Genomic DNA, 288,358 nt, shown 5'->3' with positions numbered 1-288,358 from the left:
AGCCAGGCTAGAAGTCAATAGGATTGTTTGAGGACAAGAGACGGAGGGAAGCATGTGCTATATGAATTAGATATTGTTAGATGCATTAATGAATTATTTGTCTTAATCTTTACAAGTGATATGAAAGGTCGCATCCTGGAGGCAAAATAAGGGGTATGAATTTGTCTTTATGTAAACCCCATCACCCTTTGGCTGGGGTGAATAGGACTGCTCTTTCTATCAGGGCTGTGTGGTCTAACGGCCAGAGTCAATAGTTGCCCTCTTTGTCGGGGCTGTGTGGCTTAGTGGCCAGATGGGTTGGAGAGATGGGCCACCATCTCTGGGTGGGTGATGACCAGGGTAGGGGTACCTGGGCCACCCCTACTACAGTGGGTCCCAACCCAGGGCCCTGGCAGTGGCGGGGTTGCCTGCCACCAGCTCAGTGGGGATCCTGCCAAAACATGCTGAGCTAACCTTTGGTCCTATGCCCGATTCCCCATTAAATTCCTCTGGGTTACTTACTACCTGTTCCTCCACGGCTTGTCATCTCAGAGTTCCCACAGTCTCTCCTTCGTATGTGGCATGAAGAGCCTGAGGCTCATGGGACGTCACCTTCTGTCTGGCCTCCATGTCCTGAAGTGTCGGCGGTCCATCCATTCAGAAGTGGCAGAAGCTTCCTAAAAGTGTATGGGGGTACCGATAGGGTTGCCAACTCTCCAGGATTGGCCTGGAGTCTCCAGGAATTATCTATTAATCTTTAATTAATCTTTCATCACAAAATCAATCTTTGTGATGAAATCTCCAGGAATACATCAAACCAAAATTGGCAACCCTACCCACCAGGGCCTAAACCGTGGCCCTGCCTCCCGCCCGCCCCTTCTCCCTGAGCCCCTGACCTAGCTCCGACCCTTTCCCCGAGGCCCCGGTCCCGCACGGCTTCTTCCCCACCCCAGGACCCTGCCTCCTGCTCACTCCTCTATGCCTCTCCCCCCTGTTGCTTGCCCTTATGACCCCTGACCTCCCCTGTTCTGGTGCCCCTGCCTCTGTTCCCTCCAGTGGTCAGCTCAGACTGAGCTGAGTTGCTCCCTTTTATATCCTGGTTCCAGCTGGAGCAGGCCCAGCAGAGCCGACGGGGTGTGGCCTCCTCGGTCCGGATAGTAGGATTAACCCTGTTGAACCAGTGCAGAGCTGGTATACCCCACCCCAGTGTAGAAAAAAAGAAATATTAAAAGTCTTTCTAACCACATCAGAGTAACTAGGAAGTTGGATGGACTGAAAATAAAAAAGTGGAAAAGTTAAATTATGGTACCATACAACCCTGAACTTCCAGGAAATAAAGCGCTAGATGGTGTCATCTTCATTCACATGGAGTAGTGCCTTACTTCACAAGTAGTCCCAATGACATCCAGGAGTGAGGACAGAGTAAGTGCATCGCAATCTGTCCCAGAAGTAGAAACTCTACACCACATACTTACAACTCACTTTTTTAATATGCAAAAAAAGTGACCAGTATGTCAGTATCTAACACATTCTTTTCATGTTTTCCTTTTGGTTCTATTAAAAAAAAAAGGGATGACATCAAAATACATTGTTAGGACAGGTTATGTATTCATTGGGTACCTACAAAGAAGAATTGGTACTTAATTAAATGGGATTCTTCCATAGCATCATTCCAAGCAATGGTTTGATAAATGATATTGCACTGCTGGAAGTGCTGTCTTTTGTACAGGATATAAACCTGAGATTCTGACCACTTATTAACTAGCAAAGACCCCATGATCTCCCCTGCCTCTCCAATGTATAACTAGGATGACCAGATATCCCAATTTTATAGGAACGGTCCTGATATTTGGGGCATTGTCTTATATAGTTGCCTATTACCCTCTACCCCCAGTCCCAATTTTTCACACTTGCTATCTGGTCACCCTATGTATATTAGGGGTGTTAGCTTGATTGTCCTGGTTAATTTAAACTCAGATAATTACATTCTGCCTAACTGAAATTCGTCTGTTTCAACTGAATATGGCATTCCTTGTTCACTATGTATCCTACGCTGTTTAATGTTTGTATTCTACACCAAAGAAGGCTGTATTTCATTGATGGCTGAAGTGACTCCTATATACAGTTTGTATCTCAATATTTTAGGGCATTGGGGATTTTGGGAAATAAAGAGCATTATAATTTTACTCTAACTTAATAATTATGATTATGCCTTTTGGCAGAACTGTGGAATTATTCTTTATCTTCTTCTATGGAAGACCCATGGAACACAGTAGAGTTCTTTCTCCACTCTGCTGTGAACTCAGAAGGCTATAGAAGCATTTCCCTACACACACACACACACACACACACACACACACACACACACACACACACACACACACACACACACACACACACACACACACACAGAGGTTCGGAGGTTAATTCAGCCCTTAATACAGAGCCCTTATAAATCAAATGAATGTTTTAACAATCAGGTAAGTAAATCTGATCCTGAAAGTAATGGTTTGTAAATCAAACCTTAAGAATTAAGATTTACCAAAAGGATTTATAAATCAGAACTCAGCTGTATGAATCTGTTTTTTATTGTGCCAACTCAAATACATTTTCAATAATAATGTGAACAAACAGCACCCAAAGTTCATCATGCAGCAAAGAACACATCAAATAGACTGTCTGAAATGCATTGCAGTTTCCTAAAGACACCCACCCACCCATGTACACAAATGACCCAGTGCACACTACACAACGTAGCCACCCAAACTTCTTAGTATGATAAGACAAAAAGAGGGGGGAAATTAATGGTTTTTTTTAAATAAATGTAATCTAATTTAGGATCACAAACAATAACATGCCTTAATCATAATAATGATTATTGCCTGGTGTCCCTACATGGCAGAGTTAAGGTTGGGTGCCTTAACTATGCAGTGCCATACCTTAACAATTTTGGATTTCTCTGAAGTGTAAGCTTAACTATGAATTTCATGGGTTTATAATGTTTGGTCTTGGGATAATTAACAGTCCTGAAATGTATCTTACCCTAAATTATTAATATATACCCTTAATTCTATCAATATACTTTTGTCTGAGAATATTACACCACTTTGGATACCTATATAAGGAAACAGTTGTACCAGTTCAGGAAACACCAGGGGATGTTCTTACTCAGAGATAAAATTCCACTCTGTTGTTCCCAGCATCCATGGGGACCATTCCCAGTGCTTAAACTCTCACCTGAACTTTGGGTGTTTGAAATCCAGATCCAAATTCTGCATCTTCAGTACTATAGACCTGTGAATTAGGCATCTTATCCAACTGAGACAGATTAACTGAGCCACACAGAAGTTAAGGATTTAGGGTAAAGTCCTGGCCTCAGTGAAGTTAATAACAAAAGTCTAACTTCAATGGGGTAAGAGTGAACCCCTACATTTTAGAATGATATGCACCTGCAACTCCAGCTGAAGTCAAAAAAGGAGCTATGGATTCTCACTCAGCATCTGTGAAAATCAGATTCTAAGTGACTTGATCAAGGTCAAGGAGTGAGCTGATGACAGAACTGATCACAGAACTCAAGAGTTTGTGTTGCAGAGCCTTGCTTCAGCCATAAGAGAATGCTACTCTATTTTCTGTCCTTTCTTTGCATATTAATACAGAAATTATATTTATATTAACAAACCCGATTGCATTTTTAGTCATCCTTTCCTAAGACGTCCCTTAGTTTGAACCATGATTCCTTCCCTTAAGAAGAAACAAGCACCAGCCAAAAGTATTGGCCACATCAGGTGACACTGACGCCAACTCCAAGTCCTCACTTCACTGCCAATAGTGCCAGATAAATTCCTTATTTAATCATGAACAACAGAGCCAGCCCTTGGGACTTCACTCCCAATGAAATGCATATACCAGTCTATACCAGATAGACAATGACATTAAACATCCAAAACATATAATACATATTCCTTTTTAAATGAGTATTTTATAATTTAATGGTACTGTACTTTAAAAATGAATGTAACAGTCAGGAAAGGTGTTGACAGTCTTGGAAATGGACATCTGTTTATCTATTGAAAGGAACCAGCACAGGCAAAAGTGCAAGCTTCCACCATAATGCCTCCTAATTAACCTAGTTGGATTAGTTGTTAGGAATAACAACCATTGTGAATTCAGACATTTATCCTGTTCAAGAATTGTTTGCAATCCCACCCTGATTTATATATGTATCTTCATCTTTCATAAGTATTATAGAGATAGTTTGGATGAACAATTTTCAGTGACTGATTTTCATGAGCTGTTCAGTTAGACTATTTGTCATACACTGGTCATTTCTGAGGCATGTGATTAGTCATCTAAGTTTCAGGATATTATTTCTGCTCCCTGATTGGATGGTTATATTAGCAATAAATGATGCAGAAAGCAGACAGAATTGAAAGAAACTGTCATGCTTTCTCCAGTTTCAATCATGACAATATATGGATGGCTGAAACTTTTGAAAGTAGGGAATGGCAAAAAAAAAGAAATGAAAAAGATGAGGAATATACCTTCCTCTGTGAATTTTCAATAAGTAAAGATTTGTGCTAAAATGTGTAAAGAATTTAGGATTCATGAACATTTGAGATATCTAGAGGTTTTCTGAATATTCATGAACAAGTAATATGACCTCATGAATAATAGAAAAAAACAAACAAGGCACTTCTAATCATGAATATATTCACAAATTAATTATTAAAATATTCTACCATCTCAACAGAGAAATGTACCTCAAACCTGATATGGAGAATATTTAGTCTGCATAGCTCACTTGGTCCTCAGACTCTCTACTGATACATTCAACAAATGTCATGTGTGATGATGGCTTTATTTAATTAAACGTGAATACCTGGACCCAGGTCCAGCCCTATGGTTGAGGAATTCAATCCAGTTCCAGGAGGTGGCACAAATATAGCTTTATCCACCTTTGTGCTACCCCAGTCCTTGGGCTGTCAAGTTATCAGTTGAGTTCTCAGAGTAAATCAGAGCAGCCATCAGGCTACTCTAATTTATGGTAATTGCTTATGGTCCCTAAGAGCTCTCCCAGCTTCCATTTAGCATTATAATATACAGAAGCAAAATACCTTTTCCCCTGACCATGCCTTCAGGGCCAGCAACTAGGATGGTGGTGGGTTCAAGATCCAGCCTCCTTTCTTGGGGGAATGTCCAGGTGATGCTTACTGAAGCCTTAAAGGAACTTTGCACTGGGGGAGTGGTGCAAATAAGCCCTAATGTGCAAGATATTCTGACACTTGTTCTCCAGAAACTGAAATCATACAATCATAGAAGATTAGGGTTAAAGAGTCCTCAGGAGGTCATCTAGTCCAACCCATTGCTCAAAGCAGAGCCAACCCCAAATAAATCATCCCAGCCAGGGCTTTGTCAATCCGGGCCTTAAAAACCTCTAAGGATGGAGATTCCACCACTTCCCTAGGTAACCCATTCCACTGCTTCACCACCCTCCCAGTGAAATAGTTTTTCCTAATATCCAACCTAGACCTTCCACACTGCAGCTTGAGACCATTTCTTTTTGTTCTGCCATCTGCCACAAGTAAGAACAGCCTAGCTCCATCCTCTTTGGAACCCCCAATTCAGGTAGTTGAAAGCTGCTATCAAATCCTCCCTCACTCTTCTCTTCTGCAGACTAAATAAGCCTAGTTCCCTCAGCCTCTTCTCATAAGTCATGTGCACCAGCCCCCTAATATTTTTTGTTGCCCTCCGCTGGACTCTCTCCAATTTGTCCACCTCCTTTCTGTAGTGGGGGGCCCAAAACTGGACGCAATACTCCAGATGTGGCCACACCAGTGCCAAATAGAGGGGAATAATCACTTCCCTCGATCTGTTGGCAATGCTACTACTAAAGTAGCCTGATATGCCGTTAGCCTTCTTGGCAGCAAGGGCACACTGTTGACTCATATCCAGCTTCTCGTCCACTGTAATTCCCAGGTTGTTTTCTGCAGAACTGCCGCTTAGCCAGTTGGTCCCCAGCCTATAGCAGTGCATGGGATTCTTCCATCCTAAGTGTAGGACTCTGCACTTGTCCTTGTTGAACCTCATCAGATTTCTTTTGGCCCCATCCTCCAATTTGTCTAGGTCACTCTGGACCCTATCCCTACCCTTCAGCGTACCTACCTCTCCCCCCAGCTTAGAAAAGCAACTCATTTACGTGCACAACCCAACAGCAATCAGATAGTAATGACTTTCATTCACTACCAAGCCAATAATACACTCAAATAAATGAGAGATTTCTTAGCATATCCTAAGTTTAAAAATATACTTACAGGAATGAAAAAGTTATTACTGCACAATTCCACAATTTTTGAAATGTTACTCAAAGTCTGCAAAATTGTCTTTAAAAGAATCACTTATATTAATCAATTATTTTGATCCAAGCAAAGTAATTATTGTATAAAATGGAATTTATGCTTAAATTTCAGAAGTGATTACTTGATGATATGACACTAATAAAATGAAATTATGGAGTTGGTAATTGCAGCAATGACTTTTTTTACTTAAAACAAATAAAAATGGAACATTTTAAAGGAGTGTGCAAATATATAACTAGCATTTATGAGCACAAACAATTATAATAAGTGGCAGTGAAAGAATAAGCATATGCCTTCTATAAAAGTGTTAATTGGGTCTCCTATAATGGTGTGGGGGTGGTGTAGTATGTACGGCAAATGAGAGCACATAATTCTGAACGGCATGTCTTGCCCTGTGAGAAGATGAGGAGGAAGAGATTTTAGGTGTTCAAGGGAGCAGGACTGAGAGGAGGTCATAAAATAGGAGTAGTAGGTTGTGTCTCTTTCTTGATGCATAATAAAGTATATTTTGCAGCTATCTGTGTAAACAAAACATAAACACATGCAGCTGGATGAAAGATGCACAATTTACCATAGAAAAGAGATGCTAGGAGACTGAGAGGGAAAATGCATTCTATGTTACCAAATTATTTCCCCCGCTTTTTAACATAAAGTGCTCTACCATTTCTCTGGTGGAGACTAATGCTCTTCATTTACAATAGGTGGCCTTTTAAAATTCTAGCTGTCCTGCAAGGTGAATGAGTATCCTATAAGGAAAACAAGAGTGCCTCTTTTGTGAAGGGAATCACCAATGGCTGGCTATTGCAGCCTTAGAACAACTTCTCGTTTCATCTCAACAACAAACTCATTTTACATACACAACCCACTAAGAATCAGATATTTATTCTTGGCCCAGTACAATCCATCCTCATGTGCATTGACATGCATTTCTGACAGCTTTGGGACAGAATGAAGAGTATAAATACTGAACACCCATGTTTTCTCCCATGAAGAAGATCCAATGTAGAAAATGAAATATAAGGGAGCTTGTGATGGGGTGTACACACTGGGCAACATGGGGTTAAGGGATTATTTGGCGCTCAACCAGCCATGCCCCACCACACCTGCAGCAAATTCTCCATCTGTATAATCAAATGAGGCCATTAAATACACATGCTGTATGGGAAAGAAGCTCTTGTTACCATCACTGCACAACTAAATGTTTACTGTTTAGAATCTCTGGCCACCTTTACACAGAGTTTTCTGTCTGGAACAGTGTGAACCGATGTATACTATTGTCATAATGGTGGAAAGTAAAACCCAGTTTCACATGTAGAACTCTACTGGTATCTGGGCAAATAGTGGAGGTACGTCTGTTTTGTTTACTTCAATGCATGTACTCTGAGTTTAACACTGTTATAATTGTAAAGACAGAATTTGGGCAATTATGAGGCTCATTCACAATCTATCCCTACTTCAGTGGCTAAGCACTGTCCAAATTGTGCACTGGATCAGGTGAGTATGCCACAGAAGTGATAGTGTTTGTACCTATTTATTGTGCATGCATATATCATAATGCATGCTACATAGTGGCAGAGTTAAGGTTGAACAGGCGACCTTAACCTTGCCATTCCCTGCTTTTTTTAGTGCTCATCTATGAGAATATAATGTTCTTCAACTGTAATATTTGTATAAAATATCAAATGACAATTAAGTTTTGGAGGAAGGGCACAATCGTTTCACAGACTATCATCAAAATCCTAATATGTTAGTATTCCTGCAGCTGCCCTTATTTGGGCTGAGAAAGCTACCACTGAAGTCAACTCCCCATTATTTCAGTGAGAGTTTGATCAACACCATAGTACTATGACCCTCCACTTAAATCTTACAAGACTAGGGGAATCTTTGGATGCAAGACCCTTAACAAACACCCAGATACATGTTTTCAGGATCCTTGACAAGGGCACTCATGACTAAGGGCCAGAGCAGGGTCAAACCTGAGGCTGAGAGTAACAGAAGAATTCATAGTCAAGATCCAGGTCAGGGTCAATAGCAAGGATCAGAGAACAAATCAGTTTTCAGCATCCAGATCACGAATGAAGGTCCAGGTCAAAGTCAGGCATTCAAGAACATAGACAGCTACAGAAGATCCACACTCTTCCCTGGACATTTGCTGGAATGTTCCTTAGGTTTATATAAGGCAGGAAGCTAATGAGGAGCCATCAGACTGCTGCCTGTCAGATCAGTTGAGGCAGGACTTCCCAGGGTCTGTCTCTGCACAGGCCATGGATAGTAAAGCATGAGCTAGTGACAGCTGCTGCTAGGTGGCCGTGTGGAGGCAGGGCCGGCTCCAGGGTTTTTGTCGCCCCAAGCGGCGCAAAAAAAAAAAAAGCCGCGATCGCGATCTGCGGCGGCAATTCGGCGGGAGGGCCTTCGCTCCGAGCGGGGGTGAGGGACCATCCACCGAATTGCCACCGAATAGCTGGATGTGCCGCTCCTCTCCAGAGTGGCCGCCCCAAGCACCTGCTTGGCAAGCTGGTGCCTGGAGCCGGCCCTGGTGGAGGTGTTCTCTATCTAGTAGTTCTACAAGCCTTGGTCTGAGCCATACTGGGCCTTACACTTATAGGAAGTGGTGGTAGTGATTCATCTGAGTCAATATTGCCCACTTGGTGGTGCCATTTTTCAAATGAGATTGTTAAAGGATGACTGGCCCCTTTCAGGGGAGTTGAGGACAGTCCCACCTATGCCATAATTAATTACTGCTTCCAGCCTCAGGAGGTAGGGCTAAGGGAGTCAGCTGACGCTTTAATGGACACTGGACCTTATAAAAGGACAGAGTGCATTCTGGTGTGTGGAGTCCCAGGGAGTGTACAGGGTTCTCTAGAAGCCTCTGAGCCAGGGCCTATAGAGTCCAGGTACTCCAGGGAAACCAGTGTTGGGTGACTAGTGTTCTATACAGGAGCAGAGAAGGACACAATGGGCAGAGCTCAGCAGGGGCTGATAACAGTAGGGGAACCAGCCTGAGGGCTGTGTGGGCTACCCCAGAGCCAGAAAGACTCTAATAGATAGCCTAGAAAGGGGCTGGGAACAGTGCCCAAATGGTGTGCTGAAGAGAAGCTACCAAAGTGCAGAAGAACCTTTTGGTTTATTTGGACTCTTGCTACCCTGGGAAGTATTAAGTTTGTGATTTGTCTGGAGGGTTAAGTCTTGTCTCCAGTACTGACTGGTGTGTGGAAGGCTAAGAAGACCCACCTTCAGGCGGGAAACTTAGATAAGGAATGTTATCATTTCCATGCTTGGCCAATAGGGGTTGTTACAGAACAAGCATGCCCCATGACAGAGATCTAGAACTGAGGTCCTGACCAATTTTTTGTCATTAAAAATCTCATAGTACTTTTTGCAGTCCTAGGAATGTTAACCCTAATGCCATTTGGGTAACTACATTCTGCCTTCCTAAATTCCTCCTGCAGTTTCAAGTGGCTACAAGTATTAGTTTTGAATTCCTTCCCTAAAATATCATATAACGTTGTTCTGTGCTGTTCAACAGCTACTGTATTTCAGCCCAAATATGGCTGCTTTTTGCTGATGAATAGCCTGTTTGTTAAGCACTCTAGTATCTTTTGGGATAAAAGGTACTATGTCAATTCACAATATTATTATTATTTCACTCAACTGTTAGATAAAAGATGTTAAAGCTCCAGAAGAACATGAATGAAGTTATAATTTCTAGCCAACCAATTGTAGCTATTTTTTTCTTCAGTGTGTTTTCCCATTTTCTCATATTTTATGGATTTCATGCATCAAGGAAATCAAATGACTCCAATATTAAAAAAATAATTTGCTTATTAATATAGGGCATTAACACAAGTGAAGATATGTTTTTTTTCCAGAGTGGTGAAGAGGTGCATTTTTAAAAAAATCTATGCAGTTATTCTAATGACTGCTATTTTCATGCTCCATCGTACCAGTTTCTTCTGTATCCTTGTTCAAAGCCACAGGTGCAAAGATGTGTGTGTCAATTATTAACAATCAGTGAGAGGGTGCTTCAAAGAGACTTTCCCCCCAAAGAATACAGAAAACTCAAAAGAGGAGAAAGAACAAAGAAGAAATTATATTTGATGCATAACGCATTAAGCTGGGTTTTGAATGTTAATATATATGGTGATTATTAATAAAAGTTGTCAGCAAGAAAAATGTAAACTATAGAGTGTCTAATTTTCAATGGTTCAAAACCCTATTGAAAATTGCCTATTGAGTCAAATGCAATATGTCCTCTACAAGAGCTCTTTGCCTCAATGTAGATGTCATTTACTGCCTACTCCATACTGCCGATGGACACTGAAATGTTTTCCTCTTCGATCTAAGTAAAGAGTACCAATTGTAAAATGCTGTCATTTAAGAGACTATTGTGCTCAAGGTGTTTCTGATACAGTTTGAAAAGAGGCTTCTCAGGGGGTCAGGGAAGGTCTGTGGTAAGTGCTTCGGAACTAACCAGTATATGCTGCTATGGTTCCTATTGCTGTCATCCTTGCTTTCCCTTCCCCTACCCCAGTTGTGTCTACATCTCTCTGTTGTGTCTTGTCTCTATTTAGATTGTAATCTCTCTCAGGCAGGGGCTGTCTTTATGTCTGTGCAGGGCAGAGTACAATGGGCTCCTAGACAGTACTGTAATGCAGATGTCTACTACTCACTACAGGTAAAGCCATCATCTTGATAGAGGGTTCTTCTAAATTGCATATTCTGCATCCCCAAAGTATGTTTGCCATGACATTTCATCAGCAAATTGCAATGCGTGGTGCCATCACACAGCATGATGATGATCTTCATGGGCCCTGATGGTAGCCTTAAAATGCTATGTGGGACGCAAGTCACCCTGCTAAAAAAATAACCCTGGAAAAGCAGAGTGGTTGGCAGCCCAAGGTCCTAGCTACTTAGTCTATGGCTGTCTTCTGCCATGTATTCCACACACTGCCACAAGCAGTGTCTTGTTCATTCTTATTTCCAGTATTCAGACTACTACAAGGGTTACAGGGATTTTTTTTTTCCACTTGAAACCTCATTTGGTAACATAATTCTTACCTCCTGATTTCTTATTGTATAGACTTTTCAGCTACTAGCAGTGTATAAAGTGATTTACTGCATCAGAGTTCCTTTAATCATTCCCGCTTCCTTATAGCTTGACTGGGATTTTTTAATCATAACAGCAGTGAAAGGAAAAACAGCTATGCCACTGCTTCTCTAAAAAGAAGCCCTGCTCACAGAGGAGGAGGTAGTGGGAGGGAGAAGCAGAGAAACAGCTTTAAGACTCTTTAAATGTCAAAAGCATTAAATGAGAGTTTGTAACCAAAGCCACAGTGAGTGGCCCTTAAAGAGACACATATTCAAAAAACCCAAACTAACAGATAAAGAGAGCAACTTATTGTCCTTTTGTATGTCCATAAATCAAGTATGGGTGCAATGTGCCATGTGGGGAAGAAATGGAGATGAAATTACTCCATTTATTCATAAAACAGGTACAGCGAGGCAATAACAGGTAAAACTAATCCCAGTGCTTCCTGACCATTTGCCTCAACCTTGATGTAGATAACCTGCCATTAGGGGGCAAGACTAGAAGAAAGATAAACTGCAACTGCATTTCTTAGTTGGGCTAGCTCTTCTCTGTTGCAACTGCTGGCTTGAGGTGGCTTTTTTGATGTGGCACATCAAACTCATAGAACACTGGACAGCCATCATGTGGTGCCATCTGTCACTGACAGTCTGGTTTGGATTAGACCTGGAAACCTACAGGCAAAAGGATCTGTAGTCTCCAGTCCCGCAGAATAATCCATTTACGCTTAAAGTAGCTCCTCCAGTGCCATAGGTAGAAGGCCCAGAAAAGGTTAAAACCCTCCTCTAGCTAATTATTGCAAATTTATATATCACCCATTAAATGAACTGTTTTGCGGAAGCCAAGTTCTTTTCTATCCTTATTGCCTATCTAGTCTTCTGCTGCTCCTGTATCATTTCAAATTTACAGCAAGATTTTAAGATTCCCAGAGTTCTTACTGGGAAATATTAGCTTTAGAACTATACAGTATTCTATGCTTTGCAACAAGATTGCCTTTCCTGGGTGGCTCGGCATCCTATCTTATATATGAGCTTTGGAGGCTGTCTCCTTCAACAAAAGAGAAGTCCTCATTCTCATTCTATAAGGAAGTAAACAATTGCTTTGTGTGGGTTTTAAAAAAAAAGCTGTCACTGAGGCTGGGGAAAGGGCAGGGGCATATACAAAGGCCAGCGAGTGTGATGATCTTGAAGCTGTTTTCCTTTTCCTACTGAACATGAAGCCAGCCTCTTTTTCTTTAAGAATGAAAATCAATTTTATATAACTAACCAACAAGACCTTGAAGAGAGTGTGAGGGAGGAAAATTGCTGCAAATCATAGGAGGGAAAAAAGTGGTCTGTATGTTTAATGCATCCCTTTGATTTCTACAGTGTGGGACAAGCCCTAGCAGACAACTCTCCATCTGGATTAGAGAGAATAAAAATGGAGCATTGCAACCTGGGACTTGTAGTATCCACATGCGGACCATCATTAAAGATGAAGGGGGGCATGGGGCTGTAATTTGCTTCATTTTACTATGATGCCCCCTCCAGATGGCTAATTCCCTCTTAAAGGTGGAGAAAGGGCTCGGGAAGCTGACTCAATTGGGAGGGAGACACACAGTCATGGAGCCAGGAACAATCTGCAGGGGATACTTGATCTGGTGCAGGATAGTTGTGTACCTCCAGCATGTCCTGGAGATTTGGGAAGATCTCTGGAGATCTGCACTGTTTGGGGTCATTCTGGGATGTATTAGCAGGAGTGTTGTAAGCAAGACACGAGAAGTAATTCTTCTGCTCTACTCCACATTGATTAGGCCTCAACTGTGTCCAGTTCTGGGCACCACATTTCAGGAAGGATGTGGACAAATTGGAGAAAAATCCAGAGAAGAGTGACAAAAATGATTAAAGGTCTAGAAAACATGACCTATGAGGGAAGATTGAAAAAATTGGGTTTGTTTAGTCTGGAAAAGAGAAGACTGAGGAGGAACATGATAACAGATTTCCAGTACGTAAAAGTTTGTTACAAGGAGGAAGGAGAAAAATTGTTTTTCTTAAGCTCTGAGGATAGGACAATAAGGAATGGGCTTAAATTGCAACAAGGGAGGTTTAGGTTGGACATTAGGAAAGATGTCCTAACTGTCAGGGTGGTTAAGCACTGGCATAAATTGGCTACGGGGGTTGTAGAATCTCCATCATTGGAGATTTTTAAGAGCAGGCTACACAAACACCTGTCAGGGATGGTCTAGATAATACTTAGTCCTGCCGTGAGTGCAGGGGACTGGACTAGATGACCTCTTGAGGTCCCTGATTCTATGATTCTGACTCTTACTTGAGGCAGAGGTGGTAGTGGTGTGGGAATGTGCACCCAACACCAATGGCAGAATTTGATAGAAAATCTATGAGAGGAACCACACACAGATTTACTCTTTGCTTCCCCTTTCACAAGTTCCCCCCCCCCCCCCGTCTCCCCACAGGAGGGCACAATCTGGCACCAAATTAGTTGTGACATTTAAGCTCCTGTCAAGTTGTCATTTCATCCCTTAGCTGGGCATAGTCTGAGCAGCCTTGCTGTGGAACTAACTGTGAAGCTGTCTACAAGCTTGCAAAAAGGCACCGTAAACAATATTGCTTGGAGAATTGGATTGCTCTGGTTTCATGGTTTATGATTTTGTATCATGAAGAGACATGAGAACTCCTGCTGGGTATAAAATAATCAACTGTTGTTGTAACATGGAATATGGATTGTTTGAGTTAGCTTAGGAAATGTAAAACAGTGCAGTGTACTTAGAGCATAACAAAAAGCTCCTTGTGACATAGACTTTGGTTTTTTTACATGTCAGGGGCCTCTAGGTGCTACTGTAACACAAATCAGAAATAATAATTCAAAACCATATGATAGAATACAAAAAATAACATCATTTATTTGCCTCCCTGTAGGCTGCCTGAATGATAGTTATTACATCCCAGACTGATGCTTTATGGACTGTCCAGTAGAATAGAGCCTCATTTAGCATGACTTCTGAGGCAAGTTGACTCTTTTTTTTAAAGGTGAATGTAGTGAGTTATCTGCTGCCTTTGCTACCTGGTGTTTTCAGTATATACCTCTGCTCTTAGCTCATTTTTTGATAAAATCTTTGCAGGCTACCTAAAAAAGGATAAGTACTTTGCCACCCAGAAAGCCTTACTGAAAACTTCTACAATTCTTTTGTTAAATGGTGTTATTTTGGAATAACAAAAAAAAATCCACACAATTCAATAAGAGAGAGAATACATATTTCACATATAACTAGAAACTTTTTGGAATTTGTGAATGCAAATATTCAGTTTGATATATTTGAATGAAAATGCATCAGCTTTGTCACATAGTGGATCTTTTTTTCCTCACACATCAAATCATGGTTTAAAAATATCATTTTGAAATCAAAACATTGGATTTTGAAAAAGGATCATCTTTAAAAAATTATAGTTCTGTGGAAAATTTGGAAAACAAAAAATCCCTCTGGATTTGGAATTAAATGAACACTTTTTCAGATCTTTTGAGATGATGATTGTAAAATGCAATTTAGTCAGCTGTACTATTGAAACATGCACCAAGGATAAAGTCCATCCCAGTACAGAGGAGCCATGTCATACCCTTCATCCCATTTTACAGTGCTGGAGGCTTAACATTCCACCTGTCCTGCAAGGTAAAAGGAGAAACTTGCATCCTGCAGAACAGGGATAATTTTAAGAATTTCTTTTTTGCAGGACAAACCAGTGATTCTCAATCTCAAGCTGCTCTGCAGATGGGGTTTTACAGGCCCTTTCACTGGAATAAAATTCACTGAGTGAGAGTAGGAAAGGAAGGGAATGATACAAAAAATCAAGGTTTCCTTGTGATTTAATTTTGGGGTAGAGAACACCTGAAACATCAAGGGCTGCAATGGCAAATTGCTGAGATCCCAATCTGAATATAAATATATACAAGGTCAAATCCTAGGTCTTTTCTCCAGGTTGTGTACTCAGGACCTGATCATGCCTCTGAGATACACATGTAGATGGATCCACATGGATCTCCTCCACCTACCCAAGAAGAAGACTAAGCTGCCTCCAGACAGCTTCACACTCATCTCTTTGGATAGGACAGAGGGTGCTTCATAGGTCCAGGAAACATTCATGAAGAGATGGCAATGGGTGGGACATGGACAATGGGTCGGCAGGAGTGGAGGCAATTCTCATCATCCTCCACTAGCTCTTTTGAGATCAGGGTGGAAACATAGTACATTCCAGAAGCTTTATTATGTTTCCAAGATGCCTCTCCACACTGGGGAGCCCCGGTTAAACTGGGAAACCTCCACTGGAGCTATGCTGCCAGAAAACTGGTAGCTCCAGATACCCCATTCTTCAATTTAATCCTGGAATCCTGCTGAGCTCTGAAGATTCTAGGGGAAATCTGTGGCGTTTAGGAGCCAGTCTGTTGGTCTGTTCAAACTGGGGAAAAACAATGTCTGTGCAAATGGAAAGAATGGCACAGACATTCCTATTTAGCAGAACCTTGTGGATATTTCCTTCCCTTTCTTCCCTTTCTGTGAGCTGATTGGTTTTTATTCAGTCTTTAAGATAGACAAACTTCCCGTAAGGAAAGTATAAAAATTGAGAAAGTATCTCAGGGGTTGCTTGTACTTGAATCTTTCTTTGTAGACAAAGAGCTTTTTGGTTGAGTTCACCAGCAACAGAACCCTGCAGTTCATCTGTGCTGTCTCAGCAATTGCAGGGAAAGGGGATCTGGGCACATGTGTTTTGTAACTGAGGGCTTGTACATGTCTGTTCCTTACCCTTCATCTTCTGTGTTCTTTATTGAGAGGAGTGACTGTGGGGACACCTTATTGGAAATGCTTCAGTCGCTCTTAAATGATGAATGTTCAGATTGCTCATGCACGTTGAACAGTTGCTCACAAAACCAAAGATGTGGAGAATGCCTGGCTGTTCAATGATTCTTACATTTGGAAGGTGGTGGGGGGGCCGTTGAGTAGACCGGGGATAACTGTAATTTTTGGATGACAGGAATTTTATCTTTAAAAAAATACTAAAAATATTTAGAGAAACAAGTAATGATAGGCCAGCTCTTACCAATTGTTTCTCTTACTGCAACTCAGGGATGTGACTCCCACTGTTTAGTCACAGGGCTTCTTTTACATACCTTAGGGGACACCATGAAGAAAACCAAGTAAAATAGTTATTAAACATGGCTATTATTATTAAAGAAACATTAAACAAAACAACACAAGTGAGAGAATACAAGTGATAAACTGGTGACTTCCATTACCATCTTCTCTGAATGTCTCTCTGTGGAGAACCTTAACAGAGATTAGAACTTTCAGAGTGACTCCGCATTTGATGGGGCACTTTGTTTGGTAAGTTAAGACCAAAGTATATTTTTTCCCCAAAATTATTGTGAATCTATTCTTTAGTACATCATTACATAATTAAGAATCTTTATACATGGGTGAAAGAATTCTGTTTCAGGGTAGGTAGAACCAGGGCCGTCCTTACCCATACGCAAAGTATGCAGCTGCATAGGGCACCAAGAAATTTGGGGCACCAAATTTCCTGGTGCCCTATGCAGCTAAGTGCTGCTCCAGCGGCCAGCCCGATCCCCCGGCCAGCTGAGCCGCCCAGGAAAGCTGCCCCTGCCCCTGCTCCACCTCTTCCCCATGGCCCCTGCCTCTTCCTACCCCTGCTCTGCCCCAAGCCCACCCTGTCAGGCCTACGCTGCACTCACCAGGTGGCAGGAAGTGGAACAACCTGGCCCCAACCTGCTCCACTCCGCTGGCTCATGCTGGGGGGCGGTTTCCCTCCTGCCCCCCATGCCTGATCCTGCCCCCCCACGGAGACCTGGGGATGCCCTGGCCCCAGCAGGGGGGCTGCGTAGGGCACCAAAATGGCTAGGGATGGCCCTGGGTGGACCTGTTTTTTATTAATAAATAACCATCCAGTTTACAGTTGGGCAAGATAAGCAATCTTAACTACATCCTATGAAAGAGAAGAAAATATTTAAATCAGTTACTTAGAAGAATCCATTTAAAGAGCTGCCTTGAGACAGGCCAATTATGAATATTAAGCATCTTAAATCTAATTAAGACTATTTCTCAGTTTAGCACGTCTCCTCTCGCATGTTGATTAACAGGAGAAACTCTTAGTATTTTAAGTTACAACAGCAATCTTGTATCCCAGTAAAATCATTAGAAGAATTTAAATCTAATCCCTGGGCAGTGTCTTAGTTACTTTCTCTCATTAACACTTGTTGAAGTTTTTGGGGAGATTTTTCTTCAGTCTTCTCTCTTTTGTTTTGTTTTTACTCTGTCAGCTTGCATGCAGTAATGGACAGGATAAGTTAAGTGCTTGCTGTTTGTCTGGGCAGGGTAGCAGAAGGTGTGTGCGTGAGGGGTTGTCAAGGCTGCTTCCCCACTCTGAACTTTAGGGTACAAATGTGGGGGCCTGCATGAAACTTCTAAACTTAACTACCAGCTTAGATCTGGTCCGCTGCCACCACTCCCAAAGTGCTAATTCCCTTCCCTGGGTAGCCTTGGGAGACTCTTCACCAATTCCCTGGTGAATACAGATCCAAACCCCTTGGATCTTAGAACAAGGAGAAATTAACCATCCCCCCTCCTTTCTCCCACCAACTCCTGGTGGATCCAGATCCAACCCCTTTGGATCTAAAAACAAGGAAAAATCAATCAGGTATTAAGAAAAAGGCTTTTAATTAAAGAAAAGAAAGGTAAAAGAAAACCTTCTGGGAGAGATTAGCATACCAGCTACTCTCACAGACAACAGCTTCCAAACACAGAGGATGTTCCCCTGGGCAAACCCTTAGTTACACACACAAAAATACCCAAAATACCCAATTTGACTATTCCTCTAATTGCACAAGACAGGTTACAAAGAAATAAACATAAACCTATTTATTTCCTTCACTAATACTCACTACTTAATAAGAGGCTGAATTCTGGAGCTTTCCCACTCCGGTCCAAAGTGAAAACTCCCCAGACAAAGGGAACTTTCCTCCTTCCCTTTGAACCATCTTGTCCTCCCATTGGTTCCTCTGGTCAGGTGTCAGCTAGGCTAGGTGAACTTCTTAACCCTTTACAGGTAAAAGAGGCATTAACCCTTAACTATCTGTTTATGACAGGGGTGCTCATTTCAGAGTTTCAGGTTTTTTTCATATCCTTCCCATTTCCATGATATTAAGAAAGCACACCTCTTTGAGGTTAGTTTAGATTCAAATTGGTTGTTGTCGCTCTTTCATTGCCTCCAAGACTTTGTGGTTAGTTTAGCTCCTGATTATGCAGCTGAAGACAAAATGGAGGGGTCTCCCAGGGCTTTAAGTAGACTTTCACTTGTGGGTGGAGACCCCCTCCCCTCTCCTATGCAAAGTCCAGCTCCAAGATGGAGTTTTGGAGGCACATGGGCAAGTCATATGTCCATGCATGACTGAGTTTCTTACCAGCCAAGCCACATTCCTGGGAAAGCTCCGATGTGGATTGGTGTCTTCGAGTTCATTGTTGGCTTAAGTGGTTCTTGACTGGGCACTTAATTTGCACATTCCTTTCTCAAGAAGCTGACCAAATGCTTTACTAAGGCTACTTAGAAATCAAGCAAGTATACAGACAATATTCCTAACTTCAAGTACGAAAATAATACATGCATACAAATAGGAGGAATGTGTTCAGTAGATCATAACCTTTACATAGATATGTTACATGGCATATGTAGCATAAAACATATTTCAGTTATATCATATATACATCCATAAGCATATTCCCATGAAGCCTTATGGGGTACACCGTCACAGGACAAGTCCTGTTTTTTGATAAAACACTCAGCTTGCTTTGTTTGCTTTTCAACCAAATGGTTTCTAGATTTATTACCTACCATCTACAATATGTAATTAGACTTATCAGATATTCTACTATAAAAAGCATGAATCGAAATAATTAACACTTATATAAGTCTTTCAAAACATAGTAAAAAAAAGAAAATAGTATAGAATGTTAAAGGGAAATAGGAGTTATAAAGCTGCATTCCATCGTGGAGATAATAAACACACCTGGTAGTAATACGTTTTATGACTATAAAGCCATGTTTATCTTCCCTGATATTTGCTTGTCCTGGAGAGATAAGGTAGACGCCTCTTGGAATTCCTTTGACTAGTTTTAGAGACAAAAGGTGCACGAGGTAATTTTTTTTTTATTGGACCAACTTCTGTTGGTAAAAGAGTCAAGCTTTCAAGCTTACACAGAGCTTTTCTTCAGCTTGCTCCAATAAAAGATATTGCCTAACCCAACTTATTTCTCTAATATCCTGGAGCCAACACAGCTACAACACCACTTTCTCTAATTTTAACATTTTGCAGCATAACTAGCTAAACATAATATGTATTCTTGGATTTCTAGGCAACCTGGCTGTACCATACTTGTAGTTATATCTTAATATTCAGAAAAGATGCAAACAAGTTTGTAACAACCTAAAAATGTTATAATATTATCATTTTTGCATTAATATTGAGGTCTCTCCCCTACAAAATCAAACAAAAAATCCCAGTGTAATAGAAACATGTTCCTGTATTTGGATATGAATATTAAACTATGCTAATTTGATACATAACAGTTGTTCCAGGCAGATTCTATTTACAGTCATTTTCTGCCATTAGCAAGACATTGATATCCTCCTTCAATAAGTGTTTCCATAAGAAAACCCTCTGTCATGGTGCATCATCACTACACATTAGTGATGCGTTATAGATTCAATAACACCACTTGAATGCTAAGTGCTGGATCTTGAACAAACTACCAGATTTCTTCTATAATTGAGGCTAGACTTTTCTAAATGGGCAGTTCCAGAAGATGTGCAAGAAGAGTTCTGAACATACATGTTAATTAAAAGATGTAAGGTAAATCATCTAGTGCGGAATATTTCTTTGCACTATACCACCAGCATAGGCTGGTTGAAAAGATGATTTAACTAGCCCGGGAGGATTACTTCAGTGCAAGGGCATAGGCTAATATAGGGGGCATGGCTGAGATACCCCTGGGCCATGATGAGCCTGGACTATATTTTTGGTCCCTTGTAATTAGTGCATCTGGCATACGTTATAGGAGGCTTTGGGCCTGCACAGAGCATTACCAAAATCAGGGGATTGCAAAGGAGGAGTATAAACTGCTTTTGCATACCATCTTTTCAGTTTGGCTGTCTCTGAGGATCTGGCCTCTTACTTTTAGTGGAGAAATCCTTACACCTGACATCGGATTTCTATGAAAGTTGCTTTTCAAGGATTTTTTCCTCTGCTGTTCTTACAAGCATTTAAGAAATGCATTCAGAACAGCATAATTTAAGCATAGACATAGTGTAAGTTAGAACTGTCATAGTTCAGGGCAACTGCACCTGTATCCCCCCTCTGTGGTCCCACACTAGGCTTCCAGCTCCTCAGCCATCCCCACACCTCTCTCCATTCTGACCAGGATTTTTCCAGTCTGCACAGTTCCCTGTCTACGCTGTGATATCCCCAGCAAGCCAGACTGCCTAAAAGGCCAGTGTCTGTGCTTTGGTTTCTCTCCAGGGCTATGAAATGCAAAAGTGCCCACAGTTATAAGTTACGATACAGCTCTTCCTAAGCAAGCCCATTTATTGCTTAAAGTGAAAGAATTTCAAAGAAAACATATAAAAAAGTAAAATATGTTATACACATGCTAAAAAAGCTTACCAGAGAGCACCCTAACTCTAACTTCAAACTCTACTAAGTGTCAACCTGAAAACTGTCTCAGATTCAGAAACAGAACAACCATCTGGGTAGTTCATCTGTTTCTTTATATAGCACAGACATTTTATCTCATTTCCAGGAACAGATAACAAGGAGACAAAAACTCTCTCCTCAGAATGTAATTTCAAAAATCAGGGTTTTTGCATAACCAGAGATGGAGAATTTACATTCATCTTCCCTTACTCATTCCCCAAGGAAGCCACTTAACACTTTTTGTCCAAAAAGTCTATTCTTGTCTGGCACATTGTTCAATATAGTCCTTAGAAGCTCATGACACTTTCCAGGGTTCACATCGTATTTCCCCACTGGAGACATTACATACAATCCCCAACCCACAATAACACATAAATTTTACATTTAATACAATGGACCACCAAAGATAATTAAACTTAATTCAATATGGTTTCTTAAGGATATTATAGGAACTGCCATATTTGTCATAAGTACAAACAAGAAGAAAACAAAGTACAAAGAGAAGAATGGGCCACAGCGTGATAGGAAATTCTTTTCCTGTCTCCAGCTGTGGCCACGTCTATAAGCTTCAAAAGAAGGTGTAAAACCCTCCTAATATACCTACTTCTGCACTACTGTACCACAATGAAAAAAACAACGAGGAGTCCTTGTGGAACCTTACAGACTAACACATTTATTTGGGCATAAGCTTTCGTGGGCTAAAACCCACTTCATCAGATGCATGGAGTAGAAAATACAATAGAGGGGTATAACCCATGAAAGCTTATGCCCAAACAAAAGTGTTAGTCTCTAAGGTGCCACAAGGACTCCTCATTGTTTTTGCTGATACAGTACAGACTAACATGGCTACCACTCTGAAACCTGTACCACAATGGGGACTTTTTTTCCTGCAGTACTACATAAGGCTGAGATCTGCTTAGGCACTGAAGCCTGAGGACTCCTTCTGTCATTTTTCTCTTTCTGGTGTAACTGTAGTTGCTATTTTTATTAACCAAATATTTTAGTTTAATTGCTAAGCAGAGACAGGATTAAGCCACAAAGCTTGAATTTTTCCAAGGCTTGGGAATATTCTGAGCCATTCATATTCATTACAAATCTAGGTCTAGATCCAAATCCAAACTTTTCCAAAGTGTGGGGGACATTTGGATCGCCATTACAGTTTGGGCATATATATATATACAAGGCCAATTTTATAGACCCAAGAGATTCATCAGAATTTGGAGGGGGAGGGGAGGTATTCAACCTAAACCTAAAAATCATAGTTGTGCATTCTTCACTTAACTATCGAAAACAACTTTACTAGGTGAATCATAAGGGGTATGTCCATCTCTGAGCTTCTCTCATCTGGAAAAAGCTCAATGCATATCTTATAGCTGTAATATCCAAATACAGCTACTTGAAAATAGCTCCTCTCAGTTCCTGCCAACATCATTGAAAGGGAAGTGGGGAAAAAGTGCCTTTCATGGATGAAAGTGGATTATTTTTAGACCCTTGATCTGTCCATTGAGACCTACGTAAAAGACAGGAGGGCTGCTAAATTGAGACACTTTCATAAGTCACTTCACCATCATATACAGTTAAAGCTAGAATGGGTGTAGTGTTGCTGAATAAATCATTTTCTGCTAAGAAGCACTACATATTTTTAGTGATATTACAGGATGTTCAGTCACTCTGTGGCAAGGAAGAAATCAGAGAGAGTATATAAACTGGATTTATAAAATGATTTATATATCAAACCAAAATGAATTTCCAAGCCGCAAACTTTATAAAATACAGTCAGGTTATTTCTAACTACAAAGATGGGTGTAAGTGCTGAGTGCAAAATTTTCTGGGTTGCATTTTAGAGATATCACCACAAAAGACAGATTATTTGTAATTTCACAAATATAAAGTCTATCATAGAACAGCACAAAGTACTGATAGGCAGATTTACGTCTTGTGTTTATCTATCTAGCCTCTGCATTGTGCCCATCACACAGTTGCCAAGTTTCCCACAAATTTCTTAAAGCTAACACAGTGTATTCCTGGAGATTTTCCACTTGGTTTATTGGCATGCTGTGGGCTCTTGTTTCCTTTTCTCAGCCATCTACCTTGTCAGTCTTTTACATACCTCTTTGTTTGACCATCAGTCATTGTTTTAGCAGCAAAGTCCCCTGAAAAACAATCAATAAATTAATTAATACTTAAAATAAACAGTGGGGAGGAACTATTCTGATGAAACACCAGTCCTGAAAAATTTCACCAGTGTCTGACACACATTCCTTTAGCAAAGTGATTTTTGCCTCACACAAATTCAGGCAACAGTGAATCCTTTCTTTTTTGCTTCTTGACAAAATGGAAGTCACAGGCTCCCTCTCTAATGTGATGTTTTGTATTTAAAAAATAATAATCCACAAGACATTATCTAGCAATTTTTCTCCTTTTCCTACCCTCCCTCCCCATTTTCCCAACATAAAGAGCCAATTGGTTTTGTTTGTTGTTGTTTTATTCAATAATACTTTTACATTTTCATTGCACCTGTTACCCTGAAAGATCCCAAAGTGCTTTACTGACTCTGCATACTACTACTACACAGAACAGTCTTGCTTATCCAGATAGCATAGGGAGTGCTGATAATCAAGTTCAGATAATCAAGGATCCAAATAATTGAGAGAATTTGCAATAAAATTAATCTATATCAAGGAGGTTGGCTTTTTTTTTTATAACAGGGAATTTTGGTTAAAATATCAGTGCCCTTATCCACCAGAATTGTATCTAGGAGTCATGCAGAGAAGACAGGAAAGGTTTTAAATAGAGATCATAATGTCAATAACAGAGAAGTCAGAAAGGAAATGACTAAGATCAGCAAAGTCAGACAGGTTTGTTTCATTGTCCCTCCTGCAACCTGTGCTTCCCTCCAAGTTCCATGCAGGTTACAAGGTTGATGAGCAGAAGATTACAAAGTAATGAATAACACAATGGGAAAGAGGAGGAAATTGGTGAGAAAGAAGGATTGATACTCCACTGCTTGAAAACTTTTGTCATCTTTCGCACTAGTTCATAGAGTGCGGTTTGGGTGTAAAACTACCAAATCAGAATGCTAGCAGCCTACTCCAAGTGGTATACATAATGGCACAAAGGGCAAGCCATTGGATACCCAGGCCCACACAGATCAGGAATAATGCAGTGTTTAAGAAGGACCGCTTGAGAAAGTAATCAAGATGATGAGCAGGGAGTCAGACCAAAGCTGGAAGTCAAAGGAGAAGGTTTGTGAAAGGTAGTGACTCATACAAGAGGAAATATAAGTTGTTTAGGAAAATGTTAGAAGCAGGGCCGGCTCTAGGTTTTTTGCCGCCCCAAGCAAAAAATAATTTTGGCTTCCCGCCACCCCAGCCCTGGGTTCCCCCCGCATCCCCTGCCGCCCCAACCCTGGGCTTCCCCCCACCAGTGCTGACTCCGCCCGCTACCACCCTCACCTCCAGCCGGTCCGGCACTGGCAGGGTCAGGGTAAGCAGCGGGGCTCCCAGGCTGCACCTCAGCTCAGGGTCCCTCCAGCTAGGGCTCCCACCTCCAGGACTGGCTGGGGCCCGGGAAGGCAGAGCCGGGGGACCGCCCGGCAGAGGGCTGAGGAGCTGGGGCAGGGCAGCCCAAGAGGGAGCGGAGCCCCGGAGAGCAGGACGCGGGCTCCACACGGCAGCGCCCCTGGCACCGGTCCCCACTATGGCCCCGCTGCTGCTGCTGCTCCTGGCCGCCCTGCTGCAGTCCCTGGGTGGCTCGGCCCACTTTGCCCAGCCCCGGCTGCGGCACTTGGGGGCGGCAGCCCTGCGGCACCTGCAGGCGGCTCCGTGAGCCCCGCGGGGCAGCCCCCAGCCCTAGTGTTCCACGTTCGGAGCCCGCCTGTCCATAAGGTGCGGGCGCTGCTCCCCGACGCGAACAGCAGAGGCCCCAGTGCGCCCCCTGTGCAGGACGCGCTGCTGCTGCCAGGGCCGGCTCTAGGCTTTTGCCACCCCAAGCGCAAAAAAAAAAAAAAAAAAGAAAAAAAGAGGCTGGCTGGAATGCCGCCCCTGAAAAATGTGCCGCCCCAAGCACATGCTTGGTTTGCTGAGAGGAAGAAGGAGAGCTGGGAATTGAAGCCTTGGAGAAATGGGATTGGGCATGTGGGAGCAGGATAGGAGGAGTCTGAATGCCCAGTGTGTGGAAAGGAGGATAGAAGTGAAGGACAGAATGGACTTCAGAGGAGGATAAAATGAGGTTGTGGGGGAGAAGGAAGAGATTGAAAACAACAAATGGAAAGGAAAATCCCAATGACACTGCCTGGCCTTTTCATCACGGCAGTGCGAGGAGAAGCCACTGAATATACTGAGATACTTGCATGAAACGCCTTTGAAGAAATCAAAAGGTACTGCAGAGAGTGGTCTTCATGACTGAGAAGGTCTGCGCTGCAATGGCTCAGCATTGCAGTGAGGTGTGCTATGCTGCTGGTGGTGCCAGCTTTTAAAGTGAAGTCCTGACCACTTTCAGTCATTGAAGATAAAGTCACATTAGTGTGGGTGAGGTGTCCAAATTCCAACTTCTCAACTACCCACCTAAAATACATTGTAACTTCATTAAGCTACATTATTATTATTATGTAAGAGGAAAGATGATCCAGTGTTTAGGGACTTGTGGATCCAGCTCTGACACACAGACTTCCTGAGACACCTTTGGCAAGTCAGTTAGTCTCTCTGGGCTTCAGCTCCCCATCTGTAAAATAGCACTTCTTTATCTCACAGAGGAGTTGTGAGGATACATACATTAAAGACTGATACTATAGTAATGGTGGGGGGGGGCATATAAGTACATAATTAGATGGAGCCTCTTGACCTAACTGTTGTGCAGAATTCTTACTGTGTCCTACCTCAAAAGTGCCTTGAGCTCAGTGAGGGATATGTGTATGTGAAATGATTTCGAACAGCATTTTTTTATTAGAGCTGGCTGAAAAAACAAATTCCATTTCGAGGAAAAAAATTGAGGTTTCATTTTTTTTCCCGAACCAGATCAAAACTGAGAGAATTCTAAATTTTTCACACCCCCCCCCCCCCCAAAAAAGCAGTACACTGACTAGACAATAGTCCAGTCAGCCTGGGCCCTCACTTGGGATGTAGAAGACACAGTGAGTTAGTGCATCTCCTGATTCAGACCAGGCTCTTTCATATGCCAGCTGAGTGCCCTAACCACAGGTCTATAGAGTCAGTCTCCAGCCCAAAGCACATTTAATTCTTTATACAAGGAGAAACAGCTGCAACAGGGAAGGTTGATTCTATAGCCCCATGGTTAGGACACTCCTTTGGGATATAGGAGATGCAGGTTCAAATCAGGCTAGACCAGGGACTTGAATCAAGGGGTATGAGTACACTGGAATAAAAAGCCCATGGCATCTTGGCCTGTGAGGCTAAAAATAGCAGTGTAGGCATTTGGACTCAGTGACCCTCCCCCATCATGGAGTCTCAAAGCACAGGCTTGATCCTGAACATCTCTATTGTAATTGTATAGCCCTGCAAGCTCAAGTCAGCTGACCAGGCCAGTTATTACAGTGTAGATGTATATCTCCTACATCTCAGACGTGTGCTCTAGCCACTGAGCTATTGGCTATTCTGCGGCTCTTTTGGTCAGTTTCATCCTGGATGTGAGAAACTTCCCTCTCCTCCACCATCAACCTCCACCCTCTTTATCAGAATTGATACCTTTCAGTTCACAGTTTTGGTTTTGATTAATGAGCATTAAAAAAAAATAGATTATCAAAAAATTCCCAACTGACTCTAGCTTTATATATAGTTTTGGATGAGCTTTTCAAAGGACTTTAAGGAAGTTAAGTGCCCAAAACCAATGGGAGTTGGGTGCCTATTTCCTTTAGGTTTCTTTGAAAATTCTTGCCTTACCCCGGAATGTATCCATGTAGCATCTCCTCTTTTCCCATTTACTAAAGGATTGCATAAACATACAAGATTCATAGCCAGATAGTACACTATATCTCTAGTTACTGTATGGTGATGCAATATTGAGATAGAGTGAACCTGCCTTACTTATGGTTGGTTCTATAAAAAGCTTTTGCCTGATCCAAGGCCAAAACATAACTCTCCCATTTTCCGTGTCACCCAATTTCAAACACACCCTGAAAACTGTACAAAGTGTCTGCAACTATGCAATGTTTAACTGCAGTAGACAGACTAGGATGTAATAATTTCCCTGCTATTTTCTTCGGTCTTTTGGCTAAAATGGAAGCCAAATTTTTGCAATCCATGTTCAAAAGGGAATAGGCCTCCTATACCTGATATCTTCCAAATACCCTTTTTTCTTGCAAAACAAAACCCCAAAAAGACTTCATAAAAGGAACATCCTAATATGCCTGTAGTTACAGTATTGTTGAGAGCCCATGAAAGTGTCATAAAGAGGGGGATCAAAGAACTTTTGATAAAATTCTGCTCTCAAAGATCAGTTCCAGAGGACTACCTTCTTCATTGACAAGACAGCTGCTCTCTCTAAGTGTCTCTTTCCTCTTTCTCCCTCATATGATTACTGGACTGACATTTTCTAAAGAGCAATCAGATATAGGTTAGTATTCCCATCCTGGTATATTTGTCCCCTGGTATTTGATGGTATTTCTTGGCTGAAGAAGTCTTACCTTCACACCAGATCTTCACCAACAACAGCTACACCTAAAACCGAATGCTTCTCCTCCATAATCTAAGACATACCCCTGGAAAGTGGCACCACTCCAGGGCAATTATATAAGAGCCATGTCACACAGATATAACGGGTAAAGACAAATATCAGGATCAATTTCTTGCTCATCAACTCAAAGTAGTTAGGTCAAATTCAGACCTGAAATAACTGGTGCTACTCAATGAAGTGAATTTGTCCCTATGCTTCCTGAATTTAACCCTAGACAGTTAGCAATCAGTTCTTCAGGCAACTTCAGAAACATAAAATGGTCAAGTCTCACATACCCCACAAACACCAGCTTCCTTGTTCCTCACCTCCCTAAGTAAGGCAGAACTTTTGTGATTCATTTCACAACTCAGAAGAACTATACAGTGCTTCTGCAGTGGGACCTGACACTCAGGCCTGGTTTGTCAAAATATTCACAGAAGTTTCTTTCAGCAAACCTGAGCAAGTTTGAACCAAGCTGGGTCTGAGTCTCGAGCAACCATAGGTCATGTTTCAGACAATTCTGGGTTAAGTGATGGTTTTGGGTGAAAACCAGCCAAACTTGGCAATTTCAGCTAAGTTTTACTCTGGTTTTGAATTCTTCTAAAACAGATGTGGGCAAACTATGGCCTGCGGGCCACATCCAGCCCACGGGACTGTCCTGCCCGGCCCCTGAGCTCCCGGCCGGGGAGCCTAGTCCCCAGCCCCTCCTCCACTGTCCCCCCTCCCCCGCCGCTGCACGGGCCTCACTCTGGCCTACCGCTCCCGCTGGGCAGCGTGGGGAGCACAGCTGGCTGTGGCCGGGTGTCGTGGCTGCGAGCTCCTGCTGCTGGTAAGGTGGCAGGGAGCGGGGGGGTTGGGTAAGGGAGCGGGGGGTCAGGGGGGGGCAGTCAGGGAGGAGGGGGTGGTTGGATGGGGCGGAGGTTCTGGGGGGGCGGTCAGGGGATGGGGAACAGGGAGAGTTGGGAGTGGGAGTCCCGGGGGGCCTGTCAGGGGGCGGGGATGTGGATAGGGGTTGGGGCAGTCAGGGGACAGGGAGCGGGGGGGGGGGGTGGATAAGGGGGTGGGATCCCGGGGGGCAGTTAGGGGCGGGGGGGTCCTAGGAGGGAGTGGTCAGGGGACGAGGAACAGAGGTCGGTTGGATAGGGGGTGGGAGTCCCGGGGGGGGCTGTCAGGGGGCGGGGGTGTGGATGGGGGTCGGGGCAGTCAGAGTACAGGGAGCAGGCGGGGTTGAATAGGGGGCGGGGGTCCCAGGAGGGGGCAGTCAGGGGACAAGGAGCAGGGAGGGTTGGATAGGTTGGGAGTTCTGAGGGGGGCAGTCAGGGGGCAGGAAGTGGGAGGGGGCAGAGGCCAGGCTATTTGGGGAGGCACAGCCCTCCCTACCCAGCCCTCCATACAGCTGCACAACCCCAATGTGGCCCCCGGGCCAAAAAGTTTGCCCACCCCTGTTCTAAAAGTTTCACTTAAAAGTGAATGTAAGGAAAAGTTCAGAGCTGATGTATGTAGGTGCAACTGCACTGACTTCAGTGACGATGTACCCATTTCACAAGGTTTCTATTTGTTCTAAGAGGCAAAAATCTCCATAAAAACCAAAATCCTCTCCCAAAAATGATGTGTATGAACCCATGAAGTTGTTGGGTTTTTTATTGTATTTGTTCATTCACTGAATATTAAGTGGGCTTCTCTGAATTAATACCCATTTGGCTTGATGAAGAAACCTCATTTTTCTAACATAATTGTTCCTTTAACATGTCTTCATTTTAATAGACTCTGCTATGAGTCAGATTATAGCAATAAATCCACTCAATCCAAAAGATGTACAATGCAATCATCTAATTGAGAAGTACAGAGTTTCACTAGGTATTATCTAGGGACTGGATGGCTCATTGGGCTAGTAAAGCTTTTGACCTTTAGACCTTAATTGAAATTGGACCAGGGAGACTAGAATGATTAATACAAGCTGGTTATAAAAAAAGAAGTGCTGACTGGAGTCTGATCAGCTCAGCTCCAAGAGGCCTGATGTTCACAAGTGCAAACTTACACACACTTGGCACAAGGTTGATTTGGACAAATGGAATGCATTCAAAAGGGATGATCATTGCTTAAATATCTCAGGAGTTAGAATGAATGAACCAGAGTTAAGAGTGTTTCTTTCAGGTCAGGTGTGCATTCAGCTGAAAGTGGATTTACCCAATATCCATGCCTATTGTGATTGTAACTTGTCATTTTCTATTTAATCTGAAGTCATCAATCAAAAGTATTGCTAGATTCTCTTCTTTAGAATGCATTTGTTTTACTAATGGGGGCTTACATTATGATGACACGATACACCATTGTGTTACCCCAGTTTTACATGATCATATCTCCATTGAAATCAATACAGCTTCTCTGGCATATGTCAATGCCAAAACTGTGTAGTATAAAATGGACTAAGTAAGGGTAATTAAATGAAAGTCTCTTTCATTTCTGTCCATCATCCATTTATTTCAGTGGAAGATTTTCTGGGTACTACACAGATCTTCTGTATTTAATTGTCCTGTAATATTACAGTGAGTTAGAAAATAATTGTTGAATATTTTTAATTAAACAGTAGTTGTAGGCACCCAAGACATGATTGTATTTCAATACCCACAAGTATCAAGATTTTATTGTACACCAGGTAGAACCAGATCAAAACCTTAGTTGTGAATACAACTAGGCAAAATATTTGGATGGAAAATTTATTCCATGAAAAATACAGTTTTGGTTTGACAAAGAAAAGTGAACATTTTATAAATGAAAAGTTTCAACATTTTTTAGAAAACAATGTTCCATTTCAAAATTTAGCTAGAGTTATTTTTCTAAATGGGTAAAACCACCCAAAACCAAAATAAAATGTTTTATTTGTGGTTGACCAAAATATTTTCTTTGACCTCAAATAATTTGTTTTTTGTTGTTTCAGTGAGAAAACCTCAAAAAAAAAATCTGTTTTAGGGTAGCACAAAACAATATTTTCCAGTATTTGTTTGGCCATCAATTATTCGCTCAGCTCCAGTTACAAACTACTTTCAACTCTAGTGAACTTCATATTCTGATCCAAGCTTCACAATTGGCTGCTACACTGGGCAACATGTAAAGAAACAGATGAACAGATGTTTAATACAGTGCCACATTTACCATTTCTGTGATAGTTGGGGTTTCCTATATATAGAATATATAGAATCAAACTATGGGAAATTTAACAATTGCAGGTGGTAAGTATCCAGTTTGTAATAGAGCTTATCTTCCTGTATTTTGGATTGTGTTTTCTGACAAGAAAATTAAAATAAAAAATGAAAAGATTCAGATGAAAATAATGTCACATTTAGATCAATAAAAAAAAAACAGAAAACAAGAAATGTTTTCATGCAGCATCTAGCCACAACCTGGATAATTCCTTGTTTCAGGAATTCATTGACTTACCTGTACTTTTTAAAATGATCGGATAATTCTAACAAATAACAAAATTATTAGTTTATGAATGATCAGACCAGGGTAATCAAATCTCATGCTTCTAGGTATAGGTAGACTAGCCGTGAGAGTAGGCAAATTACCTCTTTCCCTCAACTCCACATATATATCATTAAACAACTGGAATAGGTACACTTTGGAATCTTTTATTGATTGAATGATTGATTGATTGACTTTGTCAGGGTTGACGGTGAAGGGGATTGTCTTTATCTGCATCAGTAAATAGCCTCTGCTGGAGGAAGGATACCAGGAACGATGAATACACTGTCCGATCTGGTATGCACATCCCATTTTCCTATGAGAAGGAAAAGGAGCAGGGATGAGCCTGGGAAACTGAGACATTTAGGGGGAAGCTGAATGCTCTATACATATAGTTAGGGTTTTATGGACTGAGTAGAAGTACCTGAATTCCTATATCTGCCATCAACTTTAGTGGGTTGTGGGGTCTCACCTCCTGTGAAAATTAGGGTACAGGCGTGTCTCATCTTACGCTGGGGTTACATTCCGCTGTCAGCGCGTAAAGTGAAAAGCGCGTATAGTCAAAATTACATTGAGTGTAATGGCGGGCGGAATCGCCCGCACTACAGATACAGTATTTAAATTGTTATTTTTCTCTTTTTTTTTGGTTTTCTTTTTGTTTTTGCCGACCGTGCAAAGCTGAATTCTCACATGTTAAATGCGCGTAAGATGAGACTCACCTGTACTCTTTCAGCATCTGGAACAATCTCTAAGGTCTCTGGCTCTCTAAGGTCTCATCGACACACACTAGTTGTACCGCTTTAACTATGTTGGCACAGGACAAAGTTTTTTGCATCATGTCGGTTAAGGGTGTATTTTTTTTTTTACCAAAATAGTTAAAATGATACAACCTCCCTTGTATGGATGCAAATATATTGGTATAAACGTGCTTTATACTGGTGTAGCTATTCCCATAGAGGGAGCAGAATAAGTACTGCTATAAGTCGCCTTCATACTAATATAACTCCATGTTCACTAGGTATTGTACCAGTATAGCTATTTTGTTTAAAAAAAAAAAAAAAAAAAACACCCTCTAACTGAAATACACCTCTACCTCGATATAACGCTGTCATCGGGAGCCAAAAAAATCTTACTGCATTATAGGTGAAACCGTGTTATATAGAACTTGGTTGGATCCACTGGAGTGCGCAGCGCCGCCCCCCCGGAGCGCTGCTTTACCGTGTTATATCCAAATTCGTGTTATATCGGGTCGCGTTATATTGAGGTAGAGGTGTAGCTACTGTGGTACAAAAAACATGCATAAACCAGGCCTTAGGGTTTGTTGACATGTGGAGTGCAAAGCTTTAACTTGACGTAGGATTTTAAAATGACCTAGTTAAACTGGTCCAAAAGGCCCATGTGAACACTCTTAGTTTGGTTTAAACCATTTTATTCAGGTTTAGCTTAAGTTGTTTAGGAACAGGTTTTAGCCAAATTGAAATAAAAGTGTCCACACAGGTATTTGCCCTGGTTTAATTAAATAAGTTTGCTTAAACCAGTACAGGTTTCTGGGTTGCAAAGCCCACAAATTAATTAATTTCCATTAGCAAGACTATAGCTCTCAGATTCCAGTCAAGTCTGAGATACCACCGAGGTTCTGATAAGATTAATGATTAAATAAAAAGGGGTTTTGTTGAAGAGCTGCTACTGTCAGACAAAAAGTTAGGCATTTTCTCTTCTTTTATCCAGGTCATTATTTCAGGAAAGTAATTTTATTAGATGTCTCATTTGTTTTATTCATTTTGTATTTCTTTCAGTCCTCTAAATCATCTTCACGTGTCCCATTTTTCTAACATGTGGCCTCCACAAATTTAAATCCTCCCAGAAATGCATGGACTTCAAGAAAACTGAGCCAGAAACAGAAAGTCTTGCCCTCATCTGGCATTTCTGAGATTTATAAATTAGCAGTCTTCTATTCTAATGTTTGGCTGAATCCATTAGCCTGACAGTCAGGGCAGCAGTTCAAGACCCCATTGCACTACAAGGTAAGTAGACCGGGATGAGCAGTCTAAGCGTGCTGAACCATCACTGTCTGCATAATACTTCCATTCCTAGCTGACCCAGGGCATTCATAATGAAGAGGATTGGCACACTATATCAGATAAATTGATCATCAACCCCAATACCTTCCATTTCTGACCAACACCCAATGCTTCATTGGAAAGTGACAGACATTCTCTCGTGTTATTCACTTGGCTATTTGTGCAAGGTTGTCAATGGGGATATACAGGTGAGGGCAAAGAATAATCTTTTGCTGCAATTCTTTTAAATTTATTTGTATCCAATTATCTTTTTTCACAAGTTTAAAATAGTCAGGAACAGAATAGCATAACAAAAATACAGGAATGCAAATGTAATGGTGTTCAAGTTGGGGTTGAACTTTTGAACTCATGGTATTTAAATGAGTACAAAACTAGGCAACCCAAGTTTGCCTATCCTTTCTGAAAAGCGCTTTTGAGATGAAAAACTCATGAGATGCTATATATATTATTATTCTCCAAGCTAAACTGAACCTCTGAACTTTTGAAGGGCTACTCATTTTTAACTAAAATACTAAACTGACTGACTTGTTCAGGGAGGAAAAAAATCACTGTACATTATATTTTCATAGATGTTAAATCCAGAGGGGTCCATTATGGTAATCTAATCTGACCTCCAGAATAAGAGGTTGTAGAATTTCACTCAATGATTCCTTCATTTAGCCCAACAACTTGTAGTTGAAATAAGGCATATTTTTTTAGAAAGACATTTTTGAGACTTGATGCTATTTTTAAAGCATTCCCAGGATTTAAGAAGTTCTTCCAGAAAAGTATCCCCTTATTTCTCCAAGACCTCTCTGTGCTTTACAGAACAATTACCTGGGTCAGAAAAAAACAGTAGATATGTGTCAGTCCCTTTCTTATGTAGTGTTTAAAAGGAGGGGTATATTTTATCCTCTGAATGTCATATCCCAGGCCTATCAATAGGCAGTGCCATGATAAAGTGGGATGGTGTAAATGAGAAAGGATTTATGGCTTTCCCTATACAGCTAGGATTACTGCTCAAATTAATGCAATGCTGCAGGAGTGGCTGATTAAAAAATATCAACCTGAAACTTCAGTCTCTTACTGCCTGCTCTGAGCATAAAGGTGGTGTGACCCTTTCCCCCTCGCACTCTCCCCCAACATCATGGATGTGAGGAAATACATTTCCTTAAACAAAACTCAGGATCCCAACTATGTCAGTCATCCAAGAGGGTGTAAAGTCTAAGGGTTGTTGCAGACAGCAAATAACAACCCTAAAATCAAGTTGTTCATCTCATTATGCCATGCAAATATGATGTGCTCCTGTGCCAATGATTACATTTCTTCTCATACAAGTCCCTGAGATCTTTCAGTGCCATCCTTCTTTAATAAAATAAATCAAACAAATCAAAATATCCTGCAGTATCAGAATACAGAAAGCAATTATAGAAACCCCAAATGCTAAGTGCCCTAACTAACACAGGTCTGTTTGCTGTGATTAGATGACATTGTTCCGATAAATGGATGTTATGATATGTAAGGCTCTGGACTTGAAAATTTAGGTTAATTCCTGCTTCTGCTACAGACATCCTCTGTGACCTGGAGGAAGTCATGTGATCTTTCTGTGCCTCAGTACCTCATCTGTAAAAGAGGGACATTAAGACTTCCCTATCTCCCAGAGGATATATTCATTAATATATAGAGGTGCACAGATACCATTGATTGGCACCACCGGAAAGCCTATTAATAAAAAGGAAATGTTGAAAAAGCCTATGCTTGGTCAAATATAGGAGGGGAAATTAAACATTTATGATGAGATTGCTGCCCTTAGGCACAGCCTTGAAGCACCTGAATAAATACCCCAGCAGGCACCAGGCCTCATAGCCAGCCCTCCCAGGCACCATTCCTCCCCTGCTCCCTACTTGCTCTTGGTGAAAATAAAATACGGCAGCCCTCAAAAGAATGAAGTTTACTTACCCCCTCACTCAAATTACTCTGGTTAGTGAGCAGAGGGGGAGGAGTCAAGGCCCCTTCACTTTCCACCCACTTCTTTCTCACTCATTCTAAAGGACAGAGTATCCAGAGGGCAGAGATTGCACTACTGACTGAGAGCAGAGATCTCAGTAGATCTTACTGAACTGAGTAGAGGGTGTGAAAGAATTTCCCTCAGTCCCCTGCTCAGTCAAGAAAGACAAAGGCACAATCTAGTCATTATGTAATATATATAAATTCCATACAAAGTAAGTGACTGAACTTTGAAACACAGAAATGGACAATGGAACAGACTGAGGTTCACCAATGCATCAGGAGCTCTGCAATGACAGGAAAGCAAGTATGCAAGATACTGATAATGAATGAATGTAGTAAGTCAGGAAGGAAAAGGCAAAACAAATAAATAAAGTGATAAGGTCTTTGTCAATATTTTATGCAGGAAAAGTTGTGTGACCTCATTTCTGATGTTCAGTTCAACTCAGTGCATGTGAATTTATAGAGTGAATGTATATTTTTTTAAAAAATCCCAAAGACTTTCTCAGAAGACTCACATAAATCAATAGCAGTTTAGCCTAAGTAAGGACTTCAGAATTTGGCCCCATATTTGTTAAAGGAAAACACTCCTCTCTCAAATTATTCCAATCCTCTGAATTTCCCACCATGGCCTATCTCCTCTATGTTCTTCTTTAAGTGCCCAATCTTACAAAAACTTAAGCATACAAGTATCACATAAGAACATAAGAACATAAGAAAGGCCGTACTGGGTCAGACCAAAGGTCCATCTAGCCCAGTATCTGTCTACCGACAGTGGCCAATGCCAGGTGCCCCAGAGGGAGTGAACCTAACAGGCAATGATCAAGTGATCTCTCTCCTGCCATCCATCTCCATCCTCTGACGAACAGAGGCTAGGGACACCATTCTTACCCATCCTGGCTAATAGCCATTTATGGACTTAGCCACCATGAATTTATCCAGTCCCCTTTTAAACATTGTTATAATCCTAGCCTTCACAACCTCCTCAGGTAAGGAGTTCCACAAGTTGACTGTGCGCTGCGTGAAGAAGAACTTCCTTTTATTTGTTTTAAACCTGCTGCCTATTAATTTCTTTTGGTGACCCCTAGTTCTTGTATTATGGGAATAAGTAAATAACTTTTCCTTATCCACTTTCTCAACATCACTCATGATTTTATATACCTCTATCATGTCCCCCCTTAGTCTTCTCTTTTCCAAACTGAAGAGTCCTAGCCTCTTTAATCTTTCCTCATATGGGAACCTCTCTAAACCCTTAATCATTTTAGTTGCTCTTTTCTGAACCTTTTCTAGTGCTAGAATATCTTTTTTGAGGTGAGGAGACCACATCTGTACACAGTATTCGAGATGTGGGCGAACCATGGATTTATATAAGGGCAATAATATATTCTCAGTCTTATTCTCTATCCCCTTTTTAATGATTCCTAACATCCTGTTTGCTTTTTTGACCGCCTCTGCACACTGCGTGGACATCTTTAGAGAACTATCCACGATGACGCCAAGATCTTTTTCCTGACTCGTTGTAGCTAAATTAGCCCCCATCATGTTGTATGTATAGTTGGGGTTATTTTTTCCAATGTGCATTACTTTACATTTATCCACATTAAATTTCATTTGCCATTTTGTTGCCCAATCACTTAGTTTTGTGAGATCTTTTTGAAGTTCTTCACAATCTGCTTTGGTCTTAACTATCTTGAGTAGTTTAGTATCATCTGCAAACTTTGCCACCTCACTGTTTACCCCTTTCTCCAGATCATTTATGAATAAATTGAATAGGATAGGTCCTAGGACTGACCCTTGGGGAACACCACTAGTTACCCCTCTCCATTCTGAGAATTTACCATTAATTCCTACCCTTTGTTCCCTGTCCTTTAACCAGTTCTCAATCCATGAAAGGACCTTCCCTTTTATCCCATGACAGCTTAATTTACGTAAGAGCCTTTGGTGAGGGACCTTGTCAAAGGCTTTCTGGAAATCTAAGTACACTATGTCCACCGGATCCCCCTTGTCCACATGTTTGTTGACCCCTTCAAAGAACTCTAATAGATTAGTAAGACACGATTTCCCTTTACAGAAACCATGTTGACTATTGCTCAAGAGTTTATGTTTTTCTATGTGTCTGACAATTTTGTTCTTTACTATTGTTTCAACTAATTTGCCCGGTACCGACGTTAGACTTACCGGTTTGTAATTGCCGGGATCACCCCTAGAGCCCTTTTTAAATATTGGCGTTACATTAGCTAACTTCCAGTCATTGGGTACCGAAGCCGATTTAAAGGACAGGTTACAAACCTTAGTTAATAGTTCCGCAACTTCACATTTGAGTTCTTTCAGAACTCTTGGGTGAATGCCATCTGGTCCCGGTGACTTGTTAATGTTGAGTTTATCAATTAATTCCAAAACCTCCTCTAGTGATACTTCAATCTGTGACAGTTCCTCAGATTTGTCACCTACAAAAGCCAGCTCAGGTTTGGGAATCTCCCTAACATCCTCAGCCGTGAAGACTGAAGCAAAGAATCCATTTAGTTTCTCCGCAATGACTTTATCATCTTTAAGCGCTCCTTTTGTATTTTCATCGTCAAGGGGCCCCACTGGTTGTTTAGCAGGCTTCCTGCTTCTCATAGACTCATAGACTCATAGACTTTAAGGTCAGAAGGGACCAATATGGTCATCTAGTCTGACCTCCCGCATGATGCAGGCCACAAAAGCTGACCCACCCACAACAGAATCTTCCAGCCTGCGACCCCTGCCCTATGCTGCGGAGGAAGGCGAAAAACCTCCAGGGCCTCTGCCAATCTACCCTGGAGGAAAATTCCTTCCCGACCCCAAATATGGCGATCAGCAGTACCCCGAGCATACAGGCAAGATTCTACAGCCGGATCCACATTTTACCCGCGATGGCACGTTAATGCCTAATTGACTAAAATCACGTTATCCCTTCAAACCATTCCCTCCATAAACTTATCAAGCCTAATCTTGAAGTCAGAAAGGTCTTTCGCCTCCACCGTTTCCCTCGGAAGGCTGTTCCAAAATTTCACCCCTCTGACGGTTAGAAACCTTCTTCTAATTTCAAGCCTAAACTTCCCCACGGCCAGTTTATATCCATTCGTTCTCGTGTCCACATTACTACTGAGCTGAAATAATTCCTCTCCCTCCTTGGTATTAATCCCTTTGATATATTTAAAGATAGCAATCATATCCCCCCTCAGCCTTCTTTTGGTTAGGCTAAACAAACCGAGCTCCTCGAGTCTCCTTTCATAGGAAAGGTTTTCCATTCCTCGGATCATCCTAGTGGCCCTTCTCTGTACCCGTTCCAGTTTGAGTTCATCCTTTTTAAACATAGGAGACCAGAACTGCACACAGTACTCCAAATGAGGTCTCACCAGCGCCTTGTATAACGGAAGCAGCACCTCCCTGTCCCTACTAGAAATACCTCGCCTGACGCATCCCAAAATCGCATTAGCTTTTTTCACAGCCACGTCACATTGCCGACTCATAGTCATCCTACGATCAACCAGGACTCCGAGGTCCTTCTCCTCCTCCGTCACTTCCAACCTATGCGTCCCTAACTTATAACTAAAATTCTTATTAGTCATCCCTAAATGCATCACCTTACACTTCTCACTATTAAATCTCATCCTATTATTTTTACTCCAATTTACAAGGTCATCCAAGTCTCCCTGCAGAATATCCCTATCCTTCTCCGAATTGGCAATACCTCCCAACTTTGTGTCATCCGCAAACTTTATCAGCCCACTCCTACATTCGGTTCCGAGGTCAGTAACGAATAGATTGAATAAAATCGGACCCAAAACCGAACCTTGAGGAACCCCACTGGTGACCTCCGTCCAACCCGACAGTTCACCTTTCAGTACTACCCGTTGCAGTCTCCCCTTTAACCAGTTTTTTATCCACCTCTGGAATTTAATATCGATCCCCATCTTTTCCAATTTAACCAATAATTCCTCGTGCGGGACAGTATCAAATGCTTTACTAAAATCGAGGTAAATTAGATCCACCGCATTTCCTTTATCTAGAAGGTCTGTTACTTTCTCAAAGAAGGAGATCAAGTTGGTTTGGCACGATCTGCCTTTCGTAAACCCATGTTGTAATTTGTCCCAATTGCCATTCACCTCAAGGTCCTCAACTACTTTTTCCTTCAAAATTTTTTCCAAGACCTTGCATACTACAGAAGTTAAACTAACAGGTCTGTAGTTACCCGGGTCACTTTTTTTCCCCTTCTTAAAAATAGGAACCACATTAGCTATTTTCCAGTCCATCGGTACCACCCCCGAGTTTACAGATTTATTAAAAATTATCGCCAAGGGGCTTGCAATTTCTCGCGCCAGCTCCTTCAATATTCTAGGATGGAGATCATCCGGTCCGCCCGATTTAGTCCCATTTAGCTGGTCAAGCTTGGCTTCCACCTCTGATACTGTAATGTCAATCGCCCCTCCTTTATTCCCCTCTGTCCCGCTCCCTCTATTCCTAAACCCTTCATTAGCCTTATTAAATACTGACGCAAAATATTCATTTAGATATTGTGCCATGCCTAGATTATCCTTAATCTCCACTCCATTTACATGCTTCAGCGGTCCCACTTCCTCTTTCTTTGTTTTCTTCCTATTTATATGGCTATAAAACCTCTTACTATTGGATTTAATTCCCCTCGCGAGGTCCAACTCTACACGGCTTTTAGCCTTTCTCACCGCATCCCTACATGCTCTGACCTCAATAAGGTAGGTTTCCTTACCGATCTGCCCCCTCTTCCATTCTTTGTACGCTTTCTGTTTTTTCTTAATCGCCCCTTTGAGACGCCCGCTCATCCAGCTAGGTCTAATTCTCCTGCCTACTCACCGTTTCCCCTTTCTCGGGATGCAGGCCTCGGACAGCTCGTGCAACTTCAGCTTGAAATAATCCCAGGCCTCATCTGCCTTTAGCTCTCTAAGTATGTTAGCCCAATCCATTTCCCAAAGTAGTTGCCTTAATTTATAAAAGTTGGCCTTTTTGAAATCGTAAACCTTAGTCACAGTTTTATTTCTGTTAATCCTTCCATTTAGTTTAAACCGAATTAGCTCATGGTCACTCGAGCCAAGGTTGTCCCCTACTATCATTTCCTCAACTAGGTCCTCACTACTCACCAGCACCAAATCTAAAATGGCATCCCCCCTCGTCGGTTCAGCTACTACTTGCTGAAGGAATTCATCTGCTAGCACGTCTAGGAACATCTGAGCCCTATTATTGTTACTAGCATTTGTTCCCCAATCTATGTCTGGGAAGTTAAAGTCCCCCATGATCACACAGCTCTTATTAGTTTTTACTTCCTTAAAAACATTAAATAGTTCTCTGTCCGCATCCAGGCTAGATCCCGGCGGTCTATAGCACACCCCAAGCAGTATCTCAGGGGAGGCTCTAGTAGTTCTTTTACCCAGTGTAATCATTGCCCAGACAGACTCTGTCTTATCCATTCCATCACTTATTATTTCTTTACATTTTAGTTCATTATTCACATACAGAGCCACACCCCCACCTTTACCTTTTTTCCGGTCATTCCTAAACAGCACATACCCTTCGATACCTGTACTCCAGTCATGACTACAGTTCCACCATGTTTCGGTTATTCCTACGATATCAGGTTTCATTTCTTGGACCAGGAGCTCCAGTTCCTCCATTTTGTTACCTAGGCTTCTCGCATTGGTGTATAAACATCTTACCGTATGCTGTCTGTCCTTTCTCCCATTAGTTATGCACTTTGGTACGGACCCCCTAGTGTCCATCCGCCCCGTCCTTCTAATGTCCAATTCCCTACCCCTATCTATATCTGTGCTTATCTCTTCGCCCTCATTTTCAGTGTTGGAATCTGGCGTGGAGATTAACTGGACATCTCCCAACCGTCTCCCCCAAGTTCCTAGTTTAAAGCCCTTTTGATGAGATGAGCCAGCCTTCCTCCCAGAAGTCTATTTCCTTCCCTACTCAGGTGAAGTCCATCCCGCGAGAACAGCTGTCTGTCCCCGAACGCCTCCCAGTGGCCATACATCCCAAAGCCCTCCTTATAGCACCACTCCCTCAGCCAGCTATTTATCCTCACAATTCTGTCTGCCCTTTGCTGTCCTTCTCTAGGAACAGGCAGAATCCCACTGAAGATAATCTGAGCCTCAACTTCCTTAAGCGTCTTCCCCAGCCTGGCATAATCTCCCTTGATTCTCTCTAGCGAGAACCTAGCCGTGTCATTCGTTCCTACGTGAAGGACGATCAAGGGGTTCTTACCTGCTCCCTTTAGGATCCTTTTCAACCGCAGGTCCACATCCCGTATCTTAGCTCCCGGCAGACAGCACACCCTTCTGTTTTCTGGGTCCGCCCTGGTTACAGGCCTGTCTAACCTCCTCAGTAAGGAGTCCCCAATCACATACACCTGCCTTTGCCTAGGGGCAGCGCAATCTAACAGTCTATCCCCTGTTCCCTGCGGCCGTAAGTCCTGTCTGTCTCCATTTACCCTTATAGTCCCCCTATTGCCACCCTGTATCCCCCCGGGGCTGAGTATTGATGCTGTCTCCATCAACTCCTCCCCCCTGTCTATTGGACTAGCTGCCCTTCTTTTCTTCCTCTGCCTCCCACCATCAGTTACCACCTGCTGCGTCCCCTCCTCGTTAGCCAAACACCCAAACCTGTTCCTGAGTTCTATTTCCCCCTCACTAGCCCTCCTTTTCCTTGGCCTGCTTCTCACGGTCACATGCTTCCACTGCTCTTGTTCTCCCCCCGACATTCCCCCCTCACAGACCATAGCCCCCGCTTCCACCTGCACCCCTGAGCATTCCCCTTCAATTACCCCTTGCCTTTGCTCCATTAGCTGTTCAAACCCCCTTCTAAACTCTACCAGGGTCTCTACCTGCATCTCCAACCCCCGAACCTTTTCCTCTTACCATGCCTCTGATGTACTTAAAAAACATTTTGTTATTACCTTTGGAGTTTTTGGCTAGCCGTTCTTCAAACTCCTCTTTGGCTTTTCTTATTACACTCTTGCACTTAAGTTGGCAGTGTTTGTGCTCCTTTCTATTTGCCTCACTAGGATTTGACTTCCACTTTTTAAAGGAAGTCTTTTTATCTCTCACTGCTTCTTTTACATGGTTGTTAAGCCACGGTGGCTCTTTTTTAGTTCTTTTACTGTTTTTCTTAATTTGGGGTATACATTGAAGTTGAGCCTCTATTATGGTGTCTTTAAAAAGGGCCCACGCAACTTGCAGGGATTTCACTTTAGTCACTGAACCTTTTAACTTTTGTCTGACTAACCCCCTCATTTTTGTATAGTTCCCCCTTTTGAAATTAAAGGCCACAGTGTTGGGCAGTTGAGGTGTTCTTCCCACCACATGACCATTGCTACTAATGATAACACAGATCCTGCAAGCTGTTCCAGGCAGGAAGTTTGCTGTGGCCATACCAAAAAGTTGCAGGACTGGGGACTTAGACTGTAAACTTCTCAGGGTAGAAACTGTCTTCATACCGTATACAGCACAAAACACATTGCTTTTAAATAAACAGTTAATAATTGTGAGAATAATCCTCGTTTTGCTCTGACGACCATTTGGCAGTTGTTAAAGTATGAAGCATTTATCACCATGAATAAAATATAACATAGATTTATTGACAGAGTGGCAGGGGGCTGCAGGAAAAGGTGGTTTTGAGGATGTTTATGGCACCACCTCCTTGCTATCACAGAATGACATCTTTGTTTTCCCCTGGCTTCATGTGAGAAATGCAATGTAGAGCTTTAAAAAAATCACTTTTATTTAGCATTAATATTCTTATAATGATTGTTTAACAGGTATTAATAAAGGATGCAGCAGTGTCTACTAATGTCACCTTTTAAGCAAGATGGCTGCCACAACCAGCTGGAGGCTCAGTGCCAATTTGAAAATGTTATCTTGAAAATACATTTCACAGTTCATTTCACAGCTATGGCCAGACATGCCTCTTACCTCTACGATTTGAAAATGTCTAGGCTGAGCAAAATGGGGATGGTTCTTTTCAAGACAGATGGAAATCCTGAAACTTGTTTATTCTGATCTTTCAGAAACCACTGCTCTGCATGAGCCAAATTCATTGCTGGTGTAAACTGGCTCAGCTTCACTGAAGTCAATGGAGCTCTGTTCATTTACACGAGGAGAGAATTGTAGCCCTTTAATTTCATAGTGTATTTCACTCTCTGACTTTCCCTTTTTTGTTTGTCTTTTTGTTTGTTTTTTATAGTGCTGGTGTCTCAGGCAGGTCTACACATAGTTTTTGAACACATTGAACTATATCAATATACACACCAATATAGTTAAATCAGTGCAAAAGCTGTGTGTCATAGACAAGGGCTTACTAAGCTGCCATCATGCAGGTATTTCAAATTTTACCTTGAAAACGACAGCAAGCATCAATGTCTCACTATTTATTCTGAACATTCAAAAAAAAAAAAAAAAGTGCCTTGCTTAGAAAGACACTATAACCTGTTCTCTTACTATACTTCCCTCTATATAGATATCAAGAGACTCCACACATATAGCAGCCCCCAGACCTCTGAAATATCTGTTTATAATTAGAAGATCTTTGAGCTTCAAAGGCACAAATATATTTCTATAGCAGCCAGTGCCTGAAGTGAGCAGGAAGAGGCAGGGAGCTCTGAGTGCCAGTAATTTACTAGAATTCCATAAAGAAAAAAAAATGGTCTCACTTTTCAAGTGACTAAGAAAAAAAATCTGATGTACAAATTGAAAGAGGAAGAATAAAAGCAAGAGGCTTATTCAAGACTCAGGCTGGAACTGTTGCGCAGTGCTCACTCTTGCACTCTCTGACCCATGCTGTAACATTATAGGAACTCCTCAGCTTTACAACCTTCCCCTGGACTCTAACCCCAGCTCAGATGAACACGGCAGAATTACAAGCGGTCCCCTGGTTTCCCATCTCCCTCTGTGTGGTACTCTCCAGCTGAGCATTACAAGAGTTTACCTCCTTTTGATTCTCCCTTTGAGTACTGCCTACACTATGATTGAAAAGGGGGGGGGGGAAATCCTTTTAAAATAAAAAGGTAACAAAGTTAGAAATAAGCCCAAACCAAAATGCTGCATCCTGACACCCCCAAACTTGGGGGAAATTTGAATTTTGGTCTTAGATCAGTATCTAAACTTGGCATATGGTGCTATTTCAGGACCCAACCAAACCTGGGATCTGAGTACATCTGAACTTTGGGGCAGTTCAGATCCAGATCAGCCCCGTTTCTAAAGAAAAGCATCTCTTGCTGTGCTGAGATTGATACTCGGACGGAATAAGATGAATGTAACTCCCCTGAGTGTGGGGAGTTTGTGTCATAATGAAAGTACCTGCTGCCTAACATACATTTTATCATAATGGAGCAAAATAGGCCACTGTAACTATTGAAGAAATCCATTTCATGTGCTCCCGAGTCCTACCAGCTCCACTTCCAGAGCGAGACCCTGAAATTGAAAATATTCAATAAGGTTAATCCTGCTACAGTGTATTTCTATTGCTCCATACTGTATATTATCCACAGGCTTAGCAGCTTCCTTTAAATACAGCATAAGACCTGTATGGGTTTCATCACATAGGCTCTTTTACAGAAAAAACTCCTGCCCCTCCTGCCCTCGCAGAAGACTTTAGGGGAAGAAACTGGCCCTGCTATCTTCATGCACGGTAGAGTTTATTAACGAAAGAACCATTCCTAACACGATGGCACCTTTAAAAACTTATTAAATTACACCAATAATTCTCTGTTAGCCATGCTACCAATCCCATTTGGGTTTAAAGTTATGGCTCGTTATGTTTAGCATCTGCATTATGCACACTGTTTTCTCATTATGAATAAATCAATAAATCAATTAGGGCCACTGAGCTTGCACAGGCTTGTGGGAGAGTAATTGAAGATCATGGAGAATGGATTCTATTAGTTAACCCCTGATGCCCTATAGTAGCTTTTTCACTATGACTATTCCACCCCAAAAAAGAGGAGAAAAATGCTGTTGATGATCATGTGACAGATATGGCAATTTCTTGTACCAGCCTTGCTATTGAATTAACTTTAAGTATCTTCAGAATCCATGGTATTAAATGCAAAGATTATGTATTATATTGGGCCTGGATGATCAAAGGTCTATATTGAACAATGTGGCAGACAAGAATCTTCTCTTGAGACAAATCATGTGAAGTTGATTTGCTGTGAAATCTCTAGGGGGAGGTTAATGCCCCACCCCAGTTATGCAAAAACCCAGACTTTTGAAGCTATGGCCCACGGAGTGGATCTTTTTCTGATGATCACTTGCTGCATGAGGTCAAGATCAAAGGTCCAAGCTTATAAAGGAAACACTGAACTATTAATGGGTATTCTAGTTCTGACTGAGTCAGTTATGAACTTGTAACCACAGCAAAAACCCTTTTGTGGGGATTGAAGGACTCACTCATACCAGAGCCCCTGTTGCAGATGGGAGGGGTGTGTGACCTCTGGTAAGCTTTTTAGCAGGTGTCTAGGTTCTTTTATTGCTTTTAATATTTTTTTCTGTAATGCTTTCCCCTTAAGAATAAATGTGCTTGCCTAGAAAAGGTTGTATGGTAACTTGTAACTACTGGCACTTACAGCTGTTCATAGACTTTTAGGAAGTCTATCACTATCACAGTGTAGGCAGGGAACTGTGCAACCAGAGAAATACCCCAATCAGGAGGGAGAAAGATATGGGTTTCTACCCAGGAAAGGTGATGGCTGAGGAGTTTGGAGCCAGAGTGGGTACCCTCAGGGAACCATGGCAGGAGGGGGGACATACTGGTGGTTGCCCTCAATGTGACAAACCATATGGCTGGGGCTTGAAGAATTTTTGGAAGTAACACAATACTTGTCAAATTGCTGATTTTAGTGAATTGCTGCTTATAGAGGAATAATTGACGATGGGAGAGTTGTTTGTTTGTTTGGAGGGGTTTGGGGGGGGGACTTCTATTCTTAAGATCATTGTTTTCTGGAATAAAGATGGCTGGCCTGCCTATCTCCCTGCCCTGAATATATTTGTTCACACCTACTGGAAATCCAGAAATGACATTCAGCTTAAGACTATTTGTTTCAGTATGTCATAGTGTAAGTACAATACTTCTAACACTTTCTTAGGCCTAGCTGGCTTGATGCCCTGAAGCTGACTTTTGCCACATCACAAACAATTGCAAGTCTCAAGCATTGTTGCTGTGTATGCATGTGCATGATTATTCAAAGACTCTCTGGTCTGGATCCACAAAGGGGCTTAGGCACCTAAAATATCAGAGGAACAATGGAGATCCACAACGTCTGAATTAGGTGCCTGAGCTCCCCATACAATAAATGGGGAGAGATAGGCACCTAAGAAAGAAAGCAATCCACAAAAGCCAGCACACTAGATGGAGAGCTGCCTCAGCTAGACAATGGGAGATGGCAAAGAGAGGGTGTGTCTTAAGCCACACCCTTCTCATGCAGATAGGTGCCTAAGTCCAGACTGTTTGTGATCCACAGACAGGAACTCCTATCTCCTCAAATCAGGCTGCTTAGGTGCCTGCCTCACTCCACACAACACCAGGTGCGGTGGAGAGGAACCCACCTTATAACTTTTAGCTCAGTGGTTAGAGCCCTCACCTGGGATGTGGGAGTTTAGGCTCCTACTAGGTTAGGTGAAGCCAAGTGAGAGTTTTTTGGATCATGATGGAGCCTAAAACTCATGTTTCCAAAACAAAATTTGCTCCTTGGATCCTGAGAGCTGCTGAGTGAAATTGGTATTCTTGCCAGCCCAGGGAGGCAGCTGGCCTGAGAGACTGGAAGCCCTGGGGTCCCTGTCCTGGGGCAGTCCTCATGGTGGGGCTGTCCTAAAGCTGCAGACCTTGGGGGCTGGTCCCTGACTCCAGGTTAGGGCACTTAGAAGCCTTGAGATCCCCAGCTTGAGCCTAACTCCAGTTAAAGCTGGGGCTTCCAGGGCTTTTAGACTCTCAGTTCCATGGTAGCCCTGAAAATATTGGTCTGGCAGGGCTCTCCCAGATCTGTGGAGCTGGAAGACCAGTGTCTCCAGCCTCAGGGCAGCCCACATGGCAGATCTCCCTCTCTCTGCCTCTGTCTTTGCAGAAAATGAAATTGACAGGAGCCTTCCAGGTGGGCAGCCCAGGAACCATCATTTTGATTTTCCCAATGGAAGCTCTAAATGTTTTGTCAAAACTGAAATTGTCTTGTGAAAATAATCAGTTTCGCTCACAGGGCATTTTTCATCAGAACATGATTCTGATTTAAAAAAAAATTAGCAGCTCTAATCATCACACTAATTATGAGGGCATTGTGAGTGCCTGTGCAGATATTTATTTCAATCAAAACAACAAAACTTCTGTGGGTGGGGAATTGCAAATAGCCAGTGCATGGAACCCTGTACTACAGTATCAGTGAAATTGGGGAGAAATACCATTTTGGTCAGAGACACCAGGAAAAACCCTACTCCTAAGAAAAGTGCCCTGGGAAGTAGCATAGGAGCCTCAATATCCTCACAGAGCAGACAATGATTTAGATGTTAAGACCAGACAAGACCATTTTGATCATATATTCTGACCTCCGGCAGAACACACCCTGTGGAATCTCACCCAGGAATTTCTACATGAAGCCCATAAATTCTGCTTAAGGTCTCATCTCATCTCATCGATGGGAGCTAGGAAGGGAACCCAAATATAATGAAATCCTTCAAAATAAGTCTTTATTATGTAAACAGGAGGCAGGGCACATTCTGAAACATGGAGGGAGAGAATCTAGAGATTATTTTCCTATTCATTAATAAGGTAATTTCCAGTCCATTTATTTCTCCTTTAGAGAACATCAAAATTTGTTTCTCTCTGAATAAATAGAGAGTGATTGTGTCAAAATTTATTTAGAAAATACATTTTATTTCTTCTGGGATCTTTCTTTCAAAAATGTATAATTTTCTGGAAGATGACTAAAGGATGTGGAAACTATAGGGTGTAAACAGCACACGTGTATCCCTGAGAACTAATTGCTGACTCGTGTCTGGTGCCCCACAGAGTCTATTAAGAATATTAAATGTACCACAGTCTGCTTTATAAATCAGTTCTGCACAGCCCACCTAGAGATTGACTGAATGACTGAAAACTGAGGTGTAGAGGACATATCTGCTGGTGACTTGGACTCATAACCGCTCTGTGCCTAGTTTCTCCATCAATAATATTGGGGAAAATATACTTACAAATCCAAAAAGGGATTGTGAGGATTAATCAATTTGGCATATACTTGGCTGTGCACAAGTACAGACGTACTATTGAAATTGCTGGGAAATAGCAGTAAAATATTACCTATACTAACACACAAACATATGAGTCTGCTTCCTGACTCTGAGTCCATATGCTGTTGTTCTGGTTAGGGGTACTGAGGAAGAGGGGTATGAGGATGGGGTATAGAGGAAGTAGATCAACCTGTCAGAAACTTGCCTCCTTTGCTCCTACTAACAATAGGCCCCACAAAGGAGAAAGGGGAAAGTATGTGAGGGGAGACTTGGAAGAGAAAGCGCCTGGTGTCTCCCAGGAGAAGATGGAAGTTGAAGTGCCTTTTGTGCAAAGGATGATGGGGATTGTAGTCCTTTAGCATCATGCACTGGGAAGTAACCTAGCTGATTGGGCAGGGTGTTTGACAGTTGACAGATTGGTTGACAGATTTATATAACCTGATCCTCTTCCCTTTTGTCTCTCATTTTTATTGGGAGCTTGAGCAGGATACATCTACCTTAGCTGAGTGACAGCATAATATTGGGAAGCCTAAAATCACCTTTCTATAATTGAAGCTTATTTGGGCATCTAACCTTGATTAGCTATGCCTGTTCACTTAAGATTTTTGCCTCAGAGATGGTTATTTTTAATACATTGTTTCTCTTAGCCCCTTCTAATGATCAACTTTGCAAAGTTTCTATCGCTACAAGGGGATGGTATAAAATTGGATTAGGATGTGTGTGTGTGTGTGTGTGTGTGTGTGTGTGTGTGTGTGTGTGTGTGTGTGTGTGTGTGTGTGTGTGTGTGTCAATAACAGATGGGACTTGAACCAAAATCTTGGGTTGGAACTGTGAGGAAGTTTGGCTCCTGAGCTGAACTTTTTGGCTCTCTCCCCTCAGCTAACAGCTAAAGACGGGAACTTGGAATGCTACAAGGGCTTCTTAGAACAGCTGGAGGGGAAAAAAGACTTAGAGAGAGGAATGGGGTAGGAGGTTTTTTATGCAAAGAACACTCCTTCCTAACAACACAATCTAGAAAGTATTGTTGGAGAATGATGAGTGTAGGTGCAGCATTATTATGTTTATTATTATGATTATTATGATTATTATTATTATTATTTTAGTATTATGTTTATATAAGATGCAGTTGCAGGGAATAATAGTCAAAGGAAAAGGTCAGAAAACAAACAAACCCTGCATAAGATGGGACATAACTACAAGACAAATCAGGACTCTCTCTATCACTGTATAACTAAGGATGAGCAAACCTTGAGCAGCTGTTTATTTGGAAGAATGCTGGGGAATTATTCAGGCAAGCTGAGCACAAAGTCCATTGAAATGAACGAGGAGAAACCCTGCTTCATTGCAGTAAGTACATAGTGTGCCAGCAGGTATTGCGTGAGTCAGAGAGAGAGAGAATCATTGGAAAAGGGCTTGAAGTAGTTTAGGGAGTTAGCTGTTTTCTGATCCTAGATGGATAGAAGGCATTTTGGGAGGGGTGGGGGGAAATGGTTTTATAGCTAAAATGTCTTTATGTAGTAGTCATGTGCAAAATGTTCTGACAAAGGTGAATCTGACTTTAAATATGAACGTACTATCCTCAGATCAAACAGAACCATTTTGTAGGTTCAGATCAGTTTTGAAATGATCACCTACCCTCTGAATTGCTTACACAATCCAAGGACTATTCTGGCTTTGTGATGGCAGATACCTTGCAAATTCACTGGAGGATATCAGCAGACCTCACTGTGTGCACTCCCGTTCTGCAGGAACCCAAATAAATCCACATAGCTCTGATTATTTGTTTTTCATGGACACTTTGTTCTTGAGAGCCATTTACAGAGCCAAAACAGAAAATGTGGTGATCTTATGGTATTTCCACCATTCAGAAAGAAAAATCCCCTTAAGAGCCCAGATCCTATGGTATTTTGGGGGCCCATAAATGGCCCTGAGTCATTAAAAAAGCCTGTGCAAAACAGAATCAAACTTACCAATACTAGAAACTGAACAATCCCCTATTGGTTGTCTGCTACGATTTCCAAAAATCAGACAATGTGGTGCTTCCTAGGGGTCAGACAGATGAAAATTAATTCCAGGGCATTTCTGACATGGGGAATTTTTGGTGTGTGTGAGATTTAAGGCAGCTGCTAGCACGATACAGATTGCCACACTGCCTGAGATCCCTGCCAAAGAGTTGGCAGAATATTAAGGAAGACAGTGGGATTCCTTAATGCAGTGATGGGGAGAGAGGAGGCTTTGAATCGAGTTTTTCTGGTTGCTAATTTCCTCAAGGGTGAGCCAGTATCCCGTGTGTACTCTGATAACTTGCCTATAAGGTACATTTTGAATTTTTCTTGGACATAGAAGTGAAAGCACTCTAATGCTTTTTATATAACTGATATCCAAAGTGAGAGACCTCAGTTCTTCCTGTTCTGTCTTTTTATGCAAAGGCACAGAAATTATGCTTCTAATTTGTGACATTGGTGGTTCAGAAATGTTGTTCTCCCTACAGCCATCCTCAGGGAGTGGCTGTTTCTCAAGCCCTCATCTAGCACTTTCTATGCTCATAGACAAAATATCACCCTTCCAAATCGCTGAGAGAGGGATACCATTTAGAAGTCATTTCTTATTATGCCATATTGCTATACAAGGATTTGTCATCAGTGTCTACTTTTTATATATAAGTTTAAGAAGAAAACAATGACAATTCATGCCTGATGGGCATTCTGGAGGACTATGATTCTTTTGAATCAGTGATCACCAGTGACAATCTGTTCCTCCAAAATTCATTAAATCATTAGCTGTCCTGAAACATAAATATTATATATTCTTTGGAGACTGTCTTGCAAACTTCCTCTGCCATGCAAACTTCCTCTGACAACTCAGTCTTTCTGCCTAATCTTCCATATGTCAGCCCTCGATGCCCTGTCAGAAATACTTTGTGTAGGGTTGAAATCTTCTTCTTCTTCAAAGTAATATCCTTGAGCTTTGACCTCTGTTTGCCTCTGTTAACCTGGAACTTTTGAGTACCAAATTTTGCTCAGAGCTAACTCTTTACTTTGCCCAGATGATCAACATTGAACAGAATTGGCATATGCCTCTGTTTTCTTCCTTGTTCTATTTATCCACATTACAAAATTCTCTGTAGTCCCTCAGAGTTCCTTGAAAAAAAAAATTCTTCACACTTTTCTTGGCAGAATTACAATCTGTGTACTCTCTAAACTGTTAGTTAGGAGACAGTATCCTTAGGGCTGAGAAGAGTTACTCAATTATAGGACTTGGATTGTGTGATTCAGTTCTACTGGTCTACTATTAAAGCAAGTATGTGTCTTTAATTAGTGATGGGAGAACCTCAAAAAACTGGGGGACTGATTTTGAAAGGAGCTGTGCACCCACAACGCTCACTGATTTCTGGGTGCTCTGTACTTCTTAAAATCAGACCTTGGTTAGTTTAGCTGAAATAGTACATTTGCTGTACTAGCTGTGGGCCTGAAATAAACTTTGGTTTAAAGTATCCATATAAAATGTAGGATAGTTAAGATCTGGATCTAGATTTTGTATGTGACCTCTATGGAATCCAAACTCCCTGGAACTTATGGGAGTTTGAATCTGGATCCAAAGTTTGAGGCTCAGACCTGTCTGTAATGTACATTGTATAGAGCTAGACTAATACCAAAATTAGTTTTCCGCAAGTATTCATTCAGATTTATAGATGAATGCAATCCAGCCAGGTTTGAGTCCCTTTTATGTTTTTATCCATGAAAAAACAAGTGGTTGGGAAGTTCTTACAGAAATACCAGCAGAAGGTGAATTATAAACTAGAGTGGCCAAAAAAATTCCAATTAAATGGTTTGATTTTCAGCCAAAAAAAATGAAAATTTTCAGATTTCAGTGAATCATTTTTTGATCAAAAGCTAAAATTTCCCACAAAAGTAGACACCTATTGCAATAATAATAATAATAATTAATAATAATAAAATATTACGTTTCAGAGAGAAATACTTTCTCTTATTTCAGTGCCAATAGATATAATATCGATATGCTCAACTGTTCATGGATAAGCAAATTAAATAAACACAGATGCATGTTTCTGTGAGGTAATAAGAATTTTATTGGCATTCTACACATAATAATAATAATAATAATAATAATAATAATAATAATAATAATAATAAAACATTGTTCCTGGCCTTGGGCAAAGGCTTGTGATGTATCTAGATTTGATTTTAACAAATAGGGAGGAACTCGTTGAGAATTTGAAAGTGGAAGGTAGCTTGGGTGAAAGTGATCATGAAATCATAGAGTTCACAATTCTAAGGAAAGGTAGAAGGGAGTAAAGCAAAATAGAGACAATGGATTTCAGGAAGGTGGATTTTCATAAGCTCAGAGAGCTGATAGGCAAGGTCCCATGGGAATCAAGACTGAGGGGAAAAACGACTGAGGAGAGTTGGCAGTTTTTCAAAGGGACACTATTAAGGGCCCAAAAGCAAGCTATTCCGCTGGGTAGGAAAGATAGAAAATGTGGCAAAAGACCACCTTGGCTTAACCATGAGATCTTGCATGATCTAAAAAATAAAAAGGAGACATATAAAAAATGGAAACTAGGACAAATTACGAAGGATGAATATAGGCAAACAGCACAAGAATGCAGGGGCAAGATTAGAAAGGCAAAGGCACAAAATGAGCTCAAACTAGCTAAGTGAATAAAGGGAAACAAGAAGACTTTTTATCAATACATTAGAAGCAAGAGGAAGACCAAAGACAGGGTAGGCCCACTGCTCAGTGAGGAGGAAGAAACAGTAACAGGAAACTTGGAAATGGCAGAGATGCTTAATGACTTCTTTGTTTCGGTCTTCACCGAGAAGTCTGAAGGAATGCCTAACATAGTGAATGCTAATGGGAAGGGGGTAGGTTTAGAAGAGAAAATAAAAAAAGAACAAGTTAAAAATCTCTTAGAAAAGTTAGATGCCTGCAAGTCACCAGGGCCTGATGAAATGCATCCTAGAATATTCAAGGAGCTAACAGAGGAGGTATCTGAGCCTCTAGCTATTATCTTTGGAAAATCATGGGTGACAGGAGAGATTCCAGAAGACTGGAAAAGGGCAAACATAGTGCTCATCTACAAAAAGGGAAATAAAAACAACCCAGGAAACTACAGACCAATTAGTTTAACTTCTGTGCCAGGGAAGATAATGGAGCAAGTAATTAAGGAAATCATCTGCAAACACTTGGAAGGTGGTAAGGTGACAGGGAATAGCCAGCATGGATTTGTAAAGTACAAATAATGTCAAACTAATCTGATAGCTTTCTTTGAGAGGATAACGAGTCTTGTGGATAAGGGAGAAGCGGTGGATGTGGTATACCTAGACTTTAGTAAGGCATTTGATACGGTCTCGCATGATATTCTTATCGATAAACTATGCAAATACAACTTAGATGGGGCTACTATAAGGTGGGTGCATAACTGGCTGGATAACCATACTCAGAGAGTAGTTATTAATGGTTCCCAATCCTGCTGGAAAGGTATAACGAGTGGGGTTCCGCAGGGGTCTGTTTTGGGACCGGCTCTGTTCAAGATCTTCATCAACGACTTAGATATTGGCATAGAAAGTACGCTTATTAAGTTTGCAGATGATACCAAACTGGGAGGGATTGCAACTGCTTTAGAGGATAGGGTCAAAATTCAAAATGATCTGGACAAATTGGAGAAATGGTCTGAGGTAAACAAGATGAAGTTTAATAAAGACAAATGCAAAGTGCTCCACTTAGGAAGGAACCATCAGTTTCACACATACAGAATGGGAAGAGACTGTCTAGGAAGGAGTATGGCAGAAAGGGATCTAGGGGTTATAGTGGACCACAAGCTAAATATGAGTCAACAGTGTGATGCTGTTGCAAAAAAAGCAAATGTGATTCTGGGATGCATTAACAGGTGTGTTGTGAGCAAGACATGAGAAGTCATTCTTCCACTCTACTCTGCTCTGGTTAGGCCTCAGCTGGAGTATTGTGTCCAGTTCTGGGCACCGCATTTCAAGAAAGATGTGGAGAAATTGGAGAGGGTCCAGAGAAGAGCAACAAGAATGATTAAAGGTCTAGAGAACATGACCTATGAAGGAAGGCTGAAAGAATTGGATTTGTTTAGTTTGGAAAAGAGAAGACTGAGAGGGGACATGATAGCAGTTTTCAGGTATCTAAAAGGGTGTCATAAGGAGGTGGGAGAAAACTCGTTCATCTTAGCCTCTAAGGATAGAACAAGAAGCAATGGGCTTAAACTGCAGCAAGGAAGGTTTAGGTTGGACATTAGGAAAAAGTTCCTAACTGTCAGGGTGGTTAAACATTGGAATAAACGGCCTAGGGAGGTTGTAGAATCTCCATCTCTGGAGATATTTAAGAGTAGGTTAGATAAATGTCTATCAGGGATGGTCTAGACAGTATTTGGTCATGCCATGAGGGCAGGGGCCTGGACTCGATGACCTCTCGAGGTCCCTTCCAGTCCTAGAATCTATGAATCTATTAATCTTATTTAAACATTATTGGTTCTCCTCTCATTTCTGAATGAAAATTTAGTTCTTTAAAAGGAATGTATTAGATGGTGTAGTGGGGCGGGTGCCCCACTCCAGTAAAGAGGGGTCAAAAGCCAGCCCTTGGAGAGGGCCGGGGCTGATAGAAAAGCCTAGGCTGATTGGGGAAACAGCCACAGTGGGGGCGATGCCCCAATCAGGCCACAGCTGGCCCTATAAAAGGGCTGTGAGCCAGGAGTTCAAGAGGAGAGGCTGCCTGGGAGAGAAGGGTACCTGAGGTGGAGCAGTGCTGGGGAAGGGCAGAGGGAGCTGGGGAGCGCCAGTCTAGAAAAATAAATAAATAAATAAATAAAGCCTAGAAAAATAAATCCTAAAAATAGGAAAGGCCCATTACTAGATAGAAATGGTAACCGTCTTAATAATGCAGAAAAGACAGAAGTGTTAAATTTCTGATAATATTTGGAAAGAAGCAGGATGATATACTTATATCATATGAGGATGTGGAAGAACTTTCCAGTCCATTAGTAACTGAGGAGGTGTTAAGCATCAACCAGGCATCAATATTTTTAAATCAGCAGCCTGAATAACTTGCACACAAGAGTCCTAAAGGAGTTGGTCAAAGAGATCTCTGGTCCATTTATGTTAGTTTTTAATACAACTTGAAATAACAGGGAAATTCCAGAAGATTGGAAGAGTGATACTATTCTGCTAATATCCACAAAGGGTGAGTAGGTTGATTTGGTGTAAAAATAGGCTAGTTAGCCTGACATCAGTCCATAGCAAAATAATGGAAACACTGATATGGGATTGTGTTGATAAAGAAATAAAGGTTAGGATTATAATTAATCCCAGTCAGAATGGTTTTATTGAAAATAGATCTAGTCAAACCCAACTTCATTAAAATCTTTGAGATTAAAAGTTTGGTTGATAAAGTAACTGCGTAGATGTAACACACTTAGACATACATATCATTCTGATTTTTAAAAAGCAAGCAATATAAAATATGAATAGAGCATGGCTAACTGGTAGATCACAAAAAGTAGTTGTTAATGAATGTATTTGTAGTGAGATTCTGCCGGGATCAGTGCTAGGCTAGAGACATTTGAACTTTTTCATTAATGATCTGGAAATATATATAAAATCACTGATGATAAAATCTGTGGGTAACTCAAAGACTTGCAGAGTGGTAAATAGTGAAGAGGTCAGGGCAGTTATACATTGGACCCATTCAAACAAAATGCATTTTAAAACAGCCAAAAACAAGGTTGTACGTCACAAAGAACACTGAAAGATGACTTAATTACAGTGTACCTTCATAGGGAGAATATACCAGACACTAAATAGCTCTTTAACCTAGAAGAGAAAGGAAGGACAAGTTCCATTGGTTGGAAGCTGAAGCCAGACAAATTCAAATTAAAAATTATGCACAAATTTAACAGTGAAGCTGACTAATCATTGGAAGAGATTGCTAAGGGAAGTGGTAGATTCTCCATCTCTTGCAGTCTTCAGATCAAGATGTCAAACACAAGTTATTGAGGTCAATAGAGGATCAATTGGATGAAATTCTCCAGCCTGTGTTATGCAGGAGGACAGACTAGGTGATGTAATGGTGCCTTCTGGCCTTACTCTATCTTGTGTCTTGTCACTCAGTTTCCTGATCAAAACTGAATTGTTGGTGACGGTTATAGAACACTACAACTGTCCTGCTCTTCTGGCTGATTTGACCTTCTTAGTAAAACATTTGTTAAAAATTCGTTACATTTCTACTCCACATACAAACTCGTAATAATTAAAATGATTACCCCAAATCAGTTCCTGTTCCACACATGGAGACCAGTTTAACATGGCCAATGTTGGGACCCAATTAAGATCTTAGGGAAGTCACCTTCCTACTAACCTGCTAACTTTTATTCACTAAAATATGTCTAGACAAAGAGCCCAGGGTTTAATTTTGTAAATATTGCCACCTGGGTTTTGGTTTTGCAAAGTCAAATGGAGGGTTTGTCACACTCAGGATTGGGTTTATCTTGAGCACAAATATTTGGTCTGAAATAGGACATATACTAAAAGGTTCCAGTTTTGGACCATCTGTAATTGTAAAGTACATATACCTGTCAGTCATGAGTTGCCCAGACATGCCAAACCCATGAAAAAAATGCAGAAATTGGGCTTGTTTTTGGCTTAATTGGCTTGTGAGTTGCTTGTTAGCTAGTTTTTGGCTTGTAGCTTTTTGCTTGTTTGGCTTGTGGCTTGTTGATTGTTGTAGCTTGTTGTTTCCTTTTGTTGATCAGCTCCCGGCAAGCAGGGGCAAGAGGCAAGCAGGGGCAAGGGGGGAAGAGAGTCAAGGGTGCACAGCGGGCCGACCACAGTCCGAGACTGCACGCTGGGGGGATCTAGTCACAGAGTATTGGGGTTCTTAGGGATTGGCTTGTTTTGGCCTTGTTTTGAAATGGGATTAGCTTGATTTTTGGCTTCTTGTGAAAGTCGGGGTGTTTATTTACTGCGTGAAAGTTGGTAATGGTGTTTGTAACCTCAGTATTACTAGCCTGTTGAGGATCTGGGTTTTGGGCTTTCTATATAAAAGCACTAAATGCAAGTAGCTTTGTAAATATTGGTTTCATGCAATAGCATTCGGTAATTTTTAAAACAAATATAATTTTAGCAATATTAGATTATCTCATAAGTAAAATTCAGAAGAATTCAAGTGACCTTGCAGTATATTTTTAAAAAAATTACTTTGAACTTATTTGGTATAAAATGTCTTTCAGAGCTCAGTTGGTGGGGGGCATTCAATATCTCTTTCTTTAGTTGACTCAATGTCATTTAACTTTTCAAGATCATCTTTAAACATCTGAGCTACTGGCTTTGTCAGCCTCCCTCAGGAGCACAGACTACATCAGGGAGTGGTTTCTTTTCCATATATTTAATCAAGGATCAAGATCTCTGGTGCCAAAACAGAACATGCTTACAGTTTACAAAAACCTATACAATTTGCAAAAATCTCTGAGGTGATTTCAAGCCTTTTTAAATCCGACTGTTCCCCATTTCTCTTCTCTTTTTCCAGGCACCTTCTGCACTTTACAACTCGTTCATTTATATGGCACTTTCTGACTAAAACTCAGAGGCAAAGGTAAAACAGTTCTCTATATTATAAACCATTGAGAGATTGTAGGGACACTGCAACAAGCAGGGCAAAGGATCACGTTAGTGCTCCTGTTTCGATGATAGCATATTTGTCCTAACACCAAAAGGCAATGAGCAGTAAAAATGTCACAGCATTGTGACCACCGTGTGAACCACTACCTTCTACTGGACCTAATCAGAATTTCCAGACTGTGTACCTTAGCCTCTATTCTGCTGTCAGCTAAAAGCAGATTCTCCTTTAGTTCAAGTGGTAAGATCTTATATTAGGGGAACAGGATGATCCACATTGCATCTCTGTTGCTGCCATGAAGTTATGGCCATCATGCAAAACACAGTGAGTTCTTCAAAGTCCTGTGCGTCAATTGATTTACAAGAATAATTTTTGGTTGATTGTTTTAGCAGTAATGAAACAAGTAATCCAAACCAACAGTTATGAAAATATCTTAGAAAACAAAATAGAGCAATATACATAATCAGATGGATTAAATGGGGAAAAAGTTGCTAAAAATAAATGAAGAACTATTCTCTGATTTCTCTCAGCCTTTGGATGGTGACTGGACAGGCTTTCCCAGCATTAATGAAGACCATTTAGTTAAGGTCATTGTAACGGGGTTGGGACTCCCCACCTGGCGCCTCCTACTGGTTGTCTCGGGGAATTAACTCTGTCCAGTGGAGCGCCCCCTCCTGGTGGTGTCCCGTCCATCGTCTCTCCCTCAGTATCAGGGTTGCATTGCCCAATGGCCAGAGTCCATAGAACTCCCCTCAGTAGCGGGGTAGTGTGGCCCAACAGCCTGAGTCCATAGAACTCCCCTCAGTAGCAGGGTAGTGAGGCCCAACATCCAGAGTCCATAGAACTCCCCTCAGTAGCGGGGTAGTGCAGCCCAACGGCCAGAGTCCATATATAACTCCCCTCAGAAGCGGGGTAGCATGGCCCAATGGCCAGAGTCTATATATAACTCCCCTCAGTAGCAGGGTAGTGCGGCCCAACGGCCAGAGGCGTAGGGGGACCCGGGCCCTCCCTCTCCACCGGGTCCCGACCCAGGGGTCTCCTAATGGCAGGGTTCCCTTTGCCGTTGGCTCGGCGGGGATCCGGACGCTGCACGCCGAACGTCAGTGTTGCTCTAACGCGGCTCGTCCCTAAAGTTCCCCTGGGTCACTTCCTACCCTCAATGTCGCGGTCTCCTCCGGAGACGTGGGTTCCAGTCCGTTCCCCTCTGGCGGGTCCTCCTTCTGAGATACAGGGTTCGGGCCGGCTAGGCTGGCTCCTGGAGCCTGGAACGTGGGCTGTTCCTCATCAGGAGCTGGCTGTGTGCGTCCTCCTCCTCCGGTGGTCAGCCCCAACTGAGCAGCTTTGCAGGCTTTTATACCTAGCCTCCAGTTGGAGCATGCCCAGCAGGGCTTCCAGGGTGGGGCTTCGTCTGCCAGAAAGGAAGCATTAACCCCTGCTGCACCAGTGCAGGGCTGCTCTGCCCCATCACAGTCATAAACACTGGAACTTACAAGTCATCACACAGAGCTCCAGAGAGACCCAAGGTATTTGTATTGTACCCATATAAAACTTCTGGACCTAACCCCCGAAGGTAAACAAGAAGGACATTGATACTGTTTCCAAAAGCATAACACACTGGCACTGGAGTGGATTTAGAGCTGAGCATTATAAATCACTCCTAAGACAAAAAGGAAAGCCTCCAAAAATAGAAGGATGTCTATTTAATCTTGACTTGTGCCATAAAAAATCCTAGGTATCAAACCCATCAACTCAGCCTACTCATGAAGTTCCTGAAAACTGTGCTTGTTGCAGAGTATTGCATCTGAGATCTTGTTAAATTCCATGGGAAGTAGTTTTGTCTCCCCTCTGTGCAGGATTTAGTATGAGCCAGGGGGAATTTTAGTTCAGAGTTTAAAAGGATGTGCACTGTGTCAAATGATTTTAAATCAGTTTTAAAATAATTATTTTCCCTCATTGCTGTTGATAACCAGTGTTGAAATTCAGCTGCCGGTGGCTGTACTTTCACTTATCCTAACATCATTAAAGGTACTGGGGCTTTCTTCTCAAACAACCATGGCTATTACCCTTATTTATTTTTAACTTCCCGGACATAGATTGGGGAACAAATGCTAGTAACAATAATAGGGCTCAGATGTTCCTAGACGTGCTAGCAGATGAATTCCTTCATCAAGTAGTAGCTGAACCGACGAGGGGGGATGCCATTTTAGATTTGGTGCTGGTGAGTAGTGAGGACCTCGTTGAGGAAATGGTTGTAGGGGACAACCTTGGCTCGAGTGACCATGAGCTAATTCGGTTTAAACTAAATGGAAGGATTAACAGAAATAAAACTGTGACTAAGGTTTACGATTTCAAAAAGGCCAACTTTAATAAATTAAGGCAACTACTTAGGGAAGTGGATTGGGCTAACATACTTAGAGAGCTAAAGGCAGATGAGGCCTGGGATTATTTCAAGCTGAAGTTGCACCAGCTGTCCGAGGCCTGTATCCAGAAAAAGGGGAAACGGTTAGTAGGCAGCAGACCTAGCTGGATGAGCGGGCGTCTCAAAGGGGCGATTAAGAAAAAACAGAAAGCGTACAAAGAATGGAAGAGGGGAGAGATCGGCAAGGAAACCTACCTTATTGAGGTCAGAGCATGTAGGGATGCGGTGAGAAAGGCCAAAAGCCGTGTAGAGTTGGACCTCGCGAGGGGAATTAAATCCAATAGTAAGAGGTTTTATAGCCATATAAATAGGAAGAAAACAAAGAAAGAGGAAGTGGGACCGCTGAAGCATGTAGATGGAGTGGAGATTAAGGATAATCTAGGCATGGCACAATATCTAAATGAATATTTTGCATCGGTCTTTAATAAGGCTAATGAAGGGCTTAGGAATAGAGGGAGCGGGACAGAGGGGAATAAAGGAGGGGCGATTGACATTACAGTATCAGAGGTGGAAGCCAAACTAGACCAGCTAAATGGGACTAAATCGGGCGGACCTTCATCTAGGATCTTCATCCTAGAATATTGAAGGAGCTGGCGCGAAAAATTGCAAGCCCCTTGGCGATAATTTTTAATAAATCTGTAAACTCGGGGGTGGTACCGATGGACTGGAAAATAGCTAATGTGGTTCCTATTTTCAAGAAGGGGAAAAAAGTGACCCGGGTAACTACAGGCCTGTTAGTTTAACTTCTGTAGTATGCAAGGTCTTGGAAAAAATTTTGAAGGAAAAAGTAGTTAAGGACCTTGAGGTGAAGGGCAATTGGGACAAATTACAACATGGGTTTACGAAAGGAAGATCGTGCCAAACCAACTTGATCTCCTTCTTTGAGAAAGTAACAGACCTTCTAGATAAAGGAAATGCGGTGGATCTAATTTACCTCGATTTTAGTAAAGCGTTTGATACTGTGCCGCACGAGGAATTATTGGATAAATTAGAAAAGATGGGGATCGATATGAAAATCCAGAGGTGGATAAAGAACTGGTTAAAGGGGAGACTGCAGCGGGTAGTACTGAAAGGGGAACTGTCGGGTTGGAGGGAGGTCACCAGTGGGGTTCCTCAAGGTTCGGTTTTGGGTCCGATTTTATTTAATCTATTCATTACTGACCTCGGAACCGAATGTAGGAGTGGGCTGATAAAGTTTGCGGATGACACAAAGTTGGGAGGTATTGCCAATTCGGAGAAGGATCGGGATATTCTGCAGGGAGACTTGGATGACCTTGTAAATTGGAGTAACAATAATAGGATGAGATTTAATAGTGAGAAGTGTAAGGTGATGCATTTAGGGATGACTAACAAGAATTTTAGTTATAAGTTAGGGACGCATAGGTTGGAAGTGACGGAGGAGGAGAAGGACCTCGGAGTCCTGGTTGATCGCAGGATGACTATGAGTCGGCAATGTGACGTGGCTGTGAAAAAAGCTAATGCGATCTTGGGATGCGTTAGGCGAGGTATTTCTAGTAGGGACAGGGAGGTGCTGCTTCCGTTATACAAGGCGCTGGTGAGACTTCATTTGGAGTACTGTGTGTAGTTCTGGTCTCCTATGTTTAAAAAGGATGAACTCAAACTGGAACGGGTACAGAGAAGGGCCACTAGGATGATCCGAGGAATGGAAAACCTTTCCTATGAAAGGAGACTCGAGGAGCTCGGTTTGTTTAGCCTAACCAAAAGAAGGCTGAGGGGGGATATGATTGCTCTCTTTAAATATATCAAAGGGATTAATACCAAGGAGGGAGAGGAATTATTTCAGCTCAGTAGTAATGTGGACACGAGAACGAATGGATATAAACTGGCCGTGGGGAAGTTTAGGCTTGAAATTAGACGAAGGTTTCTAACCGTCAGAGGGGTGAAATTTTGGAACAGCCTTCCGAGGGAAACGGTGGGGGCGAAAGACCTCTCTGGCTTCAAGATTAGGCTTGATAAGTTTATGGAGGGAATGGTTTGATGGGATAACGTGATTTTAGTCAATTAGGCATTAACGTGCCATCGCGGGTAAAATGAGGGTCCGGCTGTAGAATCTTGCCTGTATGCTCGGGGTTCTACTGATCGCCATATTTGGGGTCGGGAAGGAATTTTCCTCCAGGGTAGATTGGCAGAGGCCCTGGAGGTTTTTCGCCTTCCTCCGCAGCATAGGGCAGGGGTCGCAGGCTGGAAGATTCTGTTGTGGGTGGGTCAGCTTTTGTGGCCTGCATCATGCGGGAGGTCAGACTAGATGACCATATTGGTCCCTTCTGACCTTAAAGTCTATGAGTCTATTTACATTACATACCTTGGTTCCTTTTTTAACCACCAAGACTCAGTCTCTGGAAGCCTGAAAATGACACTGTATTTCCTCCATCTCATGTGCTCACTGGATTGTTATTTGTAAGGTTGCCCATGAATACTGGGTTGGACAACTGGATGTGTAGGGCTGTTCGTGAGTGTTGGGTTGTAACTGTAGGGTCCCCTAGAGTACTCAGCTGCTAATATTATTTTCTTAAATAGAATTATAAGGAATTTGTAGATAAATATAAAAACTAAGGCATGATATATCTAATTTTGAGCCCATCTGCTTTGACACTGTCCGTTTAAATGTATTCCATGTTTTAGATTTTATCATCCATTCTTTGTTCCCCCAAAGCAACTATTGTCTTAAGTTTGTACTTTGGGTTTTTAAGGAATGTAGATTTAAGGTCTTAGCGTAATTAATGATTTCCAAGGTGACAATGTAAAACCAAGTAATATGAATCTTCCTCCCCAAATTCATTAATACAATTTGGTGAAACTTGGAAAACCTCTCCACTTGAGTCTTGTAAGTGTGTGAAACAAAAACTAAAACAGATGTTTGGTAGCTTATGTGAAACGAGCTATTATTGATTACCATTATGTATGTGTGGTGAGGTAGAAAGAGAGAGAAAAGGAGAGACCAACACTTCCCATTCACCCCTTATTCAATCACATTCTCACACACTTATTGAGAACTAACTTAATTAAAGGCAACCATTCCTAGGGTGTTGCAGAGTAAATGAGATGGAGCTCCCATACATCCCAATTAAATCCAATTTAATTATACACATCTTGAACAATTCTGGAATATTGGCTCAGTACTGACTCAGATCAAGAGTTGGCTGGAAAACAGGATTTCTATACTGCAGATGATTTTGAGGTTTCAAAGGGGAAAAAATTGTCCCTGTTTGGGGTGAAAGTAAAACCGTGTACATTTTTCATGGGACAGAAGTATGGGAGGAAAATCTGGTTTGGGAAAACTAAAATGGATTTTTTTTGGTTTGGCGGGTGCCTGCCAGGAAGCCTCTTGTTAATTTCACTTTCTCCCTGCAGGCAGAAAATGAACCTGGCAAGAGGCTTTTAGGTGGGCTGTAGGAGGCTGAGCACTCTGGCTATTTGCCTCCCTGGAGCTCAGCCTCTTTGTCTCCCTCCTGCCTAGTTCTCTCTTTGAAACTGACAAGAGCCTTCCAGACAGGCAGCCAGGGTGCTGTCATTTCGATTTTTGCAATAAAAAACCAAACTGTTTGGCAATTTTGTGAAAAGAGCATTTTATGTGGGAAAACCATTCTGACAGAAAATTGCTGACCACCTCTACTCCAGTCCCCATATTCTGAATCAGGAACACCTCCGACATCACTTTGGGTTATAGCTTGCATGATCCTGGCTTGCATGAGCTTTAGGCACCCCCTCTTTTCATGCTGGATGTTAATGCGCCACAATCATACGGCTGTGCTTTGCAAAATCCCTTCTATTCTTACCTGCCAAACTCTCTCCTTTAATTCACAAGAGCAGCATATGTGGAGGAAAATTTCATTTTGCATCTCTGGGTGCTGTTTTGTGTGCGTGTGTGTGTAATGTCTGAGACGATCAGATTCACATATCAGCTGAAAACTATTCGGTTTTCAGTGCTGTTGTTAGAGCTTTTAAAGATGTGTTTGTTCCTTCTGTTCAAAATGCTTTAAACCCACTAGACACTGCTGTTCATTGACATATTACACCATTCTCCCATAGTTCACTGGCTGTTGTTATAATTAAAAGCTTCTTTTGTAGCTTATTCTCTGAATCATGTTTGAAAGCAAGACACTTCAGCGATAGAAATGGCAATGTTCTTCAAGCCCCTTTCATTCCTTTCTCCTCCATGCCCCACATTCCTTTTCAGCACCCCTGGTTATATGACGGCAAACTCCATCCCAGGGCTAATCTGCTTTAACTTTGGACATTGTCAGCCTTTTGTTGTTCATAAAGAAGTAATACTCTATTTCCAGAGGAACAGCAAATCTATGGCTTTCAAGAGACCAAAAAAAAAAAAAATGAAGACAGTAAAGTATTATTTGTATTATTTTTAACTTAAATGATGAAAATTAAGAAGATTTTTCAAAAGGGCTAGGTGATTTAATACAAGCTAACTTGATACAACAGGGAGAGGCAGGGCCGACGAGAGGGGGGAAGCCGGTACAAATTACCGGGGCCCGGCGGTCCGGAAGGGGGCCCGGCTTCCCCCCGTCACCTTACCAGAAGGGGGCCCGGGGCCCGGCTTCCCTGGCTCCCCCCCTCCCCCGCTCTCATTGGCCCTGTTTAGCCGGTCTGCCCTTGCTGGGGGGGCCCGAAAAAAAATTTTCACCGGGGCCCGAACCTGCTCTCGGCGGCCCTGGGGAGAGGTACTTGAGACAATTCACAACAGCTTTGTGTCAAACAAATTTCCAGAGCATCATAATAGAATATTTCTAAAGACATCATTGAAATATACATTTAGGGTTTTTTGGAAAGTTGTTGTAAATGTCTTCCTTCAAAACTTATTTTATGAATTTGCTACTCATAAATCTGAGGGTCTCATAGCCAGGGTGTCAGTCAGGTATTACAAAGGCAAGTTTTTCTTCACAGAGCACTGCCAAATACTCCTAAAAAAACAGATTTTCAGCAATTCCAATGCTTCACTCACACACAGATCTGCTAATGCACTTCTGTCTTCTCTTCCATTACACTACCTATTATTCCAGTCCTGGCATCCTTCACCCAGCTACACCAGAGATCCTGAATCCCAATCCACCGCAAACTTATTGCTATTCCAACATGAGAGGCTGAGTCAAAACGTGTGTGATTCTTGGAAAATCAACCGAGCATACCCAATTATAACAGTAATAACAATAAGTAAATAAGATTAAACCATCAAACAGTGGATGGGTTTGAACTAGTCAGAAAAAATGGGGGAAAATGTAGTGGGTAAAAAAAATTGAATCTATTCAAAGCAATAACCAAACTGCCAGGATGGTGTTGTCAACTGAACGCACATATAACCTGATTTCCTAAAAGTAACGGCCTTTCATATCCAATGTTAGATATTAACAGATGAATATCAGGTCTCTGCTGAGACTGTCGCTTTGAATATTTGCAGTATTTATCTATTGTTGACATTTTATATACATTTTTCTTGCAAAATCCATTAGCCTACTACATTATCAGGAGAAAATATTCTGTCTGCATTAAAAAACCACACAATATTAAGATAGATATCATTGTAGTAAGGAATACAAAATGAAAAATGTGACAGTGAAGGAGATTGCCTGCATGGAACTAGCTCCTCTAGGGGACTGGCACAGTTGGTGAATAAATATTTGACTAGGTTTTTGGTGGAAAAATATTCTATCTACTGGGAAGGTTCTTCAAAGTAAGGAGCCATTTTGGCATCTCTTTGACTTCACTACTATTTATTTAGGATTATCTTCATTAATCCACTTCCATCCTGAACAGTGAAGCTGTAGAAAATTGTTCCTATTGCTTCTCAGATAATTACTTCATAGAATCACAGAAATGTAGGTCTGGAAGGACCTTGAGGCAGGATCAAATATATTTAGATCATCCCTGATTGTCGAACCTGTTATTAAAAAGCCTCCAGTGATGCAGATTCCATATCCTGTCCCCCTTGGTAACATATTCTATCCCTTAAACATCCTTATAGTTAGAAATATTTTCCTAATGTTTAACTTAAATTGTCTTTGCTGCAGATTAAGCTCATTACTTCTTGTTCTACCTTCAGTGGTCATGGAGAATAGTTGACCACAGTCCTTTTTTTAATGGCCCTTAACATATTTGAAGACTCTTATGAGGTACCCCCTCAGTCTCCTTTTCTTGAGACTTTTTAACCTTTAACCCAGGTTTTGGGTTTTTTTATTTAATATTTCCTCATAGGTCAGTCTTTCTAAACTTTTCATCACTTTTGCTCTCCTCGGGACTCTCTCCAAATTCTCCACATCTTTTCTTAAAGTGTGGCTCCCAAAACTGGACACAATACTACAGCTGAGGCCTCACCAGTGCTGAGTAGAGTGGAACAATTACTTCCCATGTCTTACATATGACATTCTCATTAATACATCCCAGAAAGATGTTTGCCTTTTTCACTACTACATCACGTCAATTCGTATTCAACTTGTGATCTGCTAGAACCCCTATAAGGCCTTCTCAGCAGTACCACTGTCTAGCCAGTTATCCCCCATTTTGTAGTTATGTATTTGATTTTTCCTTCCTAAATGTAGTATTTTTCAGTTTTATTATTGACTTTCATCTAATTGATTTCAGACAAATTCTCCAATTTAGCAAGGTTGTTTTGAAATCTAAACCTGTCCTCCAAAGTCCTCCCAGTTTGGTGTCATCCATAAATTTTATATGCATACTTTCCACTCTATTATTCAAGTCATTAATGAAAATACTGAATAGTATTGGCCCCAGGACAGACCCCGGAATCCCATATGCCCTCCAGGTTGACAGCAAACCATTGATAACTATGCTTTGAGTATGGTTTTTCAGCCAATTGTGCACCCTTTTTATAGTCATTTCATCTTGACCACATTCCCCTAGTTGCTTATGAGTGTATCAAATGAGACTGCATCAAAAGCTTTCCTGAAATCAATATATTTGATGTCCGCTGCCTTGTCCCCATACATTAGGCCATTAACCCTGTCAAAGAAGGAAATTAGTTTGGTCTGGCATGATTTTTTATTTACAAATCCATGCTGGCTACTACTTATCACCCTATAATCCTCTAGGTGCTTACAAATTGTTTGTTTAATAATTTGTTCTAGAATCTTTCCAGATATTGAAGTTAGGCTGATTGATCTATAATTGCCCAGGTACTATTTGTTCCCCCTTTTCAAAGATGGGAATGATGTTTTCCCTTCTCCAGTCCTCTGGGACTTCACTTGAACTCCATGAGTTCTCAAAGATAATTGCTAACAGTTCTCAGATTGTTTCATCTAGTACTTTAAGTACCCTATGGTGAATTTCATCAGGCCCTGCCACTTGAATAAATCTAGCTGAAGAAAGGATGAGGCATCATGTATATATGAGGAACCTGAAAATCTCTCTTTTGGTCACAGAGCTGAGTGCACCTCTTTCTCCTTTCTGAATGCAATCTCTCGGATGCACTTTCCCTTACCTGCGTTGGGTTAGAATTTTGCAGATCTCCCACACTTAGACCAGAGTGTGGGTTCAGTACCCCATCTATGCCAACCATTCATAGATTCATAAACTTTAAGGCCAGAAGGCACCATTATGATCATTTAGTCTGACCTCCTGCACATTGCAGGCCACAGAACCTCATCCTCCCACTACTATAATAGAGTAAAAGTATATGTAGTCAGGCCAAAAAATAATTTGAAGAGCAACTAGCAAAAGACACACAAAATAACAGCAAAAATATTTTTAAATACATCAGAAGCAGGAAGCCTGCCAGTGGGGCCACTGGATAGATAAGGTGCCAAAGGAGTACTCAAGGACAATAAGGCCATTGCAGGGAATCTAAATGAATTATTTGCATCTAGGGTGACCAGACAGCAAATGTGAAAAATCGGGACAGGGAGTGGGGGGTAATAGGATCCTATATAAGAAAAAGACCCCAAAATTGGGACTGTCCCTATAAAATCAGGACATCTGGTCACCCTATTTGCATCAGTCTTCACTACAGATGATGTAACAGAGATTCCCATACACGAGCCATTCTTTTTAGGTGACAAATCTGAGGAACTGTCCCAATCTGAGGTGTCAATAGAGGAGGTTTTGGAACAGATGGATAAATAAAACAGTAATAAGTAACCAGCACCAGATAGGAACTCAAATAAGAAATTGCAAAATTACTAACTGTGGTAATGTAACCTATCACTAAAATCAGCTTCTGTAGCAGATGACAGATAAAGAATGGGACACCGATTTTTATAAAGGGCTCCAGAGGCAATTTTGGCAATTACAGGCTTGGAAGCCTCACTTCAGTACCAGGCAAATAGGTTGAAACTGTAGTAAAAACAGAATTATCAGGCACATAGATTAACATGATTTGTTCAGGAAGTCAACACAGCTTTTGTAAAGGGAAAGCATGCCTCAACAATCTATTAGAATTCTTTGAAGGAGTCCACAAGCCTGTGGACAAGGGTGATCCAGTGGATATAGTATTCTTGGATTTTCAGAAAGCCTTTGACAAGGTACTTCACCAAAGGCTCTTAAGCAAAGTAAACAGCCATGGCTTGAGTGGGAAGGTTCGCCCATGGATCAGTAACTGGTTAAAAGACAGGAAACAAAGGGTAGGAATAAATGGACAGTTTTCAGAATGGAGAAAGGTAAATAACGGGGTCCCCCAGGGATCCCTACTGGAGTGAGTGCTATTCATCATTTCATAAATTATCTGGAAAAAGGGGTAAACAATGAGGTGGGAAAATTTGTAGACGATGCAAATTTATTCAGGCTAGTTAATTCCAAAGTAAATTGTGAAGCGTTACAAAGAGATAAAGGGATCTCAAAACCTGGGTGACTGAGCAACAAAATGGCAAATGAAATTCAATGTTGATAAATACAAAGCAATGCACATTGGAAAACATAATCCCAACTATACATTCAAAATGATGGGATCTAAATTAGCTGTAAAAACTCAAGAAAGAGATCTTGAAGTCATTGTGGAAAATTCTCTGGTCAGTGTACAGCAGTACTCAGAAAAACTAACGGTGTTAGGAATCTTTAAGAAAGGGATAGATAAGAAGTTAGAAAATATCATAATGCCACTATATAAATCCATGGTACGCCCACACCTTAAATACTGTGTGCAGTTCAGGTTGCCCTGTCTCAAAAAAGATATATTAGAATTGGAAAAGGTACAGAGAAGGGCAACAAAAATGATTAAGGGCATGAAACAGCTTCCATATGAGGAAAGATTTAAAAGACTGGGATTTTTCAGCTTGGAAAAGAGATGACTACAGGGGGTTATGATAGTGGTCTATAAAATCATGACTGGTGTGGAGCAAGTAAATAAGGAAGTGTCATTTACTCCTTCATATAACACAAGAACCAGAGGTCACCAAATGAAACTAATAGACAGCAGGTTTAAAACAACCAAGGCCAAAATTATAGCGGGGATCAAAAAATAATTAGACAAGTTCATGGAGGATAGGTCCATCAATGGCTATTAGCCCGGATGGTCAGGGATGCAACCCCATGCTCTGGCTGTCCCTAGCCTCTGAGGGTCAAAAGCTGGGAGTGGATGATAGGGGATGGATCATTCAATAATTGCCTATTCTGTTCATTCCTTCTGAAGCAGCTGGCATTGGCCAGTATCAGAAGACAAGATACTGGACTAAATGAATCATTTGTCTGACCCAGTATAGCCATTCTTATGTTTTTCTGGCCCATAACCTGCAAGTGACCCATGCCCTATACTGCAGAGGAAGGCAAAAAACAACACGGGGTCTCTGCCAATCTTACCTGGGGGGAAATTCCTTCTTGAACCCAAATATGGTGATCAGTTGGGCCATGAGTATGTTGGCAAGTCCTATCAGCCAGACACCTGGGAAATAATTATCTGTAGTAACTCAGATCCCTTCCCCTCTAGAGTCCCATGACTAGATTATCTTTAATCTCCATCCCATCCTCAGTGTTTAGCGATCCCAGTTCTTCTTTCTTTGTTTTCTTTTTATTTATATGGGTATAGAAACCTTTACTATTGCTTTAAATAGCCTTTGCAAGGCCCAACTCTGCTTTTGGCAGTTCTCACTTTTTCCCTACACTTTCTGACCTTCAAGAAGTAGCTTTCCTTGCAGATCCATCACTTGCAGGCTTTCTGCTTTCTCTTAATCACCTGTTTGAAATGCTTGCTCATACAGTTTGGGCTGCAACCCTTCTGTGATGGGGTGCCTGCCTCACACTGGGCTCTAAGGGGTTAATAGAGCCCTTGGGAGGCTGCACAGGAGGCAGCCAATCAGAGAGGGGCTGCGAGGAGCAGCCAATCAGGGCTGGGCTGGCCCATATAAGAAGGGTTGCAGAGGCGCTTCAGTCACTCCCTGGAGCTTGAGGAGGGAGGAGGACTGGCGGCCTTGTAGGCTAAGGTAGCAAGCACCCTGGACAGAGCAGTGCTGCAGGCAGAGACCCGGGGAGCTAAAGGCAGCTCCCGGCAGGCTGCAGGGATTTGCAGGCTGAGGCCCTGAGGAAAGGGCAAAGAGGGTGCTGAGGCCGTGGGGAAGTGGCCCAGGGAAATCTACTGAGGAGTTGGAGAGGGCGCTGCAAGCAGCAGCCATCTACAGGGTCCCTGGGCCAGGACCCAGAGTAGTGGGCGTGCCCAGGTACTCCCTCTGCCCCCACTAGTCACTGAGGAAGTGGCTGGACCAAGGGACTGCGACATTCCCCCAGAAGGGGGGAACACAGAGTGCGGCACAGTCAGAGAGCTGTGTCATGAAGAGGATGCTGCGGTCCTGGGAGTGACATGGGTCTCTGGAGCAGAAGTGACGGCAGCGAGATGCCACCACAAGAGGGCGCATTGGCTAGCACAGCAGATCCCTGGGACATCCAGCAGGGGGCACCGCAGTGCGGCATCCCACCCTGTCACACCTTCCCTATGTTTTTTTCCCCTAGGCTCAGATAGCTTCTGCAACTTTGACTTAATGTAATTCCAAGGCTCCTGCATATTCAGATCCTTGAGTTCTTCAGACCAGTCCACTTCCCTAACTAATTCCTTTATTTTATTTTTTTTAAGTTTGTCCTTTTGAAATCAAGGACCCTAGCAGCAAACCTATTTTTTGTTTATTCTTCCCTTTAGTTTAAACTGAATTAGCTTGTGATCACTCAAGCCAAGGTTGTTCTTCTATGGGGTCCTTGCTACTTACTAGTACTAATCTAAAATGGCATAATCTCTTGCTAGTTTGGTAGCTATTTGGTGAAAAAATCTGTCAACTCTCACATTCCAGAAAACACAGGCACAGCACATGGTTTTATCACCCATGAGACCTGGCAAACTTGTACCGATGTCAGGCTGTTTAGGGGATTGTATTTAGTTGCCTTTCTGGTCACAGACTTATAGCTGTGTTGCAAAATATGTAGTTTTGGCCAGCTAAGGTAGACTCTTCTATTGGACAGAAGGCAAAGGGGAAAAAATAGAAAAGAGAAGAAATAAGTCAGGGAAGGAAAAGGACACATAGGGAGTCAGAGAATGATGAAGTTTCACATCCTAAGTGGTGTTTGTGATTTAAACTGAGCTGGTGGAGGTGGCAATGTCATCTGAGTCCCTCTCTCTGGCCCAGTCTGGTTAGGACAACTCTCCAGATGAGGATGAAGAAGGTCTGGTGTCCCAGGAGATGGTTACGGTGGTAGCCAGGATGGCGAAGCTCACCCCTTCGCCTTCTCCCATCTTTCAGTCAGCCATCATTGTGGTAACCTGCCTTCCCCCAAATCCTATTTTATGGGTCCCAAAATGGAGTGTTGGGTGGAATAGCCCATAATTTTATCCACCAAGCGGGTCAATTTTGGACATAGCAGTTTTGCTTCATTGATTTTCGGTCTCACACTATTCTTGTGTACCAGATATGATCTTAACACAGTCCTTGAATTATATCAGTAGGTCCTTATGTTTGGACTAATTCAGTCTTTCTGTCTCACTTTTGCATCTTTTCCCATCAACATTTGTTTTTATTGGTTATTGTGACATCTTAGGAACTTTCATTCATTTTGTACAGTTGAAATAACAATAGGCTAAACTTGTAGGCCCACTATCACAACAAATGTATATTTATAATATACATCATGTTATTCAGGCTTGGAGAAGCAAAGTTATGTGTTACACAACAAAGTGCCTATAAAGGATTTTATCCAATTTTTGTCTCTCTCATTTGCAGTAATAATTATATATATTGTAGCAAACATAGAAATTGCCAACACAACATGTGTGTGAATATGTAACAATGAAAATGACTCTTGCTAATTGGGTTACTATTCAACCAAGATATCATGTAAGAAAATAGTGAGCAGGATTTATTTTATTTTATTTTCCCCCTGTTGGTTTTAATTAATGCATAGTTATAATGTCTATAAGTACTTCAGTCTGTGTGATTTTGCTTGGATGACTTTAATTGCTGCTAGTATTTTCCATAAAACTGCCAGGGGGCCATTATGCTGATGAAGATTGTCAATGTGCAGAGCTCTTTGACCTTAACTCCTGTATGCCTCCTAAGCATCTCCCATGATAGGATGCTGGAAAAGGCTACGAAAATAAGGGTTTTTAAGACCCCTTTGTGCATCTCTGGTGGCACAAAGGAACCCAAATGAGAGTCAGCATGTGGCCCAAAGAGAGTTTGACTATCAGCAGGGACTGTCACTTATGCATTTGTACAGTGCCTAGCACAATGGGGCTCAAATTTTAGGCACTACTGTCATACAAATAGTCTATGACTAATAACATGTAATGTTATATAAATACTGCTTATGCAGTGGTGATATCCATGCAATAAATTCCAGAGCCAAGTGTTAAACTGCATTTACCATCCACCTTTTATCACCTCCTCTGCATTCGGTCCTCTAATCAATTTTCACAGAGACTAATTCTTCTAGTCCAGAATTCTCAGCAGCTCCAAAAAGCTACATAGGTTTTGTTTGTTTGTTTTCATTCTAATAAATCAAATTGCCAGGTAAATGTTTCCTCCTCCCCTTACAAATGTAGAATCCCTCCTTCAAAATTACACTGATGTGAGGAGAAAGATAGATACTATCCAACCCTACACAAAGGATTGGTTCAAGCCCTCGTTTCTCAAGACCCATCATGCTAGATGTGTGAGCTTTGCGTTATTAGGAAGCCAAGAAACTCTCCTGACCCTTCCACTTCCAAATGGCAAAACCAAATTTGCCTCTAACCTTGTAGGATTGTGAGCTATTAGATTTTGGAATAGGGACATTAGATGTTTTAAAAACGTGATAGTATGTTTCTCTCCTTCAAAGTCCTATGCAGTTGGCCTAATTGTATAAAGGGAGTCTAGCTTTAAAGGTGGAAGAACATGGGAGAAATATAGCCCTGTAAAAATGTTTAAAATTCTCTAAGCTATTTCTCAACTATTTTTTCTGGACAAAACAACACCAACAAAAGGTGACATATACAGAGGACATGATGGTGTGATCTCAGGTAAAGATTTTATTGTTGCTCATTTGAACCAGCCTGCATGGCTCCTTCATGACTTCATCATTCATGAATAATGCTGACATCCCATTATAATCTAGATATTGCACCACTGTAATGTATTCTCAATATAGAGACAGAAAGAGCTACGTGTTTATACTCCTCCTCCTCATGACATCTGATTACTTAAAATATGGTCTTTATAAAGATGATGGGTTTCAGCTCTCTCTCTCCTTTCTAGCCCTTCAGTCAAACAGCTTGCCTCTGCAGTCACTACTCTCCTTCTTTTTCTTCATTGTTTAATTAAATTTGTTTTGAGCATGTGCTGCAATTTGCAAAAGTTTCTCGGCTGCAATTTGGCAACAGGACAGAGAGGGGAAAGCTTGCACCTTTTACTACTTAGCTCTGAAATTGAATTTGTAGCTTTCCTTTATATTGGGAACTCCTGAGTCAACACACTTCAAGTCAGCACTAGGTCATTCTCTTTCCAGGAGAGAAGATTGACACGAGCTTAGAGAAAAGTCCAGTTTGAGATATCATAAGGGCTTTGGTCTGTTTCAGTGCAGCTTAGACAGATCTACACACTGAACTTTGTGGCTGAAATATTCATTGGGAAGATCCAAGCACATAGCTTTAATTCCATCCCTATAAACCAAGTACACATTGACCATGGTGTATGGTATTCAAAGAGCCACTTCCAACTAAGAAGTGAGAGAAAGATGTTCTCTTTTGGATAATTAGTGTTCATATTGCAGTAGTGATAAGTGGGGCTACTTTGTGCTAAGTGATGTACAAACACATATAGTAAGAGACAGTCCCTGCCCCAGAGAGCTTGCAATCTAAATGGACAAGACAGGCAAAGGATGGGGGGAAAGGATGCATTATTAGCCCCATTTTACAGATGATCCACTCTGGTTTAACTACAGTGACCAGATGCCCTGATTTTATAGGGACAGTTTCAATATTTGGGGCTTTTTCTTATATAGATGCCTATTACTCCCCACCCTCTGTCCTGATTTTTCACACTTTCTGTCTGGTCACCCTAAGTTTAACCTTCTTGTGCAAGTCACTTTATCTCACTGTGCCAAACTCAAATGTCTTGAGTTCTAGTTCATGTTTTTAACCACAAGGTGGGCTTTCCTTTCTGATCACATCTTAGATCTGCAGCCTACAGAATTTGGAGGGTTTCAAATTCAGTTGTGGTTCAAGACTCAGGTGTGGAAATACACAGATGATCCACAGCCAGTCTGGCCGCTGGATGAAGAACTGTGAATACCAATAGCTTGATTGTATCCCTCTAGTGTCAGGCCACCACTTGGCAGTGCAGGCACCAAAATATGAACCAACTATAATGCTGATATGTTTCACTTTAAATTATGTTTAAGGTGGTACCTGAAGCTGTCAGTTTTAATTGTGAGTCTCACAATATCTGGCCCTAGATGCTAGAGTCTTGGGATTATGTGAGAATCAAAAGTTATGGCTTTTAAAATTTGTTTTATTTATTAACAATCTATTCTGTTATAAAAGAATTCTTATAAAACTTGTTTTGCAGCTTAAATAGAGTATAATATAGAGCACATGTGAATACTAAAGCTGGAATGATGAGACCTGCTACCAGTCACTTTCTTCCACTTTATGATATTGATCATGCAGTGTAGTAGATACTTTTCTACTCTTCATTGTCTCTCTTTTGTCTTGTCAGTTTGTTTTTGGTTTTTAACTAAATTTCTAGCTCTCATAGTTGCAGAGAAAGCTTGAAAGAATGAGCCCTAAAGATTCAAATACCAGATGATGATGATGATTAAATCTAATGATTTTAAGCCAAATCTAATGGTATTTGGAAGCCTGACTCATGATTTTTGAATGCTTGGTTTAGTAATATTGTGCATGAAAAACTAGTAGATATACATTTTTCAATTTCATAGTAAGTATACAATTGTAAAAGGAGCTATCAGATTTGTTCATTATTTGATGCATGCATTTTATCTGATAAACAAGGTGGTCTTTTTCAAACTTTGCTAATACCCACAACCATTCATCAAAACAAAAGTTTAACCACTATCCAAACTTACCACCCATGGAATTATATTTTTTGCTCTGTCCCTTGAATATGAACACAGCAGAAGTGCTGAAAGTCCACTACCCACTAGTTGAGAGGGGCAGAGTGGATCCTGATATGGATATATGAAAACTAAGTTGAATGATGAGGATTCAGATTTTGAACAGCTGTGGGTTTAAGAATATCAGAGTTTAGGGCAAGATTGGAAACTCCTTACTTACATGTGTAAGTAGTTTCTTACAGGGGAATCAAGAATAGTTCTGATCAATGGGATTGTTTATGAATAATTACTCATTAATGAGAGACTAGGAGTTCATAATCTGGACTTTAGTTTACAGCAGTTCCACTACCTTAATGTAAATCTATGGTTTCTCATATTGGTTGGCAATATTAACAGTCTTATTCCCACTGGAAATACTGATTTACCAACGAAATGCTAAATGACGGTTATGCTATCTATAGAAGGCACGAATGGTAATTAATGTGTGTCAGCACTGCATATTTTCTTATGTTAATTTGACCTTCTCTATGTGAGTCAAAGGTAAAAATACACACAGCAATTATTTCAGTTTAGTAGATGTATTAAGACAGCTTGAAAATCATCAATAATAATATTACCAATAATAATACAGAGGCAGAATTCAACCTGCTATAAAAGGTGTTGGGTTCTAAATCTATTGTATGATGTTTGGTTACCTACTGTGTTTCAAGCAATTCTTTCCCAAAAAGCCAGGCACTAAAGGAAGCTAGTGTACTTACAAAGCCTTTGTGGTTTGTAAGAACATCTAACTTTCCTCCTATTAAATTGGCAAGTGCACTCATTACAATTTTTATTCCTGGGCCTAGAATTGATCAGTTCAATGAAACTGTTCTGCCACTTTAGTGCAGTTTGTCATATATACACTTGTAGACTTATTTTCAGTCTCTACATATTTTTATTTGGAATGGAGGCACCAGTGGCTGGTGACTGATGTTCCTTCTGATAACATTAGTTGAAAGAAACGGACTGGGCCCCCTACAACCACCAAAGGAAGAATTGCAAACCAGTCCTCCTAAAAACAGAGAAAGGAGAAGAACAAAAGTCTTTGAGGCCTCACTATGACAATATAATTTATCAAGGAAAAACTTAGATACTACAGTGATAGGCAACATTGAAAACTCTAAGATGAAAAAATATTTTACTCTGAAACTGGAATCCACCAAAAATAATCCATATGCAATATAGCTAAAGTATGAACATAAGAATGATCATACTGGGTCAGATCAATGGTCCAGCAAGCCCAGTATCCTGTCTTCCAGCAGTGGCCAGTGCCAGATGCTTCAGAGGTAATGGACAGAATAGAGTAATTATCGAGTGATCCATCCCCTGTTGTTCAGTCCCATGTTCTAGAACAGGGATCAGCAACCTTTGGCATGTGGCTCGCCAGGGTAAGCACCCTGGCGGGCTGGGCCGGTTTACCTGCTGTGTCCGCAAGTTTGGCCGATCGCGGTTCCCACTGGCTGCGGTTCTCCATCCCAGGCCAATGGGGGCTGCGGAAAGTGGCGCGGGCTGAGGGATGTGCTGGCCGTAGCTTCCCACAGCCCCCATTGGCCTGGAGCGGTGAACCGTGACCAGTGGGAGCCGCGATCGGCCAAACCTGCAGACGCGGCAGGTAAACAAACTGGCCCGGCCCACCAGGGCGCTTACCGATCCCTGTTCTAGCAGTTGGAGATTTAGCCCTTGATGGATCTATCCTCCATGAACTTATCTAATACGTTTTTTTAGCCCAGTTATAATTTTTGGCCTTCACAACATCACCTGACAATGAGTTCCACAGATTTCTGTGCATTGTGTGAAGAAATACTTCCTTATGTTAGTTTTAAACCTGCTGCCTTTTTCATTTGGATTGCATTACAGGAGAAATGTGACTTTGGATAAGCAAGATTTCAGAACAAATGCTCTTTTCAGTAGCTCTTTATGAAATCTTCCCCCCCCCCGCCCTTCTCCTTTTTTCATTGTTCTTAACACGTTTTAGTTTTTGATGGTCTTTTGGTCATCCTATAAACATTCTCCTGAAGAGCTGTTACTTCTGATTAGAATAGAGTTGAATAGAAACCCAAAGCTAAGCAGTCTGTGAGAACACACAGCCCTAGTTTATGGAAGGAAGGAGAGGAACAGCAACTGAGCACCCGCAGTTTGTTGAGGTTTGAAAAAATCCAGTTTTTTTGTGAGTGGAGGGAAGGCACTTTTGAACTTCATCATGCCAGCTGAAAGAGCTAGTATTTAAACCATGCTAAAATTTGTCCTTGTGACATTTGGGACCAGTCCAGAACCAATTACCAGAAATCTCCCAAAAAAGCCTGTTCTTGCAAAATTTCAAGTTTACTATCTCAACCACAGTGTTTTGGATAGTCTGAATAGGTTTCTGATGAGCTTCCAACATTTTTACTCTTATCAAAACCTGTAAGCTAATGTTATAATCTTTGGTCATTTTCAGATTCACCAATTGTTTTGTGTAAACTTCTATTTCATTTGTCTAAATACAGCAGAAGACAATTTGTATGAAGTCTGAGACATTGCCTTATTATTGTTCAGGTGTATTTATTGAAGTCTACAAGGAGGAGAGAGTATCATTTGATAATTCTAGTAGAGTTTATTCACACCAGGGATAGATTGGCTGGGGAAGAATTGTCATTGTCTATTTTCCATTCCAAACTGAATTAAGATACATTGGCCACTACCATGGAAAAATTCAGTCCTCAAAGTTTCCAGTAGAATTATCACACATATGAGAAGGGTCTCAGCCTCCAAGTGAAGACTAAGATCCAAACATTCCTAAAGTTTGTGGGGGTTTTGGTTCCTGTTTTTTTTTATTCAGATCATGAAAGAGCTAGAAGATAACTGCAAAGTTTGAAGATGTTCCAGTCCAGAAATTTGCTTTCAACTGCTTTCTAGTTGAAGCTTGGAGATGTGCTCTGATATACACTATTCTTGTGATTCTTTTCCTATTTATAATGGTTCCCTTGTCGGTTTTCCCCATCTTAATTCATGTGCTTCTCTATGCCTGACAATTTCACTCCTCTCTGCAGAAGGTTTGATTAAAAATAGATTGTGATTTCCAGATCCCTCTGATGCAATGTATGTGGTTGTACATCCTGCTCAGTATTTAACATAATTAAAAATGACACAGCAGATCTGTTTCAGGTTGGTGATCCAGTTTTTGTCACTTACTATGTCAGTGCCGCCACAGTAAAGTGTTTCTCCCCATTTTAGAATCTTGCCTTTCATTTTGTGTTTTTCACCTAAACTCTTCCCAACATAAATTATTCCTAAGCATTTATAAGGATAATAAGCTTTGTGGGTAAAAGCAGCAACCTAAAATGATACAAAGTAGATCGTCGAGAAGATTAATTTATTTTTCCACAGGATGTGTGTGTCCACATCTTCTTTTTCTTTTCAAGCCACTTCCCTATTTGGGGTCATCGACTTTTATAGCCTTCTTCCAAAATTCATGATCATACATCAGGCTTCATGCATATTAGTCTCTCTGAGGTCCGTTGATACTATATCCATGTACCCTGTTTTTATTCTTTCTCTTGTCCTCTTCCATCCACAATCATTGCAAGCGCCATCTTACAGATATAGCTCTCAGATTTCCATAGAATATGCCCTACCACCATATCCTAGCCCTCCCTCAACTTGTCTTCAATTGAAGCAATCCACATTAGGACCCTGTAGTGGGGCGGCTGCCCCACTCCTACAGAAAAGGGGTTAAAAGCAGCCCTGGAGAGGGCTGCAGCAGGGAAAGGCTAGGTTGATTGGGGAAGGAGCCAAAGCTGGGGCCACGCCCCAATCAGGCCACAGCTGGCCCTATAAAAGGGCTGTGAGCCAGGAGCTCAAAAACACTCTCTCTCTCTAGCTTCTGAGAGAGAAGGAGAAGGACCTGGATGCCTGGGAGCTGAGCAGGGTACCTGAGGTGGAGCAGTTCTGGGGAAGGGCAGAGGGAGCTGGGGAGCTCCAGCCTAGCAAAACCCCAGGCTGCAGGCTGAGTTAAGGGCCCACAAAGGTACTGGGGCTGCAGAGGGGCAGCCCAGATATAGGCAGAGGCAGCTGGTCCAACCCCCCGTGCCGATGATGAGTGGTTTATAGACTGCAGTCTGCTCCAGGGAGTGGGGGCTAGATGATGACTGGCAGTAGCCACTGAGGCAAGGTGAGAATAGGGGGTTGGGGTTCCCCTGGGAGGGGAGACCCAGAGTGAGGGGGTACTGTGGTGGGCAGAACCCCTCAGCAAAGGGCACCGGGGTCCAGGAGGGACACGGGGGCCAGCGGCAGGCAGGACACTGGCCCGCAGAGGGCACTCCACACTGGAAGAGCTAATTCCCTGGACAACCAGCAGGAGGTGCCGCACCGGGGAGTCTTCGCCCTGCCACAGACCCTTACAACCTCATTTTGTTTCCTAACATGGATTTTCCAAACATTTAAACATCTCAACATCTGCATTTCTGCAGTGGAGAGAACACTGGTTTCCCTTCTTTTGGCCAGCAAAGTCTCTGTTCTGTACATTAACATGAGTCAAATTAGAGTGTATGAAACTAACTTCATTGGCATCTTGTTGTCACAGAGAATAGGAGTCAGCTCCTGCATTTGCAGCAAACAGTTTCAGTATGATGCCAGGTGTCACTCAGGAGGCCACCATCATCAGTGTAGCAAAGTCTCAGTTGGTCCACCAAGCTGCTGGGGGGCGGTGGGGAGCTCCTGCCTCACCAAACAGCCTTGGTCACCTCTCCATCAATGGGGAATTAGTGGACAGAGGTGTGCCGTCGCAGTTGACGCGACATAGGTGTACCGGCCAGAATCCGTGGCATGCCCCTCAGGCAGGGGAGTGCCGGCAAGAGTCCTTAGCTCTTTATCGGGGTTCTGCCACCCCAAGGCAGGGTGGTTGGGGAACGCAGGCCCACCAGACTCCACTGCGTTTCAGCCCAGGGCCCTGACAGTGGCAGGAGGAAAGGGTCCTGCCACTGGATCAGCAGGGATCCGTCCACAGCATGCTGATCAAATACTGACTCACCACACTGTCCAGTTATGCCTCTGGGCTACTTCCTACCCGGTCTCTCGAGTGGGTCTCTCTGGTTCCTCCAACTTGTCGGATATTCAGTGGCCAGTAGCCCTGGTAGCTCCAGCTCACGCTCAGCGTCTGGCTCACTCAGGCTCAGGTCGCTGCCCGGCTCCTCCAGTTCCTCAGGGTACTCTGTGGCCGGCAGTCCTGGTAGCCCGAGTCTTTCCTCAAGGTCAGGTTTCCCCTGGTCCAGGGCATCCCCTGGTTCAGCAGCAGGGACTACAGGGAACAGCCAGCAGTTCTGTGTCTGTGTCCCTCCCTCCCTAGTCCTGCCCTGACTGGGCTAAGGGCCCCGCATTTTGTACTTCCTGTTCTACCCCTCCCCTTCCAGAGGGTGGAGTAAGCTTGGCCTGGCTCCGCCCACTCAGGCTGAGAGAGTGGCTCTTTACCTTCTGGTTCAGAGGGAGGCCACACCGACTCCCAACAATCAGTAATTTATTTAAATTCTCCCACTCTTCTAAGCCGTCTCCCTGTGACATCCTTTAGGGTGAGTCCTCTTGCCTCAGTCATCATAGCCTCAGTCTTACCAACTGTAAGTCCAGCTGCTCAAAACTATATTGTCACTGCTCAAAATTGGCTTGCAGGGTCTCACAATCTCCCGCACATACCATTAAGTCATCAGCGAGTAGCATGTTCCCTTCATATATTCTCACTTATTGCATCCACAACAATTGTAAATAAAAGGTCTAAACACTGACCCGAATGCAGGCCAATGTTTACTGGAAAGTCATGTGTATGTTCCCATGTGTGTAAAGAAATGTTATGTTCATGTCTACACACTGTATGGAAGAAACAAGTTGCTAATTTAGAAAATAATGTACCAGTAATCAAGACATTTCTAGAAAGTCTGACCATATAGTCACTTCCTGGCCTCTTTGCCTGTGGTTTTATTACTCTGTCTACAGGTCTGTCTGTGGGATTTTTAAAAGTGACCAAGCAACTTAGAAGCACAAGCCAGTGATTGTCAATAGCACTTGTGCTCCCAAAACATTTAGGCGCATTTTAAAACCCCACCCCATGGCCTTTATTCAAAAACAAATAATTTTTGTGAACAAATTTCTGATTTTTTTCAATGAACAAACTGAAAACAAAAAATATTTTCTTTTCAGTTTTTGAATCTAAAAACAAAAAAAAAACTTTCTTTTTTTTCTTTCTCCTTTCATTCCGTTTCCCCTGCTTTCTATCCCCCTTTTTAGTGGCAAAAAGGAAAAGAGGAGAAAGGGGAACTAGGAAAAAAATCAGTATTTGGGCGTTTTGTCAAAAAACAGGGAAACAAATTCAAAATATCTTATGGAAAAAAAATATAGAAAACATATTTGTGTGTTTATTTATTTCCAGGAAACATACTTACCATTTTTGATGAGCTCTAAATTGGACCAATTTTCCAAAACATAAATGAAAAAATATTGCTCCAGATTTTCCAAACATTTAGACATATGCATAACATTAATCATATAAGTAGCTCTCAATGGGAACTACTTATTTGAATAAAGTTATGCAGGTACATAAATGTTTCCCTAGATCTAGGACTTTGTTGTAAATGTGCATTTTGCTTTCCTCTGTTGATGTTTTTGAATATTTTCATGTGATTCATGCTTCCAAGTCAGTAGTTACTAGAACATCTGCAATGGAAGGTAGACAATACTAGCAATTAATGTATATAAGATATTTCCTGAGAGAAGGCTGTAAGTGTAACCCATGTGCCTAATAGGGAGATATCTCTTTAAGAGACCTATTAGGGTGAAGTAGGAGTGAGTTGTGTCTGGGTCATTGTTGGTAGGCAAATTAAGCACTCCACATCCAGAAGCTTCTGGAATGGGTGTGGTAGTTTTGGGTATGCTCCAATGGGTTCCCTGTTGCAGGGGTCAGATTCCATGAGGGCAAGCAGTCAGGGCAGCTGCTTTGCAGAAGGTCGTGTACCCTGTGTGAGTTGGGAGAAGATGAGCAGAAAGCAGGCTGTTGTCCCTAACTCTAAAGCATTTCGCAGAAGGTTAGTGATATTGTTAACCCTCTAACAGGGAAGCATGGGCAATGCTAATTATAGCAAGGGGAAATTGGGAGGGAAAAATAACTTCTATTTTAATAGTATGTTTTGAATGTTGTTTTGATTTTAGCCAAACTGTGCTACTTAAATTGTCTCAACTAGTCTGATTCACCAACTTTTCTTTAAATGTAGTAATGGGGGAAGAGTTATTTATATTTTGATATTCTCTGTTTTGTATTTTCTTGTAACAGGGTTTTCTTTAAATCTATACATTTAACTGAGTGATTGGTTAATCAGTTAGCTGACTGGCTAGTAGTGATTTCAGCAGAGGAAGAGTCTACATGGATTCCAACTGAAGATTCCTACAAGCAAATGGAGGGAAGATGTTGTTTTAGACTCAGCAGACTGTATAGATTTGATGATCGAAGACTCTATCTGAGACTTAGGTGAACAAAACCTAAGCTTTTGGGAACTTTCAGTTTCTTCTCACTGTATTTCTATGGGAACTAAACTGTTCAGATTTTAATTTGTTTTCTTTATTTATGTTTATGTATAACTATGAAGGTAATGTCTGTGGATTATAAAGTAGCCATGCCATGCTTTAAAAATTAGATTATTATTTGTTTCTTTATCATAAGATTTTATAAAGTTATTTAATTAAATTCATTTCTTTAGTTCCTTTTGGGACTTGAATGTGGGGAGGTTGACCCTGTGCAATCCTTGCTGAAAATCCTTAGAGACTGAACTCTGGGTCTCCAGCTACTTTCTATGGGAGTTGGTTTTTTTTTTTTTAAAGGCACTAGAGATGGGAAATGAAGTGAACTCTAGCCCAGTGGTTCTCAAACTAGGGCCGCCGCTTGTTCAGGGAAAGCCCCTGGCGGGCCAGGCCGGTTTGTTTACCTGCCATGTCCGCAGGTTCAGCCGATCGCAGCTCCCAGTGGCCGCGGTTCGCCGCTCCAGGCCAATGGGGGCTGCAGGAAGTGGCAGCCAGTACATCCCTCAGCCTGCACTGCTTCCTGCAGCTCCCATTGGCCTGGAGCGGCAAACCGCAGCCAGTGGGAGCTGCGATCGGCCTAACCTGCGGACGCGGCAGGTAAACAAACCGGGCCTGGCCCGTCAGGGGCTTTCCCTGAACAAACGGTGTCCCTAGTTTGAGAACCACTGCTCTAGCCCACCCAAATGTTACAAATTGGCACCTGAACTGACAGACTTGAGGATTGCTCAGAGCTCACCGCTGAATTCTTTTGAGGAATATTGCAGTTATTTATAAAAGAATGTGGTGTTATTGAACATTATTGAATTTGTGTACTGTATTGATATTAAGATAATAGAAATGTGTACACAGTTAGGGTTAGATCCCTATACGACCATTTTGGTCAGTGATGTGTCCCCTGTTGACAGTACAGCAGAAATTAAGAGGGCTATTAGAATCTTTGGTCATGTGACTAATATGAGGTGGGTGAAGGGAGAACAAAAAGATATGATTCTCTGTGAATTTGAAGACATTGTTTTTGTGATACACATAGGAAGGAAATGTGTGTTGCAGAAGCTAGGGCAGAGATGGGATGTGACTCCTATTCACTTTGAGATTTTGCCATTTATATCCAATGGTTCTGTGCCCACAGTACCTCAATGCAGGAATCAGGGATATTCTGTGTATTCTGACAGAGGGCTCAAGACTGAGACACAGGCTGTGCTTACACCTGTGGGTGATAGCCAGACTAGGTGGTTAACAAATGCTACACCAGGTATAGACTGAGGTCCAGTAGAAGCCTCTTCTCCTGCTGTGAGTCTCCCTCCTGACATGCAACATCTTTTGTTAGAGAGAGTACTGAAATCTGCCAATGAAACTGTGACTGATGTGAAATTTAAACGGAAAAGTTTTTTGGGTAATTCACCCAAAACCAATGGAGAAGTAGATCCTACTTGGCGAGCACAAGCCAAAGAGATGATGGAAGACAGTGAGATTTCTGATAAACTTTCAATAATCTTCCTTCTTTTGACTTTATTACCCCCAGGATTAAAGTTGGCCTGAGGAGCTAGTAGCAAGGCATCCACTGTAGACTGCTTTAATATTTTAGAGAAGGCATATGGAAGTGTCATAAATGCATCTGAGCTTAAGGCTCAATTTTCTGAGGGTATGACTACACTACGAAATTAGGTCGCTTTTATAGAAGTCGATTTTTAGAAATCAATTTTATACAGTCGATTGCATATGTCCACACTAAGCGCATTAAGTTGGCGGAGTGCGTCCTCACTACCGGGGCTAGCATCGACTTACGGAGCAGTGCACTGTGGGTAGCTATCCCACAGTTCCCGCAGTTTCCGCCGCCCATTGGAATTCTGGGTTAAGCTCCCAATGCCTGATGGGGCAAAAACATTGTCGCGGGTGATTTTGGATACATGTTGTCAGTCACCACCCCTCGGTGAAAGCAAAGTCAGACAATCGTTTCATACCTTTTTCCCGTGCAGACGCCATATCACGGCAAGCATGGAGCCCGCTCAGCTCAGCTCACCGTCACCACTACTGTTGTGTCCTTGGTGCTGCTGTCAGCAGACGGTGCAGTAGGACTGCTAACCGTCATCATCCATAGCTTCCACTGCCACTCTGCTCTCCTGCTCTTCTAAATGAGTTCAGTCTCAATAGCAAATTTCTCCAAGTTGTCAGAAATCTGTTCCCTGCTAACTGTCGTCATCCACTGATTCTGCTGCACCTCTGCTCTCCTGCTTTCCTGCAGACGCCATACCATGGCAAGCATGGAGCCCGCTCAGCTCACCGTCACCGCTGCTGTTGTGAGCATTGTAAACACCTCGCGCATTATCCTTGAGTATATGCAGAACTGGGCTAAAAGATGCCAGCATGAGGAGGATTTTGATGAGGACATGGACACAGATGTTCCTGAAAGCACGGGCTGTGGCAATTGGGACATCATGGCGGCACTGGGCTGGTTGATACAGTGGAACACCAATTCTGGGCCAGGCAAACAAGCACAGACTGGTGGGACCGCATAGTGTTGCAGGTATGGGATGATTCACAGTGGCTGCGAAACTTTCGCAGGCGTAAGGCCACTTTCCTGGAACTCTGTGAGTTGCTTTCCCCTACCCTGAAGCACAGGAATACCAAGATGAGAGCTGCCCTGACAGTTGAGAAGCGAGTGGCGTTAGCCCTGTGGAAGCTTGCAAGGCCTGACTGCTACCGGTCAGTCGGGAATCAATTTGGAGTGGGCAAGTCTAGTGTGGGGGCTGCTGTGATCCAAGTAGCCAATGCAATCATTGATTTTCTGTTATCAAGGGTAGTGACTCTGGGAAATGTGCAGGTCATAGTGGATGGCTTTGCTGCAATAGGGTTCCCTAACTATGGTGGGGCGATAGATGGAACGCATATCCCCATCCTGGCACTGGACCACATTGCCAACCAGTCCCCATAAACAGAAAGGGGTACTTCTCAATGGTGCTGCAAACACAGGTGGATCACAAGGGACATTTCACCGACATCAACGTGGGATGGCCAGGAAAGGTGCTTGTATATTTAGGAACTCCGGGCTGTTTGAGCAGCTGCAAGAAGGGACTTACTTCCCAGACCAGAAAATTACCATTGGGGGTGTTGAAATGCCAATAATTATCCTTGGGGACCCAGCCTACCCCTTGCTCCCATGGCTCATGAAGCCTTACACAGGCAGCCTGTACAGTAGTAAGGAGCAGTTCAACTATAGGCTGAGCAAGTGCAGAATGGTGATAGAATGTGCCTTTGGACGTTTAAAAGCTCGCTGGTGCTGTTTGCTGACTAGGTCAGACCTCAGCGCAACCAACATTCCCATTGTTATTGTTGCTTGCTGTTTGCTCCATAATATCTGTGAGAGTAAGGGGGGGACATTTATGGCGGGGTGGGAGGTTGAGGCAAATTGCCTGGCATCCGATTTTGAGCAGCCAGACACCAGGGTGATTAGAAGAGCACAGCTAGGTGCACTGCGCATCAGAGAGGCTTTGAAAACCAGTTTCATGACTGGCCGGGCTTCGGTGTGACAGTTGTGTGTGTTTCTCCTTGATGCAAACCCGTCCCCTTTGTTGATTTTAATTTCCTGTAAGCCAACCACCCTCCCCCCTTCGAAATAAAGTAACTATTGTTTTGAAACCATGCATTCTTTCTTTAATATTTTTTTTAATTAGATAACGGACAAGGTAGCCTGGGTGGGGTGGGGGAGGAGGGAAGGACAAGGCCACATTGTTTATTGTAGCTACACTAAAAATCAAACTGTTTGAATGACAGCCTTCTGTTGCTTGGGCCATCCTCTGGAGTGGAGTGGCGGGTGCCCAGAGCCTCCCCCCCCCTCCCCCCCCGCGTTCTTGGGTGTCTTGGTGAGGCAGCTATTGAATGTGGGGAGGAGGGGAGGCGGTTATACAGTGGATGCAGCAGGGATCTGTGCTCTTGTTGGCTTTCCTGCAGCGCTAACACACGCTTCATCATGTCCATTTGCTCCCCCAACAGATGCTTCAGCCTGTCCATTTGCTCCCCCATTAGCCTCAGCATCGCGTCCTGCCTCCGCTCTTTGCGCTCACTCAATTATTTCCTGGCCTCTGCCACTGCATGCCTCCATGCATTGAGCTGTGCCCTATCAGTGCGGGAGGACTGCATCAGCTCGGAAAACGTGTCATCACGAGTGCGGGTTTTTTTCACCTTCTAATCTGTGATAACCACAGAGACGGAGATGATAGGGGAAGTGTAGAAACATTTGCACCTGGGGGGAGATAAAAAGGGAGAGTAAAATTGGGTTGGCTTCTTAGGCCTTCATAACACGTGGGACTGTTTTCAAACTGCAGCGCCCCCCCTTTCCCAGAGCAAGCAATGAGTTGGGTTTCACATTTAAAAGGAGGGGCTGCAGTATTCGGGTAGATGTGCAACACACACCTATCCCCACCTCATTGCGTGGCTATTGTCTGGGATGATCCCGTTTAGCCAAGTGCAAACAGCCCAACATGAACGGGGTCCTTTTACTGTTCAGTTACAAAAATTCCCCTATTTCAACCAGATGACCATGAACACTATTGCTTTTAAACCCTGTACTGTAGTTACAAATGTGCACTCACCAGAGGCACCTTCTCTGGCTTCAGTGTCGGGGATCCCGCCTTGGGAGGGTATTGGCTCCAGGGTGATGAAAAGTTCCTGGCTGCTGGGGAGAACAGATTCACCGCTTGCCTGCTGCGCATTCTCCTCCTCCTCCTCTTCCTGATCTGCAAAATCCTCCTCCGTGTTCCATGAAACTCCCCCCTTACAGGTGTCCACGGAGAGTGGTGGGATAGTGGTAGGGTCCCCCCCAGAATGCCATGCAGCTGTTCATAGAAGTGGCATGTGTGGGGCTCTGACCCAGAGCAACCGTTTGCCTCCTTTGTCTTTTGGTAGGCTTGCCCAAGCTCCTTAACTTTCACGCGGCACTGCTGTGTGTCCCTGGTGTAGCCTTTGTCCAACATGCCCTGTGAGATTTTGGCAAATATATTTGCATTTCTTCTTTTGGATTGGAGTTCTGCCTGCACAGATTCTTCTCCCCATCGGGCAATCAGATCCAGTGTCTCCCTTTCGGTCCATGCTGGAGCTTGTTTGCGATTCTGGGACTGCATGGTCACCTGTGCTGCTGAGTGCTGCTGAGCTCGCCACGCTGACCAAACAGCGTAAAATCGAACTACTCTCGTAGTATAGACATACCCTAGGATAGCTCCCGGAGGCCAATACCGTCGATTTGCGTCCGCACTACCCCAAATTCGACCCAGCAAGGTCCATTTTAGCGCTACTCCCCTCGCTGGGGAGGAGTACAGAAGTTGATTTTAAGAGCCCTGTAGGTCGACAGAATTGGGTTCGTTGTGTGGATGCAGTCATTTTTAAATTGACCTAACACGGCTAAATTCAACCTAACCCCATAGTGTAGACAGGCCTGAGACTCACCAACACACTAGAGAACCACCTTCTGCGTACCTGACTAGACTACACATATTAGCCCAAGAAATTTTGGATGCTGGTGGGGTAAAAGATACTGAATTGGACTTTTATATACAAGATCATTTTTTCCATGGTTGTTCTCCTGAATCCTTATTAAATACACGCTTATTAAAGGGAATTAATTGTAGTGGTAGAAAAAAGAGCATCTCTTATGCCACACTGCTTTTTGAGGTGAGATCCATTGAAAGGGAGCACTGTGATAAACAAAAGAGAAAACTTTGACAAGAACTAGAAGAAAAAGGAAGGCCATTGAGTAGGAGTAGATTGCAGTTGATAAAGGCATATGAAAATACTCCCAGCGCCCATGAAGAAGTCACTGCAATGGACTGGAAGGAGAAATATCTGCAGGCTGAGCAGCAGCTGGTAGGACTGCAGTTGACCCAGCCAAGTTCTGAAACATCCATTTCAGATACACGATTTGCTCCTCAAAGACCCAAAGAATTTAATAAACAAGCAATACCAAGATTTAACAGAAGAAATCCTTTGTTTTAACTGTGGGCAAATAGGACATGTCAGAATTCTCCTAACCCAATTTAATACATCAGCAGCTGTCTGGTAGACATTGAAATCAGAGCAAGTTTGAGGCAGGAAGAAAATAAACCAACAACTCTCAGAGCAGGGCTGTTAGTCAATGGATTCAGAAGACAGATGTTACGCAAATGAGTGTCAGTGAGGCCATCCGGCAGTTGGTGGGACCTGCTTGTTATGGCTATGTATACCTAGATGGAGTAAAGATTACCTGCCTAATGGATACTGGTTCTCAAGTTACTTGCATATGTGAAACTTTCTATAATGAGCATTTATCTTATTGAAAGTTACAGTCAATTGGCAGTATACTTCAGATAGAAGGGGCAGGAGGGCAAATGTATCCATACCTGGGATATATAACCTTGAAGATATGATTCCCAAAGTTCATCTGCGGGACTAACAAACAACATGAAGTACTAGTCTTGGTTTGCCCAGACCAACATATGAATCAACAAGTGTCAGCACTTATAGGCACCAATGTTCTGAAACATCTTTAAGAAGAAATGGGGTCCTGAATTCTTAAGTAGGATTTCATTACGAAATGAAACTTATAATCATTTTTACTCAGCCAGCGGTTACAGCAAGAAACTGACGAAGGGGTCTTGAGAGGAAGAAAATAAGTGACAATTCCACCTGGCACATCCAAAACAGTGCCAGGAATTCTGAAATTTGCTGTGAATGAGTTGGAGACTGCTGTAATGCTGGAAGATCCAGGTGTCACAATTGGACCCGGTAAGCTAGCAGTTCTTCCTCAATTTGTTAAAATCACTGGGTCCAGTATGAGAATAGGAGTACATGTCAAAAACTTAACAAGGAAGGATGTCATATTGAAACCTCACACTGTCATTCTGAAGGGGCAAGCAGTTGAGTGGATAAAACCAGTGCCAACCCAGGTTTCAGGAGCTGCGACTAAAGAGAGAGATGGTGTCATACTGTCACTTGACTTTGAAGGATCGCCTCTCAGTGCCACTGAGAGGAAAATGATTGCTGAGACTATCAGTAAGGAAGCTTATAAGGCTTTTGCTGTTCATGATCTATACTTTGAAAGAGTTTCAGGAGTGACACATCACATTGAACTCACAAATAATGTGCCTTTTAAAGAAAGAACTGAAGGGTTTCACTCTCAGATTTTGAAGATCTACATCAGCATCTGCATGAGTTGGTGGCCCTGGGAGTGACTGAGGAAACATATAGTCCATATGCATCACTTGTGGTGCTGGTGCATAAGAAGACTGGAGCTCTTAGGATGGTGGTGGATTATAGAAAACTGAACAGCATTACCAGAAAGGATGCCTATCAATTACCCAGGATAGAAGAAACCTTTGCCTGATTGGCAGGATCTAAATGGTTTTCTGTATTGGATCTAAAGAATTGATACTATCAAGTTCCAGTAGAGCCAGCTGACTGTCTGAAGACAGCCTTCACTACACCGTTTGGTAATTGGCAATTCAAAATGGTGCCTCAAGGTCTGACTAATGCTCCAGCTACCTTCTGACTAATGCTCCAGCTACCTCCCAACAAATGATGGAATGTGTTATGTCTGGTATGAATCTCACAGAAGTTGTAGCATTCTTGGATGACTTAATCATATTTTCAACCACTTTGGAAGAACATGAGGAACGTCTCCTAAAAGTTTTGAGAAGACTTCAGGAATATGGTTTAAAACTTGCACCATCAAAATGTAAATTATTTCAAACTTCAGTGAAATATCTTGGTCATATCATTTCTCAAGATGGAATCTGTCCAGATAAAGAGAAAACTGATGCTATCATCACTTGGCCAGTTCCAACTACTCTCAGAGAACTTCGTAAATTCTTATGATTTTCTGGTTATTACTGAAGATTTGTAGAGAGGTATTCTATTATTGAAAAACCTTTGAATTATCTTCTTGCTGGTGGTCCTAAAGGAAGTAGATGGAATAGTAAACAGTCACTTGAGAGTAGATGGGATGCAGCTTGCCAAGAGGCCTTTGAAACCTTGAAACAAAAGCTGATTACTGCACCAATCCTTGGGTTTGCTAATTGGAGGCTACCATATATTCTTCATACTGATGCCAGTATTACTCGGTTAGGTGCAGCTTTGTATCAAATACAGGATGGGAAGCCATGAGTTATTGTTTATGCCAGTAGAGGATTGAGCAATAGTGAACGTAATTATCCAGTTCACAAGTTAGAATTTCTAGCCTTGAAGTGGACCGTTTATGATAAGTTCCATGATTTCCTGTATGGAGCCCAATTTAAGGTAATGACTGATAACAATCCTCTTACTTAAATCCTGAAGACTGCAAAGTTGGATGTGGCTGGTCATAGATGGGTGGCAGCCTTGTCACTATATAACTTCGATATAATTTATAATTCTGGCAAAGCCAATCTTGATGCTGATGCTTTTTCTTGGTGACCACATGGTATTCCAGGGATAGATGAAGATGACATGGAGCAGACAGAAAGAATTGTTAAAATGTTCTCTCGAATTCAGTCCATTCAGATGAGTGGGATAAGGAAGTCTGCAAAGCAGTTATGAAAGTTCACACAGTACTCTGCAAATCTCATGAGAAAGATTTGGAAGCTGAGGAAGAAAGATTAATACTTGTCGCTACAAGTTTTGTAGAGACCTTGCCTAGTAATAAAGAAAGCATACCACCAAAGTTACAGGATCCAAATAGTTGGCCAGGAAGACTCAGTGCTCCAGACTCAGTTCCTATTGACTAGAAAGTCTTACAGTGACAGGACAAATATATAGCCCGTATGGTTTGCTTTCTGGAGGCAGGTTATAGACCAAAGCCGGAGGAGAAAAAGGAGGCACGTGAGAGTCTGTTATATTTATGGGAGTGGTCCAAACTTTTCCTTTCAAATGGGGTCTTGTACCAGAAAGCACAACAGAGAGGAGAGGATATAGACCAGCTGGTAATCTCCTATACACATCGGGATAGAGTGCTAGAAGGCATCCATGATGAAATGGGTCATCTTGGGACTCAGAGAATTTTGGAATTAGCTAGAGATCGATTTTATTGGCCTAGAATGACCAAAGCAGTAGAAAGAAAATGTCAAGACTATGAGCACTGTATTCGAAGAAAAACTCGAGTGGAAAAAGCTGCCGAGCTTGTGAAAATTAAATTATATGCTCCTATGGAACTGGTTTTCTTAGACTTTTTAACCTTAGAGCCAGATGCTTTCGGCACTAAGAATATTCTTGTGGTGACTGATCATTTCACTAAGTATGCTCAGGCTTATCCAACTAAGGATCAGACGGCCAGAACTGTAGCAAGTGTGCTCTGGGAGAATTTTATCCTTCACTATGGTTTTCCCTGATGGATCCACAGGATCAGGGTGCCAACTTTGAATCGGAATTGATTATTGAGTTAAGTAAGATCACTGAAGTGAAATTATGCACAACTCCTTATCACCCCAAAGGGAATCCAGTGAAGAGGTTTAATCTACTAAATATGTTAGGCACTCTCGAAGAGCATAAGGAAACCAACTGGAGAGGAAGTATGTTAAGCCATTAGTTCATGCATATAACTGTACCAGAAATGATACTACAGGACACTCCCCATATTTTGTTGATGTTTGGGAGGCAACCTATATTACCTATTAATTTGTGTTTTGGGATTAAAGCCAGAGGACAACAAGTAGTGACTCATCAGGAATATGTATGAGATTTACGATGCAGGCTTCGTTAGGCATATGATCTAGCTGCTAAAGAAATTGAAAGGAGCCAATTAACCAACAAATTAAGATGGGATGCCAAAATAATTATGTCAATAATAGAACCAGGAGATAGGGTTCTAGTATGAAACCTGAGTCTTAGAGGAAAGCAGAAACTTGCAGATAGATAGGAGTCAGTAGTACATGTGGTACTGGAGCAACTAAAAGAAGATATCCCCATCTATAACATACAGGCAGAATCAGAAGATGGCCCTATCCAAATTCTTCATAGGGACATGCTAAGACCATGTGGATATATTTCTGCTCATAAATCAATGGAGGGTAATCAGTTAAAGACTCCTGTAAGTGATAGAACTAGACAGAAAACCACAAAAGTGGTAATTTAGATGGAGGATGACGATGAGTCTGTACTTGATTCAACTCTGGAGTCTGATTTTAGCCCACTGGCAAGCAGGAGCAGCTCTATGTATTTTGCCGCCCCAAGCACGGCAGTCAGGCGGCTTTCGGCAGCGCGCCTGCGGGAGGTCCGCTGGTAACGTGGATTCGGTGGCATACCTGCGGGAGGTCCACCGGTCCCGCGGCTTTGGCGTACCCGCCGCCGAATTGCCGCCGAAGCCGTGGAACCGGCAGACCTCCCACAGGCATGCCGCCGAAGGGTCCCTGACTGCCGCCCCCACAGCGACCGGCACGCTTGGTGTGCTGGTGCCTGGAGCCGCCCCTGCTGGCAAGAGAGTTTGATCTGAACCAAAGTGTTCATTTTGAGGAAACTGAATGGGAAGAGAGACAGGATGGGGAAAATTCACAAAATGGGCTCCCCACAGAAGATAGTTCGAATTGTTCTGTTTCTCCAACCACTCCAGAAGTGCCGCTGGAACCTTGCATGACTGGTAGAATTAGAACTCATCCAATTAAATATAAGGATTATGTTCCTGACTTCCCCACTATTCTAAAAACTACAGATTCACAGTTGATACAGGCCTATTGTACATACCTATCCTTGTTACTTGACTGTGCAGAAGATTATAAAATAGCCATTTATAAAGTAACCTGGTTACTCCTGAGGACATTCTGCACCAACAAAATAAAAATTCTGCACCAAAAATTAATTCTGCACACAATATTTTAAAATTCAGCAAAATCCTGCAAATTTAAAATGTCAAATAAATGTGGAAGCTCCAGCATGGCATTGGGGTGCATAGGTCACTGGCTGACAGAGGTGGGAGATCCCTGTGCAGCTCCCCCCCCACCCCCGGGACATGGCCTCAGTGGTGAGGGTGCACCCAATCCTGACAGAGTGCAAGGACAGGGTCTGCCCCAGAAACACCCCAGGGCCCTGCCCTCCGTGCCAGGTGCACCGGGTGTGGGCAGGTAGGTTCAGCAAGGCAAGGTCCAATTGTGGAGGGGCTTAGTGTGTGGGGTCCAGGTGTGAGCTGAGAGGGTTCTGTGGGGGCAATCTGGGTGCAGGCATCTTGGTGGGGGATCCAGGGTGGAGGGGGATCTGGATGCACCAGGGCTTGTTGGGGGGTTCTGGGTGCAATGGTAATGGGACTCTGCATAGGGGTCCAGGTGAAGATGGTTTGGGCTCAGCGGGGGGGGGGGGGGGGTTCTCAGTGGCGGGGGGAAGAGATCGGCAGGGGGTTCTGGGTGTGTGGAGCTCAGTGAGGGAGTCCAGATGATGGGGGAATGGAACTCAGAGGGGTGGGGATCCAGGTGAAGCTGGTTGGGGCTTAGTAGGGTAGGGATCCAGATGCGGGTGGCTCATTGAGGTAGCCCAGAGACAGGGTGAGTGGGGCTCATTGGGGGCTTCTGAGTTCAGGGGGGTGAGGCTTGGCAGGAGGGTCTGGTTATGAGGGGCTCTGGATGCACAGGAGGTGGGCGGATGTGGGAGTAGTTCCCTGTACAGTGATTCCTCCCCCTGCAACTGAGGAGTGATGGGTGCAGGAAGCACGGGCGGTGGGGGAGTTTGCAGAACTCCGAGGGAGAAATCTCGGGGTGGGTCTGACATGGCCCTGGATGCCGTGCAGGGAAGCAAAGAAATCTGCGGGGGACATAAATTCTGTGCATGTGCAGTGGTGCAGAATTCCCCCCGAAGTAAAACCTGGACTGACTCTAAAGGCTAGTTTTTCACAGGCCACCTCAAAGTTATACACCTAAAATGGGCTTAAGGAAAATTGCTTGGATTATGACTCAGGCCATAGATATTTTTATCCTGAGTTCAGAGTTTGGATTTGAGGATGATTCAGGATTAGAGTCTGGGTTCAATAGTGCTAAAAACTTGTGAGTTGGCCTAAATGATCACATGAATCTGGCAGATCTCATGAGATTTTCATTGTCTCTGTCACACTGTCTAGAGAGCCTCACGACTGTGAGTACCTACCTCAGGACAAACTCTCAAAAACAGGAGAGACATCCCAAACTGGTTCTAAAATTAGATTTCACTAAGCCAGTAACAAATGTGAACTCCTGGATGACTTAACAGTCTTACCACGGAATCACAGACAGTCTTCTTAGACCCTCCAGTCTATCTTGCCACACAGACAAACTGGTTTTAGTGAAAAAAGGTCACTTACACCAAAACTCACACCACATTGTTTGCTTCCAGTCCCAAGAAACCAGTCCCTTAACTCAGATCAATTGGTACCCTAGAACTTACACCAAACACAACTCCTATAATAAACTATCCAAAGGCTTACTAACTAGGAACTAGGAAGAAGAGAGATATTTACAGATTAACACAAGGAAACATCTAAGTCCTAATAGTGACAGAGTTGTAGTAATCTGTCAGTTCAAACTGTCTTTCAAGGCAGACCCAGGAGGCAGACCCTGAGGATCCCTGGCTTCAGTTTGAAGTCTCTGGCTCTAACAGAGTTCAAAGAACCAAAAAGATGGAGAATTTTCCTGTGACTGTTTTATTTCCTTCATTCAGCTTCCAAGTCCACAGGAGGAGCTTCCTTGCACATAGCATTTCTCAGGTGTGATAGGGTCATTAACCAATCACTTGTATAGCAATGTTCCTTGATGGCCCATCTGATTTTGGCAGATGGGGTGATTCCCATTACTGAGTTCACAAGTTCAGAGCAAACATTTTCAAAGTTCTAAAGCAAAGCTTACATATTTTCTTATAGCATGGAATACAGACATTGCAAGTAAGATTAATGCATGTAGTAACTTATAAGGATTTTATAGAGTCTAAACACTAAATAAATTCTTGTAAGACTAATACCTATTCTGAGCAAAACTAATATACAGGTAAAAGGGTCTGCTCTCCAGCTATGAGTTTGTCACTTCTTAGCTAATGTCTGCAGTCTAGGCAAAAACTGGCATCTGGCCTGTCTATGTCACAGTCTTTGGTTGCATCTATTCTGATTTCTGGGGGCAACAAAAGTAACCTTGCAATATTGGATTTGTTCTGGAACATGAGGTTTCAGATTGGAGCCCCCGTTCATTCAAGGTGAGGCAGGAGGTTAGATTTGCTGTTCTAGCTTATCCTATCTTCTTCTTTTTTTTTTTTTTTTTAATAAATATTAAGTGATAGTGTCACTGCAGCACAAGGAAGAGAGGATGAAACTAGGCTAGAAAGGAAAACGTTCTTCAGGTTCAAGCACGTCATTTTCAGTAAAGGCTGAGAAATATGGATAGTTAATGTGAAAGTGAATTGCTTTTTTTGTGTTAAGGTTCATGTTCCATATTTGCCTCCATGTGAAAGACCCCTTTAAGAAGAGAAACTCAAATTTATCTAACACAGTAACAAATAATGTTATGTTTAATCTGTTACATGGATTGGACTCCCAGGATGAAATGGCATTTTAAAGGAGAATCAGTATACTGTACTTTATTTCCCTGAAACATAGTATTTGTATGGTTTGATCTCTCTTTTCTCCCTACAAAGGCACAAGGATACTACCATGTCTTTGACTTTTTTGTAAACTTTAGTGTCTTTGCTAAGGAGGCTTAACCCAGCCATTAGGTCACAGGAAATTAAAAGGATTCTGCAGTTTATTTTGCTGAGAACCTTTGCCAAATAAATTTCTGAATGTACTCTGCCATTTCATAAACAGCTGAAGTACTATCACCTGGGTTTTGCACTCAGACCTGGCACTAGGTGGTGTGAGAAAGGAAATCTTTCTCAAATTTTGCAAGCTTCTGGGCAAGCAGCTACTCCCAAGTGTATAGCTGAACAATATATACAGCTGCTGCAAATCGGTTCTTTGATACTACTTGACATTTATTGTGCTTGCTAAATAGGCCTTTCATCAGAAGAACATTCAATCCAGCTAAAGACAAGGAGCCAAAAAATAGCTTTTAGAAATTAAAAATAGTAAAATCAAAAGGCTCTTCACTTAACTTGTAGGCTAATGGAGCTGTGTGGATATGTTGTGGTCAAAGACCCCCACGCAGTCATTTTAGTTCAAAGACTCAAGCCTGAGGCCAGTTTATTGACATACATACCAGTGCACTGGGGTGCAGTCCGAAGACTGACACCCCGAGCAGCAGCTTGCAGGCTACTTTATTTCGTCAAACCGCAAGCAAAGTACAAACAATAGTCATGAGTTAAGAAATTAGGGTTGGGGTTAGTCCCTCCCCCAAACCACGAGTTAAGAAAGTAGGGTCGGGGTCAGTGCCCCCCCCCCCCCCCCCGTACCTTCCTTATTAATTTTCCGAGAAGTGGTTTTCCCCAGGGGTGGTACTTGGCACCAGTTTGGGTACATTTCATAAGACACGTTATTTTCCGGGGTCTTTTGGTTAAAGATTGGGGGGGGGTTCCATGGGACGCCTAAAGAGGATCTATGATTGGCTATTTTTGCAGATAGCTGGAATCACGGAGTGGGTCACAGATGACCCAAAGGAGAAGCTGCATGAGTCCGTTTGCATTTAGCTAAAGTTACCTATTGCTTCACACAAGCGGTTATTATATTTCATCAGCCATGAACAGATTTCATTAGTACTGCTGCTGGGGCTTTTTATTCTTTCCCCTCTCCCCCCTCCCCCCTCCTCTGGACATGACACTTGACCGAGTTTGGCAGAAAACTGTGTTTTTTAGACTAGTTCAGGCCCTGCCCTGGGCCCTGCTTTGTGTAAGGGTAGTTAGCATAACAGATCTTTGTTGGAGGGTTTATTTTGGGGCCTTCAGATTCACAGCTCTGGCTATTAAAAAGAAGCCCCCCCCCTCTATTTCCTCACAGATAGAAAAACGTTTTTAAAAAATGCCCAAGAAATTGTTGGTGAGGAGCTAACTGTCAGCTGGAGGTTCAGAGCTAGAGCACATTTTGGAGTGAAAGATACACAGGCAAACAAATTGATACAGCCGCAGGAGTCTTTCATTAAGCAAAAGGATGTATCTCCTCCCGTTTCTTTAGTTCTATTAAATGTCAACTTAGAATGGATAAGAGAGATGACCCACCTTCCTGTATGAGCTGAGAATGCACTATTCAGTGCTGTGTAGAGAGGATGGGCACAAATTAAGTGCTTTACAAAAGAGAAACTATTGTGTTGTAGATGGTTATTTCATATGTCATCTTTTGTAATGTAAATATCCACAAGCATTCAAATTGGTCTGCAATTTTCTGAAGAAAAAATAAAACAGATAGCCCATTTTCTCCTTTAAATAAAATATCCAGTGATTGGCTGGCACAAACAACAGTTAAAAGTCTAATTGGAGAGTAAGCAAAAACCTTTTTGATGGAGACAGGATGTAGGGGTGGGGAGTATAACAAAGACCAGGGGTTAACTAGTCTCAGCTTCCTTTCTCTTTGCACAGGTCCTTAAGGGAAACTCTGTATGTTCTTGTCTGCACCAGGGAACTGTAGCAAAAAAATGCCACTGTTACTATCACGAACACCTGTCAGGGATGGTCTAGACAGATGCAGGGGACTGGACTAGATGACCTCTCGAAGTCACTTCCAGTCATACGATTCTATGATTCTATTGGCTCAACTAAACGGGTGGGAATTTTCTGCTAACATTATCTAGTGCAGACAGGGGCTCAGAGGGTTCTTGACAAACACTTCACTAGATATAGGACTGGATTGAACCCTTACCAGGGGAGGACTTATTTTTGGTTATACTGGACAGTTTTAATTGTTTGTTGCATATGCAGCCTTCAAGAACAAATCTTGCGGAAGTAAATTTTCTGACTGAGGATACAAGGACATTTTAAATAAAAATTTCTCACTGCTATCCTTCATGATTGCGTGTGCTCCCCAAATCAGTGCCCAAGAGTCCACACATGTGCTGGACATGGATATAATGCTGTGCACATGCAAATACCCGTATCCACGCTGGCATTCCAGTTACGTGAAGTTAGTGCTATCATTTCAGGGGTAGTATCCCAGGATTCTGTGTGTCACAGGGAGACGCTCTAAGAACCAATTTGTTGTGTGTTGTTGGTATTCTTTCCCCACCTACACACAGGTGCCAATGGCATTTCCAGATCACGTAGGCACTCACTTGTGTCCCTGGAAAACTGGGTCAAAGTAATGGATCAGTTGAATGATGAGGCCCTGCTCCTGATTGTGGAATAATGTTTATGCAGTGGAATAGACTCTGTGTGAGATGCTGGATGGCATTTTGGCAGCATTTTCTGACTCATCAAAGAGGGCAGTCCTTGAAGCATGATGACAATTCATGTATGTCACAATGGACAGAAATGCTGAATACTGCCGTTACCACATTATGCCCTCTGGTTGACTGCCACTTTTGGTGCAGGACAGCCAACATGGTGTGGTGGGATCACATCATCTTGGAAACCTGAAGTTGACCAGCAGTGGCTGCCGAACTTCTGTATGAGGAATCAGACCTCGATGGAGCTGCGTGAGGAGCTTGCATCAACCCTCCTGTGCCAGCATACGCAAGTTAAGGAATCCATACTATTTCAGAAGTAGGCTGTTGTTACCCTATGGAAGCTGGCTACCCCAGACAGCTATAGGTAGATTGCAAACCACTCTGGGGTTGGAAAATCCACTGTTTGGGTCATGGCTGTGCAGGTCTGTGAAGCAATTAACACTGTGGTTTACTCACTGTGGTTGTCATAAAAAAAGTTCACTTTTTCCAGGGCCATTGGCATCAGGGTATGGTTTCATGAGAAAAGGCTGGAGCAGATATGTGGTGTTTCCCAAAAGAACAGTGGGCAGAGACACTGTACAGAACAATACTATTTCTGAGGAATAAAGTCCCTTCTTACCACATCAGTTAAAATCCTGATCTCCTCAGCACCCTAGTGTCATGAACCTTTATGGCATTCCCCACATTGCTATTCTTGAATCTGCCTTTGTGGTCCATGAAGCCTTTCAGAATGATGAAATAGTAACCTTTTTTGGCTCACATTATCAATTGCCCCTTGTGGTGGACAAACTATTGTGATATAAATCCCATCAATGGCCCCTGCACAGTATGGAAACTTTAGGCTCTGAAAATCAGCTATTTCTGGATTTTTTTTATGACAACCACAGAATTTTATTCTGTAAGAAAATCAGTGCCAAAAATCAAACAGACAAACACCCTGTGCAATTTTACACCAAATACATCAACATCTTAATAAATTAAGAGAACAGAACTTATGAAGGGGAAAGAACATTCATGTCCATTTCAGCTACACATACATACCACTCATGGTTTTCACAGGTCAATGTACGTGAAGCTGTGATTGTCTTCACTATCCCCCGAGTTGGAGTGATAGGGATAGTACAGTGACCCCTGATGCTATATGAAATGTTGAGGGGAGGTAGAGGGAGGTCCTGATATTGAGTTCTCAATGGGCTGCAGACATAGACTCTTGTTTTTGGGGAGGCTGGGCATGAGCTCCGGAAGCTCCCTAGAAGTTTGGGGGGCCACCAGTGCCTGGACTGTGCCCCCCCCCCCACTCTGAGGCCCCAACCCTGCTTGGCTTCCTCCCCCTGAGGCCCCTCTGTGCTCCATCCCTGCTCCACCCAGAGGCTGTGCTCCCCCACCCGCTGTTCACTCTTCTCTGCCCCAAGGCCCTCCTGTCCGCGACTCTCCGCCCCCTCCCCTGAGGTTCCCCGCCTACCACTCTAGCCTTTCCTCCCCCTCCTCTGAGGCCCCCCTGCCTGCTCCTCTCCGCCCCCTCCCATGAGGCCTGCTGCTCAGTCCTCTCCACCCCTGAGGTCCCCCATGTCCACTCCTTTCTGCCCTTCCCCTGAGCACATCCTTCCTGCCACTCACGCCTCTCCACCTCGAGGCCCCCTTCAGTAGGCCCCCCGCCTGCCACTCATGCCTTTCCGCCCCTCCCCTGAGATCCCCCCGCCTGCTGCTCGTGCCTCTCCGCCCCCTCCCTTGAAGCCCCAGCCTGCTACTCGTGCCTCTCTGCCCCCTCTTCTGAGGCCCCACCACTCGCTCCTTTCCTCCACCAGAGAGGCATGATGGGCAGGTGGAGGTGTCTGGGGGGGAAAAGGCAGAGCAGAGGTGAGAAGAGGCACAGTGTGAGCGGAGCCACGGGGGAAGAGGTTGAGCAGGAGCATGACCTTGGAGTGGAGCATGGGTAGGGCTACGGTCCAAGTGCCAGTGGCTCCCCTACTTCTTGGGAGCTTCTGGTGGTGGGGTTCCAAAGGCAACAGGCCAGTGCGCCTCCAAAGGGAGGTGCGCTGAATCCAGCATTTCTTGCCCTGTTTGGGGACAAGTCTCTTATACCTGCTGCCCATGGCTTCAGATGGAGTTGAGCCTGGGATAGTTGAATCTGCAAGTCCACCACAGTCTCCAGCATCTGTGTTTGCTTCCTGAGAAGCCCTGTTCTGACCTAGTGCGTCTCACTCTCCTTTTCTTGCTGGGACTCCTGGGCCCCACCACTCTTTCCTTGTCCAGGCCATCAGCAATGTTCATCCTCAAAGCCCTGAGCTCATGGTCTGATGCAGCACTGGCTTGCAGGATCTTATTGAACATGTCATCCCGAGTCCTCTTCTTTCTTCTCCTTACCTGGCTCAAGCATTCCATGGGTGTCGAGGGGGAGACCCTGAAGGCCGCAATGGCAGCAGCTGCAGGTAAAACTCTCAGAGATGCCATTGTCAGTGTCTTCATTATGGAAAGCGAAACTTAAGATGATGAACTTACTCCCCTTGCTCCCCAGAAGTTTTAAGCACTACCTTCTCATTTCTGCTTGGGATTGCTTGTGCACGGTGCCAGTCACGGCACCAGCCATGGTGAGTGTGGCCCAATGGGTGTTGGTGAAATGAGGAGGAAACTGCTTGGTTAGATGTTTCTAATAGTATAGGGCAAAGACACTGAATACTGACACCATTTTCCACAGATGATCGTGATTTCAGTGGATATATCACTCCTGCGGGTAACAAAGACAGAGAATGCACAGTTGCTGCTGACATCCTGAAGCCCCATGGTTAATATGTTGCTAGCTTGTGTACTGCAATGGTGTCTGCTGAAGTTATCACTCATTGGCATGGGAAAGTGTCCTCCCACTGAGGAAGAAACAAGGCAGCCCTCCCCAGAAACCTTTGGCAGAGGATTGCAGAGTACCTTCAAGAAGCTTCATTGAGATCTCTCAGGATGATTCAAGGGACATCTTTATGTACATAAACAACTGCTCTGCATGTCCCCTTCTCCCCCTCCTCCCCCCAGCTAGAGGGGAATGAAAAGCAGATAGCAAGTTTACCTTTCTTGGTTGTACCACTACGTCTTCTAGCACAAGTAAATTAATGAAAAGTCAAAAGATGTGTCCTGCTACTTTTGGGATGCCATCCCTGTAATTAAAAAATCTATCTACACACTTACCTGAAGTTTCTTTCCTTGCACTGAACTCACCTGTGCTCAACTGACAGGACTGGATGGACTGCGTTGGAGTCAAAAATAGGTCCTGGCTAGCTGCACAGCTGGATCCCCCTATCCCTCCCCCTCCTCCTCCTCTTCTTCATCGTCCACCTCCTCCTCCTTGCTGTTCATGGCAGGGTCCTGTGAGGGGCTCCTCAGAGGTATCCACCATGCTAGTGGGGGGGCGGGGGGGCATCTTCTCCAAGTATGGCATGCAGCTCATTGTGAAAGTGGCAAGCTTGGCACCAGATCAATTGTTGGCTTTCTGGTATGCCTGCCACAGCTCCTTGGCTTTCAGGTGGCACTGCTGCTGGTCCAGAAAAAATGCACAGAGGTACCATTGTCAGGGTATTCACTATAGAAAGCGAAACTTAAGATGCTCCAAGTATGGCATACGGCTCTTCTCCTTCATCCCCTGAGCAATTTGCTCATAAATGTTGACCTTTCTATGACTGGTTCAGAGCTGTGCCTGCACAGCCTCTTCTCTCCACAGGCCCGAAGATACAATATTTCCTGTCAACTCATGGCAGGAGTGTGTCTGGACTGTGTAGTTGGACAGTTATACTCAACAATGGAGAGGGGCTAGGTGTGCTCATTAAGATTGGCAATCAGGAAAAAGGAATTTCAAAAATTCACAGGTCTTTAAAGGGCAGAGGGGTGCTTCCAGTCTCTGTGACCCCTGGGCAATGCAGGTCACAATGCTGACCAAATTGGTCAGTGTGGGGCATTGTTGGACAGTTGCTGGAGGACAGCTAAGGTCAACATAAGTAACACAGTGTCTACACTCATATTGCGTTGACCTAAGTACATCGACCATAGCTTAGTGCTACTTAGAGAGTTGGTATTACTATGTTGGCATAATTGGGCATTTACAATTGATGGGAGACAACTTTAAGTGTAGACACATGCACAACAAAGTTGATGCAAGCTGCCTTGCATGGACCTAACTTTGTAGTGTAGACCAGGCCTCAATTTCCAAGGGTGATTGTAAGTAACTCTTCCTTAGACAATCTATTGTAAAGTTTTCTACAATTTTGTTCCCTTTCCCAAGCGGGACTTTCCCCCTTGATCTTAAAATCAGGACCTGAGACCCACAACAAGAAGGAATATTGGTGGAGAAAGTGGGAGGCCATTGTAACTTACCAGTCTGAGATTTTGGTTCCTGCTGTGGCACAGGATTCTCCTCAGATTCATTAGGGGCTTCTGCAACCTGAACTTCTGGTTAAGGTAGAGAATAATGTCTTCCTTATCCTCTGGATCTTCTGCTGCCTCCTTGCTTTCCCCCTCCCCAGTGTCCTGTTGGACAATAAGACTGGCTGGGTTTATGAGGACATCATGAAGCCATTTCAGGCTCAGTACTGGTGGCCCTTGACAGCACCTGGTCCAGCTCCTCATAGAAGGGGCACGCCACAAGCCCTCCCAGAATGACTATGTGAGACTTTGGCCATCCTGTACAGAATCCTCAAGTTCTTAATCCATTCTGAGTAGCGTTGAGCAGTCCTTGGAACGCCTGCCTGCTCCACTTCCATCAAATTTCCCAGTGCAAGTGAATGTTCCTGCTACTCTGGCCGAAATCGTGGAGGATTGTGTACTTTGCCCAGACATCGATCAGTGTGTGGATATGCTCGGTGGGCCAAGTGGCTGCTCTTGGAGCTGTGACCATTGACACTTGTATTGATCTGTAAAGAGTGCAGAGGAAAACTGTTCTGATGTGTTCAGTGCAGCATTCTACTACTGGTTAAAATGGGGTTGGGGGGGGGACACAGAGGTCTTTATAGATTGTATAAAGATCAAAAAGAAAAGGGTTCAGTGCATTGTGGGAATGGGGAGTTGAGGACTAGTGAAACTTGAGACCTGGTACACACCCCTTACTCCCATCCACAATGAAAACTGGCACAGATACAGGGCCAGGCCTCAGCTCATACATCTACTTACCCACTGCCCTCAGACAAGCTAGCTTGCTCGCCCACTATTCTCCTTGAGACATGTGGTCCAGGGGTTTCAGTGTGGACAATAGCGGGGTTATGGCTCAAGCCCACATACAGATACATATACAGTTGCCAGTGTAGACATACCTGTACGGGTAACCTATTAGGACACAGTTGAACCAATTTGGGCAGAGGTGGGGAAACCTGAAGACTTGAATTGTCACTGTTTGTGCCATCCCTGAATAGACTAGTTCTCCAGGACTACCAGTTCAGTCTGACACTTCCACAAACTCTAAAGTATAAAAATTCACTTTAAAAAGCTGCAAGACTGAGAAGTTCATAGCTGCTTGATACTGATACAAGAAAACACTTTCTTAATTATTTATCCATGTACCAAAAATATGCAGAAAAGAATAGAATTATGGTTTCCCATAGTGCCTTTCATACTCACCCACTATCTCAAAAAAGCATTTAACAAAGTAAGAGGACATTCCGATCTGCTAGCACTGCAGTGACTGTGTAGGGAAAGAGAGCACCTATTATGTTTTCATCAATAGCTCTCAAACAGCCTTGGACATTAGAGAGAGAATGTTGGTGCATACTTGGCCAGGATATCAGGTCCATGCTCACCTCTTTTGCAATACTTTGCACTTCTATCTTTATTCCCTTATAACATTAGAAGCTAATTGGATTTTGAAAATTCCAGCTTAGATTTCATAATGTAGCATGTCATTGAAACCCTAAGACAAACTTGTTAAATAGAATAGATAAACCTATGAATTGCCTGAGTGCTGGATTTCAGCTCCTGTAGTCCTAACAATAAAAATGTTTTTAGAAAATGTTTTTTCCACCCTTATTCATGTGTACATGCAGTATGTTCTTTGTAGGGTAATCTACTTAAAGTGTCCAGTATCAGGGGGTAGCCGTGTTAGTCTGTATCTACAAAAACAACAAGGAGTCTGGTGGAACCTTAAAGACTAAGGCCTGGTCTACACTAGGCATTTATGTCGAATTTAGCGCCGTTACATCGAATTAACCCGTCCACACCACGAGGCTATTTAGTTCGACATAGAGGTCTCTTAAATTCGACTTCTGTACTCCTCCCCAACGAGGGGAGTAGCGCTAAATTCGACATGGCCATATCGAATTAGGCTTGGTGTGGATGGAAATCGACGGTAATAGCTCCGGGAGCTATCCCACAGTGCACCACTCTGTTGACGCTCTGGACAGCAGTCCGAGCTCGGATGCTCTGACCAGCCACACAGGAAAAGCCCCGGGAAAATTTGAATTCCTTTTCCTGTCTGGGCAGTTTGAATCTCATTTCCTGTTTGGACATCGTGGCGAGCTCAGCAGCACTGGCAACGATGCAGAGCTCTCCAGCAGAGATGGCCGTGCAATCCCAGAATAGAAAGAGGGCCCCAGCATGGACTGATCGGGAAGTCTTGGATCTGATCTCTGTGTGGGGCAATGAGTCCGTGCTTTCCGAGCTGCGCTCCAAAAGACGGAACGCAAAGATCTATGAGAAGATCTCTAAAGCCATGGCAGAGAGAGGATACAGCCAGGATGCAACGCAGTGCTGCGTGAAAATCAAGGAGCTGAGACAAGGCTACCAGAAGACCAAAGAGGCAAACGGACGATCTGGATCCCAGCCCCAGACATCCCGTTTCTACGAGGCACTGCATTCCATCCTAGGTGCGGCCGCCACCACTACCCCACCACTGACCGTGGACTCTGAGGATGGGATATTGTCGACGGCCGCTTCCTCGGACATGTTAGCGGACGGGGAAGATGAGGAAGGAGATGAGGAGGACGAGGCAGTCGACAACGCTTACCAAGCTGATTTCCCTGACAGCCAGGAGCTCTTCATCACCCTTACAGAGATCCCCTACCAACCCTCCCCAGCATTTATCCCGGACACAGATTCAGGGGAAGGATCAAGCAGTAAGTGTTTTAAACATCTAAACATTTATTTTTAACAAAACTGGAATATTAAGAATAAGAACAATGTGTTCTTCATGATTTCTTTACCCTGGGCGCTTAAGTGTTCAGTTCCAACTATTTAAAAAAAATCTAACAGTGTCCGGTTGTGCATGATTCTGCTGCCCAAGCTGCTCCACTCTTTAGTCCCTGCCACTGCAGCTATATTAAAATGTGGTCTATATGTCCGGGGATAGAGCTGAAATCCTCCACGGACATCTCGAGGAAGCTCTCCTGGAGGTAATGGGAAAGCCTGTTCATCAGGTTCCTGGGGAGAGCGGCCTTATTGGGTCCTCCGAAGTAGGAGACGTTCCCGCGCCAGGAGATCCTCAAGTACTCCGGGATCATTGCCTTGCACAGCATGGCGGCATAGGGCCCTGGTCTTTGCAGGCTTTCCCGAAGCATCCTTTCCTTATCGCTGTCCGAGATCCTCATTATTGTTATGTCGCTCATGATGACCTGCTTTGAATTAGGTAGGGGACTGTTAGTATTGGGACTGCTTGCAAGTTCCTTTACAGAACTGTAACCGCTGGTTTACAGCCACGCGGTGGAGGCGGGAGAGGGGCAGCATACAGGGATCTTTCCCTGGGACAGCCGCGAGGGGGTGGGACAGGGCCAGTGTACATGCTTGGCTGATTGCTGGCAGCAGAGACTGGCATTACTTTCAATGTGAATGGAGGCCGGTGGTACTACTAAAGTTTTAAGCAGCCACAAGTCTACGGCTTACCATGTCTGCCTGCTACAGAAATTCTGGTGTCCTGCCCCGCTTCCCAGATCGGCAGTGCAAGACCCCAGGCACTGAAGGCGAGGTCCGAAAATTCGACCTTGTCCTGAGTGCGCATGTGATAGGTGCGGTGCATGGTCTTGTTCACAGAGAAAGACTATGTTCTTTGTTCACAACTACATGTATGTTTCGGAGGAATTCACTACCTTTTTCTCATTCCCACAGCCACATCTGCGACTGTCTCCCAACCCAGCCTGGCATCACACTCCCAGAGGCTAGCGCACATTAGGCGGAGGAAGAAGAAGACGCGAGAGGACATGTTCTCAGAACTAATGGGCTGCTCCCGAGCCCAGGCAGCACAGCAGAACCATTGGAGGGAGAATTTGTCCCAAATGCACCGGACACACATGGAACGTGAGGAGAGGTGGCGGCAGGAAGACCAGCAGGCGACTCAAACGCTGCTTGGACTTCTGAGGGAGCAAACGGACACGCTCCGGCGCCCTGTTGATGTTCTGCAGGAACGGAGGCAGGAGGACAGAGCCCCGCTGCAGTCTATCAGGAACCGCACTCCCCCGCCACCAAGTCCCATACCCCCCTCGCACAAAGTCCAAAGAAGGAGGGGCGGCAGAGTCCGTGAAAACTCTCACTCGACCCCTGCAGACTGCTCAAGCACCAGAAGGCTGTCATTCCCCAAAATTTGAAAAGTCCTTTCCTGCCCGCCTCACCCAAGCCCCCGTCCAAGTTTCACCCCCCCCAGTTTCATGTGTGGTTGTTAATAAAAAATACGTTTCTGTTCATTACTGTTTCAATCATGTTCTTTTGTGGGAGAGTCTGTCTGAAGGGGGGGAAGGGGCTTGGTAATTGGACAGGACAGTCACCTTTAGCAGGGTACAGAGGCGGGGGCAGGTCCAGCAGCAGGGCACATACACAGTGCAGTGACTAGTTACCCTGGTCAGTCTGGGAGGTGGTTTTCATGTTCTGTGCGTGGGGGGGGGGGTTGCTCTGTGACTTTGTGGCGGGGGAGGGCAGTTACAGATGTTATGCAGCGGTCCTTGTCCTGGATCACAGAGCCACGCAGCAGGGGATCTGTAACCCTCCCCCCCTGCCATAAAGTCACATAGCCCCCACATACACGCAGTCCCGCTCAGGAGGGCTGGCAGGCTCCGTGGAAACAACCAATCTGCCACTGCGAATCCTGCCATTCCTGGAGTTTAGAAGGATCATTTGCATCAGTACACTACACCCGCTCCCCACCACAGTCTGCGTCCCAGGTTTCAAACATTCCCGCGAAAACAGTAATAAAGACAACGGTGTTCATTAACAAAATAGAACTGATTTTATTTTTTTGGAAGGGGGTGGAGGGGGTCTGGAACTGGAGAGGATAGTCAACATTAACTGGGTAAAGAAACGGGGGCAGGTTCAGCTTCTCTGTACAGAACCTTAAAAGTCACTGGTTACCCTGCTCACTGTGGAACCTAGCTTTCAAAGCCTCCCGGATGCACAGCGCGTCCCGCTGGGCTCTTCTAATCGCCCGGCTGTCTGGCTGGGCGTAATCAGATGCCTCAACCTCCCACCCCGCCATAAAGGTCTCCCCCTTGCTCTCACAGAGATTGTGGAGCACACAGCAAGCTGCTATAACAATGGGGATATTGGTTTCGCTGAGATCACAGCGAGTCAGTAAGCTTCTCCATCTCCCCTTGAGACGGCCAAAAGCACACTCCACCACCATTCTGCACTTGCTCAGACGGTAGTTGAACAGTTCTTTTTCAGTGTCCAGGGCGCCAGTATAGGGCTTCATGAGCCAGGGCATTAGCGGGTAGGCTGGGTCCCCAAGGATCACTGTAGGCATCTCCACATCCCCAAGACTTATTTTGTGGTCCGGGAAGTAAATACCTTCCTGCAGCCGTCTAAACAGACCAGAGTTCCTGAACACACGAGCGTCATGAACCTTGCCCGGCCATCCGACGTTGATGTTTGTAAAACGTCCCCGATGGTCCACCAGTGCTTGCAGCACCATTGAAAAGTAGCCCTTTCTGTTAATGTACTGGCTGGCCTGGTGGTCCGGTCCCAGGATAGGGATGTGAGTTCCATCTATAGCCCCACCGCAGTTTGGGAATCCCATCGCGGCGAAGCCATCTATGATGACCTCCACGTTTCCCAGGGTCACTACCTTTGAGAGCAGTACCTTAACGATTGCGTTGGCTACTTGCATCACAACAACCCCCACGGTAGATTTGCCCACGCCAAAGTGGTTCGCGACAGACCGGTAGCTGTCTGGCGTTGCAAGCTTCCAGAGGGCTATGGCCACTCGCTTCTGGACAGTCAGGGCTGCTCGCATCCGGGTGTCCTTGTGCTTCAGGGCAGGGGACAGCAACTCACAAAGTTCAAGAAAAGTCCCCTTCCGCATGCGAAAGTTTCGCAGCCACTGGGATTCGTCCCAGACCTGCAGCACTATGCGGTCCCACCAGTCCGTGCTTGTTTCCCGTGCCCAGAATCGCCGTTCCACAACATCCACATGACCCATTGCCACCGTGATGTCCTCGGCGCTGGGTCCCGTGCTTTCTGACAGGTCTGTGCCCCTCTCAGACTTCAGGCCCTCACCGCGGTGCCGTAGCCTCCTCGCCTGATTTATCTGCATCTGCCTCTGGGAAAGGTGGATGATAAGCTGCGAGGCGTTGACAACGGCCACAACTGCAGCGATGGTCGCAGCGGGCTCCATGCTCGCAGTGCTGTGGCGTTCGCGCTGTCACTGACCGGAAAATTGCGCGAACTGATTTCCCGCCGGCGCTTTCAGGGAGGGAGGGAGGGTGGTAGTGACGGACGGATGACGACAATTACCCAAAAGCACCCTCGACCCTTTTTTTTTACCCAGAAGGCATTGGTGGCTCGACCCAGAATTCCAATGGGCAGCGGGGACTGCGGGAACTGTGGGATAGCTGCCCACAGTGCACCGCTTCCAATGTCGACGCTTTCCCCGTTAGTGTGGACTCACAAAGTCGAATTACTGTCCTTAGTGTGGACACACACGTTCGACTTTGCAATATCGATTCTACATTTTCGATTTAAGAGAAATCGAACTACCCTCGTAGTGTAGACATACCCTAACAGATTTATTTGGACATAAGCTTTCGTGGGTAAAAACCTCACTTCTTCGGATGCATAGAGTGTGTTACTTAACTACTTAAAGTGTGTTAACTTTATTCTACTTTCAGTTGGATATCCATTTTGTGTAACATGAGTGATATGTGTAACAAGTTTTCTAATGTATAGACATCAGCTTTGTTAATTTTAAATACATCTTAAATAAAAATCCCTTATGGCCTTTTTTCATCTTTAAACGTAAGTAAAAAGAAGGAGAATAGAAGAGACAGACATCAGTAACATATATACTGTTAGACAAGGGTTGAGTCGGGAAATTCAGTTCCAATCCAGGGTCCAGAATTCTAGTCTGGCCAAGCTGTGCTCAGTGCATGATCAGGCTAGGGATCAATCCCCAGATCCTAGTACTGGCTGAAGGGTGGATCAGTCCTAACAACTGCTTTAAATAGCATCTGGCTGTCCAGGACCTCAAGGGGCCATTTCATAGAGATGCTCCATTGTTGTTTCCTTCTCCCAGCAACAACACATGCACAGAGGATGAGGAATAGTTGGCACAGGAGCCTTTAGGATAGTTCTTTTTCACCTAAGGATTTCCTTAGGCAGAGGTAAACCTCAGGGTACTGGATCTGATGGTGTCCAACAATATCCGGCCCCAGATTTTGAACACTACTAGTGGGCTTGATTCTGAACTTACTTACACCAATTTTACACAGTCTATCTTGAATGACTTTAGTGGAGTTACTTCTGATTTACACTAGTGTAAATGGGAGCAGTCGGTCCTAGTGCCATACACATATCACTAAGGCAGTGGCATTTGCATAATATTGTTGCATCAAAGCGATATCCATTTTCAGCTATGCATTTCATTATACAGTTGTACAATTATAAGTTCTTATTATAAGAAGGAATGGTCTAAACCCAGTAGTGCAGTGTAAATCTTATAGTGATGAGAGGCAAGTGTCCCCCAATTGTTTCTGTGATATTGACCAGAAAATATTTTCCCGTTTGCTGTTTTTGTAATGTAATGGAAAACTATTGACATGTGATGTCCCATTATTTCAAAGTTATTGTGAGAAAAATTTAGGTTTATTCCAATTATGAGCTGCTAAAGCACCAGTGTATGACCAAGTATTCTTTTTTTTTGTGAATTTCCCTTTCTGAGATAATACTCTAGGTCCAGTCAGCCTGCATTCAGTTAGTATCACCAGGTCTCACTGGACTGATAAAATGTTTAATTACAGCTAGGTAGTATGGGCCAGCTATGGTAAACCACTGAAGTGAATAGACTTACAGTAGAACCTCAGATTTACAAACATCTCAGGAATGAAGGTTGTTCGTGACTCTGAAATGTTTGTAACTCTGAACAAAACATTATGATTGTTCTTTCAAAAGATTACAGCTGAACAATGATTTAATACAGCTTTGAAACTTTACTATGCAGAAGAAAAATGGTGTTTTAACCATCTTAATTTAAATGAAACAAGCATAGAAACAGTTTCCTTACCTTGTCAAATCTTTATAAATTTTCCTTTTATTTTTTTTAATTAGTTTACATTTAACACAGTACTGTACTGTATTTTCATGGGTTTTTTTGTTTTTTGTTTTTGGTCTCTGCTGTGGCCTGATTCCAAATGAGGTGTGTGGTTGATTGGTCAGTTCATAACTCTGGTGTTTGTAACTCTGAGGTTCTACTGAATATGAGTTTACACTATGTGGATCTAGCTAAGCATCCAGTTTGTGTATTCCTGTCATTAAGTGCAAAAATTCTATGAACTTATTTAAAAGTCTCCAAGGGTCAGGGCTGGGGTTGGCATGTTAAGACTCTCTGGCAGTGAAGATTAATAAAGGGATACTAATTGAGCCTTCACCTGAAAGCCAAGAGTTTAAATCTGGCCTAAGTGATTGGCATTACCTCTTTCTGAGGCTATGTCTACACTACCTATGCTACTCAACTCCAGCTATGTGAATAACGTAGCTGGAGTTGATGTACCTTAGGTTGAGTTACTGCAAGGTCTACACCATGAGGGGTCGATGGGAGAGTTTCTCCCATCGACTTACCTTACTCTTCTCCTCGGGGGTAGAGTACAGGGGTCTACTGGAAAGTGATCTGTTGTCGATTTGGTGGGTCTTCAGTAGACCCACTAAATTGACCACTGATGGATCGATCTCAGAGCGTCGATCCTGGCTGTAGTGTAGATGTAGCCTGAGTCACTGATAAATTGGAAGAAAATGATCTAGAATGTTTATGGATCAATGTCTTAACACATAAAGCACAAGATTGGGTATTAATTGGTGTCTGTTATAGACCATCAAATCACATTAAGAAATAGGATGACCAGCTCCTTATGCACCTATCCATAATGTGTAAGAAAAAAAAAAAAAAAAAACTATGTGATCATAGGGGATTTTAGTTTCAGTGACATACGCTGGAGGTATCATGCTGCCAGTACTAAAAGATCCTTGGCATTTCTAAATATTATAGATGACAATTTCCTAATTCAAAAAGTGTTGTAGCCAACGGGGGGTGGGGGGGAATTCTTTATTATAGATTCATAGATTCTAAGGCCAGAAGGGATCATTATCATCATCTAGTCTGACTTCCTGTATAACACAGGCCATAGAACTTCCCCAGTTTTAATCTATTTAACATGTGTCATGTTACCTTTGTATCATTCTAGGTTGGGTTTTTTTGTTTTGTTTGTTTTTTAATCAAAATGTTCTGTAGTACCAAGTCAAATGCTTTCTTCTAACAGATAAAGAGGAACTGAACACAGAACTAAAAATTAGTGGTAGCTTAGGTACAAGTGTGTTGTATCCACCAGGCAAAGTATTAACAACTTCAACAGAACTTTATTTACAGTGCAAGTCTCTTCTCCAAGCTGTAGCTGCACACTCTATAACTCTCCCAGCCTCCTCAACTCCTCCCCCCTCCTTCCTGTTTCCTGTCCTTTCAGACTCCCAACAGCCAGTGCTCCCAGTTCTAATAATCACATGCAGCATCTAAACACCACATTCCCTCCTCTCTTAAGAAACTTTCCAAATTAAAATAAACATTGTTGTTCTAACCACAGGAACAAATATGAAACAAGATACTATACTGTTGGCAGGAATATTACACTGAAAACACTGTAGATACTACATAACATAGTCTTTAGTCCAGGCAGGTGGTCGTCTGAGTCTGACAGGCCGTCTCTCAAGCCCCGGTTCCAGTGCAATGTCTTGTTGTGTTGGTTCTACAGTGAAGTCATCCAATGCAGACTGGGTGTTGGCATAATCTCCTCTTGGTGCATAGGCAGGTGCAAGATAAGAAGCATTCCATACCCGCCCATCAGAAAGTCGATAGGTGTAAGGTCCCTTCTTCTCTATGATTTTATGGTCCCCTTTGCATAAGAGTCCAGGTTTTCGTATTCTAACAAAGGAACCACACTCAAACTTTGGTTCCTTAGCACCCCACCGTTTGTCTGTGAAAGCCTTAGACTTTGCTTGGTTCTGTTCAACTGTCTTTCTCTCAGCATTACTTAGTGTCCTTGAAGCAAATGCAACAGTCCTCTCTGTGTTGTCCTCATGAAGTTGTGTGAGGAAAGCCCCAAGTCCATAACCAGAAGCATCAGTAGTTACAATTGTGGGCAATGCGGGACTGAATAATGCAAGTACTGGACTATGTACAATCAAGTCTTTCACCCTTTCGAAACTAACTTGTGCATCTGTTGTCCACACTAAGGTTGAACTTCTCCGTAGTAATTCTCGTAACGGTTCAATGACAGAAGCATAATTGGGAATGAATTTTGCATACCAGGAGGTAAGACCCAAGAAGGAATGTAAGGTTTGCAAATCTGTTGGAGGAGGAGCATTTGAAATTGCCAGGATATGAGCTGGACCAGGTTTTAGTCCAGCCTGTGAAATTGTATGCCCCAGAAAGGAGAGTTCAGTTTGTCTAAATTTGCATTTGGACCTATTGAGCTTGAGGCCTGCTTTGCTGATGCAGTTTAGTACAGACTGCAGGTTATTGTCATGCTCCTCAGTAGTATTTCCAAACACAATAATATCATCCAAATAGCACAGAATTCCATGTTGATTCTTCAGAATCAATGACATCATTTTTTGAAAGGCACTTGGGGCTGATGCGAGACCGTATGGAACACATTTAAAACGAAATAGTCCCTCATGTGTAATAAATGCTGTGAGGTCTCTGCTATCTTCATGCAACATAACCTGGTGGTATGCGCTCTGCAAATCAAGAGTAGAAAACATCTTTGCTCCATGGAGTTTTGCAAATACTTCCTCTATGTGAGGAAGAGGATGGCTGTCAATCACAATAGCTTTATTTGGCTCCCTTAAGTCCACACAAAGGCGAATGTCTCCACCCTTCTTCTGCGTCACTACAATAGGTGAAACCCATTCCGAAGAGTTAATCTCTTCAATAATGTCCTTTTGAACAAGTTTTCTAAGTTCCTCTGAAACAGCTTCCCTGACTGAAAATGGTAAGCGCCGTAATTTCTGTCGTACAGGCAACACATTATCCCGCATTTTAACTTTATGCAGAAACCCATAAGCACAGCCGAGTTTCTCCTCAACCTGGAATTGGGTCCCAGCTGAAACTGGTGTGTGTACCGCAAGAGTGCTTTGCTGAGGAAGATCAATTCGTCCATTAACTACCCTGAGATTTAAAGCAACTAATAAATCTCTGCCAAGGATAGGAGTGCCTTTGTGAACAATGTAGAATTCCGCAGTTACACAGCGATCACCAAAAGTAACTATTGCTGGCAAGCAGCCATGTACTGGAATATGGTTTTTCAAATAGCATACCAAGTGAAGTTTGGGTTCAGTAAGAGGCACATCTTTAAAGTAATGCAAATAGATGGAATCAGGTAGTATAGATACTGCTGAGCCAGTGTCCAACATTAGCTGAATAGAGTGTGATTTGCCTGAGGATATGGCAGAAACATTTACAGTGCACTTTATCTGTTCTGGAATATGTGCAGTAGTGATTTTGTCTACACTCAGCCAGGGCCGGCTCCAGGCACCAGCTTACCAAGCAGGTGCTTGGGGCGGCCACTCCAGAGAGGGGCGGCACGTCCAGCTGTTCGGCGGCAATTCGGCGGACGGTCCCTCACTCCTGCTCGGAGTGAAGGACCTCTCGCTGAATTGCCACCACAGATCGCGATCGCGATCATGGCTTTTTTTTGTTTGTTTGTTTGGCTGCTTGGGGCGGCCAAAACCCTGGAGCCGGCCCTGCACTCAGCACAGTAACATCTGGTATTGTAACTGCATGCACCTGTTGATTGAACTGGCTACTGCGACATACTTTAGCAAAATGCCCAATCTTTTTGCAATGATTGCACTGAGCTACTTTTGCTGGACATCCTATGTAGCTTGCAAGATGTTGTGGGGATCCACAGCGAAAGCATGCTTTTACTGTATTTTGCATTTGCTGATTCAGTGGCTTTTCATTAGTTTTCCTTTTGCAATTGTTTGTCTGCAGTGATAGCGAACTTTTCTGAAAAGGAGTCACAGCCTGGACTGGGCCTCCTGTACCCTGGCTCATTATTTTGGCTTCAGCTGTAGCTGACTCAATCTGAGTAGCAATGGTTATTGCTTTTTCTAGTGTAAGTTGTGGTTCTAGAAGTAAGCGTTCTCTTACACGAAGCATGGTTGTTTTCTCAATGAGCTGGTCTCTAATCATCTCATCTGCCATATTCCCAAAGTCACAAGTTACAATCAGACTCCTCAGGGAGGCAATATACTGCATTATAGTCTCCCCTGGTTTCTGCTCACACTGGCGAAATCTGTAGCAATTAGCTACTACATTCACTTTTGGCACAAAAAAGTTCTTTAATGCAGTGAGTGCAGTCTCATATTTATCATCTGCAAGGGAAAAAGTGTAGAATATACGCTGCCCTTCTGCTCCAAGGCAGTGGATTAGCAGAGCACGCTTTCTTACTTCAGAAATCTCTGTAGCACTGATTGCAAGCAGATAAGTCTCAAACATACGGATCCAGACAGTAAAAGCAATTGGAGGCTCACCTGGGCTTTGCAGAAAGGGTGCAGGTGGGTTCAGAGGCAGAAGATCCATCCTCGTCGCCAAAATGTTGTATCCACCAGGCAAAGAATTAACAACTTCAACAGAACTTTATTTACAGTGCAAGTCTCTTCTCCAAGCTGTAGCTGCACACTCTGTAACTCTCCCAGCCTCCTCAACTCCTCCCGCTCCTTCCTGTTTCCTGTCCTTTCAGACTCCCAACAGCCAGTGCTCCCAGTTTTAATAATCACATGCAGCATCTAAACACCACAAAGTGATCATGACTTGATTACATTATGTGCAAACCGACTAAATACCAAACAAGTTATATATAAAGCTTTTCATAAAGCTGAAAACAATTATGAACCAAATCAGCTTGGATGAAGAATTTAATCAGAAAAATGTGAATGATAATTGGGAATCCTTTAAGAACACTTTACTAAATTGGACCATTATTAGGTGGAAATGGTAGAATTATCAATAATAATGCAAAAAAACAGTAGTGTTCAATAAATATTTCTGTTCTGTATTTAGGGAAAAAAGCATATGATATAGTCTCATCATATGGTGATGATAACACTCCTTCCATTCTACCAGTCTCTCTGGAGGATGTTAAATAGACGCTTCTAAAGTCAGGCATTTTTAAAGCAGCAGGTCCACATAACTTGCATCTAAGAGTTTTGAAAGAGCTGTCAGAGGACGTTGCTTGACCATTAATGTTGATTTTCAGTAAGTCTTGGAGCACTGGGGGAGTTCCAGAAGATTGGAGGAAAGATAATGTGCTTTTATTTTTTTATTTTTTTTAAGGATAAATGGGATGATCCAGGTCATTATTGTCCTGTCAGCCTGACATGCATCCTGGGCAAGATAATAGAGTGGCTGATATGAGAGTCAATTAATAAAAAAATTAAAGAAGGGTAATGCTATTAATGCATATTAATATCGGTTTATGGAAAATAGAGCCTGCCAGAATAACTTAATAACTTTTAAAATGAGATTACACATTTAGTTGATAAAGGCAATAATGTTGACATAATATACTTAGACTTCTGTAAGGTATTTGACTTAATATTGCATGGCATTTTGATTAAAAATTTGAACAACATAAAATTAATATGACATGCATTAAATGGATTTCAAACTGGCGAACTGATAGGTCTCTAAATGTAAATGGGGAATCATCATCAAGTGGGTCTTTCCAGTGGGATCCTGCATGGCTCAGTCCTTGGCCCTACACTATTTAATATTTTTATCAATGACTTGGAAGATAACATAAGGTCATCGCTGATAAAGTTTGCAGATGACACAAAAATTGATGAAAAGGTAAAAAGAATGAAGAGGAGAGGTCACTGATTCGGAGCAACCTGATTTCTTGGTAAACTGCAATACAGTATGTATTTTAATACAGATAAATGTAGACATATACTTCTAGGAACAAAGAACATAGGCCATACTTACATGACGGTAGACTCTATTCTGGGAAGAAGTGAATCTGCAGGAGATTTGGGGATCATGGTGAATAATCAGCTGAATATGAGCTACCATTGTCATGCTGTGGCCAAAAGAGCTAATGTGATACTGGGATGCATAAACAGAGGAATTTTAAATGGGAGCAGAGAAGTTATTTTACCTCTGTATTTGGCACTGGGGCAACCACTGCTGGTATTCTGTGACAAGTTCTGGTGCCCACAGTTCAAGAAAGATGCTGAAAAATTGGAGAGCATTCAAAGAAGAGCAATAAGAATGATTATGAGGAATGTTTTCTCATCCTTTAGTGATAGACTCAAAGAGCTTGATCTATTTAGCTTAACAAAGCAAAGGTTAAAGGGTGACTTGATTACATTTGATAACTATACATGAGGAACACATATCGAATAATGGGCTCTTCAATGTAGCAGAGAATGGTATAACATGATCTAGTGGCCGGAAGTTGAAGCTAGACAAATTCAGACTGGAAATAAGTAAATTTTTGACAGTGAGGTTAGTTAACAATTGGAACAATTTACCAAGGGTCAGGGTGGATTATCTATGTCTGACCATTCTTAAATCAAAATTGGATGTTTTTTTCCCTAAAAGATACACTCTAGGAATTATTTTTTGCCCTGTGTAATACAGGAGATCATATTACATCATCACAATGGTTCCTTCTGGTCCTCAGGAGCCAAAAAATCTCACCATGTTATAGGTGAGACCGCATTATATCGGGGTAGGGAGAGGAACTGCTCCCCTCCCCAGGTCACCTCTGCTCTGCCTCCGCCTCCTCCCTGAGCGCGCCGCCACCGCTCCGCTTCTCCCTCCCTCCCTCCCTGCCAGTCTTGCCACGCCAATCAGCTTTTTGGCCCGGCAAGCCTGAAGGGTGGGGAGAAGTGGAGCGGCGGTGCACTCAGGGGAGGAGGCGGAGATGAGCTGGAGTGGGGAGCAGTTCCTCTGCTCCCCCGGTTACTTGCTGTGGCCCTCCCCAGGGCCCGCCACCCCAGCTCACCTCTGTTCCGCCTCCTCCCACGAGCATGCCGCAGCTCCGCTTCTCCCCCCTCCCTCCCAGGCTTGCCGCGCCAAACAGCTGATTGGCACGGCAAGCCTGGGAGGGAGGAGAAGCGGAACTGAGCAGCATGCTTATGGGAGGAGGAGGAGGAGGAGGAAGAGGCAGAGCGGAGGTGAGCTGGGGCGGGGAGCGATTCCTCTGCGCCCCCCCCTTACTTGCTGCGGCCCCCCTGCACCAGCTCACCTCTGCTCCGCCTCTGCCTCCTCCCACGAGCATGCCACAGCTCCGCTTCTCTTCCCTCCCAGGCTTGACGCGCCAAACAGCTGATTGGCGCAGCAAGCCTGGGAGGGAGGAGAAGCGGAGCTGCAGCGCGCTTGTGGGAGGAGGCAGAGCGGAGGTGAGCTGGGGCGAGGGGGCTCCGGGGAGGGCCACAGCAAGTTACGGGTGGGCGCAGAGGAACCAGTTACGGTAACACGAATTCGGATATAATGAGATAAAGCAGCCCTGTCCCCCGGAGTGCTGCTTTACTACGTTATATCCGAATTTGTGTTATATCGGACCGCATTATATTGGGGTAGAGGTGTATCTATGAATAATTAGTGAGATAATGTTATTATCATATGAAAACTATGTGGTGGCCTGTGTAAAATGAATTTATGGTATCAGAGCACCTCCTAGTGGGGAGGTGTCTACATCATACAAACCACCACCAATCTTGTTCGGAAGTCTCAGCCGAGATGCCAAAGAATTAATTTTCAAAAAGTGTGAATTCCCTCTACACTCCAGAGGTGGTCAGGAATGAGGTATTTGGTAAGCCTGTTCTGCTGCCTGTGCTGCAAACATTCTATGAAAATCAGAAAACAGAAGCCTCTCTTGACAGCTATCAGTTTGGTTCCTTTCATAAGTATTAAATTCACTTGCTTCTTTATATTAAGACACTCTAGAGGCGAAGGTGTAGCAAAGAGTTTACTACCATTTCCCCTTTGATAACCCAGCTAAGGTGTTCATCAAGATTTAAATGGAAATCAGATAAACAGTCTGCATCTAATCCTGTTTTGCCTCTGTCATTTCTCAGACAGCAACTCCAGAATTGACAATCTTGATGAGGTCTACCAGGTCAGGCCTTTATGTACATCTAATAAAATGAGACATAGGCCTTGTCCTCATTGCTAAAAAAATGTTTGTTTTACATTGGAGTAAGTAAACTAATGGGCATGAACTATCTGTGACGGGTTGGATCACAGAAACCCCCTTGGGAGCTGCCACCCAATGTACCAAGACTACTCCTGCTTCTGTTTTCCCTGCCAGCTCAGGACTCCAGCACCCTGTCTTGCTGAATTAGACACTCCAGTCCACTTCAACACAGACCCAGGGTCTGAATCACTTGTCCCAAAGCTGCAAGTTTACCTAAAAACAGCTCACAGGAGCGTGCTTGTCTTTAGCACTCAGATGCCCAACTCCCAATGGGGTCTAAACCCAGATAAATCCGTTTTACCCTGCATAAAGCTTATGCAGGGCAAACTCATAAATTGTTCGCCCTCTATAACACTGATAGAGAGATATGCACAGTTGTTTGCTCCCTCAGGTATTAATACACACTCTGAGTAAATTACTAAATAAAAAGTGATTTTATTAAATACAGACAGTAGGATTTAAGTGGTTCCAAGTAGTAACAGACAGAACAAAGTAAGTCACCAAGCAAAATAAAATAAAATGCGCAAATCTATGTCTAATCAAACTAAATACAGATAATCTCACCCTCAGAGATGCTTCAGTAAGTTTTTCTCAGACTGGACACCTTCCAGGCCTGGGCACAATTCTTTCCCCTGGTACAGCTCTTGTTCCAGCTTAGGTGTTAGCTAGGGGATTCTCCATGATGGCTCCTCCCCCTCTCGTCTGTTCCACCCCTTTATATATGTTTTGCATAAGGTGGGAACCCTTTGTCCCTCTGGGTTTCCACCCCCCCTCACTGGAAAAGCACCAGGTTAAAGATGGATTCCAGTTCAGGTGACATGATCACATGTCACTGCAAGACTTCATTACTCACTTGCCAGCACACACATATACAGGGAGACTCACAGGTAAACAGCCATCTGCAGACAATGGGAGTCATCAAGATTCCAAACCATCATTAATGGCCCACACTTTACATAATTACAATAGGCCCTCAGAGTTACATTTTATATTTCTAGTTTTAGATACAAGAGTGGTACATTTATACAAATCAGATGATCATACTCAGTAGATTATAAGCTTTGTAATGATACCTTACAAGAGACCTTTTGCATGAAGCATATCCCAGTTACGTTACATTCACTTATTACCGTATTTTCTCTAAAACTATCCCAGTTACATTATATTGACTTATTATCAAGTTTTTATAAAACCATATAGACTGCACAACGTCACACTATCCTGAAGTAAAAACAGAGTGAAGCCAAGGCACTTACTTTTACCAAGTGGCAAAGTAGTTGAGATTAGCCTCAGGCGACAGTATAGTGCTAACCTTGCCAAGTTTATCTCATGGTAAAACTAAAGTCCCTTGTCTTCACCATGTTTTTAACTCAGGATAGCTCACATTTGTTAGTTTCCCCAAGGTAAAAAAATACACCTTTAGCAATGAAGACAAGTCCACAGACAGGAAAAGATTCATCTTTGAGTTTCTAGCCACAATCACAGGGTCTGTCTATCTAGCTCATTCTGTGGTCCCCATTATCACAGAACCAGAGCACTTCAAAATTAATTAAGTTGTCATCAAAATACCCCTGTAAACTAAAGAAGTATTATCCCCATGTTACTTCTAAGGCCATGTCTACACTAGTACTTATGTCGGCAAAACTTTTGTCGCACAGGGGTGTGAAAACAACCCTGAGCGACACAAGTTTGGACAGCATAAGCACTCTTGTGCACAGTGCGATGTTGGTGAAAGACACTCTCCTGCCAACATAGCTACTGCCGCTCATTGAGCTGGTTTTATTATGTCGACAGGAGAGCTCTTTCCCTTCGGCATAATGCGATTACACAAATGCTCTTACAGTGGCACAGCTGTATTGGTACATCTGTGCTGCTGTAAGCTTGTAAGTGTAGACATGGCCTAAGAAACTGAAGTACAGACATATATAGTTTGACCCAAGATCACATAGGAAGTCTGTGACAGAACAACATATTGAACCTAGATCTCCTGAGTCTCAGTTTAGTATCTTCAACACAAAATCCATCTTTCTTCTCCTTTGGAACTGTCTCAATAGAGCACAGTGGGTGCTTTGTGGCTAGCCCTGCACTGGGCGTGCATGTGGATGCATTCACAAAGAGGAGTTGTCATTATATAAGTGACATGTCCACAATCAGACAAGTCAGTGCAATAGCTGGGAAGAGAACCAACAAGTCCTGATTTCCAATCCCCTGTTTAACCGTTAGTCACACTTCCTCCCGAAATGTTTATTTTTAATCATTTGCTATTTCAAAGTGTCATAAGGACATTAGCAGCTCATGAACATAAAAAATAGTAAGGAACACAACAGAAGTATCAGCTGCAAGCAACTTGTGATAAGACGATCAGTACAAATAGGATGAATAAAAAGGCTCAACAGGGCTTAAGTTAATGCTACATAGGAAATCAATATGGTACAAAGGATATTAAACCTTGTTGTCTAGCTGCTTGTATTTTAGATTCTGCATGTTTAATGAAAGAGAGCCTAAAAGCAAAATATTATCTATTTTACTGTAGTTTTTCCAGGGTAAGAGTATCCCACACTTTACAAAAACAATTGCCCAGGGAATAGAGTTTCTCCACTAGGTTGCAACAGTGCAATGGGAGGCAAGAAAAGGATAACATTTTGTGTCAGATGTCCTTTGTTTACAGCAAACAAAGCATTAGACTTAATGGGTCAAATCCAGTGCTAGTGTAACTAAAAGTCAATAGATTTACATAAGAGATGGATTTAGCCCATTACCTCACAAACTCTTAGGCCGTGTTTACACTGCGGGAGCTACAGCAGCACAACTACATGTAGTTCCACAGCTGTGCCAATGTGGCACTGTAGTGTAGTTGCCTCCTACTGTAACTGAAGGATTTCCCCTCCATCAATATGGGTAATCCATCTCCCCAAGTGGTGGAGGCTAGGTCAACAGAAGAATTCTTGCATTGATCTAGCCACATCTACACTAGGGATTAGGTCATTTTAACAACTGTGCTTGGGGTGTGCGTGTGAATTTTTCACACCCCTGAACACAGTAGTTATGCTGACCTAACTTTAAATTAGACCAGGCCCTAGCCAGCAGCTACATTAAGTTTGCATTTGAAAAGGGAGTTATCTCTGCAGCCAGGGTTGATGAGCAGCTAAACTTGGTCCTACCTCTAATTCATTTGTTACAGACCATTTTAAAAATGGCACACATTAACACACCCTACAGGCCCTATGATCGACGGCACAATTATCTACTGGTTACACTGGTGCAAGTCCATTGACCCCAGCAGAGAATTTGGCCCCTCGGTATTTTGAGTTCTTGTGCAGATGGTAATATATATATTTGATGCTCCAGAACCAGTGGGAGGATTTAGCATACAGAAAATGGATTCAGTGAGCCACCAGCACTCAGTATACTGTCCTACTGTGAGGATTTGAAACCAGCCTCTGCCATTTCCCACCGGCAAGGAATTGCATTAAAGCCTTGGGTCAGCATGAGAAGATGAGCTATCAGCATACCACTGACTGCTTTTTGACAGCTTTTCCATTTGTGTATGCACTTCAATCAATTTTAAATCTGAGAGACAATAAAGCAAACCTTCCTCAGCATTCAATTTGGCATTGCAGTGATGAGTGCCCTGGCTGGTGTTTACAGTTCAGTCTTGAAATAATGGATGGTTTTAGCACCTTGTCTTTTTTGGGGGGGGGAAAAAAAAAAGCTTTTAGGAATTTCATTAAAGTTGTTTTTAAGATGACAATTAGACTAGCACTGAAAGCTCAAGCAGTAGTTTGGAGCAGAACAGAAGATGAAATGTAATCTAACTGGAAAGAAGGATTCCCCCGCCCCCCCCCCTATTCTAGTTCAAATGTCTGAAATCTACATTTATACTAGAGCTGCGTGGAAGATGAACGTTTAGAGATTTTAAAACTCCTGATCAGAGTGAAACTGAAAATTTCAAAATTCTCCATGAAGGATTTTTGTTGTTGATGAATTGAAATCTTTTTATTTCAACTTTTCTTTTTGTGTGTGTGTGTGTGTGTGTGTGTGTGTGTGTGTGTGTGTACATATATACATTAATATAATATAATACAAAAAAGAAACAAAACGTTGTTTAAGACAAAAAAAAATCATCCTAAAAAATGATATTCCAGCAAAATGGCCTGATTTTGTGAAGCAGTTTGATTTAATCACAACTACATATTTCAATGGAACATGATTCCATCAAAGTTTCCCCAATGAACCAGATTTTTTTTTTTTTTCCTGTCTAGGTTTTTTACAATAATTCTCCAGCATGAAAAATCTTCAGTGCATTTCCAAAGAGTAGTTTTCACACCCTTCTGAGTTATTTCAGAACCCCTTAAGATACTGCAGGCCTGGTATCCAGAGTCTAAAATACCCTTGCTGAAAATGGGATAATCCCAGGAAAAGAAGAACAGATGGTCACCCTACCCCCAATGGTTATACCTTTGACGCCCCTTTTATCTGATTTAATGATAGGGCATGTCCCTACACAGTTTGTCGGTGACAGATTCCATTACAGGTTTTTTTCCCCCCTGCAATACTTCTGAAATGCATTTTGCTGCTATCATCAATTCTTTTTGATCCCCAGCTACTCTTCCAATGTCACCAAAAATAGTCCCAGCTACTAATTTAAAAAAAAAAACAACCTACTTTTCCTGTAATAATTGGAGCTTTTACCTTGTTTCCGTCTTATAAGTTTGCTACACCCTCTAGGGGATCATGGAAGCAGGATCCAAATGGATTACCAATGTTGAGTCTGAACTTTTGATGAGCTTAAACTTAACCCAGACTTGATGTCTCTGTCTGAAAGTTTTAATCAAAACTCTGACCTGCTAACTACTCATGACACCCCCCTCCCCTTAAGTAGCCATCTCCCCTTTTGTCTTTTTAAGTTTACATTTTAACCTGTTTTATCCTGTAGAATCTTGATTGATTATGCATGACCATTATGATCTGTTAATCACTTTGTTTACTTCTGTGTATAAATATTGATGCTCACCCCTAATAAACTCGCCACACTTACTCCAAAGCCTTTTAAGCTAAGGATAGTGTGAGCCCGTTGATCAACGAATTGGTGTCTGGTCTCTGACAGATTGTGAGCCCCATACCAACTCCGCACGAACTCGGGTGCTGGAGAGGTGAGTAAGGACTTGCTTTTTACCTAACAATTTGGGGGCTCGTCCGGGATTTCCTTCTGGTGCGGTGCCTCTGTCCAGTGGTCGGACCACTCATATACGAATTGGCAGGCGCCACGGGAGATTTCTCCCAGCCAATTCAATATTGAGGGGTCGTGTACTGGACAGCAGGATAAACGCCAGTTGGAGGGCTCCTGTCAGACACCATGGGTCAAGGGACTAGCGTGCCTCTTGAGAGTCCGCTGGGGATTGTAAATAAGTTATGGAACGAAGGGAAACTCCCAGTACAGACAGGAATGTCTAGGAGGAAGTTGTACACACTGTGTGTAAGGAATTGGACTGGGTATACCGCGGTATTGGCCGACCCGGAGATGAGGTGGCCTTCGTATGGCTCTTTCGAACAGGCTGCCTTAAGAGGAGTAAGGAGCCAGATCGAAAAAGACCATCCGGGACAGTTATGTTACTGGTTTTGTTGGGACACAGCAGCAGAGCTGTGGAAATCTTTAAAAATTATGGCAGTCAGGTATTCTCCCGAGAGTGAATCCCCTCCATGTTATTTCGATGAAGGGTGTAAACCACGGCGTGTTTTGACTCGTCAGTTGGTCCCCACTGCGTCTGCCCCTATTCCTCCGCAGGGGGACTCTCTCCAGAGCGCAGAGGGGAATCTGCAGGACTCCAGATCGGAATCTCTGCAGAGGGATAAGGGGGAAATGGAAGGGCACACCTCGGGAGGAGTAATTATTAGGCAAAAGATCAAGCAAATGCAGCAGGATGCATATCCCTCCCCTGAGGATAGCCCAGAGGCTGCCTCCGCCAAACCTTTTGTGAGTAATAAAGGTGTAAGTAGAGAAATGCCTTTACAGGTGCACGACCAACCTTTTGTGGACAATAATGGCCAGTTACAACATACTAATATTGTGGAATATAAAGGATGGCTAGAATGGGACTTGAAAGAGTGGGGACGGTTGTCAGGGTCCTTTGGGGAAAATCCCCGAAAGATCACAGAACTTTTAGAAAGATTGTTTTCAAGTCATAATCCTACTTATACGGATGTAGATCAGTTGTTAAGTAGAGTTTTGACCGGAGAGGAACGTAGTAGATTGTGGATGGCAGAAAGGACATGGGGGGGATAGCGATGCGGTTAATACCACTTGGATGGATAGGCGGGATCAAGCCGCTGGCTGGAATCCCCTAGACTGGAGTCAGCCAAGGCTGACTCAGCTGCGAACAGATCGAGAGCAATTGTTAGAGAGACTCAAAGAAATGGCTCGTCGCTCGCCTAATCAGGCTAAGTTCATGCAGATTCGGCAGGAATCTGATGAGCCACCCAGAAAGTTCTGGTCGAGGCTATTGGAGGGGGCCCGAATGTTCACTCAGATGGATCCTGAGAGAGAAGCAGACCACCCTACTCTTATTTCGTTTTTTGTGAATCAGTCAGTGCCCCCTGTAAGGGATTATTTCTTAAAGTTTCGCCCTGGTTGGGGAGGTGAGTCAGTCACTTCAGTGTTGGACGTAGCTGATTTTGCATGGGAGAAAGAAAGGGAAAGTAGTAAAAAGAAAGAGAAAAAGGAAGAATATAAGTTGATGGCTTTAGCTTTTCGCGGCGGTATTCGAGGCAGAGGCCGTGGCCGTGGCAGGGGATTTAAGGGTGCTCGGGGAAGAGGGTCCTGGCAACCCCAGCCACCAGGAAATTGTTTTCAGTGCGGACAGCCCGGTCACTTTAAACGTGAATGCCCCTGGGGACGCCCAGAGGGTCCGGTTGCATCCGCAGATACTTACACCAGGGACGAATACGCCCCTGCACCACCAGCCCAGCCCGTTCCTCAGGCCTGGATCAACTACGGGCAACAGCAGCAGCTGCAGCAAACTCAGCCTCCTCAATGACGGTACCCCGGGGGCGAAGGCAAACAATGTGATGGTCTTATTTCCTTAATGTCTTTAGCCTGCTCCTTCCTCACTTTCTCCCCTCCCAGCAAAGAGCCTCGTCTAACCCTTTCAGTCCAAGGACTGCCTGTCTCTTTCCTCATTGATACTGGAGCTACTTTCTCTCTTTTAAATCATGCCCCCTCTCCCTGGCTATCCTCTGAGGTTAAAACTGCAACTGGGGTGGAGGGCAACCCATAGTCTCTGGGACTCACTTTGCCTCTAAATGTTATTTATGCTGATAAATGTTTTTCTCACCGTTTTCTTTTTTCCCCAGCTTGTCCGATCCCTTTGATGGGCCGGGATTTACTCTGTAAGCTTGAGGCTACTTTAACCTGCACTCCTGAAGGGGTAGGATTATTGATGACAGTGTTAGGAGATTCGGCCCCAACTCAGGGTAATTGGGAAACCCCCCCCTCTCTCTCCCCTGACCTCACTGACTTGCCTTTAACCCTCTGGGGAATTTCTGACACTGATGTTGGCCTGCTCCTTTCGGCAGAGCCAGTAAGGATTCAAGTGAAGCCCTCCTTAACCCCCCCGTCAGTCCCTCAATACCCCCTGTCGCTGGAAGCCCGGGAGGGCATCCGCCCCATTATCGAGGGATTCATTGCACAAAAGCTAGGCCGCCCTCAGCGCACTCCCTGTAACACCCCTATACTGCCTGTCAAAAAGCCTCCTAAAAAGGACGGAGACCCTATTCGTTGGTGCTTTGTACAGGATCTACGGGTTGTTAATCAGTATGTGGTCCCTCTTCATGCAGTAGTTCCTGATCCAGCTACTATCATCAGCCAAATCCCCTGGGATGCTGAGTGGTTCACTGTTATTGACTTAAAATCAGCCTTTTTCAGCATTCCTGTGCACCCAGACTCTCAGTATCTCTTTGGTTTCACCTGGGAGGGACAAAGTTATGTCTGGCAACGACTTCCTCAAGGATACAGAGACAGCCCCACGATTTTCAGCCAATGCCTCCGCCACGACTTGGAAGGCTTCACCAGTCTGCAGGGATCCACGTTAGTCCTATACGTAGATGACATCCTATTAGGTAACCGCGAAGAAGCTGCCCTCCGCATCGATGGTAAGGCACTTTTATTATACCTACACACCAGAGGCCACAAGGTAGACCTTAACAAGATTCAGTGGGTCTCACAGAAGGTCCGATATCTGGACTTCCTGTTAACCCCAGAGGGGAGACAAATGGACCCAGTCTTCATAAAGACTATCCAAAACTGCCCTCTGCCAAACACCAAGAATCAACTTCGAGGTTTCTTAGAATTAATTGGCTTCTGTCGCCCCTGGTTGCCGTCCTGCGGGGAGTTAAGCAAACCGCTCCACCGACTCACTGCTAACCTTGCTCCTGACCCTCTGCAGTGGTCCCCAGACACGATCCAAGCCTTTCAGTTACTCAAGGACAGTGTGGCCTCCTCCATGTCTCTCCGCCCCCCCAATTACAGCAAACCCTTTCACCTTTTTGTCCACGAGAGGGGCGGAATTGCTAGTGGCGTCCTTACCCAGCTGAGCGGGCCCCACCATTTCCCGCTTGCTTTTTACTCTCAGCAGATCGACCCTGTCGCTCAGGGAACCCCATCCTGCACCTGGACTCTGGCAGCAGCTGCCCTGCTGATCACAAAGGCAAAGAGCCGGACCCTGGGTCATTTTACCACGGTTTGGACCTCTCATGCCTTGTCAGCCCTTCTGCGTAGGGGCACAACCCAAGTCTTTTCGGCCCATCGTCAGCAACAGCTAGAGGCCGAACTCTTAGAAGACACTAACCTAATTTTTGAAAGGTGTGGGCCCCTTAATCCAGCTACCTTGCTTCCTGACCTGCCAGTCCTCCAGGATCAGCACGACTGTGTGGAAGTAGTTCATAGCATCTTACAGATAAGGAACAACCTGTTTGACGTGCCACTGGACAATCCTGACTGCATCCTCTTCTCGGACGGAAGCTCCTTCTATGTTGATGGCAAGCGTTTCACCGGTTATGCAGTCACCTCTGAATGGGACATTCAAGAGGCCGCCTCACTGCCAGGCAACTGGGGAGCCCAAGCCGCCGAACTCTATGCCCTGGCCCGAGCTTGCCAGTTGGCCGCTGGTAAGACCGTTACCATTTTTACTGATAGCAAGTATGCTTTTGGAGTTGTGCATTGTCACATCCAACTCTGGAAGTTTCGAGGTTTCCAGACAGCTGCCGGTAAACCCATTCAGCACCTCCCCCTCATCCACAAGCTTTTGGACGCCCTCCAAGAACCCTCGGTCCTGGCTGTAGTTCACTGCCGGGCCCATACTAAAGATGATAGCCCCGTCACCCGTGGGAATGCCCTGGCTGATGCCTCCGCCAAGACGGCTGCCATCTTACCCTTAGCCATGCCCACGTTGGCTATTGTAACCTCCTCCTTTACTCCACCGCACCCCGTACCAGTACCCGCTGCTGAACTACAGTCGTGGGAGAGCCTCGGAGCCACTCTGGTCAAAGGGACCTGGCTTATGCCGGATGGCCGAGCCTGCCTCCCTCGCTCCACATACCCCGTGGCAGTTCGCTGGCACCATGATAAGGGGGGTCACTACGGCACGCACGCCCTTGTGGACACCATCGCTCGCTTTTGGTATGCTCCAGGCATTCAACCCTACTGCCTGTCAATAGTGAAAGCATGCAGCACATGTCAGCGTAATGGACCTGCTCCGCCTCTTAACAAAATTAAGGGTGGAAGACCTCCGCCTGCTGCTCCATTTCAACATCTTCAAATTGACTTTGCAGATATGCCAAAGGCTTTTGGGAAAAAGCACCTCCTTGTTTTGGTTTGCCCTCTGACTTCATGGGTCGAAGCTTTTCCTACTGCTAATTGTACTGCTGCCACAGTGGTGAAGATTTTCCTTAGAGACATTGTACCCCGTTTTGGCATCCCTCTCGTGCTTGACTCAGATCGCGGACCCCACTTTACTGGTCATGTCCTTGGCCGTTTAGAACAAGGACTGGGCATTTCACACTCCTTTCATACACCCTACCACCCCCAGTCTAGCGGGAAAGTTGAGCGTATGAATAGGGAGCTTAAGCTTACATTGGCTAAATACTGTCAGGAAACAGGGTTAAAGTGGCCTCAGGTACTTCCCTTGGTCCTGTTTCACCTTCGTACTCGCCCAACCCGTGTATTGGGATTATCCCCCTTTGAACTGCTCTATGGACACCCCCCTTTCAAAGGCGGGGCGCTACCACGTGCTGATGTTTCACTATTGGGAGGGGATCATATGACCGCGTGCCAGTTTCTCTCCCTACAGGCTCGCCTCCGTACCCTTTGGAAAGCCTCGCAGTTTTCCCAGACCGTGCCGCTGGAAGAACAGATCCACCCATTCCAACCAGGGGACTTCGTCTGGGCCAAAAAGTTCATTCGTGGCGACACCCTCCAGCCGAGGTTTACTGGACCCCACCAGGTTCTTTTAACAACCCAGACTGCAGTGTTCCTGGAAGGACGCAAATCCTGGATCCACCACTCCCACGTCAAGCCAGCCGTAGTGGACCACAGTGACAGACCAGCAGCTCTTGCCACCACTGAGGACACTGCCTCTGACCAGTGGACCAGCTTACCTCTTTCAGACATCAGACTTAAATTGACTCGGAAAAAATGAGAGGACCTTTTATTCTGACAACTGTATGTTTTTTATTATGCCTTTTTAGTTTATTTTCTGCTTATGAAGATAATGCTTTTATTAGATATTCCCACGAGGTTAAAACTCGTATTTTAGGAAATAGAAGTAATTGCTGGGTATGTACTCAATTTCCAGTAAATGCAGAACAGGGACTCCCCTTCACACCCATTCCTCTGACCACTGATAATATGACTTGGATGCCACCGGCTAGAGTAAAAGATCCAGTCCAACACAATCTTACATGGGACAAAACAGGAGTGCCAATTAACAGATATCTCAGAGTAACCAATCAGACAGGATCACTGTGTTTTGTTAAAGAAAAGGGGTCAACTTTTGTGGGAACAAGTAAATGCAACATGTATTTTAATGGCACCGCCTTTAGTAAAAATCTTGGCTTCAAGCCTTGCGCATCCCACTTATCCCATATGTGGATCCCTCACCCCGATCCAACTTTTTCATGGGTGGGCAAGCCTTCAGAGTCAGCTTTTAAGAAGCCCTGCTCAGATCACGAGGGTGTCCAACTAATTGTTAAGGGATATACGATTGCCTTCTACAACTGCTCAAGCAGTACTACACTGCACTTTGAAAACACCACTACCAAATTGTGCCTCTGCAGTTCGCACAACGACCCCTCTGCGTTACCAGGGGAACAGTGGTCCAACGGGTGGTGGGTTACCTCCTACTTTGAGAAATGGAATACCCGAAACGCACTGTATGGAACATACTGGGTGTGCGGGCCCAAAGCTTATTACTTTCTCTCCCCTGATTGGGCAGGGTCATGTTATTTAGCGTGGCTAACACCGCCTTCTCGCATCTCCCTCACTCCCCCTCATTTTCCCCACGTTCATAACATCCGTGAAACCTTCAGAGATATTAATATCCGTGATGGTTTGTCGTGGCAGCGGTGGGCTGGTCTCATTAGCTTGAGGGGTGGTGTCATCCGTCTACAGGGACTACTAGAATCTTTAATCAATGAAACTGCGACCCTATTTGAGAATCAGGCCGGGGAAATGTCCCAGCTGCGCCAGTTAGCTTTGCAAAACCGAATGGCTTTAGACATAATGTTAGCAGCCCAGGGAGGAACTTGCACCCTCATAAATGAAGAATGTTGTGTTTTTGTAAATGACACCTACCCTGACACTTTTCAACGTACCAAACATCTAAGGGAAATGGCTAAGAACTACTCCTCTGGCCAGCCACCTTATGATTGGTGGGGAGCCTTATGGAATTGGCTGCCTGGATTTGGGTGGGTTAAAAAACTCTTGGTGGGTATTGTTGGGGCCATAGTAATCCTTATAATACTGTGTTGCTGTATTCAGTGTGTCCCCTCCCTCATAGACTCATGTGGGTCAGTTTATTCTTTTCCTACTTCAGCCAAAGGCCTTACTCTCTTCGAGTTGGCCCAGGCTGAAATTGCCAAGCGGCCCTTGGCTCCTTAAAATGAGGTGTAGCTTTTGGTAAATAGTTATCCCAAAGCTACAAATGGAGAAATGTTGAGTCTGAACTTTTGATGAGCTTAAACTTAACCCAGACTTGATGTCTCTGTCTGAAAGTTTTAATCAAAACTCTGACCTGCTAACTACTCATGACACCCCCCCTCCCCTTAAGTAGCCATCTCCCCTTTTGTCTTTTTAAGTTTACATTTTAACCTGTTTTATCCTGTAGAATCTTGATTGATTATGCATGACCATTATGATCTGTTAATCACTTTGTTTACTTCTGTGTATAAATATTGATGCTCACCCCTAATAAACTCGCCACACTTACTCCGAAGCCTTTTAAGCTAAGGATAGTGTGAGCCCGTTGATCAACGAATTGGTGTCTGGTCTCTGACAGATTGTGAGCCCCATACCAACTCCGCACGAACTCGGGTGCTGGAGAGGTGAGTAAGGACTTGCTTTTTACCTAACACCAAACACTCTCTACTCCTCCGAGTTTGGATCATCACAAAGACTTTATCCATTTTGAAACATTTAACTCATGGATTCCAGCTCTGTTCAATTATTTATCAGTTTAAATCTCAGCTCCCACCATGGAAGAAGAAGTCCTTTCAGAGCATTTTGACTTGCTAGAGTGACTTATATGTTTTTTAGTGCCAATTTTCACTGGCTTCCGGCTCCAGTACCACAGTTCTTTACCGGTGTGAAAGGTTATCCAGCCCTCACTCATCTTATTAATCATTTATGTTCCTGGAACGTATATTTTTCCTTGTCTGTTTTCTCACTGGATGACCCATTCAATCTTAGAAAATCTTCTAAAACAAGATACTTATTCAAGTTATGAGATCCCATGCCATTTCATCAAGGAGGCGCTTTTAGCGCAGGGATCAGGGAATGCAGCTTTGTCCATTTCAGCTGACAGACCAGTGAGAAATGCATTCACTTTCTTCGGTTCTTCAAAATGTCCACGGTGAAATTTAAATCTTTCACATTCTGTGGAAAAACAATTGAGATCCACCACCTCCTGTGTACTTATGAAATGTGTTTGGGGAGTTGAGTCGCCATGATCAGCTGGGTTGGCAAGTTCTCCTCACAGATAAAACAGGAGGTGGGTATTCAAAAGTTCCCGGGATTTTAACAGGGAAGGGGTTGTTTCCTGTGTATCTGGCTGGTGTGAAGTAGAATTGAAAATGATCTCCAGAGTAGTCACAAGGGAGCATTGTGGGACACTTTCTGGAGGCCAATTTGGTTGACTTACACAAAGTCTACACTGACTCTCTGTCAGCCCATCAACATCAAATTAAGCACTACACCTCACACAGAGGTGGAGTAATTAAGTCAATGTTACAGGCAAGTTAGGTCAGCTAACCGTCAGAGATATTAATATCCGTGATGGTTTGTCGTAGACTCAGGACTCATAGTTTGTCAGACCACTCTGTTTTATTAGCACAGTGCTCTGCTAATACATTCAGATAATGTGAGCCCCCATGCAAGATTCAAACAGTCTTATTTATACAGATAAAAGGGTGCGAACTAAACAAAGGGACAGAGAGAGCAAAATTGTAAAATTTGCATAGGGCACAATATGCATATCCTGCTTCCTTATTAACTCTTATCGATCTAAGGCTAATGCTTCACCAATTGCCCTTAAGTGGGGCAATTCATTAAGCAGTTAATGTCTGCTTTCCTGCCCCCTGGCTTGCAGCATTTCTCATTTCTACTTAAAGGTACATACAGCATTCTTTAATTCATTCTATTTCTTTAATATAATTCATTTCACTTTCACAATCCCTCCTTTTGGTCAAGCTTACGCAAAGACCAACAATTACTGGGTTCCACATATTAATTGTTCTTTATCTCTTTGTTCATCAGTGATATTTCGAAATCATCATATTAGCACTCTGTTTTGGGGCAGTCACTTGGGTGGCATACCTTACACAATTCTGGATACAACAGGAGATTAGCTGAAAACGTACAAAAATCATTAAGATTTCAAACAGGATAGTCAGGGCTCCCTGAAACAACGTTTCCTATGCCAGAGAAATTGAACAAGTTATTTAGCCACTTCCATAAAGAACTCGGCTCTTTATGGGGAAGATATGCAATTTGTTTTAAGTGGCTAGCGCGATCTATTACCTCATTGGTGTTGTCAGGTATATACACACAACATTTTTTTCCAATGAGAGCACAGGTCCCTCCTTTGGCCGCCAGCACTATGTCCAATGCCTGACGGTTTTGGAGGGCCATCTGTCGGATTGCCCCTGTTTCTTTGGCCAGGGCTTTTAAACTCTCTCCGGTTTCATTTGCCATTATTTCAACTACTGCTTGTAACCTTAGGAGCCTTTTTGCATGGTGTATTACTCCCCCAGGTGGGATAAGGGAACCACCCAATGGCCTCTTCCCTCCACCACACTTATCCATTTAGATACATTTATTCCCACTGCTTCTCAAGTGTCATTGTTGTTCCATGTTTTGTTAAACGGACGAGGTCCTCCAGTGAGGTCTGGGGAATTGAGTGGGATTGCCAGGACAGGAACACCAGCTTGAGAGTGGGCTGGGATGTTGCTGCAGACCCAGCAATTAGAAATATTAAGGGTCTGAGCTATCCACACTTGCTGCTGGATAAAAGAATTGTCATTGTGGACTCCCCAGACCTTAAGACACCAGCAGCGGAGGAACAGGCGCCACCAGAGGCGCATGTTGGAGGCAAGGCCCTTCTGGTTCTGACAACCTCAACTGAGGGAACCGCAGTCACAGTTTTACATTCACCAGGCAGCAGGCACTAGGCCCACTACTGCTTCTTCTCGGGCCTTGATTTTGGTCGTCGTCTGCTTCTGGCAACCCTTATGAGAGCGTAGATTGTAAGGTATTGCAGGCTGTTCCTCTACGTCTTCTTCTGGAGTCAAAAGTGAGGTGATTGGTTCGCTGGGGGTGGTGCCTTCTTACACTGCGAAGCATGTAGCCACGCTGCGATGCCAGATAGTTTAACAGCCGTCTGGGTAGTAAGCAGTACCTGATGATTCTTTGATGTCCTTTAAGTCTCTTTACTTCTTATTCCTTGACTCTGGCTATAACAATGGCCTTTACACCTTTTTTTTTTTTTTTTCTTTTCCTGATGCATACATTCCTCATTCACACAAATTGAGAATACAAACAGTAGTATTTTATATCGAGCAAAAAGGCATTGCAAATTAAACCTTGCTAAGTTTTACAATCAATAACTAAGACAATTTACATTGAGACCCAGGCCTTTAATGTTCCTCTAATCTACTTAACATAGACACAATAGAGAATCCTGTTTCTTTACTTACTAAACCTTAAAACAAAGAAATGTATATTTAACTAGAGTGCCTACTTTGTAATACATATAGGAAACCATAGTAGACATAACTTAGTCTAAAACAAAAGGGTGACCAGAATCAGTCATAAGGATTGTTCTGGTCTGTCATTCCTTTCTGCTATTCAAAAAGGGTGGCTGACAGGATGAAATCAAATCATACATTAATTCTTATGGGACATTATAAAATCCTGCTCCTACATATCCCCCTTTTGACACTAAGATTATTAATCGCCAGTGTCACTTCTTATTTAGTCCACGTAATAGAAAATACTGGGAGGTGATTTGGGCCTGTGGCTCTAGCTTTGCATACATTTGTTTTATCCAACAGCACATTTTAAACATTCCAATTAAACACATACAATTTAAAACCAAAAACAATTAGGGTTAGTAACATTAGTATGCCAGTAGTTGTGGGAGACCATTGAGAAAATATGGTATACCAATGGTAAGCTGTTATGTCTTTCTGCAGTGGCAATTCTTAACATGTTGCCATTTGCATGTATAATATGAATGGTTCAGTTTCCCACGTTGCCTTTTTGTTTGTTTTAGGAACTATGTTACCTTTTTACCTTTTGTAAACACAGTACTTACATTACATTTACATTTGTCTATTGGAAGATTGCTAACACTTCCATTCTCTTAAAACACTTTTTCCCAAGAATTAACACATACACATAGCCTATTATACAGTACTTTGGTCTCATTATTTATTTTATTTCACATACAGGATCCTAGTGAAATGTCTTTACTATAGGGCTTTGGAGCAACAGGCATGAACAAGCATACCCACTTTTGAGGAGTCCACTTGGTATAACCTCTGATGTCCAATAGTTTTCCTCCCTCCCCAGCCCACTGGCTCTAGCCAGAAGGATCCCATGTGCAATCTGGGGAGTGGGCTAACTTTCCATATTTTTGCTTCCAGAGCCTGTTGGTATGCAATCTTAACAACAATTTCTTCACTTAACAAATCTGGTCTCACCATACTGGAGACATACTTATAAACATGAATGGATGCAGTATCAAACAAAGATCCTTCCTTTGCTTTAACAGATGCATCAAAACCTTAGTGTTTCCTGATATTACCCAAAACATTTTGTGTTTCAAGATGGACAAAGCAAGTATCTGAACTCCAGTACATTACATAGCTATAGTAGTATGTTTTTTTTCTTTTCACTTTCATTTGTTTCTGTATTAGGTTGTCCTGTAGCTGGTATTAGCTTTTTCTGATTTTGTGAAAGACAAAAATAACATTTTTCTACCCCTTTTGGGGTGGCATTGATTATTGCTTAAAATATTTCTTCCTTTCACAAATACCCTTGCTGATTGCAGGCAAAACAAGAGGAATTACCTCCATATTTTCCTGTGTTTTTGTTCTATAGGCAGGCCAGGTTTCAATGGCTTCTATCTTTTAAGAGTTATGGGGAAATTATCCCACTGTTCAGTCATTAAATCCATGAGGTGGTGTACCTCAGTTTTCCCTTTACAGCAGATCAAGTTTACAATGTCTTTCCTGCTGTGTTAAGCTTTAAGTTTGTTCACAAGTAACAGCTGAAAAGCATCATTACCATAAAGGATTTTTCCAAAAATCATACACACTATACATTGTTACAGGGGTACTTATTAACATTAAATTTATTTTAATTAAAGGTATCTTGTTATACCGTGCCTTTTATTTAGACAATTTGTTTGCTGACCAGGTATGTTCTTTATCTGCAACTTCTTGTGCTGGCAGATCTCTCACTTCCTTTATCAGCTAGGTAATTTGCATCAACACAGGCTTGGCTTTTGGATTCAAAGCCATCAGCAGAGCTCAGAGACTCTGTCTTAAAAGGAACACAATTAACTTTTACCAGAGTTTTGATTACTTTTAACTCTTGCTTCCAAAACACACACAGAGCTGAAAAAGAAAACACAGTCTATTGTGGCTCCTTTGGAGCCCTAATAGGATTTTAATTAAGTAGCATGTTTCGTTTGCATTTCTTTTACCCCCTCTATAATATACACTGCACCTGTCTGCACATTCCTTCTATACTTTAACTTTTAAAACATTAGCCATATTACCTTTTATATAAGGTGTAACTGTTTCTTTTGTTCTTACAGAGTTTTATGTACCCTTATCAAAGTGACAGTCTGATTACACAGAGCCATTTTAAGGCTCAGTGTTTCTAACATTGCTTCATTTTGTTTTGTGCACCTCACCCCTGCTGTTGCTTCAGAGGGCACTGTTAATTTCTTATTCTTTCACTACAGCTCTCATCTGCTATTTTGTTACAAAAAACAACCAAACAACCAAACAAACACAAAGAATCCAGAATCTCTTCCTATTTTCCTGATTTTTGACTGCCCTGCTGCAGCCATGACTTGATTTAAATTTTGTAAAGAATTAAGTTACCCCTTAAGGGTTAAATACCAAATCCCAAAGCCAACCAACACTGATTACCTGTGTCTGACAAAAAGGTCTGTCAGTTTTGCAACTTTGAATTAAAGAGTCAAATGGATTTTTAGTGGCATTATAAACAAAACAAAACAAATTTATCTTAAACCTACAAAACAGGAGTTTTACAAACCTCACATATTCCCACAGACAGACGGATACATACACATTTTCTTTTACTTAACATCCCTTTTACACTGCTTTGTTTTTACATAGCTGTACATAGATTACATTACCTTTATACATTTGGGGCAGTTAAGTTCCAATAGAAACCCCCCCCCCATGTTCTTTTAGCAAATTTGACTAAATTGTCCATAGTCAAATTATTTCAATCAGATAGTCTCTTTACCTGGATTATTTACAGACATTCTTTTGGAAAAGGGCCCATTTTTCCTTCAGAATGGCTGCAAAGAAACCAAGAATTCTTTTAACAAGGTCCTTTTTAACATTTTTACAAGGTTTAATTGCTTAATTCTTTTCAGCCTCTGTAGAGTTAACTTTTCACTCTCTTTCCTTAAATCACTTGTTTATTTCCCAAAATGACACCTTTATCAACTCAGATTTCACCATGTTCCAGGGGTTAATGCTTTTACTTACTCCTGACACTATGCCCTTAGGGCTTCCAACCTGTTTTTCAGTTTCTTTATCTGTTGCTTGCCTGCTTGTCTGGGCCCGATCCTGCTTTTTCCAATGAACCGTTTTTGTGAGCGATATTGTGGTCATTTCACAATTTTGAAAGAAATGTTTAAGGAAAGGGACCAGGAAGGGGAGTTGAGGAGCCCACCCTCCTTGCTGAATTGGTAGTGGAACACTAAAGAATCAGTTTCTGAGGCAGACAATGAAGGGAAACAGAACAAGGGGCTTTTTATCCTTTTTACAATGAGATGGGAGTATGAAGGAGGTTGGGATCGATCCAGGGTTGTTTTTTTTGTCAGAGAACAGGGTGAAGGGGAGCGCTCAGTCCGGTGGTGGGAGAGGAGGCTTTTAATAAAGCTTTTAACTTATTATTTGAATATATTTGAGAGAGGCGAGTTTTGATTCTGTCCACCTATGATTTGCCTCTTCCCACCACTGCATGAAACAATTAACCTCTCTTTTAGCTAATTTAGTTTTAGGTTGGCCGAGTTTGTCTTTTAAGACGTCCACTCGGTCCTTGTCCCAAGATCCTAACAGCGGCCACTGAGTTTTGGGATCTCCCTGAGTTAGCCTAGACCATTTTTCCAGAAATTTACAGGAGTCCGGACTCTTCCTAACACTGAGCCGGCGTTCCTTTAGGGAACTGTCCCGACTTAGACGTCTGGTTACCAATACAGGAGGACTTTACACACACCAATCACACAAGAAGGAAATTCGGGTTCGTCAGAGCGATGCCCGGTGCAACACACAAAAGGAGCCCACAGGCTACTGCCTCAATCGCCCTTGCTTTCACACCAAGGGTTTCACCCAAGGTGAGGTGCGGCTGTGACTGTGCAGATTTCACTCACTCAGACCGTTGGGACAGGAACCCCTTGGTCGGCCGATCCCTGGACGGAGGTGGCACCCAGACTCAAACACTCCACAGGAGGATGGATAGACACAGAGACAGGACAGTCCTCAGTCCGGACAAAACACAGAAATAATTACCTGACCAGATTCCTGATGTCAGATCCCGGGATCCCTACCAGAACAGAGTGGGAACCAACAGGTTCAATGGCGTAGACCTCACTGTGGTCGTGCGCCCTTCCGTTCAGGAGGAGGACCGCTCGGGCCAAATGCCCAGGTGCCGGCTACCACGGTCGTCCTACAAAAACGGTCAGGAATCACACAGCCCCAGTGAAGACGGTTGCCATCTCGGTGGAACCTCCAAATTGTCAAAGTTAGACTCAGGACTCATAGTTTGTCAGACCACTCTGTTTTATTAGCACAGTGCTCTGCTAATACATTCAGATAATGTGAGCCCCCATGCAAGTTTCAAACAGTCTTATTTATACAGATAAAAGGGTGCGAACTAAACAAAGGGACAGAGAGAGCAAAATTGTAAAATTTGCATAGGGCACAATATGCATATCCTGCTTCCTTATTAACTCTTATCGATCTAAGGCTAATGCTTCACCAATTGCCCTTAAGTGGGGCAATTCATTAAGCAGTTAATGTCTGCTTTCCTGCCCCCTGGCTTGCAGCATTTCTCATTTCTACTTAAAGGTACATACAGCATTCTTTAATTCATTCTATTTCTTTAATATAATTCATTTCACTTTCACAGGAGCATTGTGGGACACTTTCTGAAGGCCAATTTGGTTGACTTACACAACGTCTACACTGACTCTCTGTCAGCCCATCAACATCAAATTAAGCACTACACCTCACACAGAGGTGGAGTAATTAAGTCAATGTTACAGGCAAGTTAGGTCAGCGGAAGGGACCTGGCAGGTTAGACACACTCATTATTAGGTTGACTTAAGATGGCTTCCATCAACCTAAGTTTGTAATGTAGACCAAGCCTAAGGCTGAGAGTTACTCTAAATTAATGCCAAATCTTTTTGACAAAGGAAGATGGAAAGAGAGAGTGGGAAATTACTGACACAGATACTATTTCATAAATAGACTTTAAAAAAAAAATGTAAAGGAAAGAAAGTCTTTGCCTAAGACTAATTCTTCTAGAATCCTAGAAACAGTTTGCAAGGACTTGACAATATATTATTTATGGGTTGTTGTTTTTTTTAACTGAGAAGCTACAGTTCACAGAGAGGAGTTCACTGGAACAGTTTTTAAATGGTGCAGCAAAGTTCTTTATTATATGACCTTTTGGAAAAGCAGAAAGCATTAGTCTGTTTGAGGATAAAATGTTAAATAAAGTAATAAGAGGAACAATTAATAGAGCAAAAACATAATGGAAAACATGCCGGAGCATGTTGCATGATCTTCAGAAAGATCATGTTTAATAAAAATAAAACAAATGCTTAGAAATAATAGAAATGAAATATAGAAAATAACTATGTAAACAGAAGGAAATTTCCATAGCCAGAAATAATGGAATTTGCTTTTCCCATGTGGTCAGACAGAAGTTGAATCTGTTGACCTTTACAACATACTGCTAGGACTCTTCTCTCCTCTCAAGCATTTGCTTTGAGGGAGTGGTATATGTGTTGGGTGGATGATTGCTGCTTTGGGGACAGAAATAAAGCAAAACACTCCCCCCCCCCTTTTTTTTTTTACTTCTCGGAAAAGAGAAAAACAAAAACAAATAATCCACCAGCACATCCCTCGGCCCGCGCCGCTTCTCGCCGCCCCCATTGGCCTGGACGGCGAACCGCGGCCAGTGGGAGAGCGATCGGCCGAACCGGCAGACGTGGCAGCTAAACAAACTGGCCTGGCCCTCCAGGGTGCTTACCCTGGCGAGCCGCATGCCAAAGGTTGCCGATCTCTGATGTAAGACTTGAATGGACTTAGCTCAAGATTGAATTTAGTCCATAGAATCAGACTTCAGGCCTGACTGGCAAATGCCCTGCACCTTGTATTGTGATTTGTACCAATGCAAAGTGTGTGTGTAAAATGTTACCATTGTGATTTGGGTTTACATAAACTCTGCACTCACATTGTACTGATTTAAATGATATGCAAGGTGCAGGGCAATGGAGAATCCATTTATTTTTGGGAAAAGAGACCCCTTAGTTCTGTTGTATCCTTGAGCCAAATGTAGGACCATATGGTCCCATTTTAAATGAATTCAGGGATGGAACTAATGATGACGTCTCATAACTTCTGCACAAATTGACTGTTCATTTTGTTTTAAATGCAAGATTTAGTAAAAAAACAATATGATTGCAATGATATTGCAAGTTAAACCTCAGGCACAACCACCAGAATCACCACCACTGGGGCCAATGAAACCAACAAAACCAACAAAAAGCAACAGCTGCACAACAAAAATACTTTTGAAAAAAATAGACCTCTTCTACAGAAAGAGAAGAAACAACCTGAAAATACAGAAAAGAAGCTGAGATCAATGTAAGTAGCTGTAAAGTCTCAATATGAGTAAGGATGGCAGAATCAACCAGTGTTTGTTGCATAGTGCTTTTCTGAGTGATGTACCCTTTCTTGCTGAGATACATTTACGAAAAGCCATTGCTTGCATTTTGCATAGTGCTAACAATAACTTCAGGTGTTAGGTAGCTATGCTTTACTATAATGGCATGTAATTGAAATCAACATTGACTCAGTCAATCTAGATTGATACACATGCAGATCATAGAATGGACTCTAGTGAACTATTTAAAAGTTGCTGCTAAAAATAATCAAATAAGTAACTAAGTAAAACTATAGAACATAGGGCAGGGAGAGGGGGGAAATTCCTCTGTACCATACTGTAAAAATACCATAAATAATTCATGTTTTAAATACGTAATGGTGCCCTTAAAGGCACAGAACTTCTGCACTCTGCATTTGAAAGCTCTTCATTTTCCGCTACTATAGATATTTAGAGCATTCAGAGAGAAGTTATGAATATTTCATTTTAACCCAAAGATTAAGAAGATGCTTCTAGTTAAACAAAAGGAGCTTGGGAAATGAACTGACCTCTCAGCTGTGAACTTGTGACAACCTATTTATTATTACATATAACTGCATGGGTGACTTTTTTCAACCTCTTGTTGTCATAGCTTAGTTTACTTACCATCTACATTCCAACCTTGTAGGTCTTACCAGGGTGTGAGAACATTCATGGCCTAAACAAAGTCATCTTGAACTAATCAGTGAACCAAATATTCAGGCTCTAGTGAAGGCTTGTCCATTTAATGTCAACCCATTTTATGAACTGTTTTTGGCAGTTTAGAAAGGCTCTGAGGGACAGAATGGTGTAATAAATTAATTAATTAAATAAATAAAAGGTGTGGACGAAAGAGTAAGAGTATCATGAAATCTAAGGACCTGATTCTGACTCCCCCCTTACATTGTTTAATCACCAGTCTTAATACATTGACTTCATTGTGATTACTGCTGATCTACAGCAATATAGGGGAGATCAGAATCAGGCCCAAGTACTTTACATTTAAACTTTATTGCTGAAATACAAGAGAAAGCCTTTTATGATGTAACAAAGACAAATGAGCTCAAGAGACATCTACATTTGTTTTTGCAGAAGGAGCATGAAAAAAAGTTGGGTAAGTGAAATTAAGATGAAATTAAGATGTTGGTTGAGATACTCTTTCCTCTTGCCCAGATTTCCTATAGATGGAACCCCCAAGCGAATATGTGACAGGAACATTTTATAGCATTTTCCCTTGATATACATATTTCTTAATTACATCACATTTTATAGTAAAAAAGAAGGTCTGAATCAGAATGGCTCACAGAAAAAAATATTTTCTCCTTCCATGCTTTTTTCAGGGAAAAAAATGAATCTCCCTTTTTAATAGTTGCTATTAAGAAGTCAACATTTGACAAGATACCAATAGCTATTTCCTAGTAAAATACTGTATCTTCTCTGTTAAAAATGCAGTAACTCTTGACAAATTATGACTTTTTAATGGAAACCACTGTTTCAAATTAGACATGGGCCTAAACCAAAGTCCCTGTACTTAAGAAGTTTTCAGAATTTGAACCTAGATCTGAATTTTGCAAATGGCTTGTATTCTATTAATGGGTTGACCAAACCGTAAATATGAACACCTCTGGAGTTTTCAAAATCTGTATCTATCTGTATCAAAACCTGAATTTTGCAGCTTGCCCCCTCCACCCCCATTTTAAGAGAAAAGTTCATTTTAAGTTTATTTTTTGAAATTGTCTGAACTTTGATACTAATGTAGCAACCCTTTTTATTGTGCATTTTTCAGTGTTTCTGATCCTGTTTTAAATTTGATCCCATCCTACTACTGATAATTGTCACAACTGCAGCGCTAATTGCACCTCTGAGTCATTTGTGACCTCCTTAAGGGCATCCCACTTTGGTCTCATGCCTCCAGCCATCACCTTTCTTGGAATGAGAATCCATGTTCCTCTCCTTCCACACTGGGGTTTTAGGATGCAGAATACTGAAATTCATTGTGATCACCTCAGCAAGTCTGGCTTTAGTCCTATTCTTTGAAGTCTAGTTCAGACTACAGTCCTGGTCTCTCTGGGTAAATAACGGGGATAACCAGTGACCTAATAGCCTTCATAAAGCAAAGTACATATCTGGAAAAAAAATATAGCTTATATGAAGGTCTTAGCTTACCAGGCAGTCATCCATGTTCCACATAGACCACCTGAGAGGACCATGGCACTTCAAGTCCTTTTGTCTCTCTTGATCACAGTTTCATGTCAGTTTTGGATTGAGTGAGAATTACCTCTTTCCCTATCGCAGGGTGCTCAATTTATACAGTTTTCAGTTCTTTGTTTGTCAGGTCTCCTGAACTAGGTCAAACTAGTCTATGGAATTTTTCCCAGAGGGTGAGACTTTTCCAGACTTGTTACCCACCTATGGATTTTTATTAATTAACTCTCCCCCTCCCACAAAATTGTAGTTCCTGCAGGAAACCCCTGTACCTCCTCCATGGAGCCCAAATACAAGCCCTAGCCTATAAAGATACATGCAACATTTATAAAGTTGATCCAATAGTCTTTGATTATTTCACATGCCCAGATATGTCACAATAATATCTCCCTAAGGTGTGAGTAAAGAGTTCTTTCCATTTATGGCTGCTGGCCAATTACCACCAGCAGGAAACACACAGAGGACATGACCACTGGCCACAAAAGGGAAAAAATGGTTTATATTCACCATTGTGTTATTATGGGCGTTTAATATGGTCACCTTTTCACTGTAGGCAACATCTGGCAGGCTGGACTACATAAATCCTACAAGTTAATTTGAACTACAGTTTTGTATAGGCTAGATCTCTTCACTGTTTTCTTAACATGTCATGTTAGATTTCAGGTGCAAAGAAGAAGGCTGCCTAGAAAAAGCACTTTAAGGCAAACCTTATACCAAGCACACACACTATGCTTTGCGGATCCTTCCCCCTAGACTACAGCACTCCTATGACTCCCCCATGGCCACTCATCAGAAGGGGGGAAGGACCACTGAGCTACATAGCTGCAGACCCACAGCCACTTCTATTACTCTGGCTCAGCTGTACACTGCTGTGACAATGAGGGTCCAGACACCCGAGGGAGATAACATGAGGTCTGAATACTAAAGAATAAGCAACTGAATCAACGGATTGTGTATTATTGTACTATAAAAGTATATTAAGTAAGGTCTTCTAGGAAAGTTGGTGGGACACACTGATGAATAATATCAATGTAAAATGTATATATTAACACTATATGAGAAATTATAGCTACTGACTGATATTATAATTTAAAATCTGTGATCAAATGCAGAAACAAATTTTCTCCCAGGCAAGAAGGAAGGTATCTATCTCCCTGTCTCTAATGTAAATTAAGTGTTGTGGAACCAAAACAATAGAAGCACCATTTACATTAAAATCACCAGGGGGATAGGAAGTGAACAGGAAGAGAAGACCACCAGGGGGTCATCCTGACTCTGGGGGCAAAAGAATGAGTTTTGGGAAACGTAAGGAGAAGCAAAAAGACCTTTTGGTACCCATCACTTAAAGCAGTGCTTCTCAAAGCCGGTCCGCCGCTTGTTCAGGGAAAGCCCCTGGCAGTCTGGGCTGGTTTGTTTACCTGCCCCGTCCGCAAGTTCGGCCAATGGGGTCTGCGGGAAGGGCGGCCAGCACATCCCTCGGTCCGCGCCGCTTCCCGCAGCCCCCATTGGCCTGGAGCAGCGAACTGCCAGGGGCTTTCCCTGAACAAGCGACGGCCCAACTTTGAGAAGCACTGACTTAAAGGACAAGGAGGCCCCTGCTCGTGGAAGCTATGAAAGATGGATCCCTCAGCCATGTGGGTGGAGGATGCTGAAAACCGACTGTACATGAAAAATTGCCTAAGAACATGATTGTAAGCTGATTACAGTTTAGACACGAAAGTGTATTTATTTTTGGTTTATTTGTAACCATTTTCTGTTTCCATTATCCTTGCTGGCTATCACTTAAATCTGTGCTCTTTATTAATGAATTTATTTTTAATTTTAACATAATATCAAGTGTGGATCATCGGCTAAACGGACAGGCTGGTGTGTGCACTGTCTCTCTGGAGGCAGCGGTCGTGGTAATTTCTGTGAGTGTCCTGTGAGAAGGTCTGAATACAGCACAGGAATGCTCTTCCAGAGGGGAACTGGTGTTCACTGAATGTTACCTGCAAGGCAAGGTTAAGATTGGTAGAGTCTTGAGGTGTTTGCTGGTGAAGCAAATAGATTGGTGTGTCAGGGAGCTGACACACACTTTAAGCTCCAGCAAAGCGCTCTCTTGCTGTGGCAGAGGGGTAACACAGTGGCTTACGGTTCTGGACAGCCTGAGAAAGCATCACAACAGCATCTGTTGGGCCAGAGGGGCACCTTTAAGCACAGCTCCATGGCACACAGGGGAAATAAGCCCTTGGTTCAGGCCTCCAGAATCCTATGCTCCCCCACCTTTGAACAAAGGAACCAAACTATTTGTGCTGCAACCAATATTCTCACTCATGGAAGCTGGTCCGGTGTTCCGATTTGACCTTTAAATAACAACATACATGGCAGAGTGACAGCCTAGGCTAGTACTGATAAATTGAGGATATTCCTTTCCCCATAGTCTGGAACACCCCAGTGCACTATTTCTAAACAAAGGTTAATTTTTGGTTCAGTTACAGTCTAACAAGCCAAGGCAAATTTTCAATTGGTTATATTTTAAGAGATTGCTTTTCTTACAAATGTTTTTGCTTTGATGGATCTGAAGCTTCTTAAAATGTTTTGTGTTTGTGTGTTTGTTTTTTAATGCATTATAAATATCCTTTAAGTGCACCGAAATTCTGGGATATGAACCCCCAATAATGAAAACTTTCAACTGTGGGCATAATAAGTGACAGCATGTTCTACGATTAAGGTTCATCTTTTCAAAAGTGATTACTAATGTTGATGCCCAACATAAGACAGACTGAATTTGACTTTCAGAAGTGCTGAGCACTCATCGCTCCCATTGACTTCAGTTGTAGCTGTAAATGTTCTTCGACTCTGCAAAATCTGGCACTTAGGTATCTCAAATTGGGCACCCAAATTCAAGGCATCCAGAACTAGTAGATTCTAGGCTCAGTCTTTTGCTGTGATCCTGCCATATTATTACACTACTCCTAAAGCAGCCAAGAAGGCAGACTTTGGAAGCCAAAGTCTGCATTCCGGGCCTCCCCTTGCGCCAAAGGATAGTACCCCATGCTAGGTCTATACCTTGTATAGAGTATTTCTTCCAGCACACCAGTGTAGCTATGCTAGCTGCTGCTCTGGGATGGCAGAGCTAAGGTTGTGCCCACATCACAGCAGATGCCAAACACTTGCACAGAGTAGGGGACATAGTAACCCATGGAGGCTGCTCTTCTCCTTGCAGTCCACCTGCAATCTGAGTGGGCAAAGCAAGGGAGTAAGGGGAGGCTTAACACCCACCTACTCACTTGGGCAGCCATTCAAGTCAAACCACAGTGTGTCCCCCTGAGCATTTCTTCTGTAAGGAGCAGGTACCCTCAATTCCTATTGACTTTACTTTGGTATTAGATCTGTGAGAGACTGAGCAATCTCATCTAAGGAAGACATTAATTCTGGGATGGCTAATCATATACAGTCAGATAAATGGTAATACTGTAATAGAAACTCTAGGGTTATACTTTCAGCTACAGTATTTTTCCCGAACACTATTTGGAAAATAAACCTTTAACTTTCTAATTAGGCCTGTTATTTATTATTTAGGTTGATAATCTTTCTGGCAGAAAATGTATCATTCAGGTTGATAGACTTTCTGGCATTTCCATTTTCTTTTCATTTAGTTTTCATAAAGCAGTTTGATAATTCGTACCTGGAACATGCACATGTACCCACACAGAATTCCTCATGGACTGACATTGCAGGATTGAGACCTTCAGCCCTGCCTCCACCGAAACCCTGTATATCACAGAATTAGAGATATTAGAACTGGAAAGCAAACCTGTATGCATGTAGTTCATTCTTTTGGCCAGAACAGGATTACAATCCACAGTATTTTCCTCGTGTTTTTTTCCAGTCTAGTTTTACATATTCAAACCAATGGAAGTTTCCACTGTTTCCCATAGGCGAAACCAGTCTTCATTGTGTAAGATCCCACCATTAGGAAGTTCTGGATGGTGACCATCACAATTAATTTTATAAATCACTTTTCAAATTTTGGAGACGGATTACAGGAAAGAGCTGCTCAGTGTAATTATGTTGTAAAACTCAGCTCTGCTGGTACTGGATGAATCCTTGTCCATAAATTATATATTAGTCTGCGCCACCAATGATAATCGGCTGGCCTGTTCTCTTCAGCAACCAAAATAAATGATTTAATAAGTGGGACCACCAATTAATTTACAGCCCATTCATCAGGAAGACCTAATGATTCTGACATCAGCCCATCATTCATTGCACAAACTGTTTTACCACCCTTGTTCCCTGCATCTGTTCATTGATGTTTTGCAGGTTGCAGGCAGGGCGTGCGAAGAGCCGCCAGAAGTGTGCAGAGGCTCTGGGGCCAGGGTTTGGCAGAGACCTGGTCCAGCTGATGCAGCCAGTGTGCCAGCCTTTTTCTCCCTTCCTTTAGTACTTTTGGCCTGTTTACATGATAGTAACAGATGGGTCTTATTCTCAGATGTTTTGCAATTTGTAAGAAAAAAATGTTGCATGGTGGTTCCATTTTTCATTCTGAATGAAGGTGAGATCCAGTACTTGGAGAGGAACTGTAAAGGAAAAAAAAAAAAAAAAAGTAAGTTCAGTGGAAACAATGTAAGCATCAATCCTTGTTCCCCACTGGAGTAATGGAATTGTATTATCAGGTTTTTACAATTCCATCCCTTTGGTATATGTTTAAGAGTTTATCGCTCTGTGTGCACCTTTTGTTTCAAGATCAATGGCAAAGTGTTAGAAAGTATTCTATCTTACTTTGTATGGGATTATTATGGCTGAGGCTTTTATAGAGTGGTTTTCATCAGAAGGATCTCAAAGCACTTAATATAGTCATGGATCACTTCATTTAGTGCTGAAATGCAGCCAACACTGGAGACATCCATTCAGCATCAGTGAGCAAAACTATATGCCTGGGTTTAATAATCTAGAATTGGACCCAAACTGAAACTCTAGCTGTGAATACCCTTTAACTTTGCAGTGTTTGAAATCCAGTTCCAAATTCTCTAGTCCAGTTCAACTCGAAGTAACTGTGTGTGTGTGTGTGTACATGCACTTTGTGCTCATTTTGCAGAGCTGCAAATGACTACACATGGAACAAAGAACTTGGCTTTATCTATATTTTAATTAAGTGCACTCCTCATGCCACACAATGTCTCACAGGAGATATGCATTAATAGTCCAATAAACCACACCCTGTGGTGTCAAAATGCATTCAAGCAACCCACAAAATACAGAGCAATCACAAACAAGAAATACAGTCAAAATAATGAAAATAAGATATATATATATATATATATATATATCTTATTTTCATTATTTTCATTATATATATGTATATTACTAATAACAACACCTTATAGTTAGATATCACTTTTTTGAATAACAACTGGACCCGTGGGAGTTATACTTTATTTTCTCTCATCTATCCAGTTAGCTGACCCATTCTTAAAATGCAGCTCTCTCTGATGTGGAAGTTGGCACCCATTTACCAATACTACACAATTCATCACAGTAAATAAAAAGCAACTGCTCAGTTTCAAACTACAGAAAATATAAACAGGCTAGTGTGAAATTAATCTGAAATTCTGAAGTTCTGAAATTTAGCCAGGGTATTGGGAATAACATTATTCTTGCAAAACATGCAAGGGTACTTCAGAAAGTACTTTCTCTCCATACCATTCCCACTTTCTTGAATAGTAATAGTGCTAAGATTTTACATAGTGGTTTTCAATGATAGAACTCAAAGTTCTTTACAAAGGTAGATATGCATAATTATTCACATTTTATAGATGGAGAAACTGAGGCATAGAGAAATGATATGACTTGCTCAAGATCACACAGGAAGTCAGTGGTTGGTGGGAATAGAATCAAGGTTTCTTAATTCCTTTTATACCAGACAATGCTTTTCTTTAACTCTAACCTTCAAGGCTTGGGTGGTCTAGTGGACTACATGTCCTCCTCCTCATATTCTACAGCAGTAAAGACTCCACCAGGTACCACTGTTGCTTTGCAGTGGCCATTTACCTCACTCTGAGGTTGAGAGACATCACAGAGCGCACCTGATATTGGGAAGGTTGGGGATTGTGGATTGCTAGGATTTTTTTGCTCAAGTGTTGGTGAGTATGTCACCCTCATGTGGCCCACATAGAAGATATGTCTTAGGAACTACAGCTTTAAAAGCAAAGGTTCTTGAATTAAAGAATCTCAATCCACTGTACTTGAGTTTTGTTCTTCGTGTTCCATGCATGTGCTTATGCTACTGGGCTTGACAGCTGTGTCTATACAGCCAGATTTTTTTGTAGTAGTAGTATGATGCAGTTATATGAGGGTATGCATGGTCAATGAGGTATTAAGGGATTCATGTCACTGATTTTCAGGTGATTCTGATAGTCTGGATTAGTTACAACACAGGTGGTCCCTACTGGCAAAAACAACCTCCTTGGAAATCTACAGCTATTCTGTCTGCAATATTCAAGGAATATTTAGACACCAGTTCAGAACTGGTCATTGCCACTTAGATACTGCTGAATAACATGGATCCTTATCATAGAACGGGGCAGAGAGTATTTACCATACAGAAAACCTCTCATATGTGTATTTCTTCTTCGGTATAACTGATAAGTCACACAGACTTCAATGAGAACATTTAAAAAAAATAACTTTAAATCTCATTGGGTTTAGCATCACTGGTGATGTTTTGCAAATCACTGTTTGAAATATTTGACTGCCTAAGCTTTAGCCAGTCCAAATTTCTCCTTTAATTTATTAGCCCTCCTGACATAGTAAACTGCATAGTATTCCCATAATAATGGGATTTTACTTTCTTAATTTATCTTCCAAGAATTACCCAGGGCTGCCCAGAGGATTCAGGGGGCCTGGGGCAAAGCGGGGGAGCTGCGGCGCTTGTACTCACCCGGCGGTGGTCCGGGTCTTTGGCGGCATTTCGGCGGTGGGGGGCCCTTCAGTCGCTCCGCGTCTTCGACAGCACTGAAGGTCCCCCGCCATCGAAATGCCGCCGAAGACCCAGAGCGACTGAAGGGCCCCCCACCGCCGAAATGCTGCTGAAGACCCGGACTGCCGCTGGGCCAGGGCTCGCGGGGCATTTCGGCGGCGGGGGGCCCTTCAGTCTTCAGCAGCACTGAAGGACCCACCGCCGAAATGCGGGTGAAGACCTGGACGGCCGCCAGGATAGGGCTCGCGGGGCCCAGGGCCTGGGGCAAATTGCCCCACTTGCCCCCCCCCTCTGGCCGGCCCTGGAATTACCCCTGTTCCTATTCTGTCTCTGAAGCTTTTACCATGGTGATTATCTCTTGCTATAGCAAAGGCATATGGATTCATGAAAAGGGAGATTTCTTCATGATTTTTATTTCTTCTGTTTTATCAGTTTCTTTGGTGATTTGTATTACAATAATCAAATACATTACTGTGAATCTTTTCCCCTCTGCTCTCTGTCAGAATGCACACCATGATCCACATGTGCATCCTTTTAACTGTGTAAAGAGCTCATTTTAATTACTATAGGCAAAAGTAAAATACACATCAGTTCAATTTTAACCATCGGAAGCTACCTTAGCCCATGAGGATAAGAATAAGCAAACTGAATAATGTATATGCTGGATACAAGTGAAATTCAGATAATCAAGTATTTCAAAATTTTCATCTGAAAATATTTGGCTGTTAAATATGTTAGCCCATCCCTGGGACTGCTTGGAGATTCTGTAGCTCTATGTATTCTTGTAGACTATCTGTAGTTTTCTCTCATCTCAGACCCTTTTGTTCCAGACACTTCCCTGCACACCAGGTAGTACCATGAAGAATTCTGTCTTACAGAGGCACCGGACCTCCTGCTGGTGTAGTGGAGCCCTGCACCCTACCCCAAGGCAGGCTGCAGACTGATAGGCACAATTTTGCCCTGTAATTGAAAACTTGTTGGCAAGGGCCTTAGCATGGTCTCGGCAGAGGTTAATACACTGCTCTACAGCCAAAATGCTTCTGAAATAAATGTAGTCAAACTTTACTAATTCTGGGTCACTGAGAACGAAAATGATGCTTAAAATTGTTCATTGGCTCTAGTTTTCAAGATATGCTATTGGGTCAGTATGTACGACCCTTGACTTGGGAATGGCGAAGGATAAGTGAGTTATAAAGGGAAGGGATCTCAAATTAACCCAGAAATGACTAAAATACATCTTTGACTGGATCTATGAATAAATCTATGACTGGGTTTGGACAGTACTTGCTTTTTAGGAAAAACAATGAATGATGCAATCTGAAGCTGGTATTGTGTCATACAGGATATGAATTGCATCATGTTATTCCTAGAAGTCATTGATGATGCAATCATAACGAAGCTTACATCACTCTGCTGAACAAATTGCCCTATATCAGCTCTAGAAATCATACAGTGTCGTGCTCTCTTATTTGTCAGTGTTTGATTTTGCAAAGGGACACATTTCTGTTTAGCCAAAGTGAGCAGAGATGCCTCGTACTTGTGTGAACAGTGCAGATAACTTCTGCTATGTTTGTGGTGAAGTGACTTTTGCATCACAAAAGCGCAGTATAACCACTATGGTTAAGAAAGCCTATCACCTTTATTTTGGCTGCAAAATTGGAGATCAGGACAAGAGGTGGGCCCCACACATATGCTGCAACACTTGTGCAACAAATCTTCGCCAGTGGTTGAACAGGAAAAGGAAATCTATGCCTTTTGCAGTGCCAATGATTTGGAGAGAGCCAACAGATCATATCAGCAATTGTTACTTCTGCATGGTGCCTCCAGTTGGGAAAGGTGTGTCAAAGAAGAAAAAGTGGACTGTGCATTATCCAAACATTCCATCAGCTATACGCCCAGTACCCCACGGAGAAGGACTGCCGGTTCCTGATGCACCAGAATCATTCTCACTTGAGTCAGACGAGGAAGAGGAAGAGGATGAAACTTCTGGTCCTGAACCATCAATGTCATAGGACCCACATTTTCTCCCATCCTCCTCCTCTGAACCACACCTCATAACAAAAGGTGAACTGAATGACCTTGTCAGGGATTTGGAACTACCCAAGAGTAAGGCAGAGCTGTTGGGCTCCAGACTACAGCAGTGGAATCTCCTGGCAGGTGATGTTAGGGTGTCCATGTTCCGTGACCGTCAAAAGGATCTTGTCCCATTCTTCTTCATGGAAGGTGATCTTGTAGCCTGCAACAACATCGATGGTGTGATGGCAGCCCTCAATATCGTTCACGATCCAGATGAGTGGAGACTGTTCATTGATTCATCGAAGACGAGTCTTAAAGCTGTTTTACTGCATAATGGCAATGTTTTGCCATCAATTCCAGTTGGTCATGCAGTCCATGTGAAGGAAACCTATGACAACATGAAACAACTTTTGAGGTGCATAAACTATGACCAACATCAGTGGCAGCTTTGTGGCGATTTGAAGGTTGTTGCTCTCTTGCTTGGTCTGCAGACTGGATACACAAAGGACTGCTGTTTTCTCTGCGAATGGGATAGTCGTGCAAGAGATTCCCACTACATCAAGAAAGATTGGCCACTCCGACAGTCATTGGAGCCTGGGAGGAAAAGTGTTCAGCATCCACCACTTGTTGAATCAAGGAAGATTTTGTTACCACCCTTACACATCAAGCTGGGTCTGATGAAGAACTTTGTCAAGGCCATTGACAAAACACAAGCAGCTTTCAAATACCTCCGTGGAAAATTTCCAAGGTTAAGTGAAGCTAAGATAAAGGAAGGTGTCTTTGTTGGTCCTCAGATTCGTGAACTTCTTCGAGATGATGCATTTGACCATGCACTGCGTGACAAGGAAAAGACGGCATGGAAAGCCTTCCAGTTAGTGGCAATAAATTTTCTCGGAAACAACAAGGCAGACAACTACAGGTTGTTGGTGGAAACCCTCCTCAAGGCATACAAAAGCCTTGGTTGCAACATGTCACTAAAGATACATTTTTTGCACTCTCATCTAGATTTTTTTCCACCGAACTGCGGAGCAGTGAGCGACGAGCACGGCGAGCGATTTCACCAGGACATTGCAACAATGGAGAAACGCTATCAGGGCAAATGGAGCCCATCGATGCTTGCTGGACAGTGACAAGAGATGCTCCATTTAATGAATACAAGAGACAAGCCAAGAAGCGCCGAGTAGACACTGAATAGGACTAAACTATGTACATAATAGTTTTTTGCCTTTTGTTTCATAATAAATTTTATTTATATAAGCCTTTTGCTGATTTTTAAAGTGTTACATAAACAGTACAGGTGAAATATTATCATGTAAAGCAACCATAAACACATGAAAAGACCTAGGTTTACAATTTATGATTAAAATTCTACTATCTACACAATATACATAGACATAAAATGTAAAAACTTAAATATCTTAGAAACAGTAGCCAAAATGAAAAGTCTATTACATTAATTATATGAAATTGGCTCTGGACACACATCTCAGTGGAACAGATGTTTCTATTATCCAGATCCTGAGTAAATGGTACTAACTACAGGATTTTTGTAATAACAGGAATACAGTTTACAGTGGGGTTGACCTTTGATTTGTATGGGGAAAATATTGCGCCAGTTATGATTGTCTTTAATACAATCAGGCTGCAGGATTAGTGGTCCCTGTTATGTAACTGTAAAAGAAACCTTTTTAACTTTCTAAATAAGCAAAATACTTAAGTAAAAATATGTGTTTAAATGCCTTAATTAATAGGGATTGATTTAAGCATATGCTTAACATTAAGATCATTCTTCAGTGCTTGGCTGAATGGAGACACTAATGCAGAATACACAGGCTTCCATTTCACCTATTATATTGTAAAGAAGAAGGATATGAATTCCACAAGCCTTCTATTGAAAGCTGCCAAAATTCCTAATAGGCCATACAGATTATGGAATAGGGTCTACAAAACTACTTTCTAAGCAATCATGTTTGCCACTGTTTCTGCTCTCTTCAATAGAAAAAAAGGTTTGAATATTATTGAATATGACAATAACAATTTACTTTCAATTTCCAGTGCGCAGGAGCCTTTTGCAACCAAACAGAATTGATGTTTATTTTAGGCCCATTATTCTAAATTTCGGGGACAGCCTGTCAAATAGTTGAAACCAACATTCTGATCTATGTTAAATTGTTATAACTTATTAGGACTTGTTGCACGCGCGAGTGTGTGTGTGTGTGTGTGTGTGTGTGTGTGTGTGTGTGTGTGTGTGTGTGTACGCGCATGCACGTTTTAAGTATTCTGCATTCTGTTGCTGAGATATAACAACCAAAAATATATAGGGTCTAGTTTAATTAAATATTGCCTTGTTAAAGCTGAGTAAATCAGATAGCCACTGAAGCACAGTTAATAATCCTGAAATAAAGGCTGCTTTTATTTATAACCATATAACCTCATTGATTTTGATGGAACATAAAAAAGTTAGGTCAAATTTGGAGCTCTTATCCCTGTATTTTAATGCTAATATCAATGATGCTGATAAACAAACACAGAGCCAGATTCTGACCCCATTTAGAAGAATGAAAATCTGGAGTAACTCCACTGAAGCAAGTAACTGAGGTCAGACTACATACCAGAGAATTTAATAAAGTGAAACTTCTGTAGTGTGTGCTCCAGGAACAATAGAGGTGAAAAAATAGAGAAAAATCAATGATTACCAAAAAGACAAAAACCAGCCAGGGACGAAATGTTATTTGCAAGCTTTTAAGAGGGTATCATAAATAATGACGAGTAGAAAACAAAATTAATAACTATAAAATATACCTGCCAGTGTCCCTTTAGAATAAGCTTCTAAGCATGCAGCATTTGATTTGATGAAAAGAGATGAAAATTTTATTGAATGAATAGCTAGCAAGAGCAAGAGAAAGTTAATAAATAAGAAAAAGAATATGAATAATGGCAATATCAAGGTTATAGATGTTAAAATAATACAGACAAGGGTTGTTTTAAAGATATGTAAATATACAGAGCCTGATTTTTCAGTAGAGCACAAAAATCTGTAAAAACAGCACTTACGAATGGAAATGTTCCCTTTCATGCACCCAAAGGCTGATAAGAACATCAGATATGAGCTTCTGACATTTTATTTTGGGCTGACCCCTGTACCTGTGTGGAACCCCATTGAAATCAATGTTGAAGTGAGCAGATCTCTGTGCCCATGCAAGGCCCTACTGGTTTCAGTGGGGATCCACTGGGTCAACCCACCTGGCAATCATTAGACTATTTGGGCCTTGGTTTCTGTGTTTGAACACTGGGCCCAGTATTTTTTTTTACACACATTGTCCATAGAGGGAAATTATTGGTTTTATTCTAACAATGTCATCAAACTGAAATCCAACACACTTGTACTGTGTTTCCAGTGCCCTTACAGTGAAACTGAAGTTCAGGGTCAGATGTTCCCCCACTGAAGTCAGTGCCATTGACTCCAATAGGAACATTATAAAGTCACTTAGTGCCTTAATTTCCTTCTTCAAATTTCAATTCCTTAACTAGCTCTGTTTCCTCGCTTGTGTCTGATTGACACCACCCAATATAGATTAAAACATTTCAAGATTTGCTATTGTGTGATATCAATCTCCCTTCCAAATTAAACAGTATTTCAGGAACTTTCAGAAAACAGGTTAATTCCATTTTGGGGCCAGACTGTACGTAAGATGTAACACAGGTAGAGAGGAAAACACCACCTACCCTAAAATCATCCCACTCATGAATTACCTACAAAACGTTGAGTAGTATGTATTGACCTTATCTGAAAAGTTGGTGCATAACTACTCTGAATAAATAAAATCTCTTCATTAAATGTCACATTTGGAAAGATTTTTTTTTTAAGTGTGTGGTTGCAACTTAGATTATCCTACCCATTTCAGTGTTCCTAAAATAAAATTTTGCATTATGCATTAAGTTCATTTCATTGGCCCACATACTGTATCATTCCCAGCAGCCTCTACTCTCCACATATCAAAGGACTGATTGTTTTCAGATACCGGAGTCCAAATATTTGTGCAGTTCAGTGTGAATTCATCTTTGCCGTATCTGTGTGCTCTAGTTATGATTGATTTTAATTTAGTAATTAAACAAGGAAATATGCCACTGCACAAATCACAGATAAGAATGTATGGTTACATGATTCCTCACACACTTCTCCCCACCACACACAAATGCACAGGAGAGTCACTTACTGCATGATGAGGATTTACAGAGGAAATATTATATGCTAACAAGAGACTGAAGCAGAGACAGGTAGGTAGAATGATCTTGGAAGATTGACAACACATCCATTTTATATCTGCAGGGAGTACAGCAGTAGGTGTTAATTGGGTCTAATTTGAATATCAGGTATATGAGGCATTAATGCTGTATATGACATTTCTTATATTGGCAGAAAATCATCCTAGACCTTCATAATCAGATGTCTAGAAAAGTGCATATTTATTTATAAGTGTTTTTATGATGCTTTTTGCAATGGCATCTGAGCACTTAAAAACCATTAGTGAATTTAGCCTAACAACACCGCTGTGAGATAGGGAAGAATTGTTATTCTGATTATATAAATAGGGAAATTGAGGCTTCTAGAGGTGAAGGGACTTGTCCAACATTACACAGGACCTAGACAGATCCAATGCTGCTGGAGTCATCTTGCTACGGTCTTCTAATTTTTCTTACTAAGGAAGGAGGCCCAGCAGTCACAGGTGGGACATTAACGTTTCTGATCAGTGGTAGACTGAGGTCTTCTTCCCTGCAGGATTTTACCACCCATGAGGGTCATGGGTACAACTCATGGACAGCAGCATATGCCTCCTTAGGAATTTCAAGAACTCTGCTTTCATGTTCAAGCCATAGCCTGATTGCTGCTTTTCACTCTCATTTTGTTCCTCTGGTTGTAACAGATTTGATGTGCAAAGAAGTATGCACATTTCTTATGGTAGAAGGTATTCAGGTTTGCAGAGTGGCAGAGGCCAACATGGTCAACCATCTGGAAAGAGAAGGGAAGAGAAGAAGGGTCTTTCAGCCTCCTTAACAGCTATGATATAAGATCGTGCAAATGCCTTATCAGTTTGGCTCCCAGTGAGTCTTCCACTACTAGCGCCTATGTTTCCTGCTATCACACAACACTCCTCTCAAGTCACCACAGAAATGAGGTTTCATGTGACTGACAATGGGGGGAGCAGGATGACTCAGGGGATTAGTAGTGGAATATAGTCTTTCACTTCAGGTTTCCCCCACTCCAAATCAAGTTGTCTGTGGTTGAAAGTCATTACCATCTAAAAGTGGCCCATAATATGTAAACTAAACTGGTGGTGTCAATCCATTTCCTAACACAGAAGTGCACACATCATAAAGACCGCCACCAAAATCAGTACTAATTACCACCTTTTCTTAAGTATTTCCAAGACACCCTTCACCATGGTATGCAGACCTTTGACTATTGCAGAGGTTCCAGCGAGTTTTGAGGCCCACTGGCAGAGGACAATGTGTGTGCATACAGGGAAAACTTACGCTATCTCTAGCTGTGCTGTTCGTGGATAAACAGAAGACTTCATTCTTTAGTGATATCAGTTCTGAACCTTTCACTAACCATAAATTTACAAGGAAAAAAGAAAGGGAAAAGAAAAAAGAACAGAAAGGATGATCATGTCAGTTCCTATAAAGACATTTCAAATCCCCGCACTTTCAAAGGTCACACACTATGTTCTCCTCTTTCCCTAATTTGGCCATATTGAGTTTCTTGTTAATAAAATCCAAATACAGTAAATGTCCTGCTAATGTATTATACTCCAGTCATTTGTTGTAGCTGATTAAAGAGAGAAATGTAAAAGGTTAATTTTCTAATTACATACTCCCCCGAGGTAAATTATGCATGTTATCACATCAATTGACACTCTGTAATGGGCACTTTTTTATGGCAAAGTGATTTTCTCTGAAGCTCTCTACTGTTAATATAGTGCATTTTTAGGAAACAAGTAAACAGGGGGGAAAGGGGGGGGGATACCTACCCCCATTAAAAGTATTTCTTAACTCTTTAGAGACAACTTTCTGTATAGCAGGCAATTGAGTTGCCAAAAATTGTTTTAAAACAATCTCCCTTCCCTCTCTTCCCACACCTCAGTTATAATTTCTATGCACCACTGATGAATGGATGAGAAGGCAATGAAGATGTGTGAAGCTGAGATTTGGGGGATCCTAAGTGGAAATGCACAGGTTCAGATAGTTCCCAGTGAAATGAAGATTTGAAATAATAGCTCAGTTTGGCAGCCAACAAGTCACGTTTATCAAAGCAAAGATGCTTGAACTCCCCAACCTTTAGAAAAATTACTATCCAGCCAGCCATTGACCTCACCCCAATCTGAGAGCTGCTTTTCATAGTCACTGTGCACTCTGAATGAGAAATGCTGTCCCCTTCAGCTGAGTAATTCTGAAAAAATCAAAAGTAGTCTTGCTGGCTTACCTACGGTATATTTCTATTACTGTCTTCAACCGTGGAATGGAAAAAGAAGCATGGATATAAATGATTACCAATGATTTAGGGCACTAACCTTATGTCAATGTAGAAACAGATGCTTTGCACTCAGTAAATTTGTCATTAGTTGAAGATAACAAGATGAACAGTCTTATCCTTTATTTCACAGTGAATCCACTCTTGCAGGTTGCCTATGGGCTTGGCTACACTTGCAAGTTAGAGCGCATTAAAGCAGCCCCAGGTGGCCTAACTCATGACCCATCCACACTGGCAAGGCACTTAGAGCGCCTGGACTCTGCAGCTGGAGAGCTCCTGGTAATCCACCTCCATGAGAAGCGTAATGCTTGCTGCATCTTGGCTGAAACACCCCAGCGTCAGTGTGAATGAGGTGTCGCATTACTGTGCTGCAATCGGCCTCTGGAAATGTCCCATAATCCCCTTAAGTCAAGTGGCCACTCTTGTCATTGTTTTGGAATCGGCTGCAGGAATGCAGATATGCCCTTTCAAAGCTCCTTTTCTGACAGCCGGCATGCTTATCTGCTCTGGGACAAAGCAACCATTAGTGTGGAATGCTGCTGCTGTGAGTGTGTGAGAGAGAGAGGCGTGGGGGGAGGGAGTCTGCTGCTGTCTGAACTTACAAGTTAGCATGCTGACATGCTCTCAGCCCCCCAAATACCCCCACATACACACAACACACTCCCTGTCACACGCCACCCCACCTCCCCTATTTGAAAAGCACGTTGAAGCCACTTACATGCTGGGATAGCTACCACAATGCACTGCTCTCTGTGGCGTTGCAAGAACTGCTAATGTGGCCACGCCAGTGCGCTTGAATCTGACAGGGTGGACACACGGCAGCGCTTTCCCTATTGCGCTCTCCGAGGGCTGGTTTAACTCACAGCGCTCTACATCTGCAAGTGTAGCCCTGCCCTATAAGGAAAACAGCTTTTAGAAGGGGAATGGGTAGACAGTGTCAAAAGGTAGCAGAAAAGGAGACAAAGAAAGGAGAGGTCAGTTTCAGAAGAAAGAAACAGATTGAGCATTGACCTCATTCTATCTGGGAAAGTAGGGGAACTGGGAAGGTGTAGGGAAAGGAGATCAAGAAATATTTCCCCTGTTTATTCCTGATTTCTTCACATGTGACCAAAAAGCAAAGCAAATAATATGCTTTCTCAGCTTAACCGTATATCTACTGGGTTAAGTCCACTGTTAGCACATGCAGACACAACTCTTCTAATGTCAATTTACCTACCCCATTTCTGGCTATGTCACCCTGGATTAAAATGGAGGTGGAGGTTATGAAATAAGTATACTAATGGAAATCAATAGGAGGCTCGGTGACCATGTCAACTAAAATGTCCTTTGTTATTAAAAGTTCCTAAGCAGATTCAGAACAGCTGCATGTGATATAGAACCTAGATTGATAGACTAGATAGAGAAACTGAGGAGACATTTTGAATGAATGGTGGCCCTGGGCATGTGCTCTTACCATTCAGTGGTCACCCATTTTTCAAGCAGTCCTGGCTCCTTACAGTACCCTACCCATTAACCCAATGAATATGAAGTTGCAGCTGCTTAAGACCACTGTAACCTGGTACCCCAGTATTCTTTCCACCAATGTGGACTTCTTCCAGTAGAGACCCTGAACTGAATCTAGTCTGATGTACGGGCCAGATTCTAGCCTGTACGAGTCAGATTCTCAGATGGAGTAAATGGGCATATATTTATTGATATCAGTGGAGCTATAACCATTGACACCTACTGAGAATCTGGCCCTTTCCATCAGGCTAAATATATAAATGTATTTTTATTTATTTTCTTTAAAAAGCCTTCCCAAGAATGACAGAAAGAAACTCTGGAAGTATAAACTTTGTAGTTGCACACACTTTATTTCTATATAATCACATGTCATCTTTACTTACAATAGTTTATTAAAGAAACAAAACAATTTCTTTCATTACTTTCAGTGTTAGAGTTTATGAAAATCAGTCTGTCTCCTCTCTGTGACCTCCAGTACATCACCATCAGAATAGTCAACTAGTGAAAAACAACTGCAGATTCTAAACTGGCAATGAATGATGGATGAGCTAAAAGGACACAAGGACAAAATTGATTTATTTAAGCTACAGTAGGCTGGCAAGTTGCGAGGGGAAAGAAACTGAATATATGTGGGGGGGTTTTGTTTTTGTTTTTTGGTTTTGATTTGTTTTGTTTTGTAATAAGCTGAACATATATGAGGTGGAATTGGGAAAAGTTTATCTAAACCAGGAATCTTCACTAAGAGGCTAGACAGTGGCCCTGGGGATCTAGTTAATGTGTTTTGGAATGTTTCACCTCTAGGTCACTGATCTATTTTAGCTCAGGTAAGTAGTGACTGAAAATTCTTTGCCAATTCATGAGTATTTGATGGACTATGGGCCTAATCGAAAGCTCATTGAAGTAAATGGGAATCTTTCAAATGACTTTGGATCAGACCCTATATGAAAGAAGCCAGTGGTCCCATTCCCTTTTCTAGTCCACAAGTATCCACAGAGCAAAAATTCCACTGTCATACTGATTGTCTGAGCAGAGGAGCCAATGACTGAAAGTATGATGAAATTAAGCTAGCCTTTCAGTCTTTTTGGGGCATCCCTCTAAGGCAAGGTGAAAGCCCATTGGTAGAGCAATGTGAGGAACTTTGCAAGGATGTGTTCTTGACTGCATAAAAATGAACCGCAGGCTCTGGAGTTGTCAAGCCAGAACCATTCACCAGAATGATGGTATTTTTTTAACTCTGACCTTTTACGCATTGTCTAGAGTGTTTAAAGGGGAGTAATACAGATTCTAACCCTGTGATTAGCGCATAACAACTGACAGATAAAGGATGAGGGAAGCAGTTACATGGTAGGTAAGTGTCTCTGTAACATATGGCAATTAGTTTTGCTACTGCACAGGAGTGAAATTGTTGGCAACATTATGAAGTGCTCAAAAAAAAAAGGAAGGAAGGAAGGAAGGAAGGAAGAAAAAAAAAGAAACACCTTCATATTCCCAAGATAGTCCTGGCTTTGGCATGATGCCATTTAATTAGAAGAAGACTGGTTAATCCTTAATGGATCAGACATACACATATTTTCTTGCTTTGGAATTTCTCTGTAATTCCCATTGCACATCTCCATTGAATAAATGAGTCAAAACAAGTCCCCACACATGCGCACACACTTATCCTTCAGCAAGCTAAATTGATTCCTAGTACAGCTCCATTGATTCTAACAGCATTACACCAGCAGTAAATTTGGTCCAATATATTTACACTGTGGACATTTTGATCATTTACCTACCAAAAGAATGTTCTGAAATTTACAATTTCATTTGGCAATTGAAAATTGAAGCTCATTAAATGTACTTTTCTTGTTTTATATTTTCCCAAGATTCATGCATTTGGAGGTTTGGAAATCCATCTTGTGAATGACATGCCCTCAGGAGTCACAGAACATTTCATTGAGGGGAAAGTTTAAAGAGAAATTCCTATTGGAAGATGAACTCTAATATTCCAATGCTGTACCATTGCCTAGTATTTCCCATTCAAAAAAATATGATATTGCAACTTGGGCCACTCGATAAACCAATCATGGACCTCACATTATTATATTGTCATTACAAGTTCTTCATTAAGTCAAGTTATTATATTTTAACTATGCTATGTATCAGTAGGGAAGAAGAAAGAGTCCTATAGAAATAAAATTGAGCTTTCTTAAAATGACCAGAGAGAGGAAAAGTCTATGAGGTTCCTTGGACAAAATCCATTCAAACTCTGGTTTATTTTTCTACCCAAAATGCTAAATAACTGAGGTCTGAAAAGTAACATCTGAAGCAACATCATTTAAATGCTCCATGACAATTTCTGAAATGTATTTATATCATATCTATAATTCAGTCTATAGTAGCACTTTTACTGACTCTTATCCCTACTATCTTGCACAAGCTGAAACTGTTGTTTGCCAAAGGGCTTTTAAGTAGTCTCTAAGGTGCCACAAGTACTCCTGTTCTTTTTGCGGATACAGACTAACACGGCTGCTACTCTGAAATAAGTAGTGATAGGTGAGTCTTAAAAGTTACAGGCTAGGTGGGTTGCTCCAGTACGACATCAGGAACATGAGGACAGTAAATACTTCCTTACATCACTGGGTGGTGCAAGGTGCTCAGATACTACAGTTTTAAGCGTTACATAAGTAGGTAAGTAGAAAATGCCTATCTTTAATTTGTCTAAACTAAAGATGATTTTGAACTTCAGATGGTCTAATTCTGAGGGGTGATAAGAACCACAACTTTGTTTAACACCAATGGGAGTGATAAGTAATCATTACAACTCAGGATTGGGTCCCAAAGTCCAGATGCATAATTAAACTTCTCCAAAGTTCAGCTATGTTTATTTGAGGTTTGGTCCAACTTATTATGGAGCTAAGGGCCAGAAGCAAAGTGCAGAAATAGATACAAACTTAACTGCAGTTTGGGTGTAGTTAGCTGCAGTTTGAGTTCAGACCCATCTCACTTTGATCTGGAAACTGGGTTGGCTGCTTCGCAAGAACAGGATTTCACAAGAAAGGTTTAGTCCTACCTAAAGCACTCTCTCTCCTGATAATTTGGCAATTACAGTTCTTGCCAGGGTTTTGAAGTGCAGGGGCATAAGACATCTGTGAATAAGTTTACCTCACTTTTTTTAATCCTCAAAAATCCCCCCAGGCTCACTTCAGTTCAGCATTTATGCTGAGGTTTGAGTGTGAACCAGTCTACTTGCCTTCAGTTTTGCCTTTTTTTCCTTCTTCCAGACAGAAGTTTTCCTAAAGTATATAACTGCTGGTATGAAGCTCACAGTGAAATATCCAGTGTGTCTTTAAATATAACAGAGATGTTCTTTGCTTTAGCCCTGCCAAGTGGCTGATTGCTGGCAGCTGAAACAAGGGACAGATGGCCATCCAGCTTTATCTGCACCCTATTGAGATGAACAAGTGACAAAATGCAAAATGTTCAATTCTAATTTAAATTGTTTTAACCTCAGGAAATCCAGGACTCCCCTAGGTTTCTTTTGTGAATAATAGGCAGATTATATGCTTTTCCAGGCAAAACACTCTATAGTAAAGAACTCAATGCACCCATAAAAGTGCACCCAATCCATTGTTCCACCAGATACCAAGACTGCTTGCAAAACAGCTGCAAGGGCATTCTAGGTAGTGATATGTAAATAAGTGATAAAGCCTCTCACATGGCTCCTCTATCCACTGATGCTACACCAATCACTGATTTTTAAATGAGAGCAGTATTTTCTAAGGCCTAATACGAAATCAGAACATGTATTTTGCCCTGTAGAGTATCAGAGCAAGGTGCTAGGTACCTTAGAAAAATATATGAAGATAGAGTAAATAGATACACATACAGAGGGATAGGAAAGAGAAACTAGAAAGATTAGATAAATAGGGAGATAGAGTTAGACTATATCTATACTTGCATACTTAATGGGTTCTTTTCTGTATACTGCTAGTACATCTACCCCGTATCTGCGCCAAGTGTCCACATATGCCAAACTGGGCACGGCACATGGTACACAAGCATATACACACAGCCACATTACCCCTTAGGTACGTCACAGAAGTGCTACCATTTCAGGGTGGAGACACTCTGGGAACGGCCTTGTTGCTCATTGCTGGCACTGTCTGCCACCTTCACACATTTGGTGATGGCAGCTCCCAGTCATCTCTGCCTTCTGCCAAACTGGATTGGAAACATGGAGCAAGTATATGTTGTGCTCCTTCTCTCTGGACAAATGTTTATGTGGTGCAATACTGGATACTGGAGGGAATCAGTCCAGACATATTTGAGATGGTGAAGACCTCTGAACCAGAGTGGGGCATGAAAACTCACTGTGGTCCCAAGGAACAGAAGTGTTGAGTGCCAGGTTTGCAATGGTATGCCCATGGACCACTGGCTTCTTGTTCTGGAGAGCCAGCAAGATGTGGTGGGACCACATCATCTTGGAAACCTGGGATGAAAACCAGTGTCTTCAAAATGAGGAAGGTGACCATAGGCACCGACTCTGTGGGTGCTCCATCCCCCCCAAAAAGTAATGGGTACTTAGAACCAACCAGCAACCAGCTCCCCCTCCCTCCCAGCACCTCCTGTCTGCTGGTGGCCCCGCTGATCAACTCCTCCCCCTCCCTCCCAGCGCCTCCCACCTGTCACGATCAGCTGTTCCGCAGCGTACAGTGGCACTGGGGGTGGGGGTGAGGAGGAGGAGTGGGGATGGGGTGCACTCGGGGGAGGGGGTGGAACTGGGTAGGAAGATGCGGGGCGGAGGCTTGGGGGAATGGATGGGATTGGGGCATGGCCTGGGGCAGAGCTGGGGCGGGAAGAGGTGGGGCGGAGGTGGTGGCTTGGGGGAAGGGGTCGGGTGGGGGCAGGGCCTGGGGTGGAGCAGGAGTTTGAGCACCTCCAGAGCCCGGAGGAAGCCGTGCCTGCGAAGGAGACTTTAATGGAGTTGTGTGAACAGCTTCCACCAACCCTCCAGCATCACGTGACTAGATTTTGGAAATCTTTCCCAGTGCAGAAATGTGTGTCTATTGCCCTTCAACACCTGACAGCTACTGGTCAATTGCAAACCAGTCTGGGATTGGGAAGTCAACAATGGTTGTGCAGATTTGCCAAGCTATCAATACTGTAATGTAGCTGCCATAATCCCAGTCCCTGAAATTATTGAAATTTCCGAGGACAGGTTTCCAAATTGTTTGGGGGGCATCGATGGAACACACATCCCTATACTTAGTCCACCAAAAGGGGCCAGTGAATACATGAACCAAAAAGCTTACTTTTTACTAGTTCTCCAAGGCTTAGTGGACCAGAGGGGCCAGTTCATGAAAATTGGACACATGGGAAAGGTCCATAAGGTAAGGGTGCCCAGGAGGTTGGGGTTGTACTGGACAGGGAAAGAAGGCACTTTATTTCCTCTAAATGATGCAATTATGTATGGTGTTTCTGTGCAAACATTTATTTTGGGGGCTCTTACCATGGCTCATGAAGCTGTAGCCTGTCATCACTGACCTAAGAAAAAGGGACTTCAACTAGAGACTGAGTAGCTGCAGAATGGTGATGGAGTGCATGTTTAGATGGCTGAATGCCTGGGGGGCGATGCCTCTGGACCCTTCTGGATGCCAGTGTTGCCAGCATAGTTTGCATTCTCATGGTGTGAGTGGGCACAGGATTTACCTGTTTTACAAAGCCTATATAGGCAGCCAGATCCCACCCATGTGCACACATCATCTGATTCCCGGTGGGCCAGGGATATTCATGATGCTATGTGCTCATACATCATGGAATAGCAAAGAGCCAGAAGGTGTCTTTGGACTGTGTTCAGGATACTACCGTGATGCTACAGCAGAGACACCAACTTTGTGATTTGCCGGGGGGTGCTGGGCCATCGTTCCGCCTCCCAGACCCCACCCCTTTCCCCAAGCCCCCTGCCCTGCCTCTTCCTGCCCCCCACCTCCTCCCCCAAGAGCACCCTGCCCCTGCCCCCTGCCCCCACTCCTCCCCTGCCTCCCCTGAGTGCCTCCTGCATGCTGCTAAACAGCTGATTGTGGCAGGTGGGAGGCGCTGGGTGGGAGGGAGAGGAGCTGATCAGCGGGGCCCGCTGGTGAGCGGGAGGTGCTGGAGGGAATGGGAAGAACTGATCCATGGGGCTACCAGTGGGTACTGAGTACCCACTATTTCTTTTCTGTGGGTGCTCCAGTCCCAGAGCACCCACGGAGTCTGCGCCTATGCACTACGGTGCTGATAGAAAAGCTCAATAGAACATTACCACATACTTCTCTTGCAAGATACTTCCATGGGTTTCAAAGCCCTGGAGGCAACATTAATGTAGTGACTGAAAGCAGACAACTGGGGGAAGGCCCTCAAGGTTATCACCTTTGACTCTCATTTTGTGCTAGGGAGAATTTTAATGCTCTTTAAGGGCATCATTTAATGATGTTTTTGTTACATGTTAACTTCTCTGTTTTGAGTTGCTTTACTGGGAGCTGTGACACTAAGAGCCCCTCAGTGCCAGCTGGCTAAGGGGTCTTTGTCATGTAACAGCAACTGCTATCAGACTTGACAAGCTCACTACATTTAACACATTGCTGTCATAGTATTCCTCTACAAATAATGCTTTGTGGGAGTGTCCAATGAAGGCTTATAGCATACTAGTCATCAGAAACATTGTGAGAAGTTTGTACGGGTGTCATTCAAGACGTATGCATATACTAAAAATATGTTTAAAATTTGTAACCAGACAGGGTTGATAAACATATTTTTGGTAGACAAAGGACTGTTGATTAACCTGTCTGCCTATGTAAATTAAGCAGGATAAGCCAAATGCAATCAAAGTTCATTTGTATCTCAGGTAAACAGGACGGACAAGTTAACAGGAGGATGACAAAGCAGCATGGTGTCAGCGCACCAGAGTGCAAAGCAAAGGGGAAGAAAGACCTTATCTGGGTGTACATTTCAAAAGGATACAGTTCAAAGGTTTGTTGGGCTATATTAAGAAAGTAACCCCTTTGGACAGTGCTTTTTGCAACCATGAAAGTTGGATCCTGATCCTGGCAACTGGAGCTACTGAGAGGTTGCTTTAAGTGAGCATCTAATCTTGGATAAAGGTTTTAGCCTGTTAAACATTATGTTTAATCTCCTAGAAGTGTGTTATACTTTTGTTTTTATCAGTAACTATCACTGCTTCCATTATTCATACTCAATACTCACTTGAATCTGTGAATCTCTGTTCTTTGTTAATAGACTTATTCTCTTTTGACTGTACAGTCATCTCACTGCTGTGATATTAAGTAGAGTGTGCCTTCTCTGTTGAATCAAGTAAGCTGGTGTGTACACTGTCTCTCTGGAGGCAGAAGACGTGGCTGTTACTGAGCATGTTCAGTTATGAGTGCTAGATGCTACAGGGGGATGCTTCTGGGAAGTTCAGGAATTGGGTACACCAAGTGTTAACTTGCAAGGCAAAGTAAGGGCAAGAAGATCCCTGAAGTTTGTCTGGGCAACTAACAGACTGAGGGACAGGGAACTGTCACCCAGTTTAGCACCAGCAAGTCTCTCGCTCACTGAGGCAGGAGGGTAACACGGTGACCTATAGTTCTGGATGCCCAAATAAAGCATCACAGGGGCACTTAAGCATTGTTAAAGTAATTTTTAAATAGTTCTGTACAATTTTGGGAGGGATTTCACACATTTCATCCTCACAATACTTTCTGACAGCACTTATCAGGTGCTATGCATGATTATTCCCAGGGTTTCCAGTGGTCACTGTTTGGTGGGGGTGAGGCAGGAGGGGTCATAAAAACACTGCTCAGTGTCAGAGATCTTCGGTGTTAATTTACTTTTGTTTCCCTTGTCTCTATTATCACTTAAATCATTAACAAAGCCATAAAGACACTTCAGTTAACCTTTCTTCTTTCAGTTATTTCAGAGCTTACTTCGTTGTGATGACCTTTTAAAAAACGCAAATTCATGGATGGTGGGGGAGAGATGTGATTGGAGGAGGGAGGAAACTGTTTATATTTCCTTGGCACTAGACATTTAAGAAATCATTCATGTGCTGTTGATACTGCTACTCCATCCCAAACTGCTGAGAAGTATCACATCGATCACACTTGTAAAATAAAGTACACACAAGTGAAGTGAACAGTATATTTTATTTACATACATACATCAAACATAGAGCTAAAATGGTTTGTAAAAGGTACAAATGAACAAAAACAAAAAGCTGAATTCCCTGGGAAGTGGACAAATATTAAATTCTGTGGCACGTGTCCTCACTCTTCCCCTCCCCCTGACAAGAAGGAACAGCTGTGGAATGTTGTGTGGAGGGACAAACAGGGACATCTTCTGCATGGGCTTTGGGGGCTGAGCACAGGCTGAGCTACAGTGACTGGATCGAGCCCAGCATACCCCTCAAGAATGCTCGGGGGGGTTCCCCTGTGAAGGGTTTTTGGTGCCTGCAGAGGATGTTGTGCCAGGCATCCAGCATACTCCTTCCTGGCACAGGTGGGAGGTCAGATTTATGACCTCAGCAGCAGCTTGGGCAGGAAGAGGAGGAGAAGGAAGAGGAGGTGGTGATGCCTGTTCCCGTACAAGATCAGTGGCCACAGAGGCAGGCAGGATAAAAAAGCATTCCACAACTGCCTGAGTGCATGATCACATTCCCTCTGTACACACTTCCACTGTCTGTGCTGTCCCTCTATTTGCAGAATGCCTCATCCTCCCTAAGAGCCCATTTCTTCTTCTCCTTGAGAAAGTTAAACTACTCTTAACTCCTTCTATCTGTATCAAGAAGCAGGTTTTCCAGTCCTTCTGCCTCTTCTTCTGTTATCTGTGCAGTGCTGCTCCTGCCATACCACCAGAATGGGTTCCTTGTCAGCATCAGAAAGTCCTGCCAAGTCATAGACAAGGATATCATTATATTTAATTGTCCATGGAAGATACCTGACTCCCCCCATATAATGAAACTTGGCTATATTGATACTTTGCAGAATCCCAGGAATGCAACTGCTACAGCCTTCTTCCTTCAGACTACTTTTGTAGCCCATGAAAAAGGACCTGATGGTATAAATGGTAAGATATCTGTATTAGTTTTATTAACATGGTGTAATGTTTACAGTGCATCAAGGGGCCAATTGGGGTGGGATTTTGTTCTTTCAACGGTATCATTATTGGTCACCTTTTTCTTCTTTAACAGTTGGGCATGTATTATAGAACATAGCATTTTTGAAGATACCAGAATGGAAAAGAGAAGTGACTTTCCAGTATTGCAGAGGACACCTGGCCACCTAGAGAAAGATGTTTCTGCTAATGGTGACCTTTCTACATATTTGTTGAGTGGAGGGGTTTGGTGAGCTACAAAAGTACACAAAGCTCATTTGCCCTGCAGCTAAACCTGAGGAACCAGCTTGAATTTCTTCTACACCAAAAATTTGCTGAATTATGCTAACAGAACTAGGAGGCAATTTGAGAGGAATTTGATTATGCTCTAAGCTAGCAGATGGAGCTCCCATGGAAGAGGAACAAAGAATCACCGAAAACATCCATTCACCCCAACCCCTCTTGCATTGCCAGAGAGTCCAGCCACCATGTCCAGTGAACAGCATTGAAAAGGACAGGGAAACAGAGACTCCAGAAGTATATTTATTCCATGAATTTTTGGCTAAATATTGGAAGTTAATCACCTCTCCACTTCTCAGGGACACGGCACTGTGTTTGTGCAACTGCTGGAGTGGATGCTTCTCCTGCTTCTCCTGGCTTCTGCAGAGTGACTCAATGTGGGGAGAGGACAGATACCAGGGACAGTGAATGGTAAAAAACCAACAACAACAACTTTGAAATGGTTACATAGAGAATGGACCTTTCTGACTTTCTCTGGACAACCAAGTGGTTCGTTTTCGTTTCCCAGAGGTGGGCCCTCACACACAAGCCAACAGTTACTCCCATACCCCTTCTGCACAGCTCTTGTTCATAAGGAGAAGGAAAGACAGGGGGCGGAGGGGTGAGACTGGGGTGGTTTGGGCCTTTGCACAACCATAAGTATAATGAAACTATTCTTTCCCTACCTGGGCTCTTTTAAAACCCACCTCCTCCCTCCTTTTACCTCCCCCGCCCATTGAGGTACAGTGACTACTTGTTAATCACCTGATATAGCTTCTACCAAATGCTTTACAGTGGTTCATGGGAGTTCAATAAAATGATTAATTTACAGCTGTGTGTTGCTCTGGGACCATGTCTGTGTGGAGTGTGGGGTGTGTGTGGGGATGTGGTGGGAGGGATGGGCTGAGGCATGTACCACCAGAGAAATAGGGTATATTGTTGGGGAGGGTCTGGATCCATTGTAAAGCTCACCAGCATTAGATTCAGGTTCCTGCAGTGGCTCTGGGTCCTGAGGATCCTTAGGGAGGGTTCCTCGACATGGTCTGCTGGGTAGAGGTGCAGAACCACATGCTCCTCTTCCTCAGTGTCCCTTGGGGCTTTCTCCACGACTTTCTCTGAGGTCCCTGCTGTCTCCTCACCTGCCCCTCATCGACATCTCATTGTACAATGAGACCTGGCAGTGTTGAGGAGGGGATCATGAGTCATGTGAGGCTCCATACTCTCAGCTGTGTAGAGCACCTGGTCCAGCTCATCATAGCAGGGGCATGTGTTAGGTCCTCTCCTGCAGTGATTGTTGGGAGTTTTTCACCCTCCAGTACAGAGCATCAGGTGCTTCATGTGCTCCGGACACTGGAACAGACTCCAGTGAATGCCAGCAACCTCCAGCCTCCGTAAAATCTCCTGGTACAGGTGAATGTTCCTGCCATCCTAGGCAAAGGGTACTCTGACCACACATGAAGCAGCACCTGTGTGTGCTACAGAGACTAGATATCTGCTCTCAGACCATGATTCATGATTGTCTTACCTGATCAATAGATTTCAGCAGAAAACTGTTCCAAAGTGCTCAGCACAGGTTGCTACTACCAGTGACTGCTGGTGGTCAGGGGAGGTCAGGGACCTCTATACCTTTGGGCAATGGTCAGGCAACAATGGAATCAATGCACTGTGGGAATGGCCCTGGAGGACTATGGATACCCATGCCTTTCTCATCCGCCCACACTGCACTGTAGAATGGGTACCAGGCCATGCCACAGCAGAGTCATGTACATACCCACACTGCTCATGCATGCTAGCTTTCACATGCTAGGCTGTCCCTCAGGAACATGTTTCAGCATTTCAGATGAGGAAAATAAGGGGGGTTATGGCACAACAACACTTATGTAACCTGAACCTGTACAGTCACAAGTGTAGATGGATCCTGAAAAGATTAGTTGGATAAGGATGTTTGCATAGCAAAATTCAGAATGCTCTTGGAGAGAGAGAGATGGATTGTCACAAGCATATTACTGAAATCTTGTCCCAGTTAGGAAAATCTAGAAAATAGTGAGTGGAGGAAGAGGAAACCGCTCATCAAGGACATCAAACTAATCCCCCTAATCTTATTAAGAAAAACCTCATAAGATCTATAATCCAACTATATAATAGAAAGGGCCTTATTGAGAAGAAAGGCCTCACCAACACGCTCACACAATGTAAACAGTATGAAATCCTGGCCCCATTGAAACCTACGACAAAACTTGATTTATATGGGGCTAAGATTTCACCCAGTGTATTTACCAAGTTAGGAACAGGGCTTGGGAAGGGTCCAGGTATTCCAATATAGTAGAGAAGATTTGGTGATACTTGTTTGCATGTAAGCCTTAAGGAAATTCTTATAACTCTTCAGTGTTTCATAGCCGTACCAAACTCTGAGATCAGGCAACAGACTGAAAGGTTTTGGACATTGCTTGTGGGTGTACAGAGACTTTTTCTTTACACTTTGCCAGCCAGAATTTGTTAGAAGCCTTTTCCCATGGTTAGCCTCCAGACCTTTATTGAGCAATGCTTTTTCCTATAAGTCTTTCTAGAAAAAATCGAGCCAAAGGTTTTACCTTGTAGAAAAATACATTCCACTTGGGAGAAGAAAATAAAATAAAACTCTCCTTTGAGATAGCACAAAGATGCAGATGACTTGTAAACAGAGAAGTGGTGCTTGTGTGCAAGGCTTTCAGTCTTGCTTGTTGTCAATGAAAGTGCAGCATAAGAAACAGGGCAATGATCACTCAACAAGAGCCACTGATGTTATGAAATCTACAAAGAGGGAGAATGGGGGGGCTTAATATGGATCTGCAAAAGGTCACTGCATATCAGGGTCAATCCTACATTCTGGCTCTGATCTGACAGTGCACTTAAACATATTTCTGATTTTAAGGCATGTGAGTAGTCTCACTAATGAGATCAAGCCTATCATGGGGGGTTTTATCCATCAGCTAAGGAAAATAGGTAAAAGCCCTATTGTATGAGTTCTAAGAGAAACAGTGAAAGCCCATTGATCAGGTAATTTAAAATTTGACTTGACAAAGCATATTACTTTGGAGAACAATCTGGAATTAGAAGAGGGACAGATTAGATAAGCTAATAAATCTTCAGTGTATCTAATATCTCTTTTGGGTTGTTGATTTTTTTTTGTCTTTTCTGAAAAACAAGGTCTCAAATCAGATGGTATATACAACTCTTAAGTTTCACACAAGTCTTTGTAAAAAATGGAACTAGTGTAAACTGCAAGTGAAACGAAGATATGAGTTAATTATTGCTTCATTTGTTTCATCTTCATTTATATACAAGTATCTGGAATCCTTTTTATTTACTCTCTACTCAGGCTGTCTCTCACTGCAGTGCACTCACATGTGGGCTGTCCCATTCCTTTATTAGCAGGAACTGGTTGTTAACCTTTTAGAGGCATCTGTATTGAAAGGTATGGGCATTAGCTCTTCCTTCATTACAGCACTTTTTAATATTGCTTCAGTAAAAAAGCAGTTGATTATAATTTTTGTGTGTGTATGACTATGGTGGATTGTGATAGCCTCCATTTTCTAGCACAGCTTAGAAGACACAACAATGGCAAAGTTACTGAATAATTACTCATAACTCTAGGGATAGGTAAAATGGGATATGTAAAGTAAAACAGGTTTTTGTTTTCCAGTCAGATGAAAATTAGGGATAGGTAGATAATTAAGAACTGAAATTAAGATATGATCAGGAATTTCATCTGCAGTGATACTTCCATAGCTAGGATAAAATAACAAGAGCTATCAATCTTCATAATTCAGGGCATAAATTGATCATCAGCTTAGATAAGGAAAATAATTCCCACCCTGGATACAATATTGCATACTTAGATGCATGAGGATGTCACTTTCCTCTGAAACATCTGTGCCAGAGGCAAGACACACTATTAGATATACCATTTGTCTATTCTGATATGGTTTTGCCTATAAAGGAAACACATCTATTTCAGTGTTAATATATCAATAAGATATCAGTACAGAAGAATCTACTTAAACACTGTCTCCACTGTGTCAGCAATGGGTACAGCTGAATAAGAACTGAATACATTTTAACTTCAAGTACAGCTAAGGACAAATGGAGTTCAGCATCAATTCAGAAACTGTGGCTAACATCTACTCAAAGTAAAGGTCAGTCATAGATTCTGAATTATTACTGAATACAATTTGACCTTGGATATAGACCACATTCAGTATCCATGTAACTGCACCCACAGCTGACAATCATTATCAACAAAAAATAGTGGGCCTGCCTCTGCTTTCAGTCACTCTGGTGCAAATCAGGAGTAATGCTACTGAAAGAAAAGTAGAATTGCCATACTTGATCTGAACTATGGTCCATCTAATCCACTATCCTGTCCCTGACAATGCCCAGCACCAGATGTTCCAAAGGAAGGTACAAGAAATTCAACAGTGGGCAGATCTGGGATAATCTAACCACACGAAGGTCCCATTTTAATTCCTAATTCTTAGACATTGGGTTAGACCCTAAAGCATAAGGTTTTATATCCTTTCAAAAACTCTTCTTTTTATTATATTAACTATTATAATTCTGACTATTCTTGTTATCCATATAAACAACATGCAAACCCTCTGTTGAATCTTATAGATTTTAGGCCTTGATGACATCCCATGGCTATGAGTACCATAGTTTAATACAGTAGTTATACTGAGGTATAACTGGTCTAGGGTTGCCAGGTGTCCAGTTTTCAACCGGAATGCCTGGTCGAAAAGGGACCCTGGTCGGCACTGCTGACTGGGCCATTAAAAGTCCAGTCGGCAGCACACTGGGGGCCCGGGGCTAAGGTTGGTTCCCTTCCTGCCCTAGCTCTGCATGGCTCCTGGAATCAGCTGCCAGGTCCCTGTGGCCCCTAAGCGCATAGGTGGCCAGGGAGGCTCTGTGCACTCCCCTGGCACCTGCAGGTGCTGCCACTGCAGCTCCCCTTGGTCGCGGTTCCCAGCTAATGGGAGCTGCAGTGGCGGCGCGAGGGCAGTGCACTGAGACTCCCTGGCTGACCATGTGCCTATGAGCCACTTTCTGGGAGCTGCGGTAAACGCCGCCGGAACCCCATACCCAGAGTCCTCTCCTGCACTCAAACTCCCGCCTGGAGACTGCACCCCCCACACACACACCCCAGCACTGCAATCCTCTTTCCCAGTCCTGAGCGCCCTCCTGTACCCCAAATCCATCATCCCCAGCCTGACCCCAGAGGCCACAACCCCAGCTGGAGCCCTCACCTCCCCCCACACCTCAACCCCTGTCCCAGCCTGGAGGCCCCTCCTGCACCCCAAACTGCTCATCCCCGGCCTCACCCCAGAGCACATACCCCCAGCCAGAGTCCTCAGCCCCTCCCACACCCCAAGCCCCTGCCCCAGCCCAGTGAAAATGAGAGAGGGTGTGGGAGAGCAAGTGACAGAGGGAGGGGGCAATGGAGCAAGTGGGAGTGGGGCCTCGGAGAAGGGGTGGGGCAGGGTTGGGGCCTTGGGGAAGGGTAGGGGCAGGGGTGTTCAATTTTGTGCCATTAGAAAGTAGGCAACCCTAAAGTGGTCTGAGAGGAGAATCAGGCCCACTTTGCCCAATATGGCTTTTTTCAAGATAAGTCATGCCTCACCAATCTATTAGAATTCTTTGCAGGTGTCAACAAGCATGTGGATGAGGGAGATGCAGTCTATATATCATACTTGGATTTTTGGAAAGCCTTTGACAAGGCCCCTCACCAAAGGCTCTTAAAGTAGCCATGGCATAAAAGGGGAAGTCCTCTTGTGGATCAGTAACTGGTTGAAAGTCAGGAAACAAAGTGCAGGAGTAACTGTTCAGTTTTCACAATGGAGAGAAGTGAACAGTGGGCTCCCCCAGGGATATGTACTGAAACCTGTGATGTTTAACATACTCCTTAAGGATCCTGAAAAGGGGGGTGAACATTGAAGTGTAAAGTTTGCAGATGATACAAAGTTATTCAAGATGGATAGTTCTCAGAAAACTTCTGCTCAATGTGCAGCAGCAGTCAAAGAGGCTAATAGTAAGTTAGGACTATTAGAAAAGGGATAGAAAATAAGGGTATGTCTACACTACGAGGGTATTTCGATTTCACTTAAATCGAATATGTGGAATCGATATTGCAAAGTCGAACTTGTGTGTCCACACTAAGGACAGTAATTCGACTTTGTGAGTCCACACTAACGGGGAAAGCGTCGACATTGGAAGCGGTGCACTGTGGGCAGCTATCCCACAGTTCCCGCAGTCCCCGCTGCCCATTGGAATTCTGGGTCGAGCCGCCAATGCCTTCTGGGTAAAAAAAAAGGGTCGAGGGTGCTTTTGGGTAATTGTCGTCATCTTCTGTCAATACCGCCCTCCCTCCCTCCCTGAAAGCGCCGGCGGGAAATCAGTTCGCGCGCTTTTCGGGTCAGTGACAGCGCGGACGCCAAAGCACTGCGAGCATGGATCCCGCTGAGACCATCGCTGCAGTTGTGGCACTTGTGAACGCCTCGCAGGTTATCATCCACCTTTCCCAGAGGCAGATGCAGATGAACCAGGCGAGGAGGCTACGGCACCGCGGTGAGGGCCTGAACTCTGAGAGGGGCACAGACCTCTCACAAAGCACGGGACCCAGCTCCGAGGACATCACGGTGACAATGGGTCATCTGGATGTTGTGGAACGGCGATTCTGGGCACGGGAAATAAGCACTGACTGGTGGAACCGCATAGTGCTGCAGGTCTGGGACGAATCCCAGTGGCTGCGAAACTTTCGCATGCGGAAGGGGACTTTCCTGGAACTTTGTGAGTTGCTGTCCCCTGCCCTGAAGCGCAATGACACCCGGATGCGAGCAGCCCTGACTGTCCAGAAGCGAGTGGCCATAGCCCTCTGGAAGCTTGCAACGCCGGACAGCTACCGGTCTGTCGCGAACCAGTTTGGCGTGGGCAAATCTACCGTGGGGGTTGTTGTGATGCAAGTAGCCAACGCAATCGTCAAGGTACTGCTCTCCAAGGTAGTGACCCTGGGAAACGTGGAGGTCATCATAGATGGCTTCGCCGCGATGGGATTCCCAAACTGCGGTGGGGCTATAGATGGAACTCACATCCCTATCCTGGGACCGGACCACCAGGCCAGCCAGTACATCAACCGAAAGGGCTACTTTTCAATGGTGCTGCAAGCACTGGTGGACCACAGGGGACGTTTTACCAACTTCAACGTTGGATGGCCGGGCAAGGTTCATGACGCTCGCGTCTTCAGGAACTCTGGTCTGTTTAGACGGCTGCAGGAAGGTATTTACTTCCCGGACCACAAAATAAGTCTTGGGGATGTGGAGATGCCTACAGTGATCCTTGGGGACCCAGCCTACCCGCTAATGCCCTGGCTCATGAAGCCCTAAACTGGCACACTGGACAGTGAAAAAGAACTCTTCAACTACCGGCTGAGCAAGTGCAGAATGGTGGTGGAGTGTGCTTTTGGACGTCTCAAGGGGAGATGGAGAAGCTTACTCACTCGCTGTGATCTCAGCGAAACCAATATCCCCATTGTTATAGCTGCTTGCTGTGTACTCCACAATCTGTGTGAGAGCAAGGGGGAGACCTTTATGGCGGGGTGGGAGGTTGAGGCAAATAGCCTGGCATCTGATTACGCCCAGCCAGACAGCCGGGCGATTAGAAGAGCACAGCGGGACGCACTGTGCATCCGGGAGGCTTTGAAAGCCTGGTTCCACAGTGAGCAGGGTGACCAGTGACTTTTAAGTTTCTGTCCAGAGAAGCTGAACCTGCCCCCGTTTCTTTACCCAGTTAAGGATGACTATCCTCTCCAGTTACAGACCCCCTCCACCCCCTTCCAAAAAAATAAATTCAGTTTTATTTTGTTTACGAACACTGTTGTCTTTATTACTGTTTTCGCGGGAATGTTTTAAACCTGGGACGCAGACTGTGGTGGGGAGCGGGTGTAGTGTACTGATGCAAATGATCCTTCTAAACTCCAGGAATGGCAGGATTCGCAGTGGCGGATTGGTTGTTTCCACGGAGCCTGCCAGCCCTCCTGAGCGGGACTGCGTGTATGTGGGGGCTATGTGACTTTATGGCAGGGGGGGGAGGGTTACAGATCCCCTGCTGCGTGGCTCTGTGATCCAGGACAAGGACCGCTGCATAACATCTGTAACCGCCCTCCCCCGCCACAAAGTCACAGAGCAACCCCCCCCCCCCAACCACAGAACATGAAAACCACCTCCCAGACTGACCAGGGTAACTAGTCACTGCACTGTGTATGTGCCCTGCTACTGGACCTGCCCCCGCCTCTGTAGCCTGCTAAAGGTGACTGTCCTGTCCAATTACCAAGCCCCTTCCCCCCCTGCAGACAGACTCTCCCTCAAAACAGCATGACTGAAACAGTAATGAACAGAAACGTATTTTTTATTAACAACCACACATGAAACTGGGGGGTGAAACTTGGACGGGGGCTTGCTTGAGGCGGCCAGGAAAGGACTTTTCAAATTTTGGGGAATGACAGCCTTCTGGTGCTTGAGCAGTCTGCAGAGGTGGAGTGAGAGTTTTCACGGACTCTCCCGCCCCTCCTTCTTTGGACTTTGGGCGAGGGGGGTATGGGACTTGGTGGCGGGGGAGTGCGGTTCCTGATAGACTGCAGCGGGGCTCTGTCCTCCTGCCTCCGTTCCTGCAGAACATCAACAAGGTGCCGGAGCGTGTCCGTTTGCTCCCTCAGAAGTCCAAGCAGCGTTTGAGTCGCCTGCTGGTCTTCCAGCCGCCACCTCTCCTCATGGTCCATGTGTGTCCGGTGCATTTGGGACAAATTCTCCCTCCACTGGTTATGCTGTGCTGCCTGGGCTCGGGAGCAGCCCATAAGTTCAGAGAACATGTCCTCTCGTGTCTTCTTCTTCCTCCAGCTAATGTGCGCTAGCCTCTGGGAGTGTGATTCCAGGCTGGGTTGGGAGACAGTTGCAGATGTGGCTGTGGGAATGAGGAAAAGGCAGTGAATTCCTCCGAAAGATAAATGTAGTTGTGAATCAAGAACCTTGATTCACAAGAACATAGTCTTTCTCCGTGAACAAAACCATGAACCACACCTATCACATGCGCACTGAGGACAAGGTCGAATTTTCGAACCTCGCCTCCAGTGCCAGGGCTTTTGCACTGCCGATCTGGGAACCGGGGCAGGACACGGTACTCTCTGTAGCAGGCAAAGATGGTAAGCCATAGACTTGTTGCAGATTAAAACTTTAGGAGTACCACTGGCCACCTTTCACATTGAAAGCAATGCCAGTCTGTGCTGCCAGCAATCGGCCAAGCAAGAACTGTGGCCCTGTCCCACCCCCTCGCGGATGTGCCAGGGAAAGATCCCTGGATGCTGACCCTCTCCTGTCCCCACCGCGTGGCTGTAAACCTGCGGTCACAGTTCTGTAAAGGAACTTGTTGCAAACAGTCCCAATACTAACAGTCCCCTACCTAATTCAAAGCAGGTTGTCATGACCGACATTACCCTCATGAGGATCCCGGACACCGAGATCCAGAGGATGCTTCGAGAAAGCCTGCAGAGACCGGGGCCCTATGCCGCCATGATCTGCAAGGCACTGATTCCAAAGTACCTGCTTGTCTCCTGGCGCGGGAACGTATCGTACTTTGGAGGACCAAGTAAAGCCGCTCTCCCCAGGAACCTGATGAACAGGCTATCCCTTTACCTGCAGGAGAGCTTTGTTGAGATGTCTGTGGAGGACTACTGCTCTATCCCCGGACATATAGACCGGCTTTTCATATAGCTGCAGTAGCAGGGACAAAAGAGTGGAGCAGCTTGGGCAGCACAATCATGCACAACCGGACACTGTTTGATTTTTTTATAAATACTTGTTACTGATTATTTAAGCGCCCAGGGGGAAGAAATCATGAATCAAAGATTGTTATTAGTATTAATATTCAAGTTTTGTAAAAAATAAAGGTTTATATGTTTAAAGCACTTACCGCTTGATCCTTCCCCTGAATCTGTGTCCGGGTTACATGCTGGGGAGGGTTGGTAGGGGATCTCTGTAAGGGTGATGAAGAGCTCCTGGCTGTCGGGGAAATCAGCTTGGTAAGCGCTGCCGACTGCCTCATCCTCCTCATCTCCTTCCTCATCTTCCCCGTCTGCTAACATGTCTGAGGAACCGGCCCTGGACAATATCCCATCCTCAGAGTCCACGGTCAGTGGTGGGGTAGTGGTGGCGGCCGCACCAAGGATGGAATGCAGTGCCTCGTAGAAACGGGATGTGTGGGGCTGGGATCCGGAGCGTCTATTTGCCTGTTTGGTCTTCTGATAGCCTTGTCTCAGCTCCTCGATTTTCACGCGGCACTGTGTTGCATCCCGGCTGTATCCTTTCTCTGCCATGGCTTTAGAGATCTTCTCATAGATCTTTGCGTTCCGTCTTTTGGAGCGCAGCTCGGAAAGCACGGACTCATCGCCCCACACAGCGATGAGATCCAAGACTTCCCGATCAGTCCATGCTGGGGCCCTCTTTCTATTCTGGGATTACACGGCCATCTCGGCTGGAGAGCTCTGCATCGTTGCCACTGCTGCTGAGCTCGCCACGCTGTCCAAACAGGAAATGAGATTCAAACTGCCCAGACAGGAACAGGAATTCAAATTTTCCCGGGCCTTTTCCTGTGTGGCTGGTCAGAGCATCCGAGCTCGGACTGCTGTCCAGAGCGTCAACAGAGTGGTGCACTGTGGGATAGCTCCCGGAGCTATTACCGTTGATTTCCATCCACACCAAGCCTAATTCGATATGGCCATGTCGAATTTAGCGCTACTCCCCTCGTTGGGGAGGAGTACAGAAGTCGAATTTAAGAGCCCTCTATGTCGAACTAAATAGCCTCGTGGTGTGGACGGGTGCAGGGTTAATTCGATTTAACGGTGCTAAATTCGACATAAATGCCTAGTGTAGACCAGGCCTAAGATAGAAAATATCATAATGCCACTATGCAGTGCTCACACCTTGAGTACTGTGTCCAGTTCTGATTGCCCTATCTCAGAAAGGACAAAGTGGAACTAGAAAGGTTCATAGAAGGGCAATAGAGATGATCAAGTGTATGGAATGGCTTCCATATGAGGAGAGTCTAAACAGATTAGGGTTGTTCATCTTAGAAAAGAGACTACAAAAGGGGGATATGACAGAGGTCTATAAAGTCATGAGTGGTGTGAAAAAAGTGAATAGAGAAATTTTATTTATGCTTTTGCACAATAGACAAACCTAGGGTCACTTTATGAAATTAATAGGCAGCAGGTTTCATACAATCTAGAGGAAGTACACTTTCACACAATGCACAACTAACCTGTGGAATGCATTGCCATGGGAAGTTGTGAAGGCCAAAAATATAACTGGGTGCAAAAAAGAATTGAATACGTTCATCGAGGATAGGTCCATCAATGGCTATTAGCCAAAATGGTCAGGGATACAAACCCATGATCTAGGCCAGGGATCGGCAACCTTTGGCACGCAGCCCACCAGGGTAAGCCCCCCCAGCGGGCCAGTTTGTTTACCTGCCGTGTCCACAGGTTCGGCTGATCGCAGCTCCCGCTGGCCGATGTTTGCCGCTCCAGGCCAATGGGGGCTGCGGTAAGCGGCGCGGGGCGAGGGATGTGCTGGCTGCCGCTTCCCGCAGCCCCCATTGGCCTGGAGTGGTGAACCACAGAGAGCAGGAGCCGCGATCGGCTGAACCTGCGGACGTGGCAGGTAAACAAACTGGCCTGGCCCACCGCGGGGCTTACCCTGGCGGGCCGCATGCCAAAGGTTGCCGATCTCTGCTCTAGGCCACTCTAAACCTCTGATTGCCAGAAGCTGTAAGTGGAAGATAGGGATGGGTCACTCCATAAAGGCCTTGTTCTGTACACCTCCCTGAAGCTCTGATGGAGCCACTGCTAAAGACAGAATACTGGGCAAGATGAACCATGGTCTGACCCAGTATGGCAGTTCTTATGTTCTTAAAGTAAATGTGGCTTTGGGACCTGAGCCTTCAATCGTTCTGTAGCCAAAGCTCCTGTTGAAGTCAATGGGAGGCATCTAACTTGGTGCATCACCTTTGAGGGTCTGGGCCAAGATTTTTTAATCTATATGCTTAAGGTTGAGAATAGGGGCCCAGTGGAATTTTGAAATCTGCCACTTGGTGCCTATCTCAATGTTTAGGTGCCTAAATACCTTTAAAAAATATGGCCAGAGGCCCTTGATAGGCTCTCTGAAAAATTACATGCAGGAAACTAGTTCATGTCAAGAATTTCAGTTATCATATATCACTAATGTAAGATATGACATTATTATTGCCTCTAAACAATGGATACATGTCATGCCTAGTGCTGCCTTCAAGTCTCGTCACAGTAATTAACAGGTGTAAATGGTTATTTGATGGCATAAACCTCCCACAGTTCAGCCCTTTGCTGGCTACAGGCTGCTTCCCTGCTGTATTATGGCTTCTAAATTAGTCAGCCTCACCTTAATGCAGTATCTTAAATATGTTAATTTTGTACGTGTTTATTTTACAACCAGTTAGGGAAATTACAGTGAATGTCTCCAAGCATTATGTATTTCCGTGAGATTCTGACAACCTTGCACTACTTCTGAGCATGCTTCTCTTTTCTGCGGGGTCTGTGTCAAGTAAGGGGATCCACTATACTAACTTAAATGAGCATCAATCTGACTCCTTCACTGTAAAAGCAAAGGTTATTATGAGAGTTTGATAATCATAAATCTGCCACCACTGGGTTCTTTATCTGGAATTATAATAAGAAACTGTACAGAGAGTAAGAGAAGTCTATAGTCTATAGAAGTTTATAGGTCTGATTTTTTTTTATTTTTATTTTTGGTTTTGAAATGTTCATAAATCTTTACTAATGTTTCCAGCTGGGATTTGAAAAGACGAAAAAGAAGCCCTTGAGTTTTAGGTATTCAAATACACACACTTATTGGAGCACAGCTGGGAAAATAGTAATTCTGTGTCCCTTGGGTGGATGAGGATATCAGATTTTTTTTTTTGTCCTATTCTAATCTTAGGAATCATCTTTCATCCAAGGATCTCGCAGCACATTATACACATTCATTAAAACAGCCTCATAACACCTTTGTGAAATAAAGTATTATCACATGGCTTCTAAGATCTAAAGATAGGTGAATTGAAAAACATTGATGTTGCATGACTTGCCTAAGGTCATAGCAAATCAGTGGCAAAGCCAGAAGTAGAACCAAGAGTCCAAAGAGCACCTGTCCCCCTACTTTTACTACTAGACCATACTCTCAATAATTGCTAAACCAGAGAAATAGTAAAAAAAAAAGGTAATGAGGACTTCAGGGGATTTTTTTTTTTTTTTTTTTTGCCATTTATTTTTGAATTTCAAATCTTCATCAACTTGCTGAAAACAAACAAAAATATTAATTTTACTAAATCACACAACCAGCACTGACAAGAAAAATGTACCACATACTGGCAGTAAACACATTCTACATATCTAAGGTATTTATATGGCCTCCATTACCCTAGTATGTGAGCACCTTGTAATCTTTAGTGTATTTCGCAGATGTACAGTCAGAGCAACCATTAGATCATCTAGTCTAACATCCTGTATAACGCAGGCCTTAGCTTTCATCCACACATCTGCCAAGTTGTCCTACCTCAAAGAAAAGTGTGTGTGTAAATATCAGACTACTGTTAATAAGGCAATATAATAAATAATCATCCCAACATTTTGAGTCTGTCACTGTGTGCTGGTGAGTTTTCCTGCTGCCTTGTTCGATATGGTCTGAAGTTTATATGCATAGATAAATATTGTTCTTTTTTCTTCAAGATGGTCTAACTCATCAGTAAGTTAGCATGGCTGACAGTTAGATGATTTTGCCAATGTAGCTGTAAGACACTGGAGAAGCTGCTTTTCATTGTATCTGTGACACAAAACAAAATGTATCATTATCTATTGTTTCTTGGGATTAGGAAGCAGGCAATTATTGAGTTCCCTTAATCTAGTGGGGTACATATATTTCTTTTTTCTTTAAGTACACAAGAGGAAGCCTGGGCCAGAGCAAGGGGGTTAAATTATTCAGTCATTCTCCAAGAAATTAAATATTTAAGCACATTAAGCACATCATCCTATCCCATATATTAAGGAATTTATTTCAGATGCTATTGTTTGCAGGACAGTGAAGATGGAGCATGCCTCTTTATAACCGCAGAAGAGCAGCTCTGAGTTACTACTATCTCCAGTGTCCCCTTTCTAGGGAAAAAGGCTATTTATGACATACTGTCTCCTTTTGCCTTCTAATGCAGTACCAATTATCAGTGGACATTGTGCAGTTTAGTTATAAATTAGCTAGAAGAGAGTAACCCAGACAAAGCACTTAAAGCTCTTTAGCAAGACAGAGTTAAAATGTTGATCTAAATGAGGCCAAAGATATTCAATTAGGGATCTGAAATCCTCTTAAGAGTATTCTGCCTGCCTACAAAGAGGCTTTTTTTGGCTTTGTTTAGTCAGACCAGAGTGTAAATGTACTAGTAGATTGCTTAAACAGTTAAGTATGTAGACTTTACTTAAGAAATGCATATATTTCTTTCTTTTCCCCCCCTCTTTTTTATAATGCTACAGTTTAAGGTCAAGGGCCAATATTACTCATTAGTTTGCTCCTAACTATCTCCAAAAGAAGTACATAATATTATGTGTCCTAGTTTTGCTGGTAATGATTTCACCTTTCTCAGTTTAATAGTCATTAGTTCAAAAGTTACAAAAAACATTGGCTCAACAATTCCACTCCAGTTCATACATAGCTGCAAGAAGAAGGTCAATGTGTTATTTGCTAACACACCTACATGAGTTCAGTAGCAAAACACTGTTCTGACTTTCCCTCTTGCATGCATACAGTAGTTCTGTTATTTCTTTTATTACTTTTTTCTGTCCTCTTCTTCATTTGCTTGTGCCCATGTCCTCTTCCCCATCTCTGTTTCTAGTACATCTCCCCGCACTGGTGTGCCTGGTTTTTCAGCATTCAGCCTCAAAGGGAAATGGTTTTAATAGATATTTGAATTGCAGTGGAATTGTATTTGTTTAATACCCAACAAGTCATTCATGTTTTATATGCATTTCTAAAAGACTTAGTAGCTAGATGCCTGACCAGATCCTCAGATGCATTGGAGCTACTCTTATCATATCTAATGGCAGGGGATACAAAAGAGGCTTTCCACCACCCTTCCCTCTACTCTGATTCTCTGGGCAACTGTAGGCCAACTCAGAGCAGCAGCCTGGATTGTGCCACTTTGTCACTCTCCCCTAGGGGCCATTAAGCTAGCATGCATCACCAGAAGTCAGAGTGCTCTGGCCCCACTGCATCCTATGCTCAGCACACGGAGGGGCCAGGAAGAGTAGGTGAAAATACTGCTTGGAGATTGCTCTGTGTCAGGAGACTCTTCAGCCATTCATTTAGGACAGGTCTAAGTTCCTCCCTGTTGTACAGCATAAAAGATGCAAAGATGATCTAGCCCAACATGAGAATCACTTTGCTTCTGACCACCTCCTGCCCTCCCCCACATTCTTTCCACCCCTTCTGTTTGGGCTTATTATTTGGAGCTTGTCTTCCAGATGGATGTTGCTGGTCAGTTTACAGTGCTGTTATTGAGGAGAGACCTGAGCAAAGGGAGAGCTTTGGAACTGTGCCCTGAAAACGGCAAGAGTCATAATCAACCTGCTATGCCCCCATCCCCTGAACATTTCTCTCTACTGACTGTCAACCAGGGTTGGAGGCAGAGTGTAATTTGGACTCAAGGATCTATTTATTTTTCATATCTTAACTTTTGTGGTTATAATTTGGTTGTCAGAGACCATGATGATGGGTGCATTAAATAGAAAGAGGGGAAAATTTATCCATTTGTTCGATGCTCCTGCCACTTGATATGAAATTCCTGCTTTTCATAAAGAACCAATAATATTATTAGGCACTACATTATGAAGCATAAGGTCCCTAATTAACATCAAAGGAAGCTCAATGTGTAAGCGAACGGGTTGATATGACCTTCCGAACACATCACCCCGTGTCTAAATATGCCCTCATTTTTGGTCCAAATGTCCTAAATAAAGATTCCTCACACAATAACAGTCACACCTCTCTGACTGTTTCACATGCTGATCTCCGATTGGAGAAAAGGAAGCATCTTGACATCGGCTCCAGGCTTCTTCTTTACAAGTTTCAGATCATGCCTTTTCCTTTTGCCGTCTCACTGTAGAGGGAACAGGGCCTTCTCAAGGGCTTTCTGAAGCCTTCTTAAATAAATATAGATACACTAACCAAATCCCCTCACTCTTTTTTTTAAAGTCCATACATAAGAAAACTCTTCAGGCACAGATTATCAAATAGATTTTCTAATCCTTTCAGCCTCTTCTGCATCCTTTCACGAATTTTGATATTTTTTTTTAGCAATGTAGTACCCAGCACTGGACAAAGTTTTGTATGCATTGCCTTACACAGTACTTTATACATTAAGATTGTCTATCTTGACCTATTGTTAATCTCCTTCATTTTAGATTAGATTAGTTAGCTTTAAATCTGTTAGCCTTTAAAACAAACACTCATGAATTCCATTCTGTACTTATTTAAGGAGTATAGCTGGGTGGCCAAAGCTGAAGACTAGCTGTCAGAATTCATGTTTTCTGTTCTCAATCTTGCCACTAGTTCAGAGTTTAATCTCTCTGTACCTCAGTATGCCCACTTATAAAATGTGTATAGCATAGAGGGTGGTGCCTACTGAAAAATAAATCCATCAATAATTGTTTGCATTTTTAAATGTATTTAGCAGAACGATCTCTAAAGGAGAGAATCTGGGGACAAATATTGAGAATAATCACAGAAGCAAATTCTGACTTTGTAATTCAGGTAATTGATGTAAATATTCTTATTCCAGGATATGCCCACAGAGACATGTGTCCTATGTATCCAATCAAAATTTTTAATTCTGAATATAGAATACTTACATTGAACTGTTCATAAACAAGATACAGACGAGAACTTATTCACAGAAGTTACTTGGTAAATTTTTGAATAATGACTAAACTTGAAAAAGTCATAGCCTATTTATGGCCGATAGGTAAAATAGGTAGTTAGTTATTAATGGTTTGCCTAAATAAGAAACACTTATTTATCTAAATGTCATGTAATTCACATAATTAAATAAAACATTTGTCACATGAAATGCAAAATAAAAGTACAAAATACTGTGACTGCCCATTTTTAGTGCTACAAGAGCATAAGAGATATGTGAACTACTGCAAATTCCTTCAATGCTTATGAGCATGTATAATTTTATTTATAGTATTATAACTGACTGAAAAATGGTACATTTCATGAAATAAATGAATATATTTCATTGAACTTGAATGTTTAGTTGTTGTTGTTTTTTTAATTTTCCTCAAAGAAAATTTTCAAAATGAATTTTGTGGGAAATTTCTGGGAGAACAAAACAAAACAAAAACAACTTTAGTTTACCTTAGTGGGAGGAACAAGCCTCTCATTTTATTCCCCTCTGCTTTTTCCAGAGGTTAAAAAAGGATAAAAGATTAAAAAATGGGTTAGAAAAGGTTTTAAAAGATTAAAAAATGGGGCAGAAGTGTGTTTTCTTTCCCACAAAAATGAAATGGATTTTTTAAAAATATTTTTGCCAAACTGAAATATTTCTCTATTTTGTTGTTATGGTAAAAAAAAAAAAAGCACTTCAGGAAGACAGGAAGAAAGCTAATGTTGTGCCAGTATTGAAAAAGGGTAAACAGGATGACCCAGCTAATTATAGGTTTGTCATTGATCCTGGGCAAGATAATATAGCAGCTGATGTGGGATTCATGAATAAAGAATTAAACCGGGGTAATATAATTAATACCAATCAACATGGCTTTATAGAAAAGATATCCTGTTAAACTAACTTATCTTTTTTTTATGCGATTACAAATTTAGTTGATCAAGGTAATAGTGTTGAGATAATATACTTTGACTTCTGAGAGGCATTTGACTTGGTACCTTATGATATTTTGATTAAGAAACTAGAAATGTATAAAATTAATATGTCATACATTAAATGGATTAAAAAGTGGCTAACTGAGAGGTCTCAAAATGTAATCAGGTGAACATGAGCACCCAGTGCCACCCCCAAGTCTTTTTCAGAGTCACTGCTTTCCAAGAGAGAGTGCACCATCCTGTAAGTATGGTCTACTTTTTGTTCCTAGATGTATATATTTACATATAGCCATAATTAAACAGATATTATTTGCTTGAGTCCACCTTACCAAGCGGTCCAGATTGCTCTGTCTCAGTGACCTGTCCTCTTCATTATTTACCACTCTCCCAGTGTTTGTGTCATCTGCAAACTTTATCAGCTGAACATGTGCTCCCAGTGTGACACCATAGTCCAAAGGCTAATGCAATTCTAAGCTGCATAAGCAGACAAATCTTGAATAGGAATAGAGAGGTTATTTTACTTTTGTATGTGGCATTGGTGCTACCACTAGAAGACTGGAACACCAGTTGTGTGGTTCACAGTTCAAAAAGGATGTTGATAAATTGGAGAAGGATCAAAGAAGAGTCATGAGAATGATTACAAGATTAGAAAACATGCCTTATAGTAATAGATTCAAGGAGCTCAATCTATTTAGCTTAAGAAAGAGAAGATTAAGAAGTGACTTGGTTAAAGTCTATAAATGGGAAACCAATATTTAGTATTGGGCTCTTCAATCTAGCCGAGAAAGGTACAACACAATCCAAAGACTAGAAATTGACGCTAGACAAATACAGACTGGAAATAATTTGTACATTTTCCAGTGGAACAAATTACGAAGCATCACTGACAATTTTTAAACCAAGATTGGTTTAAAATTGGTTTAAATTGCTAAAAGATATATTCTAGGGATTATTTTGAGGAAATTCTATAGCCTGTGTTAAACAGAAGGCCAGACTAGATGACCACAATGGTCCCTTCTGGCCTTGGGATCCATGAATCTATCCAAACAAATTTCAATGGAAAACTGGTGACCTCTGTGTAACTGACTGCTACTTTAACCACAATATTTTCTATGTAACTAAAGTAGATATTTATTCTGAACTGTAACTAATAAAGGTTTTTGAAAAGGAGGAATGGATTTTTAATCTTGCTGTGGTTACTTAATTTGAAAACAACTTATACTGAATGATAAAAGTGTTGTCAAGTAGCACAATATCCTGCATTTCAACATTATAGTCTTTTGAATATGATACTTTACTTTTAAATCCCATTCTCCAGACTTCTTTCCATTTCCTGATCCTGCTTTAATCCCACTGATATCCAGAAAACAGTTCACTTTCAAAAAAGGCTATAAAAAGAGAAAAAGGAACAGAGTGAGATGTTGATCATTAATAAGGAATATTATCCTAATATCTCAGAGTGTCTTTATTCCAAACCAATGAGAGAATACATGTCTAGACTAGCAGTTAATAGATGAACTTAAAATATTACAACTAGTCATTCAAGCATAAAGGAAAGCATTCCATTAGGAATGCCTCTGCAAAGTCTGACAATCCTTTAGGGAGTCTATATAAGTTATCAGCTTGTTGTCATATTTGTAAATAAACAGAATTATTTTTATAATAATTCAGCAGCAGGTGACATTTATTTCAGCTGGAGATCTCAAACGAGCTCAAAGAACAGTTCTAAGGCTGAGCAGTGACTATATAAATATAAACACAGACAAACACGCAGATTTCCTCTCTGTGTCACAGGAGCACACATTATATCACTGCCAGCAAGTAGTGTCCTTTTTTAATGGTGACCTTATGAGCCTTCTGCATTCCCTTTTCATTTGATGAAGAGATGTTCTCAGTCTGGACTACATGAAAACGGTGTATCAGTAATAGCTTGACACACCCATTGTGATTGAATGCCCCCCTGTATTTGCACCCTACACACTATTGTAATAACCTTTGTAAAAAATATGCCTTGGGAAGTACCATTTGAAAATTAATAACTCACTGGTCAATAATATAATGAAATGTGTGTGGCAATATTATATGTGAAGTTATAAACAAGCTGAAATTAGGTCTGAAATGTGTTTACCAGACAAGTCTGTATAAATCAGTTTCTCAAAGACAAAGAACAAGGTCATGCCTCTAGACAGAGTCCACCTTGGGGATACAATTACAGAATTGAGTCCTAAGAATTATCATGACTGCCTGTCATAAAAAGCCAAATCCTGGCCATACTCCACGAGTGCAGATAGCTCTGGTTGCAATCAGTGTTGTGCCATTGCATGGGTGGAAGCATGATTATGGGATACCATGCATGGTGTGCATGCAGATCCCCTGGTACATCACAAAGCTGTGCCCTGCTCATAGTCCCCACACCCACAACAGCAGAGAGATTTGGGAAAAGACTTAAAAAGATGGAAAAGGCTACAGCCAGACTGATGAATGGGAAGAACAGATGTAATGGTTGCTGCAGCCCTGAGGCTGCAATAGCAACAACTGAATAGCTCCACTGCCCTACCCCACTGGCCCCTAAGAACTCTCCAGGACACAGCCCAGTATGTGCCCTATGGAGAATCATGGTAACTAAATCCAGTTTGTGATTTGTCTTTTGTGGATGCACAGGAGGGGGGCCTATGCCAGGAACATCTCCCCATCCTACACTCGCTCTTCAAGTACAGAGCATAATAGCAGTCCCTGTTAGTAGGGACTACTTGGTCTTTGCTCTGAGCAGGGGTGGAAAGAGATTAAGCCAGACCCAGGGCCCACCATCCTTCACACAAGCCCCCAAAATGGAGCCAGAGATAAGTGGTAGGGAATCTAACCTACTAACTGTCATCCCAGGATGATATGTGCTTCATGAGATCGTTCCCTATCACAGAAATTTGCATAAATTGCACAGCTGAGCCCACAGCGTTGAAAAACTATCTGTACCGAAAATGATAACTCTCAAAAAACTGTGCAGCAGGCTTGGTTGCTGTACAGAACATAAATTCCTACTTATTTATTGAAAACAATCTTAGTGGACAGTTGATTTTGCTCATATATCAGTTAAGTTGCTACCCTTGTTTGTGACTGTAGTATTAGCCATAGCCATATGGCTGTATTTCCAAGCAGTTTGTCCCAGAGCCTCAACAGGTGTCTGTAAATTCACATTTGCCACACAAAGCCTGCAGCTATTTCAATAGCAGAAATGTCAGCAGTCTCAGACATTCAGAACCTGGCTTTTGTTGCAGTTCTGTGGCTACTACCAGAAACTACAGAGGGATATAGAAATTAAAATTTTAATTTATTTGAGAAAACACGTATCTATGTCTGTACCTCAAAAAATGCTGGGACTGGATTTTATTCTAGTTTGGATCTGTAGAACTTTTGTCTAAACCAATCATCCCATTCCTAGTTCACACTCATTTACTATCCTACAAAAGTCAACCGAAAATTGCTTGGGTGCAACTGACAGGAGGGATGATGCCTCACTGGGCTAAGGTTTGGCTTAGTAGTGATTAGATTTTCTGGAAATAAAGTATTAAAACCTCCCCAGGATCAATTTGCTCCTTCTTTTTTTTTTTTTTAAAGTACCATAGAGTTTGCTGTATATGAATTCACTGGATAAGGTTTAAAAAAATATATATTTCTGCTCTGCATGGATATTAAAGATCTCATGGCTCTTTTCTTAAGAGTATAGGTTTGTTTATGTGCAATTTCCAAAATTTCCTCTTTAACTGCTATTGTGTGGTGTTCTTCACACAAATTGTCTTCCACTGCAGGTATGACAGTATTTTGATACAGGGATTTCAAACAACTACACTATGTATGTATAATATACTGTATTACTACCTGCAGCAACTCATGAGAAACTTGCATTGAAGCGCAGATTATTTAAACTCTGACTCTGCTGTCATACAGCACATGATGAAATACATTTGAGGAGGTCTGACATTCAGTTCAGTAAATTGCATTGACATGTGTACATACACACACACACACACACACACACACACACACACACACACAAAGTGGGAGACTAAACAGGCACAGAACCATAGGTCATTATTGCGTACTTTGCCAACAACAGTTCCAAAACATAGCCTAAAATGACTGATAGCTTAGATTAAGAAACTGAACACATAACCTCCCACTATGCTCAATGGCTCGGACCTTTGCTGTTGAATAACTCCTTAAAATACTAACCATGAAAAATGTGTGAGGTCTTATTAAACACATTTTTCAAACAACCGCAGCTGTAGAAGGAGAGTACTGTGCATCCCTGGTGTTTACACAATAGCCACCTTCCTATTTATTGGCCTTCACACCTTACGATCATTCATGGTCATTAATACGAAGAACCATGGAGCAGTAATCTTCCTTATCAAATACAGTTGCCACTAATAGGTAAAAAGCCTCTTCATTTACTCAAAGGTAGCCTTCTTTACAGAAGTCTAGCTGTAGCACCATCCTGCTAGGGACTACCTTAGACTGAGGAATTACTGTTTTAAAAATATGCTCTTTTTTTCTTTCTATTATCATCATCATCATCATCAACTGCTGGATGGAAAACAGACTATGATTCTTTGTGCACCTCTCCACCTTGGTAAAAGTAAATCTTTGGTTTGGTATGTCACTCTAAGAAGAGAAAGTCCCTTTGCCATTTCTAAAAAGGAAAAAAGTGCGGAATTCAGTCAAAGCACATATTGACTTTAAAAGTGGTGATGCACTGGGAAAGTTCTTATTAGCTAATCTGAGGGGAAAAGCTACAAATATACAAACATACAAATAGACAACTGAATAGTGGGCTGGGAGTCTGGAGATCCAGGATCTATTCCTAGGTCTGTTGCAATATGCTGGGCAAGATAATTAGGCTAAAATTTTCAAAATGGCCTCTTCATTTGATTGTGTCTTAATTACTGGGAATAACATTAAACAAAATTAACTATTTAGTCATCTAGGGCTACAGGAGTAACCACAACTTCCCCTGAAGAAAAATGTGGCCGTTAACCTCTCTGTGCTCCATTTATGAAATGGGGATATTAAGGTTTTCTACCTTTTGTAAAACACCTTGTAATCTCTACGTATAAAATGTCCATGCATGATAATGTTGTTCCTTATCACGTTGCAATGTACTGTTGCTTGATTTTCATCTTTGCCAAGAAAAATCAATAAGCATTGCTACTGTAGTAAACATATTGATGCACTTATCCTTCAGGGACTCCAGCCAGTGCCTTTATCTTAAGGATAGGCAAATCCATTTGGATATTATAAGAATTAACCCAAATGTTTGGCCAAATCTGGAATTAAATCCCAAACTGTTGAGGGGGTTGAAAAAAGTTTAACTAACTTAGTCTTTCACTATTAAAAACAACTTTTTTGTTAACCAGAAATGCACTGACAGGCCAGAAACAGGAAATGGTACAGCTGTCTCATGGAAACCTGCTCTTAAAGGAACTTCTAACTAATTTGTAAGACCACATAACACTAAGGGTATGTCTACACTACGAAATTAGGTCAAATTTATAGAAGCCGGTTTTATAGAAATCGGTTGTATACAGCCGATTGTGTGTGTCCCCACAGAAAATGCTCTAAGTGCATTAAATCGGCGGACCGCGTCCACAGTACCGAGGCTAGCATCGACTTCCAGAGCGTTGCACTGTGGGTAGCTATCCCACAGTTCCCGCAGTCTCCGCCGCCCACTGGAATTCTGGGTTGAGATCCCAATGCCTGAATGATGCAAAACAGTGTCGCGTGGGGTTCTGGGTACATGTCATCAGGCACCTCCCCCTCCGTCAGAGCAACGGCAGACAATCAATTTGAGCCTTTTTACCTGGGTTACCTGTGCAGACAACATACCACGCCAAGCATGGAGCCCACTCAGCTCAGCTCAGCTCACCATCACCATATGTCTTCTGGGTGCCGGCAGACGTGGTACTGCATTGCTACACAGCAGCAGCTAATTGCCTTTTGGCAGTAGACGGTGCAGTATGACTGGTAGCCTTCATCGGCGATCTGGTTGCTGGCAGACGTGGGGCTGCATTGCACACAGCAGCAGCCCCTTGCCTTTTGGTAGAAGATGGTATATTACGACTGGTATCCGTCGTCATCGTACTGCAGTGGCTGTCAATCATGGGCACCTGGGCAGACATGCTCAGTCCTATCGAACTGTCTTGATGATGATCGCTATCAGTCGTAGTATGCTATTTTCTGCCAAGCGCCCAGTATTTTCTGCCAAGCACCCAGAAGATGCCGAGGGCTATCAGTCATGCTGCACCGTCGTCTGCCAGCTTAAGATGTAAAAAAATAGATTTGTTCTGTATTCATTTGCTTCCCCCTCCCTCCGTGAAATCAACGGCCTACTAAACCCAGGGTTTTGAGTTCAATCTTTGGGGGGGGGCCATTCTGTGTGACAGTTGTTTGTGTTTCTCCCTGATGCACAGCCACCTTTGTTGATTTTAATTCCCTGTACCTGTACGCCATGTCGTCACTCGCCCTACCCTCCCTCCCTCCGTCTGTCAGATACTAGTTTCGCGCCTTTTTTCGGACCAGACGCCCTAGCACTGGGATCATGGAGCCCGCTCAGATTACCGTGGCAATTATGAGCACTATGAACACCACGCGCATTGTCCTGGAGTATATGCAGAGCCAGGACATGCCAAAGCAAAACCAGGACCAGCCGAGGAGGCGATTGCAGCACGGCGACGAGAGTGATGAGGAAATTGACATGGACGTAGACCTCTCACAAGGCACAGGCCCCAGCAATGTGCAAATCATGGTGTTACTGGGGCAGGTTCATGCCGTGGAACGCCGATTCTGGGCACGGGAAACAAGCACAGACTGGTGGGACCGCATCGTGCTGCAGGTGTGGGACGATTCCCAGTGGCTGCAAAACTTTTGCATGCGTAAGGGCACTTTCATGGAACTTTGTGACTTGCTTTCCCCTGCCCTGAAGTGCCAGAATACCAGGATGAGAGCAGCCCTCACAGTTGAGAAGCGAGTGGTGATAGCCCTGTGGAAGCTTGCAACGCCAGACAGCTACCAGTCAGTCGGGAATCAATTTGGAGTGGGCAAACTGTGGTGGGACGATAGACGGAACCCATATCCCTATCTTGTCACCGGAGCACCAAGCCACCGAGTACATAAACCGCAAGGGGTACTTTTCAATGCTGCTGCAAGCCCTGGTGGATCACAAGGGACATTTCACCAACATCAACGTGGGATGGCCGGGAAAGGTACATGATGCTCGCGTCTTCAGGCACTCTGCTCTGTTTCGAAAGCTGGAGGAAGGGACTTTCTTCCCGGACCAGAAAATAACCATTGGGGATGTTGAAATGCCTATCGTGATCCTTGGGGTCCCAGCCTACCCCTTAATGCCACGGCTCATGAAGCCGTACACAGGCAGCCTGGACAGTAGTCAGGACCTGTTCAACTACAGGCTGAGCAAGTGCCGAATGGTGGTGGAATGTGCATTTGGACGTTTAAAAGCGCGCTGGCGCAGCTTACTGACTCGCTCAGACCTCAGCGAAAAGAATATCCCCATTGTTATTGCTGCTTGCTGTGCACTCCACAATATCTGTGAGAGTAAGGGGGAGACATTTATGGCGGGGTGGGAGGTTGAGGCAAATTGCCTGGCCGCTGATTACGCGCAGCCAGACACCAGGGCGGTTAGAAGAGCACAGCAGGGCGCGGTGCGCATCAGAGAAGCTTTGAAAACGAGTTTTGTGACTGGCCAGGCTACGGTGTGAAACTTCTGTTTGTTTCTCCTTGATGAACCCTCCGCCCCCGCCCCACCCGGTTCACTCTACTTCCCTGTAAACCAACCACCCCACCCTCCCCTCCCCCCTTCGAGCACCACTTGCAGAGGCAATAAAGTCATTGTTACTTCACATTCATGCATTCTTTATTAATTCATCACAAAACTAGGGGGATAATTGCCAAGGTAGCCCGGGATGGGTGGGGGAGGAGGGAAGGAAAAGGACACTCTGCAGTTTAAAACTTTAACTCTTATTGAAGGCCAGTCTTCTGATGCTCGGGCAATCATCTGGGGTGGAGTGACTGGGTGGCCGGAGGCCCCCCCAGCGTGTTCTTGGGCGTCTGGGTGAGGAGGCTATGGAACTTGGGGAGGAGGGCTGTTGGTTACACAGGGGCTGTTGCGGCAGTCTCTGCTCCTGCTGCCTTTCCTGCAGCTCAACCATATGCTGGAGCATATCAGTTTGATGCTCCAGCAGCCGGAGCATCGACTCTTGCCTTCTGTCTGCAAGCTGACGCCACCTATCATCTTCAGCCCGCCACTTGCTCTGTTCATCCCGTGATTCATCCCGCCACCTCTCCTCTCGTTCATACTGTGCTTTTCTGTAGTCTGACATTGACTGCCTTCACGCATTCTGCTGTGCTCTGTCAGCGTGGGAGGACATCTGGAGCTCCGTGAACATATCATCCCGAGTCCGCCGTTTTCTCCTTCTAATCTTCACTAGCCTCTGTGAAGGAGAAACATTTGCAGCTGGTGGAGGAGAAGGGAGAGATGGTTACAAAAGACACATTTTAGAGAACAATGGGTACACTCTTTCACGTTAAATTTTGCTGTTCACATTACACAGCACATGTGCTTTCGTTACAAGGTCGCATTTTTCCTCTTATATTGAGGGCCTGCCGGTTTGGTGTGAGAGATCACTCACGCAGTGCCAGGCAACAGATTTTGGCTTGCAGGCAGCCATGGTAAGCCACAGTCTTTTGGCTTTTTTAACCTTCTTAACATGTGGGAATGGTTTCAAACAGTAGCGCCCTCATTTCCCATACCAAGCACCTGTTGGGTTGGCCATTTAAAATGGGTTTGCAATGTAAAAGGAGGGGCTGCGGTTTCCGGGTTAACATGCAGCACAAACCCAACTAACCCCCCTCCCCCCCACCGCGTGGCTAACAGCGAGGAACATTTCTGTTCAGCAGAGCAGGAAGGGGCACCTCTGAATGTCCCCTTAATAAAATCGCCCCATTTCAACCAGGTGACCGTGAATGATATCACTCTCCTGAGGATAACAAAGAGCGATAAGGAATGGATGTTGTCTGCATGCCAGCAAACACCGGGACCATATGCTGCCATGCTTTATTATGCAATGATTCCAGACTACGTGCTACTGGCCTGGCGTGGTAAAGTATCCTACCATGGCGGACGGGATAAGGCAGCCCTCCCCAGAAACCTTTTGCAAAGTCTTTGGGAGTACATGAAGGAGAGCTTTCTGGAGATGTCCCTGGAGGATTTCCGCTCCATCCCCATACACGTTAACAGACTTTTCCAGTAGCTGTTCTGGCCGCGATTGCCAGGGCAAATTAATCATTAATCATTAAACACGCTTGCTTTTAAACCATGTGTAATATTTACAAAGGTACACTCACCAGAGGTCCCCGTGTGCCCTCAGGGTCTGGGAGCACGCCTTGGGTGAGTTCGGGGGTTACTGGTTCCAGGTCCAGGGTGATAAACATATCCTGGCTGTTGGGGAAACCGGTTTCTCCGCTTCCTTGCTGCTGTGAGCTATCTACATTATCTTCATCCTCATCTTCCTCATACCCTGAACCCGCTTCCCTGTGTGTTTCTCCAGTGAGGGAGTCATAGCACACGGTTGGGGTAGTGGTGGCTGCACCCCCTAACATGGCATGCAGCTCCGCATAGAAGCGGCATGTTTGCGGCTCTGCCCTGGACCTTCCGTTTGCCTCTCTGGCTTTGTGGTAGGCTTGCCTTAGCTCCTTAATTTTCACGCGGCACTGCTGTGCGTCCCTGTTATGGCCTCTGTCCTTCATGGCCTTGGAGACCTTTTCTAATATTTTGCCATTTCGTTTACTGCTACGGAGTTCAGATAGCACTGATTCATCTCCCCATATGGCGAGCAGATCCCGTACCTCCCGTTCGGTCCATGATGGAGCTCTTTTGCGATCCTGGGACTCCATCACGGTTACCTGTGCTGATGAGCTCTGCGTGGTCACCTGTGCTCTCCACGCTGAGCAAACAGGAAATGAAATTCAAACGTTCGCGGGGCTTTTCCTGTCTACCTGGTCCGTGCATCTGAGTTGAGAGTGCTGTCCAGAGCGGTCACAATGAAGCACTGTGGGATAGCTCCCGGAGGCCAATAACGTCGAATTCCGTCCACACTACCCCAATTCCGACCCGCTAAGGCCGATTTTATCGCTAATCCCCTCGTTGGAGGTGGAGTAAAGAAACCGGTTTAAAGGGCCCTTTAAGTCGCAAGAAAGGGCTTCGTCGTGTGAACGTGTCCAGGCTTAATTCGATTTAACACTGCTAAAGTCGACCTAAACTCGTAGTGTAGACCAGGCCTAAATCAATTATCTGCTAAGTACTGAGACTTTGCAGCAACTAGTAGATACTTGAAACCCAGGCAAAACAATGTCTTAATAACAGTTTAAAGTTCTCAGAAAGCATGTATTAGTTAGTATCTGATATACCTGAAGACAGAGGAGTCAAGATCAACACATGCTAAAGTAAATTTGACTTTTATTACTAACTGTGGAAAGGAAAATATAACACCTCTGGGTCATAAAAGTTACTTAACTGTTATTCTTTTATTTCTGCTGTCTTCAGATTTCAGCTTTCTGTATCTTCAAGGATGCTTAGCTGGATTTAAGGTGGGAAGTCTTAGATGTTACTCCAGCGAGCCTTTTAATATTTAAGGAATGTGAGTCTGTGTCCAAATGTAGTCCCAGATACATAATGATTCAGCTGGCTTTACATATAGGACAAGATTCCTCACTTCTTAAATCTGGCTTGACATGTTTATTTTTTTCCCTCTGTACTGATTTTTTAAGGTATAATGTGCACTGCTTTCTCCATCTGGATCCAGTTTCTGGACTCAGCAGGAACTGGGGACACCTCCAGATGTCCTAACAAATCCTTAAAGCAAAGAAGTGTCTTTCTGTAACATAATAGGTGATTCTGCCTCTCATTAAACTGCTGAGTTATTAGTTCTAAGCATTTGTTTTGGGTGGAATTTTGGGCAGAATTTTAATCTCCAGCCTAGATATTCAGTTATTGGCCCAGTTGTTGAATTATATCTGTTACTTTCAACCTCACGCTCTTTCTTCTCACTTTATTTCCCTTCGGTTTTCTTCTGCCTCCTTTTGGGAAGAGATAGAAAAGATTCCTAGAAACCTTCTTCACTGGTCTTCTCAGAACTAGCTCTTTTCTCTTTCACCCTTACCCACAAAAAAATTCTATTCAGAACCAATAAAGTAAACAACATGTTGTTGTTGTTGTTGTTGTGGGAAAGGTATAAATAGACTTACTATATTTAAGAACATTTTACTGAGCACACTCTTTATAGAAAAAAACAGATACTCCTCTTACATTAACTGGTTCAAACTATACCCAGGGTCATACCAATTTCAACTAATGCAGTTAAAAATCATGTAAATTTATTCTACAGTTTTAGCACTTTTTTCACTACTGTTATTAAGCATATGTGCCTATAACTTTTCAGGGAGTATCAGTGATCTGTATATATAGATCCATAGGTGCTGGAACTCAGGGTGCTGGGGGTGCTGCTACACCTTCTGGCTTTAAGTGGTTTTCATTATACACAGGGTTCACAGTTTGGTTCCATGGCTCTCAGCACCCCCTCCCCAAATATACAAATTGTTCCAACACTCCTGTATAGAATTCCATAATTAGCAGGACCAATCTCTCAATTTAGAAGGCCAAAATTTGCAATCAAGCTGAATATCCAGATGACAAATTAAAAAATTAAATTACATTAGAGGTTTTCATAATTTCTTGCTATCATTCCAGCACTATGTACACTGTCAAAAATGCCTCTGCTTTTTTCTCCACTGGGCAGTACAAGCTACGTGATCACAGCGGACAGAGAGCTGACAAGTTCTGATGCCACCTTGTCTTCATGTTCAGAACATAATTGTATGGCAGAATGAAAGTGGCAGGTTGGAGCGTGTAAATCATGTTTCCTTTTAAATTCAGCTTCTGAAGTGCCAAATGCCAAATTACTAGTAGCTAACATGTCAGTCACCCATGAGGCAATTAAAAAAAAATATTGAAAGCACTTTCTTTTTAGAAAATAAGCAAGTACCCAGTGTTCAGCTAAACTAGTACTATGCAGTAGAAGAGGATGTGGTAAAATGACTTTGTTTCCCTCATATATTATCATTTATGATTTATTATTTATATTATAGTAATGCCTGCTGGCTCCAATCAAGACTGGGACCACATAGTGCAAGGCACCATCCAAACAAGGAATAAGAGATGGCTGCTTCCCCTGAAGACCTTACAATCTAATTGTGACAAGAGAAGCCAAGTGAGTGTAACAGATTTGGGAGTAATGAGGGACAAAAGCCAGATATGTTCACAGTTGGATAGTTTTCAGTTAAATTGAAATGATCAGATTATATATAAACAGTAAGATAAATATCATTCATAAGTGTCTATTTGCCATCTATTTAGATGCTATCAGCTGGTGATTTCCTGTAGGTACTATGGATGAAGTGCATTTTGAGGACATCAGTGTGGATTTAAGCACCATTTCAGGGAAGGTGCTCAATACAAAGATAGCATGGGAGAAAACATGAAGGTGGTTTTGAAAGAAGAAACAAATGGTTGATGAAGCCTGTCATTGTTGGTAGAGTGGAGTGGGGAGATTGCCAATCTAATAAGGTCCAAGAGCAAATAGATAGGCAGAGGATAATGAAGAAAGGCCTTAAAGTTTCTGAATTTACATCGGAATTTCACAGATGTCTCTCTGGGACTTCTCAGAAAAAAAGTTTAAAATGTATTTATTTAGGACAAGATTTTAGCTGTCTCTAGACAGGGGTATGATTTTCAGCCAGCCAATAGTGACTTTCCCTCAATCTTTTGTCCAGATGTTCCAGCTCAAGGGTGAAGTTCTGAGGGCATCAGATTTTATTAGATCCAGTTTCCGATAGGCATTGCAGCCTGATTTTTCTTGTTGATGGGACCAAGTTAGAGAGCCTCCTGTGCTTCTGGTGAAGACTTGAAATAGTCCTACAAAATGTTCTCATTTTAAAAGTTTATGTAGACCAATCAGCACAGTTCGCACTTCTTATGCAGAATTGAAATGACCCAACCAGAATACTGAGTACCTTAGGTTATGTTCCCACTATCTAATGAAAGAATAAGGCATGATTTTTTTAGGCTCCTTATTCTAGTAATTATTTACTCTTGCTTGCAGTAATGTGTTCTTTGTCCATAATGTTCACATACAAAACTCTTAAGCCATATTAGTTTGCAAACCATATTGGTGCACACAATTTGGGTAATTTACTTGGTCCACCATCATTATGATCCAACAGATCATGAAATACTTGGATAGAACAGCTGTATACACCTCTGTATTAGTAACTTTTCTTTACCTCAACTGTAAGGTTAGAATTATGAAGTGGTATCTATTTAGCTGGTAATCAAACAGTTAAACAGACATTGTGCTCACTTAACCTTAGAACAACAGTTTGATAAAATTTAAGTAAAAGTCTCAAAGGTAAGTTTTATTTGACATGTGAACTGAATAGATTACAAAAACAAATAATAAAAAATAAAATAAATCTTTATACCTCTGCCAATTATTCAGGTAAATGCTCTTATTGATCACATTTCTTATTTTAAAAATAGCCCTGTCCAAACTATGGTAACACTTATTCTTACAGTTGTCTTGGCAACAGAACTTCCTCAAACTGCAGGTGACTATTGCAGGGTGCTTTAAATAGCTTAACTCTATATAATTTCTTTAGTTCTATCAACATTCTTCAGATATCAATTATCTGATAAAAATATTCACTCTGCAAAACTATATCAAGTATAATAACATGTGATTTACTCTATTAGTATATATTATGAATAACTAAGCATATTATGTACAAGAAAAAAAGTTACCTTATGATAATTTCACAGCATCTGTGGCTATTTTATCTAGCCAGCTGTTGTAATGCAGCCTAACTCCTCTCTGTAAAACGCAGGAGCAGTGTGCTGCTTGACATATAATCAGACATTTCGGCCTAGAGTCAGGCCCCAAACCATTGATGTATATTTATAAAAACTATTCATAAAATCCACACCTTATTGTGTCTTTATCACAGTATAGTGCTTCAAATATTGTTGGCCATTTGGAATACAGCAATCTTAGTGACCGCGGTTCTAGGAAAATAAGGCCTCATCCTTCTCAGTGGAAGAGTTGAGGGAAATCAGCATCATGTGGGATCAGACTGAATTTCTGAATCTTTTACTTCTTAAAATAAGAGTAACATTATAAACATATAGCTGCACAGTTCCTACTTGATCAAACCCTCAAGTCTTAGTTTTCCCTCAGTTCTTACTCAGTCTCAGACAAAACTCCTGTTGAAGTGAAGGGGAGTTTTTTCCTTGGCAGAGAGTGAGTAAAACAGGCGTATGGAACACAGGATTTGGCCTGCTGATAACAATGGTCATATAGCATGCAGATCCGGAGGGCATCTGATTTTTTATAAGACAGACAGCAGTCAGATGTAGGCACTGCTGAGCGTTGAGAACTAAATGACAGCTTTGCCCTGGAATTCCCATGCTTTATTCTCTGTTTCAGGGAAACTTGTAATATTATTTTAATTATTGAGTTTGTGCTTTTCCCCCCCAATTTTGATCTGTAACACTTTGTGCTAGACATATTAGATATTTCTAATGTAATTAAACTGAGTAATATAATTCAAAGAATACTCTTTCAAAGAATCCGGTCTCCTTAAAGCAAATACAAAGCAGAGCCCTAGGCAGACTAAAGAAAAGGAAAAAAGAACAGTTATCTGCCCATCACTCATGAGCAACCCTACCATAACAAATCCATGTGTGCAATCCACACAACAACAGTCTGTACTTGGGTGCTCATAAACAACTCCTTAATAACAGATAGATGTTTACAGTCTAGGAACAGTTCATATCTGGGTCCAGTTTTATCAATCACAGTTCAGCAAGCTTGGATAAAAAATATATATAGTTTTTGCTCATTTCTAAAAAAGTGTTTCAAAGTTAAAGGGCAACCTGTAGGTAACATTAAAAAGTTTACTTTTGTCAACAGTTATCACACAATTGTACTTCAGATACGATGAAGGAAAATTTTGAGATAACAAATATCACTGGGTGAATATTCACACTTCAATGGCAAGTGCTGTTTTGGGCATAGAAAGCCCCGAGCCAGCCATACCATCACATGAAGATAGGCTAACACATGTGTGTGTCCTTCGTATGATATATTTAATATCTATTAGAATTCTTCACTATATTCTGTTTCTGTTCTGTTTATTTGCAATCTTTTTGTACTTCTTTCCTCTCACTGCCACCCTATTTCCCCCCCCCCCCAGTTTTTCCAAGTCAGAACATTAATCCACTCAAATTCTAGTCAAAAATTTCAACCTTGATGTTCAACTTGAAGTTAAACAGCAAACATTTGCCCTTCCCTAGTGGAAAACTAGACAATTGAAAAGTTCATTCGAAACTGTCATATTGATGATGTCCCAGTTCCCTGTGTATTAAAAAGAGAGAGAGAGAGAGAGAGAGAGAGAGAAACCGTTGCCAACATAATCCCATCAGAAAATCACTTAAAAGACTTTTTATCCCCCGCCTACTCTTCTAAGAGAATGGATTCTTTCTTCACCAAACAGGGCTTGTGCTGCTCAGTAATATTATCTTTGTCCCCAGGGTAGTCTCTGCCTTTCAGAGCATGACAGCTTCATCAAAGTTTTCAAATTGCATTTTTTCCCCTGTTTCAGAGCAGAATATTCTTGCTAACCTCTAACTGGAAGCAGATCACCAATACTTCTCAGCCACTGAGGCCCATCATCAATTAAGTTTACATGATGACCCACCCATAGCCAGAAAGCTGTTACTGTCTTTGTTTCTAAAGTGATAGTCACTCCCATATAACACATAAACTGGGCTGGCTGGGTAAAAGTATGTGTATAGGACTGGCTCAGTGTGAAAGTGCCAGACTGTGTGGTTATTGTTAAATGTTTCCATTACAGCTGTGTGCATAGGCCTCATTGTGCAAGGTGCTGCACAAACAGAAAGACACTGTCCCTGTTCATGGAACTTTTGCTTCTCCTGATGCTGTTATATTTGTCATTACACTGGTGCCTTTAGGAATAATACATGGTAGGGAAAGCTGACAGTGAGCTTTACTGAGCACTTTGGCTGCTAAAGCCACATCAGCTATTTGTGATGACAGAATACTAAGATTTTCAAGTAACAATTTGCTGAATCATGGATTCACAGAAGTAGAGATGTAGGTCTATAGTCACTGGTACTGTACACGCTGGTTCTTTTGCACCACTCTAGTAAGGCAAAACAGAAATCAATCTGGTGTAACTGACTGATTAAACTGGATTTGCATTGACATTGCATTACTGAAGTGGTGCAAAACACCTGGAGCATAAGTGAATCTGGTCCAAAACATTTATCAGGTCTTCTAATCTAGAATATCTCAACCTTAGTGTTTAGACCAGCCTGCCCTTCCCATGTTGCTAAGTGAAAGGAGGCTCTCAGCTAGATCCCAAGTAAATGGGAAAGGGATCCTGGAATGATCTTGGTATAAAAGAGAGGTTGGAAAAGTTTGGCAAATCCACTTCTAGCGGCTCTCTCAGAACTGGAATCAATGCAGGATTGTCCTCTTCAGTGGGTAAAATTCCAACCCTACTAAAGTCAATGGTAGTTCTGTCATTGACTTCAGTGGAGTCAGGATTTCACCCAAGATATTTTCTAGTACTTTGATCTGATTAATGAGACTTGTGAAATTGTCTAATTGCTACTTTTAGAGAATTACTGATTTTTTAAATATTTTTATTAATTAGACATGAGTTAAAAAAAAAGAACCCTGGATCCAAACAGGCCTAAACTTTGGAGTGGAGTGGAGGGTCAAAATCAGGAACTGACTTTTGTAGCTTGACCCTCTCTCTATTATTGAATCAACTCTACATATGTACATGGTTCTGTACAATAGATGAACTGTGCCAAAACAAGCAATATGTTACTCCTGGGGAAATTCTGTGCCAAAAAAATTAAAAATTCTGTACATAATATTTAAAAATTCTACAGAAGTATGTATGTTTTATTTGTCAAACTAGCACAATATAATCATACTGGTTTCAATTACTTTTGGTAATTTATTTAAACTATAATACAGTAGATGGAGAATGGAAGTGGGGACCATTGGAGGACATCCCCAACCCCTCTTGCCTTACAGTAATGCAGATAGGTTTGACCCTTTATTTCTAGTTATTAGTCAATAAATATATGCAGCCATATGCTCAGTGTTACATCATAGGCAACTTAAGAGCAAGTGAAGGCTGGGAAATCAAACTCACAATTTATATTGGCTACTGATCATCTCCAGAAAGGTAGCCAGTTCATTAACCATATTTTGATAGGAAATTTTTTCAGTCCAAGAATTTAGACCAGTTCTAATCACTGAAGTACCGTAAGCATTCATAAGGCTACATATCCTTTACACAACTCTGGCAATGTAAAGGAAACTTAAAACTTTTACACCAGTTTTATACTCCTGGGGGAATTCACAAAGACAATGGGAATAATTCACTAAGCTGATAGGCTGCTACATTCTGCTCTGCCTGAGGGGACAGAGCCTTCCCCACGCTTACCTCTTCAGAAACACTCCAAAGCTCTGCCCCTCCATGCCGAGCATGCCGCGATAGCGAACAAGAGGGACAGAGTGTCTCTCTCTCTCTCTCTCTCTCTCTCACATGCATGACTGCCCATCCTAGTCTCATTTACATCTCTACAGGCTGCTCTGGGTGCCCAAACGGACCTGCCTGTGCTGCCCGGGAGAGGTACATGACCACTCTTACGCCTTCCCTTTGCTTCCCCATCAGAAGTCATTTTTCTGCGGGGAAGCAAAGACATTTGCGGGGGACATGAATTCTGTCCACATGAAGTGATGCACAGTTCTCCCAGGAGTAATAATGTCCCTGCCTCAAGCACATTACAGCCTGAAAGTAAGACTGGGATCAATAAAGCATTGTACAGTACAGAACATATAGTTTTCCATTCATAAATGGAAAACAATGCATTATAGGTGGCTCTCTATACAAATTTTGTATTTCATTGTTGTTGTTTTAGATTAAAACACTTCAGCACTCTCCCTACACACATATTTTTAAAGTTTTTGTTCTATTGTGCCTACATTTGGTGTCCCCATCAGACTCTCACCCCAAATTTTTGAAGGGGCCTCAAACCAGCTTCAAGCTTTCATTAACACTTTTTGATCTCTATTACCTGCACATGTGACTTTTCATCCTGTGCATAATTTTTATCACCTGAATGTGACAGACTGGAAAGTGAGCATCCATATGTTTGCAGGTACAAAATTGCACACATTGAAATAGAGGCAAATATTTGAAAATTTAGCCTCTTATGTTCACGCCACCTCCTATGATCTTTCTCCATCCATCTGACCATATCACTTCATTCTTCTAATCCCTACAGTCATTTTTCCCTTTGCCATCACATCATCTTTAAACTTCTCATTCTCACCTTTGAGACCCTGCACAATGTCAGTCTATGTTGGGGATCTTGTTTCTCATTGTGTCTCTCCTCTCTTGTTTTGCTCCACCAGTGATACCAAGGCCACTACTCCTTTCATTTCCTTCTCCCATTCTCACTTTGGGACTTTCTACTGCGCTGCCCCCTACACACAGAACAACCTCCTAACTTCTTCCCCAAGGCTCTCAGATTCCACCATATATCAGACATATTTTAGGAGGGGAGAGAGAAAAAGAGAGAATTCTCCCCAAAATTAACAACTGTCATCTAAACTCTACTTGTCTTTTGGACTGTAATCTCTGAGCAGGAACTATTTATACCTGCACATGGTCCAGTACTAAGCACAAGGTAGTTAAATTATAAATAGTATCAATAAACCCAAATTATTTTCCAGAAGCAAACAGAAAATTTCCATAGGTAGAAAAGTTATTTTTTGACCAAAAAGCAAGAGTTGATCATTTTTTGAGAGCTCTATTAATAACAGCATCTGCTGCTCTTGGGTTTTCGCCCACTTTGGGGGAGTAGCTATTACAAAACATTGACTCACTCTCTGAGATGACTGATCATGAAAATAGATCATATTATTTTATGAAAAGATAGCTTCACATTGTATTTTAATGGGGGGAAATATGGTCAAGTAGGACTGGATGGTTCAGAAGTTGGGAATAGAGCGTGGGGGGCTTTCACTTTTAGGTCATCCTTTCAAATCCAACTCAGGCTGTAAGGCCCAGTCCTCAAAGATATACCATTAATATGAATTTATATTATTAGTTAGGCATCCAAATGCCTTTGAGGATCTATCCCTTAGTGATCAAATGCACCAGTTACAATCTGTGGACTGTGTAAAATGAGCTGTTGGTGTTAATCTAGTTGTTAATTGACAGGTGTCCACAACACAAAACACACAAACACCTGCCATTGTAAATCTCATCAGAGAGGCCAGGGCCTGAACTGACAAGAAAACAGAAAGCACAAAGAATATCTTTCAACCCTGCTTATGAGGCACTGCTTTATTGATGAGACAATGTGGAAGCTTGGACTGCCACTACCCATAACATACCCATAACATAACATGTGCAGAAATAGATTATTTCACTCTCCAGGTCTGTCAGTCCTGCACTGATCAAAACTTGAAGTGTGGCCTGTAGTCTCATAGATCCATGACACACAACACAGTTGCCATCAGAGTAAATGTTTTAATTTAATACAGCTTAGTTTATGGATGTTAAGGCTACTTTGTGTCACCACACTGATGCAAAGTGACCTTAAAGCTGCCTTAAATGCATAGCTATGGATTCCCTTGATCTGGGGGAATCCTCAGCTGGTGTACATCTCCACACCAGCCTCTTCCAGCTGTGGACATGTGGAGGTGCAGTGGGGATGAAAGGGCCTGATTGAGGTTCTACCAATCCTTGCCAATGTAATGGCTGTCACAGTTCCAGGCAACTGCACCTATATTCCCCCTCCATGGTCCAGCAAGGGCACCCATTGTAGGCTCCAGTACTTTAAACCCCTCCAAGAGGTTTTTCTGTGGTTACAAGTTCATAACTGCTGTTAGCTCAGAACAAGCACCAACATAAATATGTGCGTCATTCCTTTATATAGTTTGGGCCTTTGATATTGGAACTCTGGGGACAGATGATCAGCAGATAAAGGTTTGGTTAGGCTAAACAAGCCAAACAGAAGAAGGAAGAGGGGAGATATGATTGCTGTCTACAAATACATCACAGGGATAAATACCAGGAAGGGAAAGGAGTTATTTAAGTTAAGCGCCAATGTGGATACAAGAACAAATGGCTATAAACTGGCCATCAACAAGTTTAGGCTTGATATTAGGCAACAGTTTCTAACCATCAGAGGAGTGAAGTTCTGGAAATGCCTTCCAAGGGGAGCAGTGGGGGCAAAAAAAAAAAAAAACCTACCTCACTTCAAGACTGAGCTTGATAAGCTTATGGAGGGGATGGTCTGATGGGAATGACTACTATGGCATGAGGACCATCAGTTACTGCCAGTAGCAAAAATCCCTACTGGATGGAGAGGAGATTCTAGATGGGGAAAGCTCTGAGTTCCTACTGAGACTTCTTTCCCAGGTACCTGCCTGGTGAGTCTTGCCCACATGCTCAGAGTCTAACAGATCACCATATTTGGGGTTGTGAAGGAATTTCCCCTCAGGTCAGATTGGCAGAGATCCTGGGAGGGTTTTTGCCTTTCTCTGCAGCATGGGGTACGGGTTACTTGCAGGTTTAAACTAGTGTAATTAATTAAGTCTTTGTAAATTTAAATCATGATTTGAGGACTTCAGTAACTCAGCCAGAGGTTAGGTGTCTATTTCAGAAGTGGGTGGGTGAGGTTCTGTGGCCTGCAGTGTGCAGAAGGTCAGACTAGATGATCACAATGGTCTCGTCTGACCTTAAAGTGTATGAGTCCCCTCCTCAGGTGAAAGCTTCAAAAGGCTGAGTTCTTGCATAACCAGAGGCAGTACATTTGCCTACACACACGCCCTCCCCTCCCCGCCCCCGAGATCTCCTGGGGAACACACCTAACTTTGTTTGTCCCATAAATTCATTCTTGTTTGTTACATTGTTTCAAATAGTCCTTCGAAACTCATAACACTTCCCAGGGTTTATAGTTGTCAGGTCTACCCCATACAGAAATTACATACAATTCCACAATAATATATAAACTTTGTATTTGTAATACAATTGACTCCACAGCTATTTGAACTTAATTCAATAGGAATTTGGAAATTACCATATCTGACACAATGGCCACTGAAAGCCAGAGGAAATTTGGAATAGCCATTATGGGCTGGTTCAGTGCCCTCTCCCCCAGAATCAAGGAAGATAGAAGGGTGTCTTACAGACAGCTTTGTCGTTCTCCTCCTCCTGAAGCTACACCAACCTTTTCTCTGGCATAGTTGAGGTTTGACCCCATAATGTTTAAGTAGAGAGCACTACAATGCATAATTCCTTCTGTATAATAAAAGAAACACCAAAGCACTTCATTTCCTGCCTGCCCCATCTATGCTATGAATCAATGGCATTAAGCATCAACTGAATTCCCAGGTGGATTTTATTCCATTGTAGCACTAACTCAAAAGCTTGAAATAGATTCAGTGATCTGTAGCAATACTTATATTACTCATCTGCAAATACAAATCACCCCATTAGTAACACAGTAAAATCAAGACTAAACTCATATGTTTTCTGTATAATCCACTTCTGATCCTCTGCAGTGGGAGGTAGATGGAGAGGTAACTCGGAGGAAGACATATTGCTGCTGATTAATGGCAGAAACTGGAAAGGTCATGCACTTTAACATGTTCTTGGAGACACAATTATGTGCTATAACCATGAGGGGTATCAATAAGCAGTTCACTAACTTTAGTACAGTAACAAATTGATGGAAATGGACATGCCAACCTGAAAAAAATAGAAGAGAACCCACACAAATTGTTGATGTGACTTAAGTGAGGAAACAAATGGCTCATAAGACTAAATAGATGGCTCTGAATAAACTCCTGTAGTGGGTTTGCGGCAGGGGTTCCTCCCCCTCTGGGTCTGTGGGAAGCCACTCCGCCTCACTACATCTCTGAGTGTCACCTACCATGGGGAATTAGCGGGCGACAGGAGTCTATATCTTGGGTCTGTGTTCGGGGCAAGCAATAGACACAGTGAGGCTGCCCAGGCCCTTAGTCAGGGCATGGCAGTGAGAGTCTGTAGCTCAAGCCTATGGTCAGGGCCGAGCAACAAAACACAGCTGGGTAGCCCAGGCTCTTGGTCAGGGCAGGGCAAGGCGAGTCTATAGGCCAAGCAACATATACAGTCTGGTAGCCCAGGCCTATAGTCAGGGAAGGGCAATGAGAGTCTAAGGCTCTGGCCTGTATTCAGGGTCGAGCAGCAAGGGGTTCTGGCATCCTAGCTCTGGTGGATGGCAGACAAGCACTGGCTTCTTGGCCTAGAGAGGGGGAGACTGCCACCCGAAGGTTCAGGTGGCAGTGGGGGATGCAGGCCCACCCACTTCACTGCGCCCCAGCCCAGGGCCCTAGCAGTGGCAGCGGGGTCTGCCACTGCGTCAGCAGAGATCCTGACTGCAACAAGCTGACTGGGTCTATGGAAATAATGCAGCCAGACTAGGGTCGGCTGTCCCTGGGCCACTTCTTAACTCCCCCTCGGGGTGTACTTGGGTTTGTACAGGGCCCTCCAGATTGCCCAGGTAGAATGCCTGTGGTAGTCCTGGCAACTCCTCTGTGGTCTGGTTGGTGTATGGCTCCGGCAGCCCTGGCCAATTCGCAGCTCCACCGGGGTCTGCGGCAGTCTCCCAGCTCAGGAGCAGGCAGGAGACATCTAGCTCCTCCAGCAGCTGCCTCACAACTGAGCTCCCAAACCCTCCTTTTATACTTCCTGTCCCGCCTACTGACTTCCAGTCAGAGGGGTGAGCATGGCCTGGCTCTGCCCACCTGGCTGTGAGAGTGGTTCCTCCGCCTCTGGGTCCATGGGAGCCCACTCCACCTCACTACAATCCCATAGATCTAAATGCCCCTGAAGCTGGTTAGGTCTTGGTATAGACTGTGACCAACTCTGCACCAACTGGCAAAGGGACATTTTGTGATAAACCATGGACGTGTTGGGAGTAAGCTTGGAAGAGACTGATCAGATTGGGATCTGGAGGAAGCAAACCCATGCTCTGGCAAGTCTCTGCTTTTTCCTAGCCCCATAGGGGCTATGGCAGGTGTGTTTGTGTTGGGGATGGGGAATCAGGGAAACCTTCAAGAGCACCATTACCTGCACGGGGGCAAAGCATGCCCCAATCTCATCTTTGTTTTTGTGGTGGCATTAGGGCTAAAAAGCTCGCGCATAAAGCACTTTAAGGCAAAGTGTACTATAGGGGAATGTATTGAGAAGCACTTACCCAGAGAGATCCCCGGAAGGCACTAAGCCTTAGGTAATGCTTCTTGGTTTGTGAGGGGAGCATATCGACTGCAATAACATTTGACAGAGTGCAGCATATGCCGATCATCCCCCTTAGGTGGGGCCAGCTCTTCTGCCTGGTGCACCGGGAAGCCATTTTCAATCCACCTACCTCCACCCACTTTGAGGAGTCACCAGAGGGAGGGGAGCCCACAATTATGATTGTACCCAGCCTCTGTAGATGATTTCAGGAGGGGAGAAGGCTCTCTGCATTGCTATGCACCCATACACCCTTGTTCCTGGGGTCTTTCATAATTAGGGCTCAATTTAACCCTGTCTTTTTTAAAAGAAAAGGGAAATTCCCTGAAGAAATGATACCAATGATGTAGTCAGACTAATTCAAGTTTACATGAAAGCCTTCTACAGCAAGAGGCTTGGACCTTTTCTACAGCAAGGGCATTAGATCTTTTCTGGTTCTATACAGTATTCCCTTGGTACAGAATGTGACAAAAGACCACAGTGAAATAACCTCTGCTTAGAAAAGTATTGTAAATGTTTCTGAATTTCTGGTGTTAGAAATCCCAGTTTTGACTGGGTAAGGTAGTGTACTCATGACACATAGCACCCTCCTGGCTGTCTGCCCCTTGCCAGCTCTTCTGTAGCTTGGCCCTCCAGACAAATCACATAAAGAGCAGTCCCCTTGCAGGATTACAAGAAGGTCCAATTAAAAGGTCACAAAACATTCCAACACAAAAGAGCTGCCAGCCACCCCTTTGGGGGAATCACCAAGCTCGACCTGCTCTCTGAAACTCTCTCTCCACAGAAGAATCCTGTCTCTTGTACAGTCTCCTCTCTATTGAGTTCCCTCTGACTCCTTATAAGGCCCAGGTGCCTAATGAGCTTTACCTATATCCAACTCCTCTGACCAGGAGGCAATGAATCCATTATTTACTGCTGCACTGTTTCTTACACCTTGCCTAACAGGTCATGGGAAATAGCCTCATCTGTGATTCAGTGTGCCAACTGGCAGAGGGCTCAGGGCGGCATAGAGTTTTACAGGGATCCTCTGGTCATCAGAATCATTGTGAAATGGATGTAGGGATAAAATCTAAAAAATTGTGTATCTGCGTGGGAAGTGTCACAGCATCACAGACTGCTTCATTCATTACATGACACATTCATTCAAGGTTGTTGAGAAAAACATACCACCAGGGGATTACAATATATCCTTAATATCTCAAGAGTACCTTCACATGGTATTGTTCATGTGTATCTTGCAGATGGTGCCTATTGCAGTGGTATTTTTAATAATTCATTCAAACTAACAGAAAGAAAAGTCAACATGTTTATGACAAGTGAATGAAAACTCTGTTTGTTTTCTTGTTCACATTCTGGTTTAGTTGATATCTCCTACTGTACCAACAAACCATGGTGAGATCAACTGGTGACACTATCTGCTTTATCCATCTGTGCCTAAAGCTGTGTGCAATTAAGTGGCTTGGATTTCCACCGGTCCTTGTAATATTTTTGTTTGTTTGTTTCAGTTCCTGAAGCTTCACATTATCTGAGTTTCAGTTTGAGGTGCATCTTTAAATGAACTCAACCCTCTAATTTATAATCAACTGAAACCAACAAATTTACCCCAGTTATTGGTCAGAATATATTGGTTGTCGTAATTTATACTCCAAATCAGTCCAGGTTAGCTTGAAACACTAGTTTACATTTACTCAGGTATTTCAGTGGTGAACACCAATAAGAGATGTGTAGGTAGGTGGACTGATAGATTAACTCAAAACCTAACCCTGGTTTGCCAAAAATTCAGCTTTAGTTTGTGAAATGTTCCTGTAGTTACAAAAAGTTTTGCATGGCTCTACTGGTGACGTCCAAGTGCCCTGCATCCTTTTTAGTATTGTTTCCTTTTTTTGTCATTAGCACCAATGGATATTTACTTCCCCTTTCTATTTGTTCACTTTCATGCCCTAATCTCTCTGGCTTGATTGTTATTTAGGTGTTTTTTTTTTTTTTAAAAAAATCACTTTCCTTTTTGTTTTATGTGATTCCATCGTATTCTCTGTTTCTTTCTTTTTCCTTTTGTATTCTGTTGAACAGAGATCCTGCTCAGTCAATTCACCTTGATTTCTTTTATGAATTTGCTACTGTCTATACTAAAATATCTTATTAATTAATATTATTGTTGTTATCCAGGCATCCTTCCCTCCTAGTCATTGGTTTGTTTCACCTCACTGTGATGTCTCACCTTTTAGATAATAAACTCTTTGGGGCAGGGACTGTCAATCACTACAAATCTGTACAGTGCCTAGCACAATGGACCCAGACCTGACTTGGACCTTGAGGTGCTACTGTGATATACATAAATTATTAATAAATATCAAGTACTACAGTTATTTTAATGCTTGTCATATTTGTGCAGTCCTTCCAACTAATGAAATATTCACTCACATGTTCTTGTTCTCTCTTCTTCATCATATACACAGCATATGGACCAGATTTTTCCCTTTGTTTGGGTTGCTTTGTTCCAGGCCACTGTGAAACTGGGCTGGCATTAGGAGTAAGCCACATGGACAGCTGTCTCTGGTGCTGAATTTTCAAAGAGAGCTCCACCCAACCTTTCCCCCACACTATCTGGGAACAGCAGGGCTAGGAGATGCAGGGCCAGTTTGGCTTCTGCTTGACCATCCCTCCCAGCAGCAATCCATTTAAGGGAATCTTCCGCTCATACTAGTAGCAATAGCTGGGAACCACCATGTCACCTGGCCTTTGGTCCAGCTGTCCCACAACCTTTTGGGGAAGAATAGCAGGAGCAGGAAAGGCCAGGCCTATGAGTCACCAGACCATTGCATTCTGGCCTGGCCAGGGCTGCAAGTGGGCTTACGAATGCATCTCCAACTTGTCAATACCTTCACCAACCAACACAGCTTTTGTGGAGGTCTATCCTTTAATGGCACGAAGCTCTCTGGGCAACCATGAAGAAGTACAATGTTGGTCGTAAGCTTATTCTTACCATTAAACAACTGTATGCCAAGGCCAGCAGTGCAGTTCTCATCAATGGCACAATAGGAGAGTGGTTTCACACCACTGTTGGAGGCTGGCAAGGCTGCCTTCTTTTGCCCACACTGTTCAACATCTACTTGGAGCGCATAATGACTGATGCCCTAGAAGATCACATATGTACAGTCAGCATTGGGGGGCAAACAATCTCAAATCTTCAGTTCGCTGATGACATTGATGGCCTGGCAGGCAGCGAAGATGAACTTGCCAACCTTGTGAAATGATTGGATGAAATCTCTGCAAAATACAGCATGGAAATCAGTGCAGAGAAAACCAAACTGATGACAAACAAACCTGATGGGATCAGCTCACATATCACTGTCAGTGGACAAGAGCTGGAGACAGTGAAACAGTTCAAGTATTTGGGGGCAATCATCACTGATGAAGGATCCAAGGCAGAAATTCGGGCAAGAACTGTGCAAACAACAGCAGCAGTGGCAAAGCTAAAGCCAATTTGGAGGAATAAGAACATCTCCCTGGAATCCAAACTGAAACTGCTGCATACATTGGTCATCTCCATTTTTCTGTATGAGTGCGAGACATGGACCCTTATGGCAGAACTGGAACTGAAAATACAGGTAGTAGAGATGAGATGCTTCCGTAAAATCCTGGGCATCGCCTACTTCGACCACGTCACTAATGAAGAGGTCAGCAACATCATCACTCAATGTGCTGGGTCATATGAAGACCTCCTGATGACTGTGAAGAAGTGCAAGCTGAAGTGGTACGGCCATGTAACAAGATCATCTGGCCTATCCAAGATCATCTTCCAAGAGACAGTACAGGGGAAGAGAAAAAGAGGTAGATAGAAGAGATGATTGACAACATAAAAGAGTGGACAGTAATGGACTTCACTGAGACTCAAGCACTGACACACAATCATCAGGGTGGAGACAATTGGTTGATTGCTCATCAGTGATGGCGCCCCAACAACCAAAGCGGTTATGGGAGTCATGATGATGATTATCTGTGTCTCTGGGAACTGTTACACAACCCCTGACTGCCAAGGGGGTTGTGGGGATGGGAGCCCAGGCCTTCCCACTCCACAAGGCTCTGACCCAGGGCCCTTTTGGCTACAGTGATCTGGCAACCAAGGCTGCCATTCCTGGGCCTCTTTCTCTCATCTCATCCCCCCTCTCCCCGGTCAGCTTACTCCAAGCCTTTCCCCTGTTGGGGAAGTCCAAACCAAAATAAGTAAGACGGGATTACCAATGTTCAGGGTCCACAGATGGGGAAGAGGGGGGTTTTCTCTCAGGTAGATCCTCCCTTCCCTCAGGGAGGGCCCCTTTGGATAGCTATGTCAGGGCCTTTAGGCCTCTCGCTGCACTACTGGAGCCGTGGGCTGCAGGTCTGCTCACCTCCAGCTCTGCCACCCAAATGAGCTAATTCCCTGTCTTTTAATTCCTCCAGCAGATGGAGCATTTGCTGCAGGTGTGGTGTGGTGGGGCTGTCTGAGCCCAAAATAATCCCTTAACCCCTTGTTGCCCAGTGTGGGGTTTGTACACCCCATTACACAGGGCATGTGAGTGCAGGCATCAAAGAACATATTGGGTTAAGCAGTTTAGTCATTCTCAGCATCCTTCTCCTCCATCTCCTCCTCTTCACTGCCAGCTGAGGGAACACAGTGTGAGCTACATGAATACACACACTCACGCTTGTCAGTACTCCCACATGTTCCCGGAGCTCAGTGAGGGTAGTAAACACGGGGGCATTGCCACACAAGCACAAAAAAGAGTGAGCGAGCAAGTTTCTTCTTTTTGTATGCCTTGTTAAATTATTCACAACTCATATAATGGTTCTGTTCTGAGAGTAGAACATTTTTCTGTGTAGCAAAGAACAGCCTGATATTGCTTTTTCTTCTTCTCTAAAGGTCTGGCAACGTGCATTGAACAGTGAAGCCGGAAATAGAGATTAATGATGGACACTTGCATTTGAGCTAATGAATTAGCTTTCTTGAAGGTGGCTCACTAGAAAAGAAAGGGCATCTTAAAGGAAAGGCCTTTATGAGTCCTGAATCACTCTAGCAGTGCAAAGTGCTAGCGGAGGGTGTGCAGACACATTTTTCAAGAAGTGATGTGTTTTCAAAGTTATTTTCTCAAATGCTGTAATTTTATTAGCCACTGGACTGAGATGAAGAGCTGTTACCGCTTTTTGTAAATTTAACATGTTTAGCAACTTATGTGGAATAGTCAATTGCTTACAAATGTAACAACTCCCAATTTGTAATCACTGCATGTGGATACAAACACACACCCCTAACAGAACACCAGCTGCTAGATATACCTTAACACATCATGGTTGGTGGCACTCTGTATCTATCAATCTATCTATCTATAGATATACTATTTTATTTCGGTTAACTATTAAAAATGTTCAAATAATTAATGTTTGTTTCAGAGGACATAAAAAAAGCCAGTGTTTAAAATGTTACCTAATTCATCACTCAGAAGCTACCAATGACAGCCTATAACATAGACGCATGAAAGTTAGCACAATTGCAATAATTACATACGTGCACATACAGTACTACAAAGAGATTGCAGAGTACTGAATCATAAGTGCATGTGATCCGATGAGGTTGCTTTATCACTGTACTGATAATCTATTCTGAACAGAGATCTCATTAAAAATTTACTTCTAAAAATGGAGTACTGCTCCAAACACCCCAACAGTGAGCAGTTGGGCATTTTGTACCAGGATGGAGATATTTTCAGGCAAATCCTATAAAGAAGAGCCAATGTTGTTATCACCAAGAGCATTTTGGCCAGCTGGTGGCTAAGTTAATGGTTTAAATAAAAATACAATCCAGACATGCTGTATCTAGTGTGCATTAGGATTAGTTATTATACCATCACAGTAGAAAGAGCTGTCTGGCTCATAAATTCAAGGTAGCCCTTAAAGAACTAAGTGGGGTGAAATTATTACAAGTGAGACACAAAGGAGAGAGTTGGCCTCAAAGGGCTCCATAGATATAGAAATTGCAATCAATTATTCCTTTACTTCTGCTGTTTGGGGTTTTTTTTTTTGGTATAACACAAGTGGATTTAAGGGGCTTAGGAGGTATAACTGAACACAAAAGATCCTTTCTAAGTATCTAAGTATTCAAAAGGACAAGTGTAAGAATGCACTTTGGGTATGTGTAGCAACTACAGTGATAGTTCAGATAGAAGCTAGAATGTCATGGACATAAAATGGGCAACACATTAGACATCAAATATTATTGTGCATTACATCTGGCATTGTGCAGGTGCATGTCATCAGCAGAGTAAAGCATATGGATGACTTGACTCACCAAAGATATGGCACATTAAACTTATGAGGCCTGGTGGGCTCTTCAAAGAAAATTAAATGTTATAATTTTTTTTTGTCTGTTTGTCTTGCCAAGGAATTTTCTTTCTTCCTTTTGTTTTCCAATAGCGAAATCTAGGAACCCAAAATATAATTTGATTCAAAGTAAATTCTACATATTTGTCTACAGGCTACTCAAATGTAGGCTCCTGCTGTAACCAGTGAGAAATTTGTTATTGATTTCACTTCATTGGGAGCAGGATTGGGCTTTTTCTTGCACTAAGGTGCAGAATCTCATGTCAGTTACAGTGGTGTAAATACAGAGTAACTTTATTGAAGTCAATGAAATTATACCAGATTTAGATGGGTATAAAGTATCTGGTCCTAAAACTCTTGCTTTAGGAGTCTGTCACAAATCCTAGCTTGAGCCCCTTCCTGGCCTCTCACTGGGACTGCTGTGAGGGGGATCCAAGTCTCTATGCTCTAGATCCAGAGGGTGTTTTCAGCTTCTAGAACAGGGGCAGGCAAACTATGGTCCACGGGCCACATCCGGCCCGCCAGCCGTTTTAAGCCAGCCCTCGAGCTCCTGCTGGGGAGCAGGGTCTGGCGCTTGCCCTGCTCCAGCACTCTGCCACTCCAACTGGGGAGCAGGGTCAAGGTCCACGCGGCTCCCAGAAGCAGTGGCATGGCCCCACTCTGGCTCCTACGTGTAGGGGCAGCCGGGGGGGGAGTCCGCACTGCATGCTGTCCCTGCCCCAAGCGCCGACCCCGCAGCTCCCATTGGCTGGGAACTGCGGCCAATGGGAGCTGCAGGGATGGTGCCTGCAGATGGGGCAGCGCGCAGAGCCGCCTGGCCGCAGCTCCGCATAGGAACTGAAGAGGGGTCATGGCTGCTGCTTCCAGGAGCCACTTCAGGTAAGCGCTACCCGGAGCCTTCAGCCCTGAGCCTCTCCCCACACCGCAACCCCCTACCCCAGCCCTGATCTCCCTCCCGCCCTCCGAACCCCTCGGTCCTAGCCCAGAGCACCCTCCTGCACCCCAAACTCCTCATTCCCAGCCCCACCCAGAGCCCGCACCCCCACTGGAGCCCTCACCCCCCCCTACGCACCCTACTCCCCAGCCTGGAGCCCCCTCCCGCACCCTGAACTCCTAATTTCTGGCCTCACCCTGGAGCCTGCACCCCCAACCAGAGCTCTCACCCCCTCCCACACCCGAACCCCAATTTTCTGAGCATCCATGGCCCACCATACAATTTCTATTCCCAGATGTGGCCCTTAGGCCAAAAAGTTTGCCCACCCCTGTTCTAGAACCTGAATGGAGTCCAGCCACTTCCCCAATCTGAGGGTCCCTATGCACACTCTCAGGGTGCAGACATGCTATCTGGCATCCTCCTCTGAGTGTTGGAACCCATTGTCCAATTACCTAGCTGGTATGGGCGCAGCACTGACCCTTCAGACTCCCCCATACTTAAACACACCTATTGTCCAGAATTCTACCCAACAATGTGATTGCTTTACTCTTCTAGGGACATACAGAAGTTGTGAAAGTCAGTATATATATATACTTTGTACAGCCGCGGTCCCCAAACTGTGGGGTGTGCCCCCCCCAGGGGAGCATGGAAGAACGTTCGGAGGGGCGTGGTGGGCGGCGGGCAAGCTCTGCTCCCGGTCCATGGTCCCAGCCCCTGGTCGCGGCTCAGCCATCGGCCCCTGCTCCTGGCCGCGACTCTTGGCCACCAGCCCCCATTCTCAGCCCCTGGCCCCCGCTCCTACTAGCTGTGGCTCAGCTGCCTGCCCCTACTCTCAGCCCGATCCCCCCTTTCGACTCCCAGCCCCTGATCCCCATTCTCGGCCCCCACCTCCCCAGCCTGGCCATGACTGCACTCCTGGCCTGGGGGGCGTGGACACATTCCATTACTAGGGGGGGCAAGGGTAAAAATTTGGGCACCATTGTTGTACAGTCTAACATCTTCATGTTCTTTTATCCATAGCCATATAAAGCACAGAAGAGAACATAGATACAAAATAATATATGCTACATTAAAGTCCCTTTCTAGATCACCCTTCCCTTGTAAGTCCTTGGGGAACTAGCGGGAAGACAGGCAGGCGGGGTGTCCCTTTCCTCATGCAAGAAGTTATCTGGTGAGTGGTCTCTGCCTGGAGAAAAAGTCCCTGCTTCCCCCCAAATACTTCCCTTTCATAAAGTCACCTCTAATGCGCTAATGAGTAAAGTATAACAAATTACATTTCTGTTGCCATAGCAACATACTTTTTCTTACATACTGTCAGGCTGAATGCTATTTTTTTGTTCTTTTCCTCCTGCTTTGTTTTAGCAGGATAAAGGCCTTCACTGTAATAAATGCAATTTTGCTTTTCTTTATTATAATAAATAAATAAATTTAAGAAAAGGATATATGTCCTAATAATAGAACACATTCCTACTTAATTACTGGGTGCCATTATTCTGAAGGCATAATGTTGCTGACAAACATAGTGGCTCCCTGCTCCATAGAGTAATTAATAGTGTTGTTTATTGTACTATACGTTTTTCTCTTTTGTCAGACATAATTTGTTAAGTAAATTAGATACTGAAATACATATGGCTTAAAAGATAGCAAATAATAAAGTATTAGCAAGTACTTAATGAGACTGAAATAACTCAAGGGAAAAATAGTATTCTGATGCAAATAGTTGCCATAGTAATGACTTAAAACCTTCAATATTTAATAACAATAATACTAATAAAATAATAATAATAATAATAATTTTAGAGCCTGTACATTTTTACCTATGTTTTTTTAAAAAGAGGATACCAGTTCTCCACTCTAGGTGAAATTTTCCCATTTTGGAAGTCCTCACAGACCAAATCACCATTGGCCTTGGATGTCAACAGAGGATGCCCTGCTGTCATTCAAGATCTGGGACTCCTATTGGCTTCAGCGGGACTTCATCATAAAGAATCAATGTCAGGCTGTGATCCGCAGTGTTCTTAAGGCTATTTTTCTGGTGCAACTTCTTTCATATCTCTAACATACATTCTAATAAAGGCTTCCTTTGAAGATGAGGACTGAGAGGTCAGATATTTGAAAAGTGTGTGCCCACGGGTAATAGGGTGCTTTTGTTTTATCATCATTTTTTCTGTATGAGTTTGTTTGAAAGCATAGAATCATTGACTCCTAGGACTGGAAAGGACCTTGAGAGGTGATCTAGTCTAGTCCCCTGCATACTGATTGTCTGGTTTCACCCACATCGTTGTTGTTGGGGCATTTGAGGCACTGGATGAGGTATACCACAAGCTATGATAGGCATGTGTTGGACCCATGGATCTTGAAAACTGTGTTGTGGGAGGGATTCACAGGAAAAACACCACAGCGGCCCAACACTGTAGCATTTAATTTCAGAAAGGGGAACTACACAAAAATGAGGTTAGTTAGGGTTACCATACGTCCGGTTTTTCCGGGACATGTCCGGCTTTTTGGTAATCAAACCCCCGTCTGGGGGGAATTGCCAAAAAGCCGAACATGTCCGGGAAAAATACCGGCTTGGCACTTCCCCTCCCGGGCTCCACCTGCTCTGCTCCTCCCCTGACTCTTCTGCTCTGTTTAAGAGCCGAGCTGCCCGAGCGCTCCGGCTTCGGGCAGCCCCCTTGCCTCCGGACCCCGAGCCGCCGGCCGGGCACTTCCCCTCCCGGGCTCCAGCTGCTCTGCTCCAGCGGCGCAGGGTCCGGAGGCAAGGGGGCTGCCTGAAGCCGGAGCGCTCGGGCAGCTCGGCTCTTAAACAGAGCCGAAGAGTCAGGGGAGGAGCAGAGCAACTGGAGCCCCGGAGGGGAAGTGCCCGGCCGGGGTCGCAGGGTCCGGAGGCATGGGGGCTGCCCGAAGCCCGAGCGCTACCGGCTTCACGGTTTGCCGGGCAGCCTCCAGACCCTGCGCCCCTGGCTGGGCGCTTCCCCTCCCGGGCTCCAGCTGTGCTGGGGAAGCGCCGGCCAGGGGCGCAGGGTCTGGAGGCTGCCTGGCAAACCGTGAAGCCGGTAGCGCTCGGGTAGCCCTTTTCACGTGGCTGGGAGGGAGGAGGAGGAGTTAGGGCGGGGACTTTGGTGAAGGGGCGGGGAATGGGCGGAGTTGGGGTGGGGTCGGGGGTGGGAAAGGGGAGGGGCCAAGGCCCGTGGAGTGTCCTCTTTTTTTATTTTTTAAATATGGTAACCCTAGGTTAGTTAAACAGAAATTAAAGGATACAGTGCCAAAAGTGAAATCTTTGCAAGCTGCGTGGAAACTTTTTTAAAGACACCATAATAGAGGCTTGTAGCAGGGTGCTGGTGCAAAAGCATCTAATTACCCCTGCTCAGCCAGCTCCAATCAAGAGAAATAGATTGGGGCTGGTGAAACAGACCTGACGCCTGGCCTGTGGATTGGCTCCACCTGCGGGCCTGACAAGCCAGCAATTATAAGGGCTGGGAGCCAGCAGAAAAGCCAGCCAGGGAAAGGTCAGTCTCCTAGCTGTGGGCTGACTGCAGGAAAAGAGGGAACTAACCCTGCAAGCCTTGTATATAGCTCAACACTGGTGGTGGGAAAATTGTGTGTGTAAATAAAGCCATGGGTGCTGCCTAACTGGAGGCCTCTCTGCACTTTATTGGGACAGCTAGCAGGCCCAGGAAGAAGGGCGGGGCAGTGGACCCATCACAAGGCTCAAATACATAGTAAGAGAACCAAAAAAGAGTCACCGTGGCTAAACAACAAAGTAAAAGAAGCAGTGAGAGGCAAAAAGGCATCCTTTAAAAAGTGGAAGTTAAATCCCAATGAGGAAAATAGAAAGGAGCATAAACACTGGCAAATGAAGTGTAAAAATACAATTAGGAAGGCCAAAAAAGAATCTGAGGAACAGTTAACCAAAGACTAAAAAAAATTGCTATTACTTTTTGAAAGTACATCAGAAGCAGGAAGCCTGCTAAACAACGAGTGGGACCACTGGACGATCGAGGTGCGAAAGGAGCACTCAAGGATGATAAGGCCATTGAGGAGAAACTAAGGGTATGTCTACACTACCCGCCAGATTGGCAGGTAGTGATCAATCTATCGGGGATCGATTTATCGCGTCTACTGTAGACGCGATAAAATCGATCCCTGATCGCTCTGCCGTTGACTCCAGAACTCCACCACGGCGAGAGGCGGAAGCAGAGTCGACGGGGGAGCGGCAGCGGTCGACTCACTGCCATCCTCACGGCCAGGTAAATCGACCTAAGATACGCCGACTGCTGAAGTTGCGTATCTTAGGTTGACACCCCCCCCAGTGTAGACCTAGCCTAAATGAACGCATTCTTTGCATTGGTCTTCACAGCTGATGATGTGAGGGAGATTCCCAAACCTGACCCATTCTCTTTAGGTTACAGATCTGAGGAACTGTCCCAGATTGAGGTATCATTAGAGAAGGTTTTGGAACAAATTGATAAATTAACAGCAATGAGTCACCAGGACCAGATGGTGTTCACCCAAGAGTTCTGAAGAAACTCAAATGTGAAATTGCAGAACTACTAACTGTGTTCTGTAACCTATCATTTAAATCAGCTTCTGTACCAGATGACTGGAGGATAGCTAATGTGACGCCAATTTTTAAAAAGGTGATCCCTCCAGAGGTGATCCCGGCAATTACAAGCCTGTAAGCCTTTACTTCAGTACTGGGCAAACTGCTTGAAACTATAATAAAGAACAAAATTGTCAGACACATAGATGAACATAATTTGTTGAGGAAAAGTCAACATGGTTTTAGTAAAGGTAAATCATTCCACACCAATCTACTAGAATTCTTAGAGGGGGTCAACAAACATGTGTACCAAGGAGATCCAGTGCATTTAGTGTACTTAGACTTTCAGAAAGCCTTTGACAAGATCCCTCACCAAAGGCTCTTATGCAAAGTAAGCTGCCATGGGATAAAAGGGAAGGTTCTCTCATGGATTGGTAACTGGTTAAAGGATAGGAAACAAAGGATAGGTATAAATGGTGAGTTTTCAGAATGGCGAGAGGTAAATAGTGGTGTCCCTCAGGGGTCTGTTCTGGGACCGGTCCTATTCAACATATTCATAAATGATCTGGAAAAAGGGATAAACAGTGAGGTGGCAAAATTTGCAGATGATACAAAATTACTAAAGATAGTTAAGATGCAGGCAGACTGCGAAGAGCTACAAAAGGTTCTCTCAAAACTGGGTGACTGGGCAACAAAATGGCAGCTGAAATTTAACGTTGATAAATGCAAGGTAATGCACATTGGAAAGCATAATCCCAACTATACATATAAAATGATGGGGTCTAAATTAGCTGTTACCACTCAAGAAAGAGATCTTGGAGTCATTGTGGATAGTTCTCAATGTGCAGCGGCAGACAAAAAAGCGAACAGAATGTTGGGAATAATTAAAAAGGGATAGAAAATAGGACAGAAAATATCATGTTGCCTCTATATAAATCCATGGTACTCCCACATCTTGAATACTGCGTGCAGATGTGGTTGCCCCATTTCAAAAAAAGATATATTGGGACTGGAAAAGGTTCAGAAAAGGGCAACAAAAATGATTAGGGGTATGGAATGGCTTCTGTATGAGGAGAGATTAATAAGACTGGGACTTTTCAGCTTGGAAAAGAGACAACTAAGGGGAGATATGATTGAGGTCTATAAAATCATGACTGGTGTAGAGAAAGTAGATAAGGAAGTGTTGTTTACTACTTCGCATAACACAAGAACTAAGGATCACCAAATGAAATGAATATGCAGCAGGTTTAAAACAAATAAAAGGAAGTATTTCTTCACACAATGCAGTCAATTTGTAGAACTCCTTGCCAGAGGATGTTGTGAAGACCAAGACCATAACAGGGTTCAAAGAAGAACTAGATAAATTCATGGAGGATAGGTCCATCAATGGCTATTAACCAGGATGGGCAGGAATGGTGTCCCTAGCCTCTGTTTGCCAGAAGCTGGGAATGAGCGACAGGGGGTGGATCACTTGATGATTACTTGTTCTGTTCATTCCCACTGGGGCACCTGGCACTGGCCACTGGCCACTGTCAGAAGACAGGATAATGGGCTAGATGGACCCAGTAGGGCCAGTCTTACAGATTTTTTGGTATATCTGGGGTGATTGCTGGGTCTGTGGATGTGAGTTTGGTGATTCGTGGCTTTTTTATATATAGTGATTTGTAAGTTTCCATTGCTGAAGATGACTGTGGTGTCCAGAAAGTTGATGCTGGTATGGGAGTGTTCTAGCGAGAGTTTGATGGATGGGTGGTGGTTGCTGAAGTTGTGGTGGAAAGCTGAGGGAGTTTAGGCCATCTGTTCAAAAGGTGAAAATATCATTAATGTACCACAGGTATACTGTTGGTTTCATGGTGCATTTTTCCAGAAATTCTTCCTCTAGATGGCTCTCCAATATGCCAGCCTCTTCTAGTGCCCATGGCTGTTCCCATGGTTTGGACAATGTGTTTGTTAAATGTAAAGCTGCTGTAGGTATAATGAAATGGGTGAGTCTGGCAATGTGTTTAGGGTGGATTTCTGAGCATTGTTCATTATCTGATAGGTATTTGAGGCAGGCAGTGATGTCATCATAGTCTGGGTTGTTGGTGTACAGGGATGTGACATCCATGGTGGCAGGGATGATGTTGCAGACTTTCTAGAAGAAGTTGGTAGTGTCTTGGAGGAAGCTGGCCCTTTGGGTGGTGAGTGGTTTGAGGATGGTTTCTAACAGTCCTGCTATTCTTTTAGTAAGAGTTCCATGGCCAGTTCTGATTAGGCTGGATCCCTTGTTTGTGTATCTTGGGAAGCATGTAGAAGGTCACTGGGGTGAGTTTGTGGGGGATGTGGTTTAGAGGTTTTCTTTGAGTTGTTTGGGGAAAGCTTTTATGGTATCTTTAAATTCCTATGTGAATTATGATGTATGGTCTTCAAGAGTTCTCTATAGTAGGTGATGCTGGAGAGTTGGCTGTTGGCTTTGTTAATGTAGTCATCATTAAGGCTACGTTTTTGACATGGGTATTTTTAGTAAAAGTCACGGACAGGTCACAGGGAGTAAGCAAAAATTCATGGTCTGTGACCAGTCCATGACTTTTACTAAAAATACCAGTGAATAAAACATGGGGCGGGGGAAGCTGCCCGGGGATCCCATGGGTGCTGGGGAAGGGCGGCCCAGCTGCTTGGGGTGGGGGGGCTGCCTGGCCACGCCTCTGCCTAGCAGCTAAGTGAGGGGGATGTCACCGCTTCTGGGAGCCCACCAGATAAGCACTGCCCAGAGCCCGCCTCACCCTGTCCAATGTCCCAAACCCCTTCCCCCTCTCACACCCGAACTCTGCTGCTGGGGGGGAGAGAGGGGAGACTGTCCCAGCAGTGGCTTGAGTTGCCCCTGAGCCAGGCGCACCGGTCGCTGCAAAAGTCACGGAGGTTACAGAAAGTCACCGAATCCGTGACTTCCGTGACAAACTCACAGCTTTAGTCATCATGATTGAGAACTATGATGGCTCCCCCTTTGTCTGATGGTTTGGTCACCATGTGGTAGGGATGTCATTACAATACAATTACAATATTATATGTGTGCATTTGATATATCTACAAAATTTCATAAGTTTTAAATTAAAAATATCTAGGGGTAGATTCTGTGCTGAGCCACCTAAGAGGTGCCTAACAAGGGGCTCATCCCAAAGGGGTTGAGTGGGGGCATTAAACTACCTTTTTACCTCCTGGATTACTGTGAGGGCCACAACAATCCCCTTGTTGTACAAGAGATGAATAAGAAGAATTCTAATCTCTGGGTCAGAAAGTCAGAGATGTAAATTAGTCAGTCATAGAATTTAAAGCCAGAAGGGACCACTAGATCCTCTTGTCTGACCTCCTGTATAACACAGGCCACTAACATCACCCAGAACCAACACACTACCCTAACAACTGCAATGAGACCAATGTATTACAGCCAACAGGGGACTAGACTATTATGTGCCAGAGGTAGAGAATAGGAATGACTGAGGCATACCAAATCCTCCTACTGGAAATACCGAGATCTATTCAGCAACTTTGAATACATTTGGGTAGGGGTGGATAGCATGTATCTGCACTAGTCTTTTTTTCAGAATGAAGCAGTTTGAGCAGAAGTTATTTAAGGAATGCCCTTCAGGAAGGAAACTATATACGTATATATAGAGAGAAGGGACTGTTCAAGGGGAACAAACACTTCGGCAGTTCGGGAGGGAGTATGAGCAGCTTTTTTTTTTTTTTTTTTTTGCTTTGGCAAAAATGGTAGAGCCGGCGCGGCAGGGGGTGCATGCTCAAATTTTTTTTACTGATAGGGGTGCACGATCAAAAAAGTTTGGAGACCACTGGTGTATAGAAAAGAATGAACTACATGCAATGTAGACAAAAACAGCCCACTGTTCTGTCAGTGGGAAATGTGTAAATTGACAACAGGGTTTGTTACCTACACTTCCCTCTCAGTTTCAGTCATGTATGAACAGGGTTATGTACAGAGGTGTCTGCTCCACATGAATTGTCTGCAGTGGGTGAACTCAAATGGAGAGACTGAAGGAACAAGCAGGAGATTAGCGTTGGTGGAGTCAGTCACATTGTGGTTATTTTGTTCCCGCATAAGATGTAACTGACATGATGAGCAGATGTATGAAAGATGATATCAAAGATATATGATGTTGGTTCATTGCCATTAATAAACTAGTGGCTCACATTTTGTACTGTGAATTCTCTGGCAGCTGATATCTCATTCCCCAGCTATCTACAACAGTCTCCCCAATCCCCCTTTTGTGACTTTCCAAATTGTAAGTAAAACAAACAAACAAAGTATAATTGTTTTAAAATGTCGTACTTTATCTTTAAAATGTTAAATTGGGTTTTAAACAGCTGTAATTCCTTTGTTCGTGGCAATTATATAACAGTCTGAAAAATTCATTTAATATATTATAAAGCCAGAAGGGTCCATTGTGATCAGCCACTGGAGTTCCGTGAACTAATTCATGTTTGGACTACAGAATATCTTTTAGGGAAAAAAATCAATGTGGTGTTTAAAATTTGCAGATATGGAGGATCTACCACAGTCCTTTGTAAGTTGTTCCAATGGATAATTTAAAATATACACCTTTTTCATAGTATGAATTTTTCTAGCTTCACCTACTTGAATCCTTTTTACCTTTCTCTACTAGACTGAAGAACCCTCTATTATCAACTTTCTGTTCCCCATGAAGATACTTACAGACTGTACTCAAGTAACCCCTTAATATTCTCTTGGTGAAGCTAAACATATTGAGCTCCTTGAGTATTTTACTTTATGGCATTTTTTTCCAAATCCTTTAAATCAATCTCATGGTTCTTCTTTGAATTGTCTCAAGTTTATCAACATCCTTCTTGAAATGTGGACACCAGAATTGGGCACAGGATTCCAGTAGCTGTCATACCACTGCCAAACACAGAGATAATATAATTTCCCTACTACTACTTGGTATTCCCGTTTATCTACCCAGTGATCACGTTAGCCCCTTTGGCTGCAGCATTGCACTAGGAGCTCATGTCCAGTTGATCATCCATCATGATCCCCAAGTCCTTTTCAGAGTCACTGCTTCCCAGGACAAAGTCCCCTTACATTCATATATCTTCATTGTTATATTTCAAAATTAAGACGCTATATGTAAAGGCTGTATACAGTGGGTTATGTTCCCTCTGTTGGAATTCAGTGGCACAGGACCAGAGTGGGAAGGGGATATGATGAGATGTTAAGGGGTGGTGTTGGAGTAAAAAATGGGAGATGTTACAGAGGAGGCAAGTTTTCTCCCTTCTTCCTACCAGCTTCAGCTCTGCCTTGCTTGGCTTCAGACTGAGTCAGCTTGAGACCAATCGAAAACTGGGAAAGGAAGGGCTGCAACTGACACAGATGGAATGAGGAAGTTAAACAGTGGCCTTTTCCCCCAGGCCATTATGATATAATTTACCGTAAGAGAGAGATTCTTGTTGACACCGTATGTTGTCTTCATTCTTCTGTGGATGCCAGAAAGATAGGATGTTCAGGTTAACAGTGTGCTTTGCTGTCACTGAACTCTCTGCACTCTGATCAATACATCCAGAAAAAGAGTTCTGTGATCTGATACATTTCAGCCATTTTAGGTAAAGAATTGCTCCAGAGACAGTTAAACACTTTACTACATGGATTAAGCAATTCATTTCTCAGTGGGGCATTCTTGATCTAAAGAACATGTCACTGCCACACATAGATGCCAGAAAACTAACCCTGGAGGACATCATATGATCTCATCACTGACAAATTTTAATTAGAGAGTGGCTGAAACCAGACTCCTAGCCCCTTCTAACTTCTAGCATGGCTGGTGAAACTAAGATTTGAAACTTCACGTCCCAACTTGACCCTGTGGTTTTGATTTGGAGGTTGATCTGGAACCAGAAGGAATTCACTATTTTTTCTGGTTCCAGCTGAGATGCAGCTAAAATCATCTGAGCATAAAATGACAGTGAGATTTGGCCCAAAATAATGAAAAACTCTTAGAATTACTGATTTCATGAAATTTCTACCATTTGGGAATAAAGCTTGGGGGGGGAGGGGGGACAAAAACCAGTTTTCTTTGACCTCTAATCTGAACTCAAACCCTTGTACTGATTTGGCCTCAGACTTGATCCCTTGACATAAACATAGTTCAGATCCAGATCTGAACACTGCCACCTCACTCATCTTCTGCTGTGATATGACTGTACAGATTTACCTACGTGACAGCTTGTAGGAGCCTTCCCTTGAACCCTCACTGGGCTAGTTTACTTAACGTCCATTTGGATTCAATACGCTTTTTACCAATCTTGTACCTCCTTTAAGTGAATGTGAGAGCAAGTCTTGATTTCAACTATGTATAACTGATAGGAGCCTGACACTTATCTGAACCATTAAATAAAAAAAAAAAGAAAGAAAAGAGAGGATTGAAGAAGGGATATAGGAATTTGTTTGCTTTTCAAAAAAAAAAAAAATACAACTCCATGAGCAAATGATATTTACTACTTTTTCTACTGAATAATTAAAAGGTTCCTCAGAGAAACTTATATTTTTGTTGATATTCTTCCACCCCTATAGGTCACTAAGTAATCGGCTTTTTCTTTCTCTGGAGAACAGCTGTAATTGTTGAGGGTTATAAAAAAAAATGACTTTTTCTGGTGCTTTTCTGAGGCCATTAGATGGAGTTTCTGAAAGAAAAAAAAGAAAAAGAAAAAAAACAACACTGGATTATTTTTATAGCCTTTGGGACATGAAGATGCAGGCAGAATATCCTTGACCACTAAAGCTAGGCTTTCCTTTGGCCTTAATTACAGATTTCTTTTAAAATCACTCACTTTCTCTTCTTTCATCAAAACATTGTCTGTTACAACAAACTGGCTTTGACACAGAAACAGAACCCAAGACAATATCTGGAGCAGGAAAGATTTACAGATTATGTTTTATGCCCTTTTAAAGTTAAAAGATATATAATAATATGGCATGCAGTGTACGGTGTGTGAAGTAAGAATTTGCCAAGGGGATGCTTATTCTAAAGAAGGTAATAACAATGCAAGTATGCACTTTATAGCATTTGTAGAGAGAACATTAAGATCTGATTTGGGAATCTAAAGGATATCTTGGTGTCTATTTAGTTTTAACGATGTACTGTGCAGTCACTTTGGCTTTAAATACTGGCTTAATTCAAAAGTTTGTAATCCAAGAGGCCCAAACGACAGATGCATGTAACAGGAATCAATTAGATCATATATCTCATCACTCATGTTTCAAGAAGTAACAAGTTAAATGAACACATGAAAGCCAAGACCGAGTGTCTTAAAGGACTACAATACCTTGATGTCTACAACTAGGCACTCCACCTGATTAAATTTGTAGATTCCAATGCCATAATCTAATCTGACCTCCGGTAATACACAAGTAATAGAACTTCCCCAAAATAATTCCTAGAGCATATCTTTTAGAAGAACTTCCAATCTTGATTTAAAAATTGCCAGTGATGGAGAATCCACCATGGCCTTTAAAAAATTGTTCTAATGTTTAATTAGTCTTACTGTTAAAAATGTGTGCCTCATTTCCAGTCTGAGTTTGTCTAGCTTCAACTTCCAGCCTTTGTGATCTTGTTATTCCTTTCTGTGTTAGAATGAAAATAAATAACATATTTGTTCCCCATGTAAGCTTTCATAGATTGTAATCAAGTTACACCTTAACCTTCTCTTTGTTAAGTTAAATAGATTGAGCGTCTTGAGTCTGTCAATGTAAAGCATATTTTCTAATCCTTTAATCATTCTCATGACTCTGCTCTGAACCCTCTCCAATTTATCAGCATCCTTCTTAAATTGTGGATACTAGAAATGGACACAGTATTCCAGCAGTTGTCAAACCAGTGCCAAATACAGAGGTCAAATAACGTACTCAGGATTCTCCTGCTTATGAATCCAAGGATTGCATTAGTTCTTTTGGCCAGAGCATCACATTAGGAGCTCATGTTCAGCTGATTATCCACCATGACCCCCAACTCTTCTTCAGAGTCACTGCTTCTCAGGGTAGAGTCCACCATCCTGTAAGTATGGCCTACATTCTTTATTCCTAGATGTATACATTTATATTGAACCATCTTCAAAACCATACTGTGTTTTTGTGCCCAGGTTACCAGGTGATCCAGATTAGTGACCTGTCCTCTTCATTATTTACCACTTCCCCAATTTTTGCAAACTTTATCAATGATTTTATGTTTTCTTTCAGGTCATATTTAAAATTGTTAAATAGCATAGACTCAAGAACTGATCCCTGCAGGACCCCCCTAGAAGCATACCCGTTTTATTATGATTCCTCATTTACAACAACATCGAGACCTATTGGTAATCTATTTAGTGTGTGCCATATTAATTTTATATCTTTCTAGTTTCTTAATCTGGGCCCTTAATTATCATTCAGTATCCAGTCAAACACCTTACAGATGTCTACATGAACACTATCACTTGTAACAAGCAAACTCTTTAATCTAATCAAAAGTTATCAAATTAGCTTGCAAAGGGTCCTCTTCTCTTGCAACCCCTGGCAGATACTTTGCAGGCCCTCTAATGGCCTTTCCCAGCCTGTGTCTATTTCTGAGTGTCTCTCTCTTAGTGTTTTGTGGTCTGGCCCTTCAGCCAACTCACATAAAATTTGACTCCCATTCCAGAGTAACTAAAGGTTCAACAAAAAATCCCAATCAAATGCCCAAACTAATAATTCTTTTGCCTCTCAGGCTTCAGTGAAGTCCTCTGCTTCTTAGTCTTTTCTCCTGAACCCTGAAGAGCTTCTCTTATCTTGATTCTTCCCCAGCTGGATTCCACTATTGCCTCCCTCCCCCAGGAACTCTGGCAGCTTCCCTTAGGGGTTTCCCTGATCTTTGTAAACCCTATCTCAGGGTTCCCCCACAGGAGCCTAAACAACTCCCTGTGGGTTCTCCTCCCTGCAGGAGAGTCCTGCCTTCACTGCAGTCTCTCTCCCTAGACTGATTTCCCAGCTCTATTTAAGCGGTCTTTCCTGATTCCTGCAGATGGGGCCAGTCATGATTATTAAGTTGCCATATCACCATCAGCTGGGGGCTAGTTGCTAGGTCACAAGCAAGACTGAATCTGGCTTGCCTTAAAGGGCTATCCAGCCTGTGACAAGTGAAAATAACCTAGAAACAATTATTTCAATAGTTTCAATAAAATGATCAATCTAAGCTTTGGTCCACACTACAGAGTTAGGTTGATGTAAGACAGCTTACTTTGACCTAATTATGTCAGTGTACACGTTATAGCCTTGCTCCTGCTGATGTAAGTGCCCTACTACACCGACATAATAACTCCACCTCCATGACAGGTCTACGGCTTATGTTTGTGTAGTTAGGGTGATGCAGTGTCCGTGTAGACACTGTGTTACTTACATCGTCTGGTGGCTGTCATTCTTGTCAATTTCACAGCTCCATGTTGAAGCTGTAAATTGACAAGAAAGCCCGGGGCAGGTGGTGAGCTCCAGCTAGAGCCTGGATGCCCCCCATCCTGGCTCCTCACTCCCAAACAGGCTGCTGCCTGTGCACCGGGTTTCCAGCGGGGAGGCATAAAGCCTAGGCAGCTGCCCATGGGGAGGCGAGAAGCTTGGGCGGCTCCCGGCAGAGAGCTGGGAGCCTTGGCTCTCAGCCCCCTGCACTGCCCCCCTTCAGTCGGTGGAAACATTCCTGGTGACATGCCCTAATACTGTAATTCTTAACCTGGCCCCTAGGGTAGTCCAGTACAGGGACATAAATGTAACTGAACTTTGCTGGAGTTCCTTTTGCACCATCCTACCACTGCAAATGGTAATTGCCACTTTTTCCAGACCACTATGCTTTATCTTCCTGCTGTGGTTATTGCTTGGGCCCTTGTCTTTTTTGCTTGGAATTATAGATTTATCTGCTAGCTAGATGTTGATCTGAGTAATACAGTACTTTCCAATGGATATCAACTCAGCCAGGGAGGAGGAAAGATACACAGCAATAGGCGAACAGGTTTGTTCAAGTATGTTTAAAATTCCCATAAGCTTCCCTATTTCCCTGTTCTTCCTCTTTCCCCTCTTCATCTCTCTCTCCTGCCTTTTCCCTTGCTCCTTTTAGTTGTTTCCTCCTGTCTTCCTGTACTTACTTACATTACCAAAAAAAGTAAGATGTGAAAATTCCCTTGTGAGAAACTGGGAGAATGTCTATTATTTCTTAGGAATATTATGTACAACATTGTTTCCCTGTTCAATTCTATATTTCTGCCTGGCTGAATGCATGCAGTCAAATCAAAGGAGGCTGTAAAGAGGGATTGTTAAGGAACTCAGAAAGGCTAAAACAATGATATGGATAAGCACCTCTCAGGTTCTTCAAGAGTTAAGACAACAATGGCTGGGCCATTAATTAGGGGGAGAACATCCCATTTCTTACCTGAGAGTAATTATCCATTGGAACAATTTACTGGGGGGTCATGATGGATTCTCCATAACTGACAATTCTTATATCAAGCTTGGATGTTTTTCTAAAAACTATGCTCTAAGATTTATTTAGGGGAAGCTCTAAGGCCTGTGTTATACAGGAGGTGAGACTAAATGATCACAGTGGTCCCTTCTGGCCTTAGAATCTATGAACCTATGAAACCTACCTGGTGTGCCATCCAAATTAGGATATCTTTCTCTTCCCAGAGCTAGAACTGAGATCAGAAGATCCTGAGGGGTTAAAAAGATGTCCCTGGGAGAAAGGGAGGTGTGGGGGGGGAGTGGTCAGATCAGCTAGAAGCAGCAGGGACACTGTCAGCATGCAGGGAGGAGGATACACAAACAGACTGACTTGAGAGGCATGGCCTGCAGCAAGCTAGCTGCAACTTGGTGCCTAGAGAGAACAGGGAGCAAAGCTAAGTCATGTCAGTAGGTAAGAAAATGTGTATATGCCTGTTATTTTTACATCTACTTCACATTCAAGCTCTGTGTACCATTTGGGAAAATCATCTTTTTTTTTTTTTCAGAAACTGCTTCTGTATTGCTGCATACTGTTGCACAAAATGCAAAGTACTAAATGTAGGAAGGAAAAATCAAATGCACAGCTACAAAATGGGGGATAACTGGCTAGGCAGTAGTACTGCTGAAAAGAATCTGGGGATTGTAGCAGATAACAAATTTAATTATGAATAAATGGTGTGATGCAGCTGTGAAAAAGGCTAATATTCTGGTGTGTATTAACAGGATTGTTGTATGTAAAGCATGGAAGGTAATTGTACCACTCAACTCAGCACTGGTGAGGCCTCAACTGGAGTACTGTGTCCAGTTCTTGGTGCCACACTTTCAGAAAAGTGTCTGTCATGCTGTCTGGAGTGGCTCATGACTGAGTGCCAACCTCAGTGCAGACAGTTGAAAACTAAGTAGACGTCCCAAAATGGTGGTATGTTCTATAATTAGATTTCACCAGCCCAGTAACAAACGTAAACTCCTGGATCACCATTTCAGTCTTATCATAGAATCACAAAGTCCCCTTTGGCTCTCCAGTCTATATTGCCACCCAGACAATCTGGACTTAGGGCATGTCTATACTACAAAATTAAGTCGACCTAACTTACGTCAGCATACAACCACTGCAGTAATTACATCGCTTGTGCACGTCTACACTTTGCTTCTTCTTCGGTAGCGCATCTCCTCACCAGGAGCACTTGTACCAATTGTACTGTCAGTTTAGAGCATTGTGGGACAGCTTCTGAAAGCCAGTAACTATTGATGTAAGCAACGCAGTGTCCACACTGACAGTGTGTTGACCTAACTACATCAACATCAATTCAATGCCTCTCGTGGAGGTGGAGTTATTAAGTAGGTGCAGCTGGGCCGTTGGCACAAGCTAAATTTTAGTGTAGACACTTACATAGGTCAACGTAAGCTCAACTCTGTAGTGGAGACCAGGCCTTAGTGATAAATGGTCACTTATACCAAAAAATTACAAAATATTCAGGTTGCTTCTAGTCCCAAGAGACCAGTCACTTATCCCAGATCAATTGGTACCCTACATCTTACACCAAAGACAATGTCTGTAGTTTATTACAGGACTGGCTATCTAAAAGTTATTAACTAGGGGAAAAAAATAAAAGTTATTTACAGATTAAAGCAAGCAAACATACACACACATGAGTTGTAATCTAAATCCTAAGAATGACAGTTGTAGTGATTTGTTAATTCAAATTGTCTTTAAGGGCAAATCCTGGGCTAACCCTAGGGGATCTCACTTCAGTTTAGAATCTCTGTCCCTGTGACAGTTCAAACAGCAAAGAGATGAGAAATTCTCTTGTCACTCTGTTTTATTTCTTACATCTAGGGCATGTCTACACATACAATGCTGCAGCGACGCAGCTACACCGATGCAGCTGTGCCGCTACAGTGTGCCTGGTGAAGACACTCTATGCTGACTGGAGAGAGCTCTCCTGTCGGCATAAAAAACCACTTCTGTGAGCAGTGATAACTATGGGTACGTCTTCACTACCCGCCGGATCGGCGGGTAGTAATCAATCTATCAGGGATCGATTTATCGCGTCTCGATCCCCGAACGCGTTCCCGTCGACTCCGGAACTCCACCAGGGCGAGAGGCGGAAGCGGAATCGATGGGGGAGCCGCGGCCATCGATCCCGCACCGTGAGAACGCGAGGTAAGTCGATCTAAGATACGTTGACTTCAGCTACACTATTCTCATAGCTGAAATTGCGTATCTTAGATTGATCCCCCCCACCATAGTGTAGACCAGCCCTATGTCAGCAGGAGAAGATCTGCCGCCGACATAGCACTGTCCACACCAGCCCTTATGTAGATGTAACTAGGTCACGCGGGAGTGGTTTATTCACATCTCTGCAAGACATAAGTTATGCTGACATAAACTGTAGTGTAGACTTAGCCTAAGTCTTCCAGACTATGCAATGAGCTTCCATGCATGTAGCATTTCCAGGGTGTGTCAGCTCGAAAGTTTGTCTCTCCCACCAACAGAAGTCATCGAATAAAAGATATTACTTCAAACACTTTGTCTCAAACTTCAATGACAAATTTTCAGATGAAGAAATAGATGCATAAAGAAATCATGATATAGAGCATCAGTGTGCATTTTTATCCAGCAGTCATCCAAATACTCATCAATAACATATAATAGGACCGAGTGAGCCAGAATATTATTGAATGCAGTACTTATATTCACAAAAATCCTCACTAAACCATTGTTTTGTACAATTCAACCACCTGTATCATTGGGTAACACTGATTCAGTGTATGTAAAAGATGTGTAGACCTCAAGAGGCTTATCATATTGATTCAGTCAGTACAAGTTCAGTTCACATTCCAGAGGGTTCAAGGCATGTCTAAACACATTTAAACTCTAATCTGGAAATTCAGCTGGATCTCACACAAGGAAACACTGTTTCAGGAGATTTTTGCTGCTACTTTGAATTTATTGGCCATGGAGACACCACAGCTACCACTTAAAACCCATGCATGCAATGTAGGAATATAACTCAGATTCTCCTGCTCCAGGAGGAAAATGTTTTAAATATTGAAGCTGAATTTTTCAAAAGGGTGGATAAATACAGCCAGTAATATGTATAGTAATGAAGGGTAAGGTTAAAAAAAAAAACAGAGCTGGTTTGAAAAAAAGTTAAGAATGTTTCATACACAACAATCAAAAGACATGAAACTTTTGGATTCATTCAAATATTTCTGTGTGTGTGTGGGGGGGGGACACTATTATTATTTATTTTTCAATGAAATTTCAAAACATTTCTTTTATTTTGGGGGAAAAAATCCTTTTGTGGGAAACCCCACAACTTTTGCTCACTTTCTTACCTATGCAAAAAGGAATGAGAAGAATCAAAATGAGAGAAATATTTCCCCCCACTTGCAAAACATGAAAAATGTTGACCAAAATTAATATTTGTCCTGAATATTTTCATTTTGATTTAAAAAAGCATTTTCTATATATTAAAAAAATATGTATTTTTTGATCAGCTCCATTGATATAAGGGTAATGAAATCTTATGCATCAGCATAGAACCTAAATGTCACATGAGGTCTAGAAGGGATTTTCCTTCCACTTACCATATAAATATGCCATTACACAATTGACAAGGTTCATTAGAGGCTCTTTCCTCTTTTTCCTTCCATCTAAGCATTAGGCATTGATCACTGCTGAAGATCAGATGCAATATTTAATATGTCAATAGTATGATTTAATATGGTAGCCTCTGTTCATATGAATGATGGAATTTGGCTTTAAGATTTATTGTGTTGTTTAGGTCTGATTAAGTTGTTTGACAAAAATGCCCATTGTGGGAAGTATGATATAGATTATGGTAATGTCAGAGACTGAACAAAAACACAGAGCCGCAAAATTACTATTCATAGCAATTCAGGGAGGAAGAAAGTCATAGGGACTTGGAGGGAGCTGATGTTGCTGTAAAGTAGAGCAGCTAAAGGAAGATGAAGTGTTAATTTGAGGGATATGCTTTGTGTAGGGTTACCATATTTCAGCAAGCAAAAAAGAGGACGGGAGGAGCCCCACCCTAGCCCCGCCCCCGTCTTGCCCTAGCCCCGCCCCTGCCCCTTCCACTCCCTCCCACTTCCCGCCCCCCTCAGAACCCCCAACCCTCCCCCCGCTCCTTGTCCCCTGATTGCCCCCTCCTGGGACCCCTGCCCCTAACTGCCCCCCAGGACTCCACCCCCTACCTAAGCCTCCCTGCCTCTTGTCCCGACTGCCCCCTCCTGAGACCCTCCCCCCATCTTAACTGGCCCCCTAGGACCCTACCCCCTACCTGTACCCTGACTGCCCCAACCCTTATCCAAACCCCCACCCCCAGACAGACCCCTGGGACTCCCACGCCCCATCCAACCACTCCCCACCCCCTGACAGCCCCCCCCAGAACTCCCGACCCATCTAAACCCCTCTGCTCCATGTCCCCTGACTGCTCCGATCCCTCTCCCCACCCCTGCCCCCTGACTGCCCCCCCCAGAACTCCCAAACACCCCCCCCACTCCTTGTCCCCTGACTACCCCTCCTGGGACCCCTGCTCCTAACTGCCCTCCAGAACCCCACCCCCTATCTAAGCCTCCCTGTTCCTTGTCCCCTAACTGCCCCCCTAGGACCCTACCCCCTACCTGGACCCTGATTGCCCAAAACCTTATCCACCCCCCCAGAAAGCCTCCCCGAACTCCCGGCTGGGCAGCGGCTGGGCAGCGGGGGAGGAGCTCCAGACTGCCGGAGGCGATCTGCGAATGCAGGGAGGGAGGGAGGGAGGAAGTGATCTCAGCTGCAGGGGGGAGGAGGGGCTCTCTCTGGCTGTCGGAGCCCCATGTAAGTGGCACCATCCGGCCGGCTGCCCTGTTAGCCGTGCGCGCTCTGCATGGGAGGGAAGTCCGGACATTTACAAATTCCCCCCGGACGCTATTTTTAGCTCAAAAAGCCAGACATGTCCGGGGGAATCCGGACGAATGGTAACCCTAGCTTTGTGTGGAACATGCTATACATGAGACTTCGCAGTAACACCTCATTGCAGAGAAGCATGCTTCCTTCAGACTCAGTAAAAAGATGGCTAGAGGCTAAGGGTATGTCTACACTGGCAAGTTTCTGCGCCACAAGTTATACCACTTCTATTAAAACGCTGGAATTAAACCGCTGTTGCGTGTCCACACTGTGCTCCTTGTGATGCTGGAGCATATCCACATTAGCAGCTCTTGCGACGGCAAAGACGGCAGTGCATTGTGGTAGCTGTCCCACTGTGCAACTGGCCACAGGGTGCTTTGGGAAGGGTTTGCAATGCCTCATGGGGCAGGCACAGCGTCACACGATGCAGGTTTCCCAATCCCATTGTTCCATGGGCATCCTACTATATTGCCAGGTGCTTTTCAACTGAAGTAGAGGTGAGGGAGAGGGAGTGGGGGGGAGGGGAAGAGAAAGAGACAGTGTGTTTTGGGGGGACAGAGAGTGTGTCAGGATGCTGTCTTGTAAGTTTAGACAGCAGCAGGAAGACACCAATCCTGAGGCAGGGGGAGGAGGAAACCCTGATATAAGCCCCTGCCTCCCTCCCTGGGCTCGCAATGTCAGCAATGTCACGCGCACACGCACACACACGCACACAGACTCTGTTCAACAGCACGAACATTCCACATTAATGGTTTGCTGTGTGTCCTGGAGCAGATCAGCACAGCACCCAAAGGCTGTCAGAAATGGTGCTTTGAAAGGGGAGGGGCGCATGTCTTCAGGGCAGCCGAGTTCAAAACAATGAGCAGAGCAGTCACATGAGGCATTATGGGACAGCTCCGGAGGCCAATTACAGCACAGAAAGCAATCAAGTGTCTACACAGGCAATAGAGCACTGGAGCCTCTGCGCAAATAGCCTCACGACTCTCGTCGAGGTGGGTTTTTTTGCAGCGCTGCAACTGAGGAGTTTCTGTGCACAAAGTGGCTTGGCAGTGTGTACACATCTGCAGTTTGAGTGCAAAAAGCTGCTTTACTGCGCAGAAACTTGCCAGTGTAGACAAGCCCTAAATTAGGTAGTTTAGGAGAATTATTTATTATATAGTTACCCTACACAACTGGCTTTCTATGCCTAAAGCCAGCACTACAAAGCAATCTTGCCCAGACAGTGCCCCAAGGCAGGTGTTAAAGTGGGACTAGTGTGGGAGATTTGGACGTCTGCTCAGGGTGCTTCTCAGTTGTATTGGTCCTTTTTGTTCAATTGTTTGCAATTTTATTTTCTTGTGATCTATGATTAGAGATGATGAGAGATGAAAGGGATAAATCCTGGCCCCAGAACTTTAAAAATACTGTAATACTGTCAAGGCTCCTTCCCCACTCTGAACTTTAGGGTACAGATGTGGGGGCCTACATGAAAACTTCTAAGCTTAACTACCAGCTTAGATCTGGTCCGCTGCCACCACTCCCAATGGGCTAACTCCCTTCCCTGGATAGCCTTGAGAGACTCTTCCACCAACTCCCTGGTGAACACAGATCCAACCCCTTGGATCTTAAAACAAGGAGAAATTAACCATCCCCCCTCCTTTCTCCCACCAACTCCTGGTGGATCCAGATCCAATCCCCTTGGATCTAAAAACAAGGAAAAATCAATCAGGTTATTAAAAAAGGCTGTTAATTAAAGAAAAAGGTCAAAATCATCTCTGTAAAATCGGGATGAAAAATAACTTTACAGGGTAATCAAACTTAAAGAGCCCAGAGGAACCCCCTCTAGCCTTAGGTTCAAAGTTACAGCAAACAGAGGTAAACACCCCAGCAAAAAGTACATTTACAAGTTGAGAAAACAAAGATAAAACTAACACGCCTTGCCTGGCTGTACTTACAAGTTTAAAATATGAGAGACTTGTTCAGAAAGATTTGGAGAGCATGGATTGATGTCTGGTCCCTCTTAGACCCAAGAGCGAACTCCCCCCAAAACAAAGAGCACAAACAAAAGCCTTCCCCCCACCAAGATTTGAAAGTATCTTGTCCCCTTATTGGTCCTTTGGGTCAGGTGTCAGCCAGGTTACCTGAGCTTCTTAACCCTTTACAGGTAAAAGGATTTTGGAGTCTCTGGCCAGGAGGGATTTTATAGTATTGTACACAGGAGGGCTGTTACCCTTCCCTTTATAGTTATGACAAATACTTATCTTGGAGGTGAAGCTTTTTGCTCTCTCATGTTATGAACATGGGATTGTGAAAATAAAGAATAGAATTTGTAAATACTGTCATATTTTCTTTGAGGAGGAATACTACATCTAAAAATGCAGAGATGTTAGAAAATGCAGAAGGAAATTTGAAACAAAGGGTACGGAATAAATACCTTAAAATTAGAATACAGCAAAAAGCCAAAATAAAGACAGTGGGTCAGAATCTGATCTCATTGACACCAGTCCTAAACCAGTGTAACTGCACTAAAGATGATGCAGATTACTGCAAATTAACAGTGTAAATAAAATCAGAATCTGTTCTTTTGTGTGGTAGGAGAGAAGTATGGTTAGAAGAGAGACTGAGAGTTAGATTCTATTCCTGACTCTCCCTGAGACATGCTGTGCTCAGCACTCAGAAAATCACTGTGCATCAGTTTATCAAAATGTCAAATGGATTGATCAGTAATAGGGCATGATTCAGACAAGCATTTAAATGCATACATAACTTTAAACATGTGAGTTGTCCCACTGCAAGGATTTGGATTGAAATGTTGAAAGTTCTTCTTTATTTTAAATACAAAATATCCTTAGTATTTTTTTGGCCCAGATTTTTATAGTGTGGGTGCTAGAAAGGTGCTGGTTACTTCACAATATGAACACAAAGAACAGCACTGAACGTTTTTGATTCAAATGCACCAGTTTACTCAGTGTGTCGTCCTCCCACCCCGCCATCTTGGTTTGTAGAAATAGGTTAAACTGATCAGATTCTCATTCTGCAGAAATCACCTTAATCCATATCCACAGTGTATAAAAATGTATTTTGTCAAATAACTTAATCCACCCTGAACGAACATATTAGCTCCAAAAACCCTAGGCCAGTGCATGTCAAAGACTCATTTTCTTCTACACCACAATCTGGTCAATCAATAAAGTATACCATGTCCCAAACTATTTTTATACAAGGTGCTTTAGATCAAACAATTTGAGGATGCAAAATACACTTTGCCAATAAAGCTTAGTTCCTTCAGTGGCAGGAAATATTAGCTGCAGCCACGACTCAGGAGACTTTTGTGTCTTCCACTGACTCAAACCTTTTTGTAAGGAGACAGATGTACTTGTGCAGTGTATAATATATATACCCACAGACACAATCATTATAACAAATGATTAACTTTGAATATAGCATCTATGAATTTATCACTATTTAGCCTGCAGATCAGCCAGCTTCCCTGCTGACTATTCTAGATGTGGCCTCTGGCAATACAACAGTATGAGAGGAAGAATGGTCTAGCAAAGAATTTATGCATTGTAATCCTGGCTTTGATATTTTGATATGACCTTGGTCTAGCTACCTAACCTTTGTGTCTGCATGTCCCCTTCTGCATGAGGATAATAATTAATGCTGTAAGGTAGGTAAATAAGTAAGTAATGTTTGTAAACACTATGTTAGTGCAAAAAATAACTGCAATGCATATAAAGCCCCCTGGAGACTGGCAGATTCTCAGTCCTTTGACTGATTTTGGCAATTGTCCTTCAAAATAACCTATTTTCAATGTTAAGAAATTATACAAAGATACCTGCAGAAGCAGCTGCACTTCTCTTCTTTTGCAGCAAAAGGATGGATGTGAGTGGAAGATTCTGATGCCTTTTTTTTTTAATGAGCATGTTAACTTTGCATGCGTCCCAGGGAATCAGCTCTCCAAATCCTTCAGCCAGCCCCTTTCATGGTGAAGACAAAGGAGTCAGTTATGCTTGGTGGAAGCAAAAATTTGTTTAACTAATGTTCTGATTTTGATACTCAAGGAGCAACATGGTTTTTTAGACTAGATTACTTGTATTTCACATTAAGAAAGAAAAGAGACTCAACCGATATAAAATATCAATTGAAGAGTGTGAACAAATGTACCCCTTTATTCATATCCTATACACTATTGTAATAATGTTTGTAATAATAGGTCTTGTGAAGTATCATTTGAAAACTAATAACACATTGGTCAATAATGTCATGGTGAAATGTATGTAGCATCATTATATGTCAAGTTATGAATTCTCCCTCTATGATGATGTTAGCACATGACCAGGCAGAAGTTGTTAAACAGATCTATCCTAAACAAAGAAATGTGTATTTACATATAAGCAGGGTTCTTGTAACAGCAGGAGGGGTAAATTTGTTTCACAAAGACAAAGGACAATCTGATACTTCTAGCCAGGTGTCATCAAAGTTGATTGGAAATCACTAGTCAAGTGGCCATTCTTTGACAACGTAGGGGGGAGGAACAGATCAATCTACATTTTAGCAAGCAATAACCTGGAACCTCTTTCACATGAAACTCCAGGTCTCTGTCCTCCCAATGGGAATGAATTTTATCTAGGGGTGACCGTCAGGAAAATGCATTTCAAATGGCTACTGGACTATAAAAGTGAAGGGGAAAAACACCCCAGGTATCTTTCTCTCTCTCACACACACACGCCCTCTCCCTCTTTCACCTAGGAAGACAAAGGAACAAACCTTTTGATTTTGGGAGCTGATCCTGACATGAAAATTTGGTTAGTAATGTTGCTGGGACCATGTGGTAAGGATTTTACCTTGAACAAAATCTAGTTTGTTAAGTTTTAGCTACTAGACAGTGTTTTAGCCTTATTTGCCTTCTAACCATTTCTCACTCTAATACTTTATCCTTGTACTCATTTAAAATCTATCGCCTTGTAGTTAAACTTGTTTTGATTAAAAAACAAAACTAATCCAGTGCTGTGTTTAAACTGAACTGTTTGGTAAGTCCAGTTAAAAGTAGCAAACTGTTGGAGATTGACCCCTTAGAGGAGCAAAGGCTCTCTAATATCTGAACTGTCCAGGAGAGTGCTGGTCAGTGCCAAACACAGGTTTTGGGGAAAAGTTGGTACTGGGACTATGTTGGGGTCACCCTGAAAGTAGTAACCAAGGCTGGTAGAAGCCAGAGTGTGGCTGGTATGTTGCTGGCAGGCTGCTGGGGTCAGAGTTGCTGGACAAGGACTGCAGCTATACACAGACACTCAGGGTGTGACCTGCATGCTATTTGGCTGTTCGTGAGCAGCCCAGGTTGTGAGCTACAATAGCAAAGCATTGTGCAGCACCCAAGGTTCCAGGGCAGGTGGTGACACAACCCATTACTGGTCTGGACTGTACCCCAGAATGTGAGACAGAGAAAGAAGAATATGTTGCTCCCTCTCTAACATCCTCCTTCCTGAATCCCCTTAAAGCACTTCTGGTCAGCAGATGAGTATGGAGACTACAAAAGCCTGATTCTCTAGGGTGATTTGTCCTACTGTATTTCTCCAGTGGTGTACGTGGGGCAGAAAGCTGGTGTACAATGCCTGCAGGAAGTGTACCCAGTGCTGGTGGCTTACACAGCAGGTTCACAGCCAGCCTAAGGGCCTTACGTGGCTCCCTTCCTTGTTCCCAGTGTAGGGGACGTGCTGGAGAGAGCCCAGTGCACTCCCATTATTCTCTTCATGCAGCCTACAGAGGAACTAAGTATAAGGGCTGGTCTACACTACACAGTTAGGTTGATATAAGTCAGCTTATGTTGACCTAAGTATGTCAGTGTCTACACTGCAGTCTTCCTTACGCTGATGTAGGTGCCTTACTACACCAACATAACAACTACATCTCCACGAGAGGCATAGGACTTATGTTGGTGTAGTTAGGGCTATGCAGTGTCTACATAGACACTGCGTCCTGTCATAGGTGCTGACTTTTATTTTTCCCCAGTGGGTGCTCCACCCCACCTCCGCCCCAAGGCCCCATCCCACTCCACCTCTCCCTCGAGGCCCCACTCTAGCTCCACCTCTTCCTGTCCCTGCTCCGCCCCTCCCTCAAGGTCCTGCCCTCAACTCCATCTCTACTTGCCCCACTCCACCCTCTCCCCAAAGGCCCCATACCAGCTGCCGAACAGCTGAACGGCAGCTCAGCTGAACAGCTGTGGCTGTTGACCACTCCTACTATTTTTTTCCATGGGTGCTTGAGCCTGGCGCATCCATGGAGTCAGTGCCTAGGCTTGATTCTCTCCTCACATGCAGCAATGTAAATCAGGAGCAACCCCAATGAAAGCAGCAGAGTTACACTGGTATAAAATTAATGAACCACAGGTGATTCACCAGCCTGGGAAGCAGTCTACTGAGCATCTCTGTGGTTCACAACCAGATATAAAGCCAATCTGACAGGCCAGAGAAGGCATGTCAGAATGGCAGTGCCAGCAGGAATCTGAAACACACTTCTTGAGTTGAAGAGGGTACTAAGCAGGGGTGAGTCTAGCTGGCATAGCTATACTGGCAAAGGCACTGAAGTGTAAACAAGACCTGTATTAACCATGTTTTGGAGCAGTTAATTTCCCTTGTTTCTTGAGGAAGAGGTGTTAGTGGACACCAGGTGCACTAAGTAACTGGTTTCTTGAGGAAGAGGCATTAGTGAGGGGGCATGATTGGAGGGCACCTGTGGGAGGGAAATGATCTTCCACTTTAGCTACCAGCTCTGCCCTCCTCCTGGCCCCACCATGCCCCCGGTAGGGCTGGAAGGTCCATGGGAAGAAAGGAGGATGGTAACTGATGGGCTCTGAGGAGCACATTTACCAGCTGGAGGCAGCAAGAGGAATAGCAGGGAGCCCCAGACCAGACGTTGTATCTACTTCAGGGAGCTAGTGTAATGAAAGGGGCTCTGCACAGCCCTCTGCAGTACAAGAGTACTGTTGATATATGGAATGGCCCATTCACCTCAGTGGGGTATGCTAAAATGAATTAGGATGCGCCAAAGAGATGAATACTCTAACAATAACTCTGGGTGGTGTGAAATGACCCATTCATCTCAATGGGCGTTCCCCTCTACCTCAGTTTCAGCTGTGGAATACCATTGTTCAAGGTAACCTCAGAGGCGGATTTACAGTAAAACACAGGGTGCCCTGGCACAGGACCCCCCAATGACAGGGGGCCCCAGGGCCAGGCAGCTGCGGGTGCAGAAGCTTGATCCTGCCAGCTCCAGGGGCTCCTGCTGCAGGCTCCGCCCCCACTGGCAGCCAAGCTCCCCTCTCCCCCGCCTCCTCCCCAGAGCATACCGCATTCCCGCCCCGAGGGAGGAGGAGGAGTGGGGCTGCAGCACACTCAGGGGAGGAGGCAAAGAAGAGGAGGGGGCGGGCCTTGGGGAAGGGGATGGAATCGGGGCAGGGCGGAGCAAAGGTGGAGCCCCCACACTCCCCCTACACGTACCCCCCCAGCTCCCTGCCATGAGCCACTTAGGGCAGGAGGCTGGGAGCACCCCTATGACCTCAGCCCACACCCCTGACTCCTGCACCCCCTCACACACACTCAGCCCCCTGCCAACCGTGACTCCTGCACCCCCCACACACACATCCACACCTGCACCCCTTGCACCAAATGGGAACTGCCCCAGGTAAGCGCTGTACACCCCAACCTCCTACCCCAACCCTTAGCCCCCTCCTGTATCCTAACTCCTGGCCAGACCCTGCACCCCAACCCCCAGCCCGCTCCTGCACCCTAACTTTCTCCCAGACCCTGCACCCCCAAGCCTGACTCCTGCACCCCCTCACACATGCCCAGCCCCCTGCCCTCCCTGACTGCTCCAACCCCCCACACCCCCTGCCCCCCACACCCCCAAGCCCCCTGCCCTCCCTGACTCCTGCAAGCCCCTCACACACTACCAGCCCTGACTCCTGCACCCCTCTCACACACACCCAGCCCCCTGCCCTCCCTGATTCCTGCAACCTGCCACACCCCCAGCCCCTACCCTCCCTGACTCCTGCACTCCCTGCACCCCCACACACAATCCCAGCCCCCTGCCAACCCTGACTCCTGCACTCCCCCACATCCACACCTGCACCCCTCACACCAAACGGGAGCTGCCCCAGGTAAGCGCTCCACACCCCAACCCCCTGCCCCAGCCCTGAGCCCCCTCCTGCACCCTAACTCCTGGCCAGACCCTGCACCCCAACCCCCAGCCTGCTCCTGGCCTCCAATTTCCTCCCAGACTCTGCACCCCCAGCCCTGAGCTCCCTCCCACACCCTAAGTCCTGGCCAGACCCCACACCCCAACGGTTTTTTATATTTTTTTTTATAAAGCGCTCTTAACCAAAGCACTTTACAGTAGCTAGCTAACAGTACAAACAATATTTGGAAAGGTCATTAAGTGGTCCGCCGAGATTCTCAGCGATTTTCAAGTGGTTTGTGGAAAAATAAGTTAGACTACAAAAATAATCAAGGTACCTCACTTTATTTTCATTTACTTCCTATTAGTTATAGGAGGAGGATGAAGAAAAAAAGAATTCAAAATGGGGATGGGGAGGGGAGATAAGAGAGAATGTTCTTTTTCTTGGCTGGGTCCCAAGAAGGGGCCCCAAAAATGAAGCTGAGCACAGGGACCCCCTAACTCCAAATCCGCCACTGAGTAATCTCACTATACATGTCAGTTTTAGGACAACTGGAATATTAAATTTTTCCTGTTATTGAGGGGGACAGTATCTGTGGAACGCCTGAATCAAATTATTCCAAATTTGCACCATTGCCCCTGTAGTGGCATATCAATATACTAGGTTTCAGAGTAGCAGCCGTGTTAGTCTGTATCCACAAAAAGAACAGGACTACTTGTGGCACGTTAGAGACTAATAAATTTATTTATCAAATAAATTTGTTAGTCTCTAAGGTATCCACAAGTACTCCTGTTCTTTTTATCAATATACTAGATAATCTCATTATGCATGTGGATTTTAGAGTACTTTGAAAACTCAAAGAAGCTCATAATGCAGGGGGAGAACATATATTTGGAACCTCTTGATCAAATGAACTAAATTTGTACCATAAATTCTACCCCAGTCCCTGAACAGCTTTATAATTATTGCCAGGGCCGGCTCCAGGCACCAGCTGACCAAGCATGTGCTTGGGGCGGCACCTTAGAAGGGGCGGCCAATGTTGGGGTGGCGGGGGGCACTCGCGGTGTTTTTGTTTTTGTTTTTTTGTTCGGCGGGGCGGTGCTCGAGGGCTTTTTTTTGTTTCTGCCGGGCAGCGCAGGGGGTGTTTCGGTGGTGCGGCACGGCGCTGGGGGCGGGAGTTTCGGCGGCACAGTGCTCGGGGCGGGGGTTTGGGCGGCCTGGCGTGGCGCTCCGGGGGGGGAGGGGGCGGGGGTTTGGGCGGCCCGGCGCGGCGCTCGGGGGTTTGGGCGGCCCGGCGAGGCACTCAGGATGGGGCGGGGTTTGGGCAGCGCGGCGCTCCGGGGGTTTGGGCGGCCCGGCGAGGCGCTCGGGGGGGTGGGGGTTTCGGTGGTGCGGCACTGGGGTGGGGGGGTCGGCGGCGCGGCGCTGCGGGGGGGATGTTACAGCGGGGCGGCGCTCTTCTTTTTTGCCTGAGGTGGCAAAAAAGTTAGAGCCGGCCCTGATTATTGCTTCCTCAAAAGGGAAGTGGGTGGTAGAAATTATCTACTATTGATCCCAAGAAAGTAATATCAGGACCAGAGCCATAGTTTGAGCCCCAAGTATGTGTAAAAAAAAAAAAAATTATAAGTGTAAACTTCGGATGTTACATGATTATTTTAGTGGGACTGTATCTCACTTAAACAACCTCAAAAATCTTGATTACTAAACTAACCCTGTGGCTATTTTCAAGACAAGATTTTTTTGATGGCCTCTTTCCCCTAATCAGCTTTCTCTTACCCTAACCTATTCTGTTGTGCTCCCAGTACTTTCTTCTGTATGTACATGCAAGGGTGGAAAGGAACAAATGTTCACAACCAGATCCAGTCTTTCAGCTGCACAAAGTCAGCAGTTTCCCTGATTTGGGGGAATTGGGAATGTAACGGACAATTTCATTTTTAAAGATGATCTGTAAAGGGGCAATAACTGACACTGTGCCTTTGATTTTCTTCTGATGTGTAAGGAAGGCATGAAGATTTGGGAGCCTAGGTGGGTTTTTTTGTTTGTATGTTTGTTTTTGTTTGTTTTGGGGAGGGAGGATACATTTTTGTTGCCTCTTTTTATATTAAAAATCCAGGACCTGATAGCATGGGGGACTCAGGCTTTGGCTTTGTCTAGACTAGAGTTTGTGATCCTGTTATAATTTGAGCTAAGTGATCGTAAATGCTAATTGTGTTGATAACTGAGGCTCTCCACAAATGTTTGTTCTGGGGCACAAAGTTTTGTGGTTTGCCTGAGGCTGAGCCACCATGTTCTAATACTTTGGAAAGGTTTGTGTCTAGATTAGCATTTACAGTCACTTAATTTGCAGTCAATTACAACAGAAGAACAAATGCTAGTCCAGACAAAGCCTATGATAACAGAAGAACTAGTGAAATGATAACATCACAAGAGTCAAGAGACAGAAAATTGAGCAATGGAGAGGGGAAGGGATTTTAAATCACACTTTGAAAAACTGTTTTGTCTGATTTTGTTAACACCTATTTAACTTCAGTGCCAAATGAGTATTTTGGATAAAGAATGCATGGGTGCAAGGGAAGGATGAGAGAGACAAATTTGCTCCCAGATTTTTACTATCCTGGACAGGATAGCCAGGACAGTCTCCCTCCCCCTGAGGACAGACATTTCCCCAGGGCCGGCGCTTCCATTTAGGCAACCTAGGCGGTTGCCTAGGGCACCAGGATTTGGGGGGGCGGCATTTTGCCGCCCTTGGCGGCAATTCGGTGGCGGGGGGTCCTTCCGCGCTCCAGGTCTTCGGCGGCAATTCTGCGGCGGGTCCTTCACTCGCTCCGGGACCCACCGCCAAAGTGCCCCAAAGACCGGGAGCGCGGAAGGACCCCCCCGCCGCAGAATTGCCGACGATGACCGGGAGCGCAGAAGGACCCCCGCCTAGGGTGCCAAAAACTCTGGCGCCGCTCCTGCATTTCCCCCACCTAGGGAGATCAGAGCAGCTTGGCACTGGCAGAAATGGGGGAAGGGAGTGGCAGTGACTCTACATGCATCCATGGTGGACTCCCATCTCCCTCTCCCGACACTGCAGCCACCTCCCTCTGCCTGAAACAGGACTCACCTAGTGCTGCCTGGAGTTGGAGCTGCCTGGGAGCTGGAGCTTGCCCAGGAGATTTAGGTAGGAGGTGGGGCGACCCAGGTGAGCACGGTTTCACTGCTGATGATCAGGCTGGTCTTCTGAAGGGCAGAGTGACCCCTGCGCTCCCCCCCTAACCCTGGCTGGAGCAGTGTAGCAGCTCTCTGAGGCTGCTGGAGGAGGGGCCTCATCGAGGGCTGAAGCAGGGCTGGGTCAGCCTCTGCTGCAGCAAACCCAGCGGCCACAAAAGTTGAACAGCTCATAGGAGATTAACGCAGCCATCTACTAACTGATTGGTGGGGGCGGGGTTTGTCTGCCCAGGAACTTCTGATCCCTGGCTGGAGCTGCAGCACTATTGCTGGTAATTCCCTCCACCCCCCCATGAGTGCTCTCCGAATGCTCTAGAAAAAAAACAAACACCTTCAGGAGGGGCATGGCTCCCAGCGCTGGTACACTGTCTACATTGGCACTTTACAGCGCTGAAACTTGCAGCGCTCACCACCGAGTGAGAAAGTTGCAGCACTGCAAAGTGCCAGTATAGACAAGCCCTAACTTAAAGTTGAGGGGGTGAGAAACAGCCCTCTCTCCACCCCCACTCCCCTCCACTGTCCCAGAATACGAGGAACACAGAGGTAGTGAAAAGTTACCCTCAATTCGCCTCTTGGTGCAGTAATGGAGGAACACAGGGCATTTATTTTTAAAGGTATAGCACAGAGAAAATGAAATTGTGGAATCATAGTTATACACACCCCAGCGGCCCATTTTAAGACCAGGTGGTCAACAGAATTAACTTAAATTTCCTGGTGCTGTATGTTTGACTGACAAGAATCTATTATATTGAGACTTGTAAAAACTGACAGCAGTGGAACAGTTCATCAGAATAGCTTCGTATACACTGGATTGAGTTGACAGTGTTTGGAGTGCAATTGTTTGGATCAGGGTGGTGTAGCACGATGATGCCCACCATCCACACCAGAGACAATAATAAAATACCTCTATCCACCCTAACAGTCTTTTACAGGGAGTTTGAGTCATGTAATTAGTGGAGAAAATGCTTGAGCTTCGAATTCCCTTTGCCTTTAACACATTTTCCCTGCTGCCTATCATATCTCTCCACACATAGTCAAGCAATAATGTTGAATGTTAAAAACACAGTCCCAATGATGGGAACAAAACTGATTTCAAAAGGGTGCTGCTTCATGGAATTTTCCTTGGCTGTTAATTCTCTGACAATTAGCCAAGGCCCCTCAAAATAACCACCAAAGGAAAAGTGTGTGTTTGGTGGTGGTGGTGGGGGGGAGACTGGGACAGGCTTTTTGTTAACAGAGAGAGTTTATTGAGGTGGAAAAAGCTATTAGAACCCAAACAGTGAGTGGTGATGCCTCCTACTTATTCTGTGGGGGCCTTGACTGTATCTGATTCATATTCTAGTGGATTGGCCTTTTGTGGCCTACCGAAAAGCCATAAAAGCAGTGACAGAAAGAATAACTGCATCACAAGTGCACCCTTTTCTCATTTCCATCCCTGATCTCCTCTGAGACTGACTTTATTAGAAAGTCAAATACTGTGGCTGCAGGGTTTTTTAAAATCCTTCTTTTCTATTTCATGCTGCACTCCTTGCCCACTGCATTTCCACTGACACTCTAACCACTTCCTGATAGACCCCCATTATCAGTGCAATCAGTCTCTGTGTGTGCATGTGTGGTGTCTCTCTCTCTTTCTCGCTGTCTGACTTCACTTCTCTTCTCTCTCTGCTTTGCATGTTGTATGGAATTTAAGCTCAGGAGTCGACGCTCGCTGGTGTTCTCATTCATAAAAGCCTAAATTAAATGCCAGTGGTTTAAAAAAACAACAACACTGTAGATTGAGAGGATTAATTATTATTCTGATTTGTATTATGATAGTGCCCAGAAAGCCCTAGTTAGAACTGGTGCCCCACTGCACTGGTCAAATATATAGTGAGAGACAGTATTTGACTTCTAATTATCTTAAAATCTAATTATAGACAAAATGCTGCAGATAGATATAACAAACCGTGGAGGGGATGGGGCATAGAGCAGTGCTTCTCAAAGTCGGGCCACCGCTTGTTCAGGGAAAGCCCCTGGCAGTCCGGGTCGGTTTATTTACCTGCCGCGTCCGCAGGTTCGACCAATCACAGCTCCCACTGGCCGTGGTTCGCCGCTTCAGGCCAATGGGGGCTGCGGGAAGGGCGGCCAGCACATCCCTCGGCCCGCACTGCTTCCCGCAGACCCCATTGGCCTGGGATGGCGAACCGTGGCCAGTGGGAGCCGCGATCGGCTGAACCTGCGGACGCGGCAGGTAAACAAACCGGCCCGGACCGCCAGGGGCTTTCCCTGAAAAAGCAGCGGACCAGCTTTGAGAAGCACTGGCATAGAGGATGTGAGGACCAGGTTAAATGACTAACTGTGTGTATAATTTGCAGGTTTCCTTCCTTCCTTTATTTCTTTATTTATTTGTTTTGGTAGATGCCAATAAATATAAGATTTTAATTAGTCTTTACAGGCCACATGCCCAGCCTGTCTCAGTTTGCTTTATACCATAGGAATCATGGTCAAAATTGGAATTGAGAAGGGATTTGAAGAAGGACAGAGTTCTAATGACAGGTTTCAGAGTAACAGCCATATTAGTCTGTATCCACAAAAAGAACAGGAGTACTTGTGGCACCTTAGAGACTAACAAATTTATTTGAGCATAAGCTTTCGTGGGCTACAGCCCACTTCATCGGATGCATGCAGTGGAAAATACAGTAGGAAGATATATATATATACACAGAGAACATGAAACAATGAGTGTTACCATACACACTATAACGAGAGTGATCAGTTAAGGTGAGCTATTATCAGTAAAAGAGAAAAAGAACTGTTTGTAGTGGTAATTAAAATGGCCCATTTCCAGTAATTGACAAGAAGATATGAGGAACTGTAGGGGTTGGGTGGGAATAAGCATGGGGAAATAGTTTTACTTTGTGTAATGGCCCATTCACTGCCAGTCTTTGTTCAAACCTAATTTAATGGTGTCCAATTTGCAAATTAATTCCAATTCAGCAGTCTCTCGTTGGAGTCTGTTTTTTAAGTTTTTTTCATTGTAATATTGCGACTTTTAGGTCTGTAATCGAGTGGCCAGGGAGATTGAAATGTTCTCCAACTGGTTTTTGAATGTTATAATTATTGACATCTGATTTGTGTCCATTTATTCTTTTACGTAGAGACTGTCCGGTTTGGCCAATGTACATGGCAGAGGGGCATTGCTGGCACATGATATCACATTGGTAGATGTGCAGGTTAACGAGCCTCTGATAGTATGGCTGATGTGATTAGGTCCTATGATGGTGTCCCCTGAATAGATATGTGGACAGAGTTGGCAACGGGCTTTGTTGCAAGGATAGGTTCCTGGGTTAGTGTTTTTGATGTGTGGTTGCTGGTGAGTATTTGCTTCAGGTTGGGGGGCTGTCTGTAAGCAAGGACTGGCCTGGCTCCCAAGATCTGTGAGAGTGATGGATCGTCCTTCAGGATAGGTTGTAGATCCTTGATGATGCGCTGGAGAGGTTTTAGTTGGGGGCTGAAGGTGATGGCTAGCGGCGTTCTGTTACTTTCTTTGTTGGGCCTGTCCTGTAGTAGGTGACTTCTGGGTACTCTTCTGCCTCTGTCAATCTGTTTCTTCATTTCAGCAGGTGGGTATTGTAGTTGTAAGAACACTTGATAGAGATCTTGTCTGAGGGGTTGGAGGAAATGTGATTGTATCGTAGAGCTTGGCTGTAGACAATGGCTCGAGTGGTGTGGTCTGGTTGAAAGCTGGAGGCATGTAGGTAAGTATAGCGGTCAGTAGGTTTCCGGCATAGGGTGGTGTTTATGTGGCCATCGTTTATTAGTACTGTAGTGTCCAGGAAGTGGATCTCTTGTGTGGACTGGTCCAGGCTGTGGTTGATGGTGGGACTTTTGAAGATTGGTTTGGGGAGAGCATCCATGCATCAGGGCCAGCATACAGGACAGTGTAAAGGTGCTAGTAGTCCATGCGGACAAGGACTGCCCATGCCAGGATGGTAAATAATATAAGAGAGAGGACTCTTGGAAGGACTCTATTTTATGGGAAGTACTTAAACAGGAGACAAAAGACAGATAACCTGCATGCCATCTCATAGCCTATATATTAGTCTTTCAATGATCCTGTGTGCTCTATCTGGACATTAAAGGCCCATAATAGTTTTCCTAAAGCAGGATTTGTCTCTGTGTCCTTGTCCAAAATTTGTCCTCCTCTCCCATTGTGCAGTGTGATTTTCTTCATTGCTCTGCCCACCTACCAACCTGTACCCCAGAGGTAGCTGCATTTCAGTGATGATTGTATATATATATAGCTGTAATATTTTTGTGGGGCCTTCAGGCTGAAAAAGGATGTAGAAATGACTACAAAATATTACTAAGGGAAGTCTCAAACAGTAGGCCTAGATTTCTAACTCCCAGCACTAGGAGTGATCATATCCAGGGGGTTGGGTTCAGCTTATTGCAGAGACAGACCCAGCCCACCACATTCAGATATGGATTCAAACTTCCCCAAGTTTAGACGTGCAGGTATATATGTTTTTGGTCTGGGCCCATCTCCAGGGGGTAATGGAGTTTTTCCTCTCCTTTGAAAGGGAGAAAGCTAGAAAGATTATAAGATTCAACTAAACTAAACCCAAATGATAGTGGTGATTATTGAAACAAAATGCAGAAGGTCCAATGAGGGGATGTGAGATGTTGTTAGAGAATACTGAACACAGGGAAAAAAGAAAAACATTGTGCCAGTTAGTACTTAAAGAATTTACACAGTCAATGCAGACTGCCTAATGGAACTCTGCCTCCATACACATTCCATGGAGGACTCTAAACGTGATCCAACAATAAGAAACCTTCCCTCACAAGGAACTTATACTTCCTGATTCATCAGGGTGGTGAGCACCAAATGAGAGGTATAGAAGACCCTCTGTCCCATCAAAGTGAATGGGCACTTGGGACTCTCAGCACCTCACAGGATCAAGACCCAGTATGTAAACACAACAAATGTCCAGTTTCTGGCTCATTCTGTGTTCCCTTTATGCTGCTCATGTGGTGAAAGGGGCCAGAGAGTGGACTTAAGGCCTGCAGGGAAATTCTTCCAGCATAGGAGCAGCTTAAGGCCAATTTATGCCTGTGAAATCAATGTGTCAGCTTCCCTTAGCACTGAATTTGGGTCCCACATATATATGCTGCACATGGGTTAAATCCACCAGTGGCATACACCTTGTGTAACCTCACTGAAGTTAGTGGGATCAGAGTGCACATCAGAGATTTGGACATACGTGTATTTTCTTAGGCAGTACACAGTGCTGTCTTTGCCTTGCTTGTTTTTGCTAAGTTGCTAACCCCCTGTGCAAACAAACCTCTATATACTTAATCCTTTCGCACAATGTTCCACTGATACGAAGCTTTTCAACTCCTGTCATCAGAAACCATTTGCAATCAAAAGAAGCAGCAAAGCGTAAGGGAAGCTGCTCTTTGGAGTGTGTTTAATAGCTGAACAGACTTTCAGTTACAATGAAATTCTACAGGTGACTTTGCCTGCTACAGAAACTAGCTGGGTTTGACAGAACCAGGAAAATGGACAGAATTGTCAAATGCTAACTTCCCAGACAGAGTAAAGGCAGCTTTCAAAACACATTTCATCAGAATTCCAGTTCTGCTGTTACCATGGAGACAACAAGGGGGAGATTAGAGGAGTGGGTTAGTGGGAGAAAGGTGGGGGGAGGGTTCAGAAAGAGGCACTTTGAGGCCTATTTTATATGCAGAGTAGCCACTTTGTTCTATTTTACCCAGCACTGCTGCAATTCCTGATCATACAAGGGCAAAATGGTAACCATTTCAACAAGAGTTCTATAAAAAGGCCAGGCATCTTTTGACTATGTTTCTTGTATTTCCTCTTACCTTAATGGGATACCATAAGGGATTTTCCAAGGCTTCTCTTTCAGACACAAAGAAAACCATTGAGTCAAAACGTTGACTGCAATTGAACTGGATATTGGTATCTTCCCGCAATAACCTCTCCATCCTGTTGCTGTGTTGTGACATAATGTAGCCACTATATTTCTGTGTATGTAGTGTTGTAGCCATGTTGGTCCCAGGATATTAGAAAGATAAGGTGAGTGAGGTAACACCTTTGACTGGACCAGAAGTTGGTCTAGCTGTATTTCTTTAGCATTTGTAAACTCCCATTGAAACTAAAGACTCTGCAAAGGCCATTTGGCTAACGGACACACAGTAGAATTGATTTTTCCCCCCTATTGTGCTTTCACAGATAATTTATGTTTTATATAGTGCTTTATTATTTTCAGGGTTTTTTTGTTTGTTTTTTTGATGGTTCTTCATTGCATGGGGGCTTTAGCAATTTTTGAAGGTAGGATTAGAAAAGGTTAAGGATAATTAGCACTGCTTTGTGCAAGGCATAGATATTGACAAGTACAGTGTAAGGGATTCCCTTACTATTCTCCCCCCCCCCCTTGGGGATCTAAAGGTGGAGGAAGCCTGGAATTACTTCAAGTCAAAGTTGCAGAAATTATCAGAAGCCTGCATCCCAAGAAAGGGGGGGAAATTCATCGGCAGGAGTTGTAGACCAAACTGGATGAGCAAGCATCTCAGAGAGGTAAATAAGAAAAAGCAGAAAGCCTACAAGGAGCGGAAGATGGGAGTGATCAGCAAGGAAAGCTACCTTATTGAGGTCAGAACATGTAGGGATAAAGTTAGAAAGGCCAAAAGCCATGTAGAGTTGGACCTTGCAAAGGGAATTAAAACCAATAGTAAATGGTTCTATAGCCATATAAATAAGAAGAAAGAAGAAGTGGGACTGCTAAACACTGAGGATGGAGTGGAGGTTAAGGATAATCTAGGCATGGCCCAATATCTAAACAAATCCTTTGCCTCAGTCCTTAATGAGGCTAATGAGGAGCTCAGGGATAATGGTAGGATGACAAATCGGAATGAGGATATGGAGGTAGATATTACCACATCCGAGGTAGAAGCCAAACTCGAACAGCTTAATGGGACAAAATCAGGGGGCCCAGATAATCTTCATCCAAGAATATTAAAGGAACTGGCACATGAAATTGGAAGCCCATTAGCAAGAATTTTTTTATGAATCTGTAAACTCAGGGGTTGTACCGTATGACTGGAGAATTGCTAACATAGTTCCTATCTTTAAGAAAGGGGGAAAAAAGTGATCCGGGCAACTATAGGCCTGTCAGTTTGACATCTGTAGTATGCAAGGTCTTGGAAAAAATTTTGAAGGAAAAAGTAGTCAAGGACATTGAGGTCAATGGTAATTGGGACAAAATACAACATGGATTTACAAAAGGTAGATCATGTCAAACCAACCTGATCTCCTTCTTTGAGAAGGTAACAGATTTTTTAGACAAAGGAAATGCAGTGGATCTAATTTACCTCAATTTCAGTAAGGCATTTGATATGGTTCCACATGGGGAATTATTAGCTAAATTGGAAAAGATGGAGATCAATATGAAAATTGAAAGGTGGATAAGGAACTGGTTAAAGGGGAGACTACAACAGGTTGTACTAAAAGGTGAATTGTCAGGCTGGAGGGATTTTACTAGTGGAGTTCCTCAGGGATCGGTTTTGGGACCAATCTTATTTAATCTTTTTATTACTGACCTTAGCACAAAAAGTGGGAGTGTGCTAATAAAGTTTGCAGATGACACAAAGCTGGGAGGTATTGCCAATACAGAGAAGGACCGGGATATCATACAGGAAGATCTGGATGACCTTGTAAACTGGAGTAATAGTAAAAGGATGAAATTTAATAGTGAAAAGTGCAAGGTCATGCATTTAGGGATTAATAACAAGAACTATTGTTATAAGCTGGGGAGGCATCAGTTGGAAGTAACAGAGGAGGAGAAGGACCTTGGAGTATTGGTTGATCACAGGATGACTATCAGCCGCCAATGTAATATGGCCGTGAAAAAAGCTAATGCGGTCTTGGGATGCATCAGGCGAGGTATTTCCAGTAGAGATGATGAGGTGTTAGTACCGTTATACAAGGCACTGGTGAGACCTCATCTGGAATACTGTGTGCAGTTCTGGTCTCCCATGTTTAAGAAGGATGAATTCAAACTTGAACAGGTTCAGAGAAGGGCTACTAGGATGATCCAAGGAATGGAAAACCTGTCTTATGAAAGGAGACTCAAAGAGGTTGGCTTGTTTAGCCTAACCAAAAGAAGGCTGAGGGGAGATATGATTGCTCTCTATAAATATATCAGAGGAATAAATACCAGGGAGGGAGAGGAATTATTTAAACTCAGTACCAATGTGGACACAAGAACAAATGGCTATAAACTGGCTATCAGGAAGTTTAGACTTGAAATTAGACGAAGGTTTTTAACCATCAGAGGAATGAAGTTCTGGAACAGCCTTCCAAGGGGAGTAGTGGGGGCAAAAGACATATCTGGTTTCAAGAATAAGCTTGATAAGTTTATGGAGGGGATGGTATAATGGGATAGCCTAATTTTGGCAATTAATTAGTCTTTGACAACTAGCGGTAAATATGCCCAATGGCTTGTGATGGGATGTTAGATGGGGTGGGATCTGAGTTACTACAGATAATTCTTTCCTGGGTGTCTGGCTGGTGAGTCTTGCCCACATGCTCAGGGTTTAGCTGATCGCCATATTTGGGGTCGGGAAGGAATTTTCCTCCAGGGCAGATTGGCAGAAGCCCTGGGGAGTTTTTGCCTTCCTCTGCAGCGTGGGGCACGGGTCACTTGCTGGAAGATTCTCTGCACCTTGAAGTCTTTAAACCGTGATTTGAGGACTTCAATGGCTCAGACACAGGTTTGATACAGGAGTGGGTGGGTGAGATTCTGTGGCCTGCATTGTGCAGGATGTCAGACTAGATGATCATAATGGTCCCTTCTGACCTTAAAGTCTATGATTCTATGTACATCAACTGTGACCTGCAGGTTTCAGAGTGGTAGCCGTGTTAGTCTGTATCAGCAAAAACAACGAGGAGTCCTTGTGGCACCTTAGAGACTAACAAATTTATTTGGGCTGTACACCTGCTAAACCCCAACTGCCTTTAACAGGAACTTAAGTAAGTTTGCAGACAAAACTGATAGTGCTGTATGCTTAATCATGCTATGCTAAGTTGCAGTAGATATTTGTACACTCTATACGAAAAAAACGTAACTAGATTTAAAAGTACTAGATATCCTTACAAAAGGCTGAACATTCCTAATTAAAGCTACCTTACTTTGCATCTAGCAAAGTATTGAAGATCAAAACCATCTCCTACTTTTTGTTAACATAATAACCACATTATATAGCCTTAGATTTTAAACGCATTTGACCACTATTAGAGATTTCCAAATCAAGCATTTTAGAATGTCATTAATACAATACGGTATGTAAAAAACCAATGTTCAACATTAAGTTAGTAGCATTTTTAAGTAATACCCTAATAGAAATAATATATTTATTTTATTCCAGGACGTTAAACAGTTTTTAAACAAACGCATACTCAGAGTAATCTTAATTCTGACATTTCCTAATTTCTGAATGCTTGGTTTTGGGATCATAGCAATATTTCAACATAGTTTTTTGTAAGTAACACACACACACACTAGTTAAAAGCTATTTGCAGATAAGTGCCATTGTGCAATGTTTAAATATTTTAAATTAATTGACTATTTATTTTCCTTTAGAAAACTGACCAAGTAACTAACGTCACCTCTATTAGGCAAAGCACTTAAGCAGGTGCTTAACTTTAAGGACATGAAAAATACCATTCACTTGTGCTGGTGAGTGTAGCATTTCAATAGCCCTGGAAGCTGACTTTTTTAATGTATCCCCAGAAGAGATACAGTACAGTCAGCAACAATGCCTACTTTTCCAGAGCTGGGGGGCCTACCTGAATGGTAGTTTGGCTTCAGTGGCCCAATTCAGTCTTTGGTCTCACTGTTGAGAATGCCAAATAGGATTCCTATCTGGTGAATGTACAGGGTAAGCAATAAGATTTCAAGGATACACCAGTCACTTGTATGGGACATCACCTCACAATATTTTGTCCATCCCACCAACACAAAACACACTCACACTGTCTCTCTTACACACACTTTTATTATATATAACACTATATAATCCTTTGCATGTTCATTGTTTATAAACAAATGTTATCTCTGATCAAATGTTTCTCGTAATCTCCTTATTGGACACTGGGCACTAGGATCCTAATAAGGGTTGTCCCTTAAAATAAAGGCTGGTGGTCACCCTGTGTGTACACTTGTCCAGTAGAGACTGGACTGAGATCACAAATTCATTTCACATATGCCACTGAACCACCATCAGATGGAAATAACTGCCACTGGTGCAGAGTGCAAATGCTGCTACCTAGGAACCCCTTCATCAATGGATCTGCCCTAAATCTACCACTAGATGTCATGCACTGACATCCGTCCCAACTGTGAGGACCTAGACCCAAATTCAGATGCAGAAATACATAAGGCTCTTTTCCTTTGAACCTTCTCTCTTTTTGTGTGTGTGTGAGATTTAAAGTTTCACTGATCATCTAATTTCAGTGTGGAACACAAGAGACTGCAAGTGCAATGGCCAACATTATGGCCAGCAATCAGAGACAGATCAAAAGTTTTCCATAAATAATAAACAGAAATAAGGGAACAGGAATGCACAGCCATGGAAGATAAAACCAATTAGTAAATGAAAAAATGGCAGCTTTACTCTAATGCTTGGTGAATTGTTTTAACTCTGTAGTAGCAGAGGCAGGTTCTTTGTAATGCTCCCAATCAGAGGTATTTTTATAATGTGATACTGACTGCCTCATTTGGTTGTGTACTTACTTTTCCTTTGATAAGAGTAGTCATCCCTCCAGATGTAAACTCATGAAGATTTCTCATGTCTTTTTTTTCTAAAATGTTAAACAATATCACTGAAGCTTGTTTGTTTGTTTGTTTTTGTTATATTTGTACAGTTTAAGTGAAAGTGATGCCAGCTTTATGGAAATTTGAGTAGCGAGAATCTAGTCAGTTGCCTGGCCAATAAGTTTATTCTTTCTGTAGTCAGGGTAGCAATATGGTCAAATTCACCTGTGCCATAACTTAAGATTTTTTTTCATTTTCTTTTAGGCTGCCTATAATGGGAAGGTATCTCAAAGACTACAGGGAATGAGAGCTAGTCAAAAATTGTACTTCATAGCATTTATCCACCCCCTCCCATAGGCTTTTGATAAACTGATTTTTTTTCCAAAATATGTCTATTGTTTGCTTCTTGTTGTTTTTTTCATTTTCAATCCTCTTTTTTTTTTCCCCCAGCAAAAAATTTTGGGAAAAATCATAGAAAACTTTCTACTAAAGCAAAAAAAAAAAAAAAAAAAATCATCTTCATCAAAAATTTAGTGTGGAAAAAAAATCATTCCCTATCCAGCTCTGCAGAGAACTGTTTGAGATAAGTGTTACAGTGGCCATTTTATAGAGAAGTGAAGCAATTGGTTTAGGCTACCTAAAGATTCAGTGCCAGAGCCAAAAATATATTTCAGCCATCCTAACTTCCAGTCTCCTGCTCTTGCCACTATATAATGGTCCCTCTAATAGCCAGTAATGCAATCTAACGGTCCTGACAGTCCCCGTGTCACCAAATCAAAAAGGCAAATCATTTACTCAGTTCTACACTTAAGTAGACTCAGACTAGATATAAGACAAACAATGAAAAACCATGTAAGCTGGATAAGTTTAGTGGTATAAGACCAGTGAATGCTGTAGTTCTTTCACTTAACAACTGCTTAAAATATGATGTGTAAATAAGCTTTAGAACATTTCTGAATTTGAGGTCAGACAAAAATGGCAGAAAAAGACTTGAAAGCCCAGTACAGTGGCAGTAAACAGCAATATCCTGATAAAAATCTATGCTGCTGACAGAGCCAAGGCTAATGTCATTTAATGGATTCTAAAGTGGCTCTAAAGGTCATGATGGCCTGTTTATATAGTATATAACATTATTATAGTCTTATAGAGAAAGGTAACTCACTCTCCCCCCACAGTTACTGCTTGGGTTCATTGAATTTCAGCATTAATTTCTGCCTAATTAGAAATAACATTAATTTCCTGAGTCTGGTGGTTGTGTTTTTTTTCCAAACAACATAAAAATCTCTGTTACTCACACTTTTTGCAGGAAAATGGAGAATTTTCTGTGTTTCCCATCACTGACCATGAAGAACAAATGAATGGAGGGCCACATCCTCAGCTGGTGGAGAGCCGTGTCATTCCACTCAAATCAGTGCAGCCACACAGGCTTAATCTGGCCTGCTGTGTTTTGGAGAAGATTCTTAGCTGAAATGCCATTTATTTTTTTTATTATATGTTCCACATTTATTAAGAAGGCAGCAACCGAGAGATGGAGAGGCTGATTGTTGCTATTTACATACTATATGGTTTGCTTTTTTGCTTGAGTGTGAATTTCATATTAATGTAAACAAGGTACATATAGCACTGACTTGAATCATGCATAAGACTCAATCACCTTCAAGTAGGATGGTCATAATGTCTAAGGAGCTGTGTTTAGAGGCACTTTGATGGGAGTCATACAAGTACACAGATAGAGGCTATATCAGCTCCCCACAAAAACTTCTGCCAAGGCACCAGAATCCTAACTTGCAGTAGCCCTGCTATTCCAGGTCTGGGCACTCACACAGCTTTGACAATGCACCTGAGTCTTGTAGTAACTCTACAGGTATCAGGTGGTAGCCGTGTTAGTCTGTATCCACAAAAACAACAAGGAGTCCGGTGGCATCTTAAAGACTAACAGATTTATTTAGGCATAAGCTTTCGTGGGTAAAAAAAGTGAGAATTGAGGTTTTTTTACCCACAAAAGTTTATGCCCAAATAAATCTGTTAGTCTTTAAGGTGTCACCGGACTTCTTGTTGTTTTAGTAACTCTACAGTTGTTCAAGCCCTGGCTATCTCTTGAGAGGAAAAGCAACTGTGATACATTACATGATTCTTATCTTGACAGTGCCCCTTTAAATCTGATATATTTGTCTGTTTTGTACAGAACAGTGTGAAAGTCACTCCGTAAGCCTCATAATACAAGGTCCCCTAAATGTGTTGTCTTGAATAACTTTCAAACATGTTTACAAAAATCAAATGACATTTAAGCCAGCCATTTTTGTGGTCTCTGTCTAAAATTCAACATCCCAGGTATCTACAGTAACCACAATGTGTTTTGCCCACTGGGGGGGGGGGGGAGGGAGGGAGAATTTGGGGTGGGGTGTAGGAAAATCCCCCCCATATACTTAGAATAAGAGATCCATGTATTACTCTCCAAACCAACATATTTTTTCTTGTCCTCTACAAGACCTGTGTGAATAACTGATTTTTCAGATTGTTGTCAATTAAAAAAAAAATAGAATAAAAAATTGTTTCAGGTTGACCTGAAAAAAAAAAATCCCAAATGTTTCAGTGAATCAAAAGTAAACAAAAAGCCTTGCACAATTAATTTCTGGTTACATAAAATGTTTTGTTCAACCCAAAACAAAATGTTTCATTTTGACTTCGAGCATTTTTAAAATTGAAGGAAATTACTAATAAAAATGGTTTTGAATTAAAAAAAACACTTTTTGGACTTTTTAAAAAATATATAAACAAACAGCTGAACAAAAGAGACATAAATTGGTGAAACATTTTGGTGTCACCAAATCTAAATTTTTCACCTAAAAAGGTTTTGGCTGAACATTTTCTACCTCTTACCAGCTCAAAACCTGTCCATGTGATGCCATCTCTTTCAGCTGTAGTACTCTGAGGCCCAGATCCTCCAATGAGATTGACTTCAGTGGGACTCCTTGTGGGCCTAATTATTTCTCCTCTGAATTCACCTCATTGCAAGATCAAGACCAAGGACTGTAAACTCTTTCGAATAAGGACTCCATCTTTATTTGGTTTGTAAAATACCATACACGTCAAAGTTGATATGTAGGTAGTAAATAATCATGTGAAATGATACAGTGACAAATTTTCAGTGGGAAATGTACCTTATCCATGAATTTATGAGGCTGGTCATTTAAAGAAAAAAAAACTGCTGTGATAACTATATTAGGGAAACAAACTCTTTAGGCCAAATTCTTTGTGGGTATAAACGGACAATGGGAATCCAATGGGCATTGGAGAATCAGGCCCAGAATTTCTTTAACATAATAATCACTAGCAATGCCACGATTACCACCTGTTAAAACTTTAGTAATAGTATTCCAAAAACAGTCCATATGCATTGAATTATGAAAATTTAAATAACAGTTTTGATTCCATTAATCATTGGAAGAAAAATTGGCTCTAATCCCTTTTACCCCAACTTTATATATAAATATAAAGCAACCGTTTCCTCAAAAATGATTTTCAGTCATTAAACACCATTAAGGAAAGACATAAAACATATGAAGTGGTATATTGGGCCCCTGGGACTTTTCATTAGAAATTATGGCTAAGCTTGGAATGTGAGTAAATCTGAAAGGGACAAATTTATCACCATTCACAGTAACTTTGGAAACACTTTAATTTCTAGTTTTATGTTAAAACATTTGATCCAATATCATAAGTGCCAAAAGTTACTAATTGATAAGAAAAGGCATATTTATTGTTTAAATCTTCAATGTACCCAACCATGTTCTACTGACATTTTTTTTTATGTATGGGCTGTTTCATTACATTTCTAAACTCCCCTGCAGAGACAGTCCACTAAAAGTAAATGGGATCGTGCAAAATAGACTAGATGTGTTCCCGGGTTTAGGGCATAAACTATCCCAGTACCAGCTGGAACCCTACCCACAGGTTCCAAATTTACCAGGAGGCTTGGGTGTCAGCTCACAAACCATGTCTTCCTTATTGAATGAACACCATAATCTTCAGCTGTAGATAATTCAACAGTGGCCTCTGTATTGGGAGAAGATATATAATGCTGAGTGATTCAAGGGGATTTCATGCAGTTTTTTGAAAAGACAAAAAAGCAGTGAGTGAGTTGTCACATTTCAAAATTACATATGGAAATGAACCTAATTACTTCTCTTATGCTGCAGTAAATAATAGGCTTACTGAATTAGCTATGCACCATGTGATTCAAAGAACAGTCCTCACACATACCTCTTTCCTACCACTCTGTGGGAGTGAGGATTTTTTTAATTCTTTCATTTTTCTATGTTCCTCCCTTGAAGAAATTTATAACTTTGAACTATCTTCCCAAAGAGCTACAGGGGGCGGGAGGAACCCACACCTCCGTCTCTGTAATAAACAAAATCACACACCCAATCTATTTAAAATGCTGTAGAAAACAATTAATTAATTTACCTGCTTTCCAGAATGCAACAGAATTCACAAACTTCCCTGCCATGCCACTGTCACTGTCTTACCTGTGGAAACAACTCTAGGAATCATTTTCAAAATGGAATGAATGCAAAACAAGCAGCTCAAACTCTGTTTTCCTGTGGGTAAGAAGCACTTTATGTGTAATGCTTACATTGCTTAAGTACCATAAGTTGTGTCAATTTACACAAGCTAGGTATCTAACCCAAGGTATAATGTTTTGATTTACAGAGATGGCGTATTATAAAGAAGTAGAACTTTTTCTTTCTTCCAACCACAGTAAAATTAATTGCTATTATGTTACTGTATAAGAATGTCATTGTAGATACACCTGTTTTTCTTCATACTCCGTGTAGTGAGTCGGTGTGGCTCCCCTCCTGCCCAGAAGAGGGAGCACCCTTGCAGGCACCCGAGTGGGCGGAGCCACCGCCGCCTGTTCCCGCCCCCCGGAAGTCAAGGGGCGGGGCAGGAAGTATAAAGGCCGGCCGCCGGAGCTCAATCAGAGCCCGGCCACCGCAGGGAGCAGACGTGCGGCCGGGAGCTCCCGGCCGGGATACCTCCGAGGCCCGAGGCCATTGCCCTAGCTGGCCGGAGCTGCCCCGAGCCCACTACGAGGAGGAGCCGCCGGAGCCCGTCCGCTCCCGTCGTTGGGAGGAGCCCTTGGAACTCCCCCACACCAACCCTGAAGGCGAGACCGCACCAGAGCCCCTCCGCCCCTGCTGTTACCCGGAGGAGCCGCCTGAGTGCAATTGGCCGGATTTCCCCACGGAGCTGCCAGACCTGCCACCAAGCCCCGGCCGAGAGGAGCCCATGCTGGTGGACTGGACTGGGCCCAGTGCCACGGATGAGGTAGGCCCTGAGGGGGAACCTGGAAGTAGCCCGGGGGTAGCCGACCCCGGTCAGGCTGCAGACGCATGTGAGCCAATGTCAGTGTGTTTCGGTCAGGATACCCCACTGACCAGCAGCGGCAGTAACCGCTGCTAGGGCCCCGGGCTGGAACGCAGTGGAGTGGGTGGGCCTGCGTTCCCCCCTGCCACCCCTGCTCACGGGTGGCAGGATTCCCCCTCACCCAACGCTCAGGTGTAGGAGCCTGGGCTTACCCCCAACTGATTGTTGCTCAGCCCCTGCACAAGGGGGCCTGAGCTCCCTAACTGTGTATTGCTCAGCCCCTGCACAAGGGGGCCTGAGCTCCCTAACTGTGTATTGCTCAGCCCCTGCACAAGGGGGCCTGAGCTCCCTAACTGTGTGTTGCTCAGCCCCTGCACCAGAGGGCCTGAGCTACCTAACTGTTGTTTGTCTGCTCAGCCTCTGCATCCAAGGGCCTGAGCTGTGACTGCTTGTGCCCCGCCCTGATCCAGGGCCTGGGCCTTCCTTACCCGATTGTTGCTCAGCCCCTGCCCCAAAGGGCCTGGGCTCCTTAACTGCTTGTCTGCCCAGCCCCTGCCCCAAAGGGCCTGGGCTCCTCAACTGCTTGTCTGCTCAGCCCCTGCACCCGAGGATCTGAGCCCCAGAACTAACTGGTGGTCGTTCCACCAGTGGTGAGTCGGTGTGGCTCCCCTCCTGCCCTGGAGGGTCGAGCCCCGGCACGAACCTTCTACACTCAGATACTATAGGGCAATGATGGGGACTAAGAAATATGTCCCTGAACGGCAAATACTGAATATTGCCTTCTCTCTGTGACTTTTCCTCACAGCTTTTTTATCTGAGATTAGTCTCTGTGCTAGAGTAAAACTCCCTTTGGCACAGTTGCAGGCAAAGCACTACTGCCTGCCAAGCTTCTGAATTAATCACTGGTGAGTGTAGTACCCCATAAGTGAGAACCTGGAGGCTCAAAATTAACATGAACCCATTTTTATTTTCTGGAGCCCTGACACTGAGCAAAATGCATAGAGCGTGATCTTTTGCATCAGCCTGGTGTAAAAAGAAAGTTTTCATTTCTTTCCTACAGTGGTTGAGGATTTTTCATTTTTTCCCTACCATTTGTTATTTTGCATCTTTATCACAAAAGACACTATCCTAATTGTTAGCCCTGGTCATTGGCTGCCTCAGAAGAGAGGTTATAGACTAAATGGGCCATGAAGACTAAATTACCCTCTTATCATTATGTTCATAGAACAATAACAGGAAGCAGGACATGGGGAAACCTGCAGGGCTGTCATCTGTACAACATGTGCTCCTGACAAGTCAAGTGGGGCTAAATGACCCCAGAAGAAATGTCTCTCTTAACCCAGCTCTGGTGATAATTCAGAGAGCTATAGCTGGCTGGAAAAGAAAAATTCTGGTCTGTGAAAAATTTTGGAGTTTTGAGATTTGGTTTTCTTCCACATCAGAATGAAATTGAGATTTTTCAAAACAATTGGAAAAAAAAAAAAGATAAGCCAATAGCAATGGCACTAATCTGGGATGTGGGAGACCAAAGTTACAATATGTGCTCTGTCTGATTCATAGCAGAGAATTATTAAATATTCATTGGGTGAGAAAGAATTAGGTAGAGTAGGGACTTGAACTTGAGTCTCCTATAGCTCACATAAGTACCCTAAGCAGCTACCAGTACTTGTTCTTTGAGCATACATTCCATCCTAGACCTGAGAAACCGTCTTGATGAAGGTTTCATCTCAAGAAAAATGTTTCTACAAAAAGTTTCAATTTTGACAAATTGACGTTTTCTTACAAAAAAGCATTAACTAGAAAAATTCCAGACCAGCTCTATTCAGCATGTTTATACATCAGATTGAGTATTAGATGTCTGGGCAAGAAGTTTAGAAAACCGTTAGTGAATGGATGTCAAATAGGTATAACTGAAGGAATTCATTGGGAAACTCTGGTCATCTTTGAGATACCGAACATTTAACTTATATTTTTAGTTTGTGTTATTCCCAAAGTGTGTGGGGGAAAATAAAAGCTATTTGCACAGTTATGTCGTTTTCCCTTTCTGCTGGGTGACAGATTCAGAAAGATATGGAATAAGTCACCTCAGACACACCAACTCCTCTTGACTTCACTGAGTTCTTGTTGATTTCACTGTGCTCAGCATTTTTCAAATGTAGCTCAGTATCTTGCAAGATCAAGCCCTATATTCCTTTGCTTTTCAGACAGTCTAAATTAAGCTCCCCTGGTCTCCCTCCACATGCCAGGCCATCTAATTATTGTGTTATTCTGGTTGGCCTTATTTGAATGCTCTCCAATTTGTCAAATGTCATTTAATATAATGTGGAGACCATTATTTGGAGGGGAATTACAATCATCTGGCTTATTAAAACTCATTCACTTACATATATTCAATTTCCCATAGGTTTCCATATAGTTATTAGCCATTCCAATCTTCCGTGGTGTAAACAATATTATGTATAAAAAATGCTCCAAATTTCACTTCTTATGTATTCCCGTTTGTTCCTCTTATTCTCTCTAATGGGTTTCCTTAACAACTCTGGCAAACATTAGTGCCACCCTTTTAAAAGATTTTATGCACTTCTATTAATTCTTGCAACCATTTTCCATTACACCTGGGAATGATCATGTTGTATGCACCTTCTGCTTATTTCCACAGATTATATTGTTCTCCAGTAAACAACTTCTATAAATTCCCACTTCCAAGCAAATGGAATAACATACCTCACATTATGTTACTGCATGTGACGAAGAATAATGAAATTTCCTGCCACGGGGCTATATTGGACATGATTTTGTTTCTGTAGGCCAAATTCTTATTTTATCTATACTGGCTGTGTATTTTCTTTATTAATATTCTTGCTGTGTTCATTGCTAGGTGGCAAACATGACATTGGGCATACATTTACTTCTCTTTTAATGCATTCTATTGCTAACGTGAATAATTTTGAGTTCCTCAACAGCAATCAGAAACAAATATTTTAGACGTAAAATAAAATTTGGCTATCCTGTTAATATGGTTTAATGTACTTTGATGTCAGATTTTGTTTTATCCTGAAATTGACTTCTTTCAACCAAAATTATGAACTAACTTATTATTAATTATTATTATTGTAAGTATTCAAAGAGGACAGAAAAGGTCCAACTGCGTTTGAGATCCTTTTGTGGTAGGCACAGTGCAAACATAAAGTTAGAGATAGTTCTTGCCCCAAAGAATTTACAGTCTCTATACAAAAGATAGACAAACAAATAGATTATTATCTCCATTCTACAGCTGAGGCGTAGAGGGCAAGAATCTCATGCCTATACTCCATTTAGTAACACCATACTCCACAAATTGCCCCATTGACTTCAGTGGGGATATTTGTGTTCTAAATAATTGCTCAACATAAAGAAAAATATCACAATCTGCCCAAGAGGGATTACATGTCTTGGCAAATTCACATAGGAAAACCAAGGCATAGAGAGACTAATGGCCTAATTTTGAGCATCTGCAGCTCCCATTCACTTTAATGGGATATATAGATGCACTTCTGGAGATCAGATCATTTAAGTAACTTGTCCAAGAGCTCGCAGGAAGTCTGTGGCAAAGCCAGGAAGTAAATCCAGATCTCCTGAGCCCCACTCTAGTGCCTTAATCACAGGCCTTCTGCCATTTTTTATTAACATTAATCCTGTCCCTCTTCAGCTATTTTGCCCTGCTTGTTGTCACATTTCGGGATGCAGTCCAGACAAATGAGGGGCTGTCACCTCTTACCCTGTAACCCTGAGTGCTTCACAATGCTTTACTACTGTAGCTCTTAGCCTAGGACCACCACAATCAGCAACAAGCATGCAGGTCGCACCCTGAGTATCTGTGTGCTATGCAGCCAGCCCTGGTTCAGCAGCTCTGACCCCAACAACCTGTCTCCAGCCCCACTCTAGCTGCCACCAGCCTTGGTTACAACTTGTAAAATGATCCCGACACAGTACCAGTCCCAGATTTCCCCAAGCATGTGTCCTGAAGTTTCCAGGCCTTCCTGGACCAGTCAGGGAAATAAGGTTTGTTTGTCCCTCTAAAGACACAAAATGTACAGCTTACCACTTTAACTGTAGTTAACTAACACTGTAATTCAACCACAGTATGGCTGGTTTAAACGAAAAGTAAAAAGTTTATGAATTAAAACTAGGATTTTAACTGAGATCAGATATGAAAAATAGAGATTGAAATGGTTACAAATAAAAGTGAAAAAAAAATCTTTCTAGTGACTAAAAACTTAATCTAGCTAGGTACAGGCTTTCTTCAAAGTGGCTTTTCTCACTCACAGTCTTCCATCCTCTCATCCCTTGGTATTGTTCCTCCAGCATAGGTTGGAGACACATTGATGAGTGCTAATGTGGACTGTCATGTATCTCCACTTTTTGTTCTGTACCTGCTTAAAAGAAAGGATTACATTCTCCAGGTCTATACATTCAGCAATTTATACATGTAAAATTTACTTTAAAAAAATCACGGAGTATAGGATAACTCTGAGGAACTGACTAACAACCCCTTCCTTTGAAATAGATTCCACATTTCTATGCCATATAAGCTATTAATAATGAGCAATTAATTTTATATATTGGCCTCGAATTATACCAAAATATTACAAGCTGATAAGAAAAAAGGCAAAAGTCACAAATTTATAGTAAAAAAATGCTAGAAGACACATTATCTTCATCAGAATAGTCTTTATTTTGCAATAAAAACTGTTTAAAACCATATAATAGCATTCAACTAATAGGCTAAAACACTTGAAGGATCATTTGGGGATGAAGAGTTGTTTTGTGATTAAGACTCTACATTGAGAAATGTTACTTTTATCCCCACCTCTGCCACAGATTTTGTGTGATCTTTGGTTAAATCCACAAAGAGAACTTGAGCGCAGCATTGCAACAACTAACTTTAGGCGCTCTGCTGCCCAGTAGAATCCTCAGCTGCAATCTAGGCACCAGGCTCTCTATACAATCCTCACCTTCCATCTGGACTTCCTTCTCTGGGCTCCCCTCTGAGGCAGACACTCCTGTGTCCCCCGAAAGGGAAGGTGACCCTGATCCAGCTGCGGGCTCACAGCTACCAGCTATGACAGACCCTTCACTGGCCAGCAAAATCCCTCCCCCCCCCTTTTACTCAGGTTGGGCCTGCTTCCAGCTACAGAGCCCTTGAGGTCTGTTTCCACCACAGCGGTTATCAGGACCCCAACCATCTCCGGGATACATGTCTCTGTGCACCCCAGGGCAGGCCCTGTCCCCTGCTGACCTGCAACTTCCTGGCAGTCAGTAGATGGGAAGGCCTCCCTGTTACAAGGTGGAACATCCCCCTTCCTCCAGGGAGATGATCACAGGACAGGAGTTGGCTCTATCCAGCCCTTCCAGCAGGGGCCTGCCTTGAGCCCCGGTGCTACAGGGACCAGTTATGGCCATCCCTGCCCCCAAAGCTGCATTCTCCACTGTTACAGAGGAATTAAAGAGACACTCTCCTATTTCCCCAGAAGCACATGTGACTTCAGCCTCCCCCCTGGGGCTTTTAGCACAAGATTCCTTCTTGCTGCTAACAAACCCTGGGACAGATTCTGCCACATCAAAGAAATCATTCCCCAGTAGAAATGTTTCAAAATTGTGTGCCACTGCTCCAGCAGTCAGCTCAGCCTGCAAATCACCAGTTTCCATGTGTACCTTAGCTAAAGGTGCAAGGACTTTGTAACCTCCCACCAATTCTAATTCTGCCATTTTCCCTGGTAACAAATCCTTCTCATGGATCAGGTCCCTTCTGACCACAGAAATTTCTGCACCAGTGTCTCCCCATCCTTGGAGCACTTTGCCATTAAGTTTAACAGCATGTATATGCTCACTGCTTGGTTGTGCAGATGCAACTTTTACAAATCCTGTGTGGAAAGAGGCAGCAGCCTGGGATCCCCCTGTGCTCTGAGAAGCAGCAGCTTCATATGTTACCTGCTGCCTGTTCCCACTCAGCCAAGGACATTTATTCCTCAGGTGCTCAGTGGACTTACAATGATAGCATCTTTTGGGCTCCTCTGCTTGTACAGGAGATTTGGGATGAGTAACAGGGGAATGGGGAGGTGAACGTCCAGTCTCCTTTTTCCCAGGGGTAAAACGGTGATTCGGCTTTCCACCATCCCTGTACCCCTCTGCCAGTGGTTTATGTTTAATTGCAGCTTGTGATTGATTGAAGGAGTCTGCAAACCCCACTAATTCCCCCACTGCACCCACTTTTTTGTCACATAAATACTGTTTTACATCATCACTGAACATATTCAGGAACTGTTTCTGAGTAACCAAATCACACATTTCTTCCAAGCTTGTAATGCCTTTTCCCCTTACCCACTTGTCTAACAAATCTCTCATTTCATTTACATAAGCCACATTACTCAATCCAGATCCCCTCTTAAGACTCCTGAATTTAAACCTGTAGGTTTCAGGTGTAATCTGAAACTGTTTCAAAACCAGTTCCTTAAATTTACCATAGTTTGAAGCATCATCAATAGGTATCTTATTGAATATGTCCAGATCTCTGCCAGTCAATTTTGCAACTAAAGTGGTCATTTTTTTGATCTTCACGAATCACGTGGAGAGTGCACAGTCTCTCAAAGGTGATGAAATATTCGGCAATATCACTGGATTCATCATATTGCGGACATAACTGCTCCCATTTGTGGATTTTTGGGGAAGTCGAGCTAGCTGCTGAAGGATTTTGTCTCTTCCACTCCATTACAGTAAGTTCATGATTCTGGGTCTCAATCTGGGCCTGTATTTCTCTGTCTTAACTCCAGGGCTAGCTGCCTGTCTCTCTCTCCTTCTCCTGCCTTTTTTTGTCAGCCTCCAGCTGCCCGAGTTCCAGGGCTTGCTGCCTCTCTTCTTGAGCAGTTTGTTGGGCTAACCTCTGGGCTTCCATGGCTCTTTTGTGAGCAGCTTCCTCCCTGGCTGCCTCTGCTTCTTTGAACTTCCTTTGAAACTCGCAGTCTTTTGCCAGGTCATGCTTTTCTCATGAAACATGAGGTGATCTCTCCTGCCACGTGAAATTCACTGCTGGTTATGAGATGCTCAGAAACTAAAGTAATGGGTACCAGAGAAAAGCCCGTAAATAAATAAAATTAAAAGCACTATGCTGTTAAGCCAGCAATTTCTTTCTCTGAGTCCTGGAAGGTGTGATCACATCACAAACCATAAGACTTCTTTTTTTCCCCCGCTCTTAGTTGCTCATTCAACCTAGGTTTAACTTGGTAATTCTCAATGGTCTCAGTGAAATTTTTTTTGAGCTCTTACAATCTTACAATCCTATATTATATTTATATACTGACTCTAACATTAAATACTGTATACAGGAATCAATTTATACCTATCTGGAGGGTAGCCTCCTCAGGTGTGGATAATGTAAGGTGCTTAACAGCATATAGGAAAATGTCATAAGACTTTAAAGCAGGAAATGAAGAAGAAAACTGTATCTCTCCACCTGAAAATACAAATGAAATGTGGGCAGGTAGAAAGTTGGCAGCTGGCCAGGACTTTGGTGCAAACAGCTCAATACATGAACCATGCATCAGAACTTCGGTTTCAGAGCTCATCTGAAAACCTAATAGGTTCTGTGCATTTCACAATTATTGCAAACCCAGTATTTAACTCACCACTTAATTCCAGATACGAGATACCTTGAGTATGAAGAGCACAGTATCAAAGCAAAATGATTATATTCTATTGCAAAGCTACTGTAGAAGGTGCTTTTTCCAAATCAGTTTATGTTGGAATTTCCTAAGCAATAGTAAAGATGAAGAAAATTGTAGTTTTAATTTAAATTACTGAGAGGCTCACGTGTTTATCTGTATTCTGTTTTGGTAAATACTCAGTAAAAATGTAGTAGCACAGCCATCAAAGGCTTCATTGCTCCTTAATCCTTTAATAAATGTCCACCATAAATCTTAGTAGCAGATTATGCACATGCCAAATCTATTTATAGAGTGGCTGAGCAGATTTAAAGACCAAAGATATAAAGTTAAGATAGTATTGCCTTAGCTTGTTACAAACAAAAATAAAGACGTGAGATTTTCCATGAGCCGTTCATTGTTTTCCAGGTCACACAAACTGAAGTTCTGATTAGATCATATTGTAAACAGCACAGCATTAAAAGAAATCTTGCAATTTGTCTACATAAGCTAATAGTGCTTCCGCCCATAGTTAGATCTGTTTAGCTGCAATCTTTCTGCCCCATTCCTGATGTTTTATTTTGATACCACCTAAAGAATAGGAAGATGGTTTCCAAGACTATTTAGCTCACAAAACAGCCATATCAGCTTCCTAAGTAATGATATTTTCAACTTTTGCAGTTCATTCAGCCTGTGGAATCTCAGAGCTTACTACCAATATTAAGAATTAATTTTAACACTAGCCCTCTATGAGATAGATAATTATTTGCTGACTCACTTCCTCAAACCGTAGTCAGAGGGTGGTGGAGGCCTGAAGGCTAGAGAGCAACATCGGGAGTTGCCTGCTGACATCAAGCTGCAGAGCCAAAGCCCAGGGCCACAGAGGGCTGAAGGCAGTGAAGCTGTAGAGGGGCTTACCTGCTGATGTTTCCATGCTGGAATCAGAGCGTTAGAGAAAGCTGAAGGCCAAGGGGAGTGATGGATGGATTCCAAGTATAGTGGGAGGTTCTTTCTGGAAGCGTGGAGTTGCACTTCACCTAGAAAGGCTGGGGTGGCTAAAGGGACAGGAGAGAACCGAAGAAGAGCTCGGGTGTGGTGGAAGATGCTGGAGTGTGGTATGTGGGGTGTAATATCATGGGATTTTAAGGATTATATGCATAGGGGTTGATAAATGGCCTATATTTGGGGACTTTTGTTATGGACAATTTGCACTATGTTTTTATAATAAACAGCTCCCAAGGAGGTTAATATTAGGCGCAAACGTTGTTGTGGAGTTTCTGAGGACATTGAAGGAGGGAAACTGAGATAGCTGCATCTGTCACACTGTGTTGGAGGATGTTCCAAGTGGGGCCACCCTATGACACCAGATTATCCTCATCTGTTGGTTCCTATCACAACTCTGTTTACCACAATAATGACAAGCTCAGTTCATTCTCTTTGCTAATCGTAGATAGAGTGTTGTGGCTGGAGACACCAAATGACATTGTTAATGCATACTCCTCCAATTTCTTTTACTTAGGCTTTGTCTACACTGGCACTTTTGTCATTAAAACTTTCGTCACTCAGGTGTGAAAAAACAACCCTCTGAATGATCAAAGTTTTAACTACGAAAAGCACCAGTGTGGACAGTGCTTTGTCAGTGGGAGCCGTGCTCCCAGTGATGTAGCTACTGCCCATCGTTGGAGGTGGTTTTATTTTGTTGCCAGGACAGCTCTCTCCTGGCGATAAAGAGCAGCTACACAGAACACCTTACAGTGGCACAGCTGCGCCATTGTAAGGTGCACAGTGTAGACATAGCCTAGTGTGTGAGCAAGTTTTTAATCTGCAAGAAATGCTCTACTGTTAGTTTGCTTTCTGCTGTCTGCCATATCTTCTTTCTCAGTAGGACTTACAACCTAACTATCTGCTTTATTCTCTATATGTAGAGGTAATTTTGGGGACAAAGTAGCTTCCTAGGAATTGGACATTTCTGTGTGGGCTCAGATTTCTGGAAAAGAGGATTGTCCATGTGGTGTTTTTACTATGCATATATATATTGTTGGACTGGTGTATATTTGTAAATAAAATAAATTACACTTCAGGCTTGTCTGCACAGTGAAACTTCATAACTTCCCATATGGGAGAGTCCAGAGTAGTGTCCACACAGGGAGTTGTACCAGTATAACTGCAGCTGTATAATTATACCAGGAAAATTCACTGTGTAGACAGGCCGTTCAAGTACCCAGACTGTGTCACTGACGTCTCCTCTACTGGGAAGCTGACTTGCATAGTACTGACATTAGAGTAAGCATTGGATAATGGTGTTGGACGAAGGGGCAACTCTCGCTTGCTTGCTATATATATATATATGATGGTGTTTTGAGGCAATGTACTATGGCAGCTCTACTGCCCAGTGTGAAACCAGCACTACAGCTGTATCAACTCAACAAAATAGCTTGTTCATGAATTTATTTAGCAATTAATTATAGAGATGCTTGTGTTTCAGAGACTCCAAAAGCTCAATAATGGCTTTGATTTTGAAAATGACACTTCATAGTCAATCAGTTCAAAAGGGAATGGAGTGTGTTTGTGTATTTTGGGACACAAAATGAGAAATCAACCAGGCTTTTCTGTTTAGAAATACCAGGGAGCAGTAAAGCATAAATTGGCCCAGATCGTGCCTTAATATGGCACTATCATTTCTATGCATGGTTTCAATTAACATTTCTGAAGGCTTTCATCATGTGTGTGCGCTGTGGCCACACGTGGAAGCCTTGAGCCTGATCCAATGTTCATTGAACTCAACAGGAACCCATCCATTAACTTCAAAGGGCATGGGATCAGGCCCTTAATTAGTAACATTCAGCACTAGCAACATACCTGTATTTGAGCCTCTCAAAGCATTTTTAAAACAATCAAGCTTCATACGGGTGAACTGTGACTCATAGAAAATAAGTGATTTGTTTAGTCCCATGCACTAAATGAGTGGCAGATCTCGGAATGGAAATCTGGACTTCTGGCTCCCATTCTCTTAATCTAACTAATAGAAAACAAAATTCCATCTCCTGAGAGAAGGTTCTGAGGATTTTTGGTAATGGGCTATGAAACGTCCAGTGTTAGGCCACAAGTCAGAATGTAACTTGCAGCTTCCTCTCTCACATTGAGAGGTCCCTGCAGATCAGGGTGTGGGTGGGGATAGTAGCTTGAACAACTACTGCTAGTAGCATACCACTGAGCATTGTTCAGATCAACTATGTAGCTGATCCTTATCTGTATAATGGGCTTCACCCCCCACGTTTTGGGCAAGTTCAGATCTGAATTTGGATCCAGAGCCTAACTTGTTGGCTCAGGTCCATCTCTCATTTGTATGCGCTTGGGTCCATCTATAGCTTGTGTGAGCTCAACTCAGCCCAAACTTACTTCATAGCTAGCTCTCTGGATTTTTTTTATTCTGTAATATCTCCCTTCCTTTTTAAATTCTCACTGGCCTCATTTTTAAATCACTTGCAATTTCTCCATTGATTCTAATTAAGTTCTTCCTAAGGATTGTGAGCTTTATTTAATTAAATTAATTAATGTATTTATTTATATAATAAAAGCTAACCTGCTCACCAGGCTGGTTTTCCCAGGCTCCCACAGCTCTAAAATAGAGAAAATCATATACACTTAGCTTAAAGTTAAATACATGACTGAAGCACAAGTAACATCATGATATTGTAACAAAGCCATGACAAGCTAGGACTTCACAGCTGTCACTCTTCTGCACACCCCTAGGCATTCAGAACTTCATTGTGGTAGTGGGCCTCTGTTGTAATTACGGCCTAGTAAGCCTACCCCAGATATGAACTTAACTGTGAGAAAGTGGCTAGAATTAATACAACAGATCCTTCTACTACTAAAGTGCAGGCCCCAACCACTTAAGATAAAGGAGAATATACTTTACTTTCTTTCCACTATATGATGCATGATGCATTAAAGAGCACTTCTGATTGATTGGTGTCAACAAGAAAAATATACAGTAACTTTTTTACAAAATGAATAAATCTCTTAACGTGTTACAGATAGCCAAGATACATACATAATTCACTGTTTTATGCCAGGATTACTGAATTTGCTACATGATTGCAAATAAGAAGAGAGGTGTTCAGGAAACAATGAGAACAATCTTAGTCCCAAAGTCTGACTACTTTCATCAGCTGGAGATAAGCACTTGTGTTACCTCAGCATTTTGCTGGCTTGAGTTCAATAATGGTAGGGTTTGACTGCCTGTATTCCTTGCATTCAACTTGCTCCAGGGTTTTGTTTCCCTCCAGCCAGGGTACATCCAAATGGTCCAGAGACAAGACAGTTTCTGACTGCTACTTTCTTTGAAATGCGCATCTTACAGTGGGAACTGCATCACTCATTTTCATCAACACAACAAAGAGGTTATTAAGTGTTTGCCACACAAAAAGATTTAATTTTTCCAGCTGGATTCTCTGGCAGCCTCCTCCCCGCACACTATTCTTGTCACCGTGGTTTAGCACTGTTTTTAAATGCCTTTACTTTAGCCGCAGGCTAATGTGCAGCCTTTCTGCTTGGTCTTTTTCACCTACTCCTCTCCACTGATAACACTGCTCTACAGCCAAAATGCTTCTGAAATAAATGTAGTCAAACTTTACTAATTCTGGGTCACTGAGAACAAAAATGAAGCTTAAAATTGTTGATTGGCTCTAGTTTTCAAGATATGCTATTGGGTCAGTATATACGACCCTTGACTTGGGAATGGCGGAGGATAAGTGAGTTATAAAGGAAAGGGATCTCAATTTAAACCAGAAATGACTAAAATACATCTTTGACTAGATCTATGAATAAATCTATGACTGGGTTTGGACAGTACTTGCTTTTTAGGCAAAACAATGAATGATGCAATCTGAAGCTGTATTGCGTCATACATTATATGAATTGCATCATGTTATCCCTAGAAGTCATGGATGATGCAATCATAACGAAGCTTACATCACTCTGCTGAACAAATTGCCCTATATCAGCTCTAGAAATCATACAGTGTCATGCTCTCTTATTTGTCAGTGTTTGATTTTGCAAAGGGACACATTTCTGTTTAGCCAAAGTGAGCAGAGATGCCTCGTACTTGTGTGAACAGTGCAGATAACTTCTGCTATGTTTGTGGTGAAGTGACTTTTGCATCACAAAAGTGCAGTATAACCACTATGGTTAAGAAAGCCTATCACCTTTATTTTGGCTGCAAAATTGGAGATCAGGACAAGAGGTGGGCCCAACACATATGCTGCAACACTTGTGCAACAAAGCTTCGCCAGTGGTTGAACAGGAAAAGGAAATCTAAGCCTTTTGCAGTGCCAATGATTTGGAGAGAGCCAACAGATCATACCAGCAATTGTTACTTCTGCATGGTGCCTCCAGTTGGGAAAGGTGTGTCAAAGAAGAAAAAGTGGACTGTGCATTATCCAAACATTCCATCAGCTATATGCCCAGTACCCCATGGAGAAGGACTGCCGGTTCCTGATGCACCAGAATCATTCTCACTTGAGTCAGACGAGGAAGAGGATGAAACTTCTGGTCCTGAACCATCAATGTCACAGGACCCACATTTTCTCCCATCCTCCTCCTCTGAACCACACCTCATAACACAAGGTGAACTGAATGACCTTGTCAGGGATTTGGAACTATCCAAGAGTAAGGCAGAGCTGTTGGGCTCCAGACTACAGCAGTGGAATCTCCTGGCAGGTGATGTTAGGGTTTCCATGTTCCGTGACCGTCAAAAGGATCTTGTCCCATTCTTCTTCATGGAAGGTGATCTTGTAGCCTGCAACAACATCGATGGTGTGATGGCAGCCCTCAACATCGTTCACGATCCAGATGAGTGGAGACTGTTCATTGATTCATCGAAGACGAGTCTTAAGCTGCTTTACTGCATAATGGCAATGTTTTGCAATCAATTCCAGTTGGTCATGCAGTCCATATGAAGGAAACTGATGACAACATGAAACAACTTTTGAGGTGCATAAACTATGACCAACATCAGTGGCAGCTTTGTGGCGATTTGAAGGTTGTTGCTCTCTTGCTTGGTCTGCAGACTGGATACACGAAGTACTGCTGTTTTCTCTGCGAATGGGATAGTCGTGCAAGAGATTCCCACTACATCAAGAAAGATTGGCCACTCCGACAGTCATTGGAGCCTGGGAGGAAAAGTGTTCAGCATCCACCACTTGTTGAATCAAGAAAGATTTTGTTACCACCCTTACACATCAAGCTGGGTCTGATGAAGAACTTTGTCAAGGCCATTGACAAAACACAAGCAGCTTTCAAGTACCTCCGTGGAAAATTTCCAACGTTAAGTGAAGCTAAGATAAAGGAAGGTGTCTTTGTTGGTCCTCAGATTCGTGAACTTCTTCGAGATGATGCATTTGACCATGCACTGCGTGGCAAGGAAAAGACAGCATGGAAAGCCTTCCAGTTAGTGGCAATAAATTTTCTCTGAAACAACAAGGCAGACAACTACAGGTTGTTGGTGGAAAACCTCCTCAAGGCATACAAAAGCCTTGGTTGCAACATGTCACTAAAGATACATTTTTTGCACTCTCATCTAGATTTTTTTCCACTGAACTGCGGAGCAGTGAGCGACGAGCACGGCGAGCGATTTCACCGGGACATTGCAACAATGTAGAAACGCTATCAGGGCAAATGGAGCCCATCGATGCTTGCAGACTATTGCTGGACAGTGACAAGAGATGCTCCATTTAATGAATACAAGAGACAAGCCAAGAAGCGCCGAGTAGACACTGAATAGGACTAAACTATGTGCATAATAGTTTTTTGCCTTTTGTTTCATAATAAATTTTATTTATATAACCCTTTTGCTGATTTTTAAAGTGTTACATAAACAGGACAGGTGAAATATTATCATGTAAAGCAACCATAAACACATGAAAAGACCTAGGTTTACAATTTATGATTAAAACTCTACTATCTACACAATATACATAGACATAAAATGTAAAAACTTAAATATCTTAGAAACAGTAGCCAATCAGTTGTTTTAATTGTCATATTTGAATTCAGCACATCAAAATACATAATAAATAGCACATTTTATCTCTGAAGCAGACGACTTCTCAAAAATTGTAGACCAGTGTAATGGAAGGGAGGCGCTGAATTGAAAGACCTTTTTGAACAGGGCAAGGCCAAGCTTAGCTAAGGTGTATTGATGTGAAATGATTCATCTTTCTGATCATTTCTAATTTGAGAAACAAGGTCCTATTTATCACTTTCCACTATCTGCTTTTCAAAAAGTCTTTCAGACCAATAGTTTGTTCTGTTGATTGAAGGAAAGAAAATAGTAGATGTATTTGAATCATGTGCCGCACACACACAAATTTACATGTCAATTTATAAAAGCAGCTATATGACCCAAAGCCTAGACCTTTCTTTCCTCCAATCAACAGAACAAACTATTAACAGAGACCAGAGTTTGGACCCATATAGATAATATGGACTAAATCATGGCCACTTCGATTTTGCAGTCTTTAATACAGAGACCATCTTTTTGTTCAGGGTTGTGCAGCACCTAGCACAATGGGTCCTGCCTCAAGACAGGGGCTCCTAACCACTATGAAAATACAAATAATTAATAAATAATATCTATAGATAAGGAAGTTCAAATCCCAAACTCTTAGAGATTATAAGGCACAAATCTCAGGCACTCTGAGTGTTAGTGGCAATGCACTCTAGGGAACCCTGCAGGAGGAGGTGGGGTTCATGATGAAAGGTTTTGCTTTGCAGGCTTCCCTCCTCCTCCCCTCACCCCGCCAAAAAAAAAAAAAAAAAAAAAAAAAAAAAAGGTAAGGCTTGATGGTGACAGTTCTTCATTGCTAATTAGTTAAGGCTAAAATCTGATACCCTTATTTAGCACCTTTCTCCCAATACATTCCATGAGACTACTCATAAAGTGAAGTACCATTTAACATGAGTGAGGGTATCAGAATCTGTACTTTGTCCTGCAATTAACTCATAAAACCAAAATGAAACAAAAATTGGAGTTATTCCTGGCACAGAAGCTTTATTTGTACTTAAATTTACCAAACTTATTTCTGGGGCAGCTCTATCAAAGAAGGGGATTGCTGAAATGACTCAGGACTTTAAGCCATTCATTCTTCTCTTCTCTGACCTATTTAATTTCTGGTTGATTGCCTTCATCCAGTTTAATTTTTGTCAGAAATCATGGCCAGCCCAGCTGTTCAATTCATCTGAAGCCATATCACCTCAGGCTATGATTTCAACAGATCTCATTAAACTAAGCAGGATTGGGCCAGGTCAGTACGGGATGGGAGAAAAATCGAGATGTTGCCTGAAGTATTGGTGGTGATGTCTCCTCTGCCTCAGTATTGACTAGACCTGGTTGGAAAATGGTAAACATTTTCAGAGAAATATTTTAAAAGAAATGATTTTTAAAAATTATTTTTAAAAGACAAGTCACTGAATTTCTTTTATATTTTTGACAAATTTTTGGTTAATTGTTCTGTTTTCATTTTTTATTTTTACCTTCCCCCCCTGCACACACCTGAACATTTAGAAAGAAACATTTCCTGTGAAAATTTTCATTTTCAAACAAGCCATTTTTTATTTGGAAAAAAAAGAAAAGAAAATGTTTGACCAGCTGTAGTATTGACATATTGTCATACAGGCCCTGACACTGTAGCTGGAGGTCCCCTATTCTGGGTCAGATATAAATTTGTCCTTAGGCACTCACTGCCATTGCTGATCTCATGTTTTCCCACAATTTTCCCATGAGCACAGGTGTTCTTCCCAAAGTCCTGACCAAATACCAGTCTGGGTAATTACATTCTACCTACCTGAAACTGCATTTTTAGATTCACTTGGAGAAGCTATTCTATATTTCCTGTGTTGTAAAGTGCTACTAGTACAAAATCACTGCTCCATTCCACTCCAGAGGTAGTTGCAGTTTAGTATTGAGTAAGTGATTGTGAGTGTGTGTGTGTGCACGTGCACACATCTCTCTCTCTCTCTCTCTCTCTCTTTCTCTTATACACACAGGCTCCTCTTTTTATGAGTTTCTCTCCTACAAAAGAATCAGTCTTCTAACTGGAAGATGTATTAGCTTCCTTAATTTTGGTTTGTTTTTCCCATTAGTAATTTTTAAAATGTGGATAACTTTGCGGAATGATGCACATGCAGATGTCATGATTAAGAAAGAATTAGATCTCTCACCCTATAAATTAATGAGTGACACATTTGACTATGCAAGAAGCCTGATCTAGCAATCAATTTCATGATAATCACTGTGGATATTTTGACACTGATATCTGATTCTGAGGTTTCATTGATAAACTGAGTACACTGCACTACATTTGCCATACCCCATGAGGAAGGGTTCCTATATTTTCTTCCCCTAAACAAGAATGAAAGTCAATATGTGAAGTTCAACCCTGATTAGTATTGTATACAGCCATGCAGGCCTGTGTACTTCCATATATAAACAATCCAACGCTGATATATCACACAGAAAAAAATCAATTAATCATATAAAGAAACCAGGATGCTCCATTTGCTAATGATTATTTACACAGAAAGCAATACATTACATAACATCACGCATCATTTTCAATTTTATCAGATTATACAAAACTTTATAACACAGTATTTTAGATAAGACCAATATGGTTCTCAAACAAATCAATGTGATTTAAATCAAGCTATGCAATCTCACAGAAAAACAAACTAGTCACAATATATAGTGAGAGACTGCAAGAAAATGGAGTATCTGTTCAGATTAGAAATGGGGCTTGAAGTTATGAGGTTCAGATCGGGTTGAAAAGTTCTGGAGTGTGAGTAAGTCTAGTTGAATATTACCTGAACTCCTTGAATCTGCATAATTAGCCAGAAATTCTAATCTCAGGACAGAGTTCCTTGTGAATAGAGCTGGTCGAAATCTTTTAAATGAAGAATGTTCTGCAGAAAATTGGCCTTTTTTTTTTGGAAATAAAGTTATTCAGTCCAATGCAAAACAAAATATCATTTACCAAAACACTCTGTTTTTGGTAAATACAATTTGTAGGTAACCAGTTCAGGTCAATACAAATTTTAGAAGCAAAGACTGGTTCAGTTTCAAAAACTTCAATACAAATGAAATAAAAAATTTGACAATTTTAATGAAATTACTTTTGACTTTTTCACCCAGCTCCACTTGTTAGTTTTTTCACTATCTGCTTCCATAAAACATATCCTCTAGCAAGACATGATCCTGCATCCTTTACTCACTTGAACAATCTGCTTTCATACAAAGAACTACTCAGGTGAGTAAGGGTAGTCAGATTAGGCCTGTAATTGCTGAGTTTAAAACAAATTAATGTGTCTATCATTAAGGTATTTCACCAAGTCTAAAGTAACAAACAGTTTTTTGAAAGTAATACTATCTAAAACCAAAGCACTGCCTAATTCTGATCTTAGTTACATTGCTATAAATTTTGGAATCATATTGGTTTCAATTGTGGTGTTTTGGAGTTACAAACGATATAATTGAGATCACAATCTGGCATATATTCTGAGGGCTTGACTCTCTTATGTGTCAGGGAAGACTTGCAGAGCTCTTGCAGTTCAAAGGTATCCTAAAACCAGCTTAACTGGCCACTGCACAAGGGAATCCTTGGATGTCATTGAGCCAGTTAAGCTGGTTTTAGGATACCTTTGAACTGCAAGAGCTCTGCAAGTCCTATATTATCCCCTCATGGCTACCAGCATACACCTCAGTGATCTCTGGCTATTGCAACAGTTCCTAGGGGCCATAGGCAGCCATCATAAGTTAAAGCGCACTGGGATCCAGACTGGCAGCTGGATGGGAACTGGCTGGGCACAGAAGAAATCTTTGCACCCCTATTTCCAAAGCTGCATTTAGCACTCCCTGACTTCAGTGGTGGATCTAGGCCTTTATATGATTTATGTCTGTGAAAAGATTGACTGATATTAACTACCTCTGGCTATTTCCTTAAATACAAAATCAAAGAACTTTCATATCTAAATGCTGACTTGTCAAATTACAGATAAGGTCTTGAGGGAGGAACAGGTTCAATCCTATCTTATTGGTAATGCTTCAGCAGTCATCACTAAACAGACGTATGCATTGTGTGATCCTTACATCCCTGTTGATGTTCTCAGGTTATCTGGTGACCTTAAAAGTATAGACAATCAGGAGTATTCCACAGATGTTGGGATATACATGTTAATAAACAAATAGGAAACATTAATGGAATTAAATCACAATATGCTCCAAAAATTCAGAAGCCTGGAAATTACTATTTTGTCTCTGAGACAAAAGAAAATAGACAAGAGCATTGTTAATAATAATAATACTTGGCACTCTACATCTTCATAGCACCATAATAATAATACTTAGCACTTCACGTCTTCCAGGAACAATGCAAACATTAACTAATTAATCCTCACAACACCTCTGTATGAGAGAGAGATCCTTATTGCACAAATAAGGGAAACTGAAATGCAGAAAAATTATAGGGCCAATTTTTTCCAGAGTGGCCTCTAGTCTTGGTCACCAATTTTAAACTTGTATGTGGCCTGATTTTCAGTTAAAGAGCTCTGTGAGTTTAACACATCAAAAAAGCATTCCCTAGAACAGTGGTTCCCAAACTTGTTCCACCGCTTGTGCAGGGAAAGCCCCTGGTGGGCCAGGCCGGTTTGTTTACCTGCCGCGTCCGCAAGTTCGGCCGATCACGGCTCCCAGTGGCCGCGGTTCGCTGCTCCAGGCCAATGGGAGCTGCTGGAAGCAGTGCGGGCCGAGGGACTTACTGGCCGCCGCTTCCAGCAGCTCCCATTGGCCTGGAGCAGCGAACCACGGCCAGTGGGAGCCGCGATCGGCCGAACCTGTGGACGCGGCAGGTAAACAAACCGGCCTGGCCCACCAGGGCTTTCCCTGCACAAGCGGAGGAACAAGTTTGGGAACCACTGCCCTAGAAGTACCTAAAATTGGATACCAAAAAAATTGAGGCACCTAAAATTTGAGGGCACTTCTGAAATCTTGCCTTTGTCACTTTGTCTAGTGCTCAGCCACTAGTTTCTTAATATCAAAAATTAATAAGAACAAAGAGTGGAAGTGAGTAGCAGGTACAGGAGATTGGAAAGCAGGTGAGGTTGGAGACAGGAGAAGTTAATTGTTGGTATAAAGAATCACATGGTGCCTGTTTGTGGACTTTTAGGATCCAGTTCTGACATCAGGCATGATATCTACATTTTCACCAGGTGCTACTGGCACTGGTGTCGCTGCTGCAGAAAGAGATGATGGCTCATAAATTTTGCTCCCAAAGGACCTGGTGCTTGTAACCAACTGTGTGGTGCTGCCTGGGTACCATTAAAGCAATCCAGTGTGCCAGACAAGTTTCCCTCTCTCCAGCCCAGTTCTTCTTTGCCTCTAATCTTCCTCCTGCTGCTGTTTCCAAGTGGGCATGTTTCAAATTCTGCTTAGACCCCAATCCTGCAAATACTCAGTGGGACTACTGAATGTTAACTATATGCATAAGGATCAGGGCTTTAGTGTATTAAAGTAGGCTTTGAAAGGTGAAATTAAGTGAAAACTTCAGTAAACTCATGACATACATTCAACTAATAAGAGCACAAGGTATCACGGCATTCTCAGCACCTCTTTGTTACCAAAGACATATTACCTAATGGGGTAGACTCTCTAGGCCTGACTTCTATCTCATGAACACTGCAGTAAACCAGGAATAAATGCTCTACAGTTAATGGAGTTACACTGGAGTAAAAATAGAATTGATAGTTAAAAATCAGGATCCACCTGTTCAAAGAGATGCACAGGGAAGAAGACAGCATTTGAAATATTTTGATATAGCAGTATAAGAATACAGAGCCTATATAAAAACCAATTGAAATCAGAGACTTCCCATTGATGTCAGTGAAATTAGGGACCAGTTTTGTAGTTTGCAGATAGGATAACTAATTATGATTCTTTGGAACATAGCCAGATAACTTTCCTATGGAGGAAATTAGTTATTCCTGAAGCATATGGTACTGGCCAAAGGCAAAGACTGGAGGTGAACTAGATGGGCCATTGCCCTGATCCAGTATGGCAATTCCCATGACATTCCTTTTCAGAAGTTTGGGAGCTAAAG

The sequence above is a fragment of the Emys orbicularis genome, chromosome 4, assembly GCF_028017835.1.
Source record: "Emys orbicularis isolate rEmyOrb1 chromosome 4, rEmyOrb1.hap1, whole genome shotgun sequence".
NCBI classification, from domain to species: Eukaryota; Metazoa; Chordata; order Testudines; family Emydidae; genus Emys; species Emys orbicularis.
This window is presented reverse-complemented; position numbering follows the sequence as displayed.